The sequence below is a fragment of the Oncorhynchus mykiss genome, chromosome 1 (genome assembly GCF_013265735.2).
Source record: "Oncorhynchus mykiss isolate Arlee chromosome 1, USDA_OmykA_1.1, whole genome shotgun sequence".
Taxonomy (NCBI): Eukaryota; Metazoa; Chordata; class Actinopteri; order Salmoniformes; family Salmonidae; genus Oncorhynchus; species Oncorhynchus mykiss.
In genome coordinates this window covers 22,422,503-22,710,208 of record NC_048565.1, presented here as the reverse complement: position 1 = coordinate 22,710,208, position 287,706 = coordinate 22,422,503, and the positions used below count along the sequence as shown (strand labels likewise).

General features: G+C 42.1%; 8 protein-coding genes and 1 long non-coding RNA gene across 27 annotated transcripts; 7 read left to right on the top strand and 2 right to left on the bottom strand.

Moving 5' to 3' along the window:
• The first annotated feature begins 13,694 nt into the window (after positions 1-13,694).
• Positions 13,695-54,692, top strand: LOC110510003 (synaptic vesicle glycoprotein 2B). 4 transcript variants are annotated; one of them, XM_021591382.2, is made up of 13 exons: positions 13,695-13,885; positions 35,936-36,684; positions 44,289-44,469; positions 45,126-45,277; positions 46,122-46,255; positions 46,568-46,657; positions 46,777-46,890; positions 46,998-47,086; positions 49,775-49,939; positions 50,205-50,338; positions 50,662-50,862; positions 51,947-52,106; positions 52,539-54,692. In XM_021591382.2, exons 2-13 carry the CDS (start codon positions 36,222-36,224, stop codon positions 52,720-52,722), a joined length of 2,067 nt encoding a protein of 688 aa, XP_021447057.1. In that variant the 5' UTR covers positions 13,695-13,885; positions 35,936-36,221; the 3' UTR covers positions 52,723-54,692. The 4 variants fall into 4 exon arrangements, with proteins under 4 accessions (XP_021447057.1, XP_036827525.1, XP_021446978.1 ...); XM_021591303.2 differs by lacking the exon at positions 13,695-13,885 and adding an exon at positions 19,520-19,672; XM_036971630.1 differs by lacking the exon at positions 35,936-36,684.
• A 5,923-nt stretch (positions 54,693-60,615) lies between these two features.
• Positions 60,616-70,040, top strand: LOC110532107 (mesogenin-1-like). The gene is made up of 2 exons (XM_021615727.2): positions 60,616-61,550; positions 70,002-70,040. Exons 1-2 carry the CDS (start codon positions 60,768-60,770, stop codon positions 70,038-70,040), a joined length of 822 nt encoding a protein of 273 aa, XP_021471402.2. The 5' UTR covers positions 60,616-60,767.
• A 176-nt stretch (positions 70,041-70,216) lies between these two features.
• On the top strand, positions 70,217-70,975 carry LOC110532100 (mesoderm posterior protein 2-like). Its single transcript, XM_021615713.2, has one exon. The coding sequence runs from the start codon at positions 70,217-70,219 to the stop codon at positions 70,973-70,975; it is 759 nt and encodes a 252-aa protein (XP_021471388.2).
• Positions 70,976-86,766: 15,791 nt separating this feature from the next.
• Positions 86,767-89,543, bottom strand: LOC110513869. 3 transcript variants are annotated; one of them, XR_005041342.1, is made up of 6 exons: positions 89,084-89,543; positions 88,932-88,977; positions 88,690-88,714; positions 88,490-88,578; positions 88,261-88,351; positions 86,767-87,705 (listed from the first exon to the last, which is right to left on the bottom strand). It is a non-coding gene; the product is annotated as an uncharacterized LOC110513869 (long non-coding RNA). The 3 variants fall into 3 exon arrangements; XR_002472098.2 differs by lacking the exons at positions 88,490-88,578; positions 88,690-88,714 and having other exon boundaries at positions 86,767-87,430; positions 87,565-87,705; XR_005041338.1 differs by lacking the exons at positions 88,490-88,578; positions 88,690-88,714.
• A 28,020-nt stretch (positions 89,544-117,563) lies between these two features.
• On the top strand, positions 117,564-129,897 carry LOC110509695 (uncharacterized protein C11orf24). Of its 6 annotated transcripts, none has more exons than XM_021591024.2 (4): positions 117,564-117,755; positions 119,405-119,550; positions 126,064-126,189; positions 127,711-129,897. In XM_021591024.2, the coding sequence occupies exons 2-4, from the start codon at positions 119,424-119,426 to the stop codon at positions 128,697-128,699; spliced, it is 1,242 nt and encodes a 413-aa protein (XP_021446699.2). In that variant the 5' UTR covers positions 117,564-117,755; positions 119,405-119,423; the 3' UTR covers positions 128,700-129,897. The 6 variants fall into 6 exon arrangements, with proteins under 6 accessions (XP_021446699.2, XP_021446536.2, XP_021446615.2 ...); XM_021590861.2 differs by having other exon boundaries at positions 119,329-119,550; XM_021590940.2 differs by having other exon boundaries at positions 117,564-117,781.
• A 5,373-nt stretch (positions 129,898-135,270) lies between these two features.
• Positions 135,271-217,649, top strand: LOC110509621 (low-density lipoprotein receptor-related protein 5). 4 transcript variants are annotated; one of them, XM_036970786.1, is made up of 24 exons: positions 135,271-135,762; positions 147,651-147,851; positions 148,121-148,337; positions 150,354-150,551; positions 153,378-153,574; positions 160,945-161,076; positions 169,902-170,298; positions 172,062-172,233; positions 195,041-195,257; positions 197,108-197,397; positions 197,614-197,840; positions 200,739-200,923; positions 201,155-201,478; positions 202,129-202,325; positions 202,600-202,814; positions 204,409-204,599; positions 205,909-206,118; positions 206,285-206,410; positions 206,513-206,749; positions 214,672-214,782; positions 214,965-215,207; positions 215,353-215,495; positions 215,665-215,777; positions 215,909-217,649. In XM_036970786.1, exons 1-24 carry the CDS (start codon positions 135,678-135,680, stop codon positions 216,168-216,170), a joined length of 4,890 nt encoding a protein of 1,629 aa, XP_036826681.1. In that variant the 5' UTR covers positions 135,271-135,677; the 3' UTR covers positions 216,171-217,649. The 4 variants fall into 4 exon arrangements, with proteins under 4 accessions (XP_036826681.1, XP_036826744.1, XP_036826792.1 ...); XM_036970849.1 differs by having other exon boundaries at positions 135,274-135,762; positions 215,680-215,777; XM_036970897.1 differs by lacking the exon at positions 135,271-135,762 and adding an exon at positions 135,799-136,244.
• Positions 217,650-222,658: 5,009 nt separating this feature from the next.
• LOC110509312 (serine/threonine-protein phosphatase 6 regulatory subunit 3) lies at positions 222,659-246,814 on the top strand. Of its 5 annotated transcripts, none has more exons than XM_021590452.2 (26): positions 222,661-222,903; positions 232,734-232,898; positions 233,027-233,260; positions 233,477-233,663; positions 233,774-233,911; positions 234,047-234,112; positions 234,197-234,309; positions 234,432-234,545; positions 235,142-235,271; positions 235,615-235,767; positions 236,002-236,160; positions 236,239-236,303; positions 236,505-236,620; positions 239,949-240,034; positions 240,184-240,270; positions 240,597-240,643; positions 241,356-241,410; positions 241,717-241,847; positions 241,980-242,101; positions 242,233-242,443; positions 243,470-243,567; positions 243,659-243,833; positions 244,155-244,172; positions 245,186-245,305; positions 245,447-245,539; positions 245,657-246,814. In XM_021590452.2, the coding sequence occupies exons 3-26, from the start codon at positions 233,034-233,036 to the stop codon at positions 245,706-245,708; spliced, it is 2,763 nt and encodes a 920-aa protein (XP_021446127.2). In that variant the 5' UTR covers positions 222,661-222,903; positions 232,734-232,898; positions 233,027-233,033; the 3' UTR covers positions 245,709-246,814. The 5 variants fall into 5 exon arrangements, with proteins under 5 accessions (XP_036826595.1, XP_021446127.2, XP_021445985.2 ...); XM_021590310.2 differs by having other exon boundaries at positions 240,564-240,643; XM_021590261.2 differs by having other exon boundaries at positions 222,662-222,903; positions 240,546-240,643.
• Positions 246,815-272,613: 25,799 nt separating this feature from the next.
• Positions 272,614-275,534, top strand: LOC110509244 (galanin peptides). Its single transcript, XM_021590202.2, has 6 exons — positions 272,614-272,755; positions 272,860-272,940; positions 273,248-273,302; positions 274,675-274,761; positions 274,915-274,986; positions 275,310-275,534. Exons 2-6 carry the CDS (start codon positions 272,860-272,862, stop codon positions 275,369-275,371), a joined length of 357 nt encoding a protein of 118 aa, XP_021445877.1. The 5' UTR covers positions 272,614-272,755; the 3' UTR covers positions 275,372-275,534.
• Positions 275,059-277,899, bottom strand: zgc:110339 (SDR family oxidoreductase). 2 transcript variants are annotated; one of them, XM_021590144.2, is made up of 6 exons: positions 277,547-277,899; positions 277,367-277,418; positions 276,720-276,907; positions 276,385-276,438; positions 276,098-276,208; positions 275,059-275,968 (listed from the first exon to the last, which is right to left on the bottom strand). In XM_021590144.2, the coding sequence occupies exons 1-6, from the start codon at positions 277,691-277,693 to the stop codon at positions 275,855-275,857; spliced, it is 666 nt and encodes a 221-aa protein (XP_021445819.1). In that variant the 5' UTR covers positions 277,694-277,899; the 3' UTR covers positions 275,059-275,854. The 2 variants fall into 2 exon arrangements, with proteins under 2 accessions (XP_021445819.1, XP_021445745.1); XM_021590070.2 differs by having other exon boundaries at positions 276,385-276,540; positions 277,547-277,891.
• Between the last annotated feature and the right edge of the window lie 9,807 nt (positions 277,900-287,706).

Genomic DNA, 287,706 nt, shown 5'->3' with positions numbered 1-287,706 from the left:
TGTTTAGTTGGAACTATGTTCCATTGTCTTCTCTCACCGGTCCAACGAGCTGTCACTCAGTCATCCTTATAAAATATAGGTTAGTGCTACCAGAGATCCTTGGCACATCCCTACCCAACATCCTAACGCTAACCTTAACTATTTGAAATGTAAACTTCAGTAGGGTGATGTCAGAGTTATAAAATAGGGTGGGTTTTGGCATTGTTTTGGGTTTCTTTCTATGCAATTCACGTTTTTAAAATGCATCAATTATAGGTGATGAAACAACTGCATATAAAGTTGACAACTTGTCATTTTCACATCATTGCATAAGACTGTACAGTATGCTTTGAAACCATGGAGTATTATGTGTGAAGGGTAAACACAGTACATTTATTAGGCAATCATGAATGTACTTCATGTAAGTAAGGTGGACTTCTAGTGGCTATGTGAAGGGACATGGTTTATTAATGTCTCTAACTTATAAATGCATACACTTAGACTGCACTGTGATTGACATGGCAATCATGCATTGCTCTGCATGACCAATAGCATGTAATGCCATCACACTGTACCTGTTAATGTAGTTTATTTTGCCTCAGCTACTGTATAAAATGTCATTAAGGGTGGTTATTGGTAAAGAAAAAACATAGGTGAGAAACCCATTAACTCCAACTTTAATGGTTTTACTGTTTGTCATAAATTCTATTTAATGCACAATAGATCTAGTAGCAGGTCCAAGAATGGGGCCTTTAATTAGCAGCTTACGTGCAAGCTGCCCAATAGCACTTTGGTCCTTATTCCTGGAACGGGAGAGGGGGTAAACAGAGGGTTAGATGCTCCCAAGCTGAAAAAACATTGTGTACGTATACGCACACACACACACACACACACACACGTACGCACGCACACGCACACACACACATACACACAGAGGAGAGACAGTGTGAGTGCTTTGTGGTCATGCTGAGAATACGCCACAGTTTTATGTCCTCATGAAGTGTGGCAGTCTGTCAGAAAACAGGTGATTGAGGCCCGCTCTCCAGGAACACTGGCCCCCTCTATTTGGTCACCTCTGAGAGATAACTGTTCACGTGAACTGTCCTCGGCCCCAGCCGACCGTATAGTCATTTCAAGCACAGCCAGGGTGCCACAAGACATAGCCATAATAAACATATTATAACCATTAGTAGATGGGTTTTGTGAGTTAGAATAATTTAGTTCAGCTAAGATCTGTTTATATCACCACCCAGGACCACCTGGCTGGAAGTGGATCATGCATCCTCAATGCTTTAGCAGATAATAAATATTACAACTGGAAACCTGTGTGGGCCTGTGCTGTGTAGTCAGTGCATGCATGTGTGAGTGAGGCACCCAGTGTGGGTAGGGTACAGCTCCTTGCACGTATTTGGGGTATCAGTATGGTCGAGACAGTGTTAGGTTTTATAGGGAGCAATGGACATTGCATACTAGGGATGAAGAAGAGAGTGTGAGAGTCGGAGTGGGGCTAGATTAATAAAACTTGGGGCCTCTGGGTTCAAATAAAGTGCACCACACTAACACCAGTGTACAGTCTAGCTCGCCATTCTCTATTCATCCAGGGAGGGAGTCCGCTTGAAAGCCGGTCTGTCTTCTGAAGACTGTGGCATTATCTTGGGTACTGCTGTTATATCAAACGGTTTAAAGGTGCTGCTGTTATATCAAACTGTTTAAAGGTGTTAATGTTATATCATACAGTTTAGAGGTGCTGCTGTTATATCAAACGGTTTAAAGGTGCTGCTGTTATATCAAATGGTTTAAAGGTGCTGCTGTTATATCAAACTGTTTAAAGGTGTTAATGTTATATCAAACAGTTTAAAGGTGCTGCTGTTATATCAAACTGTTTAAAGGTGTTAATGTTATATCATACAGTTTAGAGGTGCTGCTGTTATATCAAACGGTTTAAAGGTACTGCTGTTATATCAAACGGTTTAAAGGTGCTGCTGTTATATCAAACTGTTTAAAGGTGTTAATGTTATATCATACAGTTTAGAGGTGCTGCTGTTATATCATACAGTTTAGAGGTGCTGCTGTTATATCAAACGGTTTAAAGGTACTGCTGTTATATCAAACAGTTTAAAGGTGCTGCTGTTATATCAAACTGTTTAAAGGTGTTAATGTTATATCATACAGTTTAGAGGTGCTGCTGTTATATCAAACGGTTTAAAGGTACTGCTGTTATATCAAACGGTTTAAAGGTGCTGCTGTTATATCAAACTGTTTAAAGGTGTTAATGTTATATCATACAGTTTAGAGGTGCTGCTGTTATATCAAACGGTTTAAAGGTACTGCTGTTATATCAAACGGTTTAAAGGTGCTGCTGTTATATCAAACTGTTTAAAGGTGTTAATGTTATATCATACAGTTTAGAGGTGCTGCTGTTATATCGAACGGTTTAAAGGTGTTAATGTTATATCATACAGTTTAGAGGTGCTGCTGTTATATCATACTGTTTAAAGGTACTGCTGTTATATCAAACGGTTTAAAGGTGCTGCTGTTATATCAAACAGTTTAAAGGTGTTAATGTTATATCATACAATTTAGAGGTGTTAATGTTATATCAAACGGTTTAAAGGTGCTGCTGTTATATCAAACGGTTTAAAGGTGTTAATGTTATATCATACAGTTTAGAGGTGCTGCTGTTATATCATACTGTTTAAAGGTACTGCTGTTATATCAAACGGTTTAAAGGTGCTGCTGTTATATCAAACGGTTTAAAGGTGCTGCTGTTATATCATACAGTTTAAAGGTGCTGCTGTTATATCGAACGGTTTAAAGGTGTTAATGTTATATCATACAGTTTAGAGGTGCTGCTGTTATATCATACTGTTTAAAGGTACTGCTGTTATATCAAACAGTTTAAAGGTGCTGCTGTTATATCAAACAGTTTAAAGGTGTTAATGTTATATCATACAATTTAGAGGTGTTAATGTTATATCAAACGGTTTAAAGGTGCTGCTGTTATATCAAACGGTTTAAAGGTGTTAATGTTATATCATACAGTTTAAAGGTGTTAATGTTATATCATACTGTTTAAAGGTGCTGCTGTTGTATCATACAGTTTAAAGGTGTTAATGTTATATCATACTGTTTCAAGGTGCTGCTGTTGTATCATACAGTTTAAAGGTGTTAATGTTATATCATACTGTTTAAAGGTGCTGCTGTTGTATCATACTGTTTAAAGGTGCTGCGGTTATAAACTGTTTAAAGGTTCTGCTGTTATATCATATTGTTTAAAGGTGCTGCGGTTATAAACCAACTAAAGGTGCTGATGTTTTATATCAAACTGTTTGAAGGTCATTCATTAAAGTCTAGAGACTCAGGTTAGTGTGAATCTTTCAAACGGGTGCAATGTATTTTTTTTTTTAATCAAGTGAGTCTGCCTCTTGCTCTTTTCCTATTCAACCCTTTCTCATTCCTGTCTTTTCCCCGTCTTCCCTCTCCCTTTTCCTGCTTCTCCACCCTCCTTTCCTCGCCCCTTCCGAGAACGGGGCCCCTGGACTACACACTGGTTCCATGACTACCACGTGTTAGTGGGCTTTGAAGAACTGTCATGTTTTTTTAGGCTGAGAATGCGTCGCTCTCTCTTTTTCTCTCTCTCTTGGTTCTTCAGTAAGCAGCCCAAAGGTTAGATAAATAGGACACTGGGCGCGAGGAGATGCAGCTCAGGTTTTCTATCATGCTGGGCTGCTTTGAAACGCATTTGTCCAGGGCAGCATCAGGCCTGATTCTGAGGGTGGAGGAGCGTAGGGGTACTCTCAACGGCGGTGCTGTGGGACACTGCTACTGTGGGCTGCCTGGGAGGATGAATGGATGGAGAAAAATACACAGGGGATCACTAACCAATGACCATTAGGACACAAATAAGCACAAAGTAGATTCTGTGTTACAGCATCAGTGATTGTGGGTTAGAGGACATCTTGATATGTGCATACAATTGCATTGTAGTTTTCAGTCATCCGTTATATAGTATGGTACTTATACAAAGGCAATAATATCTTTTCACCAGATAATCAAGACAAATATCTTTATCCACTGCATATAACATTTAAATACCCACCAGGCAGGAGACCTACAGGCAGGGAAGGAACACAAGTGATATGTTACAGAGATTCCTGCCAAGAGCAATAGGCAGTAATGTCTGAGGCTGACAGACAGAGGTAGAGTCTAAATTTAGTTTCTCTAATCCTGCAGGAGCTCTAATGTGCTTAACAATAATGAGATTCATCCCCCTGTAATTCTTTAGCTTCAGCATTTTATTTCACTAGGCAAGACAGTTAAGAACAAATTCTTATTTATGATGACAGCCAGTGGGGTAGCTGCCTTGTTCAGGGGCAGAACAACAGATTTTCACCTTGTCAGCTCAGGGATTCAATCTAGCAACCTTTCAATCATTGGCCCAATGCTCTAACCACTAGGCTACCTGCCACCCCAAAGCATTATGTTTCCTTTGCTTGATCTGGAAGTGGTATTCCATTCAAGGTAATTCATGAGACATTTCTAAGCAATGAAGTGTGTCCAGTTTTGGACAATGTAAAAGCAATTTATGTAAATTGAATAAAATAAAGTTTGTTTATACAGGAGGTGGGACCATTATCAGTAAAAAAATATGACATCATTTGTCAAGTAGAGGGCACTGTAGTCATTTTAATTAAAACACAATGGATGTTTGTTTGTTTCAATGGGAGACATTTACTTGGGCCCGACTCCATGAGGGGGAAAAAGGGGACTTAGCCCCCTCAGTTGAAACTTGTGCCCCCTCAGTTTTAGTTTTATGTCCCTATATAAAAATAGCAAAAAAGTTCAAATTATTGAGTGACAGGTTGGAGCAAAATCTGTATCTCCGCTGCACATTGTAAGCAATGGACAGAGCGCGCCATGTGTGTAGGGGGGCTCTGGAAAGCCACTGGGACAATTAGGTATGAATCCTTTGGGTTTCCATAAAAAGTGTGAGAACACGCTTCTCTTCTGTTGTAGGCTAAGCAAATAAAGGTGATGTGCATCCACATGTAATATTTTATTTTGATTTATAAGGGTTAAGTTTACCATTGAAGCTGCTTCACTCAACTTTGCCTCGCACCCCACCATAATTTCAGAGTTAAGTTAGCTTCTTAGCTAGCTGTAAAACCAGCTATTCTGCAACAGCCACGCATGATGGATATCAGAAATTGGTTTCACCAAAGTATCCAAACAAAGCGAAAGGAGAAGGGGAAACCTGGCTACTGTGTCAGTGGTTGTTAAAAGTTCCACTCTGACATCAAAGTCAGACTCGAAGGTACAGGGCTGCTGAAGGCAGTGATGGACCCGGCTTTAAGTTTACATACAGCCACCATGGTGCACAGAATCCTCAGTCTTCTCAATACAGATCTTTACACTGGAGTCAAAGTGGTCTGCAGTACTTTGGAGTGCAAGAGAAGCTGAGGTGTGACAGTGAGTTTGAAGTCATTTGGGCACAGTGCAGTGCTAGTGGCACTAATGCACCACCACCACCAGCTCCAAGCAAATGACTACCTTATGTAGGCTGAGTACAAATAACCAGCAATACGTGGTGGACAGTACCGTAGGCCACCAGGACAGAGGACAAGAGACTGTAAAAGACTGTTCTTCAGCCCGTTGGATGCTGTCATTGGTGAAGTGTGAAATATTCTGCTAACATAAAAGCCAACTGGTGGCCTTGACCGAGAGAGCCATACCTTTCTAGATGTGAAAACATTAAACCACTGCTGGATCTACGCAAATCAAAATTTGAGAGTTTAGTGTTGCCCACTAGTTTTTGCAGTTTGAAATTTCCGGCTCCAATGAGGACAAATGGACCCCACTTGATATCCTGCAACTATTCTCTGGGCTTTTCTCTGCTATGCCGACTGTTTACCGCAGCCAATAACTCGTTTTTCACTTTGACAAACGTATTCAGTCAGCACAGAAGGAGTATGCTACACCTGAGGAAAGCTCAACTAATACAATTGGCATTTGAGGGGGATCTTAAAAAGAACAATGGAATGATCGATTACTCGGGAAGTTCTACAGAGCTTCAAGGAGGCTGCAACTCTTCTGTAAAGGTAAGAAACACTCTAGCTGGTTGTTTAAATCAAAATCTTGGTGTTTTCAGCAAAAACATAGGGTATGGAATGGTAAAAGGACTTCATTAGACAGCCTTGGTTTTCAACAGCATTGCTTTAGTGTGTGTCAATGGTGCTGGTAGAGCGCAGCGGAGATGTCACGCCAACCTGTTCCTTCTTGGGCAAAAGCACTCAATGGTCTAGGCATTTGAACTTTTGTTTATTTTGGTATAGCATGATACAGTTGAAGTCGGAAGTTTACATATACTTACGTTGGAGTAATTAAAACACACATTTTTTGTTAAACAAACTATAGTTTTGGCAAGTTGGCTTGGACATCTACTTTGTGCATGACACAAGTCATTTTTCCAACAATTGTTTACAGACAGATTATTTCACTGTATTACAATTCCAGTGGGTCAGAAGTTTACATACCCTATGTTGACTGTGCATTTAAACAGCTTGGAAAATTCCAGAAAATTGTCTCATGGCTTTAGAAGCTTTTGATAGGCTAATAGACATGATTTGAGTCAATTGGAGATGTACCTGTACCTTTTGTAACAGTTTTCTTGAGGTGAAGGAGAGGCGGACCAAAATGCAGCGTGGTTTCTATTCATGGTACTTTAATAAAGCAACTACACATGAACAAACAAAACAAGAAATGTGGAAAAACCAAAACAGCCCTATCTGGTGCAAACACAAAGACAGGAACAATCACCCACAAACCCAACACCAAACAGGCTACGTAAATATGGTTCCCAATCAGAGACAATGACTAACACCTGCCTCTGATTGAGAACCATATCAGGCCAAACATAGAAATAGACAAACTAGACATGTAACGTAGAATGCCCACTCAGATCACACCCTGACCAATCAAAACATAGAAACATACAAAGCAAACTATGGTCAGGGTGTGACAGTACACCCCCCCCCCCCCCCCCCCAAGGTGCGGACTCCGGCCGCAAAACCTGAACCTATTGGGGAGGATCTGGGTGGGCATCTGTCCACGGTGGAGGCTCTGGTGCTGGACGTGGCCCCCACTTCACCATAGTCTTAGTCCACCACCTTGTCCGCTTCCGTGGCCTCCTAACCACGGCGACCCTACTAAATGACCCCACTGGACTGAGGGGCGGCAGCTCGGGACAGAGGGGCTCTGGCGCCTCTGGGCTGAGGGGCTCTGGCGCCTCTGGGCTGAGGGGCTCTGGCGCCTCTGGGCTGAGGGGCTCTGGCGCCTCTGGGCTGAGGGGCTCTGGCGCCTCTGGGCTGAGGGGCTCTGGCGCCTCTGGGCTGAGGGGCTCTGGCGCCTCTGGGCTGAGGGGCTCTGGCGCCTCTGGGCTGAGGGGCTCTGGCGCCTCTGGGCTGAGGGGCTCTGGCGCCTCTGGGCTGAGGGGCTCTGGCGCCTCTGGGCTGAGGGGCTCTGGCGCCTCTGGGCTGAGGGGCTCTGGCGCCTCTGGGCTGAGGGGCTCTGGCGCCGGACAGGCGGGAGCAGCTGTAGGGGTGAGACGGAGAGACAGCCTGGTGCAGGGGGCTGCCACCGGAGGGCTGGTGCGTGGAGGTGGTACCGGATAGACCGGACTGTGCAGGCGCACTGGAGCGCTTGAGCACCGAGCCTGCCCAACCTTACCTGGTTGCATGTTCCCGGTCGCCCTGCCAGTGCGGCGATGTGGAATAGCCCGCACTGGGCTATGCAGGCGAACCGGGGACACCATGCGCAAGGCTGGTGCCATGTAAGCCGGCCCAAGGAGACGCATTGGAGACCAGATGCGTAGAGCCGGCTTCATGGCACTTGGCTCGATGCCCACTCTAGCCCGGCCGATACGCGGAGCTGGAATGTACTGCACCGTGCGCTTCACAGCATAACACGGTGCCTGCCCGGTCTTTCCAGCCCCCCGGTAAGCACAGGAAGTTGGCGCAGGTCTCCTACCTGCTTCACCACACTTCCTGTGTGCCCCCCCCAAGAAATCTTTGGGGCTGACTCTCGGGCTTCCATCCACGCCGCAGTGCTGCCTCCTCATACCAGCGCCTCTCCTCCTTCGCCGCCAGCTCTTTGGGGCGGCGATATTCTCCAGGCTGTGCCCAGGGTCCTTTATCATCCAACTCATCCTCCCATGTCCAGTACTCCTCGCGCTGCTCCTGCTGCCGCTGCCTGTTACCACGCCGCTTGGTCCTGTTGTGGTGGGTGATTCTAACGGTTTTCTTGAGGTGAAGGAGAGGCGACCAAAACGCAGCGTGGTTTCTATTCATGGTACTTTAATAAAGCAACTACACATGAACAAACAAAACAAGAACTGTGGAAAAACCAATACAACCCTATCTGGTGCAAACACAGAGACAGGAACAAGGACAATCACCCACAAAACCCAACACCAAACAGGCTACCTAAATATGGTTCCCAATCAGAGACAATGACTAACACCTGCCTCTGATTGAGAACCATATCAGGCCAAACATAGAAATAGACAAACTAGACATGTAACATAGAATGCCCACTCAGATCACACCCTGACCAAATAAAACATAGAAACATACAAAGCAAACTATGGTCAGGGTGTGACACCTTTCAAGGCCTACCTTCAAACTCAGTGCCTCTTTGCTTGACATCATGAGAAAATCAAAAGAAATCAGCCAAGACCTCTGAAAAAAAATTGTAGACCTCCATAAGTCTGGTTCATCCTTGGGAGCAATTTCCAAATGCCTGAAGATTCCACATTCATCTGTACAAACAATAGTACGCAAGTATAAACGCCATGGGACCATGCAGCCGTCAATACCGCTCAGGAAGGAGACACATTCTGACTCCTAGAGAATAACGTACTTTGGTGCGAAAAGTGCAAATCAATCCTAGAACAGCAAAATACCTGGAGGCAACTGGAGGCAGAAGATGCTGGAGGCAACAGGTACAAAAGTATCTATATCCACAGTAAAACGAGTCCTATATCGACATACCTGAAAGGCCGCTCAGCAAGGAAGAAGTCACTGCTCCAAAACTGCCATAAAAAACAGACTACGGTTTGCAACTGCACATGGGGACAAAGATCGTACTTTTTGGAGAAATGTCCTCTGGTCTGATTAAACAAAAATAGAACTGTTTGGCAATAATGGCCATCGTTATGTTTGGAGGAAAATGGGAGGCGTGCAAGCTGAAGAACACCATTCCAACCGTGAAGCTCGGGGGTGGCAGCATCATGTTTTGGGGGTGCTTTGCTGCAGGAGGGACTGGTGCACTTCACAAAATAGATGGCATCATGAGGCAGTAAAATTATGTGGATATATTGAAGCAACATCTCAAGACATCAGTCAGGAAGTTAAAGCTTGGTCACAAATGGGTCTTTGTTACGAATCCCTTTTGGCCCGACAGTCTAGGGGGGGGATGGTAATGAGACTCGTAACATAACTCATGCAAATTATAACAGTGACAAAGTAAAAGTGTGAACGAAATAACCAACTGACAACTGAAAATCTACCGTCAAACTCAAGGTTTATTTGAAAACAAACGGTAATGGGGGAGCAGGAAAAGGGGCTGAGCTGGACCCAAGGAAAGAAACAATAAGTATTCAAAAACACCCCTAAGCTAGACTAGCCTACTTTAACAACAGCTAACTAACTAACCAAAAATACAGTGGGTGGTCCGCCCAGTTCTAACTAGTGTATTTAACAAAGTCTACCTACGGGTAGTGTATGCCCATGGGCAACTTGTCTTGGTTTCCCCTTTTCCCACCAGCAACAAACAAACACCATAACCAAAACAATACTCACAGGTGATGACAAAGTGCTAAGGAGGTGCTCAAACAAAAGAGAGGTTAATACACAAAGAGAGAGTGAAACACAGAGACCTACAGACATGGCATTTACAGAGAGATTGAGCTCTAGAGCAAACAACTGATGGGGTTTTTAAACCAAGGGAAAAGAACTGTGATTGGGTAGGAAACAGGAGGAGGTGTGTCTTCTGATTGATGATTGGATTGGTGACTGATTGGGGAGTGATGATTTTCACCTGTGAGGGGAGAAGGAGAGAAAACAACACAGGATACACACACACACACACACACACACACACACACACACACACACACACACACACACACACACACACACACACACACACACACACACACACACACACACACACACACACACACACACACACACGATACCTGTATCCGTAACAGTCTTCCAAATGGACAATGATCCCAAGCATACTTCCAAAGTTGTGGCAAAATGGCTTAAAACTTCTTAAGGCTAGGGGGTGGTATTTTCACATCCGGATGAATAGCGTGCCCAAAGTAAACTGCCTGCTACTCAGGCCCAGAAGCTAGGATATGCATATTATTAGTAGATTTGGATAGAAAACACACTAAAGTTTCTAAAACATTTTGAAGGATGTCTTTGAGTATAACAGAACTTATTTGGCAGGCGAAACCCAGAGGACAAACCATCCAAGAATGTTATTTTGGAGGTCACTCTCTTTTCAAGGGGTTTTCATTGGGAATCTAGAATTCTACGGCAGTTGCTTGCAGTTTCTATCGCTTCCACTGGATGTCAACAGTCTTTAGAAATGGCTTGATGTTTTTCCTTTGTGCAATGAAGAAGTAGGGCTGTCCAGAATGAGGATCGAGTGAAGTGTACTGTTTGATAGAGGCAAGTGACCTGAAAAGCACGCTCCACTTTGTTTTCCTCCGGTATTGAACGCAGTTTATCCCGTCTTAATTTTGCATCGATTATTTACGTAAAAAAATCCCTAAAGTTGTATTATGAAAGTTGTTTGAAATGTTTGGACAAAGATTACAGGTATGATATTTTGTAGTCATGTTGCGCCAGTTGGAACCGGTGTTTTTCTGGATCAAAAGCGCCAAATAAATGGGCATTTTGGATATGTAACAACGGAATTAATCGAACAAAAGGACAATTTGTGATGTTTATGGGACATATTGGAGTGCCATCAGAAGAAGCTCTTCAAAGGTAAGGCATGAATTATATCTTTATTTCTGAGTTTTGTGTCGCGCCTGGCGGGTTGAATTATGATTGTCTGTCTTTGTTTGATGGGGTGCTGTCCTCAGATAATAGCATGGTTTGCTTTCTCCGTAAAGCCTTTTTGAAATCTGACACGTTGGCTGGATTAACAACAAGTGTAGCTTTAACTTGGTATATTGCATGTGTGATTTCATGAAAGTTTAATATTTATAGTAATTTAATTTGAATTTGGCGCTCTGCCATTTCACCGGATGTTGTCAAATCGATCCCGCCAAAGGGATTTGATCCATAAGAAGTTTTTAAGGACAACAAAGTCAAGGTATTGGAGTGGCCATCACAAATCCCTGACTTCAATCCTATAGAGAAGTTGTGGCAAGGAGGCCTACAAACCTGACTCAGTAACACCAGCTCTGTCAGGAGGAATGAGACAAAATTCACCCAACGTATTGTGGGAAGCTTGTGGAAGGCTACCCACAACGTTTGACCTAAGTTAAACAATTAAAGGAAATGCTAACAAATACTAATTGAGTGTATGTAAACTTCTGACCCACTAGGAATGTGATGAAAGAAATACAAGCTGAAATAAATCATTCTCTCTACCATTATTCTGACATTTCACATTCTTACAATAAAGTAGTGATCCTAACTGACCGAAAACAGGGAATTTTTACTATGATTAAATGTCAGGAATTGTGAAAAACTGAGTTTAAATATATTTGATTAAGGTGTATGTAAACTTCCGACTTCAACTGTAAGCAGAATTCAATATAACGTAACAATCCGTATTATCAGCATATTCAACAGCATTTAAAAAATATACATTTTATTGCATTCAATAATGTTATTTTGTGATCAAGCCATCAATGTTTTGTGATTATTTGTGTCCTAAAAAAGTTAGCTAATGGGTTACAATTAGCATGTTTGACATTTCAGTGGAAATACTACTACTATCAGCTTTTTGTTAAGTGGTTTAGCAAAGAAATACATCCTGTATTATCGGCATATCGGCCCAGTTATTGGCCACCTTACTATTTTGGTCAATTACAAGATATATCCATTTCATTTTGTTCAAAAAGAGACACCGACCTCGTATGCGAAGTGTTTACTAGATAGTTGACTAGCCGTCCAGTAAAATATATATATTCTTTAAACGGACCTGGCAACTTTTCAATTCGTAGCCCGGTCCGATGTTAGGGGAAAATTTGCTCATTTCAATGCAAGAACCCAAATGACGCCCCTGCGTATAGCTACATATCAGTATGTTTCACCATAGAAATAGATAACTACAGTATAATAGACTTTATTGGTAGCCTACTGGTTTTCGTGGTAATAAATGGAACTGTACGAATTGGAAATGTGTATATGGTATGCTGGCATTGCTTAATTGATTATGTGGGTTGAATTTGATCCACAGAAGTGTATCGTGTCGTATTACAACTCATGATTTCCATGTTTGAAGTGACCTATAGGTCTATTTATTTGACAGGACAGCTGTGGATGGCTGCATCTCACTGTAGTAGGCTGTAGGGTGTTTTGTTTATTTGGATCTCCATTCACCTTTTGTTTACCATGTTTGTTTACTATTAATGTAAAATATAAATTGTGTCATGCCTTTATTGATCTGATATTTTGTTTTCTAGGCCTACTTGGTACCTCTGTTTTGTTCTGTTTACATTCATTCGTTTGCATTCGCAGTTGTCGGTATTCTAAGCCAAACTGCTATTCAGTGTTTTTGTTTGCATGCATGGACAAATAGGCTACTACTTTCAACATTTAAATTGCATTATTTTGGTAAGACAGCAGTGTGTATGGCTGCATTCACATAGGGTAATTCACCTATTACAAACAGTCTATCTTGTAGCCTATATTCATTACCAAAATGGCCTTGCTTTCGTGTGTAGGGCGCTGTCCATTGTGCTGATACAGCGCAGCGGAGAAAGGCTACAGATTCCTTGGCAATCTGTCACTTCTGTCACTTCAAAAGCACTCAAAAGCATTTCGCTAAACCCGCAATAATATCTGCTAACATGTGTATGTGACCAATAAAATTTGATTTTGATTTAATAAATAAATTCTTTAGCATGGTGGTGGTGGTGGTGGTGGTGGTGGTGGTGGTGGTGATGCTGATGCTGGTATGTGATGTGGAATGCCCGTCCACGCTGCATACAATATGAAGGATGACTGCTGCTAGCTGTACTCTGCAATAATGTATGACAGACGCCAGCCTAACCCTGCAGCAGTCAGTGTGTAATGTCACGTTGATATTGATACATTATTTAGCTGTGAACTGCATGCAATCAGAGACCCTGGGTTTCTGGAGTTGGTGATACAACAAATACAGTATATAATATAAATGCATTTCTTTGTTGAAAATATAAGTGTGCCGTTCTTAATTTGATTCTGTTTGTTCCCATAGAGAGTACTTTTCCTGTAGGATACCTGGCTCTACCTGCCATACAGGTACATACAACCCTTGTTACAGTATGAGCAGTCAGTCAAGAGTTAGATGCAGGCTGGCAGTGGGTCTATGGTCTGATCCAGCCAGTGGATAGTGCTGACTGGGCAGGATTCTGGTTGTGAGTGGGTGTTACAGGGATATATATGGAGGGGGTCTGCTCTGCACTCCTCCACTCATGGGGAAAGGCCTCCACTATCTGATTAGCATTCAGCTAGTGCCCAGACTGCATCAAGAAACTCCGCTGCTCTAATACTCCACACTCCTTCCTCCCTCCCTTTCACCTCTCTCACTCTCTCTGCATCATTCTGCTGGACCGGAAGGACCCTCCAATACAAAGTGAATGCCGTGCAGGGGTCTTCCAATCTCAGGGATGAAGGTAAACAAAATTCCATATTCTCTTGCTTTTACAAAAAATAAACAGCACTCAACTTGGCTGAACTCAGAGATTATTGTAGTTTTTTTTTAAAGTAAATCAATACTTGTTGGGCTCACTGGGTGGACAGTAAGTTCTGCATGATGATGTTACAGAGGTTCCTCATTACATAACTGCTGTGGGAATACCAGTGTACTTATGGAAAACATACTGCAGCATAATCTGATGTCTTTGAAGCATTCCCTCTTGACTCATTACTCTATTATCACTACTGATTACAATTCTGACTCCGTAGAAAGATCAATCGATAAATTGATACATGAACAGGTTTTCATATACAATTTTAATTTATTGTTGGTTTTTACTGTAAGGCAGACTTTATAATGTTGCATAAAGACAGCGCTGTTGCAGTTGGTCGGGAGATTTGCTTGCCCAGTCCCAGGGTGGGGATTCACCTGTAGCTTATTGCAACTTTGATTTGCTAATATTCTCTATTTGTGTTCTAATTCTATTTGTGAATATTCAGATTTGTATCTTTCAGTCTGGAAGAACTCTGGGTTTAGTTGTGGTGTTGGTTGTGCTCTGATGCAGTAGGGTTGGGTTGCAGCATCACTGCATTTCATCAATCTTGATCACATTGTTTATTTTGAATTCCCTTCGTAACATTAACATCCCATGATTGTGAAAATGGTGAGATTAAAACAGAGTGAAATGTCTTCATGTTTCTCGAAACATAATGAGATGGGCTACCTGAAAGGATAAAGAGTATTGAAAGAACTGATATAGCCTTGAGACAGGTACTGATGTTTCTGATTCAAGCCTTCATTTCCTCAGTGCATCCAGCAATGTCCCAGTTATTCAAAGGAAAATGTATGAGAACACATTATTCCATCCACAGTCCACTATCCTAACAAAGGCTGTGGATTGATGGGTATGACTTGGATGTACAAAACTAATACAAATAGAAAATCTATTGATTCTCAAGCCGTTTGTTTTGCTGGAGTTAATTGGGAGGTGAGATATCCACTTATCCCAAACCATTCATGAAAACAAACATTGTTTGTTGCACGTAATATCTGAGCAGGGGAACACAACCCTTCTGGGCATAACGTGAAGCGGCAGGGCATTAAAGCATCTAACGACCCACTTAGCTTTTCTACAAGTGGTCTGAGGCAGTTGGTAAATATCGAAAGGCTTCAAGTGCAATTTTAGTAACAATGGTTTTAGGAAACAGATTTAACGATGCACCTACAAAGGTTCTAAAGATGAACTTAGCCTTAAGATGCTTTTGTGAAACCGGTCCAGATATTTAGCCAATTATTGGGCAAAATATAGGAATTGGGCTGCCTGTGTCAACGCAGCCTCAGTACCAGGAAATTAATCATAGAAATTAGGTCTGAGGGCTAAGATGGGAACACAGAGGCCATTGACACTACAGGGGAGCTAACGGAAATATGCAGTCCAGCGTTATCATCGTTTCGATTCAGCTCACACACACCCAAACATAATTATAGGGATTACCAATCAACAGGTCAAGAGCTGCTGGAGCTGGTGTTACATCCCTACATCCCATTTGTGATGAAGGGCTATGCTCTCAGGATATTTGAAAACACCAGATATATAACAGTTCCTATATCAGAGTAATGCTTTAACAAGATCATAGTGATATGGGCACCATTCAAAATATATATTTTAAGTGGTTTTGATATGGTATGGATAGGAGCGTTTCATGTTTATCCTAACATGTTCCAGCAGTACACGTTTATATCATACTAGGAGTATTTGACAAGCATAACATAATACAGTATTAGAAAGAGCTGTCATTGTACTTTATCAAAGATGACTTATTCATTACTTACATAATATAGTTATTGAAGGGAAATGACCACAGGTGGCCCTTGGTGTCCCTACTAACATACTGTGTAGCCAGGGCAGCGCTAGTGCAGTGGGTGTCGTCATTCATTCACCTGCCCTAGTGCCTTTCAGCTGTGTAAAGAGCAGGAGAATAGACACTCCGCCCCCACACCTCGGCACCTGGCCTCTCTCATGGGCATGGTTGTCAGGCAGGTAGCGCTCTCTGTTCCCTTTTAGGTCTTTTAAGTATCTCCCTCTTTTCCCTGGGCTAGATCAAGGGGAGGCAGACATTACAAGGCCTGATCATTATTTATGTGGCGTCCAGAGGGGGTTATAAACCAGAGAAATAAAAAATATATAAAGTTAAGTAAGGTAATTGTGTATCTATGATATCTACAGTTGGTCTGATTGGGGGGGTCATTGTTTATTTCTGGATAATAATTAGGAATGAACTTGTGTTATTTACTGGTAAATGCTCATTGGGTGTTAATTACCCTGTTTTGAGGGGTTGATGCCAAATGGGCCTGTCTTGTCTGGTCACTGCCATCTGTTTGTAGATAATTATCTGTTGGGAGGGAGGTAAAGTGGTAGTACAGCTGACGGTAGTAAAACATACATTATCCCTGTTTAACAGCGCTTCATCCAGGAGAGATGATAGGCTCCGCAGAAGAATAGAGAGAGATGCTCATCTGGGTCCACGCTGATTTATGAGTGAGAATGGGAGGGAGAGATGGAGATGGCATCACTGGATGCCCCACTGGATTGTAATGATGATTTGTGTCAGGGCCTGCAGAGTGGCAGGCAGCATAGTATGGGGGATAGACAGCTCAATGATTAATGTTGGGGCCCTGCTGCACCAATCTGTTCAGAGGGATTTGATGATGCTGTTGTGGGTTTAAACACCCGCCCCATTCCTCCAGGACCCACCCCCTACAGGCTGATATATATTTTCTCTCTCTCTCTCTCTCTCTCTCTCTCTCTCTCTCTCTCTCTCTCTCTCTCTCTCTCTCTCTCTCTCTCTCTCTCTCTCTCTCTCTCTCTCTCTCTCTCTCTCTCTCTCTCTCTCTCTCTCTCTCTCTCTCTCTCTCTCTCTCTCTCTCTCTCTCTCTCTCTCTCTCTCTCTCTCTCTCTCTCTCTCTCTCTCTCTCTCTCTCTCTCTCTCTCTCTCTCCCTCCCTCCCTCCCTCTCCCCCTAACAGTTAACCAGTCACTGATACCATCTCTCAAGCAATGTAGCATTTTGTCATCTGCATATAAACGAATTCTATGGCAGAATATTTTGAGGCGGCAAGCATAGTGATCCCTATGATGTTTAATGAAATGCAGCCACACTGATATAATCAAAGTGGTTATGCATACAAAGGATGATGGATGACCACTGGAGAAATATAAACCAGCCAGGAATTATGAATTGAACTCAACTCATTCAAACCACTGAGAATAATAAAACGTGATTTATACCCCTAGTGTGTACCCAGCATAATCCCTATATCTACCTCAGAGAGCCTCCTGCCTTAAAAGCAAACAGATACACGGGGTCAGTTGGAATCAAAGCTTATCGATCCTGTGTGACGACTACAACAACTGGACGTGTCGGTTTGCTCTCAGGGTGGAGAATAAATTGCCCTGGATGGCGTAGTTATTTTAAGTCAGACCGGTAAGAATGAGGTTGGTGAATGAGGTTTGTGAATGGATAAAGGTTAAATATTTTTTTTAATAAATGTACTATACTGTAGTAAAGTAATTGTCAAAAATGAAGACAGATTGTCTATTAAATATATTTAGTGGATGGTTCTTCCTCCTGACCCTATCTGTTGGAATTAATCCTCTTTCGAGCAGAATTATATGGCATGGGGATTAGGGATCTCTAGATGCTGTGTTGGCCATCTACTCTCCATAATGATGTCCTAGTAGGCAGCAGCAGGACAAACCAACTGGACCTCTCCAGGGGTGGGCCCTCCTGCCTGCCTGTATGCCTGGCTGCCTGGCTACAGGGAGGGGCTTAGGGGGAATCACCCACATCACAGCTGTGCAGTTAGGACAGAACTCCATTTTAGGACGATAGCGGAAGTCCCACTACACCATTTTAGAAGCATGTACAGTACATACATCATCGTAGACAGTTATTATTATTATTATTATTATTATTATTATTATTATTATTATTATACAAGGGATGGGTGCGGAATGCTGATATTTGAATTATTGATGACCTATCTGAGGATAGTCTGAGGATAGGAAGTACCAACAGTTTTATTCTCGTTCTGTGCTTTTCATGGCTCATCAGAGACAGAGAATGTAATTCTTTCTATTTGGTCATTCCTGCAAATGTTCAGTTGAATGTCACTGGTAATAGGATAAATGAACTGTGTTTTAGACAGACTGGCTATTTCATCTCACAGATGCCATTTCCAGTCAAACTATTGGTATTAAACGTTATGTACATTATGTAGTTGGAATTTGTCAGACAACTTGACATCCTGAATGGACCATCTTATGGACTCACCATATTATTAAGTGAAGACAACTTTCTGAATCTTAGAAGACAATTACCTTTATTCAGTACAGTATAGGTCTTCTGGCAGAGTAAACAGCAGCCACAGCATCTGTCTGTGAAAGTCAAGGACCAGGCCAAGCCTTTTAATGAGCACAGTGGGTGCTGCTCCATATGGACTGCCCTTGGTGCTTTACACCCCCCCCCCCCCCCCCCCCCCACACACACACACACACACACACACACAGTTAGGCAGACTGAAAGGTGAGAATAGAGGGCCTGCTGATCTCGATCAGGTAGACAGCTCTGGACAGAAATCTGTGGGCCAGTGTGGCTGTTAATCTAACCCTGACAGCGAGCTTTTATTCCATTATAATAGCTGGTTATTTATCACTGTACAATTCTGCCCAAGGAACTCTCATCAAAATATGACAGGGTAGCTTCAATTCCCTGCCACGCTAAAATATGTTTTTTTAAGCACTATTGTAAAACATTCAAGGTGTGGAAGCCTACAGTTGTATTTGACAGTATGCTGCCAGCCGCATCCTCCTGTGTGTAACATCACTCCATCTTAGAAAGGAGCCAGAGCAGCATACTGTAGACGGCCTGCAGTAATTCACCTGTCCTGTGTGACACTGCTGAACTCCTTCTCCTGAAAACCCATCTGAAAGTGTCACAAGACAAACAGCAGCTCTGAGCTGAGCTGCCTCTCCTCCCACTGTCTATTGTAGGAGTACAGCAAGATCATCCATTTCCACTTTAACCTAAGCCAACACGAGGCAGCAGATAACCTAGCTGTTAGGAGTATTGGGCCAGTAACCGAAAGGTTGCTGGTTCGTATACCTGGGGGAAAAATGAACACGGTAGTTAACCCCCCAACAACACTGGCTCCCCAGGTGCCGATGACATGGACATTGATTAAGGCAGCCCCCCGCACCTCTTTGATTCAGAAGAGCTGCGTTAAATGCGGAAGACACATTTTGGTTGAATGCAATCAGTTATGCAACTGACTAGGTATCACCAGCCACCCATCTGCCAGCCTCAATCCCTCCTCCACATCTCTGCTCTCCTCTCATTTTCACTCTCCTTCCATCACACACACACACACGCACACACACACACACACACAATTCAGCGCAGTAGTGTGTCTCTCCTTCCTTCCGGGGAAGAGGTGTGAGCTTGTTGTTGCAGAGAGGTTGGGTGGACTCTACCATTGTGAGTGTGATGGGGTGGGCGTGATCAGGGATAGGGAGCTCCTCCTTTGATGAGTGGGGCGGATAGCAGGCGCAGACCCTAATCTGTTCCTGAGTTGTACACTGAAGCTAGAGGAGGGTATCCTCTGTTACTTTACTACCATAGGCCCCAGTCCTGGATTTGAACCTCTTTTAAGGGATGTTTTGGTCTTTATCTAAAGGAGGAATTACTGTTTTGATGCCAACACTGGTAAGATGACACATTTTTGTTTGTTTGTTGATGTTTTTTCATTTCAAATGCATTATTTTCTCTTGATTTTAGATTAGATTCTGATAGAATATTTGCTGGTGTTTTTATCCTAGAAAAAAGGCTGGAGGCAAAGGCTGAGGATGCAATCTCAAGAAGCCCTGCACTTTTCAGCACTTTTTTTACATCTTAAAACAGATCATTCCAGAGTAGTTTTGGGAAAACCTTACAGATAAGCAAATGCAGAAAACACCGTCTTCAAATAAATGAGGAAGACACTAAGGAAGGAACTCCAATTTCAGCAAGATAGATTACGGGTAATATTGCACAATCAATAGATATATTTCAGATAGACTTTTCCCTGAAATGTTTTGAGTCATTAATGTAGCATTGCCAATGAAAATGTATTTGATACTTACATTTTTGTATTATTCATTTATTTAACCAGGAAAACCACTGTTAGGGTAAGAAATCATGACCAGAATAGCAAGGATGTGAAAACAAATGCAAAAAAAGTTTAAATCATATATATAATATCATATATTATATTTATATATATAATTTGATTTCACATGCTTCGTAAACAACAGGTGTAGACTAACAGTGAAATGCATATTTTGACATTTTCTGTTTGTTTCCAATATACTGTAATATCGTGAAGATACTCATGAAAGCGATTGCCACAGATTCCAGCGCTATTCATTTCTACTGTAGTGTGCAGATAAAGTTGCTACAGATGAGAGAATGTTGTTTAAATCAAAGAATGTACCAAGAGTTTGTTGCTGTGCTAAACAATTTTTATTTGGATCCTCTGTTGAAGAAGCAGCAGCTATTCTTCCTGGGGTCCACACAAAACATAGAATATGACAAAATACATAACACTAATGGACAGGAACAGCATAGTACATAGATCACAGAATTGATGTGATGCTGCAGCTAAATTAGTGTAGGTTCTATTGCTCTACTTAGCTGGGCTTTACTGAGGGAGTGTGTGTATGAGGGGACAGGCTGCTTCCTGCAGTGGAAAGGAACATATGCATTATTTATCAATAATAATCTTGCCTATGCAAGGCAGAAGCAAAGCACGGCGGTGCATTACTGTCTTTAGATCACATAACCAGAGCTGGCCTGTTAGCACGTTATTCTCCTCCTAAGAAGACAACAGCCAGAACAAGCCCACTTACACTCTCTCTTAACCTGCTGTCACATGCAAAGTGTGGACAGATGGGAGGGTGGAATGGGACTCCCATAAGCACCCTCCATACCAGGACACAGAGGCCAGTGGGCCCAGAGAGGTCCCTGGGTATTTCAGTCACGTTTTATCTGTATTCCACATTCATCTTAACAACGATTAGGAAGAAGTTCGTATGTGTGTAAGAGCTAAATCAAATGCTCCAGAGCAAAATATCCAACATTTAGAAGTTGACAGGATATCTTAGACGATTAGATCTCTGAGATGGCTGGTGTGCTTTGAGATAGGGCTGATATGGTGTGCACCAATAAAGTGTTGCCGGTAAAATGTGTGTTTAATCAAAAAAGACAGGTTGAGGGGAGACTCGATATTAAACAACGGGACGAAAACATCAATGCTTTGCTGCAACAGGTTCTGTAGCTAACTTAGATGCCCAAGGGAAAATAACACAATCGACGGTCTACTTTCATCTTGACAATCTGACAGTTTGTCCCTGTTGAAAGGTCGAGAGAATGTTGTTTTCAATCCTGTACGTCTGATGATCTATACAGGGACAATATGTAGCTTCTAAAAAGTGAAAACACCAGGACCATGTTAAAACCAGGTAGCAATACTTCATGCATGAAGTAAAACCCCAAAACAAATATAACTAAATAGATTCATTCAAAATATTTAAAGGTAATTTAATTTGATGGTCAATCTATTTGGAGAAATGCTGATTGTTATAAAACAAATACATTAATCAAATGCCAAATACTTACTCAATGCTCTTTGTATGTACCAGGGACATTATGTGGTCAGTTCAATTTACTGTGGGTTGAGAGCCAGGACCAGTGGTTTGGTTTTATAGTGGGCCCTCCACTATCGAGTGAGGAAATTGACTGACCGGCCTTTTCTCAATTAGATTTGCTCATCTCCTGCATCCTCACTCCTGCATCCTCACTCCTCCAACCTCTCTCGCCTCCTTTTAAAAAAGGTCAAAGGTAATCGAGGAGAGGTGGCGAGGAATATGAATGGAAGATGAAAATGCTCTTGTTTGAAATAAGCTCCTTTTCCACTCGCTCGTCATCAGGCAAATTATGTTTACAAGAGTGGATATCAAAATAACCTTGTAAAGTGATAAAAACTAAATAAGTAAGTTGTAATTCAAATGTTTAGTACCACATCATTTTTAAATGTCTGCATGCTTTCAACAACAGCTGATTCAAAGGGTGTTTGGCAGATATCAAAACTTTTCCGCGTTAAGGTACACTTGTGTATTCCTTCTAATGCTAACTGCTTAAGAGTCTATTGATGCTATTTAGCTGTACAGCTGAGGGCTTTGGGGGCTGAAAATAATGTGGTACAGACTGTCCCTGAATATGAATCTTTAATATGCTGCACTTTAAAGCATCTCTCTCTCTTTCTCTCCCCCATTCTTTCTCTTTCACTCCCCCATTCTCTCTCTTTCCCTTGTTCTCTCTTCCTTTTCATGACCCTCCTTCTCTCCGTGGCCTCTTTGAACACCTTCATGTGTGTTTTGAAGCTTTGTTCTTTTATTTTATCTGCCGACGCCATTCATAATGTTGAATTTTACCGCTACAGTACGTCCCTGGACATGACATAATTACAACAAAATGGTCTTCCAGAACAATACCAGTAATGAAAATAGCATAGCAATGTCCTTCCGGAGACCCATCTCAGAGAAAGCGTCTCTCTCTGGCTCTAGGATGGACGGTTGTAGGAGGCAGTAAATAGAATGTGCAGTCAGACGCCAGTGGGTTCTTTAATATTTAACCATGAGTTACAGCAGCATAGAGGCACTTCTCCTAACGACACAGAAGATCCCCCACTTCATCTTAAACCCACGGCTCGGCTATCGTCACTGAACCTCTTCCAGTGGACCCTTTGTTCTCCCCTCAGGTCACAAAGGCTGTTCAGACCCATGCCATCATATTTCATTTAACACATGTCAAGCAGCTTAGGGCTTCCCAACTGATTCCCTGACTTTGTCATTGTGACCATTCCTTTTGAAGTGAGTGATAGCTGCCCAGGGATATTGGTCATAGGAGACATGTCCTCTGTGTGCCTGAACATTGGACCTTGTTGGTGCACACAGTGAGTAGTCTCTCCCCACAGCCACTGTAGTGAGAAAACACAGTGACAGTCACTGGGAGCTCGTCAATAACATCATGATGAGTTCTAGCCCAAGGTTATTATCTCAGTTCTGTCTTTGGTGATCAGTAAAGCTACAATAGATGGTATGGCTACCTCATGATGACACACTGCCAGCAAAGGAGGTACCACCGGCGATATTATGTCATTAGCAATCTTCAATTGCTACCTGGGCATGACGATCATTGATGACCAATGGTTTACTCCTAACAATATATCCAATCTCCTGTGCTGAATCATTGGTCACACAGCAATGTCATTAGGACACTTGTTGAATGACACTGATGAGACTGGCCGGAAATGAACAGTGTGTTCAATTAACAAGAGGCTATGAGAATGATCCAGTAAATTCAATTTTATCCGTAGAACGGGCCCCATAGCAATCTGGAATCTCTCTGTCCATTGGTAGTGTTCTTAAAGAACTGAGGGCCAGAAAGTGAATCAATAACAAATTATTGAAACTAATGTGTGCTCTGTTCTATGTGCCTTGAAGCATAACGGTACACACTGCAGGGCCGAGTAATAGACATCAGCCTCCCCCTCTCCGTTTAATGGACCTCTCACTTTTATTTCTCCCTTTTTATTTGCGGGGTAGACGACAGCATGAGACCAGCACACTGCCACCCCTCAGCCTGGCCCCTGACTGGCACACCAGGCCTTATAACATATATTTTATTCCCCCACCCAGGGATGGCTTGGTTTATATCTCTGATATTTACCATACACCCAAAATTGGGATGTATCAGAACATATCTATCTTATTTGTATGTGAGATGTTGATGAAATACATCGCAATGGAGAGGTAGTGATAGTGGTGAAGATAAAAAATAATACTGCCAGAGCAGAACCATGAAATTAGCCTATGTGTGAGCATTTTCATTTGCTGAGACTACAATGTCTTGCTTGGTATCTTGAGCAGATGTAAAATGTTTTGGCTTCAGTTCTGTTTTGTACTAAACTATGAGTCATTGCCTTTATGCGCAAAAAGCTCCAGCAAACTTTAATGACGTAACAACACCGAACACTAGGCACAGTATTCTTCCCTTTATAACAAGATTCACTCAAGCATCAGATCTGAATCTGATACACCAGATGCTTAAAACAAACCTCTTTTGTTTTAGCACTAATTAAGATAGAAATACAGACATATGAGGAGATATACATCACATCACATCAATTAGTGGGAAGAGGGGATGAGATGGGATGACAGGACAGCACATTTTTTTTGTGTTTTGTTTTTTTACCCCTTTTTCGTGATATCCAGATGGTAGTTACAGTCTTGTCCCATCACTGCAACTCCCGTATGGACTCAGGAGAGGCGAAGGTCTTTCCTTCGAAAGACAACCCCGCCAAGCCGCACTGCTTCTTGACACACTGCTCGCTTAACCCAGAAGCCAGCTTCAGAGGAAACACTGTACAGCTGGTGACATAAGTCAGCATGCATGCACCCGGCCGCCACATGGCATTGCTAGAGCGAGATGGGACAAGGACATCCCAGCAGGCCAAACCCTCCCCTAACCCAGATGACGTTGGGCCAATTTTGCGCCGCCTCATGGGTCTCCAGGTTGCAGCCGGCTAAGACACTGCCTAGGCTCGAACCCAGATCTGTAGTGATGCGTCTAGTACTGCGATGCAGTGCCTTAGACCGCTGCGCCACTCGGGAGGCCAGTTACAAACACTGAAGTGAAGAGAACTCCTTTAAATGAACACGTATGCAAAAGAGCAAGGCAGCATCATTAGCTATGTTTCCATTAACTTGTCCAGTGATTTTTCTGTCAACATTTAGAAAGTTTGCATAGAAAATAGATGCAACAATTACCTGCTAGGGTGCGTTTCCATGGAACTTTGAAAACAGCTTGACGTAATGACGTCACACCTAAAAACTATATATCTCAAAAACCTACACTGTTGAATGAAAATATTGTGGTTGAAGGGTTTCCATTACCCATTTAGGCAAATTACGCATTAATATATTGGCGGCAGCTTGTATGCTTTCCCACCTATCTGTTTCATGTCTCAGGTAGCCCGTGAAAGCCAACATGGATAGAATGCAATAATTGACTAATATTTGCATATTGTAATAATTCTCATGTGCCAACGTATAGCCTCGGTGGATGACATGGTGAAACGTGCATTCCTGTAGATCTGAAGTAATTAGATGGTGAAACGTGCACTCCTGTAGATCTGAAGTAATTAGATGGTGAAACGTGCACTCCTGTAGATCTGAAGTAATTAGATGGTGAAACGTGCACTCCTGTAGATCTGAAGTAATTAGATGGTGAAACGTGCACTCCTGTAGATCTGAAGTAATCAGATGGTGAAACGTGCACTCCTGTAGATCTGAAGTAATTAGATGGTGAAACGTGCACTCCTGTAGATCTGAAGTAATCAGATGGTGAAACGTGCACTCCTGTAGATCTGAAGTAATTAGATGGTGAAACGTGCACTCCTGTAGATCTGAAGTAATTAGATGGTGAAACGTGCACTCCTGTAGATCTGAAGTAATTCGATGGTGAAACGTGCACTCCTGTAGATCTAAAGTAATCAGATGGTGAAACGTGCACTCCTGTAGATCTGAAGTAATCAGATGGTGAAACGTGCACTCCTGTAGATCTGAAGTAATTAGATGGTGAAACGTGCACTCCTGTAGATCTGAAGTAATTCGATGGTGAAACGTGCACTCCTGTAGATCTAAAGTAATCAGATGGTGAAACGTGCACTCCTGTAGATCTGAAGTAATTAGATGGTGAAACGTGCACTCCTGTAGATCTGAAGTAATTAGATGGTGAAACGTGCACTCCTGTAGATCTGAAGTAATTAGATGGTGAAACGTGCACTCCTGTAGATCTGAAGTAATTAGATGGTGAAACGTACACTCCTGTAGATCTGAAGTAATTAGATGGTGAAACGTGCCAACCAACCAGAAAAGTAAGATGAAGAATTCCAGGTATTCTTGAAAGTAAGGACAATCCATTTCCTTCAAAGAAACATCGTTTTTATAGTTGAAAATTGATTTTTGCAAGACGTAGGCATTTACAATTAATTTTGGGGTGGAGCTTTATAGTTATGTGGTGACATCACGTGCCCGTAGGCTACCTTCATTATTATTTGCCAATCATAATTTATTCGAAAAAAAGTTTCCATCATCATTTGTCTTAATAAAGAAAGTTCTTCTACAGATTTTTCTACAGAAGAAAAATCCACCCATGTTCGAACAGATAGAAATGTGGTCGATCTTTAGAAAATGTATCCTATATCTGCTGTTTCCATTACACATGTCGCAATGATTTTTTTTGCGACATTGTGTTTGTCGAATAAACCTGGGTCAATGGAAACCTGCCTAGTAACAGTTTAGCGAGATGTTTTAAATCAACTTCCGAAGCATTCTATAAAGTACTGTATTTTTCCAACCAAACAAACCTCATAGTCCTATAGTGTCCTCCATATATATTATTCTAATGGCCTTGGAGATATACATTGATACATGATAGAGAAAGGCATAGATGGAGTCAAAGCCAGGTAGACAGACTCAAAGCCAAATAGATGGAGTCGAAACCAGATAGACGGAGTCACAGACGCCATAGATAGATTTTTATGGTTCTGGATAGAGTACCTACCCCACTGAAAGGCACAAGCTAGTGTTATGCAACTCCCAGCTGGGCATGGCGTCAGCAAAGAGAGAACCAAGGCAGGATGGGCAAGGCGGGGCAGCAACCTGAAAGACTCTGGATCATGGGAGAAGTGTTGTCCTCTGACTAGAGAGAGAGAGAGAGCGAGAGCGAGGATGGTCACATGAGACAGAGTTTATTTTGTTTGTTTTCAGACCGAGACAATGAAAACTGGTGAAAATTGACAACCTGGTTTGAGATGAGTTACGAATGGCCTCCTATGCCACTTTTCAGGGTAAATTTCACATTTCCCAAACTACAACAACTAATGTCGAGATTAGATCCAGTCAAGGAATAGAGGTGTCAACGTGCTCTAATAAAACCAGCCTACTCGTGTGTAGAAATACACCAATGAAAGGGAGGGATTGTTTTTTCATTCAGCCAGACATTCATTTCCTTCTCATACACAGCAATAAAAGCCAGGTCTCCTCCTGCCATCCTTCACTCCTGACTTTATCAGTTCAGTGTTGACATCGAAGCATGGAGTGCTGCATCTTTTATGTTTGGCCCTGTTTTTCTGCTGCTGGAACAATAATCTAAAGCTTTCGGAGCAGCGCTGGACATAATTACATTTCTGCAGTCTTCAGCAAGATTCAATTGCGGGGCAGCCGATCTCAATGTCTGATTTCTCTCTGTCTCTTTCACACACGCTTTCTCTCTCTTTCTCTCTCCCTCTCTCTCTCTGCATTAGCGTAAGGGTGGGTTAGAGAGAGAAAGAGCTGGACACAGATCGTGGGGTGGGGGGGGGGGGGTCAGTCCAGTCACTGAGAATAAGTGGGCTGGTTGAGGTTTAATCTCAAAGCGGGGGATTACAGATTGTGCACTGTGTTAGTTCCAGCCAACCACCAGTCTCATTGGTCAACATGTATATTCCATCCAACCATGCCAATAATCACCGTGACACACACCCTATAAAGACTTCTTTGTTAAATATGGAGATTTTGGGTATGCGTTGCATGCCTGCCAATTAGTGAAAGTTGTTACACATACAAACTGAGAATTATATCTATACCTGTTCAGATATCATCAATATGTCATGTATGACATTTGGCTTCCCATGGTTCATGTTGGCTGACTAACCTTTTCCTCAAACATTGATGTGGCCTGATTAGTCAGGGGGCAGACACAGAGGTTGTTAGAGAAGGTTGCTACTGTATTATTAAGGTTGCCACAATCATGTGTGCAGACCTGATGCAGCACCCAAGTGCTCTCTGCTGTGCTGTGGCTGTAGCTCCACACTGGTTCTCATGTGCCTTTCTACTTGATTATCTGTATTATGCCCGTTTCTGGTCCTTTGATCCCTGAGGCAGTAATGATGTACTACTGCCCAAGACAAAACCTCCTCATCATCACACTTTTAGATGATTTGAACATGTTGCGATGAAATGCTAATATAGGTCCCATAATTTGAATGGGATTTGTGCCACACATGCTAAAATGTTAGCATTAGCAAACGGTGCCAGCCACTGCCAGGGAAACTAAACCAAAGCATGGATTGCTGTAATACCTTGTACATAGACAGCTTACAGGGTAAGGAGACCAATGTGTCACTTTGTAATTTGGGTGAACTTTCCCTTAAAGAACAACACCAGGAACATAAAATATAAAATCGAGGATCAGGTCACCCCTGTCCATGTAATCTTATTCATGGTGTCATCTAAAAGGAAAAACTGATCCTAGATCACATTCCTACTCACTCACTTACATAAAGTCAGGAGAAACCATAGAATCCTGACCATGGAAACAGAGACCATTTGTATGTACCAGGTTGACACAGATTCATGCCTACAAACCGCCTGCAGTTTCCCTCAGATGTAGCCAACGTAGGCAGCAGGTACCAAGGGAGTGACCGTCCGTAGCCTAGATAGGGAGTTTTGCTTGCTCTCTGGGGTTTTAGGCTCGGTTTCTGGATAAGCACTTTGTGATAACTGCTGATGTAAAAAGGGCTTTATAAATACTTTTGATTGCAATAGATTTGTTATATGTTTGGAGGAGTCATCCCCTTAGACATGCAGAGAAAGGTCAAACCTCATGGATGCAAATGTATATGATGCAGGCTGAAATCATCACATCATCTCATAACGTGATTTAATAATGAGAGGGCAGAACAAATAGTGTATATTATGAATACACCAGCATATCAGAATCACTGCTCACCCACTGGACACGCCCTGGTTGAATCAACATTGTTTCCACGTCATTTCAAGGAAATTACATTGAATCAACGTGGAATAGACATTGAATTGACGTCTGTGCCCAGTGGGCAGGGCATAACCTGGTGAGTCAGCTATTATAGCATTATAGTGTTATAATGTTATAGACCCCAAACAAAATGTAGCTTTTGCCACAGAGTCTATTTATGGAATAAGGGTGTGGTATATGGCCAATATACCATGGCTAAGGGCTGTTCTTAGGCACGACGCAACACGGAGTAGCACGGCTGTCAGCCAATCAGCATTCAGGGCTTGAACCACCCAGTTTATAATAGTATAATTCTCTGGCATCTGGAGTGGAAGTTGTGACTCGTGCCTATCCTGTGCCAGAATGTCTCGCTCAGGATGTCTATACCTGGTGTAGTCGTGGTGGTGCTCAGTGTCAGGAAACAGAGACTGTCCTCTCTGGTGAGACTACACTGGGAGGGAGGCTGGCACAAACTCAGCTCACAGACAATAAAATGGTGGCGCAAGGAAAGCAAGGAAATCACTGTACTGTGGTGGTAATCAGCTCCAGGTCGGTTCTAGTAAACTACCTACACACCACTCACTTTCTGGTGTAGAAATACTGGAGTTTACTTGATCTGTTTGTTTGTGTCAGATTCATCCAATGTTCATGTGTTAAATATTACATTTTTTTCTGAAGAGGAAAAAATATAGAATGAGTGTACAAAACATTAGGAACACCTACCTAATATTGAGTTGCACCTCCTTTTGCCCTCAGAACAGCCTCAATTCGTCAGGGCATGGATTCTACAAGGTGTCAAAAGTATTCCACAGGGATGCTGGCCCATCTTGACTCCATTGCTTCCCACAGTTGTATCAAGTTGGCTGGATGTCCTTTGGGTAGTGGACCATTTTTGATACACACAGAAACTGTTGAGTGTGAAAAACCCAACAGCGTTGCAGTTCTTGACACACTCAAACCGGTACGCCTGACACCTACAACCACTGAAACATTTTGTCTTGCCCATTCACCCTCTGAATGGCACACATGCACAATCCATGTCTCAATTGTCTCAAGGCTTAACAAGTGACATCAATAAGGATCATAGCTTTCACCTGGTCAGTCTGTCATTGAAAGTGTTCCAAATGTTTTGTACACGCAGTGTATGAGCAGTCTGTATGTAGCCTAGGGAGTGTCTGCCTGAATCACATAAACCTCATATTCACTCTGGCATTCTGCCTCTGGAAAATTTAGATGAGCATAAAGAAAAATATATATGTAGATGGATATTCCAATATGATTTAAGGGAGCTCCTTCTTGCCCTTTCCATTGTCTATAAAATACACAAGCACTTTTCCTGAATTGTAGTCATTACTGAAGCAGAAACAGACAGCCAATACCACGATACACAGTAATCATCATCAAGTAATGGCCCTTCATTTACCAAGCTCACTTCAGACATCCACCATGATATCCTTCACCATAGAATGGCCTTTTCACTCAATTTCTGGAAGGAGGCTTAGTGTGCATGAAATGGTGTCTGTGTAAAGAAACTGTTGTTTCTCATGTCATGCTCCACTCAAAATAATGTGCTTTAGATGTTTTCATAGCAAATGGTAGAGAGATCCGTTTGATATATATCCTTTAAACTAAATACCACAGCACTGGATGGGCTCAGCTGATTATCACATAACCTTTATTTGCAATTTATTACACGGTCTGAGTAACATCATGAAAGAGCACTTGATCGCACCACAAAATATGATTTCCCTACCAACACATTCAAAAGGCTATAGATTCTAAATCATCCACTCCATGCTGTCACTTCACACTGTCGATAAAGCCTGCCTCTCCTGATACCTGCTGGTGATTTGGCAGGAAAAACTGCAAACTATCATATAAAACTGAAATATTTAGTGAACTATAAACGCAAATGTTCTTAGACACACTCTAGTAACCTCAGCTCTATAATAGCGTAGAAGATTTTGTTATAGTGTCTATATGCCTCAAAGCAATCTCCATTCAGTGGTCAATTCCTGGGCAGTTGAAAGCACATATTATATTGGACTGGCGCAAGTAACACAGTATAATATTCCACTCTGTGCTTTAGTAATCACCTACTATTCTGCATTTTGTTGATATTTCTAATGTTGCTGCTTCCCACATAAAGTCAAATATTGTTCAGACATTGGTGAGAAGGAATCGCTGTTTGAAAAGCACATCTCTAGGCTACCTGCAAAGTGTTCTACCTTGCTCAAGGATGATTCGATTCCCATAGACAGCCTCCTGTGTCAAGCTTCCTGTGTCACTTTATGACACTACTGTTATTGACAGTCTATTGCTTATTCAATGAGTTGTTCAAATCTTTGATTCCCTGCTGCTGGTTCCCTCCAGAGGTCTGTGCCCTCTCCCTGGTGTTAGAGTGCCTTCCGTTCATCATGTCATCACAAGAGAACAGAATAATTCATTCAAACGTAATGTAGCTGTGTAGTAAGATTCCTGCAAGCCTGAAATTTAAGCTGTCTTTACATGGTGCTCCTTGCATAATATAAATTAAATAGACTAAAACATATTATTTTAAACCACATTTAAACCAAAACAAGAAAAGGCTGTTATCTACAGCAGTGTTTCCCCCAACAGCACACATTGTTGTTGTAGCCCCAGTCAAGCACACCTGATTCAACTTGTCAACTAATCATCAAGTCCTCAATGAGTTGAATCAGGTGTTTTGTCCGCGGCTACAACAAAAATGTGTGCTGTTGAGGTTACTGGAGGACCGGAGTTGGGAAACGCTGACCTACAGTGCTGGACTCGTACACACCTCAAACTCAACCCTGGACATCGAAGCCAGTTCCATTAAATGTTTTCAGGGACTGATTTAGACCTGGGACACCAGGTGTGTGCAATTAATAAGAGTACTTAAGAGTTAAGTAACCCTGTCCTACACGGTTCTCACATGCCATACATTTGTGTTTGATCAAATGTTTTACTGGCCTGTCCTGCAGTCTTTATCCGACAGTGAATTCAACCATTTACACCTCATTGTATTGTACTCTGCTACCAGTACTTTTCGAACAGAGCATGGGTTAGCTACTGATCTTTTTCCCTCTCTCTGTCCAATACCTGTTCTGTCTCAGAAAGGAACCGCTCATCTCTCTGGGATCTCAGAATACAGGGTATCAGGTAGAGTTGGCAACCGTGCTGAAAGTGATTCCCTCCCTGAGCCAAGTCCATATGGGCATCGTGACCTTCACTTGTCTTAGTCAACAAACAAGGAAGTGGCACTAGAGTAGGTTTAGCAGTATAGAGGCAGGGCCAAGGCTTTCAGTATGTATTTTCACACTTTATGAAGAGAAATAGAAGAAGGAAAATATATATCCTACATCAGTGTTATTCAAATCCAGGTCTCAAGCTGCTGCTGGTTTTCTTTTCTACATCACAGATAATTGATAGATATTCAGTTTTGTACTCCACAGTATATTCGATTGGTTAGAGAGCCCACTCACCTGGGGTCTGAAACAGTCCCTTATTAAGAGCCTAGATGGGCAGGAGGAAAACCAGCAATGCTGCAGAACTTCAAGGCCCATATCCCATGTGCTTCATGGTCTTGCCACTGCAATATTAAACAAAATACACTACATGACCAAAAGTATGTGGAAAAAGCTCTCTAATTCATAGACAGAGGTTTGGATGCAAGGACTGACCATCCATGAGATCAAAATTATAGTTTTAACTATGCTTTGAGGCTATACAGTGTTTGTTTACATTTACATTGGTTTACTACAAGGTTTGTAAACAATCTTATTTTGGGTTCTGATGCGTACAACAGTTAAATTAGCTCATGAGGCATTTAAGAATAAATGGGTATATATAATTAATTTATGAGTCCAAAAATGTATGTAGCAACTAAGGATTCCAGATTTAAACTAAACACAGATGGACAAACAATATCATTCCGACAGCTATGGAATTGGGCAGGGGGAACAGCTGCTGCAAAATGTATTATAAATTGATTTTACTCAGACAACCCTTTTCAAACTAGTGAGAACAATGCCTTGGGGAGCTCTCGTCCCATGCATTACTAATGATACTATACCTCATGGCATAAGCAGTCTTCTTTTCCTGAACCCCTATTCTATTCATGCAGTATGATTGTATCATACAGGACAACCCTCCAATCTGTCACAGGTATTGCTTTGCGCCTCTTTGCTCCCTGTTCTCATCCAATTTGCCATTCATTTCCTCTTTGTAGAGAGAAGGGCCTTGGTGCATGAGTGCTGTGTGAACTAGAGTGCTTGCATGGAGAGGTGAGAGAATGTTGCTGTATTGCTGAAGGCAGCCAGGCTGGGTGGGTGGGTGTGTGTGAAGGAGGATGGGAAGTGTTGATTAGATGTCAGAGAGGAAGACATGCACTATATATACAAAAGTGTGACTCCTTAAAATTAGTGGATTTGGCTATTTCAGCCACACCCGTTGCTGACAGGTGTATAAAATCGAGCACACAGCTATGCAATCTCCATAGACAAACCTTGGCAGTAGAATGGCCTTACTGAAGAGCTGTTATTGTGAAGTGGAAACGTCTAAGAGCAAAAACAGCTCAGCCGTGAAGTGGTAGGCCACACAAGTTCACAGAATGGGACCGCCGAGTGCTGTAGCGCTTAAAAATCATCTGTCCTCGGTTGCAACACTCACTAACGAGTTCCAAACTGCCTCTGGAAGCAACGTCAGGATAAGAACTGTTCGTCGGGAGCTTCATAACAGGGGTTTCCATGGCCGAGCAGATACACACAAGCCTCAGATCATAATGCACAATGCGAAGCGTCTGTTGGGGTGGTGTAAAGCTCGGCGCCATTGGACTCAGTTGAAACGCATTCTCTGGAGTGACGAATCATGCTTCACCATCTGGTAGTCCGACAGATGAATCTGGGTTTGGTGGGTGACAGGAGAACACTACCTGACCCAATGCATAGTGCCATCTGTAAAGTTTGGTGGAGAGGAATAATGGTCTGGGGCTGTTTGTCATGGCTCAGGCTAGTCCCCTTAGTTCCAGTGAATAGAAATATTAACACTACAGCATACAATAACATTCTAGATGATTCTGTGCTTCAAACTTTGAGGCAAAAGTTTGGGGAAGGCCCTTTCCTGTTTCAGCATAACAATGCCCCCATGCACAAAGCGAGGTCCATTCAGAAATGGTTTGTCGAGATCGTTGTGGAAGAACTTGACTGGCCTGCACAGAGCCCTTACCTCTACCCCATCAAACACATTTGGAATGAATTGGAACGCAGACTGCGAGCCAGGCCTAATCGCCCAACATCAGTGCCCGACTAATGCTCTTGTGGCTGAATGGAAGCAAGTCCCCGCAGCAATGTTCCAACATCTAGTGGAAAGCCTTCCCAGAAGAGTATAGGCTGTTATAGCAGCAAAGGGGGGACCAAATCCATATTAATTCCCATGGTTTTGGAATGAGATAGTTGACGAGCAGGTGTCCACATACATTTGGTCATGTAGTGTAGATCCAGGGAATCATCATCACACACGCACAAACACACACACGCAGTTCCTGGCTTGGCCTCCTGGGACTCCTTATCCGTTTAATGAATCCAAGAAGATGCCCATGTACCTTCCGGTGTCCCTCATTACGCCATGATTACAATGGAGAAACAAATTAATCCTATTCTCATTGACTACCACTACAAAATAGGCTATTAAATACTCAAAGGTTGGCTGATATAGAATATGTAGTGGGGTAGATTCACAAAACTTCTAAAAGATTCAAAAAGTAGAGATAATTCTCAGTGAGTCACATTTGCCTCATTCCTACCAGATGAATGATTAGACTCTGATGCCCATGTGGCAACACTTCCTTGACAGCAGCCATAGTGTCATCTCAATGTAGTGACATGGTGGGAACAAGTGATAGAGAGGAGGGGGAAGTTGGAGTGGAGGCATCCTATCCAGAGAGCCAGTTGAGACTAGTGACAGCCAGCCAGCGTCGCCCAGGGCGAGACGAATCTCATTTGTAGCATTACCAGGCTCTTTGGTGTTTGAGAGGGCTGAAGAAAAGGCCTGCTTGTGACTGTGACAGTGTGGATTCCCTCCCTCACTGCTCTCTGGCTATAGAGATTTAAAGAGCACTGCTATGGGGTGGATTAGTGGGGGAGATTCGTTAGGGTTCCGCTGATCTCAATATCAGAATGAATGTTCAGAGGTTTAACAAGAATCTAGATTCCAATCTGCACCATATGAAACTTTAGAATCATTTACAATTATAAAACGGTTGTTTGGATCCTGGAGGCTGATTGGTTGATAGCAGGGAGTAATAGCACCACAATCCTCGCATTCTCCGGGTAATGCATGTTAACAGTTCCATTAGAATTATCAGTGCGCATCCACTGTCCCACAACCCAGCCTGTTAATTTATTAACTGTACAGAGAAATTGTGAAAGTGATATATATAATTACACAATTATAAGGCTCATCAGGTATGGGGTGCCTTATTATTGTTGTCATTGTTGTGTTTAAGTGTTAGCTGAATGGTCTGAGAGGTTATTACATTATACATCTAGTCTATGACCTGGGGTAACTTATTGTTGGTAAAGACATGTATAAGTAGCAATAGGAATTCTCTAAGGAACATATTGAAATTGATCATGTTAAGGAAATATTTTATCATTCCAGTGAAAAAATTAACCCCCTGAGGCATATTCATTCAATTTGAAACACTTAAGGTGTTTCAGTGTTGAGTGCCTTAGAACAACAGAAATCGTCTCATTATAAGCCTTTTGTGTGGTAACAAATTAGATTGAAAACGAAAGTGCAGGATAACTGTTTTATTTCTTCTGTTTTAAGAGAGAAGAGCAGGCAGATATCAGGGCTGTCGCTGAGACCCAATAGATAGATACAGTCAATGCCATGTGCAGTAGATCCCAATAATATACAGTATGTCTGAGTTCTAGTGTCAGCTCCCAGTCAAATCTATTCAAAATGAAGAAACATTCCCATGTTTTCTGAGTAAATCAACAGAGTATTGATTTTGTTGTCAATCATAAGAAATATGGATGGCATAACTGAATAAACTTCCTCTTTCAGGTTCAGCATGAGGCCTTGTGAAGAACTGAACAGTCAAAGGTAGTTATTCGAAAACAATCATTATTGTTCCAGTCCAGGTATTGTTCAAAAGATTACTTGAACAACACCCTCCTCAGATTAGCAGAACAGGAACAAGAAACAGCGACAGCATAGCACCTGGAATACCAGAACACATAAGGAGCAGAACACCGGACCAAGGTGCCCAGAATTATGCCAATCTAGTCAGAATCACCTGAAGGATCTTACTGCAACAGTGCTGACTTGGCTGTAACGTCTCAGCGATAGCATGGCTGATCCTTACCAGAACAATGTGTACCACCAAGGAGGAGGTGACCCCTACGGCACCTACGGAGAGGGAGGAGACCAGGAGGGCTACGGTTACCAGGGCGAGTCCTACCCTCAGGAGGAGGATGCAGCCAGCGATGCCACGGAGGGCCATGATGACGAGGACCAGATGTACGAGGGGGAGTACCAGGGGATCCCCCACCCTGACGAGGTGAAGGCGGCCCAGAGGGCAGCGAGGGCCAAGGCCAGGCAGGCTCAGGCAGGGGCCACGGAGCTGGAGGAGCTGGCTGAGCAGTATGAGGACATCATGGAGGACTGTGGGCATGGACGGTTCCAGTGGAGCCTGTTTATAGTGCTGGGCCTAGCCCTCATGGCTGACGGGGTGGAGTGCTTTGTGGTGGGGTTCGTGCTGCCCAGCGCAGAGAAGGACATGTGCTTATCCAATGGAGAGAAAGGCATGCTAGGTGAGTCATGGCTAAATGCCAACACTTGTTGGAAGACATACAACCCATATTAACACTTGTCTTGTATAACGTCTTGGTCAATTCATTCTGGGAAAAAGGAATAAGAGGCTGAATTAAGATGCTGAATTAAGAGTCTGAATTGTATTGGGAAAATAATAATGTTATATCTTCAAAATGTCTTACTTAAAGTTCTGATACCAAATGAAAGAATTCATCAGAGGACACAAGTCAGTCCCTGCACGACATTCTGTGGATATCAGTGCAAACTGTGTAAAAATCAAAGCTAAGTTGTGGATTGTCTTGGGGATGGTTCCAGCCAATAGCAGCATTGCAGTCAATACTAGTCAGCAGGTACTTAAGTTCTCCGTAAATTAAAAAAGTTCTCAAATAAGCTAATGGCACAGTTGATTTCAAGATGAATCTGGATGCTTTTTATGCTCTACTTTACTTCAATATATTCCTGCTTAGTGAAGCAGGGGAAAAATTGATTATCTGTTTCTCCACGGCAAATAACACGAGTTTGGCAACCGGAGCGATCTGCGGCATGCCACCAATCACACTGATTGAGACTATGCAGTATTTTGTAGGCCCATGTCTGAGGGAAATGTGGTTCTCTCTCCGTTCCACCCTAACATAAGCAGCTAGCTATATGCAAAAGTTGCTCTCAGAGACTGCCGTAGAATATTGCAACACAAAAAGGGGCATCCAAATGTTGAAAGTTTTCTACTCAAAGGCTAGATGAAAGTTTACATATCTATAAGAACTGACAGAGATATATCAAACTAGACTTGAGAAAATGGGGTTGAGAATAGGACTTCTTTGAAGAGTTGGACACATTGTTCTAGTGCAGTGGTGGATTTGAAATTCAGAGTCAGACACCACTTTGAAACCTTTGAAACCTGTGGGTGGAAGCTGTCCAAGGAGACAAGTATCTGGAATGAGAGGGCAGTTTTTTCTCCCTCTCCACAGCCTTCCCAGCCTCAGCGGCCCAGCAGCCCATCCGGCTGTACTGGTTGATAGTACTGAGTCAGCAGGTGGCTGAGGAGATGAGATCAATAGCCACTCTACTGACCTTGTGTCTAGGATACATACTGTTTGCCTGCTGCTTTACTTCCCTTTGGCTAACTACACTCTGTCAATCACAATCACGAGCAACTTTTATTCACAGCACTGTATATTCTGTAGCCCTCAGATCTCAGACTGACTCACATAGACAAAGTAATTGCCCTTCTGGGATAATTAAAAAATATATATTATTGAATGAAATTGAATTGAATAAATAGGGTGGAGTCAACTTTTAGGAACTCAGAGGATACAGGATAAGCTGGATCATACACTGAACAACAATATTAAAGCAACATGTAAAGTGTTGGTCCCATGTTTCATGAGCTGAAAAAAAAAGATCCCAGAAATGTACCATATGCACAAAAAGCTAATTTATATCAAATTTTGTGCACAAATTTGTTTAAATCCATGTTATTAAGCATTTCTCCTTTGCCAAGATAACCCATCCAACTGTCAGGTGTGGCATATCAATAAGATGATTAAACAGCATGATCATTACACAGGTGCACCTTGTGCTGGGAACAATAAAATACCACTTTAAAATGTGCAGTTTTGTCATACAGTTGTTTGACAAAACTGCACATTTTAGAGTAGTATTTAATTGTCCCCAGTACAAGGTGCACCTGTGTAATGATCATGCTGTTTAATCATATAATGTGTAATGATCAACACAATGCTACAGATGTCTCAAGTTTTGAGGGAGTGTGCAATTGGCATGCTGACTGCAGGAATGTCCACCAGAGCTGTTGCCAGAAAATGTAATGCAAATTTCTCTACCACAAGCCTCCTCCAATGGCATTTGAGAGAATTTGGCAGTATGTCCAAATCAAATCAAATTTGATTGGTCACATACATATGGTTAACAGATGTTATTGAGAGTGTAGCGAAATGCTTATGCTTCTAGATCCGCCAGTGCAGCAGTATCTAACAGGTATTATCTAACAATTCCACAACAAAACCTAATACACACAATCTAGTAAAGGAATGGGATAAGAATATATTGGTATAAAATATATAGATGAGCAGTGACAGAGTGGCTAAGATGCAATAGATATTAATGAATAGATAGTGTAGGATACAGTATACAGTATATACAGATGAGAAATGCAAGATATGTAAACATTCTTAAAGCGGCATTATTAAAGTGGCCAGTGATATCAAGGCTGTAGGTAGGCAGCTGCCTCTCTGAGCTAGTGGTGGCTGTTTAACAATCTGATGGCCTTGAAATAGAAGCTGTTTTTCAATCTCTCTGTCCCAGTTTTGATGCACCTGGACTGACCTCCCCTTCTGGATGGAAGCAGGGTGAACAGGCAGTGGCTCGGGTGGTTATTTGTCCTTGATGATCATTTTTGCCATCCTGTGACATCGGGTGTTGTAGGTGTCCTGGAGGGCAGGCAGTTTGCCCCCGGTGAAGCGTTGTGCAGACCGCACCACCCTCTCAAGAGCCCTGCAGTTGTGGGTGGTGCAGCTGCCGTACCAGACGGTGATAAATTGTGCACATGTAAAAGTTTAGTGAGGGTTTTCAGTGACAAGCCATATTTTTTCAGCCTCCTGAAGTTGAAGAGGTGTTGTTGCGCACTGTCCATTTCAGTTTGTCGGTGATATGTACACCAAGGAACTTAAAACTTTCCACCTGAGGATCAGCGGAGTGGAGATGTTGTTTCGTACCTTCACCACCTGGGTGGCGGCCCGTCAGGAAGTCCAGGACCCAGTTGCACAGGGTGGTGTCGAGACCCAGGGTCTCAAGCTTGATGATGAGTTTGGAGGGTACTATGGTGTTGAATGCTGGGCTGTAGTCAATAAACAGCAGTCTTACATAGTTATTCCTCTTGTCTAGATGGGATAGGGCAGTGTGCAGTGTGATGGTGATTGCATCGTCTGTGGACCTATTAGGGCGGTAAGCAAATTGGAGTGGTTCTAGTTTGACAGGTAGGGTGGAGGTGATATAATCCTTGACTAGTCTCTCAAAGAACTTCATGGTGACAGAAGTGAGTGCTACGGGGCGGTAGTCATTTAGCTCAGTTACCTTAGCTTTCTTGGGAACAGGAACAATGGTGGCCATCTTGAAGCATGTGGGGACAGCAGACTGGGATAGGGATTGATTGAATGTGTCCGTAAACACACCAGCCAGCTGGTCTGCGCATGCTCTGAGAACACAGCTAGGGATGCCGTCTGGGCTGGCAGCCTTGCGAGGATTAACACATTTAAATGTTTTACTCACATCGGCAACGGAGAAGGAGAGCCCTCAATCTTTGTTTGGGGGCCGCGTCGGTGGCACCTTATTGTCCTCAAAGCACGCAAAGAAGTTGTTTAAAATGTCTGGAAGCAAGACGTCGATGTCCGCAACGGGGCTGGTTTTCTTTTTGTAATCCGTGATTGTCTGTAGAACCTGTTTGAACCGTTTAATTTCGACTCCACTTTGTCTCTACACTGACGCTTTGCTTGTTAGATTGCATTACGGCGGGAATAACTACACTGTTTGTATTCAGCCATGTTTCCAGTCGCCTTGCCATGATTAAATGCCGTGGTACGTGCTTTAATTTTTGTGCAAATGCTGCCATCAATCCATGGTTTCCGGTTAGAGAAGGTTTTAATAGTCACAGTGGGTACAACATCTCCTATACACTTCCTTATAAACTCGCTCACCGAGTCAGCGTATACGTCAATGTTATTGTCTGAGGCTACCCGGAACATATCCCAGTCCATGTGATTGAAGCAATCTTGAAGCGTGGAATCCGATTGGTCAGACCAGCGTTGGATAGACCTAAGCACCGAAGCTTCCTGTTTTAGTTTCTGCCTATAGGAGGGGAGCAACGAGATGGAGTCATGGTCGGATTTGCCAAAAGGAGGGCGGGCCTCACATCCGGCCTCACAACCGCATACCATGTGTATGGAGTTGTGTAGGTAAGCGGTTTGCTGATGTCAACGTTGTGTATAGAGTGCCCCATTGTGGCAGTGGGGTTATGATATGGGCAGGCATGAGCTTCGGACAATGAACACAGTTGCACTTTATCGATGGAAGTTTGAATGCAGATGATGAGATCCTGAGGCCCTTTGTCGTGACATTCATCCGCCGCCATCACCTCATGTTTCAGCATGATAATGCATGCTCCCATGTCGCAAGGATCTGTACACAATTCCTGGGAGCTGAAAATATCCTAGTTCTTCCATGGCCTGCATACTCACCATGCACGACAGGTGTTCCAGCAACATTGCACAGCCATTGAAGAGGATTGAGACAACATTCCATAGGCCACAATCAACAGCCTGATCAACTCGAAATGCGAAAGAGTTGAGTCGCGCTGCATGAGGCAAATGGTGGCAACACCAGATACTGACTGGTTTTCTGATCCACGCCCCTACCTTTTATTAAGGTATCTGTGACCAACAGATGCATATCTGTATTCCCAGTCATGTGAAATCCATTGAATAGGGCCCATTTATTTATTTCAATTGACTGATTTCCTTATATGAACTGTAACTCAGTGAAATCTTTGAAACTGTTGCATGTTACGTTTATATTTTTGTTCTGTATAATTATCTTGTGTAACATCTAGATTTAAAAAGAACAAGTTAGCAGCTTTTCTGTTTAAGTGTGGCATGATTACAAATTCAGTCAGGTATCCTATTAGTTATTCACTATCTCATCTTGCCCTAAATGTTGCTCTTTACGGTAATTTAATCTACAGTTTATCCAATGCCCCTCAACATTTTTCATTCCAAATGTACAGAATACACTACAGTTTACTTCAATGGTTTAGATTTTAAATTCCTAACCATAATCAATCAGCCTCAATTGGTCTACTAAAATATGAGATGCCTCTAATTCACACTTTCACTGTGATCACTGCAAACATTCTGACTCAATGGATGTAAACTGTCCAATCAGAAGGCAGAGTGGCAGCACTGTCACTGTTCTACAGGGAGAGGAGGTTGGGGGATTGATCCTCATCTCCATATGTTTATCCGTTGACAGCAGGCCCGAGTCTTCGCTCTCATACCAGTCATCACCCACACCCCCCATGGCATTGCCATCTGCAGTGACATCATGCCACCATGCTAGGCGCTGGCACTTGGCACAGGCTGCTGGTGGTAAAATGTGTTCTTTTTGGGAGATTCTTCCCCAGTGATAGGGTTAGGTTGAAAGGCTACAGGTAAACTGAGTAATGGTTTAGATGTACAAATAAAGTGCATAGAAAAGTGCTCTCATCTGCAATAGTCAAGCAGGCCGCTGATGTACAGTACTTGAATGGGCACATGAATTATATCTACGGTTGGAAATTTACATACACTTAGGTTGGAGTCATTAACTCGTTTTCAACAACTCCACAAATTTCTCGTTTCTAATTTTGGCAAGTCGGTTAGGACATCTACTTTGTGCATGACACAAGTAATTTTTCCAACAATACTTTTCAGACAGATTATTTAATTTATAATTCACTGTATCACAATTAAAGTGGGTCAGAAGTTTACATACACTAAGTTGACTGTGCCTTTAAACAGCTAGGAAAATTCCAGAAAGCTTCTGATAGGCTAATTTACATAATTTCAGTCAATTGGAGGTGTACCTGTGGGTGTATTTCAAGGCCTACCTTCAAACGCAGTGCCTCTTTGCTTGACATCATGGGAAAATCAAAAGAAATCAGTCAAGACTTCAGAAAAAAAATGGTAGACCTCCACAAGTCTGGTTCATCCTTGGGAGCAATTTCCAAATGCCTGAACGTACCATGTTCATCTGTACAAACAATAGCACGCAAGTATAAACACCATGGGACCATGCAGCCGTCATACCGCTCGGGAAGGTCTCCTAGAGATGAACGTACTTTGGTGTGAAAAGTGCAAATCAATCCCAGAACAACAGCAAAGGACCTTGTGAAGATGCTGGAGGAAACAGGTACAAAAGTATCTATATCTACAGCAAAACAAGTCCCATATCAACATAACCTGAGAGGCCGCTCAGCAAGGAAGAAGCCACTGCTCCAAAACTGCCATAAAAAAGCCAGACTGCGGTTTGCAACTGTACATGGGGACAAAGATCGGCCTTGTGGAAGGCTACCCACAACGTTTGACCCAAGTTAAACAAATTAAAGGCAATGCTACCAAATACTAATTTAGTGTATGTAAACCTCTGACCCACTGGGAATGTGATGAAAGAAATAAAAGCTGAAATTATTCTCTCTACTATTATTCTGACATTTCACAGGATTAAATGTCAGGAATTGTGAAAAACTGAGTTTAAATGTATTTGGCTAAGGTGTATGTAAACTTCCGACTTCAACTGTACTTATCTGGGGCTTAATTAATAGGCTTTATTACCCAAGGTTAGAAAATACTGTACTTTGAGGCAGAAACACATACTGTCACGTTCTGACCATCGTTCGTGTGTGTTTTCCTTGTTTTAGTGTTGGTCAGGACGTGAGCTGGGTGGGCATTCTATGTTGTGTGTCTGGTTTGCCTATTTCTATGTTTGGCCTGATATGGTTCTCAATCAGAGGCAGGTGTTAGTCATTGTCTCTGATTGGGAACCATATTTAGGTAGCCTGTTTTGTGTTGGGTTTTGTGGGTGACTGTTCATGTCTCTGTGTTTGCACCAGATAGGACTGTTTGGGTTTTCATTTTTCTTGTTTTGTTTAGTCTGTTCATGTATAGTTGTCTTTATTAAAAACATGAATAACCACCATGCTGCATTTTGGTCCGCCTCTCCTTCACCACAGGAAAACCCTTACACATACACCTTCATGATTATATCAAATGTCAGCGTTTAGCGTACTTAAACAAAACTTTTTTTTTTATGCAAGCATTCATTATATGCAAAAAATAGGTGTTAAAGTCAAGCTTTGAGAGATGGACAAATGCACACATTAAATACTGTTATGTTTCTTTTGATACAGGTTAAAGTCCTTAAAGTGGTATGACATAGAAATATGATACCTGTTAAGGCTTCACAAAATACCATTCAAGGCTATTCAATTTGACCAAAAATAAATTTTGTCTGTCGTTACCTTAGAAACGCAATTTTACCCCTCTGACCTAGCCTTGAGAATGAGTCAGAATGCAGAGTACAAAAATATATTTACAAATGCACAACTATTCCAACAATTTATTTTGTTTGTTTTTGGGGTGTTTTCAGTTAAAATGTATTGTATTACACAGAGAGATTTCTCAATACTGCCCTAGGACATTGCCCTCCACTGTCTGTCTGTCAGGAGGGATGTACAAGCCTGTCTCCTGGTGGACAACATCAAAGTGGCACCAATGTCCAGATATCCAGTTTCAGCATTGCTGCCGATGCTGTGGCAGTTGTTGAGCATTCAAAAACAACTCTGTATACTGTATGTCATCAAAGGTGTCCCTAAAATACTGTTCTGTGATCCATAAAAGCACACCGCATCACCAGAATGTATGGTCACCTCAAGTGTGCTGAGTGGAATCTACCTTCCACTTTATTCACTGAGTTCAAATCACTAGATACATGTCTGCTAGTGAACTGTACCTGTACTGGCTACTGACTGTGTCTTGCCTTTCTCTCTCTCCTGCAGGTTTGATAGTGTTCCTGGGCATGATGGTTGGGGCGTTCATCTGGGGAGGCATGGCAGACAAACTGGGCCGCCGGAAGTGTCTGATCTGGGCACTCACCATCAACTGTGTCTTCGCCTTCCTCTCCTCCTTCGCCCAGGGATATGGCTTCTTTCTCTTCTTTAGGCTCATCTCCGGCATCGGGTAAGAAAGACCCCATCTATTGAGAGCGGGGAAACGAGATGAGTTTCTACTTGAAGGAATTAGGGTTGTGACTGGGATGCTATAGGACAAGTGAACATGATCCTTTCGACCTGATAAAATATACTTTGAACAACGTAACGGTTACAAAGTCACAGCCTCTGAAGAAGCTACATGGAAGAGGCAGTAGTTACTGTAGGACTCGTGCTAGATTACACTTCCTCCCATGTTCAGCACATTCAGAGCTACTCTCCTCCTCCACCTACAACAATGCAGCATTGTGCTATCTCAGAATAGCATTGTTCCACAGGGATGTAAGCAAGCTTTGCTTACTGACTCCAGAATCAGGTCAAAGCGTATGCAAAAACATTGTGTATACAGAAGACCTCAGCTGGAGGAGCATGGTGTATTAGACTATTGTGTATCTATGTATGGTTGGATATTAGTGGAAGCTCAAACTACTGACCTTCAACTACTGACCTTTCGGAAACTTACCTGATTACAAAAATACTGAAGTCTGTTCTTCCTAGAAAAATAGATGATTCATCTAGGGACTTCCTGGATTCATAATGGTGAAATAAAAAAGCAAATCTCTTGTGTTATCTACAATCATAATCTGTCAATGAGTTCCTATACTAATCCTCTGTATCTCCCTTCAGTATTGGAGGTTCTGTCCCCATCGTCTACTCCTACTTCTCAGAGTTCCTTCAGATGGATAAGAGGGGGGAACACCTGAGCTGGCTGTGTATGTTCTGGATGGTGGGAGGCATCTATGCCTCCTTCACAGCCTGGGGCATCATCCCTCACTATGGTACAGTACAATACTGCATACTAAACACTCAACAGACAACCCTTACTATAGCGGCCATGACCTGGGATTAATATCATCCTCCTTGCTGACATAAGCAAGTTCACCCAAGTTCAGCTACAGCAGTCCCTGCATTGGATGTTATGGTAATGTAACACGACTAAGCCACAGGAGGTTGGCGACACCTTAATTGGGGAGAATGTGCTTGTGGTAACGGCTGGAGTGGAATAAGTGGAATGGTATGCCATTCCAGTCGCTACGTTCTAGCCGTTATTATGAGCTCAGCAGTCTCCACTGGACTAAGCATATGTGTTGGGTTAATTAACTGGCTGATAGATTTGTAATCCTAATATTAGTCTGTAAACACACCTATAGACCCAGGGAGTGATTTGGCTTGTGTTCCAGGTTCTAGAGTCTAGACACAGGTAATGGATGATGATTGTGTGGTGGCTGTATTGTATTGTGCTGTGTTCCAGGCTGGGGCTCTAGACCGAGATAATGACTGAGGTTGTATGTTGTGTGTTGTGTTCCAGGCTGGGGCTCTAGACCGAGATAATGACTGTGGTTGTGTGTTGTGTTCCAGGCTGGGGCTCTAGACCGAGATAATGACTGAGGTTGTATGTTGTGTGTTGTGTTCCAGGCTGGGGATCTAGAACGAGATAATGACTGAGGTTGTGTGTTGTGTTCCAGGCTGGGGATCTAGACCGAGATAATGACTGAGGTTGTATGTTGTGTGTTGTGTTCCAGGCTGGGGCTCTAGACTGAGATAATGACTGAGGTTGTGTGTTGTGTTCCAGGCTGGGGCTCGAGACCGAGATAATGACTGAGGTTGTGTGTTGTGTTCCAGGCTGGGGCTTCAGCATGGGGACAGAGTTCCAGTTCCACAGCTGGAGGGTGTTTGTGCTGGTCTGTGCCCTGCCTGCCATCACCTCCCTGGTGGGGCTCATGTTCATGCCTGAGAGCCCCAGGTTCCTCCTGGAGGTAAGATCTATTTTCTTAAGATTAAGATGAACAGTACAGGAACGTAATACTCAGGACCTTTAACATATGGTGTTGATCATGCAATATTTTCATACAAAACCCCAAACCGAGTTTGCAGATGTATTTGGTTTAAAAACACACACAACTGAAATGTGTGGACTATAGGGAGGTTTTGACTTACAGTGTAACGATGTGCGCTGAGAGTCAGGAAGCAAGTTCAGGGAGTGAGTGTTTTTAATAAATAAACGCAACATAATACGAAACATGAACAACGCACAGACATGAAATACAGTATGTGGCTGTCTTTGTCAGAATGCCAAACATGACGAGGCCTGGATGATCCTGAAGAATGTCCATGACACCAACTGGAGGGCAAAGGGCCAGCCTGAGAAGGTCTTCCAGGTGTGTAGAGACAACATCACAGATGACCACTAAATAACACTTGCTTGAAGGGCTGCTTTGGCATTTTCAGCTTCACAGAATATAATGAAACAAAGTGAACATAATTTCATTCCCCTCAGGTGACACACATCAAGGCTCCTAAGACCCAGGAGGATGAGTTCATTGAGATCCAGAGTGCCACAGGGACGGCTATGCAGCGGTGGGCCGTCCGGACCCTCACTCTGTGCAAACTGGTAGGACCAAAAATGTTCTGAAATCAAACACATTACTAATGAGACCAACATTAACACCAACAGGCTATTAGTATGTGATGTGTCACTATGCTGTGTTTTCATTGCAGGTGCTGAAGAACGTTGCTTCTCTCTTGGGACCTGAGCTGAGACTGAGTACACTGTTCATGGCAATCATCTGGTTCACCATGGCCTTCAGGTAAATACAGTGCCTTCCACATTTTGTTACGTTACAGCCTTATTCAAAAATGTATTACATTGTTTTTATTCCTCATCAATCTACACACAATACCCCATAATGACAAAGCTAAAACAGTTTTTCTGAAAATGTTGCTAATTTATTAAAAATAAAAAACTGAAATATCACATTTACGTAAGTATTCAGACCGTTTACTCAGTAATTTGTTGAAGCACCTTTGGAAGCGCCAAATACAACAAGTGTAGACCTTACCGTGAAATGCTTACTTACAAGCCCTTAACTGACAATGCAGTTCAAGAAATGTAGATAAGAAAATATTTACTAAATAAACTAAAGTAAAAATATTGAATCAAATCAAAAAGTAACACAAGAAAATGACATAACAATAATGAGGCTATATACAGGGGGTACTGGTACCAAGTCAATGTGCGGCGGTACAGGTTAGTCGAGGTAATTTGTAAAGTGACTATGCATAGGTAATAAACAGTGAGTAGCAGCTTTCAATGTAAATAGTCCGGGTGGCCATTTGATTAATTGTTCAGCCGTCTTATGGTTTGGGGGTAAAGCTGTTAAGGAGCCTTTTGATCCTAGACTTGGCGTGCGGTAGTAGAGAGAACACTCTATGTCTTAGGTGACTAGAGTCTTTGCTGATTTTTTGGTCCTTCCACTGACACCGCCTAGTATATAGGTCCTGGATGTCAGGAAGCTTGGCCCCAGTGATTTAGTGAGCCGTACGCAATACCTCGAGACTTCTTTAATATTAGACATCGCTCACCAGCAGTTATTGACAAAGAGACACGCCCCTCGTCTTACCAGATGTAGCTGCTCTGTCCTGCTGATGCACAGAGAAGCCAGCCAGCTCTATATTATCCGTGTCGTCATTTAGCCATGTCTCAGGGAAACACAAGATATTACAGTTTTTACTGTCCCGTTGGTAGGATAGTCTTAATCGTACATCGTCCAGTTTGTTTTAAATGATTGCATGTTCTTGGGGACCTTCTTAACCTACTTCTCGTCTAATTCTTACAAGGCACCCCGTCCTCCTCCCCCTTTTTTTCTGTCTTTCTTCACACTTATGACTTGGATTTGGGCCTTGTCTTGACACAGCAGTATATCCTTCGAGTCGCACTCATTAAAGAAAAAATCCAGAAGCTCTTTCAGTCATAAGAGACAGTAACAGCAACATTACGTACAAAATGAGTTAAACAATATGAAAAAACAAAACAAAATAGCACAGTTGGTTAGGAGCCTGTAACACGGCAGCCATCCCCTCCGGCACACCTGTATTTGGGGAGTTTCTTCCATTCTTCTCTGCAGATCCTCAAGCTCTGTCAGGTTGGATGGGAAGCGTTGCTGCACAGCTATTTTCAGGTCTCTCTAGAGCTGTTCGATCGGGTTCATGTCCGGTATATTTTCAGTTCTCTCTTGAGCTGTTTGATTGGGTTCATGTCCGGGCTCTGGCTGGGCCACTCAAGGACATTCAGAGACTTGTCCGGAAGCCACTCCTACGTTGTCTTGGCTGTGTGCTTAGGGTCGTTGTCCTGTTGGAAGGTGAACCTTCGCCCCAGTCTGAGGTCCTGAGCAGGTTTTCATCAAGGATCTCTCTGCCCTTTGCTCCGTTCCTCTTTGCCTCGATCCTGACAAGTCTCCCAGTCCCTGCCGTCGAAAAACATCCCCACAGCATGATGCTGCCACAACCATGCTTCACCATAGGGATGGTGCCAGGTTTTCTCCAGACGTGACGGTTGCCATTCAGACCAAAGAGTTCAATCTTGGTTTCATCAGACCAGAGAATCTTGTTTCTCATTGTCTGAGAGTCTTTAGGTGCCTTTTGGCAAACTCCAAGCGGGCTGTCATGTGCCTTTTTACTGAGGACTGGCTTCCATCTCGCCACTCTATCATAAAGGCCTGATTGGTGGAGTGCTGCAGAGATGCTTGTCCTCCTGGAAGGTTCTCCCATCTCCACAGAGGAACTCTAGAGCTCTGTCAGAGTGACCATCGGGTTTTTGGTTACCTCCCTGACCAAGGCCCTTCTCCCCCAATTGCTCAGTTTGGCCGGGCGGCCAGCTCTAGGAAGAGTCTTGAGGGTTCCAAACTTCTTCTGTTTAAGAATGATGGAGGCCACTGTGTTCTTGGGGAGCTTCAATGCTGCTGAAATGTTTTGGTAGCCTTCCCCAGATATGTGACTTGATACAATAATCTCTCGGAGCTCTATGGACAATTCCTTCGACCTTTTTGCTCTGAGCAAAGAGTTTGCATACTTATGTAATAAGGAATTTCTGTTTTTGTTTTTTAAAATAAATGTGTTAATTTCTAAAACCTGTTTTCGCTTTGTCATTATGGGGTATTGTGTGTAGATTGCTGACAATGTAATTTTTTTAAAGTCCATTTTGAATAAGGCTGTAACGTAACAAAACGTGAAAATATTCAAGGGTCTGAATATTTTCCGAAGGCACTGTATATGTACAATATATGTGATGCTAAACAGGAAAGATTGTATACTGTGAGCAGCTGATTGTAAATACCTGTCGATACAGTCTGTGTCCCAAATGGCACCAAATTCCTCCCATGGGCCCTGGTCAAAAGCAGTGTACTATATAGGGAATAGGGTGCCATTTAGGATGCCAAAATACTGTATTTTAATGTTGTCTACTGTGGTCCAATAACGCTGATACCATCGTATTCCAGTTACTATGGACTGGGTGTGTGGTTCCCTGACATGATCAAATACCTTCAGCAAGAGGAGTATGAGTCCAAAGTCAAGGTGTTCCACAGAGAGAGAGTAGAACGCTTCCACTTCAACTTCTCCCTGGAGAATCAGATCCACAGAGAGGGAGAATACATCAATGACAAGTATGTAATATCCATGCTCCACCTTCTGGCCCTTCTAAGTACTACACCACAGCAAGTAATACTGTATTACAACAATTTATCATTGTCATGTCTCTTGATAATATCACAATGTAACATATCATTCTATGTAAGTACGGCACTTATTACTTATTTCACAATGATACAGACAATATTGAGGAAGGACTGTGCTGTCTGTCTTTCTAGCATGTAATGTGCCAAGTTATCAAAAATTCAGGAATCATGCTTTTGTGTTCCATCCCTTTAGGTTCATCAACATACAGATGAAGTCTGTTAAGTTTGAGGATTCACTGTTTGAAGATTGTTACTTTGAGGACATCGAGTCCACTGAAACAATATTTGAGAACTGTACCATCAGATCCACTGTCTTCTATAACACAGGTGGGAGCCGCTGGAGGTGTTACAGTAGGCCAACCAATGCACCACATTGTCAACAAGTTTAACCCTTTGGAATGTTTCCAAAATGAAAAAAGGTTCAACAGAGATTGAACTTTTGCAAAAATCAAGTCCTGCTCAATATGAATGAATGATGTATAATGACAATGCAGTATGTAATGCATTTCAAAATCATCAATTACCGTTGCTATATTTCACTGAAAACAGACAGTACATATTGACCAGTGGACTGAGAATTGCAAAGCCGTTAATGTTTCTCCAAGTACACTATTTATGTTATATCGTTGGCATTGTCACGTTTCCTCCAGATCTGTATGAGGAAAGGTTCATAGACTGTAGGCTGGAGAACACCACATTCCTCCATAATAAGAAGGGTTGTCACTTGGACATCGACGAGGAGAACGATGTGCTCATCTACCTGGTCAGCTTCCTGGGGTCCCTGGCTGTTCTACCCGGCAACATCATATCAGCTCTGTTCATGGAGAAGATAGGCAGGGTTAAAATCATAGGTGAGTTGGTCTGTATTGGACAAAGTACAATGGTAATAGGTTTCTATGATTTTAACTGTATTGGTTCTTATAATGGACAGGTAGGAAAATCAAATCAAATTTTATTTGTCACATACACATGGTTAGCAGATGTTAATGCGAGTGTAGCGAAATGCTTGTGCTTCTAGTTCCGACAATGCAGTAATAACCAACAAGTAATCTAACTAACAATTCCAAAACTACTGTCTTGTACACAGTGTGAGGGGATAAAGAATATGTACATAAGGATATATGAATGAGTGATGGTACAGAGCAGCATAGGCAGATACAGTAGATTGTATTGAGTACAGTATATACATATGAGATGAGTATGTAAACAAAGTGGCATAGTTAAAGTGGCTAGTGATACATGTATTACATAAGGATACAGTCGATGATATAGAGTACAGTATATACGTATGCCTATGAGATGAATAATGTAGGGTGAATAACATTATATAAGGTAGCATTGGTTAAAGTGGCTAGTGATATATTTACATCATTTCCCATCAATTCCCATTATTAAAGTGGCTGGAGTTGAGTCAGTGTCAGTGTGTTGGCAGCAGCCACTCAATGTTAGTGGTGGCTGTTTAACAGTCTGATAGCCTTGAGATAGAAGCTGTTTTTCAGTCTCTCGGTCCCAGCTTTGATGCACCTGTACTGACCTCGCCTTCTGGATGATAGCGGGGTGAACAGGCAGTGGCTCGGGTGGTTGATGTCCTTGATGATCTTTATGGCCTTCCTGTGACATCGGGTGGTGTATGTGTCCTGGAGGGCAGGTAGTTTGCCCCCGGTGATGCGTTGTGCAGACGTGACAGGTGTAGATTGAGTGTATAGCAGCAGCTCAGCTATTATTCTGACATTCTGCTCTTCAATTGGCAGATGAGAAAAGTATGAACATTGAGTTTTATAAGGGTGTGAGCCTTGATATATGATCAAGGAACATCGAAGTGTGATTGATTCTTACCGCACACCTCACGGCTCCATCTCCCTCTGCACATGATGTGCCAGTGCCACTGAGCTCACTGTTTCCTACTATGATCCCAATCTGCTTCTCCCTTTGCAGGCCTCTCCATGCTGATCTCAGCTGGCTGCACCTTCTTCCTGTTCCTGAGCTTCAGTCAGGCGGCCATCATAGCCTGGCAATGTCTGTTCTGTGGGGTCAGCGTGGCAGCATGGAATGGCATTGAGGTCATCACAGTGGAACTTTACCCAGCCTCCAAAAGGTACAGTACAGCAATCTGGAAATCAGACATGAATGTATTAGCTAGGCCCATCTAATTTATTATATTGTGCCTATTGGAAATAGATTGTTGATATGATATTGTATGATTTGCTTCATACTGTTAAAAGTATGTCAACCCATTATCATCAGTTACTGAATAAAATGGATGGAAAATGGTACATTTAATTTCAATCTTTATTTTACTAGGCAAGTCAGTTAAGAACAAATTCTTATTTACAATGATGGCCTACCCCGGCTGCGCCAATTGTGCGCCGCCCTATGGGACTCCCAATCATAGCCAGATGTGATACAGACTGGATTCGAACCAGGGACTGTAGTGACGCCTCTTGCACTGAGATGCAGTGCCTTAGACAGCTGCACCACTGTGTCCCCTGTGGTGTATTTAACCGATGTCCCTAACCTCCTCTCACAGAGCCACAGCGTTTGGGGTGTTGAATGCTCTCTGTAAGCTGGCGGCCATCCTGGGCACCTCCATTTTTGCCTCCTTTGTGGGGGTCACCAAAGTTGTCCCCATCCTCCTCTCCTGTACTGCTCTGGTGTGTGGAGGTCTGGTGGCCCTCAAGCTACCTGAGACCCGGGAGAAGATACTCCAGTGAGGAGGTCATACTGGCTAAAGGTCACAGGAGCAAGGAGCCACCTTTACAGGCGGAGTTCCTCTGGAAGACACACAGGCATTATGCAAGATTGGTTGTAACCACCTGGAGCTGACAAGAGTTTGTTCCACCAACATAGAGATCCTTTAATTACATGCTAACTAACAGTGTTCTTCATTGTCTGTTCTGTCTCATTAGCTACGATGTGTTTGGAGTGAAATGCTTTAAAATCAACTCCAAAAATCAAAATTATTATTGGGATTAAATGGGAATATTTCTCTAATTCCTTATCTATTGGTCTAAAAACCATAGTTTGCCCCATTAATGTACGATATTGTCGACACAAGATAAGAATGGGAAAATATGTAAACCTCTTGATGGAGACTGGTAACCAGAAACAGATTTCTGGTCAAGGGAATCTTTCTCCAATGCCATTTTGAATTCAGGTACTTGTTTTAATCTTGGCCCTGCCTTAATGAATACTTATCAACTCAAACACTCTACCTTCTCTCCAAAATGTAAACTATATTGACTGTAGTGTAGCATTCCCTCCATGTATTCTCGTCTTGTGTTTCAATCAACCCACAGTATGTAGTGGGAGGACAGCAAATATCCTTCACCACATCTATACTGTATTTTTGAATCATTACCTTTAGTTGAGTGTTTGAGGTTATAGTCCATTAACAAGGGGTATATTCAGTAGGTTGCCATTTAGGGAACAGCATACAACTGCTATTTACTGCAGTATTCTCCATCAAATTTAGGAGATAACGTATTTGGCCGTTCCATTCTAATCTTATTTGCTGTCATGCTCTGAAAATGTAATCCTGCTGAATATGCACCTGCAATCAAACCAAAAAAATTGCATTCCAATTTTCCAATTGAAACTAACTTGCAACTTCATTCAGCAAACTGTTTGGTCCTAGAGTGTGTTTGTGTGCTTGATGTAAATGTTCTCAGTTTCTCACTTGGGCTGTGGTTTATTTGTGTTGTCTATGCAACAACATCTTTAGTTTTTCTGTGGAAGTGGTACCACATAGGAATATGGGGGAAAAAATGAGTTTTAAAATATGTGGGGGAAATGCTCTTATTGGTGATAGGAGATTCACTGAAGCACACAGTGCTGTTTCTGCTAACTGTTGACTGAGTTGCATGTGTGTGTTAGTAATGTTTCTGTGTCTTTCATGTGTTGTTCAAAAAGTAAGTCGTCTGAATGATGATTGCTGTCTGTGTGTGTCACTGTAAATAGCTGACTGGATTGTAGCCTGTACCGGCTTGAATTAACAATCACTTTAGTTAGTTTAAGCATTTCTTAGCTGTTTCTTGTCAAGTATTGTGGAGCCAATTGCATTTCTTTCCAATACAAAACAAGACTTTTGCCAATTATTTCTGTCATACTAACAATCTAACAGTTGCACAAACTGAAGCTTTGCTGTTGAAACACTATTTTGCATTTGACTATCCTTATTGTATCTACACTATATTCACACAATAACATATTTCAAAATAGAGAAAGCTACAAAACAAGAATAAAGGTGATGTTGCATCATCCTTTTTCAAAGTGTAGGTTTGGTTTCCTTTAGTCTATAGAACATCTGTACCATTATATGGAGGTATACATAATTATTTCCTATACATTGTGTAATACCTGTTATCAATTGAGTTGCAGGAAGAAATCAGCCTTAATTGAATGCGAGGATTCAATAAAACATTTTTTCTTTCTCAAGCATCTTTTTGAGCAGCAGCATCACTGTTATAAAGGGATTGGCTTATGGATACACTTCTTGGGTGCATTCATGTTTGTGTCTGCATCTTTGTGAAACAGAAAGCCATACTTTGTTCTTTGTTTTTATATTTTTATCTCAAAATATTGTCTGTCGTGGAAAAAAATATTTTGCATATATTTTTTGTTTTGGGGTTTTGTGACTGTGAAAAGATGAAACAAATAAAATAAATCTATCAGTGTACTGTGAGCGATGGTTGGTTTGTTCTTCTTGGCATTAAGTCTGTAATAGGCCACAGAGTGGTAGACAGACCTGGTTGATTCAGGTTTCTACAGTGATATGAAAGTTGTAAAATAGGAACATGAGGAACTGCACACCAGTCATTCATTCTGAATTAGAAACATGCTCTCTTACGCTTGGTTGAGATGTTTTGAGTCAGACATAGAACCCACTCAGGGGTCCCATCATTTCACCTATTTTGAGTGGGGGGGTACTTCTCAGCACAGAGCATTGGAGGGGGGGGGGGGGGGGGGGGGGTTGTGGGTGGTGCTGTTTACTCTACCAGAGGTGTGAAACAACTTACTTCACCAGGCAGTTCCTCATGGACCACAGGTCCAAAAGCAGAGTAAAAATGGGAGCTGTGGATATTTATAGGTAAAGTGGGACAGAATGAATAAATTGTATTTCTTCGTTTGCATATTGTATGAAGAATTGTTAACAATTATATCGGACATCTATATAGCGGCAGGTAACCTAGTGGTTAGCGCGTTGGGCCAGTAATCGAAAGGTTGGTGGATCGAGTCCCTGAGCTGACAAGGTAAAAATCTGTTGTTCTGCCCCTGAACAAGGCAGTTTACCCAATGTTCCTAGGCTGTCATTGTAAATAAGAAATTGTTCTTAACTGACTTGCCTAGTTAAATAAAGGTTAAGACATTTTTTTTAAATCTTGTGATCCTGTTCAGCACGTGGCTATGGAACCTGCTGCACTGGACGTGCTATCTTGGTTCCTCTCTAGGTTTATTCCTAGGTTCCTGCCTTTCTAGGGAGTTTTTACTAGCCACTTGCTTCTATATTTGCATTGCTTGCTCTTTGGGGTTTTAGGCTGGGTATCTGTATAGCACTTTGTGACTCCTGCTGATGTAAAAACGGCTTCATAAAATGCATTTGATTGACTGACATGATAGAGGTCAACTGCTACAAATATGAATCTAGAGAACATCCATCACAGCTCTTCTCTAAAACCCCAAACAGGGCTTTAATGGCGAAAACTAGACTCACGGCTTTAGACAACTCTGGAGAACTAGTGAGTGCTGATTGCGCACCCCTGGGAAGGCTCAGGCCATGTCAAGCTGGCTGAAGGTTTTGGGGGCATGGGGAGGGGACAGGACAGGTGCTAGCTCGGGCTCCAGCTTTCACTATGAGGTGCTAATGGCCACTGCCTCTACCCCACAGGCCACTGGCCTCTCCCACATAGCTGTGGGAAATAGTTTGGGCCCGCGCTGCAGATGTCTTCACTTATTATTCTACAATTTCGAAAATAGAAAAAATAAAGAAAAACCCTTAAATGAGCCAGTGTGTCCAAACTTTTGACAGGTACTGCAGTTGGCTACATCAGTCCGCTAATACAGGACTATTAAAGGCCCACTACTTTCACTACTTTCACTACTTTTGTGAATTTAAAAATATATATATTCTATATATATATATATATATATATATATATAGAGAGAGAGAGAGAGAGAGAGAGAGAATTAAACAAATTATAATAATCATTCATAAAAGTAGTGAAAGTAGTGAAAGTAGTGAAAGTAGTGAAAGTAGTGGGCCTTTAATAGTCCTGTATTAGCGGACTGATATAGCCAACTGCAGTACCTGTCAAAAGTTTGGACACACTGGCTCATTTAAGGGTTTTTCTTTATTTTTTCTATTTTCGAAATTGTAGAATAATAAGTGAAGACATCAAATCTATGAAATAACACATATGGAATCATGTAGTAACCAAAGAAGTGTTAAACAATAAAAAAAATGTCATATTTTTGATTCTTTAAAGTAGCAACCCTTCGCCTTGATGACAGCTTTGCACACTTGCACACTTTAAAGAAGGAAACCCCCCACAAACCTCCCCAGTCCCAGTGCATGAGGTGGGCAACTCATTGGTTCTTTAACTGATCATATAAAATCACAATCTATTTTGAAATTCCTCATATTGTTAATTTTTTTAATATATGGGTTAGTAGGGGATTCAAGACTGGTCCTTCAAAGTGAAAATATCCACATATTAAATAAAGATAACATTAATAAAATATAACGTATGCATACTATTCAATAAGTCGGTTATACTATCTCATAGTGTCAGCATACTGTAGCATGTTTCTCAATCACAGCAAACTATGAAAGGCCTTAATTGTGTTTGACCATCTCTTTAGTCCCAGTTACACGTGGGGTGTGACTTTCCATTACTGGTTCACACAGTCCAGAGAACAGTGGCTGTGTCTTTAGCTGAGCTTATTACAGGTGCCAAGTGACACCTTGGCTGTGAGAGAGTTACCCCTGCTCTAAACTGACCACCAGTGTACACACTACGATCTGGTGGCTCTTCATATTGTGGTCTTAAACTGCCATGCTGTAGGCGATATGTGTAGTGCCTTCAGAAATTATTCACACCGCTTGAATTCAAAATGGATTAAATATCGATTTTTTTCACCCATCTACATACAGAACCCTATAATGACAAAGGCCCAGATTCTGACCAGAGTCAAGCGCGCGTAAATGGAACTGTAATTTATAACTTCATAATATCTATAGAGAATGAGTAATCCATTTGGAGAAGGGGATTGTAAATACACATTTTATACACACAATACACAAATACACACAATACACATTTTCCTTATGATCTCTGGAGACGAATGTGAAACCAGCCATATGGAAGAAAACTGAAAATCATATCAACATGACATGCATTGCGGTCCCTTTTCCACAGTGAAATAGTCTATAAATATACGTGTTATGTTATTTAGATTTCTAATTGTGTGCCCTCGTAATTTGTGTGGATGAAATTTGGAGACCAAGCTATAGGCTTCTGTAAGACTGAACCTGTCGAGTTGATGTATGCGTTTAAGAACGTTTTGATTGTATGCCTGGGCTTTTCTCCAGTTTATTTTACAATTTGTATCATTAAATATGTTTTGTATCATTAAATATGTTAAATATTAGCCACTATTGGGAGCCACCGTGAGTAAGAGCCACATTCATGTATTTTTGAATGATTCTATTCCGTTTAATTTACTTTCCTCTGTCACGTCCTTGTAAATTGTTCCCGAGGGTTGTTAGCATTAGTGGATCATATTAGTCAACGTTGAGCAATACTTTGGGACATGTAGCCTATTTGAATCATTATGGAACTCAGAACAGACGTCGCAGGTTAAACCTGGAGCCTGGCGCACAGTTCACGACGACTGGATCGTTGTCATACAGTCCCATGATTAGTGAGAATTAGGGTAGAGTTATAGGATTATTGTTTAACCCCTATTGTACACTTTTTCCCCCACCTTTCAATATTTCATGGACCTGAATATGACAACTTTCAGGATTAAGAAAACCACCTTATTTTGTTATTCATCAATAGACATTATTTCGTGGGTAAAGGCTCTCCAAACCATTAAAACATATATATACAGCTGAAGTTGGAAGTTAACATACACCTTAGCCAAATAAATTTATACTCACTTTTTCACAATTCCTGACATTTAATCCTAGTAAAAATTCCCTGTCTTAGGTCAGTAAGGATAACCACTTTATTTTAAGAATGTGAAATGTCAGAATAATAGTAGAGGGAATGATTTATTTCAGCTTTTATTTCTTTCATCACATTCCCAGTGGGTCAGAAGTGTACATACACTCAATTAGTATTGGGTAGCATTGCCTTTAAAATGTTTAACTTAACCTGACAGAGCTGGTGTAACTGAGTCAGGTTTGTAGGTCTCCTTGCTCACACACGCCTTTTCAGTTTATTCGGGGCTTTGTGATGGCAACTCCAATACCTTGACTTTGTTGTCCTTAAGCCATTTTGCCACAAATTTGGAAGTATGCTTGGGGTCATGGTCCATTTGGAAGACCCATTTGCGACCAAGCTTTAACTTCCTGACTGATGTCTTGAGATGTTGCTTCAATATATCCACATTATTTTCCTACCTCGTGATGCCATCTATTTTGTGAAGTGCACCAGTCCCTCCTGCAGCAAACCACCCCCACAAAATGATACTGCCACCCCTTTGCTTCACTGATGGGATGGTGTTCTTTGGCTTGCAAGCCTCCCCCTTTTTTCTCCAAACATAATGATGGTCATTATGGCCAAACAGTTCCATTTTTGTTTCATCCGACCAGAGGACATTTCTCCAAAAAGTACGATCTCTGTCCCCATGTCCAGTTGCAAACCGTAGTCTGTTTTTTTATGGCGGTTTTGGAGCAGTGGCTTCTTCCTTGCTGAGTGACAGGTTATGTTGATATAGGACTCGTTTTACTGTGAATATAGATACATTTGTACCTGTTTCCTCCAGCATCTTCACAAGGTCCTTTGCTGTTGTTCTGGGATTGATTTGCACTTTTCGCACCAAAGTACATTCATCTCTAGGAGACAGAATGCTTCTCCTTCCTGAGCAGTATGACGGCTGCGTGGTCCGAAGGTTTTCCTCTAGGATTTTTCCTTTGTTTAGCTCCATTCCATTAATTTTTTTATCCTGAAAAACTCCCCAGTCCTTAATGATTACAAGCCAATCCATAACATGATGCAGCCATCCCTATGCTTGACAATATGGAGAGTGGTACTCAGTAATGTGTTGTATTTTATTTGGCCCAAACATAATACTTTGTATACAGGAAAAAAAGTGAATTGCTTTGCCACATTTTCTGCAGTATTATTTTAGTGCCTTGTTGCAAACAGGATGCATGTTTTGGAATATTTAAATTCTGTACAGGCTTCCTTCTTTTCTCTCTATCAATTAGGTTAGTTTTGCGGTGTAACGACAATGTTGTTGATCCATCCTCATTTTTGTCCTATCACAGCCATTAAACTCTGTAATAGTTTTAAAGTCACTATTGGCCTCATGGTGAAATCCCTGAGCGGTTTCCTTCCTCTCCGGCGACTGAGTTAGGAACACCTGTGTCTTTGTAGTGACTGGGTGTATTGATACAGCATCTAAAGTGTAATTAATAACTTCACCATGGTCAAAGAGATATTTAATGTCCATTTTTTTTTACCCATCTACCAATAGCTTCCCTTCTTTTTGAGGCATTGTAAAACCTCCCTGGTCTTTGTAGTTGAATCTGTGTTTTAAATTCATTGCTCGACTGAGGAACCTTGCATATACTGTAAATGTATGTGTGGGGTACAGAGTAGTAGTCATTACAAAATAATGTTAATCACTATTATTGCCCATAGAGTGAGTCCATTCAAGTTATTATATGAGTTGTTAAGCACATGTTTACTCCTGAACTTATTTAGGCTTGCCATAACAAAGGGGTTGAATACTTATTGACTTCAATACTTCAAGACATTTCAGCTTTAAATTTGTACTTAATTAGACAATGTTTTCGAAAAACACAATTACACTTTGAAATCATAATGTTGGGTGTAGGCCAGCGACAAAATAAATGATTATTTAATTAATTTTAAATTCAGGCTGTAACACAACTAAAATTTGGAAAAGTAAAGGGGTGTGAATACTTTCTGAAGGCATTGTACCTATATTAAACAATTAATACAAATTTTAAATATTATTTTATATTTTATTTAATTGTAGTCTATTTAATCATTTGTCTTTACGCACACAAATGGATATCGCTTTCAAAATGTGTTTGGATGTATAAAATGTGTTTGAAGGAAATGTTTCCCACGTCATGAAAAATGAAAGCAGTCAATCAGAATATTCAGCCTCTGAACCACTACGGTCTGAATGAAAGAATATTAACAGTGGCCTTATTCAAATCATTAGCTGATGTATCTCATGAGGGACAAAGACAGATGACTATGGAGGCCACAATGGTAAAAACATTATAAGAGAGAAATTGTTTATTGTTTTGGTGAGGGGTCAAATTTGACACGTCACTCTCTGAGCAGCAGTAGTTGTATTTTTTCCCAGCAGACTGCTGGTGGCTACTCTCTCTATCCAGGAGCTCTGGGAGGCCATGGAGATGGTCTGAGAGGGTCTGTGGAGGTGTCACTTCACACCTCAGACTCCTGCATAAAACCAAGGCTCTCTGAATGACCAGCCCACAGGCCAAGCTCTTCAGTTCAGTCCTACTGTTCAACATACAGGACACAGCATGGATATCTCTGCTCCTCTACTCAGCAACTATGGTGTTGGTGTGCAGTACCACTGGAGTTATCCCAGTTCAGACTCTGAGTTCTATAACCTCTCTTCTCCAGAGACCTGTATCATCTCACCGACCTCCTGCATGGACTTCTCCCTCTCCTGGCTACCTCGGGGGACCGCCACAGGACCTCACAGACCAACATACTCTGGGGGAGCCAAGGCATCCGCTTCCCCGTCCTCCAGCGATGAAGGAAGACTCTCTGGAGGGAGGATTAGAAAGAACTGCTCCAAGAACCCCAGCAAGCAGAGACAGAGTGCCAGCGAGAAAGAGAAGCTGAGGATGAGAGACCTGACCAAAGCCCTCCACCACCTCAGGACCTACCTGCCCCCCTCTGTGGCTCCTCCTGAACAGACTCTGACCAAGATCGAGACGCTGCGCCTCACCATCAGCTACATCTCCCACCTGTCTGCCCAGCTGGGACTCAGCGAGGAGGCTCTGTGCCAGAGGAAGGAGCTGAACCTCAACACATCAGGACACCACATATCACCTCAACAAGAGGTGTGCCAGTTCAGCCCCTCCTCATTGGGGAACTGTTGGAGAGAGGAGGCAGAGATAGGGAGATGTGCAGGGCAGCACCAGACCCTCCACCACACAGCCACGTCCACGTACCCACTCCACAATACGACTGGGATGGAGAGACACCCGATCAGCAGTAACGACAACGTTATCAACTCAAGTATGGATTCTCTGTTGGAATCGCCGGTGTATGCAGAGACTGCACAGTCAAGTCAGGTATGTACACTGATTATCCATCCACTACACATTTCAATAAAGCACAGATTCAATGTACTTGTAAGTTACAACTAGGTGTTTAAATAATTGTCAATTTATATGGTGAGTGATACAGTGGATTGTGTCTCTGTACTACCAGTGATTATTCACTGCAGTGTTCCAGTTTGATGAAGTCCCATATTCAATGGAATTAGACATCCTATTTGAACCAGTCAACTAATTACACATTTCTTTCTTTAGGTATTCAGCAAAGATGACCATTATCAAAACTTTGCTCAAGACTTCTGGATGTAACAGATGTCCTCATCAAGAGAATCTACTGTCCAGTCAATGAACTTTTACTTCGATTTACAGAGTCATTATATGTTAATATAACTCGTTTATTTTACTTTCAAATTCTATATTTCATACAACGATCATTGTAAATACAAAACGTATTCTAATATTTATAATTAAATATTAACTAACTACTTAACTGTGTCTTTGGTTGTTCCTGACCTGTATTTAAAGTAAAGTAGTATTGTTTGCAAGTAAAGTACCAAGTAATAGTATTGAAATATTAATGATGTATACTGTACTTTTCTGTCTAGACAATTTTACGTCAATCATGTAAGTCAGTTCACACCGCTTTTTGTGATGATGAAACACAGTCATTCTTCAGCATGGCAGTATTATAAGTCCATTTTAAGAATAAATGCAAACACAGTCAGGCTGCCAGACAACATTTACACAGCAAGATCAATTCAATAAAAGAGAAACCTCTGTTGGTCAATATTAAAACGAGTATTATGTGAAATACAGGAAGTCTACAGTCAGACGTATCAGTAAACACATAGAGAAAAGATTCACACACAACTTAGCATGACTATGAAACACAGGGCATGAACCAGAGCACAAACATGTCTGTTGTACATAACCACAACATCTTCTTAACTTTACAGCACAGTTAGGTTTTCACAGAGAAGCTCCAGACTCCACACTCCTCTCTGACATTAACATTCTAATGACCCCTCTTATCCTAGTCCTGATAAAGAGTTTAGCACCTCCATGCTAATATGAGAATGAGACAACCCTGATTAGAGCCCTAGTGAGGGACAGAAAAAAACAAGCTTTTATTTCACATGGAACATAAATTACACTCATGGAGAGTAATGAGGTCAAGGTGAAACCTTAACTTTGACTGAAACCATAGCTGCCAGAAACCTGTTAAAATAACTGATTGTAATATTGGAGAACTAAAGAGAAAGTTAGATATAGTCCTCTATCGTGATCAGTATACCACAGTGTGGCATACTGACAGAATGTAATATCAACAGAATGTAATATCTTATGTTGTTCTTGTCTGTTCTGTACTTTATTATGTGTTTGGATTTGTTATGTGGATCCCAAGAAGATTAGTAGGTAATGAGGATCTTAATGCACTAAACTAAACACACACACTGCAGTATCAGCCTATGTATCAACTATCTATCAGCTATGTATCAACTATATATCAGCTATGTATCAACTATCTATCAGCTATGTATCAACTATCTATCAGCTATGTATCAACTATATATCAGCTATGTATCAACTATATATCAGCTATGTATCAACTATCTATCAGCTATGTATCAACTACCTATCAGCTATGTATCAACTATATATCAGCTATGTATCAACTATCTATCAGCTATGTATCAACTATCTATCAGCTATGTATCAACTATCTATCAGCTATGTATCAACTATCTATCAGCTATGTATCAACTATATATCAGCTATGTATCAACTATCTATCAGCTATGTATCAACTATCTATCAGCTATGTATCAACTATCTATCAGCTATGAATAAGAATTTGTTCTTAACTGACTTGCCTAGTTAAATAAAGGTTAAATAAAAAATAAAAAGCAATGTATCAACTATCTATCAACCCTCTATCAACTGTGTATCAACTGTGTATCAACTGTGTATCAAGCCCCAGAGAGATAAACAGATCCAGGTCATTACTGATCCTCTGTGTTGGCACCTCTCAGTCTGGAGAGAAGGTATGATCCCTGGTTTAAACCAACCTTAACTATCCCATAATGTGAGAGAGGATGAGTTAGGATATGCGTGTCACTGGGGAGGTGAGGTGTTGGATATCTGGGGAAATAAAAATAAGCACCTGTTTCATCAGCTTACCAAGGGCATTTGATTTGTTAATGGAAAGCTCAATACACCAATACACACAGGCAAAAGCAAAGATTTAGACTTAAGTTGTAAATAAACAATCCAGCATGCAGGCTGGGAATGAAACTAGTTCATTTTAATTTGCTAATCAACCTTTGATCCTAAAGACTGCAATACTTCCTTATCCTTATCCCTTATTCTGGTTTAAGGGACATTAATCACATATGTTAAAAATCTCCTTTAGAGTTGAGAAGAGTAGAATATACAAAGCAAGACTTATGACACAGTTAGAAATAGTAACCAACAAAATACTACATGATACAAAGTCATGACAAAGGATTATGGCTCATATTTTGTGTTCATTACCATCAATGAACTACCCAGTAGCTAAACACAGATAAGAATAATTTTTGAATACATTCAGAGGGGTCTGATTCAGAGGTCAGGCCGAGTTTAGGAGAAGACATGGAAATGTTACCTTCTGACCTGTCCATCCCTGCATATGTCAGTTCTGTCAGTGCCACAGCGATGTCTCCTCACACACCACGTCTCTTTAAGAAAACCCAGAGAAAAATCAGTTAGTAGACACTCAACTAATTAATTCTACCCATACTCCTTACTTTCAACAAATGTGACTCTACATTAAGAACACCTGCTCTTACCATAACATAGAATGACCAGGTGAATCCAGGCGAAAGCTATGATCCCTTATTGATGTCACCTGTTAAATGCACCTTAATCAATGTAGATGAAGGGGAGGAGACAGGATAAAGAATCATTTTTAAGCCTGGAGGCAATTGAGACATGGAATGTGTATGTGTGCCTTTCAGAGGGTGAATGGGCAAGACAAAAGATTTAAGTGCCTTTGAACGGGGTATGGTAGTAGGTGCCAGGAGCACCGGTTTGTGTCAAGAACTGCAACACTTCTGGGTTTCCATACTCAACAGTTTTCTGTGCGTGTCAAGTATGGTCGACCACCCAAAGAGCATCCATTCAATTTGACACAACTTGGGTAGCATTGGAGTCAACATGGGCCAGCATCCCTGTGGAACGCTTTTGACACCTTGTAGAGTCCATGCCCTGACGAATTCAGACTGTTTTGAAGGCAAACGTGGGGGGGGGGGGGGGTGCAACCAGTGGCATGTATTCATGGATACCAAGGGAAGCCAGGCTTCCACAAAAGAGTGTGTCTTTCGTCTCTCTGTATTTAATGTCCTTCAATTCGCAACAGGTTGAATGTATCTCACCAGAGAAAGCATCTATCTGATGTTGTCTGGTCAAAAAGAGCATGCCATTGTTGTCGCCTGTATCATTGAATGCAAGGGAAACCAGAGAGCCTTTGGCCTTCCTTGATAAAAAATAATATAATAATAAGAGCAAATCAGCGTTGACCTGAACCGAGTGAGCTTAGCTGTGAATGGTCCTGGCGCATCAAAAAAAAAAGTGTCAAGGGAAGCCAGTTTGAATTTGGCTTCACACCAAACAAATCACATCAGAAGCCAAATGTCATTGACAGATAAAATCTAGAATAGTTTAATCTCATTGTGTTGTTGTCCTCTGGTGGCTAGCTAGCAAAAAATCATCCCTTTCCTAAATTAGCCATGGATGGAGATAGGGATTTGGACTTGTGGTTTTACTTAATTCTCCGTACTGGCCAATGATTATAATGGCGATTCTGATCCAATCATAACTTCATACATTATGCCCCTGGACTGAGAGGATGGAAGTTCAACATGTAGCTAGATGTAGTAGGCTAATGTTAACTAGCTGGCCTGGTGCATTGTTGCCTATGAAAGGAAATTAGGCTTGCGAGCAAGCATTTTAGCCAGGTAGCTTAGGAAAACAAAAACTCAAAGCGAGTTATGTATGCAGTGGCGACAGGCGGGGATTGCCTGTTTTGCATGTTATTTTGGCATTAATATGTGTCACATATCAGTTTGCAAACAATGTAAAATATATATATATATCATTGAGTTAATAAAGCCAGCTTAAAAATGCAGGTCTTTCAGCTTAGCCTCTAGCACTTAGCCATCCCGGATCCGGGATCGTGAATACAGCCTCAAGCTCATTACCACAACGCAACGTTAACTATTCATGAAAATCGCAAATGAAATGAAATAAATATGCTAGCTCTCAAGCTTAGCCTTTTGTTAACAACACTATCATCTCAAATTTTCAAAATATGCTTCTCAACCATAGGAAAACAATCATTTGTGTAACAGTAGCTAGCTAGCGTAGCATTTAGCGTTAGCGTTAGCGTTAGCATTCAGCAGGCAACATTTTCACAAAAAACAGAAAAGCATTCAAATAAAATCATTTACCTTTGAAGAACTGCAGATGCTTTCAATGAGGAGACTCTGTTAGATAGCAAATGTTCAGTTTTTCCTGAAAGATTATGTGTTTAGGAGAAATCGCTCCGTTTGGTGCGTCACGTTTGGCTACCAAAAAAAAAACGAAAATCCAGTCATCAAAACGCCAAACTTTTTTCCAAATTAACTCCATAATATCGACTGAAACATGGCAAACATTGTTTAGAACCAATCCTCAAGGTGTTTTTCACATTTCGCTTCGATGATATATCGTTCATGGAAGTGTGCTTTCTCTCCTGAATCCCAGGAGAAAATGCCCACCAATTTAGACAAAGGACACCGGGCGGACCCCTGGGAAATGTAGTCTCTTATGGCCAATATTCCAATGATATGCCTACAAATACGTCACAATGCTGCAGACATCTTGAAGAAACGACAGAAAGGGCAGGCTCGTTCGTGGTGCATTCACAGCCATATAAGGAGACAATGGAAAACAGAGCTTCAGAAATTCTGCTCATTTCTTGTTTGAAGTTTCATCTTGGTTTCGCCTGTAGCATGAGTTCTGTGGCACTCACAGATAATATCTTTGCAGTTTTGGAAACGTCAGACTGTTTTCTTTCCAAAGCTGTCAATTATATGCATAGTCGAGCATCTTTTCGTGGCAAAATATTACGCTTAATACGGGCACGTTTTTTTTATCCAATAATGAAATCGCGCCCCCATAGACTCAACTGTTGTGGTAGGGCAAGCCAGCAGAAAATACGAAGCGTTGTGCCATGATTGGCTCAGTGTTCTGTCACTCATGGGGACACTACGTCACCACCAAGTCTAAGGTGAAAGCTAGAAAATTCTAGCCCCTTGTGTGGTGCCATGGAGTTACATTAGAAGTGCCGATCCAAGAAGGCTCAAGGTCATTGGCACAGATAAAATGACGTCAAATCACGTTTTATGTACAGTAGCTTTGATTGGACTGATCATGTCAACATCATACTTTCAAAATCTTAAATAGCAGTCATCATCATGAATCACGTTGACAATCTACTGGCAAATCCGTTTTAATCCTTGTAATATGAAGAGAAATGATGAAGAGAAATTTTAGAATAAACACATCAAATTCAACAATGAGTGGTTTGGAAGGAATCAGGGACAATGGCTAACTTCATAAGCAATCACTAGCCTGCTATTCAGTTTAGTGGCTGTGTGGTCCCAAATCTCGGATTAAGGGTCTATTTTCCAAGTTCAAAATGATAAACATTCAACATTGGCCATGCTGTCAGTGAAGTATGATTTGTGCCGTGCTCAAAGCAACTGTTAACTCGGAACTGCAAAAACTTGACTGCATTGAGTTCAAGACAACTGGGAAGTCGGGAATAAATTAGCTCCGACTGGGAAAATACATTTTGAACGGTCATCCAACTCGGATATGTAAATCCGGCTTCTTTCTCGAGCTACAACCTGAAGATCAATGACTTCATCATGATTCAATCTTGTTTTTTTTCAAGTTCCCAGTTGTTTTGAAAGCACCATAAATCCAGAGAATGCCAGACTTTGATGACAAAATTTTCCCACAAATTTTCCCACGAATGACCACCTTCCTGTTCAAGTGAGTACAACACAACAAGGTGAGTCCAAAATTATATTGTATGCTGCTGCATAAATTATGTAATATGCCAGGGAGATATGTATACTGTAGCTAAGAAAGTAATACTATATGTATGTTGTGTAGTAAGATGTTAGTAGCCCATGTGCCTCACCCTAATAATTTGGTCTATTTACCCCTCTTAATTTTGCCTACTGTTCTAACTTGTGGTGGTGCACATGTAGCTTATAACCTGTTTTAGAGAAATGTAATATTGCAAGAGTTTTCATTGTCTGCTTTTTTGCCCCCTTTATTTTTCCTACGGTTCTGACTTGGTGTACAGGGAGAACACTGTAAGAATGGCCCATGTTCTGAATTCTTTAACTATATATTTCAAAAGTGCTAAACAAATAGTTTTATTGACTACGTCCATCCAAGCTCGCTCATTAATGTCTTAATCGAAATTACGGATTGCCTCTTATCCACTTGTCGTCCCCTTATGCCATAGTTTGTATACTATCTCAAGTGTCATTAGAAACCACATTTGCTTAAACAAGTCAGCCATATCAGCTATGTTTTTTAAAAAGGCAGTAAATTAGGCTAAATTAACTGTTTCACTGCCAGACAAGGCTCTGCTGATAGCCAGTTGTAGCAGTGGTAAGATATTGGGACTGCTGTTGGGACAGCTTTATTTAGGCCGTTTGTGGGCACCGTTTGTCGCTGTTATAGTGCAATTAATGTATTATGTAGTGTTGTGTTGTGTAGTGCCTTTGCTGGCATGCATCCCACATCTTTTTTTTCCCCCACCAAGATTTACATGCTACAATCGCCACTAACTGTATTACAGAGTCATAGACCGTTTAGCAACATGAAAGACTCATACTACTAATTTCTCTACAAGTAGTGTGAGTCAACATGTTTTTTCTATTTGCATGCATGCACACACACACACACAGAGAAATCAGTACCATGGACAGACACATCATATTTAGCTTACTGATTGGACTAAATCGTTTTTGGAATCTTTTAGTTGTCACTGTATTAGACAAAGCATAGGTGATTAGATCATGTTGAAATGTTGAAGTTGAAACATTGATGGAATAGTGGATGTAGCGCCTGTTTCCTTTGCGACTTGCAGTAACTCTAAATCAGTAGTTGTTTAGTCGTCCGAAAATGTGGGAAACATTAACTTTCTTGACCATGCTGTAGGTCATGTAACTGTTTGACACATGCAATAGGATTTGTGGACTTCACCGGACAGATGTTGCTCTACGGTTTTTCCCAGTGATTTTACCCACACACCGCTACTTGGTGCAACTCAATACGTGGAAGGTGTTCCTAATGTACTCAGTGTATTTTTAGTCACTGTAGAAATGAATTAGAACCATTGGTTGTGTTGCTGTGAAACACTTTTTAAAAGTGTGTGTGTGTGTTCTGGCTATATTCTGAGTCTCATCATCACAGCTCTACACCTATGAGGGAAGGGGTTAAATGTGACACTCTCTTCTGTGGGAACATTCTCTTATGACCAGTTCCACAACCACTGCAATCCACATGGCCAGGGCTGAGAAAGGTTGAGGTGTCACATAACACCTCAGGGCCAGAAGAACAGCTAAAACCACAAAAACACAACATTACTTCTGTTCACAGGGTTTATTAATATGAAAAAGGTGTTAGAGATGGTTTACAATAGAATTACTCTTTCCAAATCTAAAGTTATTATTAGAGCCTAGTTTCAGTTTTGTATACGAAACAATTACTACAGAGTAGTTTTCATCCACGTGTGATATCACATTGATATATCCCAGACAATTGGGCCTCTTTTTGCATCCGGTGACTAATTCACTCGCATAGAAGGGCATCGCCTTGATCTTGTCAGAATAACAACATCTCACCATAATTTGTGATATGACATTCAATCTAGGCCTAGTATGCATGAAGGGAGATTTCTTTCTCTCAATATTAATAGCAAATAATAGACAAAACAGCTCTACCTCTATTTCTCAAGGCAGTGTAGGAGCTTGTCTAAACAGAGGCGAGGTGTGACCTCTTCACACATTACAGCTGGCACACTTCTTTTACTACTGAGGGCTGCTGAGAACCCTAGGACTATTGGTCATGGAGAATGATGAGATTCTGCTAAAGGCAGGCATTGTATTGAGTTATGTAGAAATATAATTGAATAGACTTTGGGTGTTTATAATTATTTGCATAATCTGCATTCCAAAAAACAAATATGAATATTTTATTTGCTAAATATTACCCATATTCAAAAATAAATCAATACAATCCTATCCATTACTGCCAAACTTAGTGAATTGTGCAATACAACAATCGCTCCCACTATGAATTATTGAACTTGATGCAGACTTAATTCTAATCTGCCGGCTACCTCACACCTGGTTCTAGGAAGATGTGTTTCCCAGGGACCCCCTGCCTCTAGTGTGATCTCTCCTCGGGCACTTTGAAGTCCAGGCATCCTGAAGGGACCATTGAAGGTGACACATCACACCTCTGTCTGCAGGATAAATTGGGGAGCAGCTCTGAGGTGCCCCAGTACTCCTCACAACTTCTTCAAGGACTGACTGAACTGAAGATCCCTGCTGCTCAGAAACACTGCAGTCATGGACACTGCTGCCTTCTCCAAACTCTTGCTTCTTCAGGCTGGAGATCATCTGCTGGACAGTGATGCCTTGCTGGAGCCTGGTTGTCCCACCTTAGACCCTGGTTACTACAGTGCCTGTAGTAGCCTATCGCCTGCCTCCTCCATTGACTCCTGCTGCTTCTCTCCCCCTTGTTTCCAGTGGGGAGCTGTTCAGGAGAAGGAGGCTGCAAACCCTTCAAGCTGCATCAGCCAAGCTGCCAAAAGACAGGGGAAAGAAGAACTCCCAGCTCAGGAGAAGAGACGGTCTAGGTCAAAGTTCCCTGGGAAGAAGCGGGAGAGCGCCAGCGAGAGGGAGAAGCTGAGGATGAGAGACCTGACCAAAGAACTCCACCGTCTCAGGACCTATCTGCCCACCTCTGTGGCTTCGCCTGAACAGACTCTGACCAAGATCGAGACCCTGCGCCTCACCATCAGCTACATCTCCCACCTGTCTGCCCAGCTGGGACTCAGCGAGGATACCCCATGTCTGAAAAGAAAAATGGATTTCACACCATGCCAGTACTCACAAGATATGCCACAATTCCCCCAGGGCAGGTCCATGTCTGGACAGTGGTGTCAAGAGATACTGCAGGGCAACAACCAGAGCAATAATCAATACTGTCTGCCACTGGCCACAACATATACCAACAACACAGAGCCACACATGGAAACAGACTACCTAATGCCAGATGTTTCCTATCAGGACATGTCCTTATATCACAACCAAGTTTTCCAGTGACAAGCTTGTTCATTTAGCCCATTTCCAATGCTGATTTAAGTGGTTGTTGGGTGAATGCACCAGAAGAAGATCAAATCAGAGACATTGGACAAAAGATCCCCTAAATATCTAAACTGTGACACAATTCTGATTGTTTCAAAGAGAGATGATTTGTATGTAGCTATTTATCAGATTATATTTTTCCTAAATTGTATTTATTTCTTGGATTAGGTTTTTAATAAAACTAATGTTGAGAGTAATATTGCTTTGTGTATTTTATTTCTTTAATTAATCAATTACCTATCATGTTTTTGGCAATTTGTGAAATATATCCTTTGATTTTGTAGACTATGATTTACAATAGGCTACCTTAATGAGATTAGTAGTCTACAATTGACTGTTTTACATTTATCATAACTAAGGATTAGCCTGGCTGACGCGGCTCACGTGACTCATATTGCAGGGAGAGCTGTGACAAGGAGGACTTCAAGCTAGGTGTTAGCCAGACTAGCTAAGGATATACTCTTAACCCAGAAAGCGTTCTTTTTTTACCACTTGTAAACTACTGAACCTTTATGAAACCTATGAGGATAAACATTTGACAATGTTGTAACTATGTGTCACAGCCTACTAGGAGCGGTGGATTGGAATCAGGCGCAGAGAGCAGGGTTCAGTAAATCGTGATTTATTCTCCGGTCAAAAAACGGTCTCGCCAACATACAGGGCGCATAAAACAGACCAGCCCAAACACAGGACCAAACAGTCCGGAGAATACAAACATGAAAACCACAACCAACAGAGTAACAAAAAAAAAATCCCGCACAAAACAAGGGCGGGTCAAACTACTACATATAGGGAAGCTAATTCAACCGAAATACACACATGTGAAACTAATAAGACAAAACCAACAGACAAACGAAAAAGGGATCGGTAGCAGCTAGTAGGACGGTGACGACGACCGCCGAGCACCGCCCGAACAGGCAGAGGAGCCAACTTCGGCGGAAGTCGTGACACTATGTCAAACATTAGACCACCAATCTCACATAATCCTACATTAATTGCACACACATTACACAGTAGGATAATATACACTTGCCTATGTATTTATTTGACTCTATACTCCAGCATTTTGTACATGAGATCAAATGTTAAATATGAGGCGACAGTACAGAATGTCACATTTTATTTGAGGGTACTTTCATACATATCTGTTTTACAGATTAGAAATGAATGTACTTTATGTACAGTATCTAGGCCCAAAATGTTAAGGTGTCATAAGTATTTGGACAAATTAACTTATAGTGTATAACATTTCGTCAAAAGTTTAGTATTTGGTCCCATATGCTTAGCACCCAATGACTACATCAAGCCTGTAACTATTTTTGGATAATGTAGTGCACAAAATAAATGAATGGTAAATAATGTATTGTGTCATTTTGGAGTCACTTTTATTGTAAATAAGAATAGAATATCTTTCTGAACACTTCTATATCAATGTGGATGCTACCATGATTACTGAGAATGATGAATGAATTGTAAATAATGATTTATTTAGTGAGAAAGTTACAGATTCCCAAAGATCATGCCTCCAAAACACGCTAACCTCTCACCATTACCAATAACAGGGGAGGTAGCATTTTTTGTGGAGTATGATATTTATGCCTGTAACTTTCTAACTTTTTTCATTATTCACAATTCATTCATGATTATCCAATTAATGTAGAAGTGTTTCATTTACAATAAAAGGGACAATCTACCATTCATTTATATTGGGCAAAAGAAAAACCCAAAATACAACCAAAACAAACTGTAAATGCATGCTAGGAACACGGAACCAAGTACTAAACTTTTGACTAAATGTAATAGACTATAAGGAAAGTTGTCCAAATGTTTATGACACCTTCAAATGGGGGGACTAGATACGTAATGTGCTTTACATTTCTAAACGTTAAACAGATATGAAAATGCCCTCAAATAAAAGGTGACATTCTGTAATGTGTATTTTTATAGTCACTGAACTCCACCATGGTTCATTGAACAAAGCCCAAGGGAAAATTGATGGAGTTTTTGTAGGTTTTTTCGATAAACGCCAAAAAAATAGGTCTGGGGTAAAGACAGGCTTTGGAGATCTTATATGTTTTGTTCTATGAGATAATATTAATTAGTTAACATTACTTTTTGTGAATTGTGAAGAATTTACGTAATAAAAAATAAAAAACGCAAATCAAGGCTTCATAATTCATAAAGGTCATGTTAACTGACTGATATTATCCCATAGAACAAAACATATACGATCTCCTAAACCTGTGTTAACCTCAGGCCTTATTTTTTAAGTTTATCCCCAAACCCTATTCTTTCCCCATTCATTTTCGTCATAGGAATGGCTGAACGAACCAGAGGTAATGCAGTTCCGTTTTTAAGGACTATAAACTGGCGAGCTCTATTGTAACTGTCTTTACCATTTTCCTGCTGTCAGTGTTGATATCCTCCATCGCCGGGATAAAGATAAGTGCCCGTGTTCACCTCGGGCCCGCCCAATCACAAAAAACAAAAACATTCTCAAGAGTTGTTTCACATTTGACAAATTATTACTTTAGCCATGCAGTAGACCTAACGTCAAAACTTGTGACCTAACGTCAAAATGTGTTATTATTTATTTAGACCGCATAAAATTATTTTCACTGCAGAACAGAGAAGAGATGACCACCAACTACGCTGAGGCCTACTGACTGTGAGTAGACATTTTATATAGTAGCATAGGCCTAGCCAATGGTTCCACAAAAATACGAAAATACAACCAGTATGCTGCAGATAAACTTCAGTGAACTACTGACAAAGACATTTACAAAAATGTATACTGGAGCAGATCAGCATATTATTATTACAGCAGGTTGCTGTATGCAGGTCACTGTAATAATAATACTGTAGTGTGTTTCGACTGAACAGGTAGGCTATTCCTTAGGGTCGGAAGCAGATGTGCCGCTAGAAATACAAGTGGAGGTGTAGCCTACTAAACTCAACTCCACATTTTACGATGGTGTTGAGCGGTGACTAATGTGGGAGGACTGGAGCTCCGACATCACATAAAATGAACAATGTGCTGTGTAATAGCGGTCAATTTTTGTAGTGTTGAAATCAGTAGTTTGGGGCGGCAGGGTAGCCTAGTGGTTAGAGCGTTGGACTAGTAACCGCAAGTTCAAACCCTGAGCTGACAAGATACAAATCTGTAGTTCTGCCCCTGAACAGGCAGTTAACCCACTGTTCCTTGAAAATAAGAATTTGTAATTGAAAATAAGAATTTGTTCTAAACTGACTTGCCTAGTTAAATTTTAAAAAGTAGTTTAAAAAAAAAAGACTTCAGAGCTCCAGTCCGTCCACACTAGTTGCCGCTCAACTCCATCGTAAATTGTTGATTTGAGTTTAATCGGCAAGTGGAGCTGCAGAGTGTATCACACGCCATCAACAACTGTAATCTAAATATATATATTCAAATTGATATCTTATTTTATCACTCCCCTCAAAACGTTTTAGTGTGCTTGCATACAACATGGTATGCCAAATAATGAGCCTAAAAACGCCCCTGCTAAACTACAGCCATCTGGTGTGCGGCATTGAAATCAGCCATTTAGTGAATGCTGCCTTTGAAATCAATGAAAACTGCTATACTGCTCGCGTTGCGTCACATCAGATGACAGCGTCCAAGCTCAATAATCGCTCAGGTTCAATTCTCGATGGCTGACCCGTGCAGTCATTCTATCTTGTGAATGGAAATAATGATTCATTTTGCGTGATTTTGGTTGGTTTCTGTGTAGCAGGTAGAGCTTCACATTGATGGTGATATGTGTAGTGTAGCTGAAGTGTAACGTTGTCTACTCTGTGAAAGATCAAACACATATCCCATCATCATTACATAGGAGTGTTAATTGAACCATCATTGGGCTTGTAAGGGTTTCAGAGGATTATCTTGGTGGTATTTAACACTCAGGGGCAGGACATGGTGCTAATTGTCACTAAAGCTTCCTTTCTTCCTGGCTTAAGCAAACAAATGAAACCTATTAGCCCAGCAAGAGGCCTCCTCTGTTACTCATTCAGTCCAGACAGCACCAAGTTCACTCAAATCAACAGCTTTTCTCTATGTGAAACATCATTTTTTTTCCAGATTTCACAAGATTGATCTACATGAGTCCAAGATCAAGATGGCAGAGTCATGAGGTATGTATATCTGTGCACAGCCCTTATATAAATTGCCTGTAGGGCGAACCTGAGAGGGGGTGGATGGGTAGTTTATGGTCAGTTTAGGTAGGGGTTGAGCTTCTATTAATCTCCCTGCATGTGCTGTGGGTGAGTCAAGGTGACAGCTAGTCAACAAGGTGACAGCTAGTCAACAACTGCTGTCCGTGTATCCTGATTCCCAGACAGTCAGTGGAGGAATGTCACACTCTTCATCTGTCCATGTCCCATCCACTTCCTCTCACCAACAACAAATGGACAGGTTAATGGACAAGTTTAATGTTTTTCAACAAGAATGCTATTATAATAGAAATTATCTATTGAAAACTCAAAAAAATAATACAGTCATAGATACTCATAAATAAAGGTTAAATAAAATAAGTATTAAAATAGATAGTCATAAGATAAGCAGGGGTCAGTAAACCAGAGGTGGGGCAATTACATGTTACTTATGCCAATACACACAAACCTGTACTGTATATTTGGTTTACTGATAAGTCCCTTTTTGGTGTCCAATTCACTGTGTGAACATGTACTCCCCACTTTCTGTCACAAAGTCCCGAGCCAATGATTGACTTTCAACATTACTGGAGATGTAAATGATGACAGACATTGCATGCAAATTTTGTCATAATCTAAAGTCTATACCAGGTACCTGTAGTCCATAGAGTATTGATATAAATAGACAGATTGTTTGGATTGACTGTATTTGTCAATATGAAGACAATGGAAAATCAAAACAGTAGTTCAACATGATCTTTCTAATAGTACCCTAACAAAATAATCAGATGGAACCTACCTATTTTGAAGTTCATAGTTCTTAGTACATGCCAGAGATGGCATCGGTTTGTATGATTCACTAGCGGTAGTAGCATTCTTGAACACGTTCCAACCGAAAGCCCACTCTGCATTCCCACCTGCTGCCAGGTCACTGCAGTACTCCGTCATCCTCCAATTAGGATGTATCCTGATATCACATTTTTTAAGTTGTTATGACAGGGTGGAATTCTTTGTTGTTGAAAATAGAGCAAAAAAATCCTGATATAGTATAGGCTAAATTATGTATACCAGGTACTCCTTAAAGTTTATAAATTAATAAATTATCTATATATACCAACAGGTTGATGTCAGGGTCAGCCATCCACTGACTGTACCAGCCTTTAGTCAGATAATCCAAGATGGCGTAGCAGTCAGAAGTCTTTTGTCCTCGTCTTGACGTGTCCCGTGTATATATCTTTTTATATATTTTTTCTTCGCATATATATATCTTTTTTGATTTTCTTAACCTGAACTTCAACATACTCTGCTGCAATCCGCATCACCCAATGTGGTATGGATCTGCTATTTTCTTTACTTTTGAACCGGAACCCCCAACAGAGGATAGCCAGCTAACTAGCTACTAGCTGTCATCAGCTACCTTTAGTCCGGAGAACTCTCGCCAGTCAGCACAGCGCGACTCAAACCAGAGCAAATCAGACTTATTTTTCTCCATATTCCTACCGCAAGCTCTGAAACTTTTCACCTGGATCATCACAGCTAGCTAGCTGCTATCCGAGTGACCACTCCTGGCTAACGTCTCTGTCCCGAAGCAAGAACCAATTAGCCTGGAGCTAGACTTTTCTAGGCCCATCTCCCGGCTAGCCGAAGAGGCCCATCAGCCACTCCTTGGGCTACAATTCCTATTTGGCCTGGACCCCTTTTACTCCTGTCACGGAGCCCCGCCGACCCATCACGACTGGACTACCGATGTAATTCGCACAAGGTTTTTTTTCAACTGGCTCCTCCGTCGCGACGTCCCCTGAATGACCATCTCCTAGCCTGCTAGCCACGGTCCACTAGCTGTCTAGAGCATGTCGGACTGTTAGCTGAAGAGGCCCATCGGACAACTTCTTTGGCCACTATACCTATTTTGCCAATTGGCCTGGACCCTTTTACAACATGGAGCCCTGCAGATCCATGACGACTGGTCTGCCGACGTAACAGCATGAGGGGGCTACAACAGACTTCTTACATCACGACGTCTCTCTAAGGCCCTTCTGCTAGATTGCTAGCCCCGGCCCGCTAGATGTCTGAATCGCTGTGTCTCGGGCCCGCCGAGCTACTCACTGGACCCCTTTGATCACACAGCTACACATGCCTCACCCGAATGTCAATATGTCCATTGCTGTTTTGGTTACTAATTATTGCCTTATTTCACTGTAGAGCCTCTAGCCCTGCTCAATATGCCTTAGGTAACCCTTTAGTTCCACCTCCCACACATGCAGTGACCTCACCTGTTGGATAATGGTTTAAATGTTTCTAGAGACAATATCTCTCTCATCGTCACTCAATGCATAGGTTTACCTCCACTGTATTCACATCCTACCATACCTTTGTCTATACATTATGCCTTGAATCTATTCTACCGTGCCCAGAAACCTGCTCCTTTTACTCTCTGTTCCGAAAGTACAAGACGACCAGTTCTTATAGCCGTACCCTTATCCTACTCCTCCTCTAATCCTCTGGTGATGTAGAGGTTAATCCAGGCCCTGCAATGCCTAGCTCCACTCCCATTCCCCAGGCGCTCTCATTTGTTGACTTCTGTGACCGTAAAAGCCTTGGTTTCATGCATGTTAACATTAGGAGCCTCCCCCCTAAGTTTTTTGTTCTAGCCGTGTCTAAATCCTGGTTTAGGAAGACCACCAAAAATGTTCCATCCGTAACTATAACATTTTCCAACAAGATAGAACTGCTAAAGGGGGTGAAGTTGTAATCTACTGCAGAGACAGCCTGCAGAATTCTGTCTTACTATCCAGGTCCGTGCCCAAACAATTTGAGCTTCTACTTTTAAAAATCCACATTTCCAGAAACAAGTCTCTCATTGTTGCAGATTGCTATAGATCACCCTCTGCCCCCAGCTGTTCCCTGGACACCATATGTGAATTGATTGCCCCCCATCTATCTTCAGAGCTCGTGCTGTTAGGTGACCTAAACTGGGACATGCTTAACACCTCGGCCGTCCTACAATCTAAGCTTGGTGCCCTCAATCTCACAAAAATTATCAATGAACCTACCAGGTACAACCCCAAATCCGTAAACTTGGGCACCCTCAAAGATATCCTCCTAACCAACTTGTCCTCCAAATACACCTCTGCTGTCTTCAACCAGGATCTCAGTGATCATTGCCTCATTGCCTGTGTCCGTAATGGGTCATTCCGTCAGTAGAGGATGCCTGGTTATCATTTAAAAGTGGAAAGCTGCCACGGTCATCCCCCTCTTCAAAGGGGGAGACACTCTAGACCCAAACAGCTACAGACCTATATCTATCCTACCCTGCCTTTCTAAGGTCTTCGAAAGCCATGTTAACAAACAGATCACCGACCATTTCGAATCCCACCGTGCCTTCTCCAGTATGCAATCTGGTTTCCGAGCTGGCAATGGGTGCACCTCAGCCACGCTCAAGGTCCTAAACGATATCATAACCGCCATCGATAAGAGACAATACTGTACAGCAGTATTTATCGATCTGGCCAAGGCTTTCGACTATGTCAATCACCACATTCTTATCGGCAGTCTCAACAGCCTAGGTTTCTCAAATGACTGCCTCGGCTGGCTCACCAACTTCTTCTCAGACAGAGTTCAGTGTGTCAAATCGGAGGGCCTGTTGTCCGGACCTCTGGCAGTCTCAATGGGGGTGCCACAGGGTTCAATCCTCAGGCCGACTCTCTTCTCTGTATACGTCAATGATGTCGCTCTTGCTTCTGGTAATTCTCTGATCCACCTCTACGCAGACAACACCATTCTGTATACCTCTGGCCCTCCTTTGGACACTGTGTTAACCATCCTCCAGACGAGCTTCATTCAACACTCCTTTCGTGGCCTCAAACTTCTCTTAAATGCAAGTAAAACTAAATGCATGCTCTTCAACCGATCGCTGCCCATACCAGCCCGCCGTCCAGCATCACTACTCTGGACGGTTCTGACTTAGAATATGTGGTTAACTACAAGTACCTAGGTGTTTGGTTAGACTGTAAACTGTCCTTCCAGACTCACATTAAGCATCTCCAATCCAAAATTAAATCTAGAATCAGCGTCCTATTTCGCAACAAAGCATCCTTCACTCATGCTGTCAAACATACCCTCGTAAACCTGACTATCCTACCAATCCTTGACTTTGGCGATGTCATTTACAAAATAGGCTCCAACACTCTACTCAGCAAATTGGATGCAGTCTATCACAGTGCCATCCGTTTTGTCACCAAAGCCCCATATACTACCCACCACTGCGACCTGTGTGCTCTCGTTGGCTGGCCCTCGCTTCATATTCGTCGCCAAACCCACTGGCTCCAGGTCATCTATAAGTCTTTGCCAGGTAAAGCCCCGCTTTATCTCAGCTCACTGGTCACCATAGCAGCACCCACCCGTAGCACGCGCTCCAGCAGGTATATTTCACTTGTCATCCCGAAAGCCAATTCCTCCTTCGGTCACCTTTCCTTCCAGTTCTCTGCTGCCAATGACTGGAACAAACTGCAAAAATCACTGAAGCTGGAGGCTCATATCTCCCTCACTAGCTTTAAGCACCAGCTGTCAGAGCAGCTCACAGATCACTGCACCTGTACATAGCCATCTGTAAATAGCCCATCCAACTACCTCATCCCCAAACTTTTATTTATTTATTTATTTTGCTCCTTTGCATCCCAGTATCTCTACTTGCACACTCATCTTCTGCACATCTATTACTCCAGTGTTTACTTGCTATATTGTAATTATTTCGCCACTATGGCCTATTTATTGCCTTTACCTCCCTTATCTTACCTAATTTGCACACACTGTATATGGACTTTTTCTATTGCATTATTGACTGCATGTTTGTTTATTCCATGTGTAACTCTGTGATGTTGTTTGTGTCGCGCTGCTTTGCTTTATCTTGGCCAGGTAGCAGTTGTAAATGAGAACTTGTTCTCAACTAGCCTACCTGGTTAAAAAATAAAAAGATTCTGAGACTCCACCAGTCCAGTGCCATCCTAATGGCATTCACCTGGTTGTACCTGGTTGTGCTTGATGTTATCATAAAGCCGTATACTCATTTCAGACCATTTCAGGGCCATTCCACTCACTGGTCTGTTTGCCCACCAGGCACCTTAGTCCAGTCTGAAGTAATAGTCTTAGAAAAAAAGTGTCACTAGATTCCTCACATAATCCTATGACAAGAACAGAGAATAAGATACTATGTATGTATTCAAGTACGATCAGTATTTTCTGTCTCAAATGATCTTATACGTGTAATTGTCACAAATTATATGACTGACATTCTACCTGCATAGTCCCAAAGTTATCCAGAGCGGACTCCCATGTCATGTGTTCCTTTTCTTTGCAGAGATATTTTGTGGTTCTCAGAGATGTTTACATTTTTTATTACATTTTATTACCCCTTTTTCTTTTGTGATATCAATTGATAGTAACAGTCTTGCAACATCTCTGCAACTCCCGTATGGACTCGGGAGAGGCGAAGGTTGAGAGCCATGCGTCCTCTGAAACACGACTCCACGAAGTCGCACTGCTTCTTGACACACTGTACCAATGTGTCAGAGGAAACACCATACAAGCTGGTGATCGAAGTCAGCACCGCAAGGAGTCGCTACAGTGCGATGGGACAAGGACATCCCAGTCAAACCCTCCCCTAACCCGGACAACGCTGGGCCAATTGTGCGTCGCCTCATGGGTCTCCCGGTCGTGGCCGGCTGCAACACAGCCCGGGATTGAACCTGGATCGCTCAGCGCTTATGTTGTGGAAATGATTATTACTTTGTAGAAAGGTAAACTGGTTAGAAATGCAATCACCAAAATATGATGCATCCATCTGCTTTGTGACATCGTGGTGGTTCATAAATGTTAAAATCCCAACCATGCCAGATTAAAAGCATTGTCCACAAAAGGTGACCTGTTTATAACTGATATGACCTGCAATATTAAATAAAATAGTATGGTATGACCTGCAATAAAAAAATCTGACTCTATCAGTGTTGTATTCAAGCAGAATAACATGGGCAGTAATACCCTTCCTACGTAATCTGATGAATACGTTTTTCTTTTTACCTGATGAATAGCCCTCAATTGGAAGAGAAGATGTTCCCACTTGCTAAGGTGATACTTAACCCTGTAGTATCCAGTCACATTGAGGTTGGCTAGTACCCACTGATCACTTGTCAGGTTATTGCTTATAGCTGAGGAAAATAATATAATGCATGACAATGAAGATACTGATAGTAGATCAAATCTGCTTGTTATTTCATCAGATCATTTTATGTTTTAATATTCGTCCACAGTTTTCCACAGAGGACACTAGTAAACAGGTTTCTTGTATCTGTACCTTTTTTCTCAAGCAGCCATATTTCTTTCTGAACCACTCCTGCCTCCATCCACTCGTACCTAGTCACCAAAATGAATTATTATATTATTCATACGTATGTAACATTCATGACATATACAGTGCCTCGTGAAAGTCTACATAACGAAATTTTGCTGACTTAAAATTAAATCTAAATGTATGTCCAGACTATGTTCGGATGGTGGTACAGTCTACACAGAATCAGGGTCCAATATGAATTGTTGCTGGGAGATCTGTCCAGTGGCTGTATTTATGGTGACCACTGGGAAGCCCATCTGATAAGCCTCCCTCTACAACTGGATCCTGGAATTCCTGACAGGCCACCCTCAGGTGGTAAGGGTAGGTAACAACACATCCGCCACGCTGATCCTCAACACGAGGCCCCTCAGGGGTGCGTGCTCAGATACCTCCTGTACTCCCTGTTCACTCATGACTGCATGGCCAGGCACGACTCCAACACCATCATTAAGTTTGCCAATGACACACCGACAACGATGAGACAGCCTATGGGGAGGAAGTCAGAGACCTGGCCGTGTGGTGCCAGGACAACAACCTCTCCCTCAATGTGATCAAGACAAAGGAGATGATGGTGGACTACAGGAAAAAGAGGGCCGAGCATGCCCCATTCTGATCGACGGGGCTGCAGTGGAACAGGTAGAGTTTCAAGTTTCTTGATTACATCACCAACAAAAACATGGTCCAAACACACCAAGACAGTCGTGAAAAGGGCATGACAACCTATTTCCCCTCAGGAGACTGAAAAGATTTTGCATGGGTCCTCAGATCCTCAAAAGGATAATTATACAGCTGCACCATCGAGCACATCCTGACTGGTTGCATCACTGCCTGGCATGGCAACTGCTCGGCCTCTGACCGCAAGGCACGTCAGAGGGTAGTGCGTACGGCCCAGTATATCACTGGTGCCAATCTTCCTACCATCCAGGACCTCTATACCAGGCGGTGTCAGAGGAAGGCCCTAAAAATGTCAAAGACGTCAGCCACCCTAGTCATAGCCTGTTCTCTCTGCTACCACAAGGCAAGCGGTACCGAGCACCAAGTCTAGGTCCAAGAGGCTTCTTAACAGCTTCTACCCCCAAGCCTTAACACTCCTGAACATATAATCAAATGGCTACCCAGACTATTTGCATTGCCCCCCCGCCCTACTTTTATGCTGCTGCTACTTTATTATCTTTGCAGTCACTTTAATAACTATCTACATGTACATTTTACCTCAATTACCTTGACTAACCGGTGACCCTGCACATTGACTCTGTATAGGTAACTCCTGTATATAGCCTCACTATTGTTATCTTGTTGGTTAAGGGTTTGTAAGTAAGCATTTCACTGCTCATGGGATCAATGTTCTTTGGGGTAAAAGTAAACTAAAGTAAACCTGTTGTATTCGGCGCATGTGACATGCACTGTACCAGGAAGCTACATGCCACCGGCATCTACTGCCTAGAGAGGGAGACCAGACACATAGGGGAACTACTAGAGAGATTTTGTATGTTCCCTGAACCATTGGAGGGAAGAATTGTCATTATAATACTGGTCTCCACATTCTCATTGATATGACTATAAATGGAAGATATTAATGTGGGCTCGGTCAGTATCATTTGCTGCTGTGAAGACAAACATAAAATCTGATGGAATCTGTAGTCCTGCTATAATACTGCCAAAATCATTCATTTCAACAATACAAACCAACTAGCTGAAAATAGGAATAGACAATGCACAGTATTGATTGTTTCTAAGGAACTTAGTCATTGTAGATGATACCAAAGGGTTGTCTCCACAGTGTTATCGTAGGCAAAGTGATTGAGGTAGCTCTTGAGAAACATATGTTTGAGGCACTTAAAGTGGAAAAAGTCAAGGAGTCTGAATACTTTCCAAATGCACTGTATATAGTTATAGTTGATACACATTTTAAATTATTTGAAGTTAGGATAGGCTGAACATGTGACAATTGGTTTGGTGTCTAGCTTGAACGGTTCAATAATTACTGTTGTTGGGTTATATTGTGCAAACCTATGCAGAATTATATAGTTATTAGTTCGTAAAAGTTTTAAATATTTTGAAGTTAGGATAGCCTTTACATATGAATGTTGGTTTTGTGTGGTAAGCAGTTGTGGTCAGAAGTTGTGTGGTTGTTGTCAGTGGTTGTGGTCACTAGATGTGGTCAGAAGTGTGGTTGTAGTCAGATGTGTGGTTTTGGTCAGTTGTTGTGGTCAGAAGTTGTGGTCAGTAGTTGTGTGGTTGTGGTCAGAAGTTGTGTGGTTGTGGTCATTTGTTTTGGTAAGTAGGTGGGTGTTTCAGTAGTTTCGGTTAGTAGTTGTGGTTAGTAGTTTTGTTCTTAGTAGTTGTGGTTCAGTAGTTGTGGTCAGTAGTTGTGTGGTCAGTAGTTTTGTGGTTGTTGATAATATTGTGTGGTTGTGGTCAGAAATTGTGTTGTTGTGGTCAGTAGTTCTGTGGTGTGGTCAATAGATGTGGTGAGCAGTTGTGTGGTTGTGGTCAGAAGTTGTGGTCCGTAGTTGTAGTTGTGTGGTTGTGGTCAGATGTTGTGTGGTTGTTGTTTAGGATATGTGTGATTGTGGTCCCTAGATGTGAAAAGCAGTTGTGTGGTTGTGGTCAGAAGTTGTGTAGTTGTTGTCAGTAGTTGTGTGGTTGTGGTCACTAGATGTGGTCTGTAGTTGAGTGGTCAGTAGTGAGGTCAGTTGTGTGTTTGTGGTCGGACATTGTGTGGTTGTAGTTAGATGTAGTGTGGTTGTGGTCAGTAGTTGTGTGGGTGTGGTCAGACGTCGTGCGGTCCTGGTCACTAGATGTGGTAAGCAGTTGTGTGGTTGTTGTCAGAAGTTGTGCGGTTGTGGTCACTAGATGTGGTAAGCATTTGTGTGGTTGTGGTCAGAAGTTGTGTGGTTGTTGACAGTGGTTGTGGTCACTAGATGTGGTCAGAAGTTTGGTGGTTGTTGTCAGAGGTTGTGTGGTTGTAGTCAGACGTTGTGTGGTTGTGGTCAGTTGTTGTGGTCAGCAGTTATGCGGTTGTGGTTAGATTGTTGTGTGGTTGTGGTCAGTTGTTGTGGTCAGCAGTTATGCGGTTGTGGTTAGATTGTTGTGTGGTTTTGGTCAGTTGTTGTGGTCAGTAGTTGTATGGTTTTGGTTAGTAGTTGTGTGGTTGTGGTCACTGGATGTGGTCAGCAGTTGTGTGCTTGTGGTCAGATGTTGTGATAAATAGTTGTGGTCAGTAGTTGTGTGGTTATGGTCTAGTTGTGTTGTTGCCGGTCAGTAGTTGTGTCATGGTCAGTTGTTGTGTGGTCAGTAGTTGTGTGGTTGTGGTCAGTAGTTGTGTGGTTGTGGTTAGAAGTTGTGTGGTTGTGGTCAGTAGTTCTGCTCAGCAGCTGAGTGGTTAGTAGTTGTGTGGTCAGAAGTTGTGGGGTCGTGGTCAGTAGTTGTTTGGTTGTGGTCAGAAGTTGTACGGTTGATGTCAGTAGTTGTGTGGTTGTGGTCACTAGATGTGGCCAGCGTTGTGATTCTGGTCGGAAGTTGGGGATGTAGTCAGTAGCTGAGTGGTCAGAAGTTTGGTCAGAAGTTGTGTGGTTGTGGTCAGAAGTTGTGTGGTTTTGGGCAGTAGTTGTGGTCAGAAGTGTGGTTGCGGTCATTATTTGTGTTGTAGTCAGTTGTGTGGTCAGTAATTCTGTGGTTGTGGTCAGAAGTTATGATTTTAAGTAGTTTTGGTCAGTAGTTGTGTGGTTGTGGTCAGTAGTTGTGGTCAGTAGTTGTGTGGTTGTGTGGTTGTGGTCAGTAGTTGTGGTCAATCGTTATGGTTATGGTCTAGTTGTGTGCTTGCGGTCAGTAGTTGTGGTGTGGTCAGTTGTGTGGAAAGTAGTTCTATGGTTGTAGTTAGTAGCTGTGGTCACTCTTCACCCTTAGAATTGTTGCCCTCTGTGTCTGAGTATAGCAACGTCAACGGCTCCGTTTGGGCAGCTCAATGATGACACAGAGCTGTTAGTAGACGTCAGCTAGACACTTTTTGTCACTCTAAACTCAGACAGAGCTGTAACTTTTAGTGGGTTGAAGGTATTCCTAGTCCGCTCTTTCCAATCAGAGGGGTACAGCCCACCCTTCTATTTAGAGACTAGCCAGTTATGTTATTTAGAGTACAGAGCATGGTCCTGGAAAAGGAGGACGAAGCTGCAGTTCCCCCAAAAAGTTTTGGGAAAATATGGTAATGCAGGTAGTAAAACAGCTGTACTGTAAAATCTGTAGTAAATATCAGAGGAAGAGTTCATCATTTGTTACATTTTTGTCTAACCTGAGGGGTAGTGATCAAATAGGTCGTTTTTTGCAAAAAGGTTACAGAAAATGTTGTCGATGCGGTAGCTAACTATTATTACACCCGTACCGAATATTTGTTATTATTTCAGATATGAATAGCGAAAAGTAGACCAATGACATACCCTCTAACTTTGTCTAAGTCGTTAGAAAAGAGGTCAAAGTAGATCTATGTCAAAAGTTATTTTGCATTAACAGTGAATTGCAGTCGGAAGTGATAACGTCTCAATCGGGAGCTTTAGAATGTTGAGGAAAATGCCATGAAAGTGAATGAAGATTGTTGTTGTCCTTATTTTTGACAATGTAAAACTTAAAGTATAAAATATATCAAAAGGTTGTATAAACTCAAATAGGGTAAGACTATTCTGCACATTTAAAAGTTTGAACAGCGTTTAGCTTAAGCGGTGTAGGAGGAGTAGCATGCTAAAGAAGAAGGTCGAAGATTGAAGCTGGGGCTTTTGCTGCGCAAGTCCCAAAATAATTAGAAGAAGAATGTCGAAGATTTTGAATTGGATGTTTGCGTTGCAAGTCCCATTAATTACAGTGGAGTGTAATTACAGTGTAACAAGAATTGTAATATCTAATGTAATTTTTACACTGTACTTGGGTTAGGTCATAGGTAGATGTTACTGCTGTAAGTACTGCGTTATAAGGAGTAATTACGATACTTGTTACATTACATTGCCCTTATTACTGTGTAACTGTTACCGTAAAAAGTCTAGTTGACAACATATTTAATCAAATATGTTTGTCCAGTGACTATTTCAGAGTGCTAGTCCACCGATTATTATATAATTATTTCCAGCCATGTAAACGTCCATAAGAAGCAAAATTACACCATTAGAAAATGCATTGTAAAACAGTTGTATTTATTATTTCCACATTATTCCACATTATTTCCACAATCCACAATCATAAACCAGTGTTTAATAGCAATGCAGCATTTTAGAAAGTTAGTCTTTGATAGAAAAATTATGTTTTAATTCATACAACGTTATTTCCCCAAAAAATAGAAGTATAGGCCGACATAGTATTTCTGATTAAGGGGCAGGATAACTTTAGAATAAAAAGTGTCATTGACTGTTAGAGAGACAAAAAAACAACAAGAAACATGGCTTTAGGATTGGTCTTAGATAATAAATAAATGGACAGGTGTTTGTTTCTCCATGTGACCATTATGGTGCATCAGTCTCTGCTTTAAGCCATGCCTGCACAGTTCTTGTTCTCTGCCACCCATTTGATGTTAGCTGTTGTCCGCTCAATGGCCTGTGAAATTGCAAAGATACCCGAGTCGAAGCCAACCTCAGTTGTCTGCCTGTAACTGCATGAGCTGTGACAGCGAAGAGAAACATTAACTTATATTGTGCAATATAGAAAACTCTACATTTAGGGTCCACATCGTACCCCAATACAAACATGTTGAGCAATATGTGCTGACAAATCCCCTAATCTGTAATACCATCTGTTAGAACTCAAATTCAGTTGAAAACCTCTTGGTCACACCATCGATGAGATTGGAGATGGAGAAGGAGAAAGAACCACCTCCGTACCTATGACAGACGAGGTCAAGTAAGAAAACAACATCTAATGTAGAGTTAGATCAAATATCAGTGTACCAAATGTGACAAAGAATCACTTCGAAATTAAACAATCAATACAATATGTGATAAAAGCTCAAACTCACTGAGTTAAGATGTAACCCCATCTGTCTCTCATAAAGTCCCAGGCCAGAGACTGGCCAACAACATTGCTTGCAATGTAAAAAATGGTAGAGGTGGCATCCTGCTTGCAGATGTTGGTTGCATCCAGGGTGTAGTCCAGGTACCTCAATGGTGAAAGGAGGTACAAAGACAGTATGAGGCATTGAAGCACCTCATATTCATGTCAGACACACAAGTCTCTTTAAAGCACTCCTTGAAAATGTCTCCTTTTTATGCCAGGCAGAGAATCAATGCTTTGCTGTTTATTGAATACTCTGATGCCTAGGGGAGGGATAATCACAGATCACATTTGACCAATAAGCCATGGATACGTAGCACTCTTAACTCATTTGTTGAGTAGCCAGGGCTGCTTTGTACAGGTCAGGGCAGATCAAAGCTTGTCTGCCTGATTAGCGATGCTGGCAGCCTCAAACTGCTCCCAACCAAATTCCCACTCTGCAGCCCCCCCACCCCGCACTGATAACAATGCAGTACACTGTCATCCTCAAGTTGTGGTGTATTCTAATAGGAAATCAAATATTTCAACATTTAAGCATGGAATATCCTATCTATCATCACACCTTTTAATCTTAAAATAGTGGTGCAAAAACATTTTGATATTCACGGTTAATGGTATCAAGAAATGTATCGGAATTGTGTTTAAATCCCGCTGAACTCACGGATTGTTGACAGGGTCAGCCATTAGTCAGATTCTGACACTCCGTCATTCCAGTGCTACAGGCCATCCTAATGGCATTCACTTGGTTGTACCTGAGGGTAGGAAGATACAGTACAACTAAGTAAGGGGATTGTTTTGGTTTTCAAGCAGTTAAAAAAGCCAGAGTGCTGTGCAAAAGGTGGCCATAGCAGGGTAAAATGATTATAATGACATTTTATTGATTAACTCACTGGTCCATATGCCCAGTGGGTACTGTTTTCCAGTTGTCAGTGATACCCTTATAGTATGTAAAGTGGTTCTACTTGTTTTTGAGGTAAGCCTAAAAGACAGAAAACACAACTAGTGTTCGTGCCAATATGTTTTGTTTATTCTACTATTTTTAAACATGTTTGTATTGCTTGCTTATTGCCTTTCAAGAAAATAAACCAACCTGCATATCCCCATAGGCTTCACTCCTATCAAACATGAGGTAGAAAAATTCCAAGTTGTCAAGAGCTGACTCCCACGGCATATATTCCCTTTCTGTTCGTTGTTCGCAACACTATTGTTAGGTCGATATATTTTGCCCTTTACAGAACTTTTTTTATTTATTGAGACTCCTTATCGGCCTACTATAAATAAAATGTTAAGTATTACTCTTTAAATCATGACTACAGTGAACTATGTACTCACCTTGCAAGGTTAAAAGGATCATCCACCAATTGAGCTCCATTGATAACTGGAATTGACGAGACAAAAACCACTAACATCAGCATTAATTACTTTTTTTTCTAACAAGACAATAATTTGGGATGGAATAGATTGTGTGTTCATCAATGGCTTACCTGAGGAATGGTGCTCAGTACGTTGATGAGACTTTCCCAGTTGGCTTCATCATAGCTCTAACCCTGTAGTATCCAGAGACATTTAGGTTGACCAGTACCCATTCTTTCCCAGTGACTTTCATTTCAGGCTTATTTGCTTAATATTTAGGGACAAACACAACATGTCAGCTTCTGAATCATATAACATGTGCCACCAGGCAGTCATTCTCAAATAATTATCTTTGATGAGAGTATCTTGGTAGTATGGTAATCCTTAGATTGTGCTCATCTCTATTCTTTAACTGTTCATTGATTTAAATATACCACAATACAGATCTTCACATCAGTGATCCTAATACATGTACAATACATGACAAAAGTATGTGGACACCTGCTCGTCGAACATCACATTGCTGTGGGGACTTGCTTCCATTCAGCTACAAGAGCATTAGTGAAGTCGGGCAATTAGGCCTGGCTTGCAGTCGGCGTTCCAATTCATCCCAAAGGTGTTCGATGGGGTTGAGGTCAGGGCTCTGTGCAGGCCAGTCAAGTTCCCCCACACCGATCTCAACAAATCATTACTGTATAGTCCTTGCTTTGAGCACAGGGGCATTGTCATGCTGAAACAGGAAAGGGCCTTCCCCAAACCATTGTCATAAAAAGTTGGAAGCACAGAATCATCTGGAATGTCATTGTATGCTGTAGCGTTAAGATTTCCCTTCACTGGAACTAAGGGGCTTAGTTCGAACCATGAAAAACAGCCCCAGACCATATTCCTCCAAACTTTACGGTTGGCACAATGCATTGAGTCAGCGTTCTCCTGGCATCCGCCAAACCCAGATTCGTCCATCGGACTGCCAGATGGTGAAGCTTGATATAGTGTATCACTCCAGAGAACGCATTTCCACTGCTCCAGAGTCCAATGGTGGTGAGCAACGTTTGTCTATGGTGATTGTATGGCTGTGTGCTTGATTCTCTACATCTGTCAGCAATGGGTGTGGCTGAAATAGCCTAATCAACTCATTTCAAGGGCTGTCCATATACACTATAAAATCGAAGTCGGAAGTTTACATACACGTTAGCCAACTACATTTAAACTCGGTTTTTCACAATTCCTGACATTTAATCCTAGTAAAAATTCCCTGTCTTAGGTCAGTTAAGATCACCAATTTATTTTAAGAATGTAAAATGTCAGAATAATAGTAGAGAGAATGATTTATTTCAGCTTTTATTTCAGCTTTTATTTCTTTCATCACATTCCCAGTGGGTCAGAAGTTTACATACACTCAATTAGTATTTGGTAGCTTTGCTTTTAAATTGTTTAACTTGGCTCAATTATTTCAGGGAGCCTTCCACAAGCTTCCCACAATAAGTTGGGGTAAATTTTGGCCCATTCCTCCTGACAGAGCTAGTGTAACTGAGTCAGGTTTGTAGGCCATCCTGCTCGCTTTTTCAGTTCTGCCCACAAATTTTCTATAGGATTGAGGTCAGGGCTTAGTGATTGCCACTCCAGTACCTTGACTTTGTTGTCCTTAAGCCATTTTGCCAGAACTTTGGAGGTTTGCTTGGGGTCATTGTCCATTTGGAAGACTCATTTGCGACCAACTTCATGACTGATTTCTTGAGATGTTGCTTCAATATATGCACATAATTTTCCTACCTCATGATGCCATCTATTATGTGAAGTGCACCAGTCCCTCCTGCAGCAAAGCAACATGACTCAAAGGATATCAATTAGCCAAAAAAAAAGAGACGTCCTAACCCACTTGCCAAAACTATAGTTTGTTAACAAGAAATTTGTGGAGTGGTTGAAAAAAGAGTTTTAATGACTCCAACCTAAGTATATGTAAACCTCTAACTTCAACTGTACGCTCTAGGGGTTAGACCGAAAGGTTACTAGATCGAATCCTCGAGTTGACAAGGTAATAATCTGTCGTTCTGCCCCTGAACAGGCAGTTAACCCACTGTTCCTAGGCCATCATTGTAAATAAGAATTTATTCTTAACTGACTTGCCTAGTTAAATAAAGGTTAAATAAAAAAAATATATAAAATATATATAGGAAAGGTAATCAGGGACGTGATGGAGTCCAGGTGAGTCTGACAACGCAAAGGCTTTTCTGTGGGCTGCATTTGAGTTGTGGCAACAACTCTGAGACAAACAGTACAATGGTTATCAATTGTTTAGAAAACAATCTGTCAAATGTAGGTGTAATCAAATATCAAATATTACATCTACAGTATCATGTCAATTTATTCTATTCTAGGTATAAATACCCAGGGGATAAGTGGGGAAGTGTTACAGGTGTTTTAATACCCAATTAAAATTAAACACTGTCAATTCATAAGAATTTGTAAGACTCTTATTTGTATAAAATGGACAGAGATCAGTCTTTAAAATCAACCAACAGCGTTTATTCTCGAGAGTACTGCCCATGATACATTTTACCACAAGTTATAAACTGAAAATGACGTCAGCGTTTTCTAACTGTTCCGTCTCCTCTTGACACTGGTACAAAGGCTGTATAGTTCTCAAGCCTTCCCACATCGTCTAGAGCCAAGGCCAGCCTGTGTAGATAAGCATTCTAGCCAGTCTAGCGATATAGTCATTAATTTCTACCAAGGAACAGACAGTCATTGTTCTAATTCTTGATTATATTTCCACACATTATATTCAGTACTAGGATTAAAAAGAAAATTCATACATATACAGTAACATAATAGTATTCTGATTGAAATGTATACATAATTAGTCATTATTGATAAAAAATTCCCTTAACAGGAAGATGGGTGACAGCTGGAGGGGGGTGGAGACAAGCACAAGGACAAGTAAAACAGATCAGGGTGTGAAAATCACATCGTTATGATGCACTATATGGTGCCTGATCTCACAATAGTTAGAGAAAATAAAGCCAGGTTATACCGTTAAGAGTTCAAAACACCTGACCTTGGGTGTGACTCTTATCTCAACATTTATTTGATAAATGGAATTTTAAAATGCTAAGAGAGCAAATAAAAAGCTTTGTCAATTTTTCAGAAAACAAAGAGAGGTAAAGTGTGTTACTTTGGAAGATGCTTCTAAAGGATGGATTTTTATTGATTTATTCTGATATATTCTCAATTTCTTCCTTTATTCTTTTATGGATTATGTGTGTATTGTTTTGTATTGCCAGGTATTACTGCACTGTTGGAGCTAGAAACACAATAATTTTGCTGCACCTGCGATACCATCTGCAAATATGTGTATGTGACCAATAAACATTGATTTGATAAGATTTATGAGAGTTCTTTCTAGTGTGCACATTTAATCTACCCGCTCTCAACTTTTGATGTGTCCATATCTTCAAAGATACAGTAGTTACCCATATAAGATTTGAAAGATGTGAAGACACTTACAGTATTATTGCCACATGATATTAGACATTGATCTTACAAAATAAACAGAACCTTGGTGACTCTCTAATATACTGTATTTTCTTTTGGAAAGGGGATTTGACCTGATAATAAGTATGGGCTTTCAGATCATGGAAACAGTTTCTCAAGTTATGTAAATTCCTATAATTCTGTGTAACCTATTCTCATGGCTGTGGTCCTAAGCCATTGCAACATATCTTAGGCCAAAATAGGTCAAAACTGGATCAAATGTGGAAGCTCTATTGCCCCCCTCCATCCCCACCCTGAAATTCAAATTCTTAGTCTAATTTATTGTGTTTAATGTACATTTTAAATAACATGTTTCCTAAGTCGTAGACGACTATGCATGTTACTACACTGTACCACAGCGCCCATAAAGGACAATATCCATCCGGACCTTTGCCACCTAGGGAATTTGTGTCACTGGAGTTTCTCAAATAGTAGTTGAGTACCCCTGGTTTAGATCATTACACATGTTTTTTAGATTGTCTGCCACGTACACTCCCTCTCCGGCGCTCTAGGTCACCAGGCTGCTCATTATCACTCACACCTGTCACCATCGTTACGCGCACCAGCGCCTCATTAGACTCACCTGGACTTCATCACCTTCCTGATTACCTTCCCTATATCTGTCACTCTCTTTGGTTCTTTCCCCAGGCGTTATTGTTTCTGTTCCAGTGTTCATGTCTGTACACTACTCGTGGTTCTTGTTTTGTTCTATGTTCATTTAGTTATTAATTACACTCCCAGAACTTGCTTCCCGCCTCCCAGTGTACACGTTACATTGTCTGAAGCCTGCATTTCCCAATCATAATTTAGGTCACTCAAGATAATAACTGATTTAGTAAAAGACAATAAACTAGTTAACTCCTAGAGTGCACAAAGGTTAGCCAAGGGAAGGCAGTAGATCCCTATAACAGTAAGGGATACATTTTTCCTCAGACAAAGGCTTAACGATATTATCTTAAATGTTTTGGCAAGGGAAACGGATTTCAGTAAAGAGACAGATCAATTATTTTTAATTACAATGGCCATAAGTTGTGCTCAAAATGTGCTGTGATCCTACTCAAAAACAATTTGGATCATGAGGTACAATGAGTTCAAATAGATCCTCAATGAAGATGGATTAGCTTGAATATACTGCTTGATGATAAACAGTTACGGCTCATAAATGTCTTTAATGGCATTCAAATAGAAATATCAAACATTTTATGAATTATTGAAAGATACACTACTAGCGTGTTTTAACTTGTATATAAATGGTAAACTGTCTGACACACAAAAAGGGGCTGATTTGTCTCCTACTGAAGCAGGAGCCGGGAGACAGTATAAAGACCCAGTCTCTCTAAAAGGCCCCTCACCCTTCAATGTTGCGATACAAAAATATTGGCAGAATTAAAACGATCTTATCGAATATTATTCATCACAGTCAGACAGGATTCTTAAAAGGAAGATACATTGGAGATAACATTAAACACTTTTTATAAATAATTGAAAACTATGAGAATGCAGGGAAACAAATCATAGTGTATAGCAGATTTTGAGAAAGGCTTCGATAAAGTAAGGGTAGAATTTATTTTATTTATAAGTGGCTGGATTATTTCAATTTTGGAGAATCTCTTATAAAATGGATTAAAGTCATGTATAACACTCCTTTATGTAAAATTTTAAGTAATGGTTATTTCTCTGAGAATGTTGAATTGTCAAGACATGTAAAACAAGGTCATTATGGCCATTGAATTGTTAGCTATAAAAATGTGATCCAATTATAAAATTAAGGGGTTAGAAATGAATGGGCTAGAAACAAAGGTAGCAATGTATGCTGATGATTAAAATTTCTCTTGAGTCCACAATTTTCAACTCAACTATGATAACTGTACTATATTACAAATTGTGTCTCCAAAGACACAACATTTTAAATTGCTATGTGGTCTCCCGATTTAAATAGGTGACTGATGCAGTTGATGTGCTTGGTGTACACATCCAGTAAAAGTTGAATGATCTTGCAACTATCAATTTTAATAAAAAACGTCCCAAAATAAATAGGCACTTGAAACCATGGAAAAGGAAACACCTGTCCATCTATGGGAAAATTACCCTGATTATTTCGATATTGCAATTTGCATATCTATTCATGGCTCTACCGACTCCAGGATAACCTTATGTGAGCAAAAAATACTTCATTTTATTTGGAATGGAAAACCAGATCAAGTTAAATGGGAACATTTATGGAATGAATATGAGTTTGGAGGGCTAAAACTATTAACTATCAAGGCATTAAACCTCTCAAAGCTTCTATTATACCAAAACTTTATCTAAATCCAAACTGGTCTTCCAGTAGGCTACTAAAAGAGGCACATACGATGTTTAAACGTGTGATCTTTGCTGTTATACAGGTTAAAACTATACATTTATGGTGGATTGACAATGAAACCCTGTTTCATGTATCCTTATTTTTAAATGAAGCTATACAGATTTGGTTACAATTCCAATTGTATCCTCCAGAAGAGGCAGAATATAAACTGAGTGTACAAAACAATAGGAACACCTTCCTAATATTGAGTTGCACCCCCTTTTGTTCTCAGAGCAGCCTCAATTCATCAGGGCATGGATGACTCCAATGCTTCCCACAGTTGTCAAGTTGGCTGAATGTCCTTTGGCTGGTTGACCATTCTGGATACACATGGGAAAAGGTTGAGTGTGAAAAACCCAGCAGCATTGTAGTTCTTGACCCACTCAAACATTTGTGCCTGGCACTTATCAACATACCCTGTTTAAAGGCAGGTACATATTTTGTCTTTCACATTCACCCTCTGAATGGCACACATAAACTATCCATGTCTCAAGGCTTAAAAATCCTTCTTTAACCTGTCTCCTCCCCATCATCTACACACCAACCAACCCATGCTCAGGCTATCCTACCAATCACTCAACCAGTCAAACTTTCCATACTTTTTTCAACTATAACCAGTCACTACCATTAATACTACAGAATCTATCACTACAACTTATTTCACAAACATAAATACTTTAAGACAAGCAAGCAAGCACACACATTTTCTTTAGGAAATGTATTTTTCTAGTTATTGTTATTTGCTTTTTTCCACACACTCTAGCACTTAAACCGCTTAAGCTGTCAACACCAATTCAACTTTGGAATGTGCAGACTGACCGTCTTCAGGTTGTTTGAGAAAATCGAATCTACTTTAAGAGAAGCTAGAAAGCACACAAGTGTTATTTAGGAAATGTACTTTTCGAGTTTTAAATATAGTTTAAAAAGTGTAAATGCTATCAAAAATATTTCCTCAACCAATCTAAGTTGAGGTCGTTGGTTTCTTGTTAATATCGCAAAGTTTTTAAGCTCTAGTGCGAGCAGAAGAAATCCAATAATAATAGTATGTAAGAGTGCTAGAGTGGTCTTGCTTTTAGCAAGTACATTAATAATTATATTGATAGAATATCCAGTATCTTAATAGGCAGCAACTTTAAAATACAGTATTTCACTGTCAATTCATTATGGAGGAGTATTTATAGTCAGTGGTAAATAAATGGCATACTACAAAAAAAATCTGAATTTGCTTCTGATAAATGTTTTGCATGGTTGGCGTATCGGTGTGGCACCTCAGACACAGACAGATGTAATCACCTAATAATACCTTATAATCTCAAATATATTCTATACTTCGGGTCCAAACCATTAAAGAAAGAAATCGGAGGAGAAAGGCCTTGGTCAGGGAGGTCACCAAGAACCTGATGGCCACTCTGACAGAAATCCGGAATTCCTTTGTGGTGCTGGGAGAACCTTCCAGGAGGACCAACCTCTCTCGAGCACTCCACCAATCAGACCTTTGTGGTAGAGTGACAGACAGAAGCCACTCCTCAGTAAAACGCACATGACGGCCAGCTCGGAGTTTGCCCAAAGGCAGACTCTCAGACAATGAAGAACAAGAGTTGCTGGTCTAATGAAACCTAATGAAACCAAGATTGTACTATTTGGCCTGAATGCCAAGCGTCATGTCTGGAGGAAACCTGGCACCATCCCTACGGTGAAGCATGTTGGTGGCAGCATCATGCTGTGGGGATATTTTTCAGTGGCAGGGACTGAGAGACTAGTCAGGATCGAGGGAAAGATGAACGGAGCAAAGTACAGAGAGATCCTTGATGAAAACCTGCTCCAGAGTGCTTCGGACCTCAGACTGGAGCCAAGGTTCACCTTTCCAACAGGATAACGACCCTAAGCACACAGCCAAGACAACGCAGGAGTGGGTTCGGGACAAGTCTCTGAATGTCCTTGAGTGGCGCAGCCACAGCCCGGACTTGAACCCGATCAAACATCTCTGGAGATACCTGAAAATAGCTGTGCAGCAACGCTCCCCATCCGACCTGACGGAGCTTGAGAGGATCTGCAAAGAAGAATGGGAGAAACTCCCAAAATACAGTTGTAGATTGCAGCATCATCAAATCAAATCTTTTTTATTTTTTTCACCTTTATTTAACCAGGTAGGCTAGTTGAGAAGAAGTTCTGCTACCTGGCCAACATAAAGCAAAGCAATTTGACACATACAACAACACAGAGTTACACATGGAATAAACAAACACATACAGTCAATAATACAGTAGAAAAAGTCTATATACAGTGTGTGCAAATGAGGTAGAATAAGGGAGGTAAGGCAATAAATAGGCCATGGTGGCGAAGTAGTTACAATATAGCAATTAAACACTGGAATGGTAGATGTGCAGAAGATGAATGTGCAAGTAGAGATACTGGCGTGCAAAGGCACAAGATAAATAAATGAATACAGTTTGGGGATGAGGTAGTTGGATGGGCTATGTACAGCTGCAGTGATCTGTGAGCTGCTCTGACAGCTGGTGCTTAAAGCTAGTGAGGGAGATAAGTGTTTCCAGTTTCAGAGATTTTTGTAGTTTGTTCCAGTCATTGGCAACAGAGAACTGGAAGGAGAGGCGGCCAAAGGAAGAATGGGCTTTGGGGGTGACCAGTGAGATATACCTGCTAGAGCGCGTGCCACGGGTGGATGCTGCTATGGTGACCAGTGAGCTTGTTGTCAATGGTGGAAGAAGGTGAAGAGGACCAAGGTGCAGCGTGGTACGTGTTCATGGTAGATTTTATAAAGAAACTGAACACTAGAACAAAAAAACAACAAAGCGGAACAAACTAAACAGTTCTGTCTGGTGCAGACACACAAAGACAGAAAACAATCACACCACAACTAAAATGGTGAAAACAGGCTACCTAAGTATGATTCTCAATCAGAGACAACGAACGACACCTGCCTCTGATTGAGAACCATACCAGGCCAAACCCATAAATACTATATAGAAAAAATAACATAGACTACCCACCCCAACTCACTCCCTGACCAAACTAACACAAAGACATAATAAAGAAACTAAGGTCAGAATGTGACAGAGAAGAGATAAGGTGGAGCTTTACCTAGCAGAGACTTGCAGATGACCTGGAGCCAGTGGGAACCAGGCAGCTGCGACACGAACGTCAGAAATAGCAATATAAAGTATGCCTTACCTTTGAAGATATTCTTCTGTTGGCACTCCAAAAGGTCCCAGTTACATTACAAATGGTCCTTTTGTTCGATAAAGTCCTTCTTTATATCCATAAAAACTCAGTTTAGCTATAGCACTTCAGTCAATAATCCACTGGTTTCCCTCCATAAAAATACATACAAAGTGAATCCCAAATGTTTCTAATAAACGTTTCCAAACAAGTCAACAACAAAAAAAAGTGCCAGCCATTGAAATCAGTGGTAGGATGACATTTTAATTTTTATTGTCCTCTGGGTTTTGCCTGCCATTTCAGTTCTGTTATACTCACAGACATTATTTTAACAGTTTTAGAAACTTTAGTGTTTTCTATCCAAATCACCAATTATATGCATATCCTAGCTTCTGGGCCTGAGTAAGAGTCAGTTTACTTTGGGCACGCTTTTCATCCGGACGTGAAAATAGTGCCCCCTACCCCAAAGAGGTTAACCTCTATAACCTCACAGTGTCCAAAGAAGGTCTAGAGGTATACAGAATGGTGTCGTCTGCGTAGAGGTGGATCAGAGAATCACCAGCAGCAAGAGCTACATCATTGATCTATACAGAGAAGAGAGTCGGCCCGAGAATTGAACCCAGTGGCACCCCCATAGAGACTGCCAGAGGTCCGGACAACAGGCCCTCCGATGTCTGAGAAGTAGTTGGTGAACCAGGCGAGGCAGTCATTTGAGAAACCAAGGCTGTTGAGTCTGCCGATAATAATGTGGTGATTGACAGAGTCGAAAGCCTTAGCTAGGTTGATGAATACGGCTGTATCTCTTATCGATAGAGGTTATGATATCTTTTATGACCCATCACCAGCTCTGAAACCAGATTGCATAGTGGAGAAGGTACGGTGGGATTCGAAATGGTCGGTAATCTGTTTGTTAACTTGGCTTTCGAAGACCTTAGAAAGGCAGGGATCTAGAATGTCTCCCCCTTTGAAAATGGAGATGACCGCGGCAGCTTTCCAATCTTTGGGAATCTCAGACGATACGAAAGAGAGGTTGAACAGGCTAGTAATAGGGGTTGCAACAATTTCGGCAGATAATTTTAGAAAGAGAGGGTCCAGATTTTGCAGCTCTTTCAGGATTTGGGTGAAGGAGAAATTGGGGAGGCTTGGGCAAGTTGCTGTGGGGGGTGCAGGGCTGTTGACTGGGGTAGGGGTAGCCAGGTGGAATGGATGGCCAGCCGTAGAAAAATGCTTATTGAAATTCTCAATATTAGTGGATTTATCATTGGTGACAGTGTTTCCTAGCCTCAGTGCATTGGGCAGCTGGGAGGAGGTGCTCTTATTCTCCATGGACTTCACAGTGTCCCAGAACTTTTTTGAGTTTGTGCTACAGGATGCACATTTCTATTTGAAAAAGCTAGCCTTTTCTTTCCTAACTGCCTGTGTATACTGGTTCATAACTTCCCTGAAAAGTTGCATATCACGGGGGCTATTCGATGCTAATGCAGAATGCCACAGGGTGTTTTTGTGCTGGTCAAGGGCAGTCAGGTCTGGAGAGAACCAATGGCTATATCTTTTCCTGGTTCAATGCTTATTTAAGATGGTGAGAATGGCACTTTTAAAGAATAGCCAGGCATCTTCTGCTGACGGGATGAGGTCAATATCCTTCCAGGATACACGCGCCAGGTCGATTAGAAAGGCCTGCTTGCTGAAGTGTTTTAGGGAGCGTTTGACAGTGATGAGGGGTGGTCGTTTGACCGCAGACCCATTACGGGCACAGTGATCGCTGAGTTCCTGGTTGAAAACAGCAGAGGTGTATTTGGAGGGCTAGTTGGTTAGGATGATATCTTTGAGGGTGCCCGTGTTTACGGATTTGGGGTTGTACCTAGTGGGTGCATTGCTAATTTATGTGAGATTGAGGGCATCAAGCTTAGATTGTAGGATGGCCAGAGTGTTAAGCATGTCCCAGTCTAGGTCACCTAGCAGCATGAGCTCTGAAGATAGATGGGGGCAATCAATTCACATATGGTGTCCAGGGCACATCTGGGAGCAGAAGATGATCTATAGCAAGCGGCAACAATGAGAGACTGGAAAGGTGGATTTTTTTAAGTAGAAGCTCAAATTGTTTGGGTACTGTTCTGCCAGCTATCTCTGCAGTAGATTGCAACACTGCCCCCTTTGGCAGGTCTATCTTGTCGGAAAATGTTTTAGTTAGGGATGGACATTTCAGGGTTTTTGGTGGTCTTCCTAAACCAGGATTCAGACATGGCTAGGACATCCGGGTTGGCAGAGTGTGCTAAAGCAGTGAATAAAACAAACTTAGGGAGGAGGCTTCTAATGTTAACATGAATGAAACCAAGGCTTTTACGGTTACAGAAGTCAACAAATGAGAGCACCTGGGGAATAGGAGTGGAGCTAGGCACTGCAGGGCCAAGACTAACCTCTACATCACCATAGGAACAGAGGAGGAGTAGGATAGGGGTAAAGCTAAAGGCTATAAGAACTGGTCGTCTAGTACGTTCGGAACAGAGAGTAAAAGGAGCAGGTTTCTGGGCGCAATAGAATAGATTCAAGGCATAATGTACAGACAAAGCTATGGTAGGATGTGAGTACATTGGAGGTAAACCTAGGCATTGAGTAATAATGAGAGAGATATTGTCTCTTGAGACATTTAAACCAGGTGATGTCACCGCATATGTGGAGGTGAAACTAAGTGGTTGGTTAAGGCATATTGAGCAGGGCTAGAGGCTCTACAGTGAAATAAGACAATAATCACTAACCAGGAAAGTAATGGACAAGGAATATTGATATTAGGGAGACGCATGCGTAGCCGAGTGATCGGCGATTCAGACAGCTAGCAGGCAGGGGATAGCAAGCTAGCAGTAGGGCCTTAGAGGGACCTTTTGGAGAAAAAAAACTCGGGCAGATTACGTCGGTAGTCCAGTCGTGATGGATAAGCAGGGTTTCGTTGAGTAAAAGGGGCCCAGGCCAATTGGCAAAATAGGTATAGTGGCCCGAAAAATTGGCTGATGGGCCTATTAGCTAAGAGTCTGATATGCTCTAGACAGTTAGCGGGCCGCGGCTAGCAGGCTAGCAGATTGGCATTCAGGGGACATCGCGACGTAGGAGCCAGTTGAGTACCCCCTTGAGCAGAGTACGTCGGTAGTCCAGTCGTGAAGGATTGGCGGGGTTCCGTTCCCCGTACCGGCAGTAGAAGGGGTCCAGGTATTGTAGCCCAGGAGTGGCTGGCTGATGGGCCTCTTCAGCTAGCTGGGAGATGGGCCTAGCAAAAGCTAGCTCCAAGCCAATTGGTGCTTGCTTCGGGACAGAGATGTTAGCCAGGAGTTGTCACTCGGATTGCAGATAGCAAGCTTTGATGATCCAGGTAAAAAGGTTCAGACTTGTGGTAGGAATCTGGGGATATGGAGAGAAAATAGGTCCGGTATGCTCTGGTTTGAATCGCGTTGTACAAACTGGCGAGAGCTTTCCGAGCTTACTGCTTGCTGATGACTGCTAGCAGTGGTTAGCTGACTACTAACTAGTAGCTAGTGAGCTGGCTAGCTTCTGTTGGGGGATTCCGGTTCCAAGGTAGATAAAAATACTTTAGAAAAAACAGATCCACACCACATTGGGTGAGGCGGGTTGAAGGAGTGTATTTTGAAGTTGAGGTTTAGAAAAAGATCAAAAAGATATGCGAAGAAAAATATATAAAAATATATATACATGGGACACGACAAGACGAAGGACAAAGACGTCTGACTGCTACGCCATCTTGGATGCGTTGGTCACATACACATGTTTAGCAGATGTTGACGTGAGTGTAGCGAAATGCTTGCGCTTCTAGTTCTGACAGTGCAGTAATATATAACAAGTAATCTAACAATTTCACAACAGCTACCTTATACACACGTGTAAGGGATGAATAAGAATATGTACATATAAATATACGGATGAGAGACGGCCGTGCGGCATAGGCAAGATGCAGAAGATGGTATAGTGTAAAGTATATACATATGAGATGAGTAATGTAGGTTATGTAAACATTATATAAAATGGCATTGTTTAAAGTGACTAGTGATACATTTATTACATCGAATTGTTAATTATTACAGTGGCTAGAGATTTGAGTATGTATGTTGGCAGCAGCCACTCAGTGTTAGTGATGGCTGTTTAACAGTATCATGGCCTTGAGATAGAAGCTGTTTTTCAGTCTCTCGGTCCCAGCTTTGAAGCACCTATACTGGCCTCGCCTTCTGGATGATAGTGGGGTGAACAGGCAGTGGCTCGGGTGGTTGTTGTCCTTGATGATCTTTATGGCCTTCCTGTGACATCGGGTGATGTAGGTGTCCTGGAGGGCATGTAGTTTGCCTTCGGTGATACGTTGTGCAGACAGCACTACCCTCTGGAGAGCCTTACGGTTGTGGGCTGAGCAGTTGCCGTACCAGGCAGTGATACAACCCGACAGGATGCTCTCGATTGTGCATCTGTAAAAGTTTTGTGTTTTCGGTGTCAAGCCAAATTTCTTCAGCCTCCTGAGGTTGAAGAGGCGCTATTGCACCTTCTTCACCACGCTGTCTGTGTGGGTGGACCATTTCAGTTTGTCAACTTTCCACCTTCTCCACTACTGTCCTGTTGATGTGGATAGGGGATTGTTCCCTCTGCTGTTTCCTGAAGTTCACAATCATCTCCTTTGTTTTGTTGACGTTGAGTGTGATGTTATTTTCCTGACACCACACTCCAAGGGCCCTCACCTCCTCCCTGTAGGCCTTCTTTGTTGGTAATCAACCCTACCACTGTAGTGTCATCTGCAAACTTGATGATTGAGTTGGAGGCGTGCATGGCCACACAGTCATGGGGGAACTGGGAGTACAGGCGGGGGCTGAGCACCCAAGTGGAGGTGTTGTTTCCTACCTTCACAACTTGGGGGCGGCTCGTCAGAGTCCAGGACCCAGTTGCACAGGGCAGGGTCTCGAGCTTAATGACGAGTTAGGAGGGTACTCCTTTGTTATCTACTAATAGGCTTTACCCAAGTGTTAATAATATTCCATAATAGCCCTCATTATCTCTGGTTACTTCAAATTGTTGTGATCAACTCCTGATAAATGCAATGGCTTGGGAATGTTATCCAAACATTAATATCCAAAGTAGTTACAAAGAATGTACATGAATTGACAGGCAGTGCCGGCCCCAAGCGTTAGCGGCCCCCGGCCGCTAGGGAGCCTCCAACCATTTGTATTATATTTTTTTATTCAATTATTTTGGGGGGAACTCAGTCAAGATCTCAACTTACTATTGAGAGTAATTATTTTTTTGTGTGTATTTTTCACCCCTTTTTTCTCCTCAATTTCATGGTATCCAATTGGTAGTAGCTATAGTCTTGTCTCATCGCTGCAACTCACGTACGGACTCGGGAGAGGCGAAGGTCGAGAGCCATGCGTCCTCTGAAACACAACCCAACCAAGCCACACTGCTTCTTGACACAATGCCCATCCAACCCAGAAGGCATTTTAACGTCATATTTTTAGCCGGTGGTAACTTCGCTTTCCAGCTGGTTCTGTTCCACAAGTTACCACCGGCTAAATCTCTGACGTTAAAATGCCTATTTACTCTGTTCCAGCTGACTGCGCAATTCACTAACCAATCAGCATTCAGGATTAGACCCACCCATTGTATAAAGTACAATACACCAGGTGGAATTTAGAAATGTGGTTGTGCATCAGCAATTCTTCTCTTGTTATGTCTGTCAGTCACTCAACTAGCCATTTCAGCAACAACAACACAAATAGATTTGTAGTGTCACAAACGTGTGTATAGGTGGCAGGGAAGTCAGGCGCAGGAGAATAAACTTGGTAAATGGAGTTAATAAAACAAAACATAACTCCAAAACCATAAATGAAACAAATTGGGTACGAGGACCCATCGCGCACCAAATACAAACACGAAACTGAAACAAGAAACAATCTCTGACAAAGACATGATGGGAAACAGAGGGTTAAATACACAACAGGTAATTAATGGGATTGAAACCAGGTGTGTAGGAAGAGAAGACAAAACCAATGAAAAATTGATCGATTGCTAGAAGACCGGTGACGTCGACCGCCGATCACCACCCGAACAAGGAGAGGCATCGACTTCGGCAGAAGTCGTGACAGTACCCCTCCCCTGACGCACGGCTCCAGCAGCGCAACGACACCGGCCTCGGGGACGACCCGGAGGGCGAGGCGCAGGGCGATCCGGATGGAAACGGTGGCATTCTCGCAGCATGGAAGGATCTAATACGTCCTCCACCGGAACCCAGCATCTCTCCTCCGGACCGTATTCCTCCCAGGGGCAGGTTTCGGGTCGAGAGCCAGACCCTGTCCCCTGGTGCAAACACCTGGGCCTCACTGCAGTGACGGTCTGCGCCAACTTTCTGGCGCAGTATGACGCGCTGAAGGTGGACGTGGGCAGCCTCCCAGGTTTCCTCTGTGCGCCTTAACCAATTGTCCACCGCAGGAGCTTCGTTCTGACTTTGATGCCATGGAGCCAGAACCGGCTGATACCCCTAATACACATAGAAAAGGAAAAAGGTTAGTGGAGAAGTAGCGTAGTGAGTTCTGGGCCATCTCTGCCAAGGGCACGAATTTCGCCCACTCCTCCGGCCGGTCCTGGCAATAAGACCGCAGAAACCTACCCACATCCTGGTTAACTCTGCCCACCTGCCCATTACTCTCGGGGTGAAAACCTGAGGTAAGGCTGACCGAGAACCCCAGACGTTCCATGAATGCCTTCCAGACCCTTGACGTGAACTGGGGACTCCGATCAGACACTATATCCTCAGGCACCCCATAGTGCCGGAAGACGTGTGTAAACAGAGCCTCCGCAGTTTGTAAGGCCGTAGGCAGACCGGGCAAAGGGAGGATATGACAGGAAAATGACAGAAAAATGATCCACAACGACCAGGATCGTGGTGTTACTCTGTGAAGGTGGAAGATCAGTTAAGAAATCCACCGACAGGTGTGACCACGGCCGTTGTGGAACGGGTAAGGGTTGTAACTTACCTCTGGGCAGGTGTCTAGGAGCCTTGCTCTGGGCGCACACTGAGCAGGAGGAAACATAAATCCTCACGTCCTTAGCTAAAGTGGGCCACCAGTACCTCCCATCAAGAACGCACCGTCCGACCTATCCCAGGATGACCAGAGGAAGGTGACGTGTGGGCCCAATAGATCAGTCGGTTGCGGACATCAGACGGAACGTACAGATGCCCAGCTGGACACTGAGGGGGACAGGGCTCTGCACGTGACGCCCGCTCAATGTCCGCGTCCAGCTCCCACACTACCGGCGCCACCAAACAAGAGGCTGGGAGTATGGGAGTAGGATCCATGGACCGCTCCTCTGTGTCATACAGCAGGGACAGTGGGTCTGCCTTAACGTTTTGGGAGCCTGGTCTGTAAGAGAGGGTAAACACAAAACGGGTGAAAAACATGGCCCACCTTGCCTGGCGAGGATTCAGTCTCCTCACCTCCCGGATGTACTCCAGATTGCGATGGTCAGTCCAGATGAGAAAAAGGTATTTAGCCCCCTCAAGCCAATGTCTCCACGCCTTCAAGGCCTTGACGACAGCCAACAGCTCCCGGTCCCCCACATAGTTTCGCTCCGCTGGGCTGAGCTTCTTCGAAAATAAGGCACAGGGGCAGAGCTTCAGTGGCGCACCCGAGCACTGAGAGAGCACTGCTCCTATCCCAGCTTCGGATGCGTCCACCTCCACTATGAACGGCAAAGAGGGATCCGGATGAGCCAACACAGGAACCAAGGTAAACAGAGCCTTCAGGTGCCTAAAAGCCCTGTTTGCCTCAGCTGACCACTGCAAGCGCACCGGGCCCCCCTTTAGCAGTGAGGTAATGGGAGCAGCAACCTGACCAAAACCCCGATAAATCTCCGGAAGTAGTTGGCAAACCCTAAGATTTGCTGCACCTCCTTTACCGTGGTGGGAGTCTGCCAATTATGCACGGCTACAATGTGATCACTCTCCATCGACACCTCTGATGTGGAAATCTGAGACGGACTGTTGGAAGAACAAGCATTTCTCAGCCTTGATGTGCAGGTCATGCTCCAACAGTCGACCAAGCACTTTGCGCACCAGGGACACATGCTTGGCACGTGTAGCGGAGTATATCAGAATGTCGTCGATATACACCACTACACCCTGCCCGTGCAGGTCTCTGAAAATCTTGACCACAAATGATTGGAAGACTGATGGAGCATTCATCAACCCATACGGCATGACTAGGTACTCATAATGCCCTGAGATGGTACTAAATGCCGTCTTCCACTTGTCTCCCTTCTTAATATGCACCAGATTGTACGCATTCCTGAGATCCAGTTTAGTGAAGAAGCACGCCCCGTGCATTGACTCAATCATCGTAGCGATAAGAGGTAACTTCCGGCGCCGACAGAGATGGCCGCCTCGCTTCGCGTTCCTAGGAAACTATGCAGTTTTTTGTTTTTTTACGTGTTATTTCTTACATTGGTACCCCAGGTCATCTTAGGTTTCATTACATACAGTCGAGAAGAACTACTGAACATAAGAGCAGCGTCAACTCACCATCAGTACGACCAAGAATATGACTTTCGCAAAGCGGATCCTGTGTTCTGCCTTTCACCCAGGACAGCGGAATGGATCCCAGCCGGCGACCCAAAAAAACGACTTCGTAAAAGGGGGAAACGTCGTGCACCACTCCCTAGCATTCTTCTCGCCAATGTCCAGTCTCTTGACAACAAGGTTGATGAAATCCGAGCAAGGGTAGCATTCCAGAGGGACATCAGAGACTGTAACGTTCTTTGCTTCACGGAAACATGGCTCACTGGAGAGACGCTTCGGGGTCGGTGCAGCCAGCTGGTTTCTCCACGCATCGCGCCGACAGAAACAAACATCTTTCTGGTAAGAAGAGGGGCGGGGGCATATGCTTCATGGTTAACGTGACGTGGTGTGGCCACAACAACATACAGGAACTCAAGTCCTTCTGTTCACCTGATTTAGAATTCCTCACAATCAAATACCATACTCAAAGGAGCGGTGGCCTCCCCGATAAACCCTGACCCTAATGGTTGACTATCTAAAGCATGAACGGGGAAAGGCATATTTACAGGAACAATGGGAATCCCTAAACTATGAGCTAATCCTTTATTAATGAAATTCCCAGCCGCACCTGAATCTACTAGCGCCTTATGCTGAGAACACGGGGAAAATTCAGGAAAGGTAACAGAGACAAACATATGTGCAACAGAGGGCTCTGAATGAGAATGGTGCCTAGTCACCTGGGGTGCCGCCAGAGTGCCCTGCCTGTCACCTTGATACCCAGAGGAACCAACCCGGCACCGACCAGCAGTGTGACCTCTGTGGCCACATATGGTGCACGAGCGGGAACCCCCTCCGTTCTCCCTGTGCACTGCACCTCCCAGCTCCATAGGTATCGGAGAGGGTGTGCGGGAGGATGGAGGAACCAGACCCTGATCTGAACGTCCGCGAGTAGCCAGCAGGTTGTCCAGCCGGATGGACAGGTCCACGAGCTGGTCGAAGGTGAAGGTGGTGTCTCTGCAAGCCAGCTCCCGACGCACGTCCTGACGTAGACTACAGTAGTAATGGTTGATTAAGGCCCGGTTGCTCCATCCAGCTCCGGCAGCCAGGGTCTTAAACTCCAGTGCAAACTCCTGGGCGCTCACCCGCTGCTCTGCCCTCAGATGGGTGGTCGAATACTGTCCGGAAACAGCGGGTGAATTCCTCAAAATCGTCCAACGCTGCATCTCCCCCTCCACACACAGCGTTGGCCCACTCCAGGGCTTTCCCGGTGAGGCATAAGAAGGGGACGAAACTCCTCACGGTCCAATGGAGCTGGGTGGACCGTGGCCAGGTACAGGCTTAGTTGAAGAAGGAAACCCTGGAACCCGGCAGCATCTCCGTCGTATCTCTGTGGCATGGATAGCTGGATCCTGTTAGGTTCAGGTGGGAAAGGGGCGTTCAGGGGAGACCCCGGTTGTGCTAGTGGAGGCGCTGGGAAAACTCCCTGTGTCTCCCAGCGGTTCATATTCTGGACAACACGATCCATGGCGACGCTCAGTTTGGAAATCATTGCTGTATGTTCCATGACGCGCGCCTCCACCTCCATGGTCGGGGTACCTTCTCCTGCTGACTTCATTGGTGGTCAGAGATTCTGTCACAAACGTGTGTATAGGTGGCAGGGAAGTCAGGCGCAGGAGAATAAACTTGGTAAATTGAGTTTTTAATAAAACAAAACATAACTCATAAAACCATAAATGAAACAAATTGGGTACGAGGACCCGTTGCGCACCAAATACAACACAAAACTGAAACAAGAAACAATCTCTGACAAAGACATGAATGGAAACATAGGTAATGAATGGGATTGAAACCAGGTGTGAAGGAAGACAAGACAAAACCAATGGAAAATTAAAAATGGATCAATGATGGCTAGAAGACCGGTGACGTTGACCGCCGAGCACCACCCAAACAAGGAGAGGCATCGACTTCGGCAGAAGTCGTGACATGTAGTTAGTCTAACCAGCTATCTAAACTTCGCTGAATACTGACCAGGCACATACCCAAGGACCCTGACCTCCAGCGGGTGCCCAATAATTTTGTTTGTCATTCTCACTCAGACATCATATTAACATGGGATAAGTCATATCAAAATGTGTAGAATTGCAGTAAATTAGCTATAAAACTGCAAAACTTTCTCTCCACCCCATAGCAAAACAGGTAGAATTGCAGGAAATTAGCTGTGAAACAGCACATTCTTTCTTTCTGCTCCATGGCAAAATTAGTAGAATTGCATGAAATTTGTTATAAAATTGCTAAATGTTCTCTCCGCCCCATGGAAACATTTGTAGAATTGCAGAACACTTGCTTTAAAACGGCAATATTTTCTCTAGGACATGTAGATAACCTTCAATTGAAGATGGCCTATCTACATGAACTCACTTTATTCATGTAATGATCTTGCCCGTAGATATTTTAAAAGCGTAATAACCTATAAAGATAGGTAGGGATGTAAAGATAACACTCGGGTGTGCATTGCTAAAAGTTCATTTAATGTGTTTGAGTCAATCAATTGTGTTATGAAAAGGAAGGGTTGATGTACAGAATGTAGAATATATTTGGTAAAAGACCAAATCCATACTATGGCAAGAACAGCTCAAATAAGCAAAGAGAAATGACAGTCCATCATTACTTTAATACATGAAGGTCAATCAATCCAGAACATTTCAAGAACTTTGAAAGTTTCTTAAAGTGCAGTCGCAAAAACCATCAAGCACTATGATGAAACTCTCTCATAAGAACCGCAACAGGAAAGGAATACTTAGAGTTACCTCTGCTGCAGAGGAAAAGTTCATTAGATGTAACTGCACCTCAGATTGCAGCCCAAATAAATGTTTCACAGAGTTCAAGTAACAGACACATCTTAACATCAACTGTTCAGAGGAGACTGCATGAATCAGGCCTTCATGGTCGAATTGCTGCAAAGAAACCACTACTAAAGGACACCAATAAGAAGAAGAGACATACTTGGGCCAAGAAACACGTACAATGGACATTAGATAGGTGGAAATCTGTCCTTTGGTCTGATGAGTCCAAATTTGAGATTTGTGGTTCCCACAGCTCTGTCTTTGCTGGTGACACTGTCAGTGATTTATTTAGAATTCAAGGCATACAACCAGCATGGCTTCCACAGCATTCGGCAGCGATACACCATCCCATCTGATTTGCGTGTAGTGGGACTATCATTTGTTTTTCAACAGGACAATGACTCAAAGCATACCTCCAGGCTGTGTAAGGGCTATTTGACCAAGAAGGAGAGTGATAGAGTGCTGCATCAGATACACCTGGCCTCCACAATCTCCTGACCTCAACCCAATTGAGTTGGACCGTGAAGTAAAAGCAGCCAACAAGTGCTCAGCATATGTGGGAACTCCTTCAAGACTGTTGGAAAAGCATTCCTCATGAAGCTGGTTGAGAGAATGCAAGAGTTTGCAAAGCATACCAGATCCTCAAAAGGTTCTACAGCTGCATCATTGAGAGCTTCCTGACTGGTTGCGTCACCGCCTGGTATGGAAACTGCTCGGCATCTGACCGGAAGGCGCTACAGAGGGTAGTGCATACGGCCCTGTACATCACTGGGGCCAAGCTTCCTGCTACCCAGCACCTATATAATATGTGCTGTCAGAGGAAAGCCCATAAAATTGTCAGAGACTCCAGTCACTCAAGTCATAGACTTTTTGCTGCTACCGCACAGCAAGCTGTACCGGAGCGCTAAGTCTTGGACCAAAAGGCTCCTTAACAGCTTCTACCCCCAAGCCATAAGACTGCTGAACAATTAATCAAATGGCCACCGAACTATTTACATTGACCCCTCCTCCATTTGTTTTGTACACTGCTGCTACTCACTGTTTAATAGTCACTTCACCCCTACCTCCATGTACAAATTACCTCAGCTAACCTGTACCCCCGCACACTGACTCAGTACCGGTACCCCCTGTACATAGCCTCATTATTGTTATGTTATTGTGTTACTTTTAATTATTTTTTACTTTAGTTTATTTGGTAAATATTTTCTTAACTCTTCTTGAACTGCTCTTTTGGTTAAGGCGTTGTACAGTAAGTAAGCATTTCACGGTAAGGTCTACACTTTTCGGCGCATGTGACAAATAAAGTTTGATTTGATTTGAAGCTGTCATCAAGGCAAATGGTGGCTACTTTGAAGAATCTAAAATCTAAAATATATTTTGATTTGTTTAACACTTTTAGGTTACTGCATGATTTCATATGTGTTATTTCATAGTTTTGATGTCTTCACTATTATTCTAAAATATAGAAAATAGTCAAAATAAAGAAAACCCCTTGAATGACTTGGTGTATCCAAACCTTTGACTGGTACTGTATATTGGAAAGAAAAACAGCTAGAGAATGTAATGTTATCTGACAGTATTGATAATAGTATTATAAAATGGTATTGAATATTGACGCCAGTAGACCATTACAGTTGATACAATTTGACAATAGTAGTTAGCTAAATGTTTGGTGCAACTTCTTAATACTGACTGCTGTTGGTATTTATTTATTTTTTAAACTGTGGCTTTAAATCTAAACAACAATCACGTTTAGAAATGTTCAAGTATGCCAAAAACATTTATTTTATTTTATTTATTTCACCTTTATTTAACCAGGTAGGCTAGTTGAGAACAAGTTCTCATTTACAACTGAGACCTGGCCAAGATAAAGCATAGCAGTGTGAACAGACAACAACACAGAGTTACACATGGAGTAAACAATAAACAAGTCAATAACACAGTAGAAAAAGAAGAAAAAAACAGTCTATATTGTTTCTGAAACGTTGGTTCCACTTTATTATGTATGTTCATACACTCACATACGTATTTCTTTGGAGAGTGAAGCTAAAACTTTTAATTTGATTCTTTACTCCAGCATTTTGGATTTGAGAGAAAATGGTTCAATATGAGGCGACAGTACAAAACGTTACCTGTTATTTGAGGGCCAATAGAAATGAATGGTAAATATTGTATTGTATTATTTGGAGTCACTTTTATTGGAAATAAGAATATATGTTTCTGAACACTTGGATGCTACCATAATTACAGAAAGTCTGAACTCTAGAAAGAGGCCAGAGTTCCCCACTTGGAAATCTGAGTTGGATGACGATTCAGTCTCATTGTCCCAGCTTTGAAACACCTGTACTGACCTCGCCTTCTGGATGATAAAGGGTGAACAGGCCATGGCTCGGGTGGTTGATGTCCTTGATGATCTTTTTGGCCTTCCTGTGACTTCATGTGCTGTATTTGTCCTGGAGGGCAGGTAGTTTGCCCCCAGTGATGTGTTGGGCAGACTGCACCACCGTCTGGAGAGCCCTACGTTATCGGGTGGTGCAGTTGCTGTACCAGCCCGACAGGATGCTCTCATTTGGAAATCTGTAAAAGTTTGTGAGGGTTTTAGGGGCCAAGACAACATTTTTCAGCCTCCTGAGGTTGAAGAGGTGCTGATACACATTTTTCGCCACACTGTCTGTGGGAGTGGACTATTTCAGATGTGTATGCTGAAATAGTGATGTGTACGCAGAGGAACATAAAATGTTCCACCTTCTCCAATGCGGTCCTGTTGATGTGGATAGGGGTGTGCTCCCTCTGCTGTTGTCTGAAGTCCACAATCAGCTCCTTTGTTTTTTTGACATTGAGTAAGAGGTTATTTTCCTTGCACCACTCTCCCAGGGACCTCACATCCTTCCTGTAGGTTGTCTTGTCATTTATTTTGTACCTTTATTTAACTAGGCAAGTCAGTTAAGAACAAATTCTTATTTTCAATGATGGCTTATGGACAGTGGGTTAACTGTCAAAAAGACAAGACAGATTTTTACCTTGTCAGATCGGGGATTCGATCTTGCAACCTTTTGGTTATTAGTCCAACGCTCTAACCACTAGGCTACCTGCTGCCCCATTTGTTAGTAATCAAGCCTACTACTGTTGTGTCATCTGCAAACTTGATGACTGAGTTGGAGGTGTGGGTGGCATTTGGGCAAAGGGAAAGTACAAAGGCTGAGTGCAATAATTATTCTATAAGGGTTGAATAGGAGCCATATGTCTGGGGTTGGAGCTGATAGATCGTAATTACTATTCTATAACACTGTCTTAGGTCTTTACTGTTTTCTATCATTATGTACTCTTAGTATGAATATACAATTATTATATATTCTTCGAGATTGAAAGTAGTGTTAGGTTTAAGCTCTTTGTGTATGAGAAGTGCAATTATCTAGTGGACTTCAGGAGAATGTGGGAATGTGTACTCCCAATAACTCAAGGCCTCTCCTGACTGATAAGACCCATGAAAGGCACAGAGGAGTACAAAGGTTCTGAACTCCGGTTGGGACACGATAAAATCAATAGGAAGAACAGACTAGCAACAGAGACAGATTGTCCATCCTAGACATAGAAGGGGGGAGGGCCTAGTCGGAAGGTATAAATATATGTGCTTGTGTGACTGTATACATGCTATGCAGCAGGAACACCCAGTATGGTGAATACATTTAGCTTGAGTTTGTCTTGGTCTGTCTGGATGATTGCACCAGAAATTAGAACCTAAAACCAATAACAGGCGAGGTTAGCATTTTTTTCCATTTTTTTAAAATGTAGCCTTTATTGAACAGCCCGGGATCGAATAGGGTCTGTAGTGACTTTGATTAAATGTAATACACTATAAGTGAATTTGTCCAAATAATTAACACCTTCAAATGGGGGACTAGATACAAAAAGTTATTTAATTTTTAAATGGTAAAACAGATTTGTATGAAAATGTCCTCAATAAAAGGTGACATTCTATACTGTCACCTCATATAAAATATGTTGAACAAAAATATAAACGCAACAAGTGTTGATCCCATGTTTCATGAGCTGAAATAAAAGATCCCAGAAATGTTCCATACGCACAAAAAGCTTAGTTCTCTCAAATTTAGAACATATATTTCTTTACATCCCTGTTAGTGAGCATTTCTCCTTTGTCAAGATAATCCATCCACCTAACAGGTGTGGCATATCAAGAAGCTGATTAAACAGCATGATCACTACACAGGTGCACCTTGTGCTGAGGACAATAAAAGGCCACTCTAAAATGTGCAATTTTGTCACACAACTGGCATGCTGACTTCAGGAATGTCCACCACAGCTGTTGCCAGAGAATGTAATGTTAATTTCCTGGTAACCTGGTCAAGAACTACAGGAAACATATGATCTCTGTAATTGCAAACAAAGGTTTCTGTACCAAATATTAAGTTCTGCTTTTCTGATGTATCAAATAATTATGTCATGCAATAAAATGCTAATTAATTACTTAAAAATCATACAATGTGATTTTCTGGATTTTGTTTTAGATTCCGTCTCTCACAGTCGAAGTGTACCTATGATAAAAATTACGGACCTCTACATGCTTTGTAAGTAGAAAAACCCTTCAATGAGCAGGTGTGGCCAAACTTTTGACAGGTACTGTTTTTCTTTATTTTTACTATTTTATACATTGTAGAATTTTAAAAAAGTGTTAAACAAACCAAAATCGTATTTTCAGTACGCTGCAGCTAGCGCAACAAACACTAAAACTGGACAGTTTTATCTCAATCTCTTCATTCAAAGACTCAATCATGGACACTCTCACTCTTATATTAACAGATGTGTCTTGTTAAAAGTTCATTTGTGGAATTTCTTTCCTTCTTAATGCGTTTGAGCCAATCAATTGTGTTGTGACAAGGTAGGGTTGGTATACAGAAGAAAGCCCTATTTGGTAAAAGACCAAGTCCATATTATGGCAAGAACAGCTCAAATAAGCAAAGAAAAACTACAGTCCATCATTACTTTAAGACATGAAGGTCAGTCAATACTGAACATTTCAAGAACTTTGAAAGTTTCTTCAAGTGCAGTTGCAAAAACCATCAAGCCCTATGATGAAACTGGCTCTCATGAGGAATGCCACAGGAAAGGAAGACCCAGAATTCATTACAGTTATCAGCCTCAGAAATTGCAGCCCAAATAAATTCTTCACAGAGTTCAAGTAACAGACACAATCTCAACATCAACCGTTCAGGGGAGACTGCATGAATCAAACCTTCATGGTTGAATTGCTGCAAAGAAACCACTACTAAAGGACACCAATGTTAAGAAGAGACTTGCTTGGACCAAGAAACATAAGTAATGGAAAATCTGGTGAAAATCTGTCCTTTGGTCTGAGGAGTCCAAATTTGAGATTTTTGGTTCTAACTGCCGTGTCTTTGTGAGACGCAGAGTAGGTGAACGGATGATCTCCGCATGTGTGGTTCACACCGTGAAGCGTGGAGGAAGCGGTGTGATGTTGTGGGATGCTTTGCTGGTGACACTGCCAGTGAATTATTTAGAATTCAAAGCCAGCATGGCTACCACAGCATTCCGCAGCGATACACTGATAAGTTGTTTTATAAGTTGTTTTAAAGAGAAAAAACAACAACTTTTATTTAAGTCAGTTAAGAACAAATTCTTATTTACAATGACAGCCTACCCCGGCCAACTCCGGACAATGCTGGGCCAATTGTACCCTGCTCTGTGGGACACCCGATCACGGCCGGGTCTGTAGCGATGCAATGCCTTAGACCGCCATCCCATCTGGTTTGCACTTAGTTGGACTATCATTTGTTTTTCAACAGGACAATTACCCAACACACCTCAAAGGTGTGTAAGGGCTATTTGAACAAGAAAGAGAGTTATGGAGTTCTGCATTAGATGACCTGGCCTCCACAATCACCCTACCTCAACCCAATTGAGATGGTTTGGGATGAGTTGGGCTGCAGAGTGAAGGAAAAGCAGCTAACAAGTTCTCAGCATATGTGGGAACTCCTTCAAGACTGTTGGAAAAGGTGAAGTTGGTTGAGAGAAAGCCAAGCGTGTGCAAAGCTGTCATCAAGGCATAGGGTGGCTACTTAGAGGACTCTAAAATCTAAATTCTATTTAGATGAACACTTTTTTGGTTACTACATGATTCCATATGTGTTATTTCATTGTTTTGATGTCTTCAATATTAGGCCAATTGTACGGACCTCCCGGTCGCAGCCGGTTACGACAGAGCCTGGGTGCGAACCCACTCTGATGGCACAGCTGTCGCTGCAGTACAGCGCCCTTAACCACTGCGCCACCAGGGAGGCCTGCCACTGCATATTCTTGACCTTCAACAGATGCACAGCCTTTGGCAGGGGAAAAAAACTCTGCTGTGAGAGTAAAATCTCCCACTCAATGGTGTTCTGTTTCAAATATGTATGAATGCCACCACTGGGAAGACAGACAAACAAACTAAAGCCAAAGACAAATATGCTGTTAAAATGAACAAGAATGCAGTAAGTTCAAAGACAGATCACTGTAACTTACAACAATTTAATTTGAATAATTTTGAAGTAGTCTATTGGTAAATAGCCCACCCATTTTCACCTACCTCATCCCCATACTGTTTTTATTTATTTACTTTTCTGCTCTTTTGCACACCAATATCTCTACCTGTACATGACCATCTGATCATTTATCACTCCAGTGTTAATCTGCAAAATTGTAATTATTCGCCTACCTCATGCCTTTTGCACACATTGTATATAGACTCCCCCTTTGTTTTCTACTGTGTTATTGACTTGTTAATTGTTTACTCCATGTGTAACTCTGTGTTGTCTGCTCATACTGCTATGCTTTATCTTGGCCAGGTCGCAGTTGCAAATGAGAACTTGTTCTCAACTAGCCTACCTGGTTAAATAAAGGTGAAATAAAAAATAAAATAAAAAAAAGTACTAACTGACAATGGAATGTTACTCAATAAATTGGAAGATTGTGGACCTTTAAACGGGTGTCCCAACTCTGTGGACACAAAGGATCCCATGGGGTGGTTCTTATATTTGTCCTGTTTTCAACTGCATGTGTATATCATCAAACTATTCCTATCATGTAATACTGTATGTAAAAGTAACATTGTATGAAAAGTGTATGAATAATGCATATGTAACAAAATATCTGTAAAAAAAAAAAAAGTGACTTTTGTCCTCCGAAGAGGGCGGTGGATGGACAATAAGATAAATAAAAATAAAGAGGATGTAAGTGAGTGGTGAGTTTCACACTGTAAAGAACTTTAGGTGTCTAGAAAAGTGCCATGTAAGTTCAATGTATTATTATTAAATGTTTTGCTATCATCTATAGCTTGAAACCATGTCTTTGTACAGAGACGGAAACTGGTACAAAATATATATATATATTTAACCTTTATTTTAGTCAGTTAAGAACAAATTGTTATTTGCAATGACAGTCTACCCCGGACAAATCCGGACGAAGCTGGGCCAATTGTGTGCCGACCTATGGGACTCCCTATTATGGCCGGATGTAATACAGCCTGAAATCAAACCAGGAACTGTAGTGACGCGGCTTGCACTGAGATGCAGTGCCTTAGACCGCAGCATCACTCGGGAACAAATAAATAAATAGACTATACTAAGTGCCTAGGTGCCAAATAAATTCACAAAGCTGAAGTTTTCATCTTAAATCAACCAAAAAAATCTACTAATATCAAATATTTTAATTTCTGTGAAACTGTGTACGCTTTACTTGTGGATTTTGAAAATAAAATCTACACTTAAGCAGTGTCAATTTGTTTGTCTCACATGCCATTTAAAAAACTTTGTAGATATTGGAGTAAACCTTCAGTATTTTGGGTTACGACAAGTAACTATCAGCCATGAGTAAAGGGCAACACCATGATAAGCTTGCAAGTTGAGTTTGAATAAGACATCTGATAAACACTTTGCATTTATAATAGTTGTTTTTCTTTATCTAATAAATAATCAAATCATTGACGAATCAATAGATCAAATAAATACGTCTCTCGCATGTCCCTGCAAGCCGGCCGGCATACGCGTCATCACATCTCGTCATCTGATTGGTTGTTTACTACGAACCGTAAACCGGCATACGCGTCATCACACTCCCTCATATGATTGGTCGAGTAGGCGGACCTTCTGACTTTGTGATTGTGGTAACTAGTGATGACGACCTTTAAGTAGTTGTTTGCTTAGCAAGCTAGCTACTTCAGTTAGCTACACCTGTGTTGGAAAGTGGGATGTTTTTCTGATGTTGGTTGACATGAGATGACACGTCTTTGGTTTGTCTATAGACTGTCAACTGCTATGGTGTTTTCTAGCTACAAGAACAGAGATATAAGTTGACTGAAGGTGTGTATTGTTAGCCTCCTGCCTGGGTGAGTTTCATTTGGTGTTCAACTAACGTTAGCTAGCTATCCAGCTAGGCGGCTAGCTAGTTAGCTGGCTCCCCTACCTAGCTACTACCAAATAATATTGAAGTGGGTATTGACTGTTGAGTGTCATTTGCTACCAGAGATATGGGGTTATTTATCTACAGTCTCTGTTTGTTACTACTAACAACTTTGGACCTGTGCTGTGGTGGATGTGGTAGGAACTAGCGAAGTGAAAAACTATCCTGTACTAACTGTTAGTTAACTGTCCAATTTGGCTAATAAAGTAACTAGCTAGCGAACGTTAACAAACTAACGTTAGTGTGATGAACCTGCATTGCAACGCAGTGTTGGCTATTAGTTAGCGGCTAGCCAAATTACTGGGCAAGGGAGAGGTTCGTTCTAGTTCAGCTCCCTGTGTTAAAAAAATAAAGATATCTATCTCGTTGAGTAAACTCGTCTAGGGAGAGGTCTGAAGACAGATGCTTGTATGTTTAGGAAAAAGTAATGCAGGTTTAGCTGTATTGACAAGCATCTGCGACGGTATATGGTTAACCTTAGTGCCAAATGAATGCACAATGGGTTAAACATGTGTAATAAATAACTAGCCAGAAGGCTCTGGTGTTTTTCATACACATACTCTGTAAACTGGTCGTTTGTCCAGTTGTGGAGTGAAGTGGAGCAAATCCATTGTTGAGCCCATCACATGATCTCCACTTTGGCATGCATGTATAGTAGTGAACTGTGACAATTTGCTCAGCTCAATGCTGATTATATTTAGGGTAGAGCCAACAGGAGTTCTGAAAAAGTGTTCTTGAGTTTGCCTTTTGTAAACTTGAGCATTGTCTAAAAACACAGTGAGTGTCCAGAAAGAATGAACAGGACTCTGGAATTCAAAAACTGCTTTGAGACCTACTCAGTTGAATGTCTGACCTGTATACGTGTGATATTTATTGTATCACAATTATAGTGCCTCAACATAAAACCTGTACCTGAAGGCCAGAATAGTTAACCATAGTTGGTATTGCCCTGTACAATACCAACTTTTGTGCCTTTCTGCAAGCTTAACTTGCTCTCTGGTCTTCAGGCTAGCTAGATCTTAGAACTGTAACCTCATGTATAATTTGTGTAATAGTCCATACAATTATAATATTGCGTGAGATTTTAGTTCCTCATTACCCGAGATTAATAAATTACGAAAGTCCCACCTTGCAGTTTCCGTGCAATCCTGCTAGATGGTGCTCATGAGTCGAACTTTGATTCTAAACTGCTCAGGTCCCGTTACTCAGGGCAGACGCCTACAGCAAAACATCGACTGTTTTATTTCGCTCTACGGATGTAAAAAATGACAAACTATTTTTATACAAATGTGTCTTGAATAAACTGGAATTTACATGGTTATAATATATTCCAACTGCTGCTCTATTGAAAAAATATAATGAAATGCAAGTTTAAAAATAAATAAAGTCAAGTAGGCCTATATGAATTTGTATGGGCTGATGACAACTGCAAACACCTTAAATAAGACCGTTTTCCATGCCTGTGTCCTGTAGATGTTAGAGCTGTGATGGTGGTGTCCCCCCTGCCTTCATTGTGACTCCTGTCCACCACCTCTGTCTCCCTTCCCAGTGCGTGCCACCATTTCACCATGACCCTGCATCTTCTCCTGGTCCTGGGGCTCTTTTTGCTGCCTTGTCTGTCATCCCATGTTATCAGCGAGTCCTGTGTTATAGCCAGCCTGAAAATGACAAATCAAACCCAATGCTTGGAAGAATGTAAGTTTGAGTCAGCCTATAAATCAGGTGTTACTGCCATATTGCAGTGGTTTGTCCCACTGAAAACGCACCTAAAACTCAAACAATTGATTTGACTGTAAACGTATAAAATGGCTTGTTGTTCAATGTAGCCTACATACACCCTGTTCACAGAAGTTAATTAAGTAATTTTTGTTACGTTGTCATACTACTTGTGGAAATGGTATTTGCTCATAAGGTGTCTAAAAACTCATTTAGAAGATAAGCTATGCTGTATGCTACCTAGAATTGCATCCAAATATATTGGCACCCATGCAGTTTTCATAAAATATTCCCCATTTATTTTAAGATAGACACATTTTTTTTTTTAAATATACATTGCTCACCATACCTTGTTATTGGATTTTCAGTATTGCGCAACCAATTTTATATTTGTAAATGTAAGTTTACAATTGTAATTTAGAAAATAACGACAAATGGCATCAAAAATATTATTGGCACCCTGGAGCTAGTACTTGGTTGCATAGCCTTTGGCTAAGAACTGCCAACAAATTATTTTTGTAGCCATCAATGGTTATGTTTACATGCACACTAATAATTTGATTTTAAACTGATTGTCATTTTTGCAAGGTTACGAAGATGGACGTTTTTGAAATATATACGCCTTAGTTCCACCTCCCACACATGCGGTGACCTCACTTGGTTTAAAGGATGTTTCTAGAGACAATATCTCTCTCATCGTCACTCAATGCATAGGTTTACCTCCACTTTATTCACATCCTACCATACCTTTGTCTGTACATTATACCTTGAATCTATTCTACCGTGCCCAGAAACCTGCTCCTTTTACTCTCTGTTCCGAACGTACTAGACGACCAGTTTGTATAGCCTTTAGCCGTACCCTTATCCTTCTCCTCCTCTGTTACTCTGGTGATGTAGAGGTTAATCCAGGCCCTGCAGTGCCTAGCTCCACTCCCATTCCCCAGGCGCTCTCATTTGTTGACTTCTGAAACCGTAAAAGCCTTGGCTTCATGTATGTTAACATTAGAAGCCTCCTCCCTAAGTTTGTTTTATTCACTGCTTTAGCACACTCTTCCAACCCGGATGTCCTAGCCATGTCTGAATCCTGGCTAAGGAAGACCACCAAAACACCTGAAATTTCCATCCTTAACTAAAACATTTTCCGACAATATAGAACTGCCAAAGGGGCTGGAGTTGCAAGCTACTACAGAGATGGCCTGCAGAGTTCTCTCTTACTATCCAGGTCTGTGCCCAAACAATTTGAGCTTCTACTTTTGAAAATCCACCTTTCCAGAAACAAGTCTCTCATTGTTGCCGCTTGCTGTAGACCATCTTTTGCACCCAGCTGTGTCCTGGACACCATATGTGAATTGATTGCCCCCCCATCTAGCTTCAGAGCTCGTGCTGTTAGGTGACCTAAACTGGGACATGCTTAACACTCTGTCCATCCTACAATCTAAGATTGATGCCCTCAATCTCACACAAATTATCAATGCACCCACCAGGTACAATCCCAAATCCGTAAACACGGGCACTCTCAAAGATATCATCCTAACCAACCTGTCCTCTAAATAAATCTCTGCTGTCTTCAACCAGGATCTCAGCGATCACTGCCTGCATCCGTAATGGGTCTGTGGTCAAAAGACCTCCCCTCATCACTGTCAAACACCCCCTAAAACACTTCAGCGAGCAGGCCTTTCTAATCGACCTGGCGTGGGTATCCTGGAAGGATATTGACCTCATTCCATCAGAAGAGGATGCCTGGTTATTCTTTAAAAGTGCATTCCTCACCATCTTAAATAAGCAGGTCCCATTCAAAAAAATGTGGAACCAGGAACAGATATAACCCTTGCTTCACCCCAGACTTGACTGCCCTTGACCAGTGCAAAAACTTCCTGTGGCGTACTGCGTTAGCATCGAATAGCCCCCGCGATATGCAACTTTTCAGGGAAGTTAGGAACCAATATACACAGGCAGTTAGGAAAGCAAAGGCTTGCTTTTTCAAGCAGAAATTTGCCTCCTGTAGCACAAACTCTAAAAAGTTCCAGAACACTAATGTCCGTGGAGAATAACAGCACCTCCCAGCTGCCCACTGCACTGAGGCTAGGAAACACTGTCACCACTGATAAATCCACGATAATTGAATGTCATTAAGCACTTTTCTACGGCTGGCCATGCTTTCCACCTGGCTACCCCTAACCTGGTCAACAGCCCTGCACCCCCCCACAGCAACTCGCCCAAGCCTCCCCCATTTCTACATCACCCAAATCCAGATAGCTGATGTTCTGAAAGAGCTGCAAAATCTGGACCCCTACAAATCAGCCGGGCTAGACAACCTGGACCCTCTTTCTAAAATTATCCGCCGAAATTGTTGCAGCCCCAATTACTAGCCTGTTCAACCTCTTTTTTTGTATCGTCTGAGATCCCCAAAGATTGGAAAGCTGCGGCGGTCATTCCCCTCTTCAAAGGGGGAGACACTCTAGACCCAAACTGCTACAGACCTATATCTATCCTATCCTACCCTGCCTTTTCTAAGGTATTCGAAAGCCAAGTGAACAAACAGATCAGCGAACATTTCGAATCCCACCGTACCTTCTCCGCTATGCAATCTTGTTTCCGAGTGATATCATAAACGATATCATAACAGCCATCGATAAAAGACAATACTGTGCAGCTGTATTCATTGATCTGGCCAAGGCTTTTGACTCTGTCAATCATCACATTCCTATCGACAGACTCATCAGCCTTGGTTTCTCAAATGACTGCCTCACCTACCTCTGGCAGCCTATGGGGGTGCCACAGGGTTCAATTCTCGGGTTGACTCTTCTCTGTACACATCAATGACGTCGCTCTTGCTGCTGGTGATTCTCTAAACCACCTCTACGCAGACAACACCATTCTGTATAGTTCTGGCCTTTCTTTGGACACTGTTAACTAACCTCCAGACTAGCTCCAATGCCATACAACTTTTTCCGTGGCCTCCAGCTGCTCTTAAATTCTAGCAAAATGAAATGCATGCTCTTCAACCGATCGCTGCCCACACCTGCCCGCCCGTCCAGCATCGCTACTCTGGACGCTTCTGACTTAGAATATGTGAAAATACATAGGTGTCTGGTTAGACTGTAAACTCTCCTTCCAGACTCACATTAAGCATCTCCAATCCAAAATTAAATCTAGAATTGGCTTCATATTTCACAACAAAGCAACCTTCACTCATGCTGCCAAACACCCTTGTAAAACTGACTATCCTACCGAACCTTGACTTCGGCGATTGTCATTTACAAAATAGCCTCCAACACTCTATTCAGCGAATTGGATGCAGTCTATCACAGTGCCATCCGTTTTGTCACCAAAGCCTCATACTACCCACCACTGCGACCTGTATGCTCTTGCTGGCTGGCCCTCGCTTCATATTTGTCGCCAAACCCATTGACTCCAAGACACCAGTCTTTGCTAGGTAAAGCCCCGCCTTATCTCAGCTCACTGGTCACCATAGCAGCACCCACCCGTAGCACGCGCTCCAGCAGGTATATTTTACTGGTCACCCCCTAGCCAATTCCTACTTTGGCCGCCTTTTCTTCAGGTTCTCTGCTGCCAATGACTGGAACGAACTGCAAAAATCACTGAAGCTGGAGAGTCCTATCTCTCTCACTAGCTTTAAGCACCAGCTGTCAGAGCAGCTCGCGGATCACTGCTCCTGTACATAGCCCATCTGTAAATAGTCTATCCAACGACCTCATCCCCATACTGTTATTTATTTATTTTTCTCCTTTGCACCCCAGTATCTCTACTTGCACACTCATCTTCTGCACATCTGTCACTCCAGTGTTTCATTGCTATATTGCAATTATTTTGCCACTGTGGCCTATTTATTGCCTTACCTCCCTTATCCTACCTCATTTACACACACTGTATATAGTCAATAACACAGTAGAAAAAGTATGTTTGTTTATTCCATGTGTAACTCTGTATGTGTCGCTTTGCTTTATCTTGGCCAGGTCGCAGTTGTAAAAAAAATAAAAAAAATAAATTGCTGCGTCATTGCGCAAAATGGTACGCAGCATCATTTGGATATGTGTACAACTAAAGTTAAACATTCACCTTTATACTACCAATTCTGTCAAGCCGTGTGCGTATACAGTTTGATGCATACTTTCGATAAATCCGATTTATGTACAACACAGAACGTACTGCAAATGCCTCTGCAACACAAATGCAGCGGCCCATTGGAAATGAATGTTCTTACGATGTACCAAAACAACTGATAAGTATGCGTCTTACAAAGTTAGAATGTGAAAACTATTTCTATGTCTGATCTCAGAATCAAATAGTCTTCGCAAAAATAACATGGTCACTGTGGTAGAGCGTTTGTGATTTTCTGCATTTGTCAAAAGTCCCGTCAAGTAGTCTGATTTCAAATGTGTCCGTGTAAACAGGATTATTAGGGATTATAATACATTTGTGCCAGTAATTTTGTCCATGCCATTTGCCTTTATTCTCTCAATTTAAATTTAAGGTTACTAAAATAACATTTGTTCTGCAATGTTGAAAATCCATTAAAAAAAACTTATTCTACAAGAAATAGGGAACTGTTTAATAAAAGTGCAGGGTGCCAATGTATTTGGCAGCAACTGTACCTCCCTGCCTCTAAAAGTTTACCTCTTGGATGATGTAGGAACACAACTGATATGGGAATAGTCTGTGGAATATCGTCTTTGTTAAAAGCAAAGCCATGTGTTTTTTTTTTTTTTTTTTTTTTCAAATCACATCTCTGCTAAAGGACATATAATTTCAAAGAAGCCATGTGTTTCAGATTTAAGATGAAAGGGATGCTTAGGCCTTGCTGTGTTTATGAGCCTGGCCTTGCTTTGGTGAGTCTTTGTCATGACATGTTCTTTAATTAAATCTTACAATACTTTTGCCGCACACGCTGCACCACCTGAGTGGTCGGATGCATGCAGCAAGTACACGCATGTACCCCAGGCAGTATTTATCGGGAGGAGTTAGTTGTAAATGGCCCAGCCCTCTTTCAGTTCCACCACATGATCCACTCTAAACAAGCGACAGCTTTTCTGAGAGGCATACGATGCAATGTGGGTTGAGAGTAGTAGGGCATGAAAACAAGGTTGGTATTACCATCTGGAAGCATGTAATGTGTGGTATGACAAAGCGCTATAAATACATAATCATTCAGCATTCCAGCTTAGAGACCTGTATGTTTGGTACACGTCAAGCCCCTAGCATAGGATGACCCCTAGTAATTTAAGAGGGAGGGGAGAGAGGGGCCCTCTGCAACTTTGATTTTCAAACCCACTGACCCTGCTTTCCCCAACTCCCAACCCTCCACTCTTTTCCCGTCCCATTTGGAACAGCTGCAGAATAATTTAAAACACAAAGTGTCTGGCCTTCCAATTAGTTTGCCGTCACTGACCAGGAATGGCTCTCTAGGCCATTTCACCTGAAGTTTTTAACCACAAAGGACTAGCAGCAGCTCCAAAATAAGGCCGGGGAGGAGTGTGACATGAGGTCTCACAACTAGCTCTGCTATCTCTCACACTGACTCCCTAACGGGCTAGCTCCTCTCCTTCGGTCCAGGCCCAAGGCTGCCTCTGGTCTGAAGATTTCCCCCACCTGTTGTCCTCATCAGTAGGTCTGCTCTGCAGTGGGAGAAGAGACACCAGGCGGGCACTGCTGGATGTTGAGGCTGAGGTGTTCTGGAGCTACCTCTTCAGTCACACAGTTTGGCAGGGATCAAAGGAGGTGTAAACAGGCCTGTTTTTCTCCCATCTGTTTCTGTAATGGATCCCAGGTCTCATGAAAAAGCCCTGACAGTGGTTGCTGAGAGGAATGAAATAAAATAAGAGTTGCACAAAAAAAATAGAGTAAAAACAACCCTAGTGCTGTGGTGAAAATGTAAGAAGTTCCCAGGGCTGATTGTGGTAACTTTTTTTTATAAGGATGGTAAATGTTTGGATAAGTTGTTGACCAGCTATATTTTTGTATTTAAAAAAATAAAGATAATTTAACCTTTTATTTAACTAGGCAAGTCAGTTAAGAACAAATTCTTATTTACAATGACGGCCTACACCGGCCAAACCCGGATGACGCTAGGCCAATTGTGCAGCCGTTTGGGACTCCCAATCACAGCCGGTTGTGATACAGCCTGGAAAAGAGCCAGGGTGTCTAGTGACACCTCAAGCACTGATATGCAGTGCCTTAGACCGCTGTGCCACTCTGGAGCCCAAAGGTGATGAGGTAACATATTGATGTTGCCTACATAACAAATGCTTTTGGTTCATGCTGCTGTTCAGTCTGAATTGATTTGATTCATGGCAGGAAAATTTACTGAATTCATTTGAGATGTACAGATTGTCATGGTGCCAGGAATCTTGCTCACAATGAAGCATAAAGGGGTACAATTTATTTTGAGCAATTACTTATTTGGCGATGGTTTAATATAAGATTTTGACTGCATGCAAGAGTTTCTTTTAATTTGTTGTGTTCATTCCACAGGCTTACTGTATATGACCTGTGATCACTCTGTCTTTTGGAAAGAGAACTACACATGCTTTTTCTTGAAGTGTCCCAATGGCACTAACTGCAATGATATCTCCGTCGATGACCTGATAAGGATACAAGGTATACAAATGCTGCGATATTTAAACACAGTTGGTGGAGAATGTTTAAATATGAAAGTGCATGTGTACTCATTGTTAGTAATGTTCAGAATATAACTTATTACCGTCAATATAAATATTATTACACTGAACAAAAATATAAATGCAACATGTAAAGTGCTGGATTCATGAGCTGAAATGAAAGATCCCAGAAATGTTCCATATGTACATTTCATCCCTGTTAGTGAGCATTTCTCCTTTACCAAGATAATCCATCAACCTGACAGGTATGGCATATCAAGAAGCTGATTTAAATGGCATGATCATTACACAGGTGCACCTTGTGCTGGGGACAATAAAAGGCCACTCTAAAATTTGCAGTTTTGTCACACAACACACTGCCACAGATGTCTCAGGTTTTGAGGGAGTGTGCAATTGGCATGCTGACTGCAGGAATGTCCACCAGAGCTGTTGCCAGAGAACTGAATGTTAATTTCTCTACCATAAATCGTTTGCAATTTTGGCAGTATGTCCAACCGGCCTCACAACCACAGACCAAGTGTAACCATGCCAGCCCAGGACCTCCACATCTGGATTCTTCACCTGCGGGATTGTCTGAGACCAGCCACCCAGACAACTGATGAAACTGGGTTTGTACAACCAAAGATTTTCTGCACTGTCAAAAAAACGTATCGGGTAAGCTCATCTGCGTGCTCGTCGTCCTCACCAGGGTCTTGACCTGATTGCAGTTCGGAATCGTAACCGACTTCAGTGGGCAAATGCTCCGCTTCGATGGCCACTGGCATGCTGGAGAAGTGTGCTCTTTACGGATGATATCCGGGTTCAACTGTACCAGGCAAGCATATATCTGATTTTTATTTATTTTTCTGCATGTTAGTGATGGCAATTTGTTTGCACAGAGATACCGTGAATGAGCTACTGAGACCTATTGTCGTGCCATTCATCCGCCGCCATAACCTCATGTTTCAGCATGATAGTGCATGTTGCAATGATCTGTACACAATTCCTGGAAGCTGAAAATGTCCCAGTTCTTCCATGGCCTGCATACTCACCAGACATGTCACCCATTGAGCATGTTTGGGATGTTCTAGAACGACGTGTAAGACAGTGTTCCAGTTCACGCCAATATCCAGCAACTTAACACAGCCATTGAGGAGGAGTGGGATAACATTCCACAGGCCACAATCAACAGCCTGATCATCACACCAGATGCTGATTTAAAAAAAAAATAATAATAATAATTTAAGGAATCTGTGACCAACAGATGCATATCTCTATTCGCAGTCATGTGAAATCCATAGATTATGGCCTATATGAATTTATTTCAATTGACTGATTTCCATGTATGAACTAACACTGTAAAATCTTAGAAATTGTTGCGTGTTATTTTTGTTCAGTGTTATTGATAAATCTAACGGTATCTTTTGGTTTGTAAATTAACAATCTATTTTGTGATTTGTAATACTTATCATGTAATGCATTTACATTTGTCAGAATTTAAAATCAGTTTTTTTCCCCCCAGATAAAAACATCAGTGGTCTTAAGTGTGACGCTGGACCTACCACTGAGTCTTCAAGTTCCAGTTCCATAACTTCATCAGAAATCTATCAAAATCCCACTGCTCCTGAATTGACAGCCAGCAATAATGCCAATCAAATTACAGACACCTCTGCCCTCAATGAGACTGACTCTACCTTGCATTTTCGTGAGGATAATGGGCAGGCCCCCATCTCCACTGCATTTACTACCATTACTGCAACACCCATGCCAGCCGCTGAGAATGACACCTTCATTCCAAGTAAGACTGTTAGCAATGCCTCCAGAGGAACTACAGTACCTGACATACCCCATAAGTCAACAGTCCAAACCTCTGAGACAACCACTTCAGTAAAGCAGGAACCCAGAACTACAAAGACTCCCTCAGCCCTGACCCCTCCACCAGCCAATCCACAGATGACGACAACAGCATTATCAACAACAAATACCACTACTATCACCACTGCAGTACCAGTAGCAATGCTGTTAACTACCACCACAACACACCCAACAACAAAACCACCACCAACAACTACCACCACAACAGCAATACCACCAACAACAACTACCACCACAACAATACCACTAACAACTATTCCAAACATAACCACCCCTACCACCATAGACTCATCTACAGTTGTGGAGAGGAATCCATCACCAACCAGTCCGGCGGTCCCCAGCTCTCAAGCTACCTCCAGAAATGCCATAGTCCCTTCGACCTTCACTGTTGAGGTCAGCACAAAAAGGCTTGATGGAGGTACCAACAGAGCCATTATAGACGTTGTTGCCGGGGGGCCTCTGACACGCCAGTTGGTGGACACAAGTATCCTATTGGCTGTCCTGTTGTTTGGCCTGGTCTTCTTCCTGGTTATGGTTGTCCTCTTCCTCACACAGGCCTATGAGAGCTACAGGACGAAAGACTACACCCAGGTGGACTATCTCATCAATGGAATGTATTCTGATTCAGGGGTTTGAAAGTTGAGTGTTTGTTTTTCTAATTTCTTTATTGGAACAGGATTAATAACTTGTGAGTTAACAGATTGCCAAAGTATCGCAACAGTGGTTTGTTTGTCCTATATTTCTGTCTTACATTTCTACGCAAATGCTTCCAGCCCCAACCCATAGGACGAAATACATATATGGTTAAGTACTCTTTTTTTTTTTTTTCCTAAGGAATGTCATTTGGATTGTTGTGGGAAAGAGGGTGAAAATGTCCGGTGTTTATTATTTTGTTTGTATCCATTGCGTTGTGTATGCATGTCATTTTTCATGCCTTTTTTTCTTTGTTCATGACTAGCATATTTCCTTTGTTTACCATTCCTCTCCTTGGATTAAGATTGAATGGCAAATTGATCACTGAAGCACATTAACGTTGAAGCCAAGGGAATTGTCTAGCCATTTATGAAGGAGGAGGAACAGTTTGTATGATGACCAAAAGAGACTTTCCAAGGCAGAGGAACTTCTGTCAAGGGTGGAAATGGGTATGAAGGCCTGTTATGTGCCTTCATGCACTGTTAAATTATGGTATTTCACAAAAGAAAGTTTGATAAAATGGCAGTAGGGGAAAATCAGCACTTTAGCAATATGCATTAGTAGGCTGCTAGTGTTTCAACTGTTGTAAGACTTAAGATTTCTGCAGGCCTGTGAACAGTATATGCTGTGTTTCCCAGGCAGGGAGAAATATTGATGTTGTTTATTACAAGGGCATATCAATCAGTCTGGGTGTACTCAAGGTGGTGCACATAAATATCCCACATCTGTAGCCCAGTAATTACTTCCTGGGAATGTGATGCACATGTAATGTCTGAGAAGGTTTGAAGGTGTGGACTAGGAATTAATTGACAGAAGAAAATAATGAGAGCAGGGAGGTGGTCCGACACCTTAACAATGCACTCACCAGTGATGCATTTTTTTGGGGAAAACAACAGATTCCAATTGTAACATTTAGGAGAAAACAACTTTTGGTACCTCGAGGCAGTTTTTAAATGGTGTTTCTCTGCTGCGTTTCTGCTTAGCTCTCTTCATTCCAGTGCTTTCTAAAATGTCCTTGTTCAGACATCTATTACCTTGGACTTTATCCCTGTTCCACACACAGTTCTCTTGGGAACTTCCTGGTCCAAACATGCTTTAGTTTCCCATTTCCTGGAATAGTTAGCAATAAAATAACCTTTTTGACCCTTGCCAAAGAATATTGCATTTAGTAAAAAAATAACTAACAATTGGTTGCTACAGTATTTGTCATTGATCATTTATCACCCCTCTGCAATTCCCCAATATATTGCTGCCAAGACCTGATATTCATTTTTTTTTTTTTACTTCAATATTCTGTATTTGCTCTGTTTGTGTGTTTGCTCCCATTATTGAGCTGTAACTGTCAGATCAGAGACAGCAGGAAATCACAGCCTCCAGGACATGCGATTTCAATATCTGCAATATGAATATCTGGTGAGAAGCAGAGAGTGAGGGGGTTAGTGATAAGCTCACTGACATGCCTGTATAAGCCTTTTGTTTTGAGAGGGCCTGTTCCACATGGACTTTGTTACACTGTAGTGTGGATATTACTGGGAGAAACAATATTTATAAGCAACAAAGACCAATGATTTTAATTTTTTTGTGGATAAGGCCCAGTGGATCAAAGGGAATGCCGACGGCTATATGGTGCAGGTGACTATAAAGACAGGTTTCATTATGGCATATTTATCTGGGCTGGGAATGGTTGCCTGCCTCACTCATACACAGAGGGACATCTGCTTCTACTTTTCCCCCTTTTGAGTTCATGCCAGTTGGAGAACCTTAGCATTCAACCCGAGTGCTTTTTCTGCCAGGACTATGGCTTAATCCTCAGTGTTTACAATGCCTGGTGTCTTATGAAAGAATGAGGGGAAAATTGTATATCATAAAAGTAACTTTTCTGTTATTGTATATTATAGAGAACATGAGTAGAGACCAAGTGTGCCATTGTTTTAAAATGTTTTTTTATTTAAAAAAATAATTTACATCCTGCGGCTTCAGACACATTATCAAATCAGTAAATAGTCCGGATGGCCATTTGATTAATTGTTCAGCAATCTTATGGATTGGGGTTAGTAGCTGTTAAGGAGCCTTTTGGTCCTAAACTTGGTGCTCCGGTACCGCTTGTTGTGCAGTAGCAGAGAGAGAAGTGCATGACTTGGGTGACTGGAGTCTTTGACCATTTTTGACACCGCCTAGTATATAGGTCCTGGATGTCAGGAAGCTTGGCCCCAGGCATGTACTGGGCCGTTCGCATGACCCTCTAGCGCCTTACGGTCAGATGCCGAGCAGTTACCATACCAGGCGGTGATGCAACCAGGACCCATGCCAAATCTTTTCAGTCTCCTGACGGGGAAAGGTGTGGTCGTGCCCTCTTCACGACTGTCTTGGTGTGTTTGGACCATGATAATTTGTTGGTGATGTGGACACCAAAGCATTGAACTCTCGACCCGCTCCACTTCAGCCCCGTTGATGTTAATGGGGTCCTGTTCGGCCCTCCTTTTCCTATAGTCCACGATCAGCTCCTTTGTCTTGCTCACATTGAGGGAGAGGTTGTTGTTGGTCTCATTGTTGTCAGTGTTCTGGCCTACCACTGTTGTGTCGTCAGCAAACTTAATGATGGTGTTGGAATTGTGCTTGGCCACGTAGTCGTGGGGTGAACATGGAGTACAGGAGGGGACATGCACCCCTGAGGGGCCCCAGTGTTGAAGATCAGTGTGGCAGATGTGTTGTTGCCTACCCTTACCACTTGGGGGCGGCCCATCAGGAAGTCCAGGATCCAGTAGCAGATGGAAGTGTTTAGTCCAGGTGGGAAAGGGCAGTGTGGAGTGCGATTGAGATTGCGTGATCTGTTTGGGCAGTATGCGAATTGGAGTGGGTCTAGGGTTTCCGGCATGATGGTGTTGTGAGCCATGACCATCCTTTCAAAGCACCTCATGGCTACTGACTGCTACGGGGCAGTAATCATTTAGGCAGGTTACCTTCGATTTCTTGGGCACAGAGACGATGGTGGTCTGTTTGACACATGTAGGTATTATAGACTCGGGGAGAGATTGAAAATGTCAGTGAAGACATTATGGGCTAAGTGTAGTGTCAGCTAGGCAAATCAAAGTGCAACACAAATTTGGAGACTGATACTGTTAGGTAATATATTTATAAATGTTATTTCACCTTTATTTAACCAGGTAGGCTAGTTGAGAACAAGCTCTCATTTACAACTGCGACCTGGCCAAGATAAAGCTGTGCAACACAGAGTTACACATGGAATAAACAAACAAAGTGAGGGGGGAATGTATTTGATCCCCTGCTGATTTTGTACGTTTGCCCACTGACAAAAAAATAATCCATCTATAATTTTAATGGTAGGTTTATTTGAACAGTGAGACAGAGTAACAACAAAAAAATCCAGAGAAACGCATGTCAAAAATTGATTAGCATTTTAATGAGGGAAATAAGTATTTGACCCCTCTGCAAAACATGACTTAGTACTTGGTGGCAAAACCCTTGTTGGCAATCACAGAGGTCAGATGTTTCTTGAAGTTGGCCACCAGGTTTGCACACATCCCAGGAGGGATTTTGTCCCACTCCTCTTTGCATATCTTCTCCAAGTCATTAAGGTTTCGAGGCTGACGTTTGGCAACTCGAACCTTCAGCTCCCTCCACAGATGTTCTATGGGATTAAGGTCTGGAGACTGGCTAGGCCACTCCAGGACCTTAATGTGCTTCTTCTTGAGCCACTCCTTTGTTGCCTTGGCCGTGTGTTTTGGCCGTGTGTTCATGTTGGAATACCCATCCACGACCCATGTTCAATGCCCTGGCTGAGGGAAGGAGTTTCTCACCCAAGATTTGACGGTACATGGTCCCGTTCATCGTCCCTTTGATGCGATGAAGTTGTCCTGTCTCCTTAGCAGAAAAACACCCCCAAAGCATTTTTCCACCTCCATGTTTGACGGTGGGGATTGTGTTCTTGGGGTCATAGGCAGCATTCCTCCTCCTCCAAACACGGCGAGTTGAATTGATGCCAAAGAGCTCCATTTTGGTCTCATCTGACCACAACACTTTCACCCAGTTGTCCTCTGAATCATTCAGATGTTCATTGGCAAACTTCAGATGGGCATGTATATGTGCTTTCTTGAGCAGGGGGACCTTGTGGGCGCTGCAGGATTTCAGTCCTTCATGGCGTAGTGTGTTACCAATTGTTTTCTTGGTGACTATGGTCCCAGCTGCCTTGAGATCATTGACAAGATCCTCCTGTGTATTTCTGGGCTGATTCCTCACCATTCTCATAATCATTGCAACTCCACGAGGTGTGATCTTGCATGGAGCCCCAGGCTGAGAGAGATTGACAGTTCTTTTGTGTTTCTTCCATTTGTGAATAATCGCTGTTGTCACCTTCTCACCAAGCTGCTTAGTGATGGTCTTGTTGCCCATTCCAGCCTTGTGTACGTCTACAATCTTGTCCCTGACATCCTTGGAGAGCTCTTTGGTCTTGGGCATGGTGGAAAGTTTGGAATCTGATTGATTGCTTCTGTGGACAGGTGTCTTTTGTTACCTGTATAAACTGAGATTCGGAGCACTCCCTTTGTGTGCTCCTAATCTCAGCTTGTTACCTGTATAAAAGACACCCGGGAGCCAGAAATCTTTCTGATTGAGAGGGGGTTAAATACTTATTTCCCTCATTAAAATGCTAATCAATTTGTAACATTTTTGACATGCGTTTTTCTGGATTTTTGTGTTGTTTTTCTGTCTCTCACTGTTCAAAGAAACCTACCATTAAAATTATAGACGGATCATTTCTTAGTCAGTGGGCAAACATACAAAATCAGCTGGGGATGAAATACTTTCCCCCCTCACTGTACAGTCAACACAATAGAAAAAGTATATATACAGTGTGTGCAAAAGAGGTAAGATAAGGGACGTAAGGCAATAAATAGGCCACAGTGGTGAAATAATTACAATATAGCAATTAAGCACTGGAGTGATAGATGTGCAGAATAGGTAATGCTAAAAAAAATAAAGGGTTAAGCATGCCAAATATCCTCTGGGAGGATGGAGTAAAGCCTACATGGCCATTTGTTGTAAAGGAAGTGTATACCCCTATAGCATACCCTTATTGAGAAGCGGATGTTAGTCTTCCGATGAATCATCCTGCACTGGACCAAAAAGGACTCAATTTGTCACTTTGTTTTCACATCCACTGTAGCCTACACAATATATTTATGAAGTCAAAATGATTCTCACTTTAAGTTGTTTTGTGTTTTTAAGCTAAGAAATCCATTTCAATATTTACTACTTTATATAAATCAATATTTGACATTATATAAATCTAGTTTGTGACAGAACACTACATGGCCAAATGTATGTGGACACTTGCTCATCTAACATCTCATTCCAAAATCATGGGCATTATTACGGCGTTGGTCCCCCCTTTGCTGCTCTAACAGCCTCCACTCTTCTGGGAAGGCTTTCCACTAGATGTTGGAACATTGCTGTGGGGACTTGCTTCCATTCAGCCACAAGAGCATTGGTGAGGTCGGGCACTGATGTTGGGCGATTAGGCCTGGCACGCAGTCGGCATTCTAATTCATCCCAAAGGTGTTTGTTGAGGTCAGGGCTCTGTGCAGTCAAGTTCTTCCACATTGATCTCGACAAACCATGTCTTTATGGACCTCACTTTGAGTACAGGGGAATTGTCATGCTGAAGCACAGAATCCTATAGAATGTCATTGTATGCTGTCGTGTTTATTTCCCTTCACTGGAACTAAGGGGCCTAGCCCGAACCACGAAAAACAGACCAACCCCAGACCATTATTCCTCCACCAAACTTGACAGTTGACACTGCATTTGGGCCAGTAGCGTTCTCCTGGCATCCACCAAACCCAGATTTGTCTGTCGGACTACCAGATGGTGAAGTATGATTCATCACTTCAGAGAACATGTTTCGGCTGAAGTTGCTTCCACAGGCAGTTTGGAACTGTTGCAACTAGATGATTTTTAAGTGCAATGCGCTTCAGCACTCAGTGGTTTGTGTGGCCTACCACTTTGTGGCTGAGCCGTTGTTGCTCCTAGAGGTTTCCACTTCACAATAACAGCATTTACACTTGGCCGGGGCAGCTATTGCAGGGCATACATTTTTAAGAACTGACTTGTTCTAAAGGTGGCATTCTATGAAGGTGCTATGTTAAGTCACTGAGCTCTTCAGTAAGGCCATTCTACTGCCAATGTTTGTCTATGGCGATTGCATGGCTGTGTGCTCGGTTTCATATACCTGTCAGCAACTGGTGTGGCTGAAATAGTCAAATCCACTCATTTGAAAGGGGTGGTATATATATATATATATATATATTGTACCTGTGAGATTTTTTTATTTAACTAGGCAAGTCAGTTAAGGACAAATTCTTATTTACAATAATGGCCTACCCTGGTCCAACCCTAACCCGGACGACGCCTGGCCAATTGTGCGCTGCCCTATGGGACTCCCAATCGCGGCCGGTTGTGATACAGCCTGGAATCGAGCCAGGGTCTGTAGTGACGCTTCTAACACTGAAATGCAGTGCCTTAGACCGCTACGCCACTCGGGCCCCTTATAGCCTTAATTAAGTTATCTATTTTTTTTCTTGGAAAATATTTAGATGTAGCAATGATCTTGTCATTGAATGCTTTGGAATTCAATGATTGTAAATGAATTTGTGACATTAGATATGTGCTTTTTTTTTAAAGGTGCAACTATAATTTAAAAACTCTCAAGTGAAACACCACGGGCATAAAATAACCGTATGTCTAGTGACGTCGTCCTTTTTCCGCTGTCATTCTCGTTTGTGCCTCCACGATGAGGGCAGGCAGGCAGGCGGGAGTAGCGTTCCAACAAAAGTATCGACCAAGACAGTCGCTCGGATTATAACTTTATTTTGCACAAATAACCAGAAGAATGGAGTCGGAGTTATGGAATTAAAGCTACGAGCAATTGCAATGGACGTTTTTCTCGTGGAATTACTGTTTTATAGTAGCTTGCTCTCTGTAGTTAATGGTAAGTAGCGACTTTTATTGTTCGGATTTAGCTCCGAGTTTACAAAGTTTTAATATGTTTTTTAGAAAACACTGGGAAGCAATGTGGCTTTAGTTACGTGAATGTGTCTCGCTAGAGGTCGGTAGTTATAATAGCCATAATTAAGTTATCCATTTGTGTTTTAAAGTTAAATGGGCATGTATTTTCGTATATTTTCTTTAGATATACGTTTGAGCCTTTTCTTTACAAGTTGAATACTCACTCCGTGGCAAGGCTATCGCAGGAGTTCACTCAAGTCTAAACTTTCTCGCGTTTTCAATTGATCAGAAGAGTGACATTTTTCAAAATAGGAATTTTGACTATTTACCCCAACTTTACTTAATTCTTGCAGGGTACAGCAAAAGTTCATTTTTAGAGCCTATACTCAGAGGCCTCAATGCACTGCGATTGATCGCCGGTGTCGGGTGTCATAAGGACACCGTTTCTGCTTGAAAGTGTGCAAGGTTTGTGGAAAGGAACGACGTTATTTCTCTGATTTCTTTACACACTTTGTTTTGGAGTAGCAAAATATAGGCCTACAGAATGTCCCAATGAGATAGGTGAGACAGTTAGTCTTGATGTGCACATATTTCTGAATACAAATATACATTTTAGTTATTTTGTAAGATGTAAACCACTAGCAAAATGCATAACAAACCTTTCACCAATTACATTCCATATCTAATACAAGTCTACAAGTGGGACTAGGTCTATAGAGTTCCTGGTTATTTTGGTGCATCTTGTCTACTACACTGTTATAGGTCCCATACAAATATTTGTATGCACTATTAGACAGCTGTTTCCAATAGGTTGACTATGGATGAGTTTGCACTATAGATGAATGGACTGTATGGATACACTTAGTTAATCTTTGATCAAATACCTAGGCTGGCTATGTCTAGGAATAAATCAATCAAGTCTTTCTGTATGCAGTGTACTTGCATGATTAGGCCTGCACATCAAGTGCAGTAGACAACAATTTCCAAAAGTTGGAGAAGTTGAAATATAATCTTTTTCGGTTTAATGGCCCGTTCGTCTTTCAAGTTGAAAATGGCAGATTAGGACATGTCTTTAAAGCCCACAATGAATTTGTTGATCCATTTTCCTGGCATTGATTTGGGTGAATTTTCATATCTAGTGTGTTATCATGAAATACTCTCTTTCGCCAACTCTGAATGAACTGTTAATTTAGTTACACCCATGGGCCACTGCTACGGTATAAGCAGTGTGTATCAACCTGAGAGAATCTCAGTGTGTGACTTTGACAGAGTTTAGGGAGGGGGTGAGTGGATGTAATACACACTCACAGGCTAAAACACAAAACAAGTGTCATCAAACACCAGTCAAGCCAAACACCCAGTGCTGTGTGTAGAGAGAAGCCCTATATTGCCCTGTGACTTGTATCAATCACTGTTTATTAAAAAATAAGCCAATATATTTTATGTATGATTTATAAAAGTGTTATTAATACTCACATCTCACATTACACATCCCAGGTAAGATTCAGCCCTTAGATCACTTCAGTGTTTAACATTTAAAAATTAAGTTTGACCATGTTATGTAATTGTGTTGCTTTCTTGCAACTGCATGTTATCATGAATCAATCCTTTCATACCTACGCTATTTATACAATAGATCTGAGTTTTGGCTACTTTTAAAATAAAGCATGGCAGTGTATGGAAAAATTAGCTTGTCTTGAGGTGTGGATGTTATTCAATTCCATGGGTGAAGAATGTATAGCTATGGATTAAATATTTTTCCTTTTTTTTAAACTTTTGAAATACAAGTAGGTTATTGGTTGCATTTCATCTGGGGATTTAGAGGAAGTTTAGTGGAAATCTACTCAGTAGCAGGCTGTCTTGATTTCCCCTGGTTCTCCCACACTCCTAGGGAATCACTTCTCAAGCTGGGCACAGTTCTAGAGCAATGGAGGCTTTCTACCTTTCCTTTCAGGACCCTGTGAAGGGTACAAAAGTATCTATATCCACAGTAAAACGAGTCCAATATCGACATAACCTGAAAGGCCGCTCAGCAAGGAAGAAGCCACTGCTCCAAAACTGCCATAAAATAGCCAGACTACAGTTTGCAACTGCACATGGGGACAAAGATCGTACTTTTTGAGAAATGTCCTCTGGTCTGATGAAACACATACAGAACTAATTGGCCATAAGGACTAGAGGTCGACCGATTTATGATTTTTCAATGCCGATACTGATTATTGGAGGACCAAAAAAAGCTGATACCGATTAATCGGACAATTTTATTTATTTATAATAATGACAATTACAATAATACGGAATGAACACTAACTTAATATAATACATCAAAATCAATTTAGCCTCAAATAAATAATGAAACATGTTAAATTTGGTTTAAATAATGCAAAAAGAAAGTGTTGGAGAAGAAAGTGCAATATGTGCCATGTAAGAAAGCTAACATTTAAGTTCCTTGCTCAGAACATGAGAACATATGGAAGTTGGTGGTTCCTTTTAACATGATTCTTCAATGTTCCCAGGTAAGAAGTTTTAGGTTGTAGTTATTATAGGAATTATACGACTATTTCTCTCTATACCATTTGTATTTCATATACCTTTGACTATCGAATATTCTTATAGGCAGTTTAGTATTGCCAGTGTAACAGTATAGCTTCCATACCTCTCCTCGCTCCTACCTGGGCTCGAACCAGGAACACAACGACAACAGCCACCCTCGAATTAGCGTTACCCAAGCAGAGCATGGGGAACAACCACTCCAAGTCTCAGAGCAAGTGACATTTGAAACGCTATTAGCGTGCATCCCACTAACTAGCTAGCCGTTTCACATCACATCGTTACACCAGCCTAATCTCGGGAGTTGATATTCTTGAAGTCATAAACAGCAGAGCTGCTGGCAAAACGCACGAAAGTGCTGTTTGAATGAATGCTTATGAGCCTGCTGGTGCCTACCATTGCTCAGTCACTGCTCTATCAAATCATAGACTTAATTATAATATAATAACACACAAATGCGAGCCTTAGGTCATTAATATGGTCGAATCCGGAAACTATCATCTCGAAAACAAGACGTTTATTTTTTCAGTGAAATACAGAACCGTTTCGTATTTTATATAACTGGTGGCATCCATCAGTCTAAATATTCCTGTTACATTGCACAACCTTCAATGTTATGTCATAATTACGTAAAATTCTGGCAAATTAGATGGCCCAAACTGTTGCATATACACTGACTCTGCGTGCAATGAACGCAAGAGAAGTGACACAATTTCACCTGGTTAATATTGCCTGCTAACCTGGATTTATTTGAGCTAAATATGCAGATTTAAAAATATATACTTCTGTGTATTGATTTTAAGAAAGGCATTGATGTTTATGGTAGGTACACATTGGAGCAACGATACGCACCGCATCGATTATATGCAACGCAGGACACGCTAGATAAACTAGTAATATCATCAACCATGTGTAGTTAACTAGTGATTATGATTGATTGTTTTTTATAAGATAAGTTTAATGCTAGCTAGCAACTTACTATGGCTTACTGCATTCGCGTAACAGGCAGGCTCCTTGTGGAGTGCAATGTAATCAGGTGGTTAGAGCGTTGGACTAGTTAACTGTAAGGTTGCAAGATTGAATCCCCGAGCTGACAAGGTAAAAATCTTTCGTTCTGCCCCTGAACAAGGCAGTTAACCCACCGTTCCTAGGCCGTCATTGAAAATAAGGATGTGTTCTTAACTAACTTGCCTAGTTAAATAAAGATTAAATAAAGGTGTAAAAAAAATAAAAAAATATGCCAAATCGTTGTCCAAAAATACCGATCTCCGATTGTTATGAAAACTTGAAATCAGCCATTCCGAATAATCGGTCGACCATCGTCATGTTTGTAGGAAAAATGGGGAGGCTTGCAAGCCCGAAGAACACCATCCCAAACGTGAAGCATGGGGGTGGCAGCATCATGTTGTGGGGGTGCTTTGCTGCAAGAGGGACTGGTGCACTTCACAAAATAGATGGCATCATGAGGGAGGGAAATTGTCATTGTCATCGCAAATGGGGTCTTCCAAATGGACAATGACCCCAAGCATACTTCCAAAGTTCTGGCAAAATGGTTTAAGGACAACAAAGTCAAGGTATTGGAGTGGCCATCACAAAGCCCTGACCTCAATCCCATAGAAAATTGGTGGGCAGAACTGAAAAAGCGTGTGCGATCAAGGAGGCTTACAAACCTGACTCAGTTACACCAGCTCTGTCAGGAGGAATGGGCCAGAATTCACCCAACTTATTGTGGGAAGCTTGTGGAAGGCTACCTGACACGTTTCACCCAAGTTAAACAATTTAATGGCAATGCTACCAAATACTAATTGAGTGTATGTAAACTTCTTACCCACTGGGAATGTGATCAAAGAATTAAAAGATGAAATAAATTATTATTCTGACTAACTGACCTAAAACATGGATTTTTTACTCAGATTAAATGTCAGGAATTGTGAAAAACTGAGTTTAAATGTATTTGGCTAAGGTGTATGTAAACTTAAGACTTCAACTGTATCTGTTTCGGCTTCTTGCAGTCAATAGTCCGTCTACAAATTATTTGTAGTTATGTCCTGGCCCCCGATGAATCTACAGTGCCTTGCGAAAGTATTCGGCCCCCGATGAATCTACAGTGCCTTGCGAAAGTATTCGGCCCCCTTGAACTTTGCGACCTTTTGCCACATTTCAGGCTTCAAACATAAAGATATAAAACTGTATTTTTTGGTGAAGAATCAACAACAAGTGGGACACAATCATGAAGTGGAACGACATTTATTGGATATTTCAAACTTTTTTAACAAATCAAAAACTGAAAAATTGGGCGTGCAAAATTATTCAGCCCCTTTACTTTCAGTGCAGCAAACTCTCTCCAGAAGTTCAGTGAGGATCTCTGAATGATCCAATGTTGACCTAAATGACTAATGATGATAAATACAATCCACCTGTGTGTAATCAAGTCTCCGTATAAATGCACCTGCACTGTGATAGTCTCAGAGGTCCGTTAAAAGCGCAGAGAGCATCATGAAGAACAAGGAACACACCAGGCAGGTCCGAGATACTGTTGTGAAGAAGTATAAAGCCGGATTTGGATACAAAAATATTTCCCAAGCTTTAAACATCCCAAGGAGCACTGTGCAAGCGATAATATTGAAATGGAAGGAGTATCAGACCACTGCAAATCTACCAAGACCTGGCCGTCCCTCTAAACTTTCAGCTCATACAAGGAGAAGACTGATCAGAGATGCAGCCAAGAGGCCCATGATCACTCTGGATGAACTGCAGAGATCTACAGCTGAGGTGGGAGACTCTGTCCATAGGACAACAATCAGTCGTATATTGCACAAATCTGGCCTTTATGGAAGAGTGGCAAGAAGAAAGCCATTTCTTAAAGATATCCATAAAAAGTGTTGTTTAAAGTTTGCCACAAGCCACCTGGGAGACGCACCAAACATGTGGAAGAAGGTGCTCTGGTCAGATGAAACCAAAATTGAACTTTTTGGCAACAATGCAAAACGTTATGTTTGGCGTAAAAGCAACACAGCTGAACACACCATCCCCACTGTCAAACATGGTGGTAGCAGCATCATGGTTTGGGCCTGCTTTTCTTCAGCAGGGACAGGGAAGATGGTTAAAATTGATGGGAAGATGGATGGAGCCAAATACAGGACCATTCTGGAAGAAAAACTGATGGAGTCTGCAAAAGACCTGAGACTGGGACGGAGATTTGTCTTCCAACAAGACAATGATCCAAAACATAAAGCAAAATCTACAATGGAATGGTTCAAAAATAAACATATCCAGGTGTTAGAATGGCCAAGTTAAAGTCCAGACCTGAATCCAATCGAGAATCTGTGGAAAGAACTGAAAACTGCTGTTCACAAATGCTCTCCATCCAACCTCACTGAGCTCGAGCTGTTTTGCAAGGAGGAATGGGAAAAAAATTCAGTCTCTCGATGTGCAAAACTGATAGAGACATACCCCAAGCGACTTACAGCTGTAATCGCAGCAAAAGGTGGCGCTACAAAGTATTAACTTAAAGGGGCTGAATAATTTTGCACGCCCATTTTTTCAGTTTTTGATGTGTTAAAAAAGTTTGAAATTTCCAATAAATGTCGTTCCACTTCATGATTGTGTCCCACTTGTTGTTGATTCTTCACAAAAAAATAAAGTTTTATATCTTTATGTTTGAAGCCTGAAATGTGGCAAAAGGTCGCAAAGTTCAAGGGGGCCGAATACTTTTGCAAGGCACTGTATTTAATGATCCCTGTTCTAGTGTATATAGAGTTGATAGAGAGTTAACCCTCACCGGTTAGACCTAGATGTTAGTGCTGAGTTAAGCTACAGCCTTATTAGCTACAACACCAAATGAAAATGTGGCCCATAGGCTGTTTGTTTCCATGTATATATTAGCTGGATAATCCTGCTGGTGGAGCCACTTGAACATGATGATGAACATCACTCTTCTGAGTGAATGATCGTGCCCAAAGGCCAGTCATGGATGTTTAGGAAAGAGCTGGCATTGTTTCTTGTAGTGAGACTGGCTTCTCCTTGGCCCTGCCTCTTGGGTTGTGGCAGAGACAGAGTGAGACTGGTTTGCAGAATGTGGAGTGGACAGGCCTGGCTGCTGCCTCTGCTCTGTTCTCATAAAAAGATCAGCTGTTGTGGAGAGATTGATCTTTGTAATCCCCGCTGTTATGTATCCACTGGGGGCTGAGGTGTCAAGAATCCTCACTGATGGCTTTCGTTGGTCTCTCCCTGGGCCTCCACATTCTGCTGTCTTGTTAGGAATGCCTTTGGATTACCAGTGCTGCATATTTATTTTTAACACGCCAATACACACAACCACTTAGAACTTCTTCTACACTACATCCTTGAGATCTCATAAGAAGTATGTAGGCTACTTGTTGTATGCCAAGTGTTGAGTATGCCTATTTTCTAGAGGCAGCGTTTCTGTGATTGTGGCTTTTCTAGAGCATAGGTCTAGTTCTCCTGTACATTTTTAGGGATTGATACTGTGTTCATTGTGTTCTTGTGTTCCTCTGTAGGTCTCACTTATCCTCTTTCAGTTTTGACCTATGCACCTGTGATTCAGGGAAGAAAGGAAAGAGGCACACATGGCCTTATGGTAGAATTAGGCTATGACTTGTGGCTTTACATCTAACATCAAATTGTATTGGTCACATACACATGGTTAGCAGATGATATTGCGAGTGTAGTGAAATGGTTGTGCTTCTCGTTCAGACAGTGCAGCAATATCTAACATGTAATCTAACAATTCCACAACAATTACATAATACACACAAATCTAAGTAAAGGAATGGAATAAGAATGTATATACATGTAAATATATGGATGAGCAATGACAGAGCGGCATAGGCAAGATGCAATTGATGGTATGAAAATACAGTATATACATGAGATGAGTAATGCAAGATATATGTAAACATTATTAAAGTGACCATTGATCCATTTGTTAAAGTGGCCAATGATTTCAAATCTGTATTTAGGCAACAACCTCTCTGTGTTAGTGATGTCTGATGGCCTTGTTATAGAAGCTGTTTTTCAGTCTCTCTGTCACAGCTTTGATGCACCTGTACTGACCTCGCCTTCTAGTGAACAGGCAGTGGCTCGGGTGGTTGTTTTCCTTGATCATTTTGGCCTTCCTGTGACATCAGGTGCAGTAGGTGACCTGGAGGGCAGGTAGTGTGCCCCCGGTGATGCGTTGTGCAGACAGCACCACCCTCTGGAGAGCCTTGCGGTTGTGAGCGGTGCAGTTGCCGTACCAGGCGGTGGGCGATACAGCTCGACAGGATGCTCTCAATTGTGCATCTGTAAAAGTTTGAGGATTTTTAAGACAAATTTCTTCAGCCTCCTAAGGTTGAAGAGGGGCTGTTGTGCCTTCACTACATTGTCTGTGTGGGTGGACCATTTCAGTTTGTCCGTGATGTGTAGGCCGAGGAACCTTCTCCACTGCTGTCCTGTCGCATGTTGATTTTGTCCACCCACACCAGACGCGATCAGGATACGCAGGTTGAAATATCAAAACGAACTCTGAAACAACTATATTAATTTGGGGACAGGTCGAAAAGCATTAAACATGTGAATTTAGCTAGCTAGCTAGATTAACATTGGGTTGCTATTTTACCTGAAATGCACATGGTCCTCTACTCCGACAATTAATCCACAGATAAAAGGGTAAAAGTGTGTTTCGTGTAATCTCTCCTCCAGGCTTCTTGTTCTTTGGACTTTATATGGCGGTTGGCAACCAACTTGAAGGTGCACTACCAACTGGACTTGAGTGTGAACCTCAGTTCATCTTTCAATTACCCATGTGGGTATATGCTCCTAAAAAGCAATGTGGAGACGGGAGAAGAGGGACTTGCAGCGATTGTATAACATGTATGTGTACATTTATTTAGCAACACTTGTGCACGTGACACGAGCAGTGTGGTCAGCATGCCAAGCTTCTTCTCCCTTGTTCTTCACAAGTACCTGTATGATAGCAGTCTTCTCAGTGTCTCTCTCACTGTCTAGCAGGTGCACCACACTACAAAGACATATGGTATGTGTTTGTGGAATCCAGATTTTATGCCGCAATAAAATCATGGTCTAAACAAGGTTATGTATGGGGAGGGTTTAACATGTGTAGCTCATCTGTTAATTTGCCTCACAACTCTTTTGTAGTCAAGAATGAGGAGTCGTGTTCTGAGGTTGTGTAGATAGACGGGCAGTACATTGTGATTAGTCTGGGTTTTTACCCTGTTGAAGGGAGGACAGTAGGAGGTGACTCAACTGGTTTGTGACTACGATGATTTCCCATTGTAGCCAATTCAATTGCATTAATTCCATTACCGATTTTGTAACAGCATTGAGTTTTAATCACTTAATAATTCATAAACAAACTTACAGAAAGCAATTTCCAAAACAAAAAATGTGTTGATATTAGTTGGCAGGGGTCTTTTCTTCAACATTGTGTTTTGATATACACTGCTCAAAAAAATAAAGGGAACACTAAAATAACACATCCTAGATCTGAATGAATGAAATATTCTTATTAAATACTTTTTTCTTTACATAGTTGAATGTGCTGACAACAAAAATCACACAAAAATGATCAATGGAAATCAAATTTATCAACCCATGGAGGTCTGGATTTGGAGTCACACTCAAAATTAAAGTGGAAAACCACACTACAGGCTGATCCAACTTTGATGTAATGTCCTTAAAACAAGTCAAAATGAGACTCAGTAGTGTGTGTGGCCTCCACGTGCCTGTATGACCTCCCTACAATGCCTGGGCATGCACCTGATGAGGTGGCGGATGGTCTCCTGAGGGATCTCCTCCCAGCATCCGCCAACTCCTGGACAGTCTGTGGTGCAACATGACGTTGGTGGATGGAGCGAGACATGATGTCCCAGATGTGCTCAATTGGATTCAGGTCTGGGGAACGGGCAGGCCAGTCCATAGCATCAATGCCTTCCTCTTGCAGGAACTGCTGACACACTCCAGCCACATGAGGTCTAGCATTGTCTTGCATTAGGAGGAACCCAGGGCCAACCGCACCAGCATATGGTCTCACAAGGGGTCTGAGGATCTCATCTCGGTACCTAATGGCAGTCAGGCTACCTCTGGCGAGCACATGGAGGGCTGTGCGGCCCCCCAAAGAAATGCCACCCCACACCATGACTGACCCACTGCCAAACCGGTCATGCTGGAGGATGTTGCAGGCAGCAGAACGTTCTCCACGGCGTCTTCAGACTGTCACGTCTGTCACATGTGCTCAGTGTGAACCTGCTTTCATCTGTGAAGAGCACAGGGCGCCAGTGGCGAATTTGCCACTCTTGGTGTTCTCTGGCAAATGCCAAACGTCCTGCACAGTGTTGGGCTGTAAGCCAACCCCCACCTGTGGACGTCGGAGCCTCATACCACCCTCATGGAGTCTGTTTCTGACCGTTTGAGCAGACACCTCCTCCACGCCTCCTGATGTACTGGCCTGTGTCCTGGTAGCGCCTCCATGCTCTGGACACTACGCTGACAGACACAGCAAACCTTCTTGCCACAGCTCGCATTGATGTTCCATCCTGGATGAGCTGCACTACCTGAGCCACTTGTGTGGGTTGTAGACTCCGTCTCATGCTACCACTAGAGTGAAAGCACCTCCAGCATTCAAAAGTGACCATAACATCAGCCAGGAAGCATAGGAACTGAGAAGTGGTCTGTGGTCACCACCTGCAGAACCACTCCTTTATTGGGGGTGTCTTGCTAATTGCCTATAATTTCCACCTGTTGTCCATTCCATTTGCACAACAGCATGTGCAATTTATTGTCAATCAGTGTTGCTTCCTAAGTGGACAGTTTGATTTCACAGAAATGTGATTGACTTGGAGTTAGTTACATTGTGTTGTTTAAGTGTTCCCTTTATTTTTTTGAGCAGTGTATTTCTTCTGCATTTTAACACTTATTTTCTGGTAGATGTTTTACCAGAAATCAAAGACTTTGCATTTTCCTAATTAATTTGATGGAAAAAAAAAAAAAGTGAGCCTTTAAAATAAAATTGACTCTTAGTTTTCATTTGACACCTACATTGACATTTGTCAGTGTTTCCGCTTTGAAAATGTGGCGCCGGACAACATGACCAGAAAGATTAAACATTTTAACGGCCATTTGAGAAATTTACCGGACCCATATGCATTGCTCAGAATGACAGAAATCCCATTTAGATTATGACAATGCATTTTAACAGAACGTGCAACTCCTGTTCCGTATGTGACCGAGATGAAAATCTCTTATACATGCGGGCTTCAATTACCAGTTAAAAAAAATGAAATTGTAGCTATTTTTAATCATGCACCAAAATGTTTTTTAACACGCGATTCCATTTAGAATTGTTGCGCAATGAATGTTCTTATAAAAGCACGTTTTAATACAGGAGGAGAAATCCCACTCAAAATACGCTCTGTATGCTGTCTGCGTGTGATAGTTGTGTTGGATAAATAAGATACATGATGACTAACAAAAATACACACAAATAACCTATCAACTGATAAGCATGACTGTCAAACGTATTTCCATCGATGAATAAAAAGCATTATCTTGCAAAGGGATTTTTTTTCTGCTGGTCATTTTGTCCGTAAACAATTTGTTAGTTCAGTAATAGGAAAAAAAAAGGAAAAAGCTGCCAGTTGCCAGCCAACGAAAACCCTGGCTACGATGAACTTCACATGTTGGTGCTCATGGGTCCTTTTAGATGGAAATACTTTTTTAAAACTCTATTAGGCCAAGTACAGATTTTTATGCTCTTTAACAAAAGTCTATTCAAGTGGCAGAGAGCTGACACCATAAGTTTTCTATTACTATGCCACTCAGTCTTATTCATATATTAAACTGATGCATTGGAGTAACTGTCCCAGTGAGGCGCTGTGCTGTGGTGGAAACTAATGATGGCTCTTGTCTGGTGTTTTGGTGCTTAGTTACCTGGCATGCTGGTAAACCACAGCGTGGCACACCTAACCCACAGCCCTCTCTCCTCTTTTCTCTGCAGGCATTGTGTCAGCACTGTCTGCATGTGATGACATCAGTCTGTGTGCATGCATCCAATGCCTCCATCCCACTCAAAAGTCACTGAGGCACCACTTACTTACTGGGTGGCACATTATGCAATCCAGCCTTTGGCTATTGGCTTTCACTCTCATTGCGGAATATCTAACTCGATTCTAAATGTAACTAACATGAACTGTCATGGAATTCTCTGCCTAGTTACTTTTCAACCTTGGTAGGTGGCGGTACTAAATGAGAATAGCTGGCTGTGTACCCTTTCTTTAATGTATTTCTTCTGATTTTCCTCAGGATCCCCCTTGCTGCTGTTTGCCAACCGGCGGGATGTGAGGCTGGTGGATGTGGAGATGGGAAGGCCAGAGTCAGCAGTGGTGGTCAGTGATCTGGAGGATGCTGCTGCTGTGGACTTCCTCTACTCTGAAGGACTCATCTTCTGGACCGATGTCAGCGAGGAGGCCATCAAGCAAACCTACTACAATCAGTCCACCAACTGTAAGCTTCACACTGCTACATCCAAGTTAGGGACTGTTCTTATGTTGTTGTCTTACATTTGTAAGTGTGTTAAATATTTAGTTTTTAAGTTTGGTGCAAATATAATCGAAAAACAATTTATTCTGCAAAACAGAAAAACTTGAAGAAAGGTCCAACACCTCTGGATACATCTAGAAAAGAACAGCAGAATGTCACTATTAATGGAGGGATATTGATATTGAAGTTTAGACCTAAGTGTTCCTACTGAAATGTTGGGCTTTTGTTTTCAGCTCTGAAAGAGGCCTTGGGGACAAGGCAAACGGTTGTTGTGTCGGGTCTCGACTCCCCTGACGGACTAGCTTGTGATTGGCTGGGCCGTAAACTATACTGGACCGACTCTGAGACCAATCGCATTGAGGTAGCCAACCTGGATGGCACCTCTCGCAAGGTGCTATTCTGGTTGGACCTGGACCAGCCCAGGGCCATCGCCCTGAACCCAGCCCACCGGTGAGTCTCTGGCCTGGCCTCTCTCTCTCCCCTGACGGGGATGTTGGTGATGTATCCACAGCAGCAGCCCCTTCCATCCATGTGTATTTATGGTTATATATGCATCTGTTGGTTGAGTGAGATGGTTGAAAACCTGCTTTTCAGCTGGGTCTGTTTCCTGTTGTTGTGTTGCGTAGATCCTCTGGAGTTGATTGCTCTTCTCTCATAGGGCACTGTTTCTAATTATATGTTGGGGACTAAGGATGTGTATCCATTGTTAGCATTATTGAGTCAGTATAATTTCACTCTAGTCAGTGGAAAGTACTGCAGTAATACCTTTTTTATTTCATGGATTTGGTGCTATTTTTGAACATGTATGGTTTTGTGAAAAAAAACTTCAAACCTCAAGAACCTGAGTTTTGCAATTTATTAACATGGGGTTATAAAACGAAACAAAGGTTAAAAGGGTGAAGAGTGTAAAACGATGATCCATTCTTCCACAAATCCACATTTTGATTTTAATGGAGGTGCAGAAAAGATATGGCACTTGGTCAAAAACAATACTTAGATTCTTTCCAGACAAGGCATTTTTTCGGTTGCATGTAACTTCTTTAGACCTTTTATGGAAGTACTTACCGGCCGTAATGGCAGTAACGACGATAGTTGCTCTGCGAAACTCCATTATTTGGTAGGCACCGATCAAACTTTGACATTATTAAGCTTGAATGCTGGTGAAAGGCCAGTTGAATGGCTGCTTCCTGGACTTGAAGGAGAATCGCCATATTCAACGTCTCCTGTAAGACCAGATTCTGGTTCAGTGTAGACCTAGATCAGCATGTGTGTGCAACGGTATATTTTTAAATCGGAAGAATATGCGAAGCATTAATATTTAAGAAGCATCAGATGATAGAATTAACTTTAATGTTCCAAGGGAAAACTTGTCTTAGACACACAGCTACACACAAGCTACATAAAGCAAGATAACATTTAATGTAACATCTAATTAGCGTCCACTGGGAAAAACTGACCAACACTTTGGTTCCAGCCCTGTCACAATAACTCCTCCCTGGCTTTTTCATTCATTGTCATGTCAAAAAGCATTGAATTCAAAGTGCCCACGATATCCCAAGTTTTGGTTGAAGTTTGTTTTATACAAGGAGAAATCCCCAATTAAAACACTTAGAATGTACTGTATGTGTTGCCACCCTAGGGTCATGCACTACTCATAAAGCATATTTAGAACTTTTATTATTAAAAAAACTAAAATACCTTCAAATATGTCATACTGTCAAAAATGTGAAAAATATTGTGATGATATTTTGGCCATATCGCCCAGTCCTACCAACACCTTCTCTAGACATTTTGTGAACCACAGACCAGGACAATTGGGAAACCAGGAGGCAGCTCATACGTTGTTCACAAATTCTGTAAGTTTGTGTCTGGTTAGGTTATTTTAGAATCGCTTTTCAGTTCTTAGACCATTTTGATTCTGTCAATTTAACCGAACCTAGGGCCCACACCTAGATCTGTTATATTTGCTGGTGGCCTTCCCTGCCCATCCACCTCCATAGCTGTCTATGAATAGAAATTTAGCATGCCTAATTAAGCCTGCTTTCAATGTAGTGCACATTGAAGCGACTGCAGCTATTCTGGGCACAACATGCAGACAGCTTGGAGATCTGGCGAATTTTAAGATATATATCTGGCTTTGTCAGAGGACCTGTAGACATGTGAATTTGTGTGTGTGTGCATGCGTATGTTTGCGAGCATCTGTGGTTTTAAAATGAGGATAAGTAGAAAAAAGGTTTCAACTTTCAAGCCCTTTGTAGAGCACCACTGATAAGACTCACTCTGTGTTTTGCTGGGTGTTTTGTCTAGTTTGTTTCCAGCTGCATTTGGCTCCAACCACAAGACTTGCCCAGTGCAAATAAAACCCATTTGTCTGACTTTTCTTTCATAGGTATCAGATGTGGTTATGTGGGTGGGTTTGTTTGGCCTGATCAGATTGGTTGTGATTTTGACACAATTATTTTCCAGCTATATGTACTGGACAGACTGGGGGGAGGAGCCTCGCATCGAGAGGGCAGGGATGGACGGAAGCAACAGGAAGATCATCGTGGAGGTGGACATCTATTGGCCCAATGGCCTCACCATTGACCTGGACGAACAGAAACTGTACTGGGCAGACGCCAAGCTGAGCTTCATACACAGAGCCAACCTGGACGGCTCCTCACGGTTAGTTGGTCTTCTCTCTCTCGAGCACACATTTTCTCCCTCTCTCCCTGTTCTTCTCATTATTGTTTTTTACACCCTTAGTGGAAAAACAGCCAGGGATCCCAGACTGAACTATAGCACTGGGCTGAACTTAATTTCAGAGGATGGTATGGATGAAACCTCCAATCCAAACACATTTGAATCTGGAGGCCCCAATCCAAACATTGGCTCTGCACGTAGGCCGAGTTGTGACCCCTCCCTCTGTGCGGTTCTCTAAACTGGAAATGACATCTCCGCCATACTGTTGTAACCCTATCTGACTTGGCATTATGGTTGTGATTGGGGCCCTCGGGGCAAAGATTGTGTAATTGAGGTTTAATGGCAATATTAATAAAGAGGTATGGCATGTTTACCTTTTCTTGTTTAGACAATAGACCACTTTCAACAGGATGTAGAATGAGAGAGGTTGTTTTCTCAAGACCAATGCAGTTGTATTGCCCTTAGAGTTTGTGTATAAGTTGCTCAGGAAACAATTTCCCAATTTGAGATTGAGGATACGAACAAGATGCACCATGGTAGAATTTTCCAATTGGCAAGAGACAGTTGAATTGCATAATTGACCTCCAGTAATGGTACTCCATTGTTGAAGTTGGTTGGAATTATCATAAGCACTTTTACGGAGAAATGTAAACTTCATCCCAGAAGTAGTTTCTGTTAGCATTGACCTATTCTCTGTGTTAAAGCGAGAGTTTTTGCTTTTCATCTGCACATTCTTGAGACGTCTGATTAATGGAGCAGTTTGCAGTATGTTTTAAATGGCTTCAAACACACACATGTCCAACTTCCAAGTACGTCAAATGCGAAATAGCTGTGAAATCGGGATGTAATACATTTCTTCTCTCCCAACCAAGTTCTTCAAACGCTATTAACGTTTTGGGGAGAACATGCTGTCACCCTCTATCCCTCTGGAAATGGATCCCTTACCAACCAACAGTTGAAGTCGGAAGTTTACATACACCTTAGCCAAATACATTTAAACTCAGTTTTTCACAATTCCTGACATTTAATCCTAGTATAAATTCCCTGTTTTAGGACAGTTAGGATCAATCACCACTTCATTTTAAGAATGTGAAATGGCAGAATAATAGTAGAGAGAATGATTTATTTCAGCTTTTATTTCTTTCATCACATTCCCAGTGGGTAAGATGTTTACATACACTCAATTAGTATTTGGTAGCATTGCCTTTAAATTGTTTAACTTGGGTCAAACATTTTGGCTAGCCCCTCCACAAGCTTCCCACTATAAGTTGGGTGAATTTTGGCCCATTCCTCCTGACAGAGCTGGTGTAACTGAGTCAGGTTTGTAGGCCTCCTTGCTCGCACACACTTTTTCAGTTCTGCCCACCAATTTTCTATGGGATTGAGGTCAGGGCTTTGTGATGGCCACTCCAATACCTTGACTTTGTCCTTAAGCCATTTTGCCACAACTTTGGAAGTATGCTTGGGGTCATTGTCCATTTGAAAGACCCATTTGAGACCAAGCTTTAACTTCCTGACTGATGTCTTGAGATGTTGCTTCAATATATCCACATCATTTTCCTACCTCATGATGCCATCTATTTTGTGAAGTGCACCAGTCCCTCCTGCAGCAAAGCACCCCCACAACATGATGTTGCCACCCCCGTGCTTCACAGTTGGGATGGTGTTCTTCGATTTGCAAGCCTCCCCCTTTTTCCTCCAAACATAACGATGATCATTATGGCCAAGCAGTTCTATTTTTGTTTCATCAGACCATAGGACATTTCTACAAAAAGTACGAACTTTGTCCCCATGTGCAGTTGCAAACCGTAGTCTGGCTTTTTTTATGGCTTGAAAAGCAGCCTTTCAGGTTATGTCGATATAGGACTCATTTTACTGTGGCTATAGATACCTTTGTACCAATTTCCTCCAGCATCTTCACAAGGTCCTTTGCTGTTGTTCTGGGATTTATTTGCACTTTTCGCACCAAAGTACATTCATCTGTAGGAGACAGAACTCGTCTCCTTCCTGAGTGGTATGACGGCCGCATGGTCCCATGGTGTTTATACTTGCATACTATTGTTTGTACAGATGAACGTGGTACCTTCAGGCGTTTGGAAATTGCTCCCAAGGATGAACCAGACTTGTGGAGGTCCTAGCTTCTAAAGCCATGACATAATATCTGGAATTTTCCAAGCTGTTTAAAGGCACAGTCAACTTAGTGTATGTAAACTTCTGACCCACTGGAATTGTGATACAGGGAATTAATTATAAGTGAAATAATCTGTCTGTAAACGATTGTTGGAAAAATGTCCTAATCGACTTGCCAAAACTATAGTTTGTTAACAAGAAATTTGTGGAGTGGTTGAAAAATGAGTTTTAATGACAACCTACGTGTATGTAAACTTACGACTTCAACTGTATGTAGTCACCGGCCTGACTGTGTTGTCTGCTGGAGCCGAAGGGAGCAGAGTGCTGTACTAGTGGATGGGGTTGCACTATGCTGTTCTGCTCTGACTGACTTCCTTTCTGAATCAGGACAGCTGTACCATTAGTGCAACCGTTCCCCTTCTAAAGAGTGTACCAGATGCTCCATTAAAGTCTGACAACCTGATTTGTTTTATTTCCTCCTGGAAAAGGCTTGAAGCGGCTCCTGAAAGCTACGTGTTCTAACAGATCTGCTTTAGGGTCTCAGAGAGATCCCAACCAAGGGGCTCTCGGTTGTTTTTGGGTGGTTAGTTGAACTGTCATGCATTAAAGATAGTTGAACTGTCATGCATTAAAGATAAAAACGGTATTCTGCTCTGTAAACATATGTTGAATTCACAGGGAGACTGTGGTGGAGGGCACCCTCACCCACCCGTTTGCCCTCACCCTGTCAGACGAGACTCTCTACTGGACAGACTGGCAGACCCGCTCCATCCACGCCTGCAACAAACACACTGGAGACAAGAGGAGGGAGATACTCAGTGGAATCTACTCCCCCATGGACATCCAAGTGCTGGGTTCAGATAGACAGCCAGATAGTAAGTACTGCTGGGTCCTGATAGACAGTCCAGACAGTAACTGCTGCTGGGTCCAGATAGACAGTAACTGCTTCTGGGTCCAGATAGACAGTAACTGTTGCTGGGTCCAGATAGACAGTCCAGACAGTAACTGTTGCTGGGTTCAGATAGACAGTCCAGACAGTAACTGTTGCTGGGTTCAGATAGACAGCCAGATAGTAAGTACTGCTGGGTCCAGATAGACAGTCCAGACAGTAACTGCTGCTGGGTCCAGATAGACAGTAACTGTTGCTGGGTCCAGATAGACAGTAACTGTTGCTGGGTCCAGACAGACAGTAACTGTTGCTGGGTCCAGATAGACAGTTACTGCTGCTGGGTCCAGATAGACAGTAACTGCTGCTGGGTCCAGATAGACAGTAACTGCTGCTGGGTCCAGATAGACAGTAACTGCTGCTGGGTCCAGATAGACAGTAACTGCTGCTGGGTCCAGATAGACAGTCCAGATAGTAACTGCTGCTGGGTTCAGATAGACAGCCAGATAGTAAGTACTGCTGGGTCCAGATAGCCAGTAACTGCTGCTGGGTCCAGATAGACAGTCCAGACAGTAACTGTTGCTGGGTTCAGATAGACAGTCCAGACAGTAACTGTTGCTGGGTTCAGATAGACAGCCAGATAGTAAGTACTGCTGGGTCCAGATAGACAGCCAGATAGTAAGTACTGCTGGGTCCTGATAGACAGTCCAGACAGTAACTGCTGCTGGGTCCAGACAGACAGTAACTGTTGCTGGGTCCAGATAGACAGTAACTGTTGCTGGGTCCAGACAGACAGTAACTGCTGCTGGGTCCAGATAGACAGTAACTGCTGCTGGGTCCAGATAGACAGTAACTGCTGCTGGGTCCAGATAGACAGTCCAGATAGTAACTGCTGCTGGGTTCAGATAGACAGCCAGATAGTAAGTACTGCTGGGTCCAGATAGCCAGTAACTGCTGCTGGGTCCAGATAGACAGCCAGACAGTAACTGTTGCTGGGTTCAGATAGACAGTCCAGACAGTAACTGCTGTTGGGTCCAGATAGACAGTCCAGACAGTAACTGCTGCTGGGTTCAGATAGACAGCCAGATAGTAAGTACTGCTGGGTCCAGATAGACAGTCGAGACAGTAACTGTTGCTAGGTACAGATAGGCAGTCCAGACAGTAACTGCTGCTGGGTCCAGATAGACAGTAACTGCTGCTGGGTCCAGATAGACAGTCCAGACAGTAACTGCTGCTGGGTTCAGATAGACAGCCAGATAGTAAGTACTGCTGGGTCCAGATAGACAGTCCAGACAGTAACTGCTGCTGGGTCCAGATAGACAGTAACTGCTGCTGGGTCCAGATAGACAGTAACTGCTGCTGGGTCCAGTTAGACAGTAACTGCTGCTGGGTCCAGATAGACAGTCCAGACAGTAACTACTGCTGGGTTCAGATAAACAGCCAGATAGTAAGTACTGCTGGGTCCAGATAGATAGTCCAGACAGTAACTGCTGCTGGGTCCAGATAGACAGTAACTGCTGCTGGGTCCAGATAGACAGTAACTGCTGCTGGGTCCAGATAGACAGTCCAGATAGTAACTGCTGCTGGGTTCAGATAGACAGCCAGATAGTAAGTACTGCTGGGTCCAGATAGCCAGTAACTGCTGCTGGGTCCAGATAGACAGCCAGACAGTAACTGCTGCTGGGTTCAGATAGACAGCCAGATAGTAAGTACTGCTGGGTCCAGATAGACAGTCGAGACAGTAACTGTTGCTGGGTACAGATAGACAGTCCAGACAGTAACTACTGCTGGGTTCAGATAAACAGCCAGATAGTAAGTACTGCTGGGTCCAGATAGACAGTCCAGACAGTAACTACTGATGGGTCCAGATAGAATGACAGCCAGACAGTAACTACTGATGGGTCCAGCTAGAGAGTCAGACAGTATCTACAGCTGGGTCCAGATAGTCTGACAGGCAGACAGTAACTAGTGCTGGGTCCAGACAGTAACTAATGCTGGGTCCAGACAGTAACTAATGCTGGGTCCAGACAGTAACAAATGCTGGGTCCAGACAGTAACTATTGCTGGGTCCAGCTAGAGAGTCAGACAGTATCTACAGCTGGGTCCAGATAGTCTGACAGGCAGACAGTAACTAGTGCTGGGTCCAGACAGTTACTAATGCTGGGTCCAGATAGATAGACAGACAGTAACTAATGCTGGGTCCAGACAGTAACAAATGCTGGGTCCAGACAGTAACTAATGCTGGGTCCAGACAGTAACTAATGCTGGGTCCAGACAGACAACAAGACAGTATCTAATGCTGGGTCCAGACAGTAACTAATGCTGGGTCCAGACAGACAACAAGACAGTAACTAATGCTGGGTCCAGACAGACAACAAGACAGTATCTAATGCTGGGTCCAGACAGTAACTAGTGCTAGGTCCAGACAGACAACAAGACAGTATCTAATGCTGGGTCCAGACAGTATCTAATGCTGGGTTCAGACAGACAGCCACACAGTAACTAATGCTGGGTCCAGACAGACACCCACACAGTAACTAATGCTGGGTCCAGACAGTAACTAGTGCTAGGTCCAGACAGACAACAATACAGTATCTAATGCTGGGTCCAGACAGTATCTAATGCTGGGTCCAGATAGACAGTAACTGCTGCTGGGTCCAGATAGACAGTCCAGACAGTAACTGTTGCTGGGTTCAGATAGACAGTCCAAACAGTAACTGTTGCTGGGTTCAGATAGACAGCCAGATAGTAAGTACTAATGGGTCCAGATAGACAGTCCAGACAGTAACTGCTGCTGGGTCCAGATAGACAGTAACTGCTGCTGGGTTCAGACAGACAGTAACTGTTGCTGGGTCCAGATAGACAGTAACTGCTGCTGGGTCCAGATAGACAGTAACTGCTGCTGGGTCCAGATAGACAGTAACTGCTGCTGGGTCCAGTTAGACAGTAACTGCTGCTGGGTCCAGATAGACAGTCCAGACAGTAACTACTGCTGGGTTCAGATAGACAGCCAGATAGTAAATACTGCTGGGTCCAGATAGACAGTCCAGACAGTAACTGCTGCTGGGTCCAGATAGACAGTAACTGCTGCTGGGTCCAGATAGAGAGTAACTGTTGCTGGGTCCAGATAGACAGTCCAGACAGTAACTGTTGCTGGGTTCAGATAGACAGTCCAAACAGTAACTGTTGCTGGGTTCAGATAGACAGCCAGATAGTAAGTACTGCTGGGTCCAGATAGACAGTCCAGACAGTAACTGTTGCTGGGTCCAGATAGACAGTCCAGACAGTAACTGCTGCTAGGTCCAGATAGACAGTAACTGCTGCTGGGTCCAGACAGACAGTAACTGTTGCTGGGTCCAGATAGACATTAACTGTTGCTGGGTCCAGATAGACAGTAACTGCTGCTGGGTCCAGATAGACAGTAACTGCTGCTGGGTCCAGATAGACAGTAACTGCTGCTGGGTCCAGATAGACAGTAACTGCTGCTGGGTCCAGATAGACAGTAACTGCTGCTGGGTCCAGATAGACAGTAACTGCTGCTGGGTCCAGATACACAGTCCAGACAGTAACTGCTGCTGGGTCCAGATAGACAGTCCAGATAGTAACTGCTGCTGGGTTCAGATAGACAGCCAGATAGTAAGTACTGCTGGGTCCAGATAGCCAGTAACTGCTACTGGGTCCAGATAGACAGCCAGACAGTAACTGCTGCTGGGTTCAGATAGACAGCCAGATAGTAAGTACTGCTGGGTCCAGATAGCCAGTAACTGCTACTGGGTCCAGATAGACAGTCCAGACAGTAACTGCTGCTGGGTTCAGATAGACATCCAGATAGTAAGTACTGCTGGGTCCAGATAGACAGTCGAGACAGTAACTGTTGCTGGGTACAGATAGACAGTCCAGACAGTAACTGCTGCTGGGTCCAGATAGACAGTAACTGCTGCTGGGTCCAGATAGACAGTCCAGACAGTAACTACTGCTGGGTTCAGATAGACAGCCAGATAGTAAGTACTGCTGGGTCCAGATAGACAGTCCAGACAGTAACTGCCGCTGGGTCCAGATAGACAGTAACTGCTGCTGGGTCCAGATAGACAGTCCAGACAGTAACTACTGCTGGGTTCAGATAAACAGCCAGATAGTAAGTACTGCTGGGTCCAGATAGACAGTCCAGACAGTAACTACTGCTGGGTCCAGATAGAATGACAGCCAGACAGTAACTACTGATGGGTCCAGCTAGAGAGTCAGACAGTATCTACAGCTGGGTCCAGATAGTCTGACAGTCGGACAGTATCTACAGCTGGGTCCAGATAGTCTGACAGTCAGACAGTAACTAGTGCTGGGTCCAGACAGTAACTATTGCTGGGTCCAGCTAGAGAGTCAGACAGTATCTACAGCTGGGTCCAGATAGATAGACAGGCAGACAGTAACTAGTGCTGGGTCCAGACAGTAACTAATGCTGGGTCCAGACAGACAACAAGACAGTATCTAATGCTGGGTCCAGACAGTAACTAATGCTGGGTCCAGACAGACAACAAGACAGTAACTAATGCTGGGTCCAGACAGACAACAAGACAGTATCTAATGCTGGGTCCAGACAGTAACTAGTGCTAGGTCCAGACAGACAACAAGACAGTATCTAATGCTGGTTCCAGACAGTATCTAATGCTGGGTTCAGACAGACAGCCACACAGTAACTAATGCTGGGTCCAGACAGACACCCACACAGTAACTAATGCTGGGTCCAGACAGTAACTAGTGCTAGGTCCAGACAGACAACAAGACAGTATCTAATGCTGGGTCCAGACAGTATCTAATGCTGGGTCCAGACAGACAGCCACACAGTAACTAATGCTGGGTCCAGACAGACAACAAGACAGTATCTAATGCTGGGTCCAGGCAGACAGCCAGACAGTATCTAATGCTGGATCCAGACAGACAACAAGACAGTATCTAATGCTGGGTCCAGGCAGACAGCCAGACAGTATCTAATGCTGGATCCAGACAGACAGCCACACTGTAACTAATGCTGGGTCCAGATAGATAGACAGCCAGACAGTAACTAGTGTTGGGTTCAGATAGATAGCCAGCAAGACAGTAACTAGTGCTGGGTCCAGATAGACAGCCAGCCAGACAGTAACTAGTGCTGGGTCCAGATAGACAGCCAGCCGGACAGTAACTAGTGCTGGGTCCAGATAGACAGCCAGCCAGACAGTAACTAGTGCTGGGTCCAGATATACAGCCAGCCAGACAGTAACTAGTGCTGGGTCCAGATAGACAGCCAGCCAGACAGTAACTAGTGCTGGGTCCAGATATACAGCCAGCGAGACAGTAACTAGTGCTGGGTCCAGATAGACAGCCAGCCAGACAGTAACTAGTGCTGGGTCCAGATAGACAGCCTGACAGTAACTAGTGCTGGGTCCAGATAGACAGCCTGACAGTAACTAGTGCTGGGTCCAGATAGACAGCCAGCCAGACAGTAACTAGTGCTGGGTCCAGTTAGACAGCCTGACAGTAACTAGTGCTGGGTCCAGATAGACAGCCTGACAGTAACTAGTGCTGGGTCCAGATAGACAGCCAGCCAGACAATAACTAATGATGTGTCCTATTAGACAGCCTACATAAATGTGTGTGTTCATGTATGATCATCTTGTTTGGATAAAGCAAATCATGTTTAATAAGCCCATGTGGGCTGGGCATTGTAAAGATGCATGACACAACAATAAAATCAATCAGACAACCAGACAGTATGTAGTGCCTTTTCAGTTCAATCTGTACAATATGTTAATGTTAAGTACACATGAATGTCCCCCCAGTACTCTTAGTTTTCTTATGCACAACATAAGATTGCCTTTGTTTTGTAAAGATATTTTTTAGACTGAACTGATGGACAGTTAGTGTCCATACACAGTAAAATGGGGTCATGGTGTACAATTAATCTGTCAAGAAATGAACATTTTCAAATGTCTGACATTCCTGGCTGGACAAATAAATGTCTGTGCTGTGCAGAAACAGAGATGTTCCAGCACGCTATGATTCCCATCTCCGTGGCATGTGTGTATGCGTGCGTGGGTGTGTGTTGAGACTGGAAGTGACAAACTGATTACTTTGGCAGTGTGTAAACATTGGTGCGCCAGTTATTGTGTGTGTTTGTTTGGGGAATGAATGATAAAGAACTCCACCATTATGGTGGTTTGCTTCTCTCCAGGAGTGTGGGGAGGGCAGGGGATGTAGAGAAAGAAGGGTTAGATTTTTTTGAGTAAATGACATGGAAATTGAGGAGGTAGCCTAGTGGTTAGAGCGTTGGGCCAGTAACCAAAAGGTTGCTGGATTGAATCCCGGAGCTGACAAGGTAAAAATCTGTAATTCTGCCCCTGAACAAGGCAGTTAACCTGCTATTCCCTGGTAGGTCGTCATTGTGATTAAGAATTTGTTCTTAATTGACTTGCCTAGTTAAATAAAAATGTAAAAAGAATTATAACATTGGCCAATAAATCATTACCTTACCTGTATATCAAGCCTCCATAAATCAAATCCAAAAATGTATTGGCTTTTTTTAGACTGCGTGTGAGAGGAGTTTGAGTAGTTTGAATGTAGCCTTGTTGTAATCAGCCTGTAGTGCTGTGTGAAGGGGAGAGGGTTGGTGTTTGCTGCTCTGCTGTGCCAGCCACTGGGCTCTGTAGCTCTGTAGTGCCATGCTGAGAGTAGACAAGGAAAATCTCACCACATGATATCAAACTTTATGGCACAGCTATTGTCCAAGCAGTGATTTTATTGTGGAGGGAAATATCAATGTTGGTCTTGTTTGAAAATGTTTTTCTTTGGTTTTACTTTTAGTCTTCCCAAGTTCTCCATCAATTGTTATGTTGTGAAAATGGTTCTCTGAATATACACCAATGCATATGACTAGATCAGACCCTCCAGGATTATGCGATTCTGTGATAGAATTGTTTTTGTTGAATCACCAATTTCCTGCATATTATGCGTGGGCTTGCAAATTTGACCAATCACTGCAATGTTTCTGCATAAAACATTCAAATCATCACAATATTATTGCCTAAAACTGACCCATCACCGCAGTACAAAAAGAGGGCTTGCAATTTTAACCAATCGCATATGTTTCAGTCAAGCTACACATCAACTTTCCCTAGTCAGTGGATTTGTGAGAATTTGGACAAAATAATTTGAAAATGTCAAAATTGATGCAGCAAAGTCCTTAACTTTTCCCGCAAATATCACAAAAAATCCAAACAAAATTCTGGAGGGACTGATGGGTGTTTGCAGTGTGGATTTCAGTCTTAGTCAGTGAAACTGAAAGGACCCCATCTTTGTTATCTCTTCTGACATTGCTCATTGCGCCCACAGTCCATACCCCATGCAGCGACAGCAATGGAGGCTGCTCCCACCTGTGCCTGCTGTCGCCCATGCAACCCTTTTACAGCTGTGCATGCCCCACTGGAGTCAAGCTCAAGGAGGATGGGAAGACCTGTCGCCCAGGTAAGAGACTAGCTGTCTGTGACCATCTAGACCATCATCTGGTGTGGGTTACTAGCTACTCAGTCTTTTATAGGGGGCACTATGCGTCCCAAATGCCACCCTATTCCCTATACAGTGCACTACTTTCGAACAGAGTTCTATGGGCCCTGAATGGTCAAAAGTAGTGCATTATATAGGAAATAAGGTGCCATTTGAGACTCGGTCCATACAGTGCCCCCTCAGTGATAACTCCCTTTGCTTATGCTACTGTACATGTGTTGTGGTTTCACAGACGTTCCCATCTGGTGTATGGGACGTTATTGACATTCCTGAGGTGATTTTAGTTTTGGACTGTCTTGCATTAGGCCTATTGAACTGCAGAGCTGCTCTTAATAATTTCATGTTATCGTGTCAAATGTCATTTTGTCCCATTTTCTTTAACTAGATTAGGAAATAAGACAAAGCTCTACTTTTAATTACATAACTATGTAATTAAGCATAACATTTTGTGGAGAAAAAAAATACAGTCGTTCAATTGAGATATTTGTCTTGGGTGCATTGGCATCCTGTTCCTCGTCAAAACATTAGCATGCCTAACCAGAGAGCCATGACAGAGACCTCATCTCTGACAGATGGCAAGCTTCTGAATGCACAATTTACCCTGCCGTTTGCTCTTAATTTCTATTTCTCTCACATACAGACAGCTACATTTAGGCTAGAAGCATAGCACTCCACCCTTCCTCTCTGCACATTCCCTACTTTCCAGAGTTTACCAAAGACCACATATGAGACAGACTGAGATTCAGGAAGGTTGGACCTCCTCTTTTTTTGCATTGTTATGTTTCTGCTGCTGTCATTCTCCTTGCTCTGCTACTCCAATCTCATTGCCTTGCTTCTGGGCAGAGAGACATCACGTAGGTAGCCAGGCCTAATCAGGTCACTGCTCCGTTTGTGTGTGTAGTGGTTACGGCCCGGGCTCATGAAACCTGTTTATTTGACTTGCCCCAGAGTGTGTTTAACATTCCCTCTGCTATGGTCTCGCTCTCTCTCTGGAGGGTCTGATCTCTTAACCCCTCCTGCCCATGACTTAAGGCATCCACATGTTTCCCATCTGAAACAGTTTGTTCATTAAGTATGTGGACACCCCTTCAAAATTTGTGGAGTCTGCTATATCAGCCAACCCGTTGCTGACGGTGTATAAAATCGTGTACAGCCATGCAATCTCCATAGACAAGCATTGGCAGTAGAATGGCCTCACTGAAGAGCTCAGTGCCTTTCAACGTGGCACCGTTATAGGATGCCAGCTTTTCAACAAGTCAGTTGGTCAAATGTCTGCCCTGCTAGATCTGCCCCGGTAAACTGTAAGTGATGTTATTGTGAAGTGGAAACGTCTAGGAGCAGGAATGGCTCAGCCGCGAAGTTGTAGGCCACAAAAGCTCACAGAATGGGACCGCCGAGTGCTGAAGCGCGTAGTGTCTGTCCTCGGTTGCCACACTCACTACCAAGTTACGAACTGCCTCTGGAAGCAACGTCAGCACAATAACTGTTCGTCGGGAGCTTCATGAAATGGGTTTCCATGGCCGAGCAGCTGCACACAAGCCTAAGATCACTATGTGCAATACCAAGCGTCAGTTGGAGTGGTGTAAAGCCATTGGACTCTGGATCAGTGGAAACGCAACAATGTTCCAACATATAGTGGAAAGCCTTCCCAGAAGAGTGGAGCACAACGGGACACCAACTCCATATTAATGCCCATGATTTTAGAATGAGATGTTCGACAAGCAGGTGTCCGCATACTTTTGGTCTTGTAGTGTTTATTATGACTCCATTTTGTGAGGTTTTTGGCCTCACAGCTGTTTGTGGACACACACAAAAAATTGAGGCAAGCCCAAGTCTACACCCCTTTACAGTAGTGTTTTTTTTGTCATTCAACGACAGATCAAATCAAATTTTATTAGTCACATGCCCCGAATGCAACAGGTGTAGGTAGACCTTACAGTGAAATGTTTACTTACGAGCCCCTAACCAACAATGCAGTTAAAAAAAAATATGGATAAGAATAAGAAATAAAAGTAACAAGTAAGCAGCAGTAAAATAACAATAGCGAGACAATATACAGGGGTGTACCGGTACAGAGTCAATGTGCGGGGGCACCGGTTAGTTGAGGTAATATGTACAGTTGAAGTCGGAAGTTTACATACACCTTTGCCAAATACATTTAAACTCAGTATTTCACAATTACTGGCATTTAATCCTAGAAAAAATGCAATGTCTTAAGTCAGTTAGGATCACCACTTTATTTTAAGAATGTGAAATGTCAGAATAATAGTAGAGAGAATGATTTATTTCAGCTTTTATTTCTTTGATCACATTCCCAGTGGGTAAGAAGTTTACATACACTCAATTAGTATTTGGTAGCATTGCCTTTAAATTGTTTAACTTGGGTCAAATGTTTCGGGTAGCCTTTCACAAGCTTCCCACAATAAGTTGGGTGAATTTTGGCCCATTCTCCCTGACAGAGCTGGTGTAACTGAGTCAGGTTTTTAGGCCTCCTTGCTCGCACACGCTTTTTCAGTTCTACCCACACATTTTCTATGGGATTGAGGTCAGGGCTTTGTGATGGCCACTCCAATACCTTGACTTTGTTGTCCTTAAGCCATTTTCCCAGAACTTTGGAAGTATGCTTGGGGTCATTGTCCATTTGGAAGACCCATTTGCGACCAAGCTTTAACTTCCTAACTTATGTCTTGAGATTAGAGGTCGACCGATTAATCGGAATGGCCGATTAATTGGGGCCGATTTCAAGTTTTCATAACAATCGGAAATCAGTATTTTTGGACACCGATTTGGACGATTATTATTATTTATTTTTTTACACCTTTATTTAATCTTTATTTAACTAGGCAAGTCAGTTAATAACACATTCTTATTTTCAATGACGGCCTAGGAATGGTGGGTTAACTGCCTCGGTGGGTTCAGGGGCAGAACGACAGAGCGACAGACCTTGTCAGCTCGGGGGATTCAATCTTGCAACCTTACAGTTAACTAGTCCAACGCTCTAACCACCTGATTACATTGCACTCCACGCGGAGACTGCCTGTTACGCGAATGCAGTAAGCCAAGGTAAGTTGCTAGCTAGCATTAAACTTATCTTATAAAAAACAATCAATCAATCAATCATAACCACTAGTTAACTACACATGGTTGATGATATTACTAGTATATCTAGCGTGTCCTGCGTTGCATATAATCGATGCGGCGCGTATCGCACCGATACCAATGTGTACCAAACCATAAACATCAATGCCTTTCTTAAAATCAATACACAGAAGTAAATATTTTTAAACCTGCATATTTAGCTAAAATATATCCAGGTTAGCAGGCAATATTAATCAGGTGAAATTGTGTCACTTCTCTTGCGTTCATTGCACGCAGAGTCAGTTTGGGCCGCCTAATTTGCCAGAATATTACGTAATTATGACATAACATTGAAGGTTGTGCAATGTAACAGGAATATTTAGACTTATGGATGCCACCCGTTATATAAAATACGTAACGGTTCCGTATTTCACTGAAAAAATAAACGTCTTGTTTTCGTGATGATATTTTCCGGATTCGGTCATATTAATGACCTAAGGCTCGTATTTCTGTGTGTTATCATATTATAACTAAGTCTATGATTTGATAGAGCAGTCTGACTGAGCAATGGTAGGCAGCAGCAGGCTTGTAAGCATTCATTCAAACAGCACGTTTGTACGTTTGCCAGCAGCTGTTTATGACTTCAATCCTATCAACTCTGGAGATTAGGCTGGTGTAACCAATGTAAAATGGCTAGCTAGTTAGCGGGGTACGCGCTAATAGCGTTTCAAACGTCACTCGCTCTGAGACTTGGAGTGGTTTTTTCCCTTGCTCTGCATGGGTAACGCTGCTTCGAGGGTGGCTGTTGTCGTTGTGTTCCTGGTTCGAGCCCAGGTAGGAGCGAGGAGAGGGACGGAAGCTATACTGTTACACTGGCAATACTAAACTGCCTATAAGAACATCCAATAGTCAAAGGTTAATGAAATACAAATGGTATAGAGAGAAATAGTCCTATAATTCCTACAACCTAAAACTTGTTACCTGGGAACATTGAAGACTCATGTTAAAAGGAACCGCCAGCTTTCAAATGTTCTCATGTTCTGAGCAAGGAACTTAAACGTTAGCTTTCTTACATGGCACATATTGCACTTTTACTTTTCCAACACTTTTGTTTTTGCATTATTTAAACCAAATTGAACATGTTTCATTATTTATTTGAGGCTAAATTGATTTTGCTGATGTATTATATTAAATTAAAATAAGTGTTCATTCAGTATTGTTGTAATCGTCATTATTACAAATAAATAAATAAAATCTTCCGATTAATCGGTATCGGCTTTTTTTGGTTTTCCAATAATCGGTATCGGCGTTGAAAAATCTTAGTCGGTCGACCTCTACTTGAGATGTTGCTTCAATATTTCCTGCTTCATGATGCCATCTATTTTGTGAAGTGCAACAGTCCCTCCTGCAGCAAAGCACCCCCACAACATGATTCTGCCACCCCCGTGCTTCACGTTTGGGATGGTGTTCTTCGGCTTGCAAGCCTCCCCCTTTTCCCTCCAAACATAAAGATGGTCATTATGGCCAAACAGTTCTTTTTTTGTTTCATCAGACCAGAGGACATTTCTCCAAAAAGTACAATCTTTGTCCCCATGTGCAGTTGCAAACCGTAGTCTGGCTTTTTTATGGCGGTTTTGGAGCAGTGGCTTCTTCCTTGCTGAGCGGCCTTTCAGGTTATGTCGATCTGGGCCTCGTTTTACTGTGGATATAGATACTTTTGTACCGGTTTCCTCCAGCATCTTCACAAGGTCCTTTGCTGTTGTTCTGGGATTGATTTGCACTTTTCGCACCAAAGTACGTTCATCTCTAGGAGACAGAATACGTCTTCCTCCTGAGTGGTATGACAGCTGCGTAGTCCCAGGGTGTTTATACTTGCGTACTATTGTATGTACAGATGAATGTGGTACCTTCAGGCATTTGCAAATTGCTCCCAAGGATGAACCAGACTTGTGGAGGTCTACAATTCTTTTTTCTGAGGTCTTGGCTGATTTCTTTTGATTTTTCCTTGATGTCAAGCAAAGAGGGACTGTGTTTGAAGATAGGCCTTGAAATACATCCACAGGTACACCTCCAATTGACTCAAATTATGTCAATTAGCCTATCAGAAGCTTCTAAAGCTATGACATCTTTTTCTGGAATTTTCCTAGCTGTTTAAAGGCACAGTCAACTTAGTATATGTGAACTTCTGACCCACCGGAATTGTGATACAGTAAATAAGTGAAATAATCTGTCTGTAAACAATTGTTGGAAAAATTACTTATGTCAAGCACAAAGTTGATGTCCTAGCTGACTTGCCAAAATTATAGTTTGTTAACAAGAAATGTGTGGAGTGGTTGAAAAATGAGTTTTAATGACTCCAACCTAAGTGTACGTAAACTTCAGACTTCAACTGTGCGTACGGTCACTGTGGGGACAACTTCATCGATGCCCTTATTGATGAAGCCAATGACTGATGTGGTGTACTCCTCAATGCCATCGGAGGAATCCCGGATCATATTCCAGTCTGTGTTAGCAAAACAGTCCTGTAGCGTAGCATCTGCTTCATCAGACCACTTTATATTGATCTAGTTACTGGTGCTTCCTGCTTTAATTTTTTTCTTGTCAGCAGGAATCAGGAAGATAGAATTATGGTCAAATTTGCCAAATGGGAGGGAGAGCTTTGTGTGCGTCTCTGTGTGGAGTAATGGTGGTCCGGCATTTTCTTCCCCTCTGGTTGCACATTTAACATGCTGATAGAAATTTGGTAAAACGGATTTAAGTTTCCCTGCATTAATGTCCACGGCTACTAGGATCGCCGCCTCTGGGTGAGCATTTTCTTGCTTGCTTATGGTGAAATACAGCTCATTCAATGCTGTCTTTGTGCCAGCTTCAGTCTGTGGTCGTGAGATGACTTGTTTTAATGTACATTTTTCACTTGAGAAATACTGTACCAAACATCTTAGTTAGATGTAAAATTGCACGACTAAGATGTCCTCAGCAAAAGAGAAGTTCTGACAATTTTGAGGAAGAGTATACTGGCTATGGCGTCTCAAGAAGGACAAACGCTACTTTTTCCGCTTATTTCTCATTTTTCAAGCAATGGGTGTATGCGAGCACACTAGTTTGAATCGAACCGAACCAGCTAAACCGAAGCACGCAGATGCCTTAAGGAGAGGCCCCACCCACAACCCTCCTCGTGTGTGTATAAAGGTGATAGAAAAAAAACTGAGTTGTTGCGGTTTTCTTGGTCAACCCTTGTTTGTGGAGTGACTGCCCTGATTGGAGGCTGTTTTACCTGGGTTTACTTGTCAGGTGTGCGTAAGTGGTGGCAAGGAAGTCAGGCGTAGGAGAGCAGGTATTTGGTAGCACACGGAGCCTTTTTTCCAGGCGAACCAAAAGCACATGGCACAACGAGATAAAACAAATGGAAAATGAAAAATGGATCGGCGATGGCTAGATGCCCGGCAACATCGAACACCGCCGGAACAAGGAGAGGCATCGACTTTCGGCCGAAGTCGTGACAATACTGCCCTGTTTCTTTAGCTTATCTTTAACTCTGCATTTTTTTTAAGGACCCGTAAGTAAGCATTTCACTGTTTGTCTACAGCTGTTGTTTACGGCGCATGTGACAATGTCATTTTATTTGTTGGGACGTACCAGTTAAACGTCAAGCCAAGGTAGTCATAATTCTGAAACCCAGGTTCAGGCTGTCATAGTCCTGGTTCCCATCCCTCTCTGCAGGGGACAGAAAACACTATTGTCTATGTGCACCAGTCCTGTTAACGACAGCCTATTCATTACCCCAAAAGGACTCTCCTCTCCCAGGCCAGGGATGCAGCGGAGCCTCTCTATTTGAATTTATAACTCTTCCAAATTGAGGCGGTGTATTCCCAGGCCAGGAGACAATGAGTCTTATTCTTTTAGCCTTCATTCCAGAGGCACAAGTAAAACATAGAGAGGGCCTGTGTGTGTGTGTTAGGGTAGCGGAGGGTTAGTTATCCCAGCCTGATAGTACATATATGTATTCAGTGACCACAGGATTAAACAGACCTCCAGCAGTGTTGACAGCTAAACAGAATGTAAGACAATACCACATTGTATCAGCTCTGATAAGGAGGAAAGCAGTGTGTGTGTGGGGGGGTGAGGGGGCTGTGTAAAGTTTTTTAAAGCACGCATACACGCTCCTCATTTGTTTAACTTGGGTGGCTAAATGGAGGGCATTTGTTGTGGATTTAGGGGACATCTTGTCACTTTGTCAAATGTGAAGCAGACCGAGGAGCGAATTTAAATCAAAGACGTGGCGTTGTTCTCTTCTTGATGGAAAACAAAGGGCTATTTTTTCACTGTCATTACTGATTGGTGTCACCCCTGATGGATGACCCTTCTGATTGGGTGTCAGTAGTCTGCAGCTGGTTTTAAGGGTACTGGAGCGTAAATGGCTAAAACAGGAGATTAGGCAAGGAAAAATTTGACCTAATTGCCTCTGCAGAGTGTGGCCCCAGTGACCAAATGCAGCTGCTATTTCAACCATTCTACGATTCCACTAAGGAAAACAAACATACACTTTTAGATTTTTTTTAAAATTTGTTTTATTTTTATTTCACCTTTATTTAACCAGGTAGGCTAGTTGAGAACAAGTTCTCATTTGCAACTGCGACCTGGCCAAGATAAAGCATAGCAGTGTGAGCAGACAACACAGAGTTACACATGGAGAAAACAATTAACAAGTCAATAACACAGTAGAAAACAAAGGGGGAGTCTATATACAATGTGTGCAAAAGGCATGAGGAGGTAGGCGAATAATTACAATTTTGCAGATTAACACTGGAGTGATAAATTATCAGATGGTCATGTACAGGTAGAGATATTGGTGTGCAAAAGAGCAGAAAAGTAAATAAATAAAAACAGTATGGGGATGAGGTAGGTGAAAATGGGTGGGCTATTTACCAATAGACTATGTACAGCTGCAGCGATCGGTTAGCTGCTCAGATAGCTGATGTTTGAAGTTGGTGAGGGAGATAAAAGTCTCCAACTTCAGCGATTTTTGCAATTCGTTTCAGTCACAGGCAGCAGAGTACTGGAACGAAAGGCGGCCAAATGAGGTGTTGGCTTTAGGGATGATCAGTGAGATACACCTGCTGGAGCGCGTGCTACGGTTGCCAGTGAGCTGAGATAAGGCGGAGCTTTACCTAGCATGGACTTGTAGATGACCTGGAGCCAGTGGGTCTGGCGACGAATATGTAGGGAGGGCCAGCCGACTAGAGCATACAAGTCGCAGTGGTGGGTGGTATAAGGTGCTTTAGTGACAAAATGGATGGCACTGTGATAGACTGCATCCAGTTTGCTGAGTAGAGTGTTGGAAGCCATTTTGTAGATGACATCGCCGAAGTCGAGGATCGGTAGGATAGTCTTTAAAGATAAAGGCTAAACTTAAAGACATTTGAAATGCATATTTAGATCTGGTCTTTTGGCCTCTTCTCACTTTTTTTTAATTAAAAAGTGATAACATTTTTTATTTTCATAAGCTAAAGAAATAAAATCAAGATTTTAAAGTTACACTATAAATTGCCCCCTGAAATGTTCTTTACTAAAACATATTAATTTATGCTTGTCAGGTAAGGCTATGTAGAACCTCAGATAAATCCCCAATAAGCTGTTATTTCACATGCTAGTTGAATGTTATGCTTTCTCCCCACTCATTCCCAATTATATACACTTCTCTACCCTAGGTGCGGAGCAGGTTCTACTGTTGGCCAGGCGGACTGACCTGAGGAGGATTTCTCTGGACCTCCCAGACTTCACTGACATCGTTCTGCAAGTGAACGACATCCGCCATGCCATCGCCATCGACTATGACCCTGTGGATGGATATGTGTACTGGACAGACGACGAGGTTAAAGCCATCCGCTGCTCCCGCATTGACGGCACCGAGGCCCAGACCCTGGTCACCACGGAGATCAACCACCCAGATGGCATTGCGGTGGATTGGGTGGCCCGGAACCTTTACTGGACGGATACGGGTACTGACCGTATTGAGGTTACAAGGCTGAACGGAACCTCGCGCCGCATTCTGATCTCAGAGAACCTGGATGAACCAAGGGCCATTGTGCTGGACCCTGTCAATGGGTACGTGTGTCCATTTGTAGATTTGTGGCTTTTTTTCTTACTTCATCACAGTAATCAATTTAACTAATTTCAGCAAAACATTTGAATTAATGTATTTGAACTCAGTAACTTTTTTACAGCATTCCTTTTGATTTCAACAAAACCTTCCGTACATATGTGCCCATTGAAGAAGTGATCAGAAATGTGACTTTGGACCTGAATGCCAAAACATTCAGGAGATAAAGGTGCTCAAAGTTGACCCACCATACCATGAGACAACCATGTCTGCTTTACTGGAAAAGATTAACGGTTGAGTTTGATATCATTTAAAAGCTTACAAACGGTGTCAAACTAATTTATTATTTAATAAAAATGTAATTGAGTAATCAAACCCTTTACTCTGTACACTCTAATCACCTTTGGCAGGGGTTATAGCCTCGAGTCTTCTTGGGTATGACGCTACAAGCTTGGCACACCTGTATTTGGGGAGTTTCTCCCATTCTTCTCTGCAGATCCTGGATGGGGAGTGTTGCTACACAGCTATTTTCAAGTCTCTCCTGAGATGTTCGATCGGGTTCAACGCCGGGCTCTGGCCGTCCCATTCAAGGACATTCAGAGTCTTGTCCCAAAGCCACTCCTGTGTTGTCTTGGATGTGTGCTTATGGTTTGTTGTCCTGTTGGAAGGTGAACCTTCTAACCAGTCTGAGGTCCTGAGTGCTCTGGAGCAGGTTTTCATCAATGATCTCTCTGTAATTAGCACTGCTCATCTTTGCCTCGATCCTGACTAATCTCTCATTCCCTGCCGCTGAAAAACATCCCCACAGCTTGATGCTGCAAACACCATGCTTCAACATAGGGATGGTGCCAGGTTTCCTCCAGGCGTGACGCTTGGCATTCAGACCAAAGAGTTCAATATTGGTTTGATCAGACCAGAGAATCTAATTTCTCATGGTCTAAGATTATTTTTGGTAAACTCCAAGCGGGGGTGTCGTGCCTTTTACTAAGGAGTGGCTTCTGTCTGGCCACTCTACCATAAAGGCCTGATTTGGTGGAGTGCTGCAAAGATGGTTGTCCTTCTGGAAGGTTCTCCCATCTCCACAGAGGAACTCTGGAGCTCTGTTTGAGTGACCATCGGGTTCTTGGTCACCTCCCTGACCAAGGACCTTCTCCCCAAACTGCTCAGTTTGGATGGTTGGCCAGCTCTAGGAAGAGACTTGATGGTTCCAAACTTCTTCCATTTAAGAATGATAGAGGCCACTGTGTTCTTGGGTACTTTCAATGCTGCAGAATGTTTTTGGTACTCTTCCCCAGATCTGTGCCTCGACACAATCCTGTCTCGGAGCTCTACGGACAATTCCTTCGACCTCATGGCTTGATTTTTGCTCTGATATGCACTGTCAACTGTGGGACCTTATATAGACAGGTGTGTGCCTTTCCAAATCATGTCCAATCAAATGAATTTACCACAGGTGGACTCCAATCAAGTTGTAGAAACATCTCAAGGATGATCAATGGAAACTGGATGCACCTGAGCTCAATTTCGAGTCTCATATCAAAGGTTCTGAATACCTATGTAAATTCTGTTTTTTCAAAAATGTCTAAAAACCTGTCTTCACTTTGTTATTATGGGGAATTGTGTGTAGGTTGCTGAGAAGAAGAAAAGTAGTTAATCCATTTTAGATCCATTTATATTCAAATGGATTTTCCGTATATACTAACCCAAACCTGTTTTTTTTTTTTACAAACGGTGCAAACGGTAATTCTGTGCTGGATTCTCTCCACAGTTACATGTACTGGACAGACTGGGGGGAGAAGCCTAAAATAGAGCGTGCTAACCTGGATGGAATGGAACGTCTCGTGCTGCTCAATACCTCGCTGGGTTGGCCCAACGGTTTAGCCATTGACTATGAAGCAGGAAAACTATACTGGGGCGATGCCAAGACGGATAAAATTGAAGTAAGTAAAAAAAATAATTAAAATTTTTTTTTCTTATGCAACAAATAGTGTATGGTGCAACTATACTATTACCATCATGGTTTGATGCTGTTGATTGTGGAAGCAGTTGAGTTTAGATCTCCCTAGGACTTGTTGTTCTCTCATTCATTCTCCTCATTTGAGGTTGTCTGGTGTGTTGGTGTTGCCTGTGGAGGTTGAGAAGTGCTTCAGGAGCACATTCTTAGATGAGGTGAGGCAGCCGTGGCCTGATATTTATCTGACCACTGATCCCATGTGAGCGACAGAGGAATGTCAGAGAGAGCTCTTATGTAATACCGGGAGAGGCAACACTAGATTTCCTGTCAGACATGCTCTGCAGTTTTAGCGTTTTTTTGTATTCTTACGGCTAGGACTTTATACTGTACATCTTTCCTGACTGCCTCTGTTTAAAGCCTACTTTTTTGAAACACTGATATTGCCCAATATTGTTATTTTTGGGGGGCCATGTGAAGGACAGAATTATTTGAAGAGGATAGAAACTGATCTAGGCCCCTCCTATGTGAGAGCGCGGTGGGTGATCATATCTTTAGAGGAATAGCTGTGTGTGTCTTCAAGGTTTCTGACTGTATTGTAGGATTTATCGTCTACCTGCATGCACAGGTCCCTGGGTGTACCATGGTGGCCATTTTTCTCCAGTCACACGCTCCATATAATATGTAAATACAGGAAGAGCCGGAGCCTCCTCCCAGATGAGGTTTAACACAGGACTTGATGGAAATAAGTTTGTTTTCCTTTTCCTTGTGTGTGTGTGTGTGTGTGTCTCCTGTTGGTTGAATATTCCCCTCATCATAACTATGCTTTTACCAGTGGCTATTGAACTCCCTTTAGTTTCTGCTTGTTTAGGAGCAGTATGTTTGACTGACCCCATCAGTCTTTCGAAGTTAACCCAGGGAATAGTTTTCCTAGCTCGCCTCAGTCGCCTAGCACCCTGCAGGGGCATTGTTCACAGTATCTGAAAGCATGAACTGCCCCTAGCTCCAGAGTTGGAAGGGCAGCAGGGGAAAGGGGTGGCTAGGGAGAAGACATTCCATTTACAGATTCACTCAAACTCTTGGTTGAACTGTACATCATTTTGACCTACCTAGCTAAAATGCTCTGAAGCTGTTGTTTTTTATTAAGGGGGTCAGACGTGCAGGCTGAGATGAATGAGCAGGGATTAGGGAGCTCCCGCTGAGATATTGAGCTCACTGAGAGGCCATAGACTTGTCCACATGTCACGATACCAGAATATTGACTTCGGTACCAGGTTTAGAATAATGATACTCGATGCCATCGCAATAGCAAAACAATACCACGTTGGTAAATCAGTTTATAATAGCAATCAGGCACCTCAGGGGTTTGTGGTATATGGTCTATATACCACGGCTAAGGGCTGTATCCAGGCACTCCTCATATATAAAAAATATAATTTCTGGATTACATGTATGTTTTTTTTAAAGTATTATTGCAAGGTATTACTGCACGGCTGCAGCTACAAACACAAGCATTTCGCTGCACCTGTGATAACATCTGCAAATCTGTATTGGCCGTTGTTGGAAGAAGGTGAGGACCAAGATGCAGCGTGGTATGTGTCCATATTTATTAAAATGAACACGGAAATAACAAAAATACCAAAGAGAAACGACCGAAAACAGTACAGGCTGGTGCAGACACACAACAGAAAACAATCACCCGCGAAACACAATAGAAAACAGGCTCCCTAAATATGGTTCTCAATCAGGGACAATGATTGACAGCTGCCTCTGATTGAGAACCATACCAGGCCAAACAGAGATAGCAAATCATAGAAAAACTAACATAGACAACCCACCCAACTCACGCCCTGACGTGACAAAACCTGTTTACGTGACCAATAAACTTGGACTTGATTTATGATGGTAAAATGCATCCCACCAATTCACGATAGAAAAAAAAGAAAACCGTTGTGCCGGTATTGGGGTCACATCTTTTGAACGTATTGGCTAGATTCAAGCAGTTTTTTTCTGGGGAAAAGAGGGCGTCGTGGCTATGGAACCTGGCTAGGAAATGAAGTGGGGAAAGTGGGAGGGTACAAATTCAAGTACAGACTTGGGGGGAGAAAAACATAGCTGGGCTGTTTTTTATTTTGTAAAGCAGCTTGTTTCTTAACCAGACAAGGGTAGCAAAACTATAAGGCTGGTTGGTGGTGACTGGTTAGCTATGGGGAAGCAAGAGTCGCCTGCGCGATTTGTATAATCAATTTAAGTCATCGCTGAAAAGCTCTCAATCTCTCCAAAAAGTATTGTCCAGTCCACTTAGTAGTCAGATTTTAGTCACAGAGATAATTTAGTCTGGTTTTAGTCAACTAAATGAAAAATACCATTTGTTTAGTTATAGTTTTTTTCTGGGTCAGTTATAGTGTCGTCAATTGAAACTCAAAAATAGGTATTTTACAAATATTTTAGGGTGTTTTCACACTTTGTCCCTTCCAGACAATTTTCGTGAAGTGGTTCACTGAATTTTGCTCAATTCAAAAGAGTCCCCCAAAGTGAACCAAACTGAGACCACCTTTTTTAGGGCAATGTGAACACAAAGCTCCCCAGGTTTGCTTGTCATTATTCCCGCACCACACACTAGACTACTGCAACACCGTTTCCCCTGCCATAAAACTTCTCCCATTGGAAAAAATGTGTGCTGTTTCTGGATAGGCCTATTGATTGGCGATTGTCAAGGATGCAAAGAAATTCCAAAATACAGTTGAAGTCGGAAGTTTACATACACCTTAGCCAAAAACATTTAAGCTCAGTTTTTCACAATTTCTGACATTTAAACCTAGTAAAAATTCCCTGTCTTAGGTCAGTTAGGATCACTACTTTTATTTAAAAAATGTGAAATGTCAGAATAATAGTAGAGATTATTTATTATAAGCTTGTATTTCTTTCATCACATTCCCAGTGGATCAGAAGTCTACATACACTAAATTAGTATTTGGTAGCATTGCCTTTAATTTGTTTAACTTGGGTCAAACGTTTCGGGTAGCCTTCCACAAGCTTCCCACAATAAGTTGAGTGAATTTTGCCCATTCCTCCTGACAGAGCTGGTGTAACTGAGTCAGGTTTTTAGGCCTCCTTGCTCGCACACGCTTTTTCAGTTCTACCCACACATTTTCTATGGGATTGAGGTCAGGGCTTTGTGATGGCCACTCTAAGCCATTTTGACAGAACTTTGGAAGTATGCTTGGCGTCATTGTCCATTTGGAAGACCCATTTGTGACCAAGCTTAAACTTCCTGACTGATGTCTTGAGATGTTGCTTCAATATATCCACATAATTTTCCTACCTCGTGATGCCATCTATTTTGTGAAGTGCACCAGTCCCTCCTGCAGCAAAGCACCCCCACAACATGATGCTGCCACCCCCGTGCTTCACGGTTGGGATGGTGTTCTTCGACTTGCAAGCCTCCCCCTTTTTCCTCCAAACATAACGATGGTCATTATGGCCAAGCAGTTCTATTTTTGCTTCATCAGACCAGAGGACATTTCTCCAAAAAGTACAATCTTTGTCCCCATGTGCAGTTGCAAACCGTAGTCTGGCTTTATTATGGCGGTTTTGGAGCAGTGGCTTCTTCCTTGCTGAGCAGCCTTTCAGTTTATGTCGATGTAGGACTCGTTTTACTGTGGCTATAGATACCTTTGTACCAATTTCCTCCAGCATCTTCACAAGGTCCTTTGCTGTTGTTCTGGGATTGATTTGTACTTTTCGCACCAAAGTACGTTCATCTCTAGGAGACAGAATGCGTCTCCTTCCTGAGTGGTATGGCGGCTGCGTGGTCCCATGGTGTTTATACTTGCGTACTATTGTTTGTACGGATGAATGTGGTACCTTCAGGCATTTGGAAATAGCTCCCCAGGATGAACCAAACTTGTGGAGGTCTACAATTTTTTTTCTGAGGTCTTTGCTGATTTTCTTTTGATTTTTTCTCATGATGTCAAGCAAAGAGGCACTGAGTTTGAAGGTTGGCCTTGAAATACATCCACAGGTACACCTCCAATTGACTCAAATGATGTCAATTAGACTATCAGAAGCTTCTAAAGCCATGACATAATTTTCTGGAATTTTCCTAGCTGTTTAAAGGCACAGTCAACTGTGTATGTAAACGTCTGACCCACTGGAATTGTGATACAGTGAATTATAAATGAAATAATCTGTCTGTAAACAATTGTTGGAAAAATGACTTGTGTCATGCACAAAGTAGATGTCGTAACTGACTTGCCAAAACTATAGTTTGTTAACAAGAAATTTGTGGAGTGGTTGAAAACCGAGTTTTAATGACTCCAACCTAAGTTTATGTAAACTTCTTACTTCGACTGTATGTGTGGCGTTTTTTTAGTTCAGATTATTTGTTTGCAATGTGTGATCTATAGGCTAAGAGAGCTTCAGTCGATTTTGGGGTTTGAATAGTGTGAAAACACAAACATACAGTATTTGGTGAGATCACAACACAGGGTAGAAAATCTGTTCTAGCTCTTAAAGGCGCAGTAGACTACATTGGATGTACAATTTTTAATTACAGCATTAATTAATCTGCAGTTATTCTTCTGATATTATTATTCTAATATTTACATGTTAATAGTATCGTTTTTTTACTAAATGTTATTTAGCTTTTTTTTTTTACCCCAGAGTTCACTTTAAAGAGGACTGAGATATGTTATTTTAAAGAGCACTATATGTGAAAACACATTTTTTAAACTGTCTGTTTGAGTTCGGTCTTTTATTTCTCCCAATTTATGCTTTGGTCAAAAATATGAGAATAGGGCGAGTCCACTACATTATTTGGGAATAAGTTAACAGAATGCAAACTTATAAAAGTTACATTTTCACTGGACAGTTACTTTAAATCTAAGTAATAACCTGTTTAATTTAAGTGCCACATTTCTAAAAGCATCACACACTAGTGTTGCCAGAAGTCTTACATTCCTTACCTTTCTGTCTGGTGAAGAGTTGTTTATTTTGTCTGTAGTCTGGACCCTGCAGCCCAGAGCCCCCCTACTTGACTCTCTCTGTCTGTGTAGAGCAGATGGGGGAGAAACAGAAACCGAGCAGGACTAGTGGTGGAGCGCTTCAGAGAGGAGGGGGTTGGGCAGCACTGCCTCGCCTCTCACAACACAGCACACCTAACCAATGTGCTGACTGACAAGGGGAGCCCCTCGCCCATGTGCTCTACCGTGACCCCTGCACTGGACCTGACAATGGCAGCATAGAATGGTGGTGGGGCTGGCCCTTAGTCTTCCTCAGCAGCCCCCACCCCTGAACCAGATGCACACTTTGGTGGCAACCCTGCTTCCAGAGGCTCCCAGCAGCTGACAAGTGTGTCTTGTTCTGCTCTTTTCACAAGGGTTTTTCAGCTTCACCTGATGGAGGCCCGGGCCATTCTCCCACAGACCCACTTAGCTGCTGAAAGGGACAGTAGTGCTTGAAGTGCTAATGGGGGGAATCCACGTGCAGCTCAGACATCGGCAATTTCTCATTAAAGTTTTTTTTACAGAATGCAGCACTTGTTTTTAATTCCCCTTTTGTGTTTTTGTAATGGCTGTCCAATACTATTTTTTCCTTAAAGAAGTGTTAATTTAGTTGCTACTGTTTTCTTTTTAACCTTTTTCTTTTTAGATGAAAACAACATTAGGCATTGAATGAAAAGTTTTTAAAAGTGCCTTCTGGCATTTGGAATGTGGCAGTTCACTGGCTGAATGGTTATAAATAGAGGTCTGGAGGCTTTTTAGCCCTCCTCCCAGCCTCTCTTTCCATCCCCCTTTTTCTATTTTTCTGTGCTGTTGAAGGAGCCTGTCTGAGAATATATTTCTTTCTTCCTTTCTGTTTCAAAGTGAATTGCTTTTGTGTCCAAATACATTTCCATTATAAATGTTTCATGTGTGAGGGGTTGGATCTTCAATAAATGTTTTTCATCTTCACACATAGCATAGCTTTCATGCACTGGCATGTGTGGCTCTGACCCAATTTACATCTTCCGATGTGGCTGAGAGTGTCTCTCAGGGGACGTTTCGTATTAAATACCACTTTTACTCTAGTTTTTAAAGATAATTATGGCTTACAATTCACCATTTCCATCTCCAGAGGTAGCAACCTTTCAGAGTATGCTGGAAGAGGCACGTTTCAGTCGGCATTTTCCATTGCTTGCTTGTTGAGTAAATAGTCTAGAGTAAGTCAGACACTTTCAATTAAGTACATTTTGTAAATATCATTTGTTTTTCTTTGTCCATCTTAATATATTTTCTGACGTGAAGTTACAATACTATTAAAGGACCCATCTTCTGCAACGTAATTGAATGATCAAGGATGAATAGAGTTTAGCATGTACTGGAGTTTTACCGGCAAAACTAGAGGCTAGGGCTGTGGCTGTCACACAATTTCGTCAGCCTGTGATTGTCAAGCAAATAACTGTCAGTCAGGCGGGAATTGACTGTTAATTCACAAACACATTTAGCATCTCCTGGCTATAATGATATAATAATGATGAATCCAAGGACCGGTGATTAGTATTCTGGCAACGTCGTACGCCAGAGGGGAGGAGCAGGAGAAGACGTGAAAGTACCCCCGATGCGCTGCTCCAGCCGCAGGACCACGCCGACCAGAGGGACAACCCCGAGGACGAGGAGAGCCGGCTTCTTCTATCCACTGGAATCCCAGGACCAGTGATTAGTATTCTGGCAACGTTGTACGCCAGAGGGGAGGAGCAGGAGAAGACGTGACAGTACCCCCGATGCGCTGCTCCAGCCGCAGGACCACGCCAACCAGAGGGACAACCCTGAGGACGAGGAGAGCCGGCTTATTCTATCCACTGGAATCCCAGGACCAGTGATTAGTATTCTGGCAATGTCGTACGCCAGAGGGGAGGAGCAGGAGAAGACGTGACAGTACCCCCGATGCGCTGCTCCAGCCGCAGGACGACACCGACCAGAGGGACAACCCCGAGGACGAGGAGAGCCTGCTTATTCTATCCACTGGAATCCCAGGACCAGTGATTAGTATTCTGGCAATGTTGCACGCCAGAGGTGAGGAGCAGGAGAAGATGTGACAGATATGAAGAAAATGTATATTTCAAAAGAACAGAATAGCATACTCTGAGTTGTCCTTGTGTTAGGTCCTGATCTGGTTATGCCATATGGCTGTGGGCTACACTAGTTCATTTAGCAGACAATAATTGCTTAGAATTACAAAGCATCATTTTATAGTATGAAGAATACAATTGAACAAAGCTGAATAAAATAGAAAGGATATTTTCTCCGAACAGTGAAAGCACGAGCCTATATCAATCTACTATCCCCCATAGTAGAAAAGATTACCTATTCTGTGTGAGAAGTAAATATTCCAAAGATAAGTCTGAGACAGTTGTGGTATGTGGTAGTTCCCAAATTAATACAACCACTAGCGTCAACAAACCTTTTTTTACGCAATGTGGCTGACGCAACAGATCAGAACGTTTAGCTTAAAATGTTGATAAACTATTAGGCTATTTCTTAATATTATAAGCGCAGCAATGCGCAAACGGCAGTCAAGGCACAAGGTGAGACCCAAATGCAGACACAGGAGGCAGATGGTTGGAGTCTTACAATGTTTATGAATCCAAAGAGATGGGCAAGAGAATGGTTGTGGACAGGCAAAAGGTCAAAACCAGATCAGAGTCCAGGAGGTACAGAGTGGCAGACAGGCTCGTGGTCAAGGCAGGCAGAATGGTCAGGCAGGCGGGTACAGAGTCCAGGAGGTACAGTGGCGCAGACAGGCTCGTGGTCAAGGCAGGCAGAATGGTCAGGCAGGTGGGTACAAAGTCCAGAAACAGGCAAGGGTCAAAACCGGGAGGACTAGAAAAAGGAGAATGCAAAAAGCAGGAGACCGGGAAAACCGCTGGTTGACTTGGAAACATACAAGACGAACTGGCACAGAGAGACAGGAAACACAGGGATAAATACACTGGGGAAAATAAGTGACACCTGGAGGGGGTGGAGACAATCACAAGGACAGGTGAAACAGATCAGGGCGTGGCAGTAGGCTATAAGCTCGAATGTTCCGTTAATGGGAAAACACTTATCAAAGGTGACCGCAAATGCGATTGTGCATGCTTTTATAAAAGGTGCATTTTTATGGTGAACATTTTCTTCCCCAAACTTGAAACTCACGCGCTTCTTATTTATGCCAGTTAGGCTCTACACCCCTTGTAAAGTGGATTAATATGCTTAATTTTAAGATGGTATTTGGCCACTATTTAGTTGTGATACAAACCTTATCAAAAGATAAGGGCTAGGCTACATGAGGTGTGCGACTATGATTTGAAAAAGTCGTAAAAAATAAGGCGGCAATGTTTCTTGCCTTATGCTGGGCATCATTCACAAGTGATGGTATATAATTCAAAAGTGATAGGCTAATATTGTCACCCATGAGACTATTCTTTATTTAATCTTGTCTTTACATATACTAAATACTGTGTGAAATTGGTTTTGATTTAATATGGACCATTATCATGCACCTGTCTCGAAACATGTCAGCCAGGTAGGTTATACTCCTGTGGTAAAGATAAGCAATATGCCTCATATTAGGAAAGTTGAGAAATAAATATAGTAGGCCTAGCCTATAGAAAGCTGATGGGATCCTCCTCTTTTTAAGAGGCCATCACTCTGTTTCATCGCACAATTGCAAAGCCTATAGAAATGTTGCTGCTCTCATGAAGTGTTTGATTAGATTTTCTATTACATTTACATTGATGTCAGAGTGATTAGAGGGACAATATAGTGCTGTGTACCATGCAGTTGGCAAGTTTGGTAGGCTACTAACAACCATCAGCAGCATCACAACTTCGAGAAGCCTAATTACCATAACTAAACGGTCACGTGGAATTTGACTGCCTTCATGACTAGTGACTGCTAGTGTGCCGGTAATACGATTACAGCCTTACTAGAGGCTAGCTAACCTATTCCCTGCACTAGTAAAGCTAGCTAGCCAGGTAGCTACCGGTAACTATTAGCAACTGTAGATAATTGTTTCCAATGTTGTTTCAATCATAGGAATACCTGTCACTATGCTAGCTAGCTACCATTCTACTGTTTTTCATTATCTGAAGAGTAATGGTTAGGTAGCTACTAACTACTGTACTCAATGTAGTTAGCTTACTAAACAACAACTGGAATGACCTAGCTGTAATGTTTACATGTATCCCCACTAGCTGGTTATTAGATGACCAATATAACAGTTGGCCCTAAATCTTTTTGTAGTGAGCTAAGGAAAGCAACTCTTCCCTGTATGTATCAGTAATGGACAGTAGCTAGAATGTGTAACGCTAACAATACTATTAGAAATAGGTCACTACCAACACAGTATGCCAACTTCTTGCACATTGTTGTGTTGAGCCGGTGCCCTTAGAATAAGGTTGTCACTTGGTCAAATATGAATTCATATTTTTTACAAATACATTGCATATCAATAAACATCATACAATGTATGCATACCATGTAATCCTACTGTATGTTCCTTTTGTATTAGCAAACTTCATCCAGATATTACACTGTTGATGTGTATGTAGTAGTGCTGCAGCTCTCTGCCCCCCTGATTGCTGAATCATTAACCCATATTTTTAACCTGACGATTATATCTGGTACTATCCCCAAGGTTTGGAAGGCAGCCATTGTACTCCCCTTCGAAAAAGTGGTGACCCTTGTGAACTAAATAATTATCACCCTATTTCTAAACTTTCTTGACTAGCTAAAATATTAGAATCCTTTATTAATTCTCAGCTAAGATCTTTCTTATCTTTGAAATGTATTCTAAATGTACATCAGTTGGGTTTTAGACCAGGTCATAGCACTATCTCTGCTGCATCCATAGTTATAAATTATGTGGTTACCTGCATGGATAAAAGGCAACATTGTGCTGCCCTCTTCATTGACCTGTCAAAGGCTTCCGATAATGTTGATCACTCACTGCTAATTCAGAGGCTTTCCTCAATTCGCTTAGACCAGGCTGCATGTAACTGGTTTAAAAATTACTTGACAGATAGAACTCAATGTGTATCTACTTATGGTGTTAAATTAGGTTTCCTGGATATTACGAAAGGTGTTCCGCAGGGGTCAATTTTGGGTCCACACATTTTGGGTCAACATAACTTCTTTGCTGACAGGCTACCAAGTAGGCCTATTCCTTTTCCCGAGATACAATGGAGTTTGAAATGGTGATTGGCCTAGAGTCCACTGCCTCCTTTTCTTTTAAACGTGCTGCTGAAAGCCTAGTTTTGAATACGGTCCAAGAACATCCCCTTTCATCTTGGGACTCGCACGTCTGAAAGAAGGCTAAGTTATTGGCACTCTGATTAGCGGGTTTTTCCTTAAACAGTAAGGGAATTGTGGTCTTTTATTTGTCTCTCTTTGTGTTTTTGCCTCTTTTTGAGGAATCTGACTCCCTCTGCAGCCGCGCCACCCCCACCTCCCGGTGAAAGCCTCTGATGTTGCCGCACACCCCCTCTTTCACCCCATCACTGGTGAGATCCTGAGGATAACTCATTTGACTGATGCGCTAGTCCTCTATACAGAAACTCCTGCTTTGTTGTACAATTATGCAGATTCTCCTTCGGTGGAGCATTTAGTCACCCTTCATTGCCGTGTGTGTGCGGCGGGGTTCCATATGGTACATTAGAGGGAAATAACAGGGGGCGGTGATGGAATTTCCTCCTGTAAAATATGAGAGGAATGAAAAATATATCCAGGAACTGGGTGTTAGTTCTCAGAAGTGGTCTGAACCTCAAAGACCTCCTGTGATCTCAACAGCTAGGCCTATACCCATCTCTACGTGCTGGTGAGAAAAGAGTAGAGGCAACTTTGAACCCATGTGTGAAAATAACACTTTTCCTTCTATGGCACTCTGAGCCATGAATCTCATTAAAATAACCAAGATTAGGGCCTCCCGAGTGGCACAGTGGTCTAAGGCACTGCATCGCAGTGCTAGCTGTGCCCCTAGAGATCCTGGTTAGAGTCCCCCCCAAAAAATTACTACGATTAAATGGACAAAAATAGATTCTAAATTGCCTGTTTTTATGACAAATAAATCATTATGTGAAGTGGTCTATTTCTATTTTAAAAAAGTGAAGAAAGTGCACGAACAACAATGAGTAATTGAGTGCATTTGATTACTTGAGTTGTTTTCTGTGCTTCAGTCAAAGTAGTGGCATCCAGGCCTTTTTCACCACAACAATGAAAAGCCTTGCTCTGAATGGAAGTCTTTATTTGGGCTTGAGAGCTGAGTCTGACCAGCTGAAGGCCCTGGTGCTGATGGATGCTGGCTGAAACCCCTCTCGTCTGAAAGGATCAATAATCTTTTCTTTAAAGTTCCTCCGAAGCGTCGCTCAGGTGGCCTCGCCACATTGTTGTGTCTTGAGCCGTGAAACTTAATTTGTGGAGGATTTTCCAACAAGGGGCCTCTCTCTAAAACATTGGCCATGCTAATGACAGCTTTAGTCTCAGTGTAAGTGGCCCGTCCAAGCCTCTTCACATTCAGGACGGTGGGTAGGACAGCAGCTGAGTAAGCCATAGAGCACTCAACACGTACATAGCCCTCTGATCGGTCAGTCTCAACTGCTCATCAACAGGTAGACTCACTCTGCTAATGCCTGTCCGACCACTCCCACAGTCAGTAAACTCAAACCACCAACTTCTAGGAAAAAAGTTCAAAAACTCCTTAATAAATTCCCATTCCCCTATGGATTCCTTTGCCCATCATAGTCAATTCTGCGTTTTCGTTCAGTAACACTTTTGAGGGATTAAGTCTGGCCCAGCATCAGCTGGGTTGTTCCCCTCTTCCTACAGGCTATCCAAAGGCTTACTATGGAAATCTGTGGCTTTTATTAAGAGGGAAGGGGGTGATGGCATGTGTATCTCATGTTCAGAGGTGTCCAATAAGACATCTTTGTACCAGCTTGTTGTGCTGGCCTTGTTGGCTTGTTTTGTTTGCACTGCTACGTTTTATAGCTCACTTGTCACCGCATCTGGACCGAATAGTTTGGCTTCCGTTGCCCTTTGCTTTAAATTACACAAAAATAAATGACTGGCCTTTCTCCCTGAAAGGGTCTGCTCCCATTTAACAGTGCCTTGATAAATTATACTTTTTTTTGTGGAGACTTCAGTCAAAACCCAGATTTCTTTAAAAAGCCCCTTGTCCGAGAAGCCAAGAAGTTAATTGCCTGGTAACAGATTGTTGCTGTTTTTTGCCTTATACAGTGAGGTCTTAAAACATTCATGTGCCAAGCTCTGAGGAAGGATGCAATGTTTGAGGAGAATAAAAGACACCTGACTTTTGTAATATTTTCCACCCCCATCGGCCCATCTGCTCACTCACTTCGCCATACATCATGTACAAGGCTGTTTTAGAAGACATCTCTAGGTATCTGAAAGACTCATTAGTGGCAAGTGCAGCTCTTTTAGTGCATTCATCAAGGTTAGTTAGTGTTTTAAAGATGGCTGCCCAGGCTGATGGTTAAGAGCTGGCTTAAACCTATTAAACTCCAATGTGTCTGACATAATTAGGCTAGATGAATGGAGGTTTTCCAATACATTTTTTACAGGAAGAGAACTATTAGCTATTACCTGTTTCAGGTGTCTTGCCACAATTTTCCAAGATATCTCACCGGTAAACGCTCATCATCATCGTCTTGATGGCTCATAGCGGTGCACCTTTTGTAAATAACAAATAAAAACTAAAGATGGTTTGGAGAGTAGGCTCTTGAATCAACAAGAACGTCTGTTTTCTTTTTGACGTTACAGCCCTGCTATATGGGAGGACGTGATCGGCTTCTTCAAAGGTTAATACCTGTACAGAGTGCTGTCTGGCTCTTCTCCCTAGCTCCAGCTATGAGCCTGCCTGTTCTCATAGTGTTCAACCAGAAAGGCAGTCCCAGCTCCGTGCTGCACAACAATCTGTCTCATTTCCGTAGGGATGTGCATTATTCCACATCTGTCAGCAGGCGTGGGGGGGTGTTCCTCTGCTCCTGTTCTGGCTATGTTTGTGGCTTAACATGATTGTGCCGTGGCTACCCCTCGTTCCATAGCAGTGTTGTGATGAGGAGTTGCCGGCAGTTGTCGACTTGTCTGTTCACAATGCAGCCCATATGTATCCTAAATACCACATTGTGTTGGAATTTACAGGCAAATAGGCCTGAGAGGCATTTAAAGAAGTTGCTGAGACATCCAGCCTGTTTAGACCGTTCTTTGAAAACCCAGTTGAGAAGAAAGGAATTAACTCTGATAGTTCCTAGCTACATTAACATTAAGTCTACATTTTCCTTGAATATGGTGCATGGAGGGTTGATTTCCCCATCACTTTTCCCTAAGTTATGTGTGTGTGCAGGTGGGCTCAACGATTGACTGACATTATAAATATAGGCTAAATAATGTTTTGTATACTGGTTCTGTACACTGTTGACAGTACTCTTTGCTGTAAAGATTCTGAATGAACAGCCTAAATGAGCCCCAAAGCTCTTCTTACCCAAGTTATGTATTTACTCATGCCTCCTGGATCAGCAGGATTGTCTGAGTGTGAAAGCTGTAACACCATGTAAGTGTAATAATGTTTTGGCTATGCTGGACATACTGTTGGCAGGCCTGGTAGGCGAATACATGGCTGTTTATAGACTGGTGCATGAGATTGACTGTGAGTGAATCTCTCCAGACACTATATCTATATCTCCCGGGAATGTGTATGGATCAGGAGAAGATGGAGTTCCATGGATCAATAATTATTATGTTCAGCTACAGGTAGACCAGTGTTTCCCAAACTTGCTCCTCTGGAACTCCAAGGGGTGCACATTTAGTTATTTTGCCCTAGCATTACACAGCTGATTTAGATCATTAAAGCTTAATTAGTTGACTTTTGAATCAGCTGTGTAGTGCTATGGCAAAAATCATAACATGCACCCCCTGGGGTCTTGAGTTTGGGAAATACTAAGCTAGACCCACTCTGCCTCTGGTTCTGTGTGTCTGTTTGGGTGTGTGTGTGCGTGTTGGAGTTTGTCCATATGGTACAGTGGGATTTGGGCAGGTTTTTGTATGGAAATATTCATGCCATACATTATAAATCCCAGTATTTCAACTTGATCCTGTGGGGCTAAAATGTCTCCTTCAGCCAGGAAATAACTCAATCATCTACCATTTGAAGGTATGCCTTTATAACCAAATGATTGTATTTTATATATAGTTTTCTAGCAATAAGCTAATCCTGTTACTGTACTATGTGAGGAAAAGCTGTTTGCCCAGGCTCTGAGGTAGGAGTTCGGCATCATATTAGGCTCATGTTGAGTTCCAGAGGAGGGCTACGATTATGATAATATAAATATGTATTGCAGTAGGATGTTGATATTTTGTAAACAGGATACAGGAGCTCATGAGATCCACCAATTATTTTTAAAGATTGGTCTGTGAAGACTAACATCAACATGTAGGAGCAAGCCAGTAAAACATATTCTAGAATAATTTGATCATACAGCCAATAGTCTAGTCTTTAAACCACATTTTTGTTAAAGGATTCAAACAGTAGAAACATTTTATATTGGGTGACATAGTTTGAATGTTATTTGAGAATATAGCGTTTTTTCTCCTTTCCTGCTTATTTCCTGTGGAGGTGGTCAACCCTCAGAAGGGAGGGAGAGAAAGAAAAGAGAGAGGGAGGCTTGAAAAGGGACTGAAGGGGGTTGGGGGGGAAGTGCATGGAACATTGAGATGGATTGGGAGGATTGGAGGGGGAAAGAAAAGCAGTATGGACATTCTGTTTGACTTAAGGCAGCGCTCTTCTCGGCAGATAAAAATATAATATAATTTGTTGCCGAGTCGGGCCCTCGGAAGAACTGGCCAAACCCTATAAACCCTACCTGCCCAATGATATGACGGGCAGGTAGGAACACAAACCCAGGAAAATACCCAGATCCCACTACAAATATCTAACTTTTTAAGGACATTGACTTTATAGCCTACATGCTTTTTAATTCAGATGAAATAGGATAAACTTGTGCTTGATATTTTAAAAGGTCTTTGGAATTATGATCTGTAATTTTGAGACGGTGTTAAAAAAAATACATGTTATTTATGTCATAAATGCTGTGTGTGCCATTCCTATGTCGTCTGTGTAGAGCATTGGTCAGGCCTCAGTCATTTTCCTCAGAGAAGCTTTAAAGTGGAACTGACGACTTTTTAGCAAAAAGGAAATCTTGATAAAATGTTTTTTATATTTTCTGACAAGCGAGCAGTCATTTTCATACTTTCATAGAATGTTTGAGAATGGCGTAGAGTAAGGCATTTGTAAAAAAATGTAAAAAATATTTTTAAAAATACAGCCATGCGTTTGGACAATTAATAGCCACTGCAGTAGATAAAACCTAATAAAAACGTGCCAGTTTTGTTCAGGCCCAGACTACACAGACCGGTGCGCCATAACCAATCAGAACTTGTGTAGGCATATATGTAACTAAGCCATTTGCCACATGTGCCTTTCATCATACACTTTGAAGTGGACTCAACTTTAGATCATTAGAAAGTGTTTGTCAAAAACCACAAAATACCCCTGAATGGTTTTCTGCTCAAATGTAAATAAATACTACGGACATTCTCTTATATTTGGGAACTTAACAGTCCTATTGATCAAACAACCCTGAACAGGTAGGCTCTCTATCTCTGTTGCCTATAAGGCAGGGCTCTCCAACCCTGTTCCTGGTGAGCTACCTTCCTGTAGGTTTTCACTCCAACCCGACTCTAGCACAACTAATTCTAACAATTAGCTAGTTGATAAGCTGAACCAGGTTAGTTTACAACTGGGGTTTGAGCAAATTTTGATAGCCTAGCAAAAGACAGTTTTTTTTTTCCCTTTATCCTCTGTTTTTCCAGTGAATTGTATTTTGAAATATTGCAACAGGTCTAGGTCTATTATAGATGCTTTTCACTTACAACCACGAATCAACAATCAGCTATTTCATATCCTGCTCGCGCTGCCCAAATAGCACGCTTCCTGACTGTTGGTTATGCCCTGGCATTGTAATTTAAGGCTCTCCAACCCTGTTCCTGGTGAGCTACCTTCCTGTAGGTTTTCACTCCAACCCGAATCTAGCACACCTGATTCTAATTATTAGCTAGTTGATAAGCTGAACCAGGTTAGTTACAACTGGGGTGGGAGCAAAAACCTACAGGAGTGTAGCTGTCAAGGAACATGTTGGGATACGTCTGCTATAAGGGCTCCAACACACTGGTAGGATTGTCAAACGTTTGCCTGCCGACAGTATTTGGCACCTCTGAACAGAATGTCGGCATTCACACACACCAAAGACTTTGGAAGTCGTCAGCCTCGCCGCCTTGTTAAAGTACTTCAAAACCAGACGGTGGCAGAGTAGCATTGTTTGGCAATGCATATCCGTGCATGACTGTGCCTTTAAACAGCTAGGAAAATTCCAGAAAATGATGTCATGGCTTTAGAAGCTTCTGATAGTCTAATTGACATCATTTGAGTCCATTGGAGGTGTAGCTGTGGATGTATTTATCTATATCTTTATCTATATATTTATCTGTGTATCTATATCCACAGTAAAACGAGACCTATATCGACATAATCTGAAAGGCTGCTCAGCAAGGAAGAAGCCACTGCTCCAAAACCGCCATAAAAAAGCCAGACTACGGTTTGAAACTGCACATGGGGACAAAGATTGTACTTTTTGGAGAAATGTCCTCTGGTCCGATGAAACACAAATAGAACTGTTAGGCCATAATGACCATCGTTATGTTTGGAGGAAAAAGGGGGAGGCTTGCAAGCCAAAGAACACCATCCCAACCGTGAAGCATGGGGGTGGAAGCAGCATGTTGTGGGGGTTCTTTGCTGCAGGAGGGACTGGTGTACTTGACAAAATAGATGGCATCACAAGGTAGGAAAATTATGTGCTCTGTCTGGAGGAATGGGCCAAAATTCACCCAACTTATTGTGGGAAGCTTGTGGAAGGCTACCCAAAACGTTTGACCCAAGTTAAACAATTTAAAGGCAATGCTACCAAATACACATTGAGTGTATTTGACCCACTGGGAATGTGATGAAATAAATAAAAAATTCTCAACTATTTTGACATTTCACGTTCTTAAAATAAAATGGTGATCCTAACTGACCTAAGACAGGGAATTTTTACTAGGATTAAATGTCAGGAATTTAGTTTTTAAATGTATTTGGCTGAGGTGTATGTAAACTTCCGACTTCAACTGTAGCAACTGTAACAATTTAATTCACTCATCCCATACTGCCAGTGTCAGCCCATAGCCAAATGTTTAGCTAGGTAGCCAGCAAGCTCGGCAGCTAACACAGGCAGCTCTTTCATGGAAACTAGCTGATGCATTGTGATTCAATACTAGCTACAATGGTTAGCTAGATTGGAGGAAGTATTTTTAGTGTTGGGTGCATTGCGTCTTTGCACTTAGCTAGCTACCATCCCATAGCCAACATTGCATATGAAGTGTGACTGGCTCATCCGTGGTTGTAAGGAAAACATGCACCTTTTTTTCCTTTTGTTGGCTCCCCCACTTGGGGGTTCATGCTTTCTGATTGGCTCAAAGTTAAGTTGTTGTCCACTTACAAGCGTTGCGATTCTACAAGTAGAATCAGTAGATTTGTCGGCACGGAGCAGGAATCGATTTTGTTCTAGCAAGAGAAGGAACGGCCACCCACTGTGAAAAGTATCTATCCGCAGTCAATCAGTAGTGAGATTCTCATTGTGTTTCATGCTTAAGATCAACAACTAATTTTAGCCAGAGCAAGTTGAGCTAAAATCTAAATAGGGAACTGTAGATAAACCCTCTCAAACCTTTTCAGCTTGTAGTTGGTTGTCAAAATGGAGCTGATAAACGCTGAGAATAGTAGCCTGCTCACCCTTCTGCAGCTTGCCTGCTAACGCATGCTTCTATCCCAACCCACGTTTTGACAACAAATGGGAACTTGCCTGCCTGCCCATTTGTTCGATGCCAAATATATTTGATTGACAACTAAGAGATGGTAACTGTGGATAAGTCGTTCAAGTTCAACATAGCTGTATTTGGGGAAAGCAAAACAAAATATTTAAAAAATCACCTTAATTATAAAGTATTGCTGCATCTGTCATCACCTTTGCAGATTAATGTAAGATAGCCAACTATTCCTAATATGATGTAGATTGGATAGTCGTAAATTAGGCTAATAATATATGTATTTTTATTTAACTAGGCAAGTCAGTTAAGAACAAATTCCTATTTACCATGATGGCCTACCCGACCAAACCCTAATCCGGATGACACTGGGCAAATTGTGCGCCGCCCTATGGGACTCCCAATCAAGTCCGGTTGTGATACAGACTGGAATCGAACCTGGGTCTGTAGTGATGCCTCTAGCACTGAGATGCAGTGCCTTAGACCGCTGCGCCACTCGGGAGCCCAATATAACTGACTCACTGTTCGAAAAAAATACTTCTGCTTTTCTTCGCCTTTCTTTGCACACATCCAGAGCTCTGCCCCAGCTAGAGTGACATTTTTTTAGGTAGATCCAAGAAAAATCTTTAACTATTTTTGCCTTTTTATAAATGTATTTCATTCAATTCTACGACTCTTTACCTTCGACTGGAGACACTAGTATAATCTTTAATACCCCAAAAATTACAGTGTAGGCTACTCGGCTGACCCGGACAAACTGAGGTAAGTGAAAGCGACCTCGTCTTGGAGGAGGAAATTATTGTTCTAAGAAACTGTCAAGGAGCACGGAGACACCCAATGATAAAGACAGTGAATATGAGCACTCACCGGGATATGACCGATGCTCTTCACTATAGTGCCAATAAGATGAGCTACTGTTCACTCAAACTATTGCGAGTTGAGAATTTTGATAGCCTAGCAAAAGACAGGTTTTTTTTTCTTTATCCTCTTGTGTTTTTCCAGCGATTTGTATTTTGAAATATTGCGGTAGGCCTAGGTCCATTATAGATGCTTTTCACTTACAACCAGCTATTTCATATACTGCTCGCACTGTCCAAATAGCAAGCTTCCAGCCTGTTGGTTATGCCATGAAATGTGTGGAATTGCAGGAAATTAACTTTAAAATGTTTTGCTCGCAAAAGGGGAGTGGTATGGATGTCGGTACGCAAACCCACGAGTCACTGCAGCCCCTCATGATGAGTTTGTGTGGCTCCCATCACAATGAAAGTTGCCCATCCCAGCTCTACATCATGACATTTTTTGTCAAATATAACCTCTTTTGTAAAACCTCTTATGAAGTTGGTTTTGAAGCATAAACTGTCCATTTTATATTTTTGACTGATATTATCATTGTCTGTTTATTTCTTATTTACAAAGTAGTTAAAACACTGTCAGCTCCACTATAAGCTGCTAGCTAGTAGAAACTAAGACTGGGCTTTGAGGGCCATGCAGCCTTCTTCCGTCACACTGCCCCGGCCTGCAGATTGAATTTGTAAGGCATCTCAATGACACTGAGGCGCAAAGAGGACGTTTACAATTGGCTGGCATTGAAGCCTGCCGAGGTTTGACTTTTCCCTGAATTACTGATGAGACTTTTGTGTTTTCTGTTTTGTTTATCTTTTCCTCGGTCAAGAAAAGGGTTCTCACACTATTAAAAAAAACTCTCCCAGTGAAAAAGAGCAGGGAGAAAAAATGGTGCACCCATCTTTCAGTGGTGAGGGCCATGTCTAATTGTCTCAGTAAAACATGAATAGAACGTCTAAGGGAGGGGGATAGACTCCTGCTGATAGGATGGCCATCAAAGTGCTGTTTTTTTGTTTTCCTGGTTGGTCCTAAATGTTGAGTCCATTTTGTGTTTTGTTTCCAAGATTTTCCTTTTTGGTAGAAGGGGAGGTAAATTCCGTCAACACTTTCTTCTTTTTTTTCCCCCTGTGGCATTATATGTTTTAATGACCTCAGAGGCCTGCTTAGGTTTGTTCTGGACTAATTAGCCTAGGCAGCTGGTGTGTTCTTAACAGCACAGAGGGTCCAGTGTGTGCTGGCAGCCATGCGTTTACCCGTGCCTCCCCCACTTCCCTCCATCCTCCCCTCCACTCCCAGGCTAGCCCCAGAAAGAGTTAACCTGGAGAAAGTGTGTCCGCACCGTGGCTGGAATCCAGAAAATCCAAAAATCAACCAGCTGCACACTTAGTCCTTTGATGCGCTGCAAGGTGAGCAGTGTATGTGGAATTGTCAGGATGTGGAGGAACATGACTCCATAGAAAGAGCAGTAATCTTACCTGGATTAGACTACGAAAGAAATGGAGAGGGAAGGAATGCCAGAGTTGGAGATTTTCTCCATTACTGGTAAAAATAGCTGGGGGTTTTGGTGGTTACTCGGGTGAGCAGTCAAACAATGTCCTATAGTCCACTGAAAGCATAAATGCAAGGGGAAACAGATGTTTGAAAGGTATGCCATCCAATAAAAAGGTCTAATTACACCAGTGGAAAGAATTCATGCCTTACTCCTACGTAACCATGAGACGAGAAAGATCAACTCCAGCCCATCCTATGTTCAACCACGCTCCCAAGATTGTGTTATAATAATATTAAAGTGAAAGTCTGCTTCCAAAGCACAACTGGTCATCCATATTTTAATTGGGTCACAGATAATGCTCTAATTAGGCCTAACTGCAAATTAACATATTTGCATTCCAAAGTCAGGAAAAAGTGTTTAAAACGGTCAATTTCCCTAAAACAGGGAATCATAACATTCATGGCATACCACACAAGTTGTGTGAAGCTTCCAGGGAAGTCCAGTTGAGGTATTATATCTCTGCTAGCTGGGGCTGCTATAGAAACTATGGCTGCTGTTTTGTTGAGCATTATGACCTACCCTCTCCCCCTCAGTGTGTTACTGCAAACCTTTCTGAATATCTTACCAGTTCCCCGTTAAGACTTTCCACTGAGTTGTGCTTAGCCTTCTTAGTCAGTGCTATATGCTTTCTCCTAATGTCTTTATCTAGTGTCTTTATCCTAACAGACACACAGGTATAATGTTCCATAAAGAATGCTCGGTGTGAACCCAGTCCACCCCTCTAGTCTCTCTCTCTTAGCCATGTGGTCAGAGCAGTTTAGTGAGCTGGATTATCCTCCATCTCACCTTCTCCTCAAAAGCGACACCATTTCTCTGTGGTGTCAAATTCTGCCTGTCCCCCTCATATTGTGCTGTCTGCAGTGTTTGTGAAGAGAAAAAGTATTTCACCCAACAATGTGCCAATAATTTATTTATTTTCATATTGGGAGAGCGGGAGGAAGTCAGTGAGTCGCTCCATCAGCTGTAGGAAGCGAGGGACTGAATTACAGAAATTAATCAAGTGGACACCCCTCCAGGGCAGGCAGCCCTTGGAAGCAGCCTCAGCCCATCGCCGTCTGCACACTCCAAGCTCCCTGGCCACACAGGAAGAGCTCAAGATGGGAACCACACCATACAGAAAGTCTTTGTTTTAAGAACTTCTCGGCAAAACAATATGCCACACTAATATGGCCCTCACTGGCAGACCCGTCTGTGAATGCGTAGGTAGTAATAATAAAGTAATAAATAATAAAAAACACAGGTCTATTTTCAGTGGCACAGTTTTGTGTAATAGTAATGCCGGGTCGGCTAGGATTCGTGTCGAGTGTAATTGCAGCCTTTTCAGAAATAAGCAGTTAAGTTCCCAGTAAGGAACAGCCAGTTTCAGCTCTCTCTTTCTGCTCCTCATAAGACAGAGGCATGCTTTGGCACCACTCCCTATATCCGTTTACTTCATTTTCTAATGCAACCCTTGTGACTGGAATCCTATACTGTCACATTTATTCATTTAAATATGATATACTCTGCGTGAATAAGGATTATTTGTGTGGTCTCCCACTTAGCAGAAATTGTGTTTTTCCCCAGATAGAGATCTTGACGGTCATGCTCCACAGTTAATGGTGATCTTTGAATATAAATAGCTTGTCAGTTTGCAGTTAGTTACATATTGAGTTTTATTGATTTTAAAAATGTCTCCATGATTTGGCTTTGAAACAGTCTTGAAATTAGTGCTCTCAACAACTCTATTAAATACTATTGTCATTGTCAGTGCATTCTATCCAGTGTCAGTAACCTGCTCTGACCTGTTTGTGTGTTTTAAATTGTACCTTACCTCAGGTTATCAAGAATTAGATGTCATAACTCATATTGACGCCTACAGCATCTATGGCAGGGATCATCAAGATTCAGGCGCAATACTTTTTTTTATTTTCTTGAGCGGATGGTCGGGGGGGGACACACACGACATAATTCCAAATAATTTGTAGACTGCAAATTGACCGCAAGAAGCCCAAACAGATATATTTGACTAAAACATAATCATTTCAAACCTTGCTAACTTCTGTATACAATATTATGCTTGGGAATACTGTGGAACATTTCTGAAATTAAATCACTTGATTTGCTATTGTTTTTACAAAAAAATATTTGTTTTGGTTAGTAAACTTTGGCAGCCAAATAAAATCCCCACCAGTTTCTTTCCGCCAATTGGGGAATCCTGATCTATGGGTGTGGGTAGATGCTTGTGTGTTACAGAACAAGAGCCTGAGGGCAAACTTTTGCTTGGACAATTGCTTATGCCTAATCAGACAAATGCCTATCAGTTGCTGTTTCCTACCACTGTGCCCTTGAGCAAAGCACCCAACTGCTCCACGGGTGCTGAAATGACAAACTTTTTTGCTCATACTTGGCAAAAGATACTGCTTGGGTTGCCCATCAATATTAAAACCCCCTCCTCTCCGTAAACCCAGGTGATTGATGTGGACGGCTCCAATAGGATGACCCTACTGGAGGACAAGCTACCCCACATCTTTGGCTTCACGCTGCTGGGCGACTACATCTACTGGACGGACTGGCAGAGGAGGAGCATCGAGAGGGTCCACAAGACCAACGCCATCCGAGAGATCATCATTGACCAGCTGCCTGATCTCATGGGACTCAAAGCCACCAGAGTCACTGAGGTCTCCGGTAAGAGAAAGAGGAAATTATGGGGTTTTATTGTTATTTGGATGTACACAGCTGTAGTAGTGTAAGAAGTGTGTTTCATTTAAACTCAGCAAAAAAAGAAACATCCTCTCACTGTCAACTGTGTATTTTCAGCAAACTTAACGTGTAAATATTTATGAACATAAGATTGAACAACTGAGACATAAACTGAACAAGTTCCACAGATATGTGACTAACAGAAATGGAATAATGTGTCCCTGAACAAAGAGGGGGTCAAAAGTAACAGTCAGTATTTTGTGTGGCCACCAGCTGCATTAAGTTCTGCAATGCATCTCCTCCTTATGGACTGTACCAGATTTGCCAGTTCTTGCTGTGAGATGTTACCCCACTCTTCCACAAAGGCACCTGCAAGTTCCCAGACATTTCTGGGGGGAATGGCCCTAGCACTCACCCTCCGATACAACAGTTTCCCAGGCGTGCTCAATGGGATTGAGATCTGGGCTCTTCGTTGGCCATGGCAGAACACTGACATTCCTGTCTTGCAGGAAATCACGCACAGAAGGAGCAGTATGGCTGATGGCATTGTCATGCTGGAGGGTCATGTCAGGATGAGACTGCAGGAAGGGTACCACATGAGGGAGGAGGATGTCTTCCCAGTAACGCACAGCATTGAGATTGCCTGCAATGACAACAAGCTCAGTCCGATGATGCTGTGACACACTGCCCCAGACCATGACGGACCCTCCACCACCGAGTACAGGCCTCGATGTAACACTCATTCCTTCGACGATAAACGTGAATCTGACCATCACCCCTGGTGCGACAAAACCGCAACTCGTCAGTAAAGAGCACTTTTTGCCAGTCCTGTCTGGTCCAACGTCAGTAGGTTTGTGCCCATAGGCGACGTTGTTGCCGGGTGATGTCTGGTGAGGACATGCCTTACAACAGGCCTACAAGCCCTCAGTCCAGCCACTCTCAGCCTATTACGGACAGTCTGAGCACTGATTGAGGGATTGTGCGTTCCTGGTGTAACTCCGGCAGTTGTTGTTGCCATCCTGTACCTGTCCCGCATGTGTGATGTTTGGATGTACCGATCCTGTGCAGGTGTTGTTACACATGGTCTGCCACTGCGTGGATGATAAGCTGTCCGTCCTGTCTTCCTGTAGCGCTGTTTTCGGCGTCTCACGGTACAGACATTGCAATTTATTTTCCCTGGCCACATCTGCAGTCCTCATGCCTCTATGCAGCATGCATAAGGCACGTTCACACAGATGAGCAGGGATCCTGGGCATCTTTCTTTTGGTTGTTTTTCAGAGTCAGTAGAAGGGCCTCTTTAGTGTCCTAGGTTTTCATAACTGACCTTAATTGCCTACCATCTGTAAGCTGTTAGTGTCTTAACGACCGTTCCACAGTTTTTTTTATTTATGGTTCATTGAACACGCATGGAACAGTGTTTAAACCCTTTACAATGAAGATTTGAGAAGTTATTTTCATATTTACGAATTATCTTTAAAAGACAGGGTCCTGAAAAATACATTTCTTTTTTTGCCGAGTTTAGGTATAGTGTGGCGCACAATTGGCGAAGCATCGTTAGGATTTGGCCGGGGTAGGCAGTCATTGTAAATAAGAATTTATTCTTAACTGACTTGCCTAGTTAAAATAGAGGTTCAATATTTATTTTTTATTTTAAAGTTCTACAGTATTAAGTATGCAATAATTCTGAGTACTACTAGGGTAAATGTTTTCTTATGTATGATGTATTATCACAACTGGCAGCTGTAAACAGTCCTTAAAGAGGACAGTAACAGACCTCCCGGTCTGCTGCAGCTAAACTGACCATGTCTCTCTCTGTCCCTCTCTCCCTCATAAAGGCACAAACGGCTGTGTGGAGGATAATGGCGGCTGCAGCCACCTGTGTTTCCACCGGCCCCAGGGCCTGCGCTGTGACTGTCCCATGGGCCTGGAGCTCCTCAGTGACATGAGGACATGCGTGGTGCCCGAGGCTTTCCTGCTCTTCACCAACCGGGCTGACATCCGCTCCATCTCCCTCGGGACCAACTCTAACGACGTTGCCATCCCCCTCACCGGGGTCAAGGAGGCCTCCGCCCTCGACTTTGACGTCTCCGAGAACAGGATTTACTGGACTGACGTCAGCACCAAGGTGAGAATGACTCCTTTTCTCTGTCATTCTATTCTAGTCATTCGTTTTAGGGTTTCCATTCAAATTTTGGGGGTTTGTTTTCTGTCATCTGGGTTAATTTAGCTATCGGGATGTTTTATTTATATTTAAGCTCCAGTCTTTTTTGGTTCATATTGAGCTCAGTGCCTGACTGTTGTACCAGTGTCTGACTCTACTCCACTGTCCTCCCTCCCTCAGACCATCAGCAGGGCCTTCATGAACGGCAGCTCTGTGGAGCATGTGATCGAGTTTGGGCTGGACTACCCAGAAGGCATGGCAGTAGACTGGATGGGCAGGAATGTGTACTGGGCCGACACAGGGACCAACCGCATAGAGGTGGCCCGGCTGGATGGACAATACCGACAGGTCCTGGTGTGTAAGGACCTGGACAACCCTCGCTCCCTGGCTCTTAACCCTGCCAATGGGTAAGATTGACTGGGATCCAGCTCATCTGCATGACACAACTCACAGACCTGTCTGACTGGCATGAGCCTGGTCCCAGATCGGTTTGAGCTGTCTTGCCAGCTTTGAACGTGTGAGAATGTCCATAGGAGTTGGAATGGCAAGGCGGTACAAACGGATCTGAAACCAGGCTAGGCTGACGTCATCTGTTCACCAGTACCCATAGAGATGACTGTCTGGCTGGAGGAATCCCCTTCGCATGATTCGTTCCCTCTGACTTTCTTAGGTAGGGAGTGTAGTGAGGTTGCATCAGTGGCACAGCACTGCGGCTTTCAAGTTTTAGTCACGTGCACATGTACAGTGAAATGTCTTTCTTGCAAGCTCATTCCCAACAATGCAGTAATCAATATCAGTAGTACTATAAAATATAGCCGAACAAAAACACACGAGAAATAGAAATAAGAAGAACACAAGTAAGCTATATACAGGGTCAGTTCATGGTCCATGCCAATACCATAGTTACAATGAGCAGGAATACAGTGTGGTTGAGGTAGATATGTATTGGGGTAAGGTGACTAGGCATCAGGATATGATAAAGGATATGAAGATAAGATAAACAGAGTAGTAGCAGCATTGTGTATGCGTGATGCGTGTGTGTAGAGTCATTATGAATGTGTGCATGTTGTGTGTGAATACATTTAAGTGTGTGAGTGTATAGTAGTCAAAAATAAAATAGAAGGGTCAATGCAGATAGTCTGTGTAGCCATTTTGTTAGCTATTTAGCAGTCTTATGACTTAGGAATAGAAGGTGTTTATGAGCCTGTTGGTGTCAGACTTGTTGCTCTGGTACCACTTGCCGTGCGTAAGCAGAGAGAACAGTCTTTGGCTTGGGTGGCTGGTGTCTTTAGCAATTTTCACCACCTGATTTGGAGGTCCTGGATGGCAGGGAGCTGAGCCGCAGTGACGTACTGGGCTGGCCGTACCACCCTCTGTAGCGCCATATGATCAAGGGCGGTGCAGTTGCCAAACCAAACAGTGATGCAGCCAGTCAAGATGCTCTCAATGGTGCAGTTGTAGAACTTTTTGAGGGTCCAATCCAAATCTTTTCAACCTCTTTAGGGGGATGAGGTACTGTTGCGCCTTCATGACTGTGCGGACCATTTTAAGTACTTTAGTGATTTGGACACTGAGGAACTTGAAGCTCTCAACCAGCTCTCGATCAGCTCCCCCCCGTTTCCTGTAGTCCACGATCAGCTCTTTGATCTCTACTGACGTTGTTGTCCTGGCACCACATTGCCAAGTCACTAACCTCCTTTCTGTAGGCGTCTCATCGCCGCCGGTGAAAAGGCCTACCACTGTCGTGTCGTCAGCTAACTTGATGATCGTGTTGGAGTAGTGCGTGACCATGCAGTCGTGGGTGAACAGTAGGGGACTAAGCACACACCCCTGTGGAGCCCCCATGTTGAGAGTCAGCGTGGCGAATGTGATGTTGCCTACCCTACCCTTACAGACGGAGACTTCTCCTCCATGTGAGGAGTTGTTAGTCGATACATGTGTGCCAACATGTCACAGCATTTACATGTCTGGGTTGAGTTCTACAGGTATTGTCCCCATTGCTGGGGCCGTTGCCATTTACCAATTTACCAGTCCATATTGAATTAGTTTGGGAATGCAGACATAGTTTTGGCTGGCATCAAGTGTTTGGGGATATATGGGCTAGAGGTCGACCGATTATGATTAATACCGATTATTGGAGGACCAAAAAAAGCCGAAAAATCGGCCGATTAATTGGTATCGGCTTTTCTTGGTCATTATATATATATATATATATATATATATATATATATATATATATATATATATATATATATATAAAAAATGATAATTACAGCATTTCTGAATGAACACTTATTTTAACGTAATATAATACATCAAAATGAATTTAGTCTCAAATAAATAATGAAACATGTTCAATTGGGTTTAAATAATGCAAAAACAAAGTGTTGGAGAAGAAAGTAAAAGTGCAATATTTGCCATGTAAAAAAGCTAATGTTTAAGTTCCTTGCTCAGAACATATGAAAGCTGGTGGTTCCTTTTAACATGAGTCTTCAATATTCCCAGGTAACAAGTTCTAGGTTGTTCCATATTTTATCTAACGGGTGGCATCCCTAAGTCTAAATATTGCTGTTACATTGCACAACCTTCAATGTTATGTCATAATTATGTACAATTCTGGCAAATTAATTACCATCTTTGTTAAAAAGAAATGGTCTCCACACAGTTCGCAACGAGCCAGGCGGCCCAAACTGCTGCATATACCCTGACTCTGCTTGCACAGAACGCAAGAGAAATGACACAATTTCCCTAGTTAGAAGAAATTCAGGTTAGCGGGCAATATTAACTAAATATGCAGGTTTAAAAAATATATACTTGTGTATTGATTTTAAGAATTGCATTGATGTTTATGGTTAGGTACACATTGGTGCAATGACAGTGCTTCTTTTCACGAATGCGCTTGTTAAATCATCACACGTTTGGCGAAGTAGGCTGTGATTCGATGATAAATTAACAGGCACCGCATTGGTTATTTGCAACACCGGACAAGCTAGTTAAACTAGTAATATCATCAACCATGTGTAGTTAACTAGTGATTATGTTAAGATTGATTTTTAATAAGATAAGTTTAATGCTAGCTAGCAATTTACCTTGGCTCCTTGCTGCACTCACGTAACAGGTGGTCAGCCTGCCACGCAGATTCCTTGTGGGGTGCAATGTAATCAGCCATAATCGGTGTCCAAAAATTACAGATTATTATGAAAACTTGAAATCTGCAATAATTAATCGGCCATTACGAATAATCAGTCGACCTCTAATATGGGCTCGTTCTACTATGTATAAAGCAGCTCTGTGTGTCTCCTCAGCTACATGTATTGGACAGAGTGGGGAGGCAAGCCCAGGATCGCCAGGGCCCACATGGACGGCAGCAACATAATTACCCTAGTGGACAAAGTGGGCAGAGCCAACGGCCTCACCATCGACTACATCGACCAGAGACTCTATTGGACCGACCTGGACACCTGTATGATAGAGTCAACCAACATGCAAGGTAAACGCATACAGTAGTCAAGCTCTTCTCCAACCCCTCTGTTGTTTATGATTGATGATACATGATGAGCATAAAACTCTGTAATATTGCTATGGTTGACAGCAATATTTATTCATGTCCATTCTCCTTTTCCACCCAATATTACTGTACAAATATATCATATTGCTGTGGTTAACATCAATATCCTCAGATCTTCAATAATCCATATATTGATAATCATGTTTCATCCAGGTCTGCAGAGGGAGATAGTGGCTGACGACCTCCCTCATCCGTTCGGTCTGACCCAGTACCGGGACTACATCTACTGGACAGACTGGAACCTGCGCAGCATCGAGCGGGCCGACAAGCGCTCTGGGCTGAACCGCACCATGGTCCAGGGACACCTGGAGTACGTCATGGACATCCTGGTCTTCCACTCCTCTCGCCAGGATGGTGCCAATGACTGCTCCCAGAACAACGGCAACTGTGCCCACCTGTGCCTGGCGTCGCCCTCCGGCTCCCAGTGCCGCTGTGCCTCCCACTACATCCTGGACTCAAACAGCAGGAACTGCAGCTGTGAGTAGAGAAATGACCAGGGCCGGCATTGATAGGGGGTTGTTGGGTTTATGTTTTTAGTTTGGTTCAGTGTTGTATTTAGTGTGTTGGTACAGTCAGTTTATTCTGTTTTGAGACATATGCACTAATCTCCTGTGGACATTTTACTGTAAGTTGGAAATGTAATCTCTCCGTTAAGAGTAGGCGAGTCAGTGTATTTTACAACGTCTTTGCTCTAGAAGGATGTATTGTCTTAATCAAATCCAGGTGTGTCTACAGCCCTTGGCCATGCAAAACCTCATAACACGTGTCTGTCTGAATCATACCATGAGCTGACCTCAGACTTTCACTGAGGCCTGATGTGGACAAGTGTTAGAAAGGAGGTTGCTGTGCACATATCACAGACTGAGCATTCCTCTGGTCTTGGCATGGGATGAAGGCCCTGTGTTCCTACATGTCTTTTTCTTTCTTACTGCTGCATACTTCCCTGGCCTCTGGGGACCACTGATTACTGCATTCTATTAAGCTGATTACAACATCCTGAGTCATGGAAAGGTTGGTAGGAGAGGGAGGAAGAGATATAGAGGGAGGGGACCGAGAGAGTGAGCGAGATGGAGAGATTCAAATGTTTGGATTCGGCCTGTTAACCTCTGACCCCTCCCTCCCCCCAGCCCCCTCGAGCTTCCTCCTGTTCAGCCAGAAGGCCTCAATCAGCCGCATGGTTCTGGGTGAGCAGAGCCCCGACATCATCCTTCCCATCCACGTCCTCCGCAACGTCCGGGCCATCAGCTACGACCCCCTAGACCACCTGATCTACTGGGTGGACGGGCGGCAGAACATCAGGAGGGCCCGCGACGATGGCACACAGGTGAGTCATGCTGATAAAGAGGACCATATATTTACATACACACTTAAGATGCATATAGTATATTGTGTATATGAATGTTTTTCAATTATATTCTAGTTTACATGCATATAAAGTTGAGGGAGTTATAGAACTTAATTTAATTGACGTCAGTGCAGCCATCATGCACAAATACATTTGTTTGAACACTCGCATATCTTTTGTCGACAGTGTGAAACCTTTCACAATTACAGGCCCTTTCTCTAATTTAATATCTATCTCCTTCATCCTCTTCCAGTCGTCAGTGGTGGTGTCCACCACTTCCACCCACCAGCAGCAGCCTGACAAACAGCCCCACGACCTGAGCCTGGACACCTACAGCCGTACTGTCTACTGGACTTGTGAGGCCACCAATACCATCAACCTCCAGCGCCTGGACGGAGATGCCGTGGGCGTGGTGCTGCGAGATGAACATGACAAACCCAGAGCCATTGTAGTCAACGCCGAAAAAGGGTGAGGAGGGAAGGGGGAGTGTTGTATCAAAGAGACTGCAAAACAAAGTGCTGCCTGGTTCATACTGTTACAGCTCGAGGCAACGTTTTTTTGTGCAGATAGAGGCAGACTGACTCAATAACTGGATTTAGGGATGGCAACATTTCTATTTCAAATCTCCCAGGCTCGGTTTTCAAATCTACCCCGATTGTGGTGGACTTGGGAATGAAAAACCGAGGGACCTCACTCACTTGAAAGCTTTTGAAAATAAACAGGACTTCCAAAATAGTTCAGTGTCCCCTTATGAAATATTTTCAAGTGAGCGATGCCACTTGTATGTCTGTAAATATAGCAGTTGGCTGGCGGGCAGATCAGGGACTGGGTGTGGCGACACTCCAAGCAGCAGAGTAATTAGTGGGTGATCAGGTGTTTAGTGATGTGGTGTTGACAATTTGACATAGGAGACTCTGTGGAACAGTGTTTATTTTCCTTCGATAGGGCAGGGAAGGAACCACAGCCCCAAGTAACTACGAGGCTGAGAATGTCAGGTCATGTGTGCAGCAGATGGTTGTGTTTACTGTTCTGCCTGCACTACTTTCTCCTCTCCAGTGGTGCAGTAGTATGGTCAGGGCCGTAGGTCAGGGCCTGGCAGGCTGCACTGTAATTGTGATGCTCATTGTTGATGCGGCCGTCCTCCATGTTCCGTTCTATTTGGGGCTCTCCTATGTGGTTTGGCTTGGATGTGGCGGAGATGACTTCTCTCATAGGAGTGACCCGGAGTAAACTAATCAACATGAGACGTTTAATCCCAAAAATCTCAAACTGAATATTGTTGGCAATCAGCTTGACAATTTGTATAATTTGACATGGTCTTGTAGTTGTTTTTATCCGATTTGAAAGTTGCTTGTCTCTCCATGGGCATGGAAAGCACTAAATAGACATTGAAGATATTTGGCCGAGCTCAGTAGACAGTCTCAAAAGGTTACAGGCAGGTTGAAGAGCTGTGGGGTTCATTTGTTTTCTCCCACTTTCCCTTGAAGTGACGGCTTCTACATTTACTCAAAGCATTATGTTATTACATTAATACTTCAACTGATTACACTCAGACTGATATTTAAAAAAAATTGTTCCCTTTTGACTTGAAGAAGCAGAACCAAATTACAAACAGACGAGCATTTGCGCAATAGCATTTCTTCCTTCAAGTCTTCTGTCTAAACAGGTGTTAAGGGAGGTTCTTATCAGAGCTGATAGAAGCTGGTGTGAGACGTAACAAACCGGGAAGGCCCACAGCCCGATAATAGCCTCTACTCCTCCAGGCTCTGAGAGGGGGGCCAACTTAACAGCCCTGCGCTCTTGTCTACACCCAGCACAGTACAATTCAGGCTGCCCTGCCCACTCATCAAAACACATATCTCAACTGTTATTTATCTCCCATCTATCAGTAAATCTCTGACTGATTTACATGTTGTAATGTGATTAATATATACATATCAATGTTGACTAATGTCTAAAATCCTGTACACAGTTGGTGGTTTAAGGTTTGGGCAGCAACTGTTCAAATGTCTGTCAGTATGCTTTTCGTTGTTTTTTCTTACTGCCTCCATCTCTCCTGTAGGTATATGTATTTCACGACCATGCAAGATCGCTCTGCTAAGATCGAGGGAGCGTCTCTGGATGGGACAGAGCGGGAGTCTTTGTTCACCACGGGTCTGATCCGGCCTGTAGCCCTGGCCCTGGACAACAAGCTGGGGAAACTCTTCTGGGTGGATGCTGACTTGAAACGCATTGAGAGCAGTGACCTCACTGGTGAGTCCCAATGCTAAAGAAGTGTGGACAGCCATTCTAGATCCAGAACGTCAGCACTCAAACACTGCTGATCATCTGAAAAGCTGTTGTTGCTATGGTTGATCAGTTTTGACAGCATTTATTTACATCTCTCATTCTCAGTAGTACACAGCAGTACCATGGAAAATTACACAATGTTCCTCGAGTCCAAACACAGTTTGTGGTCTAAAATAGTCTGCCCATCTTCCTAATACGTCTGAAAGCCTACATCTTCACACTAGAAAAGCCTGGCCTCTTTGGACCCCCCTTCAGGCCAATGAGGAGTCATTTGGACTCAACATACTAATGAATACAATTTCATGTATGCTATCGGGAAAATAATACTTTGGTTGTGTTTATGAAGAACACAATAGCATTTTTATTAGTTTGTTACTGTAGGCTGTGGAGTGGATGGAATTGTGATATTTTGAAAAAGGGCTCATCTCTTCAGTCTTAAGAGTTATTTGGCAAGGGTAAATGTTTTTTTTTGTTTTTTTAAACATCAGAATCTACTATATAGAAATCAAGTCTTGCCTTCCTGTGACACTACAATGATATGAAAAGGTCACTTTTTCGTGAAAAACAACTGTTTTTAACAATTCTGTTTGATACCGGTGCTAGGCGCACTGGTTTGAGTGTCGAACTGCAACGCGGCTGGGTTTTTCATGCTCAACATTTTACTGTGTGTATCTAGAATTGTCCACCACCCAAATGACATCCAACCAACTTGACACAACAGTGGGATGCATGGGGGTGCAACTCAATATTAGGAAGGCGTTCCTAATGTTTTGTACACTGTATGTGTGTTAAATAGACTTATTTTAGGAGAAGTCCAGAACAGAGGGGGGCATGACTTTAAAATGGCAGGGAAATTTCCATTTCAATTCACATTGGGTCAAAATGATCCCCTTGGTCTTTCTAGTGTTAAATAAATCCCCCTGCCTCTGAAGTCTGGACTGGATATGAACAATACAGCATTCAGACTGATTTCTCCAGGCCATTTATGCACCATCAGACTGTAAAGTTATACAAGAGAGTGTCTTTATTTTGGCAGACCATGTTTGGCAACAGTTATTGAATATTAGTCAACCTGGTTTTAGTGATGGTGTCTATATTTATACCTATATACCTATATTTTCTATGATAAAGTTTAGAACTTAAGAAGGAAGACCTAAGGGTCTGAAAATAAATGCATTTGGGAGGATACACTGTCTTTGATGTGAGATATAGGATATCTATTGTTTGGTGTATACTACCCTTGTTCTGAGGTCATTCCTATTCCTTCTCCCAGGAGCCAATCGGATCGTCCTCCAGGACTCTAACATCCTGCAGCCCATGGGTCTGACAGTGCTGGGGGAGCACCTGTACTGGATCGACAGACAGCAGCAGATGATCGAGAGGGTGGACAAGCTGATTGGGGAGAAGAGGACCCGTATCCAGGGCCGCATTGCCTACCTCACCAGCATTCACGCTGTGGAAGACATGGACCCTACAGAGTTTGGTAAGGCACCTGGAGGAGCCTGTGTTTAGCCACTTCCTATTGCCTCAGCAGATACCAATTATTTTGGAAAACAATGTGTGATGCAGTGCTTTACTACAACAGAGTTCCGTTACTCTCCAGGGGCAAAAACTCAATGTCCACGTCTTCTCCTTCCTCTTCTTCACAGCTTCTCATCCCTGTTCCCATGACAACGGAGGCTGCTCACACATCTGCATTGCCAAAGGAGACCGGACACCTCGCTGCTCTTGTCCTATGCACCTGGTCCTGCTGCCCAACCTGCTCATCTGTGGAGGTACAGCTGCTGCTGTAACACATTCAATAATGATGTCCGATACACAATAAGTCAAGTTTTACACCAGGCATTGGCTCTGAATCTAAACTCCTCCCACTTCAGACCCACCCACCTGTTCCACAGAGCAGTTCACCTGTGCCACGGGTGACATTGACTGCATCCCCATGGCATGGCGCTGTGACGGCGTTGCTGAGTGTGATGACAACAGTGACGAGGAGAACTGCCCCGTGTGCTCGGCAATCCAATTCCAGTGTGACAAGGGCCAGTGTGTGGATGCTCAGCTACGCTGCAACGGAGAGCCAGACTGCGCAGACAACTCCGATGAACAGGACTGTGACAGTACGTTCACTCAACTGACTTTATGCACAATATTGACACATACTGCTGCGCCATCTTGGAAGTATGTAAGACGTTTTAGTCCAATGTAAATATAGTCTTTCGGTTTTTGTATACGTTTCACTCTTTTTTACATTTTCAAATTAAATATACCTTCCTGCAACCCGCCTCACCCAATGTGGTACGGATGTGCTATTTTTTAGACCTTATAACTGGAACCTCCATCAGCAGCTAGCCAACTAATTAGCTACTAGCTATTTAGTCATTGTTAGCCACTGCTTGCGGTCTTTACCTTTAGCTCGGACTCCAGACGCTTTAGCCCGGATAATACTTGCCAGTCTGCTGATATTTCGCTGTACATTCTTTTTTTCCCACTACATCACCGGATTCCTGCCGCAAGCTCTGGACCATTACACCGGATCGTCGCAGCTAGCTAGTTACTACTGAGTGGCTATTGTAGCGAACGCCCTTGTCCAGAAGCATGCACCAGTTAGCCTCGAGCTAGGCCCATCTCCCGGCTAGCAAACAAAGTACACCAACTACAATACCTCTCTTGCCAATTGGCCTGGACCCTTTGTCGACACTGAGCCCCACCAATCCATCACCACTGGTCTGCTGACATAATTCAGCCGATGTGCTCTCAACCGTGGATGTTGGTGATGATCCACCTGCTAGCCCGGGCCCGCTATGCTTCCTGAAAGCCGTGTCTCCCGCTCGCCTAGCATAGTAATCGACTACCGAATGGCTCCCTGTTTCATCTATTGCTGCTCATTGGACCCTATGATCACTCGGTTACACAGCTGATGCCTGCTGGACTGTTCATTAACACAGTACTTCATTTTGTTTATCTGTCGGCCCCAGCCTCGAACTCAGGCCCTGTGTGTAGCTAACTGATCCTCTCTGCCCATTCATCGCCATTTACCTGTTGTTGTTGTCGTCCTAGCTGTTTACCCGTTGTTGCCTTAGCTCTCCCAATCAAGACCTGTGATTGCGTTATGCCTTTCTCGAATGTCAATATGCCTTGTATACTGTTTAGGACAGCTCTCGTTTTATTTTACTACGGAGCCCCTAGTCCTGCTCAACATGCCTCAAATAGCCCCCTTGTCCCACCCCCCACACATGCGGAGACCACACCTAGCTTAACTGGCACCTCCAGAGACAAAACCTCTCTCATCGTCACTCAATGCCTAAGTTTACCCCCACTGTACTCGCACCCTACCATACCCATCTGTACACTATGCCCTGAATCGATCCTACTACGCCCAGAAATCTGCTCCTTTTATTCTCTGTTCCCAAAGCACAAGACGACCAGTTCTTATAGCCTTTAGCCGTGCCCTCATCCTAATTCTCCTCTGTTCCTCTGGTGTTGTAGAGGTTAACCCAGGCCCTGTGTGTCCCCAGGCGCTCTCATTTGTTGACTTCTGCAACCGTAAAAACCTTGGTTTCATGCATGTTAAATCAGAAGCCTCCTCCCTAAGTTTGCTTTATTCACTGCTTTAGCACACTCCGCCAACCCTGATGTCCTAGCCGTGTCTGAATTAGGAAGGCCAGCAAAAATTCTGAAATTTCCATCCCCAATTACAACAAGACAGAACTGCTAAAGGGGCGGAATTGCAATCTACTGTAGAGAGAGCCTGCAGAGTTTTGTCATACTATCCAGGTCTTAGTTAGAGCTTCTACTTTTAAAGATCCATCTCTCCAGAAATAAGTCCCTCACTGTTGCTGCTTGTTATAGACCCCCCCCCCCCCCAGCTCCCAGCTGTGCCCTGGACACCATATGTGAATTGATTGCCTCCCATCCATCATCAGAGTTCGTACTGCTAGGTGACCTAAATTGGGATATGCTTAACACCCCAGCCGTCCTACAATCTAAGCTAGATGCCCTCAATCTCACACAAATGATCAAGGAACCTATCAGGTCCAACCCCCTCATAGATATCATCCTGACCAACTTGCCCTCCAAATACACCTCTGCTGTTTTCAACCAGGATCTCAGCAATTACTGCCTCATTGCCTGCGTCCGTTATGGGTCCGCTGTCAAACGACGACCCCTCATCACTGTAAAATACTTCTGCGAGAAGGTCTTTCTAATCGACCTGGCCCAGGTATCCTGGAAGGATGTTGACCTCATCCGTCAGTAGATGATGCCTGGTTGTTCTTTAAAAGTGCTTTCCTCACCATCTTAAATAAGCATGCCCCTTTCAAAAAATGTAGAACTAAGAACAGATATAGTTCTTGGTTCACTCCAGGTTTGACTGCCCTTGAGCAGCACAAAAACACCCTGTGGAGAACTGCACTAGCTTCAAATAGTCCCCGCGATATGCAACTTCTCAGGGAAGTCAGGAACCAATACACACAGTCAGTTAGGAAAACAAAGGCTAGCTTTTTCAGACATTTGCATCCTGCAGCACTAATTCAAAAAAGTTTTGGGACACAAGTCCATGGAGAATAAGAGTACCTCCTCCCAGCTGCCAACTACACTGAGACTAGGAAACACTTGTCAGCACTGATGAATCCATGGGAATCGAGAATTTCAATAGGCATTTCTCTACGGCTGGCCATGCAAAATCTGGATCCCTACAAATCAGCTGGGCTAGACAATCTGGACCCTCTCTTCCTAAAATGATCTGCTGCCATTGTTGCAGCCCCTATTACTAGTCTATTAAACCTATCTTTCGTATCGTCTGAGATTCGACCGATATCCATCTTGCCCTGCCTTTCTAAAGCCAAGTGAACAAACAGATTACCAACCATTTCGAATCCCACTATACCTTCTCCGCTAAGCAATCTAGTTTCAGAGCTGGTCACGGGTGCACCTAAGCCACGCTCAAGGTCCTAAACAATATCATAACCATCATCGATAAAAGACAGTACTGTGCAGCCATCTTCATTGACCTGGCCAAGGCTTTCGACTCGGTCAATCACTGTATTCTTATCTGCAGACTCAACAGCCTTCGTTTCTCTAATGACTGCCTCGCCTGGTTCACTAACTACTTCTCAGATAGTTCAGTGTGTCAAATCGGAGGGCCTGTTGCCCGGACTTCTGGCAGTCTATGGGGTTGGCACAGGGTTCAATTCTTGAGCCAACTCTTTTCTTTGTATATATCAATAATGTCGCACTTGCTGCGGGTGATTCTTTGATCCACCTCTACGCAGACAACACCATTCTGTATACATCTAGCCCTTCTTTGGACACTGTTAACAAACTTCCAAACGAGCTTCAATGCCATACACACCTCTAACTGCTCTTAAAACCTCTCTGGGATATGCGGGACGCTAGCGTCCCACCTGGCCAAAAGGCAGGGAGAATGCAGAGCACCAAATTCAAATAAATTACTATAAAAATTAAACTTTCATTAAGTCACACATGCAAGATAGCAAATTAAACCTACACTTGTTGTGAATCCAGCCAACATGTCAGATTTCAAATAGGCTTTTCGTTGAAAGCAAACGATGCTATTATCTGAGGATAGCACCATAGTAAACAAATAGAAAGCATATTTCAACCCTGCAGGCGGGACACAAAACGCAGAAATAAAAATAATTAATGCCTTACCTTTGACAAGCTTCTTTTGTTGGCACTCCAATATGTCCCATAAACATCACAAATGGTCCCTTTGTTCGATTAATTCTGTCGATATATATCCAAAATGTCCATTTATTTGGCGAGTTTGATCCAGAAAAACACCGGTTCCAACTTGCTCAACGTGACTACAAAATATCTCAAAAGTTACCTGTAAACTTTGCCAAAACATTTCAGACTACTTTTGTAATACAACTTTAGGTATTTTTTTATGTAAATAATCGATCAAATTGAAGACGGGATGATCTGTGTTCAATACAGGAAGAAAACCAACTGAAGCATGCTTTCTGGTCACTCGCCTCTAACAGTACACTTCATGTGACCCTCGTTCAAGATGGCCGTACTTCTTCCTTACACAAAGGAATAACCTCAACCAATTTCTAAAGACTGACATCCAGTGGAAGCGATAGGAACTGCAAGAAGGTCCCTTAGAAATTTGGATTCCCAATGAAAACCCATTGAAAAGAGTGACCTCAAAAAAATAAATCTGAATGGTTTGTCCTCTGGGTTTTGCCTGCTAAATAAGTTATGTTATACTCACAGGCATGATTCAAACAGTTTTAGAAACTTCAGTGTTCCTATCCAAATCTACTAATAATATGCATATCTTATCTTCTGGGGATGAGTAGCAGGCAGTTGAATCTGGGCATGCATTTCATCTGGACGTGAAAATACTGCCCCGTCACCAAGAAGTTAAATGCTAGTAAAAGGAAATGCATGATCGATGCCCGCACCCGCCCGACTAGCATCACTACTCTGGATGGTTCTGACTTAAAATATGTGGACAACTATAAATAGGTGTCTGGCTAGACTGTAAACTCTTCTCCAATCCAAAATTAGATTAATTAAAATTAATTAAAATTTAGAATTGCCTTCCTATTTCACAACAAAGCCTCCTTCACTCATGCTGCCAAACATACCCTCGTAAAACTGACTATCCTACCGATCCTTGACTTCGGCGATGTAATTTATAAAATAGCCTCCAACACTCTACTCAGATAATTGGATGCAGTCTATCACAGTGCCATCCGTTTTGTCACCAAAGCCCCATATACTACCCACCACTGAGACCTGTATGCTCTCGTTAGCTGGTCCTCGCTACATATTCGTCGCCAAACCCACTGACTCCAGGTCATCTACAAGTCTTTGCTAGGTGAAGCTTTGCCTTATCTCAGCTCACTGGTCACCATAGCAATACCCACCCGTAGCACGCGCTCCAGCAGGTATATTTCACTGGTCAACCCCAAAGCCAACACTTAATTTGGCCGCCTTTCCTTCCAGTTCTCTGCTGCCAATGACTGGAACAAATTGCAAAAAAGAACAAATTTGCTGAAGTTGGTATATATATATATATATATGCATACACACACATACAGTGGGGCAAAAAAAGTATTTAGTCAGCCACCAATTGTGCAAGTTCTCCCACTTAAAGATGAGAGAGGCCTGTAATTTATCATAGGTACACTTCAACTATGACAGACAAAATGAGAAAAAAAATCCAGAAAATCACATTGTAGGATTTTTAATGAATTTATTTGCAAATTATGGTGGAAAATAAGTACTTGGTCACCTGCAAACAAGCAAGATTTCTGGCTCTCACAGACCTGTAACTTCTTAAGAGGCTCCTCTGTCCTCCACTCGTTACCTGTATTAATGGCACCTGTTTGAACTTGTTATCAGTATAAAAGACACCTGTCCACAACCTCAAACAGTCACACTCCAAACTCCACTATGGCCGAGATCAAAGAGCTGTCAAAGGACACCAGAAACTAAATTGTAGACCTGCACCAGGCTGGGAAGACTGAATCTGCAATAGGTAAGCAGCTTGGTTTGAAGAAATCAACTGTGGGAGCAATTATTAGGACATGGAAGACATACAAGACCACTGATAATCTCCCTCGATCTGGGGCTCCACGCAAGATCTCACCCCGTGGGGTCAAAATGATCACAAGAACGGTGAGCAAAAATCCCAGAAGCACACGGGGGGACCTAGTGAATGACCTGCAGAGAGCTGGGACCAAAGTAACAAAGCCTACCATCAGTAACACACTACGCCGCCAGGGACTCATCCTGCAGTGCCAGACGTGTCCCCCTACTTAAGCCAGTACATGTCCAGGTCTGTCTGAAGTTTGCTAGAGAGCATTTGGATGATCCAGAAGAAGATTGGGAGAATGTCATATGGTCAGATGAAACCAAAATATAACTTTTTGGTAAAAACTCAACTTGTCGTGTTTGGAGAACAAAGAATGCTGAGTTGCATCCAAAGAACACCATACCTACTGTGAAGCATGGGGGTGGAAACATGTTTTGGGGCTGTTTTTCTGCAAAGGGACCAGGACCACTGATCCGTGTAAAGGAAAGAATGAATGTGGCCATGTAGCGTGAGATTTTGAGTGAAAACCTCCTTCCATCAGCAAGGGCATTGAAGATGAAACTTGGCTGGGTCTTTCAGCATGACAATGATCCCAAACACACCACCCGGGCAACGAAGGAGTGGCTTCGTAAGAAGCATTTCAAGGTCCTGGAGTGGCCTAGCCAGTCTCCAGATCTCAACCCCATAGAAAATCTTTGGAGGGAGTTGAAAGTCCGTGTTGCCCAGCAACAGCCCCAAAACATCACTGCTCTAGAGGAGATCTGCATGGAGGAATGGGCCAAAATACCAGCAACCGTGTGTGAAAACCTTGTGAAGACTTACAGAAAACGTTTGACCTCTGTCATTGCCAACAAAGGGTATATAACAAAGTATTGAGACAAATTTTTGTTATTGACCAAATACTTATTTTCCACCATAATTTGCAAATAAATTCATAAAAAATCCTACAATGTGATTTTCTGGATTTTTTTTCTCATTTTGTCTGTCATAGTTGAAGTGTACCTATGATGAAAATTACAGGCCTCTCATCTTTTTAAGTGGGAGAAATGGCACAATTGGTGGCTGACTAAATACTTTTTTGACCCACTGTATATATAGAGCGAGATATCTCCCTCACTAACTTTAAGCGTCAGCTGTCAGAGCAGCTTACCGATCGCTGCAGCTGTACACAGCCCATCTGTAAATAGCCCATCCAACTACCTACCTCATCCAATATTTGTTTTTCTGCTCTTTTGCACACCAGTATTTCTACTTGCACATCCTCATCTGCACATCTATCACTCCAGTGTTAATTGCTAAATTGTAATTACTTCGCCACAGGCCTATTTATTGCCTTACCTCCTTCATTTGCACACACTGTATACAGATTTTTATATTGTTATTGACTGGTCGTTGTTTTGTCGCACTGTTTTGCTTTATCTTGGCCAGGTCGCCGTTGTAAATGAGAACTTGTTCTCAACTGGCCTACCTGGTTAAATAATGGTGAAATAAAATAAATAAAAACACTTCCAGATCAGTAAAACATACACCAATGTCATAGGGATTAAAGGGCGACTGCACTTCCTGATTTGACCTTGTTTTGAAGATTGCTCATTGAGAAATGCTAGTGGCCATGACTAAAGCCAAATGATAGTTATCTTGGATGTGGGCGTGTTATGTTCCCATATCGTACCCTTGCAGGTACTGTTGTTGTTTGTCCCTCCTGAGTCACCGTAGCAACAGCCACTTCCTCAAAATAAGTTGAATTAATCTAAGAGAAATCTGTAATTTTGATATTTTAGCTTAGTCGTGCAATTTTACATCTAGCTAAGGTGTTTGGTCCAGTGTTTCTCAAGTAAAAAAAATGTGCATGGAAAACTAGTCAGTGGGTTTTGGAATATTGACAAGGTGCAGTTGGGATACAAATGCGCTTTGATCGTCTCAATTCTCATTTTGCCCCAAAAGTTGGCAGGCGTTAGTGATTGACACTGTCAAACACATCAGCATGTGGCCACTCCATAAACGGCTTAGGGCCAAGAGTTATTTCAACATAACATTGGCAACGTGTTGTCTTATGTAAACAAGTCAGAGGCGCTGTGTAATGGGCAGGTCTGTCTCACTGTCTGGAAGTTCTGGCTGCTATGGTTGGAGTGCACACAGCTGCTTCTCTCGTGTTAGTGGGCACGATCGTAATCATACCCAACCCTTCAGTAAGTCGCGACGAACACACAAAACTCAGTTTTGGACAAGATGGACTGACAAATGATGCCATTTACACTTTGTGGTAATTTTTACACTAGAATAAATGTGTTTATGCTTCATAGATGCCACATAGAATCAACTTCTCTGAATTTAAATGGCCTAAAGGGCAGTTGGCCTTTAATACTGGGAGATTGTACTATCACCACCAGCAACCTTGTTTGTATTGATTTGATGATAAGCCATGCCAAGTCTTGTAACGTGGACTTTGCTCTGCTCTCCTCCCCTCAGCCATATGCCTGCCCAACCAGTTCCGCTGCAACAACAAGCAGTGCATCCTGAAGAAACAGCAGTGTGACTCCTACAATGACTGTGCTGACAACTCTGACGAGCTCTTCTGTGGTGTGTTTAACTTCACTCAGTCACTTGAGAAAATCAAGGGAGTTCAGAATTTACACTATTGTCATATTTTTCAGTAAGGAGAAACCAGTCAATCCATCTACAATATCACATTGATTTAACCGACTACTCATACTTGGCAGCAGTCCGTTAAACCTGTTGTAATGTCTTTGCCCGTCTTGTAGAATTCCTCACCCCCCCGTCAAGCGACGTTCAATCACCATCTCACACCAGCACCATCGGCCCAGTCATTGGCATCATCCTGTCAGTGTTTGTGATGGGAGGGATGTACTTTGTGTGCCAGCGGGTGGTGTGCCGCCGTTACAAAGGTCCCAACGGAGCCTTCCCCCACGATTACATCAGTGGCACCTCACACGTACCCCTCAACTTCATCGCACCCAGCAGCTCACAGCACGGAACCTTCACAGGTAAAGGTTGGCTATTACACAACACTGAAAACTAAAGATCAAATGGATGAGTGTATAGATATGGCCTGTACTGTGAAAGGATAGTATTTACATGCTGAAGCAGGTAGTTGTTGTCACTGTATTTGACTGTTTTGTTGTTTCTTAGGTATCTCGTGTGGGAAGTCTATGATGAGTTCTGTCAGTCTGATGGGGAGCAGCTGTAGTGGGGCACCACTCTATGACAGGAACCATGTGACAGGGGCCTCCTCCAGCAGCTCCTCCAGCACTAAGGGAACCTTTTATCCACAGGTATGTACCCAACTTCTCTGCCCTCTCTTAGGAACCCAACACCTGTCCTCTCCGCGGTGTCTCTCATACATTATTTCTAAAAACTGAGGGGAATGTACATTTTCTCCTGTTTGAACTTTACTGGACACTGGATGATCTCAAAACTTAAGTTTGTAATTGAATGGGTAAGGGTTTGTATTTGCAGATGCTCAACCCGCCTCCCTCTCCAGCCACGGATCGCTCCCTGTATAATGCAGAGATCTTCTACTCCTCTAACAGTCCCTCCACCACCAGGTCTTACAGGTAAGAGATGAGGCACACTTGATCAGTTTCTCTCTTTGTATTATGCAACAGTCAGCTTGATGCAAATTGGCACCTCTTTGCTGTTGTGAAATAAAAAAGTATTTTCTCTCCTCCATGCTTGCTCCTGAAAGGCCTTATCTAATGCGCGGTGTGGCACCCCCCACCACCCCATGCAGCACTGATGTCTGTGACAGCGACTACACCACAAGTCGTTGGAAGAGCAACAAGTACTACATGGACCTAAACTCAGACTCTGACCCTTACCCTCCTCCCCCTACTCCCCGGAGCCAGTACCTATCAGCAGAGGAGAGCTGCCCCCCTTCTCCATCCACAGAGCGCAGTTACTTTCACCTCTGTCCCCCACCCCCGTCACCATGCACTGACTCTTCATGACACCCGGGGAAATAGCCATGTCTGTAAATAATTTTAAATATTAACAAATGAGAATTATATTTTATTCATATCCACTGATTGCCATGGGTTAAGGTGGGGATGGAATAGGGCCAGATCAAGTGTGACGTTGTTGTACAGTAAATTGTATCACTTGTCTATATTTTTCACGTTTCCCACCCTCGTTTCAGATGGAGTATCCTCCTAATTAGAAGACTTTCAATCTGACTATTCTATTGGCCTTTAATAATTCTTCGTTTTTTTCAGCAAAGTACTTTAGAACTTCCTTCAAACGTACCAATTTACAGTGACATTTGGTTTGAGAAAATACTGCATTCAAATGTTACACTGGTGATGTGGCCAACCACATTACCATTAACAAAACAAATTGTAAATATTTGTAATTAAGTAAATAAGAAATGTTTCACAACAGCCATGAAATGCTCTTATTAATTGAACTGGTCCTGAGCATGTCTTTGTTTTGGAGTTTACCAAAAATGTGTTTGCTGCTACTGTACATATACTTTACTCTGAATTATGAGAACACCCAACAAAACAATAGATCATTAAGCTGTTTCAGTTAGTAACGTTATTATTTTTTTGTGTAGAACAGTATGTATACATGTTAATTGTTTTGAAGGAGTCCTTATGGAATAACTCATAAGAGCAGCTTCATCGTTGATGCAGTTATCAACCAGAAATGACAAGGTTTTGCACAACCTTAACTCTATCATGAATCTCTTATGCAATGTCCATGTGACATACTAGACTGACTATTTCCATTTATTGAAACAATAATACTGTTGATATTTCAGCTTTTATCCATGAGACAAATGTCTGTAGTTTAGTAAAAGCTATTCCATCTTTTGTAAACAATGTTTGAAAACTGTAGATGATTAAATTGTAGTGAAACCCTCACTATCTTCACATACCTTTCAACCTATAGATTGAATTTCAGAGTGGTGAATATCATGCACCTGTAAAATCATGGCTCCATTATATTGTCTCACTTTGAAGATTGTTAACATTGTCAAACTGAGCACTTCCTTAAATGAACTATCCAACCAGTTAAGAAATGTGAACAGTGAATGTAAAATTACATAGAGAGGGAAATGTATTTTGAATTCATACCTCTTGTGCTTGTTTTCTGAGCTTTTTTCTGCCATTTGTATACAGGCAATTAACCATGGTGCTGACAAGTGAAATTAAATCATATGATCAAAAGTGTCAGGCTTCCATCTGTATGTTGGACACCTCTGGCTTCTAGCAGAGAGGTTGTACAGGTTCCTCAGACCTCCACAACACAACCTGCTGCCCAGCCCATTTCAAGCCACGCCCTTACTGGACAGGGACAACTCCAGCTGTACTTCATTGTGCCAGTATGTAGATGCTCCCCAAACAAACCTGTGTTGTGTTATTTACACTTGTGACAATTTTTGTATCAAAAGCATTTTTATATAATAAAGGTTCTATTTTAAGGAATACTTGTGTGGCTACTTTAAAGAATCAAAAATATTTTGATTTAACACTTTTTTGGTTACTAAATGATTCCATGTGTTATTTCCTAGTTTTGATGTCTTAACTATTATTGTACAATGTAGAAAATAGTAAAAAATAAAGAAAAACCCTTGAATGAGTAGGTGTCCAAACTTTTGACTGGTACTGTATATACAGTAATATTAATTTGTTGCATGGAAAAGGTTTTTGGTGATCCAAATAGGGCTCACATTTTCTATTGCGATACTATTAACTGCACTGGTTATGCGAGTGAATCATAGCTAAATGCTGCCACCACGTGTAGAAAAGTTGGAACGCCATCCTTATCTATTTTTCAGGTCTCGTTTTTTTTTTTTTTTTTTTACAAATGGACATCCATGTCAAATCATATCAATCTACCCCAGTAAAGTCTAGTTATGGCCAGAATATTTTGAGTGAGGACTGAAGGCGTGTTGTATGGGCTGACCCAAAGACACCCCTAGAGCAATTGCTGCTGCTTACAAACTTCTCCAGCATAGCACATCAGTCTGCAGTTCAAATAATAATGCTGAGCCAGTGTGGTATGTCAACCTCAAACAATAACAACCTGTATAAAAGCTGCTGTCAATGTGACCCCTATTAGGAAGGATTACAGACTGGACATGGAAAACTCATTGAAACTTTGCAACTCTCATGCCTTGGGTATGTAAAACCAAAGGAAACTACGTATGAGGAAACATAGCTATTCAATGTCTTTGACGTTCCTATTTTGGTGTACAGTACATTGCAGAAATAGTTGTGCATGCGTGAAAGATTCCCGTGAAACTTTTGAGCAGGTTGATTGAGAACAAACAACGATATAAGAGTATTGCATTTGGTGGCTGGCATTAGAGATTACTAAACTGCTCTCCATTCACTGTTAGAGGACCGCTATACTCTTCAGGTGAAGTTACTCAAGTGCAGGCCTGTAATGACAGGCCTTAACTGGAAAACCCCTCACATCACGTTTTTTGTTTTGCTCATTTCGTTTGGATGTCTTCCATCTCCGACAAAGTTCTACTTTCACTTGCTACAATCCCTAATGTTAACAATGATTTTTTTAAATTAAATAACTCAATGTTATCAGGGGAGTAATAGCAAAAGACAGGGGAGACCCATCTTGGCAATCAAGGGCCAGTGTCTACAGGATTTTGATCCAACTCCTATTGATTCAAAAATGATCACACGTAGACTGTAGTCTGCAAAACATCTTTGGCACTCTGTGCATTTGTAACATGACGATACTGTAGGCTTGCAATACATCAATGTTCAGTTTAAGGTCATTTCCATCTTCAGACCCCATGGTTACAGGTTGTAATGTCACAATAAGAGAAAAACTATTCAGAATACTCATGACACCAACACTTTACAGTGATAATAACCACAGGGACAACACAACAGTTAAAAATGCTGCACAATAATATGGTTTAACACTGACAGATAATTTTTGCTTCATTCCAAGAGATATCTGGGTTTCTCAACTCCACGATATGTACATCTCCGCAGTGGTGGCTGGTGGCACTTTAAAATGGGGAGGATGAGCTCATAGTAATGGCTAGAACAGAATAAATGGAATTGTCTCAAACACCTGGTTTCCATGTGTTTGATATCATTCCATTTACTCCATTCCATTCATTATTATGAGCCATCCTCCCATCGCCAGCCTTGGATTGAGTTGGGTTGCGACGACTGGGAAAAGTGTAGCTCCGACTACATCGAGTCGCTGTCATTCGATACGAGGAAACAGTTGGTGGTTGTATTTGACTAGTTTTATTAAAAAGTAGGGATTTCAGCAAACATAGAAAGGCACGCAGCTGCAGAAGAAAAACGTACATACACCCTAAGAGTTTAAGAATTCAGAATTGCACAAGTACCGACTGATAGTGACTCGATGTAGTCTGAGGTTCAGTCCACCCAGTCATCTCCGCTCAACTCCAATGACGTGAGGTACATCTTGGAGTTGAGAAAAACTTGGCTAGCCAAGACATTAACTTCGATCAGTTGCACTGGCTCTAAATCCTCTAGATGCAAAGATAAGCAACTCTCCTGGCACCGGGTTTAACCCATCAATCTCATCACACTGAGAAATTATACAATGTAGTTTAATGTAGGATACTTTTGGAAATACACCTCAGATTATCAGGTGTCATTTCTTAGCCTGACAACTCACACTATATTCTTCCACTGCTCTGTCATTCACTGCATACTTCAAATACTGAAGTCGTTTGTGGATCAGTGTATCAAAGCCAATGACATTTTCAAACCGCCTCTTTGCTAGAGGTCGAATGATTATGATTTTTCAACGACGATACCGATTATTGGAGGACCAAAAAAAGCCGATACCAATTATTGGAGGACCCCCAAAAAAATCTGCCGATTTTTTTTATATATATATATATATATATATATATATATATATATATATATATATATATATATATATATATATATATATATATATATATATATATATATATAAATAAATAATAATTACAATTATAACAATACTGAATGAACACTTATTTTAACTTAATATAATGCATATATTTAGTCTCAAATAAATAATGTAACAGATTCAAATTTGGTTTAAATAATGCAAAAACACAGTGTTAGTTATTATAGTTATTATAGGAATTATAGGACTATTTCTCTCTATACCATTTGTATTCCATATACCTTTGACTATTGGATGCTCTTATAGGCACTATAGTATTGCCAGCCTAATCTCGGGAGTTGATAGGCTTGGAGTCATAAACAGCACTGTGCTTCAAGCATTGCGAATAGATGCTGGGAAACGCAGGAAAGTGTTGTTTGAATGAATGCTTACGAGCCTGCTGCTGCCTACCACCGCTCAGTTAGACTGCTCTATCAAATCATCGACTTAATTATAATAAACACACAGAAATACAAGCCGTAGTTCATTAATATGGTCAAATCTGGAAACTATCAAAACAAAACGTTTATTCTTGGTTAAGTCTAAATATTGCTGTTACATTGCACAACCTTCAATGTGATGTCATAATTATGTACAATTTTGGCAAATTAATTACAGTCTGGTCTTCACACAGTTCGCAACGAGCAAAACTGCTGCATATACCCCGACTCTGCTTGCACTGAACCCAAGAGAAGTGACACAATTTCCCTAGTTAATATTGCCCGCTAACATGAATTTATTTTAACTAAATATGCAGGTTTAAAAAATATATACTTATGTATTGATTTTAAGAAAGGCATTGATGTTTATGCTTAGGTACATTGGTCCAACGACCGTGCGTTTTTGCAAATGCGCTTGTTAAATCATCACCCGTTTGGCGAAGTAGGCTGTGATTCGATTATACATTAACAGTGTTAACTGTTAACTCCTCCCACATTGATTATTTGCAACGCAGGACAAGCTAGTAATATCATCAACCATGTGTAGTTAACTAGTGATTATGTTAAGATGTATTGTTTTTTTAATACGATAAGTTTAATGCTAGCTAGCAACTTACTTTGGCTCCTTGCTGCACTCGTTTAGATGCTCAGCCTGCCACGCAGTCTCCTCGTGGAGTGCAATGTAATCGGCATCCAAAACTGCCGATTAATAGGGCGACCTCTACTCTTTACCTACGTGTACTGGCTTTGGCTCAACCCATCGGTTTCTGGACCAATCAGACCCCCTGAGTGTGTTCAGATTCAGTGACAGGTTGGGGAGTTACTCAGATCGAGACTCACTGCCAGAGAAGAAACTAGTGTCTGTGTGCATGTAGTAGCATTTGGCCGGAGCAAGGAGTCTAAGTATCCTTTATGTTACCAATTCACAACGCTGAGTGGAAATCTTATGCTAGAGTGAATCACAGACCATAACCACAGGAGGCACTTATATGCAAGACATCCTGCAACTTAGAAAATTGTGTGTGTGTCCCACTCAAAGCAAGGCCTACTGTGTGTTCGAAGAATGTTCCAACAGAAGGGCGTGCTAAACTATAGTTTAGTTTAACGTTGTAGATTAGTTACCAAAACAAATCCATCTACCATCTTTACCTCTGCAAAAGTCCCGCTATTCCCTGCAGCTGCGTCCAGTTTTGGCGAGAGTGAAACCTCCTTGTTAGCTAGTTTGTTAGTTAACATTTCAAACAGGTTGCCTGGGTCCAATAAGCAACTAAGGCATTATAACTTGAACGGTAAGGAGTCGTATACCAGTTAACGTTAATACTATAGCGAATTGGTTAGGTTACTAACGTTAGCTCATCTGATTTTGTGCTGTGACTTTATTAGCCAGCTAATTTTCACACACTCATATTTGATCAGTTAAGTTGGCTAATGTTGCTCAACATTTCTCTGGCTAGCTAACGGATAATTCGATCCAGCTAGCAAGATACTTAATTAACAATGCCAGTTGTTTTTACACTTCATCACCTTCTCACCAACCTCTTCGTTATCGTTCAGGGGCCTGTAGCTGGCAAACTAACGGCTTTCCGCTGTCTTTCCAGAGTGCACGCTAATACTGTAACTAGCAAATTGCCTGTCTCTTATCTCTTCGTGCTGCATTCTGTTTATGTGAACGATTGGCTGAGCCTTGGGAACAGCCAGTATTGCTCCAAACGCGCATCACTCGTTCGCTTACAGCCAGTAGTGATTCAAAGCCTCTTCCCCAAAAACTTTTCTCATCGGATCTACACGAATCATATAAGTCACCGAATTATTTGATTAAAAACGGCACATTTCGCCGAAAGGTGACTAGTTTGCATCCCTGCAGTCCAGCTCCAAAACGTAAGAAATCACTTTTCACTCAGTGTTAACTCCTCCCACATAATCGAATCCCTTCCTTGTTTTTTCACGCGTTCCACCCTCCTCTATCTGCGGAAAATGGGAGTATCTCGACGCGGCAATGTTTTTTACCGCAAAGGAGTGGACAGTATGCAGTGTACAGTACCAAATCACAAGACTGAACTCGCTAGAAGTAGGTCTAATTGGCGTAATTCATAGCCAATAGAGCGCCACCAGTATGTTTGATTGACAGGTAGATACTTCAGTTGTGGTGGGGGAAGGGGTCGTTGAAGTTGATGGAACCGCCATCTTGAAAAGTGCTCTCTGATGGTCTACCTTTTCGCGCCTGTCAGAATCACTTGTAAACATTAATTTTTTTTCTTAGGATTTGAATGTTCCTCGCTTTTAACACTTTAGGCTAATGGATCAATAAGCTACATGCCGGGGACTCGCCATATACCGCTGTTTATCGGTACGTACTTGCTTGCTATTCCATGCAGTTCTGAGGAGACACGAACAGCACTGGACCAGCTAACTCGCTAACCGGAGCAACACTAACTTTAGCATTTTCTCGTTAGCTCCCGGTAACGTTGCTACACCGATGTATTTCACTTGTTGTATCTTGTAGTCAATAGTTAAGGTAAGTTATTGTTATTATGTGGGACTGAAAGTCGACTGGGGTCGATTGAAATACACAATATTGTTAGCTAACGTTAGCCGTATTTTAGTGTTCGACACCGTTTGGTTTGGCCTGTGCTCTGGTTAGGGTACTTCCGAAAATGCTAACGTTTGCTAACCAGAGTTAGCTAGCTAGTTTGCATGTTATCCAACAGTGTTTATACCTCTTTCCTCTTTACAGATGTTGGTATGTTTTAGCTAACTAAAGTAGATACCATAGTTGGAGCGTCAAGTCTTCCAAAATAACAACCTTGTTGACATCTATGTTACCTAGCTAGCTAACCAATATCCGGCTAGGTGGGTAACATTCATGTTTGTTGGCTAGTTAGCGTTTGCTTTTCGGGTAAATATGCTTTGAAGTAGTTAACTACTAACTAGTTACCTAGCTTGGAGATACCGGGAAAACACTTTTGTATTTTGCTAACTTGTTGTTTTGTTCTCAAACTCCAGTTAGCCAACTTGGCTAGTTAGCTATCAATTAGCGGTCTATTGATGTGTTGTATGTAGCTAGCTAAGTCGTCTTTGAATTGTTTTAAGATTCTCCAAGTCACGCGAAGTATTGCATTTAGCTAGTTCAGTTTCTGATCCCAATAGTTAACGTTACATAACCAGCTAGCTAGTTCCAGCTTGTCCTGATATATCTCTATATTAGTTAAGTTACCTAGCTTGATAGCAGACTCGTAAAAGTAGTGTACAGTACGAACACTGAACAGCAATTAGCCCCACTTGTTAGGGAAAACAGCAATGTAACGTATATGTAGCCCTTTGCTCTGGGCAATGTATTATACTTGGCAAACAAAAGTAAGCCTATAGCAAAACACATTACCTAGGTTGGATGACACGTTCTAGTTTAGTTTACATGGAACAGTAGCTACAGGTTGTACACCTGATAATGTGTCCATCATTGGGCGTTACAGAAAAGCCCCATACAATCCGCCACCATAGATTTTTTAACTAACCTGTTCATAGCAATAGTTTATTCCTTCTAGATTCTGTGTGGGGGGGAGCAGGTGTTGGAACTGGTTCAGGGAACAGACCCTGGAAAAGGAAAACGTATATATATTCAAGGAACAGAACTGGGAACGAAAGTGACCTATATTGTTCTGGAACAGAACTGTTATTTTAAAACCATGGGAACACAAACAAATTAAACAAAATGCTTACACAAAGCACTCTCCCCTGTCAATCATTAACTTCTTCCAGTGTCTGGCTGCCAATTGAAAGTCTTTAGCTGTGTTTGCGGCTTGTAGGCTACCTGCCACTCCCCCCGAAGGAGGGGCAGGTAGCTGATGTTATTCAGATAATGGGAAGAGGTTTTTAATTAGACAATGTATTAACTTTTTGAATGCTAGCTAGGGATACTATAGTTATTACATTTCACATTGGCCTCGTTAACCACAAAAAGGTAAGACGTGGTTTTATCTCTGGTGCCGCTCTGCACACACAAGCTTGTTAGATAGCTAGCTCTGGTACAACATTAAGACAACTGAAGTTCAAAGACATTCAAAGTTCCTCCGTAGAAGCCGCTCCTCCGTTGGTATAATTCTGTGGGCTTTATTCAGTGTGTCATCACAAGATGCCCAGTGCTTCAAGCTCAGCCTCATTCATCCTCTCACTCTCTCCCCACTTGCAAAATTTCAGTTGCATCTCGCACCCTACACTTACTTGGCTGTCCATCATCCATGAAAACAACTCACTGAGCTATAGCTTGTCTGCTCCATAGCAAGCTGCTCTATCTGCACTGCATGATTGGTGAAGTAATTTAATTTAAAATCAAATTGTATTTGTCACATGCAACCTAATAGTGAAATGCTTACGTACAATCCCATAACCAACAATGCCGTTTTCAGAAAATATTTATACAATAAACTAGTGAGGAAAAAGGTTACACAATGGGGCTATAAATAGGGGGTACCGAGTCTGTGTAGGGGTATAGCTAAATGTAAAAACAATATGATTTAAAAAAAATAATGTTTTTTTAAAAAGAACAGAAACATATAAACCGGTACTTGTTTTTGGTTCGAACTGGTTCGGAACTTTTATTTTGCTGGTTGGAACAGTGGAACGAAGAAAATTTAAAATGGTTCTGTTCAGGACAAACTATTGCAAATACTTTGCCCCCCCCCCCCAGGGATAGAACGGAAAGGTCATTTTTCACATGCAATTGTAGACAGACATTTCAAAGATACTTCCTTAGTTCTCGTTTCATTGGAGAGAAAAAAAGTATTTCTAAGGACAGGTAGTTGAAAATCTATGATGGGTGTTTGTATGGGGCATTCCTGTAACGCCCAGTAATGGACACCAACCATCTTTGTACACCAATCTGGTTTATTGAACATATTGCATGTTTTTGTTTTCACCCACTGGGGATTGGCTATCCAGTATTCTTTGAGTGTCCTGTCTTTTTCAACTGGGGCTGATGGGGTTATGCCTTAAATATGCACCATGCAGAAATCGCTCTGCCATTTCCTGGTTGCTAAAATTCTAATAGTTTGCCTAGTTTAAGTTTGTAGAGAATCATTGTACCATCTAAACCCCTGTGAAATATAGTTTTCATATTCAGCTGTTTGAAGTTGGCGTACAAAACCCAAAAGTAAAAGATGCAAAAATGAAACTTCAGCATAGAAATAGTACACATATCTTTAATTCCCGTTGAAAGCAAGTCTAAGAGGTGGTAGATCTGTTAGAACTCACATTTCTATGTGAATTTGTTGTGGTCCCCCACAAAGTTACACATTGTAGCTTTAAATTATGGAAATTGGAATTAAGTGCTCTCATAAGCCTTCTCAGTAGCTGCTGTTTTCCAAGGAGAGCAAACACTTTTGCTATACCAGAGGGCTACTACAAAGCAGGATCAATAAGTTAGCCAGCTAACTGTTAACTTGATAAATAATCTGGTTCATCAATAGTGCTACACAGGATTTTTTTTGGGGTGGGGGGAGGGGGTTGCATTGTAACAATATATCTGGCGATAATAGTAGAATTATAGTGTTTCACAGTATTACTTACCTGCCAGTGTTGTGATATTCACCTATTGATTTCTCCTGCCGGCATGGCATCTGTCAAAATACTAAAGCTGGTTTGACTAGCTGTTTTATCTAGTGGGAATCGCTATCATTTCCTGGTTGCTAAAATTCTATGCTGTTCGCTCAATTTCAGTTTGAGAAAATAAGCACTGACTAGTGTAGGGAATCATTGTACCATCTAAATCGCTGTGAAATATATTTTAATTTACCAAAAACAGCTGGTTTTACAGCTGTTTGAAGCTGGTGGACCAAAACCGAAAGTAAAAGGCTCAAGTGTGAGTTCAGCCTTTTACTTTTGGTCTATCAACTAGATAGTACAATGAATATCACAGCCAACCACAACACTGGCAGGTAAGTAATACTGTGCAACACTATTTTGTGCAACACCTGTCAGGTGGATGGATTATCTTGGCAAAGTAGAAATGCTCACTAACAGGGATGTAAAATGTAAGAATTTTGTGTGTATGGAACGTTTCTGGAATCTGTTATTTCAGCTCATGGAACATGTTACCAACACTTCACATATTTTATATTTTTGTTCAATGTAGATGTCTGTTTTTGGTTGAGGCAATTGCACCATGCCTAGTTTAAGTTTATTTTTCTCAAATTTAGAAAGTTATTTCAGAATATTTAGGAAACTTAGCCAGCTAACTCATTTATCCTTCTTTGTAATATACCCCTCTGGCAATGGTTAGAATTAAGGATGCACAATATATCGGTGAACAATTTTTTGGAATCGGCCAACATGAGCTAAAAATGCCAACATTGGTATTGGGCCGGTGTCTAGTTTAACATCGATGTCAAAGCTGACGTGCATACCTATAGTGGGGAGAACAAGTATTTGATACACTGCCGATTTTGCAGATTTTACTACTTACAAAGCATGTAGAGGTCAATTTTTTTAATCATAGGTACACTTCAACTGTGAGAGATGGAATCTAAAACAAAAATCCAGAAAATCACATTGTATGATTTTTAAGTAATTAATTTGCATTTTATTGCATGACATAAGTATTTGATCACCAACCAACCAGTAAGAATTCTGGCTCTCGCAGACCTGTTAGTTTTCCTTTAAGAATCCCTCCTGTTCTCCTCATTACCTGTATTAACTGCACCTGTTTGAACTCATTACCTGTATAAAATACACCTGTCCACAGACTCCAACCTCTCCACAATGGCCAAGACCAGAGAGCTGTGTAAGGACATCAGGGGTAAAATTGTAGACTGCACAAGGCTGGGATGGGCTACAGGACAATAGGCAAGCAGCTTGGTGAGAAGGCAACAACTGTTGGCGCAATTCTTAGAAAATGGAAGAAGTTCAAGATGACAGTCAATCTCTCTCGGTCTGGGGCTCCATGCAAGAACTCACCTCATGGGGCATCAATGATCACGAGGAAGGTGAGGGATCAGCCCAGAACTACACGGCAGGACCTGGTCAATGACTTGAAGAGAGCTGGGACCACAGTCTCAAAGAAAACTATTAGTAACACACTACGCCGTCATGGATTAAAATCCTGCAGCGCACGCAAGGTCCCCCTGCTCAAGCCAGCGCATGTCCCGGCCCGTCTGAAGTTTGCCAATGACCATCTGGATGATCCAGAGGAGGGATGGGAGAAGGTCATGTGGTCTGATGAGACAAAAATAGAGCTTTATGGTCTAAACTCCACTTGCCGTGTTTGGAGGAAGAAGAAGGATTAGTACAACCCCAAGAACACCATCCCAACCGTGAAGCATGGAGGTGGAAACATCATTCTTTGGGGATGCTTTTCTGCAAAGGGGACAGGACGACTGCACCGTAATTGAGGGGAGGATGTATGGTGCCATGTATTGCGAGATCTTGGCCAACAACCTCCTTCCCTCAGTAAGAGCATTGAAGATGGGTTGTGGTCGGGTCTTCCAGCATGACAATGACCCGAAACACACAACCAGGGCAACTAAGGAGTGGCTCAGTAAGAAGCAACTCAAGGTCCTGGAGTGGCCTAGCCAGTCTCCAGACCTGAACCCAATAGAACATCTTTGGAGAGAGCTGAAAGTCCGTATTGCCCAGCGACAGCCCCGAAACCTGAAGGATCTGGAGAAGGTCTGTATGGAGGAGTGTACAGGGAATGTATGATCTCTGTAATTGCAAACAAAGGTTTCTGTACCAAATATTAAGTTCTGCTTTTCTGATGTATCAAATTCTTATGTCATGCAATAAAATGCAAATTAATTACTTAAAAATCATACAATGTGATTTTCTGGATTTTTGTTTTAGATTCCGTCTCTCACAGTTGAAGTGTACCTATGATTAAAAAAAATTACAGACCTTTACATGCTTTGTAAGTAGGAATAACTGCAAAATCGGCAGTGTATCAAATACTTGTTCTCCCCACTGTATATGACGTAATGACATACTATGGAACGCCATTTTGGGACTTTGCGTGTCAAAAAAGATACCCGTCAATTATTGACGGGTTAAATAAGCTTTGGCTTATTTTGAGGGCTAACGGCGTAGTCCACTATTGTGGCTAATCCTTATTGTGGCTAGCTTCACATAGATGGGTCCAACCACCATTAATCATATAAGAACTGTCTTTAAAATTATAGTTATTTTAGATGATGAAACCTAGCTATATACTGAAACAGATTGACGTTTTGCTACGGTTGAAGTCAAAGTTTACATGCACCTTATCATTTAAATGCATTTAAACTCAGTTTTCACAATTCCTGACATTTAATCCCAGTAAAAATTCCCTGTCTTAGGTCAGTTAGGATCACCACTTTATTTTAAGAATGTGAAATGTCAGAATAATAGTAGAGATTTATTTCAGCTTTTATTGCTTTCATCACATTCCCAGTGGACCAGAACTCTACATACATTCAATTAGTATTTGGTAGCGTTGCCTTTCGATTGTTTAACTTGGGTAAAATGTTTCGGGTAGCCTTCCACAAGCTTCCCACAATAAATTGGGTGAATTTTGGCCCATTACTCCTGACAGAGCTGGTGTAACGGAGTCAGGTTTGTAGGCCTCCTTGCTTTCACGCGCTTTTTCAGTTCTGCCCACAAATTTTCTATGGGATTTAGGTCAGGGCTTTGTGATGGCTACTCCAATACCTTGACTTTGTTGTCCTTAAGCCATTTTGACAGAACTTTGGAAGTATGCTTGGGGTCATTGTCCATTTGGAAGGCCCATTTGCGAACAAGCTTTAACTTCTTGACTGATGTCTTGATGTTTCTTCAATATATCCACATTTTCCTACCTCATGATGCCATCTATTTTGTGAAGTGCACCAGTCCCTCCTGCAGCAAAGAACCCCCAAAACATGATGCTGCCACCCCTGTGCTTCACGGTTGGGATGGTGTTCTTTGGCTTGCAAGCCTCCCCCTTTTCCCTCCAAACATAACTATGGTCATTATGGCCAAGCAGTTCTATTTTTGTTTCATCAGACCAGAGGACATTTCTCCAAAATGTACGGTCTTTGTCCCCATGTGCATTTGCAAACCGCAGTCTGGCTTTTTTATGGCGGTTTTGGAACAGTGGTTTCTTCCTTTCTGAATGGTATTTCAGGTTCTGTCGATATAGGACTCGTTTTACTGTGGAAACTTTTGTACCCGTTTCCTCCATCGTCTTCACAACATCCTTTGCTGTTGTTCTGGGATTGATTTGCACTTTTCGCACCAAAGCACGTTCATCTCTAGGAGACAGAACGCGTCTCCTTCCTGAGCAGTATGCCGGCTGCGTGGTCCCATAGTGTTTATACTTGCGTATTATTGTTTGTACAGGTGAACGTGGTACCTTCAGGCATTTGGAAATTGCTCCCAAGGATGAACCAGCCTTGTGGAGGTCTACAATTTTCTTCTGAGGTCTTAGATGATTTCTTTTGATTTTCCCGTGATGTCAGGAAAAGAAGCACTGAGTTTGAAGATAGGCCTTGAAATACATCCACAGGTACACCTCCAATTGACTCAAATTATGTCAATTAGCCTATCAGAAACTTCTAAAGCCATGACACAATTTTCTGGAATTTTCCAAGCTGTTTAAAGGCAGTCAATATAAACTTCTGACCCACTGGAATTGTGATAGTGAAATAATCTCTCTGTAAACAATTGTTGGAAAAATGACTTGTCATGCGCAAAGTAGATGTCCTACCCGACTTGCCAAAACTATAGTTTAACAAGAAATTTGTGGAGTGGTTAAAAACCCAGTTTTAATGACTACAATGTAAGTGTATGTAAACTTCTGACTTCAACTGTATGTTTTGGGGGAAGAACACTGCATCCGTGAGCTAGCTAGCATTTTTTAATGACCAGCACTGTAGGTGCATGAGACAACTTTACCAGCATCATAGTGTACGTATCGATGACATATGAAATACGAGTGATAGTCTAATCGATGTGTAATAACTGTGTACATTTATGAACACGTTAAATTATAATGTGCAGTCATATTCAGGTCCTGATTGGTCAACAAGCTTATTTGACATTTCAAATAGTGTTATTTGACATTTTTTGACATGCAAAGACTCAAACGGCATCCATTATAAATCCTGGTTCAAAATTAAATGACTGAACAATGAAACGGCACAGCAAGTAAGTGAAAGAAATCGGTTTTGATTGTTTTACTGGTTATGGGGACATATGTAAATGCCAACAAAATGCCAACTTTTTGGTGTGTGTGTAACCTTTTATTTAACTAGGCAAGTCAGTTAAGAACAAACTCTTATTTACAATGACGGCCAAACCCGGACGACGCTGAGCCAATTGTGCGCCACCCTATGGAACTCCCAATCCCGGTCGGATGTGATATAGCCTGGATTCGAACCAGGGACTGTAGTGACGCCTCTTGCACTAAGATGCAGAGCCTTAGACTGCTGTGTCCGTGTGTGTTCGTTATTTAACTCATGCTTAAAAGACTGCAAAAATGTTAAATATCGGTATCAGGGTTTTTTTGCATGGAAAATATTGGATATTGGTATCGGCCAAAAATGTCATCGTTGCATCACTATTTAGAATAGATGGAAACTAATGGCTGACAGTGCCTATTGCTGTTTGTGGCACGGGACTTTGTTCAGTCTTCGGTTGTGTTCCTGGTTGATCATAAAATCAGTGTTTTACACTCATTATTTGGTTGGCTATGGTAGACAGAATTAATGCCAGACAACCAATGTTATCCATGTCATTCATTTTGACCTCTGTGTACTGGTGTTTTGAAAATCACATTGTTTTGTATTTCATAGAGCAATGATTTGAGTTGCACACTTTCATCAAAGCATGCATGTGCCTGGACAGGGGCCAATGTCAATTCTCCCCCAGCCGCCGCTTAGTCTATGAATAAACTTTTTCCTCTCAGCCATTGATGAATCTGAGGTGCTGGTTTAGCATAAGCCAAGATGGCTGCTATGTAACCTTTAACCCTATTTCTCACAGGCTTCCCCACAAGAAAATACTTAGGTTTTTTTTGTACTGAGGGCCAGGTGTACACAGAGGAAAATCTGTTTATTTTGAGTCATATGCCTATTGTGTGCATTGAACATATTTCACTGCATGGTTCCTACAGCGAGTTCTTAACACAGTGTTATGTTGCCTCTTAAAGGGGAAATAAGCAGTTGCTATATCAGTTTTTTACTTCTAAATTTGTTTTTTGTCCCCATTTATTCTTGAAGAATGTAACTTAAATGCTTCATGGGATTAATTCAACTGTTGTACCCCATCAGCACCCAACATATATAAGCTTTTTTTAACTCCCATGTTTGTAATCAAAGTAAACAAACACTATATAGCCTCAACATGGTTAAAACTATGATTTTGGTATCATAATGGTCAGTCCATACATCCAAAGCTCTCTGAATTTGACTGTTACATTTTTCATGCCCCATCCCTCTGTCCTTTACCGAAACAGTGGAGGAGAGTTTGCTTTGTTTCCGCTCAAACTACCGTTTGGTGTAGTATTCAGTAGTCCGCTGTTAACAGTCAAAGGTTTTTGCATGTCAAGATAAGATATTGGACTGATGATGCAAAATGCATCATGATGATGATGATGTGACACTTTGCTTCTTAAAAATCCTATAATTTGACTGCTGATAATCGCATGCAAAACATTTCTGAACTATCAACTAATTGGGGGGTGGGGGTACCAATAGGTGTTTGAGTGGTATTTTCCTTTAAAATGTGACAGTGATTTGACCAAGTTCTGTGCAAGCAATGACGTTGCCAGTATGTTTGCATGAGGAGAGATTTGCTGAGTAGAGCTTCTCTTAATGCTTTTAAGTTTAAACAAAAAGTGCATACACCTTCTGTTTTGGGCAAAGTTGTTGGGATGATGACAAGGAAGTGCAGTCTTTTCCTACCATGATGGAAAAAACATGGTTTACCGGCCCAAATACTTTCCTAGGGCTTTGTTTGTCTTATGACCTAGGCTAAATATTTGTTTTCAGCAGTTTATCATATTACTTATTTTAGAAATTAATGTTAATTCAGTTAATTACATATCTTAAATTGCTACTTGTTTCAGTAGCACTTAATATTTAACATAATAAATCTCACATAGTAAATACCAAAAGTTGTTTCCAGTGCAGGGAGTAATATGCTCTGATGGCTAAATTCGGTTCTTTCTTTCAGGTGTGCGTTGATCTGTTGAGGCCGAGGTGGTCATTCTGCTGTATGTGTCCTGTGTCCAAAGGTCTCTCGTCACTGCTGTCTGTGAAGCCTGTAATGGGCCAGAACTCCCAAAGAGCACAAGCATTATTTTATTTTTAACCTCTGGACGGACTCTACCCCAGTCAGGTACGTTTGTGAAGCTATCAGTTTGACCACCTACTTTCCATTTGACTACCTCCTCTCAACCTGCGCCGTGTACTTTTAGTCACTGAGTGTTTTCCCATTTGCCTTATGACCATTTTACTTCCTTGCAGAAGCATCATGTTTTGGAAGTTTGATCTACACACAACGTCTCACATTGACACCCTCCTGGAGAAGGAGGATGTGACTCTGACTGAGGTGATGGACGAGGAGGATGTTCTGCAGGAGTGCAAGGCCCAGAACCACAAACTGGTGGACTTCCTGGTGCGGCCTCAGTGCATGGTGGACCTGGTCACCTACATCACACAGGAGCCAAGTGATGATGTAGAGGAGAAGATCAAGTACAAGTGAGTGAGATTCATACACACGGTTTTGAGAATGATTCTGAATTTCTTTCAGCTTCCCTTGCGTTCATGTGTTTACGTCATAAGGGAATACCCTTACAACCCCAAGGGGGCAAGCATGACTTGCTAGGCTGTCATTAATACAGGAACTTTGTGTTTTGTGTAGTTGGCCAGCTGTACTCGGTAAATCACCAAATGATGTATTTGCGCTATTTGCAGGTACCCCAACATATCGTGTGAACTCCTTACCTCGGACGTTGGACAGATCAATGACAGACTGGGAGAAGATGAAAGTTTGCTGATGAAACTTTATGGATTTTTGCAAAGGGACTCTCCACTCAACCCTTTACTGGCCAGCTTCTTCAGCAAGGTCCTTAGCATCCTCATCGGCAGGAAACCAGAACAGGTGAGATCAGTACAGACCGCTAGTCATAATCAGTGTGATTTTGAACATGCTGCCGTGTCTTGTTAAAGCTTGAGAAGAAGAGTGTCTTCTAAACAAACTATCTCTTGTAGATTGTGGAGTTTCTGCGGAAGAGGGAAGACTTTGTGGACTTAATGATTAAACACATAGGGACCTCCGCCATCATGGACTTGCTGCTCAGAATGCTGACCTGCATTGAACCACAGCAGCTCAGACAAGATGTCTTAAATGTGAGTGTTGGAGTTTTCTTAGTTTTGAAGTTTCTGTCCATTTTCTTAATGATTAATCATCACCTGTAACTTAATGATGACACCTGTCCATTTTCTTAATGATTAATTAATCACCTGTAACTTATTCATCCACAGTGGCTGAATGAGGAGAAGGTGATCCAGAGGCTTGTTGATATGGTCCAACCTTCTCAGGATGAGGATGTAAGTTGCATTTCATTAACCATTTGTGTGGAGTACTGTTTCTTCAGACAGTGTTTTTACAAGTCTCTCTCTCTCCTCACGCAGAGGCACTCCAACGCATCCCAGTCTCTGTGTGAAATAATCCGCCTCAGCAGAGATCAGATGTTCCAAGTGCAGGGCTGCTCTGAGCCTGATCCCTTACTGGCCACACTGGAAAAGTAAATCAACAACCTCTGCTTGATTCTTTCAGCGAAGAAAACTTGTTGCTATCATGATATTCAAAGTATGACTTTATTGTCCTGGCAAAAGCATGATATTTTATCCCCCTCCCATTTCTCAGACAAGAGACTGTGGAGCAGTTGCTATCCAACATCTTTGACAAAGAGAAAAATGACTCTGCCATAGTCAGTGTAATTCAGATTCTCCTGACACTCTTTGAGACACGAAGACCAGCGTAAGTTCACAATGTCCTGTTTTGGGTTTGATGTTGGTTTGGTTGTGTGGTATAGTGTTTTAAGATACTATTAGTGATGAGTTGTTAGACTTGTCTGATATGCTGCTCTTTTGTTCAAGTCCTGGTTATTTCTGCATGTTAATGAATGTTGCACTTTACCTAATGATACCCATAGCAGGTGGTAACTGTAACAAAAGGCTTGCAAGTTTAAGAGATTACATGTTACCTCAAACACATTGCGGGTGATAACTGTAAAGTCTATAATACCCCTGGAGACCCAGTTACTATAGAAACAAGGTGGCTTTATTCATGTCGGGAATCTAACGAGAAGTGTCTGCCGGTTTGACAACGCACCTCCTTATTGCATTTCCGTTTTTGTGTGTTACACTTGCATTCAGTAGTGTCTATGAATCACATTATTATTATTATTATTATTATTATTATTATTATGATGGAATAAATGTATGCAATTGTGTATTTTTTAAATGCACATAGTTCTGACCTTGTCTATTAATGTGTTTTATGTGGACCCCAGGAAGAGTAGCTGTGGCTTTGGGGATCCTAATAAAATACTAAATACTTTTTGTCATGTACAGGTTCGAAGGCCATTTGGAGATCTGTCCCCCTGGTATGAGCCACCCATCCTTCTCAGTCAATCAGAGCATTCTGGAGGCTGTCAGGCCCAGGCTCAAAGACTTCCATCAACTGCTGCTGGAACCCCCAAAGGTAATACTTTACATACCTATAGTGTTACACACACACACACACAGTAAAAAGTGCACACATTTCTTAGATTAGTAAGCTCATTAGAGTAGGTTGTCCTCCTTGCTATCCACTTGAGTGAAATATAACTACCACAATATTTTCAATAAACTTATACTACATTTCTGTTTTTTGTGATCCTGCTATCTCAAACTTTTTAACTTTGAGTCATTTATCTTCAGAGGGTGGTCCTTCTTCTAATTGACTCTACATGTGCACCCCAATGGTGGTTTTATTTGCATTACCAAGTTAAATGAATATAGACTGAACGAGACCCTGATTGTTCCTTTCATCCCCACATTTGCAGAAGAATATCATGAAAACCACATGGGGCATGCTGGACCCCCCAGTGGGCAACACCCGGTTGAGTGTGGTCCGTCTTGTGGCCAGCCTCCTGCAGACCAACACTCATATTATCAACATGGAGCTGATCAACCTCAACACTCTTGGAGTCATACTTGTCAGTTGCCTGTCTTTTTGTGTTTTTTACTTGTTTTGGCGTACTAGTTTTTCCTACCAAAACCAGCACCATGATCTAGACTTAATGCTGTGCACAGGGTTTTCACTTTCTTTTGACACTGGTTCCCTTACTACCCCATCTCATAACCAAGGTCAACAGGAATGATGAGCATTTCAACAACTAGATTTGGGATGTGTAATTAATGGCTGTCTTTCTCTCTCCATTTATTCTCAGGACATGTACTTCAACTATATATGGAATAACTTCCTACATATACAAGTTGAAATCTGCACTGCGATGATCCTAGCAATGCCCCCAGCCCAAAGTGAAAACCCCGAAATCAACAGAGATCAGGACCAAGAGCCTGTCAGAGAAAGCCACCTCATCAAACACGTGAGGCTTTATCACCCTTTATATCGATGGCATTCATGTCAGACAAGTCAATTAACTGCTTTTTGCTCTGTGTTTTAGCTGTTTCAGAAGTGCCAGTTTATCCAGAGAATTCTTGATGCATGGAGCTCCAATGAGAAGGAGCAGTAAGTACTGTTGTCTTTTTTCTCATTCCACTATGAATTTTAGACCATAATGCTATTGTTACTAGACCACTGGACTTTGCATATTTTTCTAACTCTCTTATGAGCTGTTTGGTTTTTACCCTTAACAAGGCTGAATGTAGTGTAAGAAATGTCACCATAATGTTCATATAGGCTTCAATACGCGTGTTTTTCCTGTTTCAGGGGTGAGGGTGGACGTAGACGGGGCTACATGGGGCACTTGACCAGAATAGCCAACTCAATAGTGCACAACAGTGACAAGGGCCCCAATGGTGCGAAGATACAGCAGCTCATCTCAGGTGAGTGTGCTTTGAGGTGTCATGTCCCATCAGAAATTAAGTTGGAGCTCCTAAAATGAATTACTGTATTGAGGTGGAATAGACTAATCTTGTGTTATTTATATGTGTGACTCATAAAATGGCGCTGGAGAAGGTTGACGTTTTTACGTGCCCCCAATCGATTGTTTTTTGTTCGTTTATTTGCAACTTATTTTTTCACAGATTTTGCACATAATGTTTCCGCTACCGTCTCTTATGACCGAAAATAACTTCTGGACATCAGGACTGCGATTACTCACCACGGACTGACAAAATCCTTTTTTTCCTTTAACGAGTCTGACAAGCCCGACGCGAACAATATACCGCTTTCTCGGAAGCAGGCCCAGATCCCTGTGATTTACGTGAAGAGGAGGCGGAGGAAAAGTGGCCAGTACGGGCTGCCTTCTGAGAATTCGTAGGCGATCAAATAAACCCCCACTTTTTATTTTTTATTTCACCTTTATTTAACCAGGTAGGCTAGTTGAGAACAAGTTCTCATTTACAACTGCGACCTGGCCAAGATAAAGCATAGCAGTGTGAACAGACAACACAAAGTTACACATGGAGTAAGTAAACAATTAACAAGTCAATAACACAGTAGCCTTCGGTTATGCTAGCAAATGTGCAATCTTTGGACAATAAAATAAATTACCTACGCGAAAGATTAATCTACCAACGGGACATTCAAAACTGTAATATATTATGCTTCACGGAGACGTGGCTGAAAGACGACACTATCAACATACAGCTGGCTGGTTATACGCTGCACTGGCAGGATAGAACCATGGTGTCTGGTGGCAGCTATGTATTTTTGTAAATAACAGCTGGTGCACGATATCTGAGGAAGTCTCGAGCTGTTGCATGCCTGAGGTAGAGTATGTCATGATGAGCTTTAGACCAAACTATCTACCTAGAGTTTTCATCTGTATTTTTAGTAGCTGTTTACATAGTGCCAGTCTCTGACTGTGGCAGTAAGACAGCATTGAATGAGCTGTATTCCACCATTAGCAAACAAGAAAACGCTCACCCAGAGGCGGCGCTCCTAGAAGCCGGGGACTTTAATGCAGGGAAACTTAAATCCGTTTTACCAAATTTCTATCAGCATGTTAAATGTGCAACCAGAGGAAAAACAAACTCTGGACCACCTTTACTCTACACACAGAGACGCATACAAAGCTCTCCCTCCATTTGGCAAATCTGACCATAATTCTATCCTTCTGATTCCTGCTTACAGGGTAGCCTAGTGGTTAGAGCGTTGGACTAGTAACCGAGCTGACAAGGTACAAATCTGTCGTTCTGCCCCTGAACAGGCAGTTAACCCACTGTTCCTAGGCCGTCATTGAAAATAAGAATTTGTTCTTAACTGACTTGCCTAGTAAAATAAAGGTACAATTAAAATAAATAAAAAAAGCAGGAAGTACCAGTGACTAGATCAATAAAAAAGTGGTCAGATGAAGCGGATGCTAAGCTACAGGACTGTTTTGCTAGCACAGACTGGAATATGTTCCGGGATTCCTCCGTTGGCATTAAGGCGTACACCATCAGTCACTTGCTTCATCAATAAGTGCATCGATGACGCTGTCCCCACATTGACCGTGCGTACATACCCAACCAGAAGCCATGGATTACAGGCAACATCCGCACTGAGCTAAAGGCTAGAGCTGCTGCTTTCAAGGAGTGGGACTCTAACCCACAAGCTTCTAAGAAATCCTGCTATGCCTTCCAATGAACCATCAAACAGGCAAAACGTCAATACAGGACAAAGATTGAGTTGTACTACACCGGCTCTCACGCTCATCGGATGTGGAGGGTATTGCAAACCAATACAGACTACAAAGGAAAGCACAGCTGAGAGCTGCCCAGTGACACAAGCCTTCCAGACGAGCTAAACTACTTCTATGCTCGCTTCGAGGCAAGTAACACTAAAACATGCATGAGAGCATCAGCTGTTCCGGGAGACTGTGATCATGCTCTCCGCAGCCGATGTGATGACCTTTAAACAGGTCAACAGGGCCAGCAGGGCCAGACGGATTACCAGGACGTGTTCTGCGAGCATGCGCTGACCAACTGGCAAGTGTCTTTAATGACATTTTCAACCTCTCCCTCTCCGAGTCTGTAATACCAACATGTTTTAAGCAGACCACCATAGTGCCTGTGCCAAGAACACTAAGGTAACCTGCCTAAATAACTACCCACCCGTAGCACTCACGTCTGTAGCCATGAAGTGCTTTGAAAGGCTGGTCATGGCTCACGTCAACACCATTATCCCAGAAACCCTAGACCCACTCCAATTTGCATATCACCCCAACAGATCCACAGATGATGCTGTCGCTATTGCACTCCACACTGCACTTTCACACCTGGACAAAAGGAACACTTATGTGAGAATGCTATTCATTGACTACAGCTCAGTGTTCAACACCACAGTGCCCTCAAAGCTCATCAATAAGCGAAGGACCCTGGGACTAAACACTTCCCTCTGCAACTAGGTCCTGGGCTTCCTGACGGGCCACCCCCAGGTGGTAAGGGTAGGTAACAACACATCCTCAACACGGGCCCCTTGGGTACGTGGTCAGTTCCCTCCTGTACTTCCCGTTCACTCATGACTGCACAACTCCAACACCATCATTAATTAAGTATGCAGATGACACAACAGTGGTAGGCCTGAAAAATGTCAAGACAGCCTATAGGGAGGAGGTCCTAACCTGGCTGTGTGGTGCCAGGACAACAACCTCTCCCTCAACGTGATTAAGATAAAGGAGATTATTGTGGACTACAGGAAAAAGAGGACCAAGCACGCCCCCATTCTCATCGACTCTGCTGCAGTGGAAGCAGATTGAGAGCTTCCAAGTTCCTTGGTGTCCACTTCACCAACAAACTAACATTGTCCAAGCACACCAAGACAGCCGTGAAGAGGGCATGACAAAACGTTTTCCCCCTCAGGAAACTGAAAAGATTTGTCATGGGTCCTCAGATCCTCAAAAGGTTCCACAGCTGCGCCATCGAGAGCACCCCCTCTCCCCCTCTTACACGGCTGCTACGCTGTGCTGCTACTCTGTTATCATCTATGCATAGTCACTTTAATAACTCTACCTACGTGTACATATTACCTTAACTAACCGGTGCCCCCCCTGTGTGTTGTCTTGCTATTGTTTTACTGCTGCTCTTTAATTACATGTTACTTTTATTTCTTATGTTGTTTTTTAACTGCATTGTTAGTTAGGGGCTCGATAGTAAGCATTTCACTCTAAGGTCTACTGTTGTATTCGGTGCCTGTGACTAATAACATTCGTTTTGCTTTGTGTTTCAGAGCTCACAGAGGATGACAAAGAGAGATGGGAGGCCTTCACTTCTGGTCAGCTAGCTGACACAAACAAGAGAAACACTGTAGACCTAGTAAGTCTGATCCAGACACCTGTTACTCGATGCCAAAATGTTTGCAAAGTATTTACACTGGAAGTTGAGGTGCCAGTAGTGCCAAAGCTGTTTGAAGAAGGTCTAATGGTTGTCCTCTTAGTAATAAGGTTGTTTGCATTGTGCCCTAGGTGAACACACACCATATTCACTCATCCAGTGATGATGAGGTAGACTTCAAGGACAGCGGATTCCACCAGGATTCCTCTCTACAACAGGTAAGTCTGTAACTGGATAAGACTGTAGACGCACTGCTAAATCTGCATATTTATAGTGTTTGTAATTGTTGATAACATTATTATACTGGACTTGTCTCGTAGTAGTACTGATATATGATTTAAAAACTAACATTAAACATGTAAGTATGCATGTGCTCTTAATCTTGACTATTAACCAATAGCTACAGTACTAGCCAATTGTTTTGAATTGTAGAACTTGAAGACTTTTGTAAGTGCCAAGACTATATCATTATCGTTGGTCCTGGGTTTGCCAGGCCTTTTCTGATTATCAGATGCAACAAATGACGTCCAATTTTATTGAGCAGTTTGGCTTCAATGACGAAGAGTTTGCCGATCAGGATGATGTCGTGGAGTGAGTACTGATCCTGCATGATGTTTTGTTCATAACCTACTATTACATTGGTTGTGGTTTTTTAATGAGGGTTTGGGGAGACTAGAACTCTAATATATTATCTGTTTAACGTAGCAAAGGTGTGCAAACCAGTTTCTTTCTCTGCACAAGGTTTAGGTCACATGTTTGTAATTTAACATCTACATATGAAAATAAATGCCACTGTTTGGATAGTGATATCTCTAGTGTGGAGAAATAAAGCTGTATCTAAATTGGATGCCAGTTTGAATTCGGCAACACACGAGTCAAATTTCTTTATGATTCCATATAACTAGCTGTTATTATACAGGCCTACCATTAAATTGGATACATGACTGTAAAGTTCAAAATACTTGTCACTGTCAATAGACTGGTGGTTTGCTTGGACCAGAGTCTAGAACAGTAACTTTGTAATTGGAAAATTCAGTGTAGTTTGGAGTAAGTAGCACACTTCTGCCCTCTATGCCACTTCTGTCTGGATCTGGTTGTTATGTGGGGAATCTGCTAGTGTTTGGGTTCCTGTGGAGAATGGCTGATGGGGTTTCTGCAAAAGCTGTTTTTAATGTGAGTTAGTGTGCCATCATTGTCCTTCTACCTGTTACTGGGCCTCTGTCGGGAGGAGTCCTGAAGCCATTTTGTGAAGTCATTGTCTCACTAATATAACTAAACTAAACTCTTTTCTTTAACATTTCAGTATTCCCTTTGATAGAATATCAGACATCAATTTTTCCTTGAATACAAATGAAAGTGTAAGTATTTTAATGTAATGTATTATACAATTATATAGAAATGGTTGTCCTTTCCAACTGTGCTCTAGGCTAGATGTAGTAAAAATAAAACTGCTACACTAACTCCCAAAACATTGAAGTTCACCATTTTTATAATGCTGTACATAGTATTAGCCAATGCTGATGTTTGAAATTCCTTTACTTATGAATATGAAAAAGGTGCACATACTTATTTTCTTTGTTTTTTCTCCATGTACAGTAAATGAAGTGGAAGCATGTCTTTTTGTGCATCTTGTGCTTTACCCTGGTACTGGTGTTGTCTTCCAGGCAAATATAGCTCTGTTTGAGGCCTGCTGTAAGGAGAAGATCCAGCAGTTTGAAGATGCAGGCTCTGATGAGGAGGACATCTGGGATGAGAAAGATATCACTTTCGCACCTGAAGCTCAGAGATGTCCTCGGTACGGCAGCGCCTTTTGGCCATAAGTAAATTAAATATCTGAAATGACTAACGGCTTACCTTCTGAGGCCTATTCAAGGCACCTGCTGATTATTTTAAAGACTTCTGTCCATTTTGTGACTTGAACCATTAGGAGCTCTGGCAGTACAGATAGTGAGGAGAGCACAGACTCTGAGGAGGAGGATGTGAAACGTGATCCCTTTGAGCCTAACAACGCCAGCTCTGATGACAGAATGGAGGTGGACACGGGTGAGGGTGAGTGATTGTCCCGGACTGACACGGTTGGGTTGGTGGTTAGGTAGGTCTGTCTGGTGTGATCTCCTCAAGAAAATGCTGCATGATTTGTCTTGGCTGGCTTTTTTGTGACGGTTGCCCTGTTGTTTCAGGGCCTGTGTGGACAGCTAACTTTGACGACATACCCATGGACACTGGGAGTTCTACGTCGATCAGAGCACCTGGCCCAGCCACCACTACTGCCACAGCATCCCCTTCCTCCCCTGCAGTCCTACCAGAATCTGCGGGATGGAGCTCCCCCAATGCTTCCCCTGACACAGCCACGGGCTGGGCAGACTTCTCTAGCAACTTCTCACCAGTCAAGTAAGGGTTCATTCCACCAGCCTCGGTCCCAAGACTTTATGTGGCACGATTGCCGCACACGTTTCCATATTGTTATCCTCCCATGTACATGCTATATAGAAATATGTGGACACCCCTTCAAATTAGTGGATTTGGCTATTTCAGCCACACCCGTTGCTGGCAGGTGTAAAAAACCAAGCACACAGTCATGCAATCTCCATATACAAACATTGGCAGTAGAATGGCCTTACTGAAGAGCTCAGTGACTTTCAACATGTCACTGTCATAGGATGCCACCTTTTCAACGAGTCAGTTTATCAAATGTCTGCCTTGCTTGAGCTACCCCGGTCCACTGTAAGTGCTGTTATTGTGAAGTGGAAACGTCTAGGAGCAACAAAGGCTCAGCTGCAAAGTGTTAGGCCACACAAGCTCACAGAACGAGACCACTGAGTGCTGAAGCGCTTAAAAATAGTCCGTCCCCGGTTGCAACACTCACTAACGCTACAGCATACAATGACATTCTAGACGATTCTGTGCTTCCAACTTTGTGGCAATAGTTTAGGGAAGGCCTTTTCCTGCTTCAGCATGATAATGCCCCACTGCACAAAGCGAGGTCCATACAGAAATGGTTTGTTGTGATCGGTGTGGAAGAATTTGACTGGCCTGCACAGAGCCCTGAATTCAACCCCATCAAACACCTTTGGGATGAATTGGAACGCCAACTGCGAGCCAGGCCTAATAGCATGAAATCAGTGCCTGGCCTTGCTAATGCTCTTGTGGCTGAATGGAAGCAAGTCCCTGCAACAATGTTCCAACATCTAGTGGAAAGCCTTCCAGAAGAGTGGAGTCTGTTATAGCAGCAAAGGGGGGGACCAACTCCATATTAATGAGCATAATTTTTGGAAAGAGATGTTCGACAAGCAGGTGTCCACATACTTTTGGATGGTGGTGACTGGTGTTCAGTTTATTCCCTTTCCATGCATTCTATATTTGATTTTGGCTATTTTAGGAGGACAAATTAAAGACCTTTTACTTTTGATCTTCCAGCCCCAAAGATCCTTTGAGGAACAATTCCCCAGTAGCGATGGAGACCTGCATAGGGACAGGAGACCCCTTGGGTGTCAACGCACCACTGCAGCCTGAAGGTGAGCTTTGCCACAGTGCCATACAGGAATAAGCATTTTACTTCTTACTCATTGATCACTGTAATGATGCTATCCCTGTGTGATGTCCCAGTTTCTGACCAGTGGCCAGGGGACGAGGCAGCCCAGCCAGCCAGCTCCCCTGGAAGGAAAGCCGGAGGCTCGGACGCGGAGGAGACTATCACCACTGAGACGGTCACCAATGGATCCATGAAGGAGACAGTTAGCCTTACTGTAGATGCCAAAACTGAAACGGCTGTTTTCAAGAGGTACGGCTTCTGATAACACACCATACCCCTTTCCCCCTGTCACCAATCCTTCCCTTACAACACAGCCATTCACCTCACAGTGCATGTGGAATTGACCTCTGCGCCTTGCCAAGTTTTCTCCCTACACTGGGTGATTTCCAGCCAGGCAAGGCAGGGACACTCCAGTTGACTTGTATAAATATCGATGTACCATTTACGTATCACCAAATCTTCCCAACCTACATTGCTGTCCTTTTGTTGTTTGAGAAACTGTCCTTCACTTTAACTGCAACACTTACAACATGAGCTTCCTCTTTCTCTCTGGTGTGCGTGTGGCTTCAGAGTGTTGAAATCTTATCGGTATGTACAGCCAATTGGGGGGGAAAAGTCTGCTGTGTCTTGTTTTCATGTCAGCCACTGAGTTTTAGTTTTGTTTATTTGTAAATTATTAATTATTTTGCCATCTCCATATGCATGTCTATCTCCGATGTAATGATTTGGTCGTTGCTCGTCCTCAATGATGTCATGAAATGGCCATCGGCACTCAGGATTAGCCATTCCCAGGCTTTCTGAATTGGCCATTTTCTCTTTGTGGTGTGGATTGGCGAAAGCGGTCTTCATTATGTATCCACCCTTCCCTGTGCTGGTATCTCATTGGCTTCAGTTCGCAGCACATGGCATTGAGGTGGCTGGAATAAACTGGAGAGATGAGTCTTAGACTAGCAGTAGAGTAAGCCTGTTATCATGCAAAACTCGGCTCTACTTGAAATTAGCTTCATTTTTTAAATTGCATGTAAAAATCAAAGACCTTCAAAATGCTATCTAGGTAGTTGTTTTTAGTGAATACACTTAACTGTGCCAGGTTATTATGAATTGGTTCTAAATTGACTTGCCTGGTTAAATTAAATAGCTTACCTTACAACTTCCTCTTCAATGATTATGTAACTTTGGCTGTAGAACCCAAATACATAATGTCCTGGTGCGTATTAGTTTTGCATAGTAATCGCGGTGGTTTAATGACAAAAAGCAAGACTGATGGCTGACATGAGTTTGATCCATTCAGTGAGTTTCTAAAATGGTCATAATCACCCCATGCTCTGCTCCTCAAAGCAAGCTCACCCTTAAAGAGGTAAACTCCTGTAAGTGGATGGTCAGAGAATTTGCTGCTGCTTTCCATTTAGTGTACATTATGATCCCTGCATCCATTTTTAACCGCCAACCACATTTCAACACTTTTTTTCTTTACCCCATCGCTTTGTGGTCTTTCTGTCCCATTCTGCATGCGTCTGTCTTTTCTGGCCATTGTCTTAACGGGGGGGTCTGTATATTTAGAAATGGCAAGAGCTCTGTAAATTTGTTCCTTTCCTCTGCAGTGAGGATGAGAAGTCTACCTCAGAGGACACATCTGCGAAGTACACTGTGGGGGAGAGTAGAACACCAGAGAAGGGTGTGTCTGCATCAGTCCAGCCTGCCAGCAACTGTTTGAAACCAAGGTCTGGCTCCATGACCATACAGTGAACTCATACCTTCACTGGAACGGTCTAGCACTAGTGAGCTGTTTTCAGACATGCTGTTGTATCTGTTCTAATTGTCCACCAGCAGCTCATGAGCTCCTCTAATTTCCTCCCTTTCAGCAGTGCAAAACATTCAGATACAGAAAAATCTAAAGTCTCCAGTGATGCTGTTAATGGTCCTCTAGAAGAAGGAACAGCAATGGACAAAGCCAAGTAAGTGGCAGCTAGAATCAAAGGTTGTGCTGCGGATTTCCACAGTCTGGCATGTCTTATAACTAGTGTAGTCATCCAGAATGTTACATTGTAGCCTCTCTTTCTGCACCCCTACAGAACACAGCAGAGTGTGACCTCACCAGAGGCAGCTGTGAACGGCCCGGTGTGATATGTGGTTCCTGCCAGCCTGTTCCTGCAACTCACAGCTCTCTGCCTGGATCACCAGTAGAGGGCAGTGCAAGCCCAGTCAGAGCTGCTGCTGCACTAACTTCAACAGATCAGGACCAGCAATATTCATAATAGGCTATTACAGACAGTTGTACAGAAAGTTGGAACTGAATGAAGAGCGAAATGTAATGGATACAGATTTTTTTTTTTGCATTCGTTTATATACTATTGTTCTTATGAGGTTCTGTCCATCTTGCCACTCAGTTAAATAGTCATGTTGATATAGTTAAAATGATTGTATGAATAAAATATTTTATAAAAAAATGTATACAGTAACAGAAGATTAATAACTGAAATATACCAATTGGAACACTTAGTGTGACCAAAAGCTGTTTTTGATAGGGTTTCCTCCTGCACAAAATCAAAAAATTAAATTTCCTACTAAATACAATAGCTGCCATGAAATGTTAATTGGAAACCAATGTTGGTCTATTTGTCAGTACGCGTGTTAGTAGGGATTCAGAATGATTTTTAAATATTCAAAGTTTATTTTGCCACAGGTATTATTTTGTAAATGTTTCTTGTATCCTTTCAACATGAGCAAGATTTGAAAACCTTTGGTATAGTTTTTAACTTAATTTATTATTAAGGTAGATGATACTAAGAGCCATACACATGGGGGTGTATGTATTCCGCAGATTCTGTTGCAAAACATTTTTTTTTTAATTAAGCATTTCTTAACGGAACGGGGAGGGACCTACCTGAATTTGTCCAATAGAAACTCATTTTAATCTGTTTTGGTTCTTAACTAAACAGATTGCGTAATGAATACACCCATGTTCTCTCCCCCTTGACAACATTAAACTGTACAAACCCCAAGATGAATAACTGTAGAAGATGGTTTCCAGTTGCATGTAGCTAGTGAGTGTTAACACTGTCTGAAGGCTCGTGGTAAATGGGTCCCATTTTAAAACTTTTCCCGTATCACTCAAGTCAACCTTTCTACCTGCAAAATGATGGGGATGTAATGCATATTCTTGGTATTGCTTCAATCATGCATCAACCATTGATTCTTTTTTTTAATAAAAAGGTATCTGTGCCAGCAATGGGAAAGGGGTAAACTATTTATATAAGCACTTTTCTACCCTATTTTCCCCAGATATTACATTTCACCTTGTATTGTGTTAATCTCAAGATAATTATTCCTAACATGACATTGACTCAGGGCACTGTTTGATTATTCTCCTGTCAGGAGACTCCTGATGTCTTACTGTAATTACTAATTGTGACTTGTCTCAACTTGCTTTCAAGTTTATTCAATGGTAAATTCTCCAAGAGTATTGCTGAACTTCTACATCCTCTCACGCCTCCTTGTGAAATAGGTCAGAGTTGAATATGAATGTTAATATAAGATTTAGTTCATTACATTCACTTAAACTGTTCTCAGCAGCCCTGATCTATCACGCAGCAGGTAGCCTAGTGGTTCAAGCATTGGGCCAGTTACCAAAAAGTCGCTGGTTCAAATACCCGAGCAGACAAGGTGGGAAAATGTCTGCACTTAACCCCAATTCGCTTCAGGGGCTATGGCTGACCGTGTAAAACACATTTCACTACATTTATCAGCTGTATGTGACAAAACAAACATGTCTAAATGCTGCAGGGAGAGGGGAGGAGTGTTTGTCAGTTAACTTATATGTGTAAAGCTAGTTGTTAGTCTGTACTTAAAACATGAATTGTATAAAGCCCACATGAAACACTAGTCAAGGGTTAGGTAAGAATGTGTGAAATTCTAGGTTCAGAAGAAAAACACCCACCACTCCTCTGAGCTGCACGTCTCAGATTGGGAGCACTGTCCAATCCCAGAAATTCTGAGACGATAACTTCACTTTAAAAGCAAAGAGTGGTTTGTTGTACCCTGTACCTATACCAAATTGAGTAAAAAATAAAATGTTAACACTTAATCTAACTGAATGAAGAGGTCAAAACAATAGAAAGACCTATACATAACAATTATCAATTGAGTTATATTGCAACTTTTCTGAGGATGTTGACCATTAGGTTGTCATGCGATTGTTGTACTGACAAAGTTTTCAGCAGGTGGCACTATTTCCCAGTGACGGCCTGGTTTTCCAAAAGCATTTTAAGGTTAAATTCATCGTTAACAACTTCGTAGGAGCATCATTAAAAGCCATCGCTACTAAAGTTGCACTTGAAAACGGACGTTATTTACCTACTGCCTCAGACCACTCACAGAACAGTGAAGTGCGTTGTTAGATGCGTTTTTTCCCTACCGAATCACTTAATACACTGAAGATCTCCGCTAAACTGCCGATATAGACCGCTGTTAACTTCACAACAAAGTTGACTACGAATACAAAGTTGCCAGTGTCGGAAATTGTTATAAACGTGAAGGATAAAAAATAATCTTAAAATGAAAACCAAGATGACTACCAGGGGTTTATGCATCAGATTGAGCAACAACAAAAAGTATACATTACTATAAAAAAAAAAACTGAGCCCCACCCCCACACTCGCTACATACAGGTATGCAAACTAGTCACCTTTCGGCGAAATTCGCCTTTTTTTTTATCCAAAATTCGGTGACCTACAGTTGAAGTCGGAAGTTTACATACACTTAGGTTGGAGTCATTTAAACTCGTTTTTTAAACACTCCACACATTTCTTGTTAACAAACTATAGTTTTGCCAAGTCGATTAGGACATCTACTTTGTGCATGATACAAGTAATTTTTCCAACAATTGTTTACAGATTGTTTCACTATAATTCACTGCATCACAATTCCAGTGGGTCAGAAATTTACATACACTAAATTGACTGTGCCTTTAAACAGCTTGGAAAATTCCAAAAATCATGTCATGGCTTTAGAAGCTTCTGATAGTCTAATTGACATAATTTGAGTCAATTGGAGGTGTACCTGTGAATGTATCTCAAGGCCTACTTTCACTCAGTGCCTCTTTGCTTGACATTATGGGGAAATCAAAAGAAATTAGCCAAGACCTCAGAAAAATAATTGTTGACCTCCACAAGTCTGGTTCATCCATGGGAGTGCCTGAAGGTACCATGTTCATCTGTACATACAATAGTACGCAAGTATAAACACCATGGGACCACGCAGCTGTCACACCGCTCAGGAAGGAGACTCATTCTGTCTCCTAGAGATGAATGTACTTTGGTGCGAAAAGTGCAAATCAATCCCAGAACAACAGCAAAGGACCTTGTGAAGATGCTGGAGGAAACGGGTACAAAAGTATCTATATCCACAGTAAAACGAGTCCTATATCGACATAACCTGAAAGGCCGCTCAGCAAGGAAAAGGCCACTGCTCCAAAACCGCCATAAAAAAGCCAGACTACGGTTTGCAACTGCACATGGGGACAAAGATCGTACTTTTTGGAGAAATGTCCTCTGGTCTGATGAAACACAAATAGAACTGTTAGGCCATAATGACCATCGTTATGTTTGGGGGGAAAAAGGGGGAGGCTTGCAAGCAAAAAAACACCATCCCAACCGTGAAGCACGGGGGTGGCAGCATCATGTTTTGGGGGTGCTTTGCTGCAGGATGGGCTGGTGCAGTTCACAAAATAGGTTGGCATCATGAGGGAGGGAAATGATGTGGATATAATGAAGCAACATCTCAAGACATCAGTCAGGAAGTTAAAGCTTAGTCGCAAATGGGTCTTCCAAATGGACAATGACCCCAAGCATACTTCCAAAGTTGTGGCAAAATGGCTTAAGGACAACAAGTCAAGGTATTGGAGTGGCCATCACAAAGCTCTGACCCCCCTCCCATTGAAAAATTGTGGGCATAACTGAAAAAGCGAGGAGGCCTACAAACCTGACAAAGTTACACCAGCTCTGTCTGGAGGAATGGGCCAAAATTCATCCAACTTATTGTGTGAAGCTTGTGGAAGGCTACCCAAAACTTTTGACCCAAGTTAAACAATTTAAAGGCAATGCTACCAAATACTAATTGAGTGTATGTAAACTTCTGACCCATTGGGAATGTGATGAAAGAAATAAAATCTAAAATAAATCATTCTCTCTACTATTATTCTGACATTTCTCGTTCTTAAAATAAAGTGGTGCTCCTAAGTGACCTAAAACAGGGAATTTTTACTCGGATTAAATGTCAGGAATCGTGAAAAACGGAGTTTAAATGTATTTGGCTAACGTGTATGTAAACTTCCGACTTCAACTGTATGTGATTCGTGTAGATCCAATGAGAAAAGTTTGGGCCTTTGGATCACTGGCTGTAAGCGAACGAGTGATGCACGTTTGGAGCCAATCATTCACATAACAACAGAATGCAGCATGTTACTGAAGAGATATGAGACAGCCAATGTGCTAGTTACAGTATCAGCGTGCGCTCTGGAAAGACAGAGGAGAGTGGAAAGCCATCAGTTTGCCAGTTAAAGTCCCCTGAATGATATCGAAGAGGTTGGTGAGAAACCTGACCACAGAGACAGGGGTGAGAAGGTGATGATCAAATATTTGAGTTTATTGTGTGAAAATTAGCTGGCTAATAAAGTCAGACAGCACAACATCAGATGAGCTAACGTTAGTAACCTAACCAATTCGCTATAATATTAACGTTAACTGGTATACGACTCCTTGCCGTTCCTCAAGGTATAATGGGTTAGTTGCTTACTGGATCCTGGCAATCTGGATGAAATGTTAACTAGTTAACTAACAAACTAGTTAACTAGCTAATAAACTAACTACTCTCTGTGCACTAATGTTTTCCCTCTACAGTATGTGGTTAATTCCGAATGAGAGAATTAGGTGAAAATTAGGCGTTGCTTGTTAAACACGTGGATTCAGGGATCAAGTGGAGCTGGAGCTGGGCCTGGCTTAAGCTGGATGCCACTATGGTGAAAAGAACACCACACACTATCCCTCTTTCTGACGTTTTCAATACAATGAAAGAGATCAATTATGCCAACAAAGGGTATCATTCTCTGCTGGCACATTGTAGAACAGATGACCACAGGCAGAAAGTGTCAAATGTAATAATGTGCAGTGTAGCCCAAAAATATTGCTTTTGTTGTGTTACTTGACAGTAACACTTGTGTGTGAGTGAGGGGGGATTATTATATTTGTACTCAGTGAATGTTATTTTTGCACACATGTAGCCTTGTACACTTGATCAATATCTACTATAGTGACCTCTATAATAGAGCAAAAATAGAATGTTTGTTTAATTCTATTTCTACTTTAATATGTTTTTTTCCCCAAGTGCAATATTTAGATGTGTGTGGTCACACGCGTTCTGTTATAAAGGCTGTCGAGGCTAACTGCAATATTAGTGTATGACTTGTGTCATTTGCAGTAAAGTCTAGGCAACACATAACATTGGATTGCTTTCCTTACATTTTCTAGCTGTGAGTTAGGTTCACATTAACCACTTTTTATTTTACACACAGACTGATCATGTAGATCATAGTATTTGTTGTATAATTAAAACCTCCCCCTAGCAGGGACTTGTTGCATGTTTCAGTGCAAAAAAAAGTGTCACCTTTATGGGCCCTCGCCAGTTTGCATCCCTGTATACAACGTAACATTTTTTGGTGAAAAACCATCAGTAGAGTGGGAAAAAAACATTTCACTTGTTTCGGTACATGCAAATTTAAACGTAAAAGGTATTTTATGTGCACTACATCATCACCAACAGCCTTTTATCCGCAACAAGTAAATTTGATGGAAGAAACATCTCTGGAGGGAAATGAGCGTATGCAGATTTTAGAATATTCGCATGAAAATCTGTCGCCAATTGGATGGAAACCTAGCTATAGGCCTATATATTTCAATTATATTATATAAATATTTTCACATAAAAGTGTTTCCACCAACATTTCTCGCATAATTCATTTTACTGAAACAAAACAATCCCACCTTGTCTAGTGTATTTTCTTTTGTCAACATTTGGAAAGTTTATTGAAAAATGTTCTGTTTCCATTAGGCCTGTCATTACATTTTTTATTCGTCATGTACTTTACTTGCTTAAAAAGGTTGGATGGAAACCTGGTTAAATTTCATGTTTATTCAATTGCATTTTATTTTGGCTACTGCCTTAATGGCCATGTACTCTTTTAATCTATTTCAATCTCCACCCGGCACAGCCAGAAGAGGACTGGCCACCCCTCAGAGCCTGGTTCCTCTCTCTAAGTTCCTGCCATTCTAGGGATTTATTTTGCTTGCTCTGTGGGGTTTTAGGCTTGGTTTCTGTATAAGCTCTCTGGGACAGCTGCTGTTGTAAAAAGGGCTCTATAAATACATTGTATTGATTGATTGATGATTACGTGGCGCAGTTGGAGAAGAGTCCCTATGGCTGGTTTATCAACCGCACGGTTACATCTTTGCACTCTACATACAGTGCATTCGGAAAGTATTCAGACCCCTTGACTTTTCCACATTTTGTTACGTTACAGCCTTATCAATCTACACACAATAACCCTAAATGACAAAGCAAAAACAGGTTTTTATAACTTTTTTCACATTTCAGCCCCTTTATTCAGTACTTTGTTGAAGCACATTTGGCAGCGATTACAGACTCAAGTCTTCTTGGGTATGACGCTACAAGCTTGGCACACCTGTATTTGTGGAGTTCCTCCCATTCTTCTCTGCAGATCCTCTCAAGCTCTTTCAGGTTGGATGGGGAGTGTCACTGCACAGCTATTTTCAGGTCTCTCCAAATATGTTAGACCGGGTTCAAGTCCGGGCTCTGGCTGGGCCACTCAAGGACATTCAGAGACCTGTCCCAAAGCCACTCATGCGTTGTCTTGGCTGTGTGCTTAGGGTCATTGACCTGTTGGAAGGTGAACCTTTGCCCCAGTCTGAGGTTCGGAGCATTCTGGATCAGGTTTTCATCATTTGGCGCACGTGACAAATAAACTTTAATTTGATCAAGGATCTCTCTTTACTTTGCTCCATTCATCTTTCCCTTGATCCTGACTAGTCTCCCAGTCCCTGCCGCTGAAAAACATCCACACAGCATGGTGCTGCCACCCTCATGCTTCACCGTAGGCATGATGCCAGGTTTCCTTCAGACATGACGCTTGGCATTCAGGCCAAAGAGTTCAATCTTAGTTTCATTAGACTAGAGAATCTTGTTTCTCGTGGTCTGAGAGTCTTTAGGTGCCTTTTGGCAATCTCCAAGCGGGCTGTTGTGCCTTTTACTGAAGAGTGGCTTCTGTCTGGCCACTCTTACATAAAGGCCTGATTGGCGGAGTGCTGCAGAGATGGTTGTCCTTCTTGAAAGTTCTCTGGAGCTCTGTCAGAGTGACCATTGGGTTCTTGGTCACCTCCCTGACCAAGGCCCTTCTCCCCCAATTGCGATTGCTCAGTTTGGCCGGGCGGCCAGCTCTAGGAAGAGTCTTGATGGTTCAAAACTTCTTCCATTTAAGAATGATGGAGGCCACTGTGTTCTTGGAGACCTTCAATGCTGCAGAACTTTTTTGGTACCCTTCCCCAGATCTGTACCTCGACTCAATCATGTTTATTATGGAGCTCTACAGACAATTCCTTCGACCTCATGGCTTGGTTTATGCTCTGACATGTATTGTCAACTGTAGGACTTATATAGACCGGTTTGTGCCTTTCCAAATCATGTCCAATCAATTGAATTTACCACAGATGGACTCCAATCAAGTTGTAGAAACATCTCAAGGATGATCCATTTTGAGTCTCATAGCAAAGGGTCTGAATACTTTTATTTTTAATACATTTGCAACATTTTCTAAACTTTTTCTCAGTATGGGGTATTGTGTGTAGGTTAATGAGGGAACGTAACAAAATGTGGAAAAAATCAAGGGGTCTGAAAACTTTCCAAATGCAATGTATCTAAGAAGATAAAACCCGGTAGCTACTATCTGACAATGGATATCAAGTTACTTGGTCATTCTGTGAAAACTGCATCAGACACAGGTCTGTTCTAGGAGCAAGATCCTTTATAGGATTGACCACTTTGTCCATACTACTCTCATTACAGTTGTTCTAATCTGAGTTTTGAGATTAAAATGGAATATGTTCATCCAACACTTGCATTCAGATTTTCAGCACATTTCATATGAACAAAGTTTAATACATGAACAGTAGTGAGACCTGAGTGACTGTCTTGCAGGTGACTGTCATCGCCATAGGCTGCTGATTCAGACAATAAAGTTATCCCAGGATGGCCCCATAGCTCCTGCAGTCTGTCACTAGTGTCAATATTATCTTCTCCCTGGGCCTCTTGCCTCCAAAGTTTGGGCTTCCTCCAGTCATTTGGAATACAGCATAGTATGGGAATTCACATTCATACACAGGGTAATGACCACAGAGCGTCAATCAAGCGACGTTGGGCTTGTTTGATGATTCGGGTAGCTGACAATTCGAGACAACCAGCATGTGGTATTAAATTGGCTCATAAATAATACAAATAACATAGTTGGAAATAGAGACACTTCAAGGTGCTGCTTCCATTTGAATAAACGGAAACCCTTCCATGTAAACTACAATGTAGAAATGTAAGCAGGTGATGTGTACATGTTATTACACCTCTTGAAGAGTAAGTATCAACCAGCGTCATCAATGTGACCCAGGGAATAAGGATGGGAGCTCTGAGAGGATACTGCTGTCTGTAAGTGTGACAGCTGGCCTACATCATATGCTTTTATGCCCATTGTGCTGCTCCATGACTCACCAAGAGTCATAGTGCTCATTACACACTCTGTCTTCATACAATGTGAAAATGACCTGTCTTGGCACTGTAAATCATTCCAGGATCAGGAGATAAAACCATGGCAAAAGACAACTTGGTAATACAGTAACAAATGGTTGTTTGTGAAGGTTGTTTGTGCTTAAAAAAATGTGACAACCTTTCTGTTTCAAAACAGAATGTCTAACTTGCTAATGCAGTACTACAATACAGACTGCCCCTTCTTTTACGACATAGACGTTGTTGTTGCATTCAACATTTCTATTTCAGATTTATTTTTGTGGGTTTTTTTTCTACTGTCCTTGATAAAGCTTCAACACCAAATTGTCCCCGAGGGTTCTTCAGCTTGCTGTATCAGCCGAATAAGAAATTCAATATAAAGAACATTTAGGAAACATGTTCATTAATGTTTCTGACATTGCATAATAATCTTGTTCTGAAACTAATGCCTTATACTGCCTTAAAAACATGTGACAATTGTACTTTATTAATGTCATTTTCTGATTACAACATGTAAGTCCAGTTTTGTATTCAGAGGTAAAGAAACACAATTTGGTATAGAAAATGGACATACAAAGCTGATATTGAAGTGTGAGATCACAAGGCAAGTAAAGGTGTCTCTACAAAGAGGGCTATTATGCCCGCCTTTCTAAATGACCCATAATTGCAGTGTCACACTGTAATGTGTTGAAATAGCTTACATTGTGTTACTTTTTAGGGTGACCAAAATGACAAGTGATTAACTGTAATTTACACATATTAACGGCATTGACTGTATACTTGATATTGTGTTCTACAGAGTTATAACGTGACGGAGATGGGTAATTAGTTCACAGAGTATATTGGGAAACTACTGGTGAGTAGTAGTCAACTTATGATCAGTCAGTCATTATTTAGTTGCAATGAAAATAATGAAGTGTCATGCCACTGACATTCATTCCCAACTATCACGTTCAGCAGTGATGATTCAAGTTTTTTGTGTTTGATCATATACCAAACCAGCTTGATACAAAAATGGGCATGTATGTTCAGAACATTAACCAATTATTACCACAACATAAACTCAGTAAGATGTTATTCATTTTACACCTTTTGTAGTACACATTAGTACATACCTTACATACTGCCCTGTAGCCTAGTGGTTAGAGTGTTGGGACAGTAACCAAGAGGTTGCCAGATCAAATCATCTGAGCTGACAAGGTAAAAATCTGTCATTCTATCCCTGAACAAGGCAGTTAACCCACTGTCCCTAGGCTGTCATTGTAAATAAGAATTTGTTCTTAACTGACTTTCCTAGTTAAATAAATAAAAAAAATAACCATGCCAGAGACAATCAAGTTGTATTCCTTGAAGGGCTTCATTTTCTTGTGTGATTGTGTCTCCAAAGTCAAAGAAAATAAGCATGGCCACTCAGAAATAACACACATTTTTTGTTGTTGTTGCAAACATGAAAGTAACATGTTCATAATATAATACAGAAAATAAAACGCTTGTCAATCTAAGGCAAGGGTATAGGAGATGTGTGCTCTACCTTGATGAACTCAATCTGGGTGCTATCTTTGTTCAATCAATGCAAACTCTGCAGAAGTTTCGCTGCTCTTGGTGCTGGGATTATTGGTGGAAACTTGGTCATTTACAGTGCCTGCAAAAAGTATTCATACCCCTTGACTTATTCCACATTTTATTGTGTTACAGCCTGAATTCAAAATGGATTCAATATATTTTTTCTCACCCATATAATACCCCATAATGACAAAGTGAAACATTTTTTGCACATTTATTGAAAATGAAATACAGAAATATCTCATTTACATACAGTGGGGCAAAAAAGTATTTAGTCAGCCAGCAATTGTGCAAGTTCTCCCACTTAAAAAGACGAGAGAGGCCTGTAATTTTCATCATAGGTACACTTCAACTATGACAGACAAAATTAGGAAAAACATTTGAAAATCACATTGTAGGATTTTTAATGAATTTATTTGCAAATTATGGTGGCAAATAAGTATTTGGTCAATAACAAAAGTTTATCTCAATACTTTGTTATATACCCTTTGTTGGCAATGACAGAGGTCAAACGTTTTCTGTAAGTCTTCACAAGGTTTTCACACACGGTTGCTGGTATTTTGGCCCATTCCTCCATGCAGATCTCCTCTAGAGCAGTGATGTTTTGGGGCTGTTGCTGGGCAACATGGACTTTCAACTCCCTCCAAAGATTTTCTACGGGGTTGAGATCTGGAGACTGGCTAGGCCACTCCAGGACCTTGAAATGCTTCTTACGAAGCCACTCCTTCGTTGCCCGGGCGGTGTGTTTGGGATCATTGTCATGCTGAAAGACCCAGCCATGTTTCATCTTCAATGCCCTTGCTGATGGAAGGAGGGTTTCACTCAAAATCTCACGATACATGGCCCCATTCATTCTTTCCTTTACACGGATCAGTCGTCCTGGTCCCTTTGCAGAAAAACAGCCCCAAAGCATGATGTTTCCACCCCCATGCTTCACAGTAGGTATGGTGTCCTTTGGATGCAACTCAGCATTCTTTGTCCTCCAAACACGACCAGTTGAGTTTTTACCAAAAAGTTATATTTTGGTTTCATCTGACCATATGACATTCTCCCAATCTTCTTCTGGATCATCCAAATGCTCTCTAGCAAACTTCAGACGGGCCTGGACATGTACTGGCTTAAGCAGGGGGACACGTCTGGCACTGCAGGATTTGAGTCCCTGGCGGCGTAGTGTGTTACTGATGGTAGGCTTTGTTACTTTGGTCCCAGCTCTCTGGGATTGTGCTTCTGGGATTTTTGCTCACCGTTCTTGTGATCATTTTGACCCCACGGGGTGAGACCTTGCATGGAGCCCCAGATCGAGGGAGATTATCAGTGGTCTTGTATGTCTTCCAACTCCTAATAATTGCTCCCACAGTTGATTTCTTCAAACCAAGCTGCTTACCTATTGCAGATTCAGTCTTCCCAGCCTGGTGCAGGTCTACAATTTTGTTTCTGGTGTCCTTTGACAGCTCTTTGGTCTTGGCCATAGTGGAGTTTGGAGTGTGACTGTTTGAGGTTGTGGACAGGTGTCTTTTATATTGATTACAAGTTCAAACAGGTGCCATTAATACAGGTAACAAGTGGAGGACAGAGGAGCCTCTTAAATAAGGTCTGTGAGAGCCAGAAATCTTGCTTGTTTGTAGGTGACCAAATACTTATTTTCCACCATAATTTGCAAATAAATTCATAAAAAATCCTACAATGTGATTTTCTGGATTTTTTTTCTCATTTTGTCTGTCATAGTTGAAGTGTACCTATGATGAAAATTACAGGCCTCTCTCATCTTTTTAAGTGGGTGAACTTGCACAATTGGTGGCTGACTAAATACTTTTTTTGCCCCACTGTAGGTATTCACACCCCTGAGTCAAAACTTTGCAGAAGCACCTTTTGCAACTGTAGTAACTTGACAAGGAATGCCCGCACATAATTCAATGTTACTTCCCTTTACTTTCAACCTAATAATTCAAAGGTGTACAGCCATGTAGAAACGGTACAAACACAGCAAAGTGATACAGCCCACTCAACCTGTGGTTGAACTGCATTGAACAGGTACAACTCTGGGTGATGATATCATCAAAGGGTAAAAGGTCAAGGCCAATAATAACCACAAACACATGAATAGTAATCATACTATACTGCAGGTAAGTACAATAACATATTCAATGTAATTATTTATATAGTGTCCACACTATAACAGCAATGATTACAGCTTTGAGTATTTCTGGGTAAGTCTCGAAGAGCTTCCACACCTGGACTATGCAACATTTACACATTATTCTTTTCAAACATTTTTAAACTGTCAAATTGGTTGTTGATCATTGCTAGACAACCATTTTCAGGTATTGCCATAGATTTTCAAGTAGATGAAAGTCAACACTGTAACTTGGCCACTCAGAAACATTCACTGGTTTCTTGGTAAGCAACTCCAGTGTAGGTTTGGCCTTAAGGTTATGTAGGTTTAGGTTTGGTGTTTTAGGTTATTGTCCTGCTGAAAGGTGAATTCATCTCCCAGTGTCTAGTGGAAAGCAGACTGAAACGGGTTAACCTTTAGGATTTTGCCTGTGCTTAGCTCCATTCCGTTTCTTTTTTTAATCCTGAAGCACTTTCTCCAGTATTGATGCCTCTAAGTTGTCTAAGAGCCCCCCGGAGATGAGTGTATGGATGACGTCTCTCTCGTCTCTCTCGCATGGCTCGTATGGCTTGTCTGGTCTTCACTGAGATGGCAATCTTCGGATTGGTCTCTGCAGCTAGCCTGAGAAGGGATACCACAGAGTCGTGATCTTACTCACTTTCCTGGCAGTGGTAAACTTTGCACAGTTGTGGGTAAGCTTCCCCTCACATAACAACAAGAACTTTCCACTGGGTACAGACGTCAGTCTATTTTTGATTGACGTTTGGTTGAGGTGACAACTAATGTGAATTCATTGTGAAATCAACAGAATGTCACCATGACATTGGATTTATGTTAAAAGTTGGGAGAAAAAAAATACAAAATTCCCTTATGTTGATATTCCCATGTTGATTTAGCATCATCGCATAAACATTTTTGTTGTTGAAATGATGTGGAAACAATGTTGATTCAACCACCTTTTCCCCAGTGGGTTGTGATGCACTAAGGGCTACATATTTCTATTTCACAAATATAAAATCAAGCTGTTTTACATACACTTGTAGTGTGTAATCCTGCTTTGTGTCTGTGATGACTCCCTAAGGTCACCACAGATCTGCTTTTTCTAAATGCTAATGAGATGTGTTATATAGTTTCCAGAAAGACTCATCAATTTCCTCCGGCAGGAGAGCATGCAGGGAATCTGAGAAAATGGCTCCTTAAGGCATTATTACCACACAGTATCCTACTGAGCCCCTGTACTCTCCCAGAACACATTTAGGTCCCCTACTTTGAGGAGTCACTTATATCCCTTCTCTGGCTTTTATGGGGTACAATGGAATGGTAGTTACATCCCATTCCTTTTTTTCCCCCAATCATTAGTATTTGCTGATGTGTCCCGTTTCCTTTGATGGTTCTATCTAAGAAGATAGTTGCTCTAAAGGTACACAGCCTTGATCTCCCAGACTGCTCCCTCTTTCTCCCTCTCAATTAAGCCTGGTCAGGACTTGAAATAGTGAGGTGTGTAGAACCACTACATGCATAAGTTAAAACGACGGTACATCTTTAAAACATGATTGGCTAGTAGTGCATTTTCATCAATTGACCCAGGTACACAATTAGAATATCACACATTACACCTTCCACTCGAGAGCATCGACATCAGTCCATTGAAGGTTTCTGTCAATGTTTCATTGAATTATTTTTTCATCTATATCCATTTAGGGGAGATTCAATGTAGGATACTTGACATGTAAATAGGACTGAAGGATTGTTGCTGTCAAAACAGGCACAGTAAACTTATCACATTATGGTGAGTTAAAGCCAACTATACTATACTGGCGACCCCACAGTGACCCTAGTTAAAGTGATTGCCTTGATTTAAAGTGATTGGTATTTATCAGTCATGCTAAATCAAGGCAATCTCCCAGACAACCTGCTTGCGGTTTCTCTCCAGAATACTTCTCAATTCAGGCGGTGGCAGGTAGACTAGTGGTTAGAGCATTGGGCCGGTAACCAAAATATTGCAAGATCAAATCCCTGAGCTGACCAGGTAAAAATCTGTTGTTCTGCCCTTGAACAAGACAGTTAACCCACTCTTCCTAGGCCTTCATTGTAAATAAGATGTTGTTCTTAACTGACTTGCCTAGTTAAATAAAACATTTCTGCAACACAATATAGGGTTATAGAGAAGTTATTATTTGCCTAGACACATCGCTGTGTTGCAGAAACAGCAAGAAATTCTAATAATATTATATTAGGGTTGTACCTGAGACTTATTCAATCAAATGTATTTATAAAGCCCTTCTTACATCAGCTGTACAGAAACCCAGCCTAAAACACCAAACAGCAAGCAATGCAGGTGTCGAAGCTCGGTGGCTAGGAAAAACTCCCTAGAAAGGCCAGAAGCTAGGAAAAAACCTAGAGAGGAACCAGGCTATGAGGGGTGGCCAGTCCTCTTCTGGCTGTGCCGGGTGGTGATTTTAACAGAACATGGCCAAGATGTTCAAATGTTCATAGATGACCAGCAGGGTCAAATAATAATAATCACAGTGGTTGTCGAGGGTGCAACAGGTCAGCACCTCAGGAGTAAATGTCAGTTGGCTTTTCATAGCCGATCATTCAGAGTATAGGTTAGGTTTGATGGATTCTCAAAGTCTTGAGTGTCCTTGGCAGTGGAGAACGTGTGTGTGTGTTCTGAAGGTAAAGATGAGGTCATACTTATTGAGTATGAGAGGTCTAAACATGATATCATGTTGTGAAAGATCAACAGCTCTTGTTGTGTACTGTATTGTAAATGTAATTTAAAAACACCTTAGATATGCTTTTGCCATCAGAGATAGGGTCAATACTCTTGCTTATGCGCTCCTCTCCGATGACATTGCCTTTGCCGATGTCATACCCAAAGCTGAGCTTCTTATGGATCTGACGGTTTATGATTTCTATGAGCCTGGGAATGATGATCTGAAAGACATACTGTATATTCAACAATTATTATGATTCATAACATTGATAAAAGGTAACCCTAGAAAACGTTACTGTAAAGCTATTTCAAATCTATATAAAATATGTCCCATCAAACCATAACATACCACACAAAGAGCCCCGGTATCATGTAAATATTGACAATATATTCTGTGATTCTAAAAATTTCCAACCGCTGTGTCATTGTGAGACACAGAGTTGGTGAAGGGATGATCTCCGCATGTGTGGTTCCCACCATGAAGCATGGAGGAGGAGGTGTGATGGTGTGGGGGTGCTTTGCTGGTGATACTGTCAGTTATGTATTTAGAATTCAAGGCACACTTAACCAGCATGGCTACCACAGCATTCTGCTGCGATACGCCATCCCATCTGGTTTGCGTTTAGTGGGACTATCATTTGTTTTTCAACAGGATAATGACCCAAAACAAACCTCCAGGCTGTGTAAGGGCTATTTGGCGGGTAAGAATGTCGAATTCCCCTGCCATATTTGCTGTTGGTAACACTCAGGGCTCTACACAGTGCAAGCATTTCATAAAAAAAGTCAAAAGTCAAGTATGTGCGAGTTGTGATTTATAGCTAAATAAATTCTGCAGTAGCTGTTTTCAAAGTATTTCTACCATTTTGTTTCATATCTGGTAATGCAACAAGAATACGAATCCTAACGTTACAGCAGCCTTTTCAGGACACACTATGTCCAAACAATACAAATAATAATCAGTTTGCTTTCAGTGTACACTGAAAAATGTTTTCAGTGTAAACTTAAACGACTAAAACCAGATAGAAAGTATATAGAAAAGATAATGGACCTATATATTTTATAATAAGATAATCTTTGAGAACTAACAATGACTAACAATGACCAAATTATGCATTCAGGAGTATTTTGTTATGAAATTGTTTTGATTTTGTTTTAATCTTTGAATCACTTAGATAGCATTATAACCAATGGCAAAATGTGTAGAATTACAGTAAAGTAGCTTTAAAACGGCACTTTCAGCTCCCAGTATTTCATGATATCCTGAACACTCATGAACATAGATAAAGGCAGAAACATATGCATATACACTATATACAGTTCCTTCGAGAAGTATTCAGACCCCGTAACTTTTTAAACATTGTTATGTTACAGCCTTATTCTAAAATGAATTAAATAAATACAAATCGTCAGCAATCTACACGCAATACCTCATAATGACAAAGCGAAACCAGGTTTTTGGAAAAGAAATTCAAATCGATAAAAAAAAACTGAAATACCTTATCTACATAAGTAATCAGACCCTTTGCTATGAGACTTTAAATTTAGGTCAGGAGCATCCTGTTTCCATTGATTATCTTTGAGATGTTTCTACAACTTGATTGAAGTCCACCTGTGGTAAATTCAATTGTTGGACATGATTTGGAAGGCCACACACCTGTCTATATAAGGTCACACAGTTGACAGTGCATGGTCAAAGCAAAAACCAAGCCATAAGGTCGAAGAAAATTGGTCCTAGGGCTGGGTGATATGGCAAAAAATAATATGTTATTTAGGGTGGCAGCACATGAATTCTAAGTGATTTCAAAGGGTCTTTCTCCGTTCTGTTTGTTTCATTTGACATTTCCACACTGCCACGTAGTGCTGCACGATATGGGCAAAAGAATTGTGTCCTTATTTTTAACCAAATATTACAATTGTGATTTGACTTGTGATCTTGGAAATATGATGTTTATCCTAATTATGTAGTTAGAATGTAATAGTGGGCACTTCGAATACAGTGTTGTTCCTATATCTTTGAGTGAGTGCAGCGAGAGCAACAACATTTCCTTGTGGTTTGTCATGTTCTCAGCTGTATTAATCAGGGTCCTGGCTGCCTCTCTGTTCAGAAATCCAGCACTGTGCAGCTTCCAGTAGCTTGTCTGGTAGAAAACCAACACCAGTTCCCAGTTTAAATACCATTTATACTGGACTCTTAATTGTTCATCTGTCAACTTCATGCTAAACCTATTACATTCACCAAAGTCAATAGTTCCTTCCCTGTGGGCTAAAAGTTCATCATACTCTAATGCGTCATCCTAAGCCCTAACCACATTGTAGGAGTGTATCGACAAGGCCACAACTAAGTGAAGGAAAACAGAGGTACAGCCTGTGATTAAAGAAACAAAAACAACTTCTAACATAATATCCTATCGAACACAATGATTTCACATATTTGAAAAAAAATGAAAACGTTCATCCTGATAGTCTTTTTAAGTGAGGAATGCTTTCCTTCCACATGTTCTACATTGAACGGGCTGAACGAGAAATCAGGCTCACCACTTTACGTGAGGTCAGGGTGAATATGATGGCATCATGAATATAGTTTTGAGTGTGATCCAGTGAAGTGACCCAGACCTGTGCCTTCAGGATGCGCATGCGAGCCTCCTCCATCAGGTCCTCCTGCTCCTGTGTTGATGGTGGACACAGAATGTTCCTGTCAAAGTGTGGGAACTTGGTCATCCTAGCTGTGGGGGAAAACTCTTCAATGCTAACCTGGAAGGAAGAGCACGGGGGAAGATATATGTTTTATACGGTTGGGCCGGCACGTCACATAGGTCTGGGAACACAGGACACAATGTGAGAGAGACACAACCCCTTTCAGTGCTACTAAGTGCAGTTTAGTTGGCTTTGCATACATTCTGAACAACCTGTGCAATAAGACAACTACTCAACACAGTACTCCTTACCTAGAAGTCTAAGGAACAAGGGAATTGATGTTGCATTAATAAGACGTGTTAGGACCGCCATTCCAGAAGACGGGACCAAAATCTGTAACAGAGATGATAACTTCAACTGTCAAGATTATGATTATATTAACAGAGGTCATAACATAAGGACACTGCTGTCATCATGGTACCCTGCTACAGGGGTAGGAAAGTAAAAATAGAAAGTAGTAAATACACAACAAAAAAATCCCTACATTCTCTCTCACTTGCACTTCATCCAAATCATCTGAAAATCTATGAGCTTAAGAAGTAGAAGCTCTATTCAATCTGTATCGCGGAAGTTCGGCGTTACAACATGACTGACATTTAAAGGAAATGTTCATGCGTTAGTGGAGACTGCATTCACGGTAAACGCTGCATATGTCGGCTCATTCTGGAATTACTTTTACATTTCTAGCACATAATCTGTAATACTTCAGCGATAGGTATTGATTAGAGCCCATACACAAAAGGCCCATTTGGTCCCTCCCTAGACACACACTGCTGCCCACCTCCAGCTGAAGCCACAGCCAGTGCGTACCAATAAGGGTGACAGTGCAACTACAGTCACATGTCTGTAATAGAGAAAGAAGAGTCTCAAATAGATACCTCCTCTGGTTCCTTGCCAATGATCACAAGAACAAACTGATCCATAACATAATTATGCGGTAGAAAAACTGGTTAAATGCCTCACTAAAATGCCTCAATAAAAAAGTGATGTGATGTACATAGCAAAGTAGAGCACTATAATGTTGAAGAAATCATTGAGGCCCAAATGTTACCAAATAATACCAATGATGGAGACAATTAAGGTGTTGGCCAAATAGGTCAGCATTTCCCAGGACCTATGGAAAGCTGGGCCATGACTAGCCATTCAGCTAAATGACATGAAATCTGTACTTAAAGTGTGATGCATTTAGCCTCTTAGACCTAGACGTGGCGCTCCGGTACCGCTTACCGTGCACAGTCTATGACTAGGGTGGCTAGACAATTTCTAGGGCCTTCCCCTGACACCGCCTGGTATAGAGGTCCTGGATGGAAGGAAGCTTGGCCCCGGTGATGTACTGGGCCGAGCGCACTACCCTCTGTAGTGCCTTGCGGTCGGAGACCGAGCAGTTGCCATACCAGGCAGTGATGCAACCCGTCAGGATGCTCTCGATGGTGCAGCTGTAAAACCTTTTGAGGATCTGAGGACCCATGCCAAATCTTTTCAGTCTCCTAAGGGGGAATAGGTTTTGTCGTGCCCTCTTTACGACTGTCTTTGTGTGCTTGGACTAGAGGTCGACCATTATGATTTTTCAACACCGATACCGATTATTGGAGGACCAAAAAAAAGCAGATACTAATTAATCGGACGATTTTTATATATATATTTGTACAACAATACTGAATTAACACTTTATTTAAACTTAATATAATACATAAATAACCATCTATAGTCTCAAATAAATAATGAAACATTTTCAGATTTGGTTTAAATAATGCAAAAACACAGTGTTGGAGAAGAAAGTAAAAGTGCAATATGTGCCATGTAAAAAAGCTAACGTTTAAGTTCCTTGCTCAGAACATGAGAACATATGAAAGCTGGTGGTTCCTTTTTGACATGAGTCTTCAATATTCCCAGTTAAGAAGTTGGAGGTTGTAGTTATTATAGGAATTATAGGACTATTTCTCTCTATACCATTGTATTTCATATACCTTTGACTATTGGATGCTCTTATAGGCACTATAGTATTGCCAGCCTAATCTCGGGAGTTGATAGGCTTGGAGTCATAAACAGCACTGTGCTTCAAGCATTGCGAAGAGCTGCTGGCAAACGCAGGAAAGTGCTGTTTGTATGAATGCTTATGAGCCTGCTGCTGCCTACCACCGCTCAGTCAGACTGCTCTATCAAATATCAAATCAGACTTAATTATAATATACACACAGAAATACGAGCCTTAGGTCATTAATATGGTCAAATCCGGAAACTCATTTAAAAAACAAAAAGTTTATTCTTTCAGTAAATACAGAACCATTCTGTATTTTATCTATCGGGCGGCATCCATAAGTCTAAATATTGCTGTTACGTTGCACAACCTTCAATGTTATGTCATAGTTATGTAAAATTCTGTCAAATTAATTACGGTCTTTGTTAGGAAGAAATGGTCTTCACACAGTTCGCAACGAGCAAAACTGCTGCATATACCCCGACTCTGCTTGCACTGAACCCAAGAGAAGTGACACAATTTCCCTAGATATTATTGCCTGCTAACATTAATTTATTTTAACTAAATATGCAGGTTTAAAAATATATACTTGTGTATTGATTTTAAGAAGGCATTGATGTTTATGGTTAGGTACATTGGTGCAACGACAGTGCTTTTTTGCGAATGCGCTTGTTATATCATCACCAGTTTGGCGAAGTAGGCTGTGATTCGATGATAAACTAACAGGCACCGCATTGATTATTTGCAACGCAGGACCAGCTAGTTAAACTAGTAATATCATCAACCATGTGTAGTTAACTAGTGATTATGTTAAAGATTGATTGTTTTTTTTAAGTGTTCAGTAATTTTGTAATCAATGTTCATAAATTCCAATTATCTTTATCTGTCTAATACCCAGAGGTTGTAAAGTTCTGGTCTCAAATAAAACAGACAGAATTCCCAGCTCACAATTGATCAGATCCAGGTTTATTTGCGTATGCTCTCTCGTGCATACACAAATCCTTTTATACCATTCTAACCTACGCACATACATACACACGAACATAGGGATTTTCTCATGAGTCTCACCACAGTTTATAACCACTCGGCTGACAGTTCCAGTCTCCCCCAGATACTAGAGCTCTGGAGGGGCTCTCCCTGTCCTATCTTATCTCCCCAGATTTACAGCCAGGTAGGCTGTTTCATCGTTGTCGGTGATCAGGCCTACCACTGTTGTGTCATCAGCAAACTTAATGATGGTGTTGGAGTCGTGCCTGGCCGTGCAGTCATGAGTGAACAGGGAGTACAGGAGGGAACTGAGCACGCACCCCTGAGGGGCCCCCGTGTTGAGGATCAGTGTGGCAGATGTGTTGTTACCTACCCTTACCACCTGGGGCGGCCCGTCAGGAAGTCCCGGATCCAGTTGCAGAAAGAGGTGTTTAGTCCCAGGGTCCTTAGCTTTGAGGGCACTATGGTGTTGAACGATGAGCTGTAGTCAATGAATAGCATTCTCACATAGGTGTTCCTTTTGTGAAAGGTGTGAAAGGGCAGTGTGGAGTGCAAGAGAGATTGCATCATCTGTGGATCTGTTGGTGTGGTATGCAAATTGGAGTGGGTCTAGGGTTTTTGGGATTATGGTGATGTGAGCCATGACCAGCCTTTCAAAGCATTTCATGGCTACAGAGGTGAGTGGTACGGGTCGGTAGTCATTTAGGCAGGTTACCTTAATGTTCTTGGGCACAGAGACTATGGTGGTCTGCTTGAAACATGTTGGTATTACAGACTCAGACAGGGAGAGGTTGAAAATGTCAGTGAAGACACTTGCCAGTTGGTCAGCGCAGTCCTGGTAATCCGTCTGACCCTGCGGCCTTGTGAATGTTGACCTGTTTAAAGGTCTTACTCACATCGGCTGCGGAGAGCGTGATCACACAGTCGTTCGGAACAGCTGATGCTCTCATGTATGCTTCACTGTTACTTGCCTCGAAGCGAGCATAGAAGTAGTTTAGCTCGTCTGGTAGACTCGTGTCACTGGGCAGCTCTCGGCTGTGCTTCCCATTGTAGTCTGTAATAGTTTGCAAGCCCTGGTACATCCGACGAGTGTCGAAGTCAGTGTAGTAGGATTCGATCTTAGTCCTGTATTGACGCTTTGCCTGTTTGATGGTTCGTCGGAGGGCATAGTGGGATTTCTTATAAGCTTCCGGGTTAGAGTCCAGCTCTTTGAAAGCAGCAGCTCCACCCTTTAGCTGAGTGCAAATGTAGCCTGTAATCCATGGCTTCTGGTTGGGGTATGTACAGTCACTGTAGGGACGACGTCCTCTATTCCCTTATTGATAAAGCCAGTGACTGATGTGGTGTACTCCTCAATGCCATCGGAAGAATCCCAGAACATATTCCAGTCTGTGCTAGCAAAACAGTCCTGCAGTTTAGCATCTGCTTCATCTGACCAGTTTTTTTAAAGACCCAGTCACGGGTGCTTCCTGCTCTAATTTTTGCTTGTAAGCAGGAATAAGGAGGATAGAATTATGGTCATATTTGCTAAATGGGGGGCATGGGAGAGCTTTGTATGCATCTCTGTGTGTGGAGTATAGGTGGTCTAATATTGTTTCCCCTCTGGTTGCACATTTAACATGCTGATAGAAATTTGGTAAAACTGATTTAAGTTTCCCTGCATTAAAGTCCCCGGCCACTAGGAGCGCCACTGGATGAGTGTTTTCCTGTTTGTTTATGGCGGTATACAGCTCATTGAGTGCCAGCATCGGTCTGTGGTGGTATGTAGACAGTTACGAAAAATACAGATGAAAACACTCTAGGTAGATTGTGTGGTCTACAGCTTATCATGAGATAAGCGGTTCCTTAAGGAAACAAAGGGGGATGGAGCATTGCAAATTAAGACCATGTTTAGCCATTGTTCTCTCTCTTATGTCTGGTCTTCACAAGAGAATATCACAGTTGCTTATATGGGTATCTTTCATTTATTTGGCGTGGGCTGCGGCCAAACAGTAGCCTGTGTGGAGTTTAATTAATTCATTAATTTTTAATTTTACCCCTTTTTCTCCCCAATTTCGTGGTTTCCAATTGTTTTAGTAGCTACTATCTTGTCTCATCACTACAACTCCCGTATGGGCTCAGGAGAGACGAAGGTTGAAAGTCATGCGTCCTCCAATACACAACCCAACCAAGCCGCACTGCTTCTTAACAAAGCGCGCATCCAACCCGGAAGCCAGCCGCACCAATGTGTCGGAGGAAACACCATGCACCTGGCAACCTTGGTTAGCGTGCACTGCGCCAGGCCCACCACAGGAGTCGCTGGTGCGCGATGAGACAAGGACATCCCCACCGGCCAAGCCCTCCCTAACCCGGACGACGCTAGGCCAATTGTGCGTCGCCCCACGGACCTCCCGGTCACGGCCGGTTACAACAGAGCCTGGGCGCAAACCCAGGGTCTCTGGTGGCACAGCTGGCCCTGTTGCGCCCTTAACCACTGCGCCATCCGGGGGCCCATCTGTGTGGAGTTTGAGGTTACGAATTCATGGTTTATTAACCCATCAATTGTCTGGACAATTGTTCCTTTACGATCAGGCCAGGTCATTACAATTTTAAAAAAGAGCTAACGTTAGAAAGCTAGCTCTTCACCTCCAAAGAGACATACTCCAAACACAGTGAGTATGATCCCTGGTTGATTCTGTTGACTGAAAAGGTCCCAGTGCATGTGGATGTTGTCACTGTCTCAGCCATATTTCTGATTCCTGAATGGGATTCGTTGTGTAGATAGGCTGGTAGGGAGAGATAGGGAAAGGGTTATTGACAATGGCCGGGCATTTTCAGCCTGGCAAACTTAAATCTAAAGAAATTAGGCTTCCTATGGATATCTGGTGGTTAGACCGCAACTAACCACCGCAGCTAACAACAGCAGACTAGCAGTTACCTAGGAAAATATTTTTGCCAAAAATGTTATTATAACTACAAGCTATAGCTAGCTTTCTGTGTTTTTAGATAGCTACAACTCCTAACCTTAACCTACTTATCCTAACCTGCTACGAAAAAGTAACTTCCGGTCGTAGCTGTATCAAAGTGGCATGATTTTAGGGAATCTCGCGCTCAATCAACTTTTGTGGGCAAGCTAAGCTAGCTAACGTTAGCTAGTTAGCTAAAAACACTACTCAATTAAATTTACCTCATGGAATTATTGTTGGCAATTCAGACACATTTTTCTCAAGTTTATCCACATTCTGAGAGAAGAGTACAAACGTTTCCAATAACGTTGCTCAAAGCTAGTTGTTGATAGCTAGGCCAAATATTTTTTCATTGTTCTATATGAGTTACAGGCTGGCCACACGCGAGCGTTGCAAAATACATTTAAAAATCTACGTTATTCAATTATTGCACGGGCTAAAATAGATCGGCTTCAAGTCCTGCATCTTCCATCTCCTCATTGGTTTATTGAAGCAGGTACCCACCCACGTGCCATCTCCTCATTATTTAATAATTTATGAAAGTTGCCAATTGCAATATAAAGTCAAGAGAAGAAAAGGCCTGGAAGAAAGAGAGATGACTAGAAACGTTTCGGTTAACCGTTTTATGTGTGGATTAATTGACTGAGTAGAGGACCTTGTGTATTTCAGGTAAAATAACAACTAAATTGTTATATTCCAGGACAAATTAGCTAATAACAGCAAGCTAGCTAAATGGGACAAATTAGCTAGCAAGTGCAAGCTAACTAGCTAAATTGCAATAAATGCTTTTCGACCTGTCCCCAAATTAATATAATTGTTTCACAGTTTGTTTTGATATTTTAACCTGCTTGTTGTGATCACGTTTGGTGTGGGGGGACAAAATAAATGTATGCACGATGGCGCACGCGCGCAGCCGGTTTGGGTTCCATGATAGACAGCAAAAGAACAAGAACGACGTTTGAGCGTCACGCTCACGTGACGTCATCATATAATGATTGACAACTCTTGCACATTGGATGAACAGGTAAGTGAGTGAGTGAGTGCTCTGTGCGACTCTTCTCACAGCCTCTGTCTCCGAGAAGCGAGACAAGCGCGCTGTCTGTCTACATCGGAAAACATCATTTTAGTCACTGTTATAATCTATAATAAGCAGTCTATCACGTTCAGATTTTGTTTAATTAATTCAGCGCTTGCCAACATTGGAAAAATGTCTGATCATTGCAGACGCAGAGGACTTGGGGTCTCAAAAAAAAAAATAAGGGTTTGTGTAAATATCTGCAGATGATGTGTTTTCGGCCTACTTGACTTTATAAATCAATTACTTTTCTTAACTTCATCTATGATATTTAATCTTGCAGGAGGTGAGGAGAAAACTGTCAGGCTTCGATTGTCAACTTGCATTGGTTGAAACAATGTTGCCAACGAGATTGTTTGCCAAAAGAATGCATTGTGAACGACGAAGAAAGGCCTCTTCTGAGCAACAGAGCCCATTACCTGCATCGGAAGTTGCACCTTTCGCTATAGCACAGCCATGCAGAGTCCAGCTAAACAGTGACGGCAGATGTGGATGTGTTGCTATTACGAAGGATGGAATTATAGCCCTGTTCCTTCCAGACAAGAGCCCCACCTGTGCAAGAGCCCTACCTGGCATCCAAGAGCTAAGCCGACCATGTTGTGATAGGCCTATACAATTAAATACAAGACAAGGACAAGAAATAGAATGCAGGTAGGACTTAACTGGAATAGTTAGTGGTTGTAATGCATCTACTCTTTATTCACAATCAAGGTGTCCAAATAGAGCTGTCCTGTATGGTTGGTATACGATGCTTGTAGACTGTATAAAGGTGTTGAGTCAGGAGTGTTCATAAAAAAATGTATTATCTCTTCAGCAACCTCTCCCTGAAGAAAACTTCAACAAATGGATTGTGTGGTGGTGTGATCAACATGCATGTCATCAATATGAAAGAAGGCAGCCATATATCTTCAGGATTGAGTTCTTCGGATGGAGTTCCTTTCCCATGTCATAATGGATCAGAACATTGCTCAATGTGTGAAGTATGTTACAATGGAGGATTTTCCACACAGACCAATGACAAATGGACACAAGAACTTTTAGATCCACCAGTAGCCCTTGCTGGATCAGACAAGACAGCTGAAGAAGGACAAACCATTTTACAAAGAGCCCAAAGGTTCCTGCCTTTGTTACACGCTGTTGGAATCCCATTTTGCTCTCTCTTGGTTGCTGCTGACCTGTACTTTCATTGGAATGGAAGTTCATGGTGCCCTGGGAGTGGCTTTTCTAGTGTACTCTTTGGTCCAGCCTGTAACTACCATCCTCCTCCAGTATGAATGGAAACTGTCAATGATAGGATCACATTTTCATATAATTCAGGCTCTTGTTATATCTGATCTGTTAATTCAATAAAGAACTTCATTTAAAGCTCAGAGGGAGTTGTTTTTCTCCTTTTTGTAACCTATCACCATATCTAAAAACACTTTTTTTTAAATCTCCTTTTAGTCGCATTTTAAGGTAACTGTTTCTTGATAAAGGCTACAGAAAAGTTCCAATGCATTGTTACGAAATAGATATCACCCTTCCATTATGGAATTCCTGCTTTTCTGACTATTAAAATGGACCTGTCCACAAACCCATGGAAATGTATCCACTTGTCTTCCTAATTTGTCTTTTATCTCTAGGCTATGTTTGTATGTAATGGTTTTGTCTTTTATCTCTAGGCTATGTTTGTATGTAATGGTTTTGTCTTTTATCTCTAGGCTATGTTTGTATGTAATGGTTTTGTCTTTTATCTCTAGGCTATGTTTGTATGTAATGGTTTTGTATTTTTACATTTGAACCATTTTACCAGACATAGAAGCTCTAAAATAAATATTTTAGATTTACTGATCTTATAGCAGTGTTCGTTTTGACATGCATAATAAAATATTTTCTACAAATGACATCACGTGAGATTCTATTAGTGATAAAATGTATCTGACTTTAAGAACTATTGTCCAACTCAATGTCTCATAAGGTTACAAAAAGAACATGATGATGTTATTGTAATTTCATCGTGACATGACCACTACAGTAGGGGGAAGGTAGTTGTGACGTCTGAATTTCAGGAATAGGATTTTTTTTAGTGGGGGGTGTATTATAAAAGGCCATCAAAATCATTCTCTTCTAAACCAGAAGCACGACAGGGACATTGAAGATCTCTTTGCTGTAATATTGCATTGTATTTTTGCTTATTCTATAAGCATACCTATTTTGAAGAAAGCCTTACATTTTTAAATTATCTTTTATCTCTTGTACTGTTGAACAAAACTTTAAAGGTAAGCCGCTTTAAGACTTCTTTGGAAATGTTTGTTTTGCGACTTTTAACTTCTAAAATTGAGAGTTTTTCTACAACTAACACCTTTTTAATATCTTGATTTAGATGAAGAAGTCTTTTGGAGTAGTGTGCATATCACTCATTTTATTTGCAGCTCTGTCAGAAACAATTGGATTAGTGATTGCGGTAGGTCAACATTTTATTGTATTTGGCAAAATGTTGTTTTAAATGCTCTTATTTTCTCATTGTTTTAACTACAAGTAGGCTATTGCAAGCAACATTACAATTATATGAACGTTGTTGCCTATTATCTAGACATAACACCATAACAAGCATTGAGATAATTGAGTTATTGCACTATAGTCAAGGTCAAGCAATTCGCATTCAGAAAATAAGATAAATTGTTGAGAAAACTGATGATTGTACAGTGTGTATAATGAATCTGATTTGAGTGTGTGTGTGTGTGTGTGTGTGTGTGTTTGTCTCATAACAGGGTAAAGAGAAGCGAGGGTGGACACTAAACAGTGCTGGCTACCTTTTGGGTCCCCGTAAGTGACTGTTATGTATTAAATACATGTGCTCTTTCACACAACTGTCAAAATGCCACTATCAAGTACTTTTAACTAAACTATCATTTACACACCTGCCCTGTCTCCATTATCATGCTCTTCTCATATTTGTTTATACTTTTATTATACTTTTTCACATTTCACCTGGCTGTGTAATGTGGCATGATGTATTCCAACAAACTTGTTCTGTGTCGTTATTGGACGACACAGAACATTTTCATTTGTTATATCCTTTTAAATGACTATATTTTTGAAAAGCCTACTTGCACAGCAACACATTTATTCCCAAGGTTCATGGATTATTGTCAACACAGAATGAGGATGTATCCCATAACACAGGTCCTTGTTGTAAATTTAGGTCAAATGCCATCATCCCTGTGTTTCAGGTCGTATTGATCACCTAATACAGATAAAGGATAATCCCAGCATAAGGGGGAGAGAAGAACTGCTAAGTCAATGTAAGATAGCTCCTGCAGGACATTGAAGTCAGCAGAGGAATTGCTCTGTGACGCCTTGCTCCTCTGTTTATTATTTGCAGACTTAACTCTTAATGCAACAACCAAGTGTTTATCACAGCCATGGCCACTTTATGTTTATTGGTTTGTTTTTCCACTTGTTTATTAATTATTAAACCATGATACAGGATATTTTAATCTAAGAGGCACTGTCAGAACAAAGTTGATCATTTCATTTTTGCATGCAATTATACTTGATCCGTGATGACTGTGGGAAACGCATCAAGGGCTAAGGGTTAACGTCAAAATTCAAGGATTACACTTCAGATAATTAGTGCTCTTACATGATTATTCAGTGCACTATTACTAGCCCTGTTGACTCAAACCTTTATTAAAGTTGTTGATGGGGTGAGGTATATTGTAATTTCAACCATTGTATTTCCTGCTCCTTGCCCCTCTCATTATATGTATATATATATATATATTATATATGCAAAGAAGAAGGGTAAAATAGTAATTTCAGATGGATATTTTAATGAAATTACTATTTTACCCTTCTTCTTTGCATGTGGAGGGATCCTTCCTTAATATATATATATAAAATGTATAAAAACATGTCAGGTTCTGTTTCCGTCAATGATTATGTGCCTTTCTTTCACGCATTTCATTGGTGAATATATGTATTCCAGCCTTTCATTGACTCAAGCCCTGCAGGTTGCTTTTCAGACTCTTGACAGATAAAAGGAAAAACACACCATCATAAAGGATGCCTTATGCCGTCATGTGAGCTTTAGGCAGGGTTGTGGTGTTTGTGTGAGTTGTGAAATGAAGGGGATTTCATCTAGGGAATGGGTCAAAATCAGCTGCGCAAACTATGTTTTTGTTTTGTTGTTCAGACGGCATTGACGGTCACCGCACTCTCAGTGACAAGCATGGCCTTGCTGGAAAGAGAGGCATGCCCCTGGACGATGACTTCAAAACAGGTGAGAAGCTAAAGCCTTGTCAAATCTTATAGCCTACATTTCATTGGCCTATGAAAGGGTAAATCAAATATATTTAGAGTAGATGATGTACTGTACAGTAAGTCTGCTTTACTCAGTGTCGTCTACACCTCATGATGGTCTCTTATTTTGCAGGTGCCTTGAGAATAGCAGATGAGGATGTAATACACACTGTCATTGACTTCTTATCATACCTGAAACTTAAAGGTAAGTTCATGGTGTCTTGTTATTAATGTTTAATTACAACAATTAATTACAGCAAAAACACTGACCGCATTCTCATGATTGTTATTTTTTTAATGAATAAAAATCAGGCGTTTTGACATGTTCCAAAAATAGTAAAATAATCATGTTTTTCATATGGTCTAGTTATATTTGTATTTCAAATGTATTTACAGATTACATTTCTAGTCAAGATTCCTGGCTATATGTTGCTACAACATTTGGAACACAACAAATACTAGCATAGTCCTAATCAGTTATAACCATCTAACTGTGCTCACTCAAATGTTTCGTCATCTACCTTACAGAAATCGGAGCTCTGGATACCATGCCTTCCTCTCTCACATCAGAAGAGATGGATCAGCCCTAGTTCAACTGATCTCTTCTCTACGCCTTACCTGCCTACAAACAACAGTATCTGTACATTTCCCATTATACTGGTGTCATCATAACAACAATATACTAAACAGATTAATCACGTTCTTATTATAATTTGAAAGAAATGGACTGAATAAAACTTTTGAATGGCAAAACATTGTTATTCCTATATATGTATTATACAGTATATAGTTTGTATTCAAACAGTGAGATTACCTTTAGAAAGTGTAACAACAACCCAAACCACTCAGATGAAACAAAGTCTCCAATTTAAAATGTCAAATCTCCAAGTTCTCTCTCACACCAACTAGATACAAAGGAGTCAGAGATTGCTGAGCAACATAATAGCATGATGTTGCAGTTGTTTGTTCTATTCTGTGATCTCTGCTGTGTTTTGTCCCAGTGAACTGTTGGCAGCACCAGCAGAAAAACTGCACATAACCCATTCCACAAGTTACTGTTTCCAAGTTGAGCTTCACCATTGTAGCTTGTTTCCAGAGTAGTCCAAGAATCCCCCATGATTATTTTCTGTCAGATCAGTGATAACAGACAGCAAAGATGATATGCTCTCCTCCGCACTCAAATCCGCCTGATCCATAAGAGACATGAAAATGCACCATATCAACTGTCAACTCATTGAAATACACAGCCATGTATTTTTATGTATTCTAAAGGACCCAACCATAAAATGCCTCAACCAAGAGTATGGGACACTCACATGTGGGCCACCCATGTCAGTGCGCACCCAGCCAGGGTGAAGAGCCATGCACAGAATCCCTTCAGATTCCAGGTCAGTGGCCAGACACCTTGTCATCATGTTCAAGGCAGCCTGCATATATATAAACAAAATGAGATGGACAGGACATGTAATGAATATGTACACATAAGAACAGTCAGATTAATTATCGCCACACCCAAACATTCTATGCTTAATATTGCAACCAGAGATTGTCTGTAATGTTTATATGGGCTTTGTCGAAACGGCTCATTATGGTTGCTGTTCACCTTTGAGGTTCTGTAGGCATAGCTTTTGAAGGCTGCTCCGGCTCCCCAGTTGACCTTAATGGAGCCGAGTATGGAAGAGATGTTAATCACAGCTGCTCTATGGATCCCCATTCCAGTGCCCCGTGCAGCAGCTGCCTGTAGCAATGGCAGAAATGCCTACAAGAAACAATATTATGTGATCTAGAGATAGTTGCGAGAATACAGGTTTCTTATGAAGTAGGACACTTTTCATAAATGTGTGTGATTTGGGCATTAATAAAAATATCCTCTGTGCTACAAGAAAATTAAGATATTTTTCATACATGCTCTTCTAGAGGTGCAACACATTGATTTACCTTGGTGACAAAAAGAGGGGCAACAGTATTACTCTCAAAAGTCTTCATCATGGCGTCAGGTGTCACTGTCTTCAGATCAGTGGATAGATTGATGGCTGCGTTGTTTATGAGGCAATTCAGCCCATCACTTCCAAGTATAGATGACACCGCTTGCAATGCTGAGTCTATACTTGACTGGCTGACAACATCTGATACAAAAGAGATCATAGACTCATTACCATTCAAAAAGGAACTTCACAGGAAACAAACAGAATTTAGTTTTCGTTTTTCTCCTTGTTTATTTTTTTACAGTATTGGTTTAATTTACTTTTACATTATTGGTTTACTTCAGTTTGGGATTTCATCATGTTCTGTTGAGTCCTACAAACATATAATTGAGCGTGTAATATACGTTTTAGTTACTCCAATGAGTTTGAAGGGAGAAAATCCCTGAGAGGAACACAGGCGGAACTACCAATACAGTGTTTCTTGTGCATTCTGCTTGTATAACAAGTAAGGCATATGGGGCATGTGTCCAAACTATGCAAGGCACATGATGCACATGGGATCATATACCGATTACCCAACAAAATGTGTCAAATCAGCATCACACTGCACCCTAGCTCCTGTGTCCAAGTTTTACAAATGATGTAGGCTATGCAACTCACCAAGCTGTACAATATAAACACCTTTGCAGGACTTGGCAATATTTTGAAGATCCTGAAATGAAGATCAACTTTTATTATGTATCCCTAAGTTTACAGCAAAGGCGAATCCTCAAACGTGTATTTCCATTACGTGGAAATTCACCAAACACCAAACAATTCACCAACATGATGTTCTCCTACCTGTGCTGCGGCTGGATTGCGAACAGTCGCTATTATTGTTTTGGGTCTCTCGGTGCTTCTTGCCAGGTCTTTCACCATTTGTAGACCGAGGCCTCTGCTCGCTCCAGTGATTAGTACAGATTGACATTTTGTGAATTTTAGAGTCATAGTTAGTAGATGTCTGTTAACTTTGTTTAATGAAGAAGTATGATCGGTCTCAGTGTCCAGCCATCATTTTTGTAGCGATACAATCTGAAGGCGTGGTTTAAATTTCATAGCAACTGGAATGGACCAATGCGGATCAATACGCTTGATTTCGTGTCTGAACTGTTTCCGCTCCATTCTCCTTATTTACTACTAGTCCAAAGTGCAACCCCAAAACACCACTCGGCGCATTTGGCGACCCAAATCAAACGTATACTTTTTAAAAGAATCCCCCCTTCGGCGCACTCCGGTGCCGCCCCCGCCATGTCGCCGGTACCTAAATCCGCTACTGATTTTGTATTAGTCTATAAATAAATCTCTCAAAATTCGTAATCTCTCCCATGTCTTATTTGACTAGTATTTTTTAAAGTGTAAGGATAATAATTCAGCCATATTCAGCCATAGTTATTCCCTCTATGTTTAATATAACGCACATACATTAATTATTAATTTCGGTTGCCTATGAAGTTTGTGAAGTTTGTTCTATAGAAAGTATTTGACTCTGATTTGTGTCACAGAAAATATTTCACTCTAGCCACAAAATTAAGGAAATTAGAAGGGAGGGGGGAGGGATTCTGGCAGGGGGCGATTTTCGGAACAACACCGGCAAAATAAAGTGAGGATAGGGGTACACCGTACATGTAAGACATGAGCCTATCACATTAATCAAACTAAATGTCAAGAAAACTGTAGGCTATTACACCACTTTTTCATTTTTTTATTATTATTTTTTTTATCATTACAGCATGTCAGAGGTATGAAAATTAGCGAATGGACTCGAAAGTAGGTGGTAGTATACGCCCCAAAATAAAATGTGGTTCGACAAAAACACGGAAATGTTGCCATGGGAAGTCAACATTGATTCAGGAGATCACACAGACAGTGTGCCAGGAGTGATTCCCCATGGTTCAGTTGGAAAGGTCAGGGTACAGCAGAGCAGCTGCATCCAGCAGGATGGACCATCACTGTAACAACTACAGATTCTACCCTCCACCACATGATGCTGAGCCCTCACTCCCTCCATGCCCACATCCAGTTTAGCAAATAACAGCCATTTCAGTTCAATTGGTGGCCAGAGGTCATCCGAGGGTCCAGTCTACTGCAATATGATGTCAGTAAGTGCTAATTGAAACCAACAAGAAGCTTTAAAAATATTTTACCTAATTTCCGTTACAATCCTCAATATATGGGCCAGTTCGTTTTTTCAATGGCTGGCGCTCTGAGTGGGTAGAGATGTAATACAATGGTCTAGAAGGTGTATACCCCGTCCACGGCACATAGCGATGCAAAATGAACTTGCCCAACACACTCCAACACACTCCAGTTGTTTTCTGATACTTTACTGGATATCCCTTCCAATTATTTTAGTGGTACAGTATATTGCTCTAATTAAAGTTGCTGTTAAGTTACGTATACATATTATTTTGTTTTATCCAGGGTGAATTCTATGATGCTGTAGGGAGTATTTGCCCGGACAGCATGGATGACCATGAACCAGAGACTACGGCATAGCTAATGCCTCAGAATCAACAGAGCATCAGACTGTCTGTAAGAGCATTTCAAAATTACTGTTGGAACCACTAGGCTACCTAGCAGTGTACATAGTAGTCTACATACTGTACATGTTTGCAATAACACAGATAAATGCTTGTATAATACTGTTTAATGCAGGACCCTATACAACCTCTATCAGAGAACATAAGTTTGGATTCACATGATCAATGACAACGTTTCAACAGTGGGAAAAACAAAAATGTCTTTCATGACAATTCAAATATGCAGTCTTACATAAGAAGGAGAATAATATGATCTTCTCTGGCCTTGGACATCTGATTTAGTGGTTATGATTAAGTAGGGCTCTCTGAGTCTAAAGATGGCACTGGAGCAGTATTCTAAACATGTGTTCAATGACCTTACAAGAGTCAAATGGTATATAAGTTTGTGATAATAAGTAGTTCCTTTCACAACAACCATGACTCAAGACCATGACTGTGGACTCTCAGTGATATGCATCTTTAGCTGTTAATGTACATTCATGACTCAAAGAAAAATTACAAGCTTGTGATTCTTATCATTAGTCGAATATGTGTTGTGTAGTATTGCCAGTAATCTCAATTCTTCATGTACCACAGCCTCTCAGTCCTACCTGCCCTCTAAGAGCCTGCCGCCCAACCACAGCCTCCTTTCCCCCAACCAGCTGGTCTCCCCTGGTTCCCCTGGCTCTGGATACAGCTACAACCACATGGCTGGATCCTACTCCTCACAGATCAGCAGCATGTCAGTCTCAGCCTCAAGTCTCATGACCTGTATAAGATCAGGTGGGGCTCTAACAATCTAGAAAATGTAGTCCAGTATGTTTTCTATAACTGCTGATAAATAACACCAATCAACCATCAAACTTGAAAAGCTTCATAACAATTGACCATGGAGTTGAAATGTGATATGGATAACGGATGTCCTGCCAGTACCACCAGACCCCCTGACCCCTGTACCCTCACTCTCCGGCTCTGGTCCCTGATGGTCAGTCCTCCACTTCCAGTGTCGTACGGTAGGATCACACCACAACCATAACCATAGTCTGACTCTTATGTTACGTTATGTTGTCATTCTATAAAGTTATGTTAATTTATGTTATGACACTGCACATATTGTCAAGATATTATAATCATCTGATCATGGTAGTTACTGTGCATCTTCACTTCTCACTCTAATCTAGTCTCAGTGGATCTCTATGGGACTCCAAATCCAAGAAGTCACTCCTGGTCACTGCAACTGCATTAAATCCTATAAGTTGTATCTGTCATTTCTATTTTGGATAAGTAAGATATACAGTCATTTCTTTCATACTCTATTATCTGTTATGTAGAGTTTTGCGTTTTAAGTAATCTCACATCAAGTGAGAAGGTTTGTTCCATGTCCAGGCAATGACTCAGCAATCATTGGGGGTTTTGTCATAATTCGTTTCACTCCTTGTGTAATTTTCCATTGTATGCCATCATGACTGCTTCATTGTGGCCTCATCGCTCCCGGGATGGGGGCTGGGATTTAAAAAAATATATATAGGACAAAACACACATCACAACAAGCGAGACACCACAACACTATATAAAGCAAAACATGGTAGCAGCACAAAACATGGTACAAATATTATTGGGTACAGGCAACAGCACAAAGAGCAAGAAGGTAGAGACAGCAATACATCACGTGAAGCGGCCACAACTGTCAGTAAGAGTGTCCATGATTGAGTCTTTGAATGAAGAGATGGAGATAAAACGGTCTGGTTTGAGTGTTTTTTGCAGCTTGTTCTAGTCGCTAGCTACAATGAACTGAAAGAGGAGCGACCCAGGGATGTGTGTGCTTTGGGGACCTTTAACAGAATGTGACTGGCAGAACGGGTGATGTATGTGGAGGATGAGGGCTGCAGTAGGTATCTCAGATAGGGGGGGATTGAGGCCTAAGAGGGTTTTAAAATAAGCATCAACCAATGGGTCTTGCGACAGGTGAACAGAGATGACTAGTTTACAGAGTAGTATAGAGTGCAGTGATGTGTCCTATAAGGAGCATTGGTGGCAAATCTCATTGCCAAATGATAAAGAACTTCTAGCCACTCGAGAGCCACTCCGTAATCTAGCATGGGTAGGATGGTCATCTGAATCAGGGTTAGTTTGGCTGGTGGGGTGAAAGAGGAGCGATTACGATAGAGGAAACCAAGTCTAGATTTAACCTTAGCCTGCAGCTTTGATATGTGCTGAGAGAAGGACAGGGTACCGTCTAGCCATACTCGCAAGTACTTGTATGAAGTGACTACCTCAAGCTCTAAACCCTCAGAAGTAGCAATCACACCGGTGGGGAGAGGGTGGATCCTTTGATTGGGTGGACATGTCAGTTCATGCAGCAAGAGCTCTGATAGTTTGGAGGACGTCCTCCGGAACTTGTCATAATTACTGTGTAAGTCTATGGAAGGGGGTGAGAAAATTGAGCCTCTTAGGTTTTGTATTGAATGAGTGCTGTAGACCTTCATTGCAAAACAGTGTGTTTTAATCAGTTATTTGGTGACTTGATAATATATAGTATAGTTTTATCAAAAAAGGATAACATTTTTTAAACGTTTCACTATTTTTATTTTTATGAAATTCACTGAGGAGGATGGTCCTCCTCTGAGGAGCCTCCACTGGTGTACTTGAGCTTGTGTCCTCAAAAGTGACAACACTTCAGAAATGCATAACTATTTTTACCAGAAAGGTGAGATTTGAACCTTTTTCGGAGTATGCAGAATTGCTAGTTATTGTTTATGGCCCTCCCAAGATAAATAATTACTTTTGGGGATTACGTAGATTTTTGATTACATTTAGTTAAATTGTAAAAATTGTATTATTATTATTTTTTTGGTTGGGGGTGTGTTACAGGCCGCCCAATCAGAAGGCATTCTAAAAAGGTCTCAAAATTGTGTTGTCAAACTGTAATAATTAGCTGATGAAGGAAATACTTTTGTTAGGGGATTTCAATACGGATGTCTGCAAAAAGGATAGTCCAACCCACAATGTATTTATCCACTTCTGTAGATCATTTGCTCTGACACAAATTATAAAAGATCCCCCCAGGGTATGTGAACAGTGCAAAGTACGATTGATTTAATATTGGTGTCTGATAAATCCAAAATATCGCAGAGTGGGTAATAGTACATGGAATCAGTGATTATGTTATTACATTTTGCACAAGGAGGGTTTTTAAACATATATTTAAGTATCACAAAACTGTTAGAATCAGAGGACTCAAAAAATATGTTGTGTTGACATGTTTGGGGAGCAAGTTGGTAAAATTGACTGGTCACCTGTGCTGGAAAGCGTAGGGGTTGTCACACCCTGACCATAGTTGGCTTTGTATGTTTCTATGTTTTGGTTGGTCAGGGTGTGATCTGAGTGGGCATTCTATGTTGGATGTCTTGTTTGTCTATTTCTATGTCTGGCCTGATATGGTTCTCAATCAGAGGCAGGTGTTAGTCATTGTCTCTGATTGGGAACCATATTTAGGTAGCCTGGGTTTCACTGTGTGTTTGTGGGTGATTGTTCCTGTCTCTGTGTTTGCACCAGATAGGACTGTTTTTTTTTGGTTTTCCACGTTTATTGTTTTGTAGTGTTCGTGTTCATGTCTTTATTAAAAACATGAATAACCACCACGCCGCATTTTGGTCCGCCTCTACTTCACCTAAAGAAAACCGTTACAGAATCCCCCACCACAACAGGACCAAGCGGCGTGGTAACGGGCAGCAGCAGGAGCAGCGTAATAAGGACTTCTGGACTTGGGAAGAAATCCTCGACGGGAGAGGACCCTGGGCAAAGCCAGGGGAGTGTCGCCGCCCCAAGGTGCAGCAGGAGAAACGGCAGCAGGAGCAGCGAGAGGAATGGACATGGGAGGACGAATTGGACGGCAAGAGTATGGACTATACTACTTGTGAAGAAATAGACAGGTGGACGGTCGACCCAGGAGGAGTGCCGGAGCCCGCCTGGGATTCGCTGGAGCAGTGCGAAGAGGGGTATCGGAGAATGGAGTTGGAGAGACAAGCACGGCGGCGCGGTAGGAAGCCCGAGAGTCAGCCCCAAAAATGTATTGGGGGGGCTCACAGGGAGTATGGCGAGGCCAGGTAGGAGACCTACGCCAACTTCCTGTGCTTACCGGGGGGCTAGAGAGACCGGGCAGGCACCGTGCTATGCTGTGGAGCGCACGGTGTCCCCAGTGCGGGTGCATAGCCCGGTGCGGTACATTCCAGCTCTGCGTATCGGCCGGGCTAGACTGAGCATTGAGCCAAGTGCCATGAAGCCGGCTCTACGCAGCTGGTCTCCAGTGCGTCTCCTTGGGCTGGCTTACATGGCACCAGCCTTGCGCATGGTGTCCCCGGTTCGCCTGCATAGCCCAGTGCGGGCTATTCCACCTCGCCGCACTGGCAGGGCGACCGGGAGCATTCAACCAGGTAAGGTTGGGCAGGCTCGGTGCTCAAGAGCTCCAGTGCGCCTGTCCGGTCTACCCAGTACCACCTCCACGCACCAGCCCTCCGGTGGCAGCTCCCCGCACCAGGCTTCCTGTGCGTGTTCTCGGCCCAGTACCACCAGTGCCAGCACCACGCATCAGGCCTACAGTGCGCCTCGCCTGTCCAGCGCTGCCAGAGCCTTCCTCCTCTTCAGCGCTGCCGGAGTCTCCCGCCTATCTAGCGCTGCCAGAGCCTTCCTCCTCTACAGCGCTGCCGGAGTCTCCCGCCTGTTCAGCGCAGTCAGAGCCTTCCTCCTCTACAGCGCTGCCGGAGTCTCCCGCCTGTTTAGCGCTGCCGGAGTCTCCCGCCTCTACAGCGCTGCCGGAGTCTCCCGCCTGTTCAGAGCTGCCAGTCTGCAAGGAGCCGCCAGAGTTGCCAGTCTGCAAGGAGCCGCCAGAGCTGCCAGTCTGCAAGGAGCCGCCAGAGCTGCCAGTCTGCAAGGAGCCGCCAGAGCTGCCAGTCTGCAAGGAGCCGCCAGAGCTGCCAGTCTGCAAGGAGCCGCCAGAGCTGCCAGTCTGCAAGGAGCCGCCAGAGCTGCCAGTCTGCAAGGAGCCGCCAGAGCCCCCAGTCAGCATGGAGCAGCCAGAGCCGCCAGTCAGCATGGAGCAGCCAGAGCCGCCAGTCAGCATGGAGCAGCCAGAGCCGCCAGTCAGCATGGAGCAGCCAGAGCCGCCAGTCAGCATGGAGCAGCCAGAGCCGCCAGTCAGCATGGAGCAGCCAGAGCCGCCAGCCAGCCAGGATCTGCCAGAACTGCCAGCCAGCCAGGATCTGCCAGAGCCCCTCAGCCCAGCGGCGCCGGAGCCCCTCAGCCCAGCGGTTCCAAGAGCCCCTCTGTCCCGAGCAGCTGCCCCTCTGTCCCGAGCAGCTGCCCCTCTGTCCCGAGCAGCTGCCCCTCTGTCCCGAGCAGCAGCCCCTCTGTCCCGAGCTGCCCCTCTGCCCCTCTGTCCCGAGCTGCCCCTCAGTCCAGTGTCATTAAGTAGGGTCGCCGTGGTTAGGAGGCCACGGAAGCGGACAAGGTGGGGGACTAAGACTACGGTGAAGTGGGGGCCACGTCCAGCACCAGAGCCGCCACCCAGACCCTCCCCAATAGGTTCAGGTTTTGCGGCCGGAGTCCGCACCTTGTGTGGGGGGGGGGGGGGGGGGGGGGTACTGTCACACCCTGACCATAGTTTGCTTTGTATGTTTCTATGTTTTGGTTGTTCAGTGCGTGATCTGAGTGGGCATTCTATGTTGGATGTCTTGTTTGTCTATTTCTATGTCTGGCCTGATATGGTTCTCAATCAGAGGCAGGTGTTAGTCATTGTCTCTGATTGGGAACCATATTTAGGTAGCCTGGGTTTCACTGTGTGTCTCACTGTGTGTGAGACTCTGTGTCTCAGGTAGTAAGTTGGTGGTTGAAGATGATTCTATGAGTTATATTTTTTGTGTTGTGGATGATCTTGGAGGGTACTATGGTGTTGAAGGCTGAGCTATAGTCAATGAACATACTTCTCGTGTCTGAGCAGTTGAATTGTGACTCCATTTTGTCTGTGTACTGATATTTTGCCTGTTTGATTGCCTTATGGAGGGAATAACTACACTGTTTGTATTCAACCATATTCCCAGTCCCCTTGCCATGGTGAAATGCAGTGGTTCGTGCATTCAGTTTTGCGCGAATTATGCTATCTATTCACAGTTTTTGGTTTTAGTAGGTTTTAATAGTCACAGTGGGGAACAACATCCCCTATACACTTCCTAATTAACTAGTCACCGTGTCTGCATATGTCAATATTATTCTCAGAGGTAACCCAGAATATATCCCAGTCTGCGTGATCAAAACAATCTTGAAGCATGGATTCCGAGTCGTCAGAATAGCGCTGAATAGACCTTAGCACGGGTACTTCCTGTTTGAGTTTCTGCCTATAGGAAGGGAGTAGCAGAATGGAGACGTGATCTGATTTGCCGAAGGGAGGGCGGGGGAGGGCCTTTTAGCCATCCTGTAAGGTGGAGTAACAATGGTTGAGAGTTTTTGATGTGCGGGTACTACAGTTGTTGATAGAACTTTGGTAGCGTTTTCTTCAAATTTGCTTGGCTAAAAATCCCAGCTACGATGTACTGAGAACCCAGATGGCTGTATGGAAGGGGACAGTATATCTGGAGAGCCATGATTCCGTGAAATAGAGTATGTTACAGGCCCTGATGTCTCTCTGGAAGGAGATCCTCACCCTGAGCTCGTCTACATTATTGTCCAGGGACTGAACATTAGTGAGTAAAATACTTGGAAGCGGTGGCTGGTGTGCATGCCTCCTGAGTCAAACTAGAAGACTACTCCAAATACCTCTTTTCCGCCGGCGGCATCTTGAAGCAGCCTCTGGGACAAGTAAAATGCCCTGGGGGGTACGAACAAGGGATCCAATTCGGGAAAGTTGTATTTCTGGTCGTAATGCTGGTGAGTTACCGCCACTCTGATATCCAAAAGTTATTTCCAGCTGTATGCAATAACACAAAAAACACTGTGGGCTAATAATTTAAGAAATAATATACAAAAAACAAAATACTGCAAAGTTGCTTAAGAGCTACTAGTGGAGCTGCCATGTCTGTTTTTGACCTACACCTATATCTAACCCTTTACCCTTTGTTGTATGGACTTGTTAACAACTACATGCTGTTGTGTCAAAAGAAATTACTGCACAAAAAAAGAAAGACGCCAGTGACACTGTACCACCAACAGAGGGCAGTGTTTAGCCAAATCTTTCATGAACCAGGGGCCAATGTGATTTGATCAGATTATAAGTTTTTATACAGGCCTCATTTTATGATAATGCTGTGGTTTTGCTTTAGCGTTATATTAACCTATTAGCTTACCTGTAGGCTATTTTGGGCTACAGCGAGCATCCATGTAGATAGCAAGAAATACTCACAGGAGGCATACGAACCCCACACAACGACATACTGTAGTAAATGGCACGAATCTCAGGTTCGATGCCCACTGTCGGTTGTACAGTGTAGAGCTCTACTCTGCATGTAGCCCTACAGTACTGCATTTGGTTATTTAACCACTGCACTAAATTATGAATGCAGGGGAAGATCTTTCCATTGTTTACAGTACAAATACTTAGTGGAAACATTTGCAATGTATTTGTTTACACTATAAAAACCCATCCAAGCATTGATCATGGGTTTGAAGAACAGACCCACAGTAAAACCGATTGCTGCGCATTAAAAGTCATGGGGTAATGGAATGCAGAGTGAACAACAAGCCAGGCTGCTCATTTAACTATTGTGTTTTTCATGGCTGACATCAATCATTAGTTGCTTTTATAGGGATCATTCATCAGTGCTGGTCTGTTTTTTAGGGATGTCTGGTTTCTCTGAGCAAAGAGCAGAGAAGCCCAGCACATCTCATCTGCCATCTCTCTCTCTAGACAGAAGACTCCATGTGGACTTCAGCACAGCTTGGCTTCCCTGGTAAACTGCTTTTGGGGAGTTTTTTGTTGTGATACAACCCACACTCTTCCAAATCATGAGATTAACTTTTTGTGGAACCAAGTTTGTTTTTTTCATTTCCCTCTCCACTCTGCTGAGACAGAATCAAAGTAGTTATTCAGGGATTACGGTATCTGGTTTCATTTCATGTACAAAGCTATCCCTGGTGCAATGAGCCTTGCAAAAGTTCCTCACCCATAAACAGCTCGCCTCGCTAAAGTACCATTATCAAGTCCTTTTCAGTGACATCATTTTTGGGAATTTCGCTTTTTTTAGTCAGGTTTTCAAAGAGAATTGGAAAACGGACCTCACTTTCTGATTTGACAGAGCATTTTGGTGACTCATTGGTAGGTTGACAGCCCCCGATGCAGAGTCCACACTGTGTGCCTGCCTGGTGTAGTGAGAAACTACAGCCAAAGTATTTGCTGTGTTTATGCGTCCAAGTGAAATTGAACAAGTCATGTTGTGGAAACGCAATCTGCACCAA

Coding starts and splice junctions, on each gene's coding strand:
- LOC110510003 (XM_021591382.2), top strand. CDS start 36,222: ATGGCTGATCCTTACCAGAACAATGTGTACCACCAAGGAGGAGGTGAC. Junction 36,685..44,288: donor TGGAGAGAAAGGCATGCTAG/GTGAGTCATGGC, acceptor TCTCTCCTGCAG/GTTTGATAGTGTTCCTGGGC. Junction 50,863..51,946: donor AGGCAGGGTTAAAATCATAG/GTGAGTTGGTCT, acceptor CTCCCTTTGCAG/GCCTCTCCATGCTGATCTCA.
- LOC110532107 (XM_021615727.2), top strand. CDS start 60,768: ATGGATATCTCTGCTCCTCTACTCAGCAACTATGGTGTTGGTGTGCAG. Junction 61,551..70,001: donor AGACTGCACAGTCAAGTCAG/GTATGTACACTG, acceptor ACCTGGTTCTAG/GAAGATGTGTTTCCCAGGGA.
- LOC110532100 (XM_021615713.2), top strand. CDS start 70,217: ATGGACACTGCTGCCTTCTCCAAACTCTTGCTTCTTCAGGCTGGAGAT.
- LOC110509695 (XM_021591024.2), top strand. CDS start 119,424: ATGACCCTGCATCTTCTCCTGGTCCTGGGGCTCTTTTTGCTGCCTTGT. Junction 119,551..126,063: donor AACCCAATGCTTGGAAGAAT/GTAAGTTTGAGT, acceptor TTCATTCCACAG/GCTTACTGTATATGACCTGT. Junction 126,190..127,710: donor TGACCTGATAAGGATACAAG/GTATACAAATGC, acceptor TTTTCCCCCCAG/ATAAAAACATCAGTGGTCTT.
- LOC110509621 (XM_036970786.1), top strand. CDS start 135,678: ATGGAATTAAAGCTACGAGCAATTGCAATGGACGTTTTTCTCGTGGAA. Junction 170,299..172,061: donor GTGCTGGACCCTGTCAATGG/GTACGTGTGTCC, acceptor TTCTCTCCACAG/TTACATGTACTGGACAGACT. Junction 197,841..200,738: donor GCTCTTAACCCTGCCAATGG/GTAAGATTGACT, acceptor GTGTCTCCTCAG/CTACATGTATTGGACAGAGT.
- LOC110509312 (XM_021590261.2), top strand. CDS start 233,034: ATGTTTTGGAAGTTTGATCTACACACAACGTCTCACATTGACACCCTC. Junction 233,912..234,046: donor TCAGACAAGATGTCTTAAAT/GTGAGTGTTGGA, acceptor ATTCATCCACAG/TGGCTGAATGAGGAGAAGGT. Junction 234,310..234,431: donor TTACTGGCCACACTGGAAAA/GTAAATCAACAA, acceptor CCCATTTCTCAG/ACAAGAGACTGTGGAGCAGT.
- LOC110509244 (XM_021590202.2), top strand. CDS start 272,860: ATGAAGAAGTCTTTTGGAGTAGTGTGCATATCACTCATTTTATTTGCA. Junction 273,303..274,674: donor TGGCTACCTTTTGGGTCCCC/GTAAGTGACTGT, acceptor TTTGTTGTTCAG/ACGGCATTGACGGTCACCGC. Junction 274,762..274,914: donor GGACGATGACTTCAAAACAG/GTGAGAAGCTAA, acceptor CTTATTTTGCAG/GTGCCTTGAGAATAGCAGAT.
- zgc:110339 (XM_021590070.2), bottom strand. CDS start 277,693: ATGACTCTAAAATTCACAAAATGTCAATCTGTACTAATCACTGGAGCG. Junction 277,419..277,546: donor GCAATCCAGCCGCAGCACAG/GTAGGAGAACAT, acceptor TCTTCATTTCAG/GATCTTCAAAATATTGCCAA. Junction 276,541..276,719: donor CCCCTCTTTTTGTCACCAAG/GTAAATCAATGT, acceptor TGTTTCTTGTAG/GCATTTCTGCCATTGCTACA.